Genomic DNA, 208,111 nt, shown 5'->3' with positions numbered 1-208,111 from the left:
CTGTGGCCAAATGCCCATCAGATTTGGCTGTGGTGCTGTTCACGTAGCCATGTCCTGGCTCATCAGACACAAGGGACACAAAACCTTCCCCATCGGGGAAACAGAGGCCTATGGGGGGACAGGAAACACATGGCCAGGAAGCTCCGGTCCCCATCCAGGGCTGCCAGGGTCTGGATGTCTCCGGGAGGGAGCAGAGGTTCTCCCGCGCTGCGACTGGACCCTGGGTCAGGCGGCAGCCTCAGAGGTCAGCACTAAGCCCTTTCAGATAGAGAAGGAAGCACCTTATGAGACAGGCAGGACAGCCTGGCACAGCATAAGCACTGCGTGTGAAGCATTGTAGCTGTTATCTTCAGCCAAAACTCTGGTAGCTTTGCCTCGAGGCAAACCTAACTGCATCCCAGATATTGGATGGAAGCAAAGGTCAGGGGTGGAAGGAGCTGGGCGAGTCTTTGGGGCACAGTTTGGGGCAAGCAGACCTGAGAGAGGCACAGGTTTCTCTCAAAGCCGTCTGCAGAGCACAGGAACCTGATTTAGAAGTTCATCAGCTCCAGGCCGGGCGCAGTGGCTCACGCCTGTAATCCCAGCACTTTGGGAGGCCGAGGCGGGTGGATCACCTGAGGTCGGGAGTTCAAGACCAGCCTGACCAACATGGAGAAACCCCGTCTCTACTAAAAATACAAAAAATTAGCCAGACATGGTAGCACATGCCTGTAATCCCAGCTACTCGGGAGGCTGAGGCAGGAGAATCGCTTGAACCCAGGAGGCGGAGGTTGCAGTGAGCAAAGATCGTGCCATTGCACTCCAGCCTGGGCAAAAAGAGCGAAACTCCATCTCAAAAAAAAAAAAAAAAAAAAAAAGAAGTTCATTACCTCCCATCTTGGGAGGGCACAGCCTGTTTACCTGCCTGCCATGCCCAGAGCCCTGAGCAGAGAGGCTGGAGAGTAGAAGCCAGGGGCTGGCGGCAGGTCCTGCCACCCCCAGACAGAACCTGCCCACAGGCTTGCTGGGGTCACTCCTCCTAATGCTGCAGCCTCGTCATAGCACCTGGCACATCCATGTTTGCAAAACACCACAGAATACTCCCTGGGGAAACGTGCTCCTGGCGGGCTGACAGGAGACCACATGAGGAGGGCAGGGTGGGGCAGTGGTCCCCTGCTGGGGCCAGACACCAGACAGCCCTGCAACCTCACCCACTACCCACATGGGCTCAGGCAGCACTGCCAGGATCAGGATCTGAATCTGCAAAGCGGGGCTAGCAACAGGCGCCTCCTCGTGGAACACATTGAACTTGCGTGTTCCATGAATGTCCAGGAATAGACCACTGGTCTTCCTCGGCCTCTGCCAAGTGCCGAGTTTGGAACGTCAGGGTGTGAGGGTCCTTTGTTAAGTCAGAAACCTCCACTTCAGTTCATTTTGGGTCCACGGTGAGCATTTCTCAAGCCTGTTTCTTAAAGTTGTGTTTTTCACCCCAGTCCCACCCTCTCCCTCCCTTGAATACACAGAAAGTATTCAAGTAATTCTCATAAGCTCTTCCTCATGGAAAATAATACAGATTTGATTTAAAAAGCAAAATTTTCCTCAGTTCTTGAAGATTGTTGGTTCATTGTGTATCCAGTGCTTCTGCCATGTGGCTGAAGTTTCACCTCCCTGCTGTCAATTTTTTTTTTTTTTTTTTTTTTTTTTTTTTTTTTACATGGAGTCTCATTCTGTCACCCAGGCTGGAGTGCAGTGGCTTAATCTTGGCTCACTGCAACCTCGCCTCCTGGGTTTAAGCGATTCTCCTATCTCAGCCTCCTGAGCAGCTGGGATTACAGGCATCCACCACCATGCCTGGCTAATGTTTGTGTTTTTGGTAAAGACAGGGTGTCATCATGTTAGCAGGCTGGTCTTGAACTCCTGACCTCAAGGGACCCACCAGCCTCGGCCTCCCAAAGTGCAAATCCTACTGTCATTTTTGCCATTTTGTTTATTTATTCTGTGAGACTGAGTCTTGCCCTGTCACCCAGGCTGGAGTGCAGTGTCATGATCTCAGCTCACTGCAACCTCCACCTGCCAGGTTCAAGCGATTCTCCTCCCTCAGCCTCCTGAGTAGCTGGGACTACATGTGTGACACCACGCCTGGCTAAGTTTTGTATTTTTAGTAGAGACAGGGTTTCACCATGTTGGCCAGGCTGGTCTTGAACCCCTGACCTCAAGTTATCCACCCGCTTCAGCCTCCCAAAGTGCTGGGATTATAGGCGTGAGCCACCACGCCTGGCTAACCACTCTATTTCTTAAGTTTCTGCTAAAGACTCTTGACCTTTACTTTCAACCCGTGCTTTTCCCTTCTGATTGCAAAAATGCTTGCAGGTTGAAGATCTTCACACCATCTGCATTTTGTCTTATATTTGGTGCATATTTGGTTTCAGTTGGGGAGAGTAAAATGCTTCCCTCCACCCTTCTGGGTTCTTTGGTCAGGCTTCAAATTGAGACCAATGGGAGGAAAACGGTTCTAATTATGTATATAAGCAACAGAGTCCCACAAAACAAGAGACTTGACGAAGGGCCAGATGACTAAACCCTATATAGCATCCTGAGCTATATAAGGATTAGGGGCTTGGGGCTTCTGGGGCAGGTAGGGACGAGTAATGGAATGGTGAGGGGAGGAAATGCATGGCAAATAAAGGTCGTCTGGTTATGCAGATATAAATCTCTCAGGTAATAAAAGTTGTCTCCTCCTGGTACAGATACTTGTTCTAATGTAGATTTCCTTCATGACATAAATTTATTTTGCAAAGGGCAGCTTTTCAGAGATACACCTGTTGTGTTTGCAGTTTCTCAGCATAACCAGCTCAAAATATTCCAAAGAAGTATAATTTGGGGTGATATATATCTGGTCTCCTACAGTCGCATTTTGGGGGTGCTGTGTCCTGCACCCCAATATTTCCTTCTCCTGTGATGGTCTGTGTTTGAGACAGGGTCTCTTGTTCCCAGGCTAAAGTGCAGTGGCGTGATCATGGCTCACTCCAGCCTTGACCTCTTGGGCTCAAGGGATCCTCCCATTTCAGCCTGTCAAAGTGCTGAGATTACAGGCGTGAGCCATGGCACCTGGCCTCCTGTGATGGTTTTAAAGATATCTTTAATCCCACAGTGTCAGTCTGCACAGCCTCTGGGCTGCCCAGCTGGGCGCCTTGTTCTCTAATTCACTGTCCTCATGATAGAGGCAGGGTCTTGGGCACACATTCAGGCAGGGGCTGAATCTTCCTTTACCACTGAAAGCTTGTTCCAGACCTGCCTTCAAGTTTTCACTTTCTCCTATTCATGAAGTTCATTCGGTCTTATATTCCTTCCCACGGCTGCTGACAGTAGCATTTGGGGATTTGGAGGGGGACCCAAAAGACAGAAATAACTGGCATACTACCACAGATAGAAGAGGTGTTTGTTCCCTTACTACCTGAATTCCAACCAGAAGAACTTGGGATGAGCTAGCGACGTGCAAAGCCTTTCAATGTCAGGGACGTGCTGTCTAGCCATAAAACAATTAGCAAGGAAAGCATAAACATAATTTCAAAACACTTATCTAGGAACAATCTATATATATCCAACAACTACTGGAATAGTACAATTCTGCCTTTGAACTTTGTCCATCATTTTTGTGTGTTCCAAGTAATATGGTTTTTCATGAAATAACCTGCGTGGGGAAGCCAGTGCAGTTGCAGCATGCCGTCAATACACAACTTCCCATCCTGCTCCCTTCCCCACTGACCTTGTCACTATTTATGGTTGCTGCCCCTTTTCTCAACTACGGCGGCCACGCATGATGAAAGTTGTGATCGCTGCTGAGGTTGGGGAAAGAGGGTTCTGTGTCATCAAACATCGTTAATAAAGACTTACTAGGCCGGGCACGGTGGCCCACGCCTGTAATCCCAACACTTTGGGAGGCCAAGGCAGGCGGATCACAATGTCAGGAGATCGAGACCATCCTGGCTAACACGATGAAACCCCATCTCTACTAAAAATACAAAAATTAGCAGGGCGTGGTGGTGGGTGCCTGTAGTCCCAGCTACTCGGGAGGCTGAGGCAGGAGAATGGCATGAACCCGGGAGGCGGAGCTTGCAGTGAGCCAAGATCGCACCACTGCACTCCGGCCTGGGCGACAGAGCGAGACTCTTGTCTCAAAAAAAAAAAAAAAAAAAAAAGAGTTACTATTTTGTTGGGCCGGGTGCTGTGGCTGTGCACCTGTAATCACAGCACTTTGCGCGGCTGAGGCAGGGGGATTGCTTGAGGCCAGGAGTTTGAGACCAGCCCAGGCCAGGAGTTTGAGACAGCAAGCCTGTCTTTACAAAAAGAATTTAAAAATATTATCCAGGCATGATGGTGTGCACCTATAGTCCCAGCTACTCTTGGAGGCTGGGGTGGAAGGACTGCTTGAGTCCAGGAGTTCAAGGCTGCAGTGAGCTATGATCATGCCACTGGATTCCAGTCTGGGTGACAGATGGACTCTAACATAGGGAGTTACCATTTTTTGTAATCTTGTTTCTGTCTGCCCAGCATCCACAACTTGGAGTAACTGTCCCTTTCTGTGGGACACTGGTGGGCTACCAACCAAAGGACCTCACTTCTCTGGCCACACGGGAGGAGGGCTCAGGACATCAGGTCAGCCAAGAGGCCACTGTCTCAGGATTTGCTACCTAAGTGAAGCACAGGGTAGGCTGATGGTGTTCAACTACTGAGACCCCCGCCCCAAGGCTACTCTGGCTTCTGTCCTTCTCAAAACATGGTGGAAGCCACTGAGTGTACATTTCCAAAATATTTCCCTCTTTCCCTTAACATGGGGCAGTATAGTTTCTGTTGCTTGCAACCCAGCCCTGGTATGCTACATATACTACACACGGACCCTTCACTTTCAAAGAATTATTGTTTAATGAAATACCCAGGACCCTCCTGACCAGGTGAAATAGATGCTTCAGGCTCCTGATGACCCGAGGCGGCAATGCTCTCACCTCAGTGCACTCTTCCTGTCTCATCTATACCCTCTGTAGAGTGCTGATACACAGGTGTACTGGGAAACAAGGGGATGGGGGCCCAGAGCACCCAGCACAGACGCGGGGAGCCAGCCTGGGTCCTCAGCAGCAGGTGGCGTGCCCAGTTCCAGGAAGCAGCCTCATGCACTCTGTAGGTTTGAAGTCTCCGTAGCCCAGCCTGGGTCCTCACTACCTCTGTCCTGTTGTTTGCAGACATTGGGTCTGCAAAGCAGCCAAGCAGGGTCCTGCAGGTGAATATCAACTTCAAAAGCCACCCTTCTCCTTTCCCCCCAACACCTTCCCACCCAGCCCACCCCTAGCTAAAAATGAGGAAAAGAGCCGAGCCTGAGGCCAGGCACGGTGGCTCATGCCTGTAATCCTAGCACTTTGGGAGGCCGAGGTGGGTGGATCACTTGAGGTCAGGAGTTCGAGACCAGCCTGGCCGACGTGGCAAACCCTGTCTGTAGTAAAAATAAAAAAATTAGATGAGCACGGTGAGACACACCCTGTAATCCCAGCTATTCCAGAGGCTGAGGTGGAAGAATTGTTTGAACCTAGGAGGCGGAGGTTGCAGTGAGCCGAGATCTCTCCACTGCACTATAGCCTGGGTGACAGAGTGAGACTCTGTCTCAATTAAAAAAAAAAAAAAAAAAAAAAATGCCGAGCCTGGGAGGCTGGGAGGGCAGCAGATTTCCTGCCCAGCTTTGGGGCCATGGACTCACACCTTGAGAAAACCGAGAGAGAGACCCAGCGAGCTGCACCCATCCCCTCTCCCACTCCTGGCTGCAGCCACTACTTAGCTGTGGCCCCCTGCTCAGCTGTGACCCAGCAGTGAGGTGCCACAAACCTGGGCACACGGAGCCCTCCCCATGCCGCCCAGCCAAGTTGTGAGTGGATGATGTTTCCAGTCTTACTCGAGAATTCAGATGTCAGCCCAGCCCTATCCCAAGAGGTTCAGGCTTCTGCTGTGGGATCTGTATCCGGCTCAGGCCCTCCCTGCTGGAAGAGTTGCCTGGGCCCAGGGAGGGCTCTCCTGAGCCACACACACTGGGACTGTGCCTTTCACTCTCGCCGACGATACAGGTAGGGGAGGGGGTGAGGAGCCAGTGACAGCTGCGCTCCAGAGGCCAAACGCTAGGCCACCCTTGGCCTTAAATCTCTTTCCTCCCAACGCAGTTACTGACACCACCAGCAAGCGCTGATGAGGGTGCGGAGCAACTGGAACTCGCGCAGAGCTTGGTGGTGGGAAAGTCAAATGACACAGACTCTCAGGAAGCAGGCCTGGGTGTTCTTTCTTTTTTAATTGTCTGTATAACAAAATTCACTGTTGTCACTGTTTTCCAGCATACAGTTCAGGGGCACTAAGGGCATTCAGGACGGCTCTCGTGACAGACTCACACCCACATGCACACCTGGTGCCCCAGCCTGCTCTGTCCACTGTCTCCATTTCCCCAGGGCTGCTTTTACTTTTCATTTTATTATTTTTGAGACAGGGTCTCACCCGGTTGCCCAGGCTGGAGTGCAGTGGCATGATCATGGCTCACTGCAGCCTCAACCTCCCGGGCTCAAGGGATCCTCCCACCTCGGCCTTCTGAGTAGCTGAAACCATAGGCGCCATCATCATGCCCAGGGCTGCTTTTAAAAACTGGCAAAGCCAGCAAGGCTAACTCGAGTGCCTGGGTCATGTTCTACAGCTGCTTGACCAGGAATCTTCCAGTGCCGTATGAAACCTCACAGGACCAAGAAAGAGAAGGGTTCCCTGCTCAGACCAGACACTTGCAGGGTGAAGGGAGGAGCCCCTCCCAGCAGACCCAGTTCTCCTCCGTGCAGTCCGGCCTCATTTCCTGCCCGACCTCTGGCCAAACCCCCTCCTGCTGCTCTGAGTGCCTGCTGTGCTCCCCAGGGCCCTCTCCGCCCTTCTGTAGCTTCTGAAACCCTGTCCACTCTGCAAGGGCCAGGGCGTGCCAGTTCCTCCCAGAAGCTCGCCAATGTTTCTGTCCTTTCCTGGAACCTCACAAGCACCCTGGGTGCCTCTCTGCCTTGCCTGCCCCTCCCTCCTTGGCATCCTGGACTCGTGGCTTCCTTGCCCATTTCCTATGGCACCCAGCAGGAGGCTGGGCAGAAGAGAGGGTCTGTGGGACGCCTGCCCTTGTCCTGGTCACAATGCCATCCAGGAGTCCCCACACTTGCAAAGTACGTTTGCACTGTGTGAAAAACTTAAAGCAGAAACGTAAGAACAAAAGTGGACACTTCTCAAAAGAATAAAACGTTTGCATAAAAGGCAGAAAGACAGGGATGTCAACAGTGGTTCTCTGGGTCATGATGGCGGCAGCTGCGTTCCTGCTGACGAGCACCCCTTCCCCCGCACAGCCACGCTGGGCTGCGCCGCCTGTCAGCCTGTCTACAGGAGGCTGCAGAGTGGCCGTAAATGCCTTTGAGATAGCATCACAGTTATTGGTTAGGTCATCTCCTAGGGAGATGATACACAGTTTTCAATCCCGGCGAGTCTTTCTACCGCTTGTAAAATAAAATTAAATGACAATGATTCAACTGTTGAACAAGCTTACAGAGTCATAAAAGACTATGACTTTCTATCTCACCCTTCCGTCTGGCGATCAAAGATCCCATGTAGAACTTCTACACGCGACTGAGGACCAGTACTGGGGCCTCCTTCCCACCTGAAACAGGGCGGGACTTCACCGCGAGGGGCTCTGAAAAGGAGATGCTGTAGGGTGCCACCCCTGAGTCCCACAGTTAGGGTTCTTTGTAGCCCAATGTCCCCAAGTCCCTCCAGCATGCCTGGGACTGAATGGTCCTGAGCGGCTGGGGTGATTTTCCTGAGGAGGTGGCACTCATCTCACACGCACAGGACAGAACCATGGCCTCCTGGTATGTTTCTTGGTGGCAGCAGGGGGCAGGGACTCTACCTTAAATCAAAGCCAGGGCTCTCATTACCTGGGTGGGAGGCTGTGTGGCTCCAGAATAAATTACCTTCCCAGACCAGGTGCGGTGGCTCATACCTATAATCCCAACACTTTGGGAGGCCCAGCAGGAGTATTGCTTGAAGCTAGAAGTTTAAGACCAGCTTGGGCAACATAGCAAGACCCCATCTCTAAAAAAAAAAAAAAAAAAAAATTTTTTTTGAGACAAAGTCTCACTCTTGTTGCCCAGGCTGGGGTGCAATGGTGTGATCTTGTTTTACTGCATCCTCCGCCTTCCAGGTTCAAGCAATTCTCCTGCCTCAGCCTCCCAAGTAGCTGGGATTACAGGCACCCACCACCACACCCAGCTAATTTTTGTATTTTTAGTAGAGACAGGGTTTCACCACTGTTGGCCAGGCTGGTCTCCAACTCCGGCCTCAGGTGATCCGCCTGCCTCGACCTCCCAAAGTGCTGGGATTACAGGAGTGGCCACCATGCCTGTCCTACAAAAATTTTTTTTACAAAATTAGCCAGGCATGTTAGTGTATGACCGTCATCTCACCTATCAGGAGGCTGAGATGGGAGGATCGCTTGAGCCTGGAGGCCAAGGCTCTGGTGATTGCACCACTGCATTCCAGCCTGGGTAACAGAGTGAGACCCTGTCTCAAAACAAACAAACAAAATAACAACTAAACAAAAGAGAATAAAGTACCTGCCTAGGAGGATAGAGAAGGGCTAGGGGAGAAGGCAGAAAAGGTTTGTACAACTTAGAGGGCATGAACAGTAGCACCTTGTTTTTTTTTTTTTTTTTTACCAAACAAGCAAAGACCACCAGAGCTCATGCACAGCTATCATCAGGCGCTACCATGGCCTGGCTCCTTGGGTGACACGTCCCCATCTGACACATGGCCCGAGGACCAGCTGCCCGCCCGATCCCTCCAGCGCTTCCCAGCTGCAGATCTCGGAGCTGGAAGGCAGGCCCGCTCAGCAGGCCGCCTACTCACCAGAGCAGTGGTTGTCACAGAGCTCGTCTCAGTGGCAATGTGGCCAGAGAACATGCCCTGGCTAAACCATACTTCAGCAGCACATTATTAAAATAAAGCACAATGGGCCAGGTGCAGTGGCTCACACATGTCATTCCAGCACTTTGGGAGGCCAAGGCAGGAGGACAGCTTGAGGCCAGGAGTTCAAGACCAGCTTGAGCAACATAGCAAGACTTCATCTCAACAAAAAAGAAGAAAATTAGCTGGGCCTGGCGGTGCACACCTGAGTCCCAGCTACTCAGGAGGCTGAAGCAGAAGGATCTCAAACGTGTCTGAGGCTGCCATGAGCTATGATTGTACCACTGTACTCTAGCCTGGGCAACAGCGTGAGACCCGAGCTCTAAAAAAATAAAAATAAAAATAAAAATTTAAAAATAAAGCAAAATGTTATCAGTGGATTAAACTATGAGACCATTTATTTCTTCCCTGCCCCGCAGCGCTCAGTGGGCTTACGCACCTCTGGCTGCCACCGTGGGCTGCCCTCCAGGGAAGGCCTGTGTGAGGCAGACCTTCAGGCCAGAGGAGCCTACACCACGGGCTCCCGCAGACTCTGGCGGGTGGGGGCAGGAGTCTTCAGGTCACAGGAGCGGACATCACAGCCATCCAGCAGGTCTGCCTGAGAGACGCCATTGAGGTTGGGGGCCACCAGAGCTCTAGGGGTGTCCCGCACACCTGTCCTCGCGAGTGTGTCCTGGAGAAGTTCTCGGATTCTTCGGTTTTCCCTGAAGGTAGATTCCCAAATAACTTCAAGTTCACCTTCCATTTCTCTGAAGGAAATACATTTAAAATGGCACAATTTTAAAAACAGTATAGAGCCCATATAAATCCCAAAGTAGGAAGAACTCAAAACAGAAGAACGCTAATGGCAGGGGACAGAGCCCTGGGTGCCTGGGTTCTGAAGCAAGAGCTCAGTGTGGAACGAAGCGGCCGGTACCCTGGGAACGGGGAGCAGCAGGACGGCACAGGCTGGGGCTCAGTGTGGAATGAAGCGGCTGGTACCCTGGGAATGGGGAGCAGCAGGACAGCACAGGCTGGGGCTCAGTGTGGAATGAAGCGGCTGGTGCCCTGGGAATGGGGAGCAGCAGGACAGCACAGGCTGGGGCTCAGTGTGGAACGAAGCGGCCGGTGCCCTGAACAGGGAGCAGCAGGACAGCTCAGGCTACACAGGCATTTCTCTTCCCTCTACGTTCTGCCCTTGACTTTGGCATCAGTGCAATCCCTGTTTTCTCTCAATAATGAACTTGGGTATGTCAAATAAGGAACTGTAGGAACTGCAGGGCTGGCCGTGGCCAGCCAGATGCTCTAGCACGATGGCCTCGCCGCAGGCACCCACACAGCCCCTCCCGTGTCCCCTCTGCTTGTCCACTGTGACCTGGCCAGCACTCAGCGACCTTCCACAGGTCTTGCGCTCCATACAGCCCAGAGCTAAGAGCGAGTCAGGGGGTGAGGAGGGGACCTGAGGAGATAGACTCATTGCCAGGATGGAGAAGACTGGCCTGGCGCATGTGCCGGGATGGGGAGGCCCTGAGGGGCCCAGGCTTGTGAGGCTGGAAAGAGCCACAGGGCAGCGTTTCCAGAACCAGCATGCAGCGCCCTGTGGTGTGCTGGGGAGTCAGGACAGATGAAGGTGGCCACGTCCCCACAGGGCCACAGTCCACTGGGAACAGACCAGGATACCAGCCACACCTCACAAGGTGCTGAGCCCCACTGGGGAGCATGGCCAAGCTGGAGAGGCCAGCTGCTTCCTGTACACTGCCAGATGGTTCTGGAAAATGTTGGAAACTGGATTCGCAGGTGGACTTCGCACCACGGTTTAAAGGGCAGGACAGTGAAGTTCAGGGAGGTCAGTGATGTGCCCACTTGGCCAGAGTCACTTTTCTTGTGAACGTTCCTTCCTTCCAAGGCCCCTGATGCCCACTGTGTGGTGAGAACAACTTAATTAAACTATGTCTAAAAAAGCCCCAGCCTGGGCAACATGTGAGGCCTCATCTCTACAAAAAACTTAAAAATTAGCTGGGCCCACGTGGTGGCATACACCTGTATTCCCAGCTACTCGGGAGGCTGAGGCAGAAGGATCACTTGAGCCCAGAAATTTGAGGCTGCAATGAGCTGAGATGGTGCCACAGTACTTTAGCCCGGGAAACAGAGCAAGACCTTGTATTTTAATAAAAAAAAAAAAAAAAAAAAAATCCCCAGACTGGTTTTCTGAAGATACTTGGTAAATTAAAACAATCATGTTTAAATGTATAGTTGAACTTGAAAGAAAGAATAGGCAGTCTCTAAGGGCAGAAAAAAATGAAGCCTAAACTGAAACCAAAGAGGCAGAAAAGTATCAGTTGCTTTGAGGACAAAAGTCCATGCCAAACCCTGGATGTTTGTAGACTGACAGATCATGCAGATCAAGAGTGACAGAAAATCTCAGGGCCTACTCTTGTCCAAGTTTCTCTTCCTACTAGAGGCGCTGTGAAGGTAGGTAAGTGGAGGATGTAAAGGACCCTCAAAGAAAGGAGGGCTGGGAGGGAGACCTGCAGATCTTCAAAGGAAACCTGTTTTGAAAGGCCAGGCATCTCCTGGGGACCAGAGCCACCGGCCCGCTCTCAAACGGGTCTGGAGTGTGAGTCTACACTGTTCGCCATGAGTGGGGATCCCCGGGCCCTGACTGCAGTGAATGAAGAGTTTTAAAAAGTTGGGCACAGTGGCTCATGCTTGTAATCCCTGCTACTTGGGAAACTAAGGCAGAAGGATGGCTTGAGCCCAGGAGTTTGAGGCTGCAGTAAGCTATGATCACACCACTGCACTCCAGTCTGGGCAACAGGGTCAGACCCTGTCTGTAAGTAGTAGTAGTAGTAATAATAATAATAGCAATAACAGAAATAAAATACCTAATCAAAAATTAACAAAATCTCTCAAGAAAATGAAACAAAACTGGCTCATGCCTGTAATCCCAGCTATACTAGGAGGCTGAGGTGGGAGAACCGCTTGTATCCGGGAGGTAGAGGTTGCAGTGAGCCGAGATCGTGCCACTGCACTCCAGCCTGGGCGACAGGAAAATGCTGTCTCAAAAAAATAAAATAAAAAGAAAATGAGACAAAATAAAAATATCAGCGAGATGGAAGGCAGCAGAAAAAAAAGAGAAAGGCAATTAGAGGTGTGCATTGATTCCGGAAGTCCAATTCAAACAAGAGGAATTTTTAAAAGAATAAAGAAAACGAAGAGCAAATAAAACTCAAGACCAATATGACATTCAGATAAGAGTAAAATGTAGAAACAAAATTAAACAACGGAACAAATGAAACAGGCCCAGAGGGTTTTAGCAGAATCCTCAATCAAACATTCAGACATCCCCGCGGGCCATGGCGCAGGGCGGACACCCACCTGTTCTGCTGCAGCGCCTGGTCCAGCACCTCCTGCTTGTCCTTCAGCACCTGGTGCAGGTGCCGCATCTCCTGCCGGTACTGGGCTGTCTTGCCAGCGAAGTCCTCCTGCTGCTCCAGCAGACGGTGACTGATGTCCCCCAGCTTCAGTGCTGCCTGCTTCTTGTAGCCCTGGCGGCAGAAGGACTCTGTGAGTGAGGGGCCGCTGCCAGGCCAGGGTGGACGGTGCCTCCTGGCTGCGCTCCCTACCCACTCCTTGTATGTCAGGGCCTTTTAAATCTGGTATCCCAGATAAGTTTGATCTGGGAGGGCAAGTCTGGATGATAAAAGTCATAAAAAGTGATAAAAGAATTTCAGGTACAATAAAACCAAATTTTAATGTATATAAATCCTGTTTCTTTATATGCTATAAATAATGAAAACATAAAATATCACCTTTGGACACAGTGGTTCATGCTTGTAATCTCAGCACTATTAGAGGCTGAGGCAGGCAGATCACTTGAGGTCAGGAGTTCGAGACCAGCCTGGCCAACATGGTGAAACCCTGTCTTTATTAAAAATACAAAAATTAGCCAGGAGTGGTGGCACATGCCTGTAGTCCCAGTTACTTGTGAGGCAGAGGTGGGAGGATAACCTGAACCCAGGAGGCGGAGGCTGCAGTGAGTGTGATGGAGCCACTGCACTGTCTAGCCTGGGCCACACAGGGAGACCCTGTCTCAAAAAAAAAAAAAAAAAAAAAAAAAATCACCATCACAGAACAAACTGGATGTTCTTGCAAATTAATCTACAACTGTATTTTTTCCAGGACAACTTTTATCCCTGCATCAACTGGTAGCCTAAGAACTAATGCTGCCACTGCTCAGCACCCTTTCACCTTGACAAGAAAGCCTCATTGAAGAATCCAACAAGGGCTGTCAGTCTCTGTTGCCAGACAGACAGCTGAGATGAAAGCCCGTCATTTACTTTCCTTCTTTCACCTTTACTGTATAGTACTGAAGGTTCTCAATTGTCCTGTGAGCATTTCTAAAATCTTGTCACAGAGAGTCTGACAGGTAGTTCCATAGACTCGTTTTTTATAAGAAACTCTGACACTCAGTTTATACATCCTCTCTGACCCAAGAATTAGTGCTGTTTTTACACTTCCAAGTGAAATAACTTTCTTTGTTTTCTGCTTTTACTTATTAATTTCTGGTTTTCATATTTGTGATTAACAAATGCTGGCTAGGTGGGATGGTTCACGCCTGTAATCCCAGCACTTTGGGAAGTTGAGGCGGGTGGATCACCTGAGGTCAGGAGTTTGAGACCAGCCTGGCCAACATGGTGAAACCCCGTCTCTACTAAAAATACAAAAATTAGCTGGGCGTGGTGGCGCATCTGTAATTCTAGCCACTCAGGAGGCTGAGGCAGGAGAATTGCTTGAACCTGGGAGGCAGAGGTTGCGGTGAGCCAAGATCGCACCACTGCACTCCAGCCTGGGCGACAAAGTGAGACTCCGTCTCAAAACAAACAAACAAAAAACAAGTGCCTACATTATTTCTACTTTAGGGATTTACTGAGGCTTTCTTTCTGGTCAAGCAATGGTCAATTTTTGTGTCTTTTATATATATGTAAATATACCCTGTTGATTATGTTGTTAAATCTTCTATTTTCTCATTTTGTTTAACATCTTGATCGGTCTTGGATTAAGAGAGGTGGATTATAGCTCCTATTACCAAGTTTCCATTTTTCTTTGTATTTCCTGTAGTCTACACTCATAAATTTGCTGCTATGTTATTTAGTGCATAGATATTCACAATTACTATAGATGATGATGATGTAGACAGGGTCTCACTATGTTGCCCAGGCTGGAGTCCTGTGGCTATTAACAGACCTGATCATGGTGCACTACAGCCTCGAAGTCCTAGACTCAATTCAAATGATCCTCCTGCTCAGCCTCCTCTGCAGGGACCCACACACCCAGCTCATACTATATATTATTAACTATAGTCTTTTAGTATTATAAAAATCTCCGTTTTTTTTTTTTTGGTGTCATTTAGTGCTTTTGGTCTGAATTCTATCTTGGCATATGTCAAGATTTCAACCTTTGCTTTCTTTGTGTTTGCAGAAATCTGGGTTATCTCTACCCATCCTTTCAATTTAAATCCTTCACGAACACTTTGTTTTAGGCTGTCTCTTGGGTCTAGTGTGGAATAGCATTTTGCTTTATGAGTCAATCCAAAAAAATGTTGTTTTCCCTAATGGGTGAATTAAGCTAATTTACATTTACCTATAGGACAGATTTGTTTGGTCTCAATTTTGTTATTTTATGTTTGGCTGTTTTATCTACATATTTTTTAAAGATTTTAAACTAATGTAGTCTTTTTCTTTGCTTTTTTGCTGTTATAATTCTACCATTAAAACAAATTTTTTTAGAAACAGGGTCCTGCTCCATGCTCTGCCCCTCAGGCTGGAGTGCATTGGTGCGATCATAGCTCACTACAGCCTTAAACTCCTGAGCTCAAGATCCTCCCGCAGAGTTGGGGCTACAGGCGCTGGCCATCAGCCCAGCTAATTTTAAACATTTTTTTAGAGATGGGGTCTCTATGTTGCCCAGGCTGATCTTGAACTCCTGGTCTCAAGTGATCTTCCTACTTCAGCCTCCTGAGGAGCTGGGATTACAGGCATGTGCCACTCTGCCCAACTCTGATTCCACTATTTAGGAATAAAGCTCGATTCTTGTAGTTGGCTTTATTCTTTTTTTTTTTTTTTTTTTTTTTTTGAGACAGAGTCTCGCTCTGTCCCCCAGGCTGAAGTACAGTGGCCCCAGTCTCAGCTCACTGCAAGCTCCGCCTCTGCCATTCTCCTGCCTCAGCCTCCCGAGTAGCTGGGACTACAGGCGCTTGCCATCACTCCCGGCTAATTTTTTGTACTTTTAGTAGAGACGGGGTTTCACCATGTTGGCCAGGATGGTCTTGATCTCCTGATCTCGTGATCCGCCCACCTCGACCTCCCAAAGTGGGTTGGTTTTATTCTTACACCTTTATATGATATGTTCTTAGTCCCCTCTTTTTAGATTGTATCCATTGGTTCCCTAACAAAAGTAACAATACATTAGCTCATAACAACATTTTCTTCACTTTTCCCCTCCTGTTCACCTGCTAGCTCGTACCACTTGGTTTTTCAGCTTTAATGATATCCCTTGACTCTTATTACCTATGAAGAAATCAGCAAGTGTAATCTACTTTCTACCTTCCTTCGCCCTTAGCCCATCATTGTTTCCTTGGTTGTATTATTACTACATTGTCAGAAAACATTTACATACAATTCTATCAGCATCAATCCTTATCCCTGCTGTAAAAATGGATTCTTTGCTCACTACAAGTTAATTTTGCTGAAGTTTCCCCAATTACTTCTTGGTTGGCAGGACTCATTGTTGAGACACGGTCTTGCTCTGTTGCCCAGGCTAGAGTGCAGAGGCACGAACATAGCTCACTGCAGCCTCAAACTCCTGGGCTCAATCAATCCTTCCACCTCAGCCTCCCGAGTAGCTGGGACTACAGGCATGTACCACCAAGCCTGGCTAATTGCCGTATTTTTTGTAGAGACTGGGGTCTCCCTATGTTGCCCAGGCTGGTCTCAAACTCTGGACTCAAGGGATCTGCCTGCCTTGGCCTCCCAAAGGGCTTGGATTACAGGCATGAGCCACTGCGCCTGGCCGTTTCATCTTAAAGTCGTATGTCTTGGTGTCAATTTTCTGGGTCCATTCTGTGTCAGTTTTCCCTAGGTACATAATGTGCCCTTTCAGGACATAGATTCAAGTCTTCTTTTATTTCAGAAAGGTTTTTATGAGTTACAGTTTAGAGCAGAATAAGCCACTGTTTTGGTTTCTTCTTTGGAGGCTCTACAAGTAGATCTCTTAGATCTCCATCACTTTCCACCGAATCCTTTGCACATCTCCATTCCCGCTTTCCTGTCTGTCTCGTTTCTAGCTGCATATCCCTTATTGCTCTGTTACGGCATCTGTCTCCACAGAATTCAGTCTGCATTTCTTAAACGGCTTCTCTTTCCCTTCTATTTCTTCCCTGGGTCATGTCAGTTCCATCCCACGCCCTCCTGGGCCTGGCTGCCTCTTCCTGAGCTCCTGTGTCTCTGCTCTGTGACATTTCTTCCTGGCTCTGACTGCCTCCTGAAGTCCTGTCTCTCCAGCTGTGCCCAGCTCTCTAGCCAGCTACCTAGCAGTTCACTTTGGAGTATCATTTTGATCTTTGCGGCAACACTTTTCCTGATAAGTTTTCGGCAGTTTTTGTCAATGGGAAGTTATGCCTCTATTTTTCTTCCTTTTCCTTAAACTGTTTTTATACGGAGGACTCTGAATTCCTCTGGGATGAGAGGAGGTTCCTGGGAGGGTGGGAGCGACAGTTGGGCCAGGGTGTCCTTCCAGGCTTCCCATGTTCCCCCCACCCTCCACCTTGCAGCCCTATCTCCCACTCACTGAATTCAGCCTGGTTCGGAGGGGCTTCTGCCTGCATCCCTCCGTTCCCAGATCTCGTCACAGCCCCGGACTTCCAAGGTGATGTCTGCCCTTTGAAGAGTGATATTTTGCAGGGATTTCCTGAGATGTCACCTCTGGATTTCTCAAGCGTTTTCTCTTCACTCCCGCCGAGTTCCTGGCCTGTCTACCTTGGGGCCTGCTCACAGGTGTCTCCTCTGGGTGAGCCGGTTTTACTATTCCTGTTCAGATAAATGGTAACGCTACGGATTCCCCAAGCAAGGCCAACTACTCCGAGGATCACTCCTTCTCTTTTGCAAGTAAAAAGCAGGAAAATTAGAAAAAAAGAAAGAAAAAGAAAAAACCCCACGACGGGGATTTTAAAGTACTCAATACTTCTATGCTGAGTCCCTTCATCAACAGCATGGCATATCCCCTTCCCTTTCAGCCTTTATTTTTTCCCCTTAAAGAGACAGGGTCCCTGCTAGGTGAGGTGGCTCATGTCTGTAATCCCAGCACTTTGGGAGGCGGAGTCAGGCAGATCACTTGAGCTCAGAAGTTCAAGACCACCCTGGGCAACATAGCAAGACCTCATCTCTAAACAAACAAACAAACAAAAATAAAAAAAAAAAAAAAAAAAAAAAAAAAGAATAGCCAGACACCATGGTGCTTGCCTGTAGCCCCAGCAACTTGAGAGGCTGAGGCAGGAGAATCCATTGAGCCCAGGAGTTCAAGGCTGCAGTGAGCCATCGTCATGTCGCTCACTGCACTCCAGTCTGGATGACAGAGTGAGATCCTGTCTCTCCTTTTATTCGGTGTTTTTGTTTGTTTGTTTTTGAGACAGGGTCTCACTCTGTCAGCCAGGCTGGAGTATAGTGGTGTGACCTCGGCTCACTGCAGCCTTGAACTCCTGGGCTCAATTAAGCTGAGACTACAGGCAAGCACCACCATGTCTGGCTAACTTTTTAAATTTTTTATAGAGATTGGGGTCTTGCTATGTTACCCAGACTAGTCTCAAACTCCTGACCTCAAGTGATCCTCCTGGCTAGGCCTCCTGAGTCACTGAGATTACAGCATTAGCCACTGGGCTTTGTTTCATATCCTTTATTCTTAAACAGCTGTGCAGTATTTTATTGTGTGAATGAACCAAAGTTTATTGAATGAGGTGAGAGGTGCCATTCTGTCAGCAAAACTTTGCAATACTTTTACTCTGTGGACTGTTACTGACGCACGTGCAAAAGGTGTCATTTTCTTAAACACAAAAATCCACAGCAGTGAACCTGCATTCCCATCTGAAAATGAAATCTCCGAGGCCAAATAACCACTTACCTTGACTTTTTCCTCCAGCTTTCCCAGGCGAATGTGGCTTTTGATGACTTTGTTGAGCACTCCATCCTTCTCACTTTCTAAACATTTTGCCTAAGGAGAAGGGTGATAAATGGGCTCTCAGTTTTACAGAAACATTGAAATAACAAATAATTGTCTTGCAAAGAGTGTTACTGCTACTGCTCACAAGTAATCTTCATTCTGCCACCTGTCCTGCCTCAACCCTTTCCCCGCCCACTGTGGGAGGGCCGGGGCCTCAGGCCAACAGATGAGGATGGGCAGGAACAGGGCATGGGGGGTGCCCTGCTGGGTATAAAAAGAGAAGAATTGGCCGGGCACGGTGGCTCAAGCCTGTAATCCCAGCACTTTGGGAGGCCGAGACGGGCGGATCACGAGGTCAGGAGATCGAGACCATCCTGGCTAACACGGTGAAACCCCGTCTCTACTAAAAATACAAAAAAAAAATAAGCCGGGCGAGGTGGCGGGCGCCTGTAGTCCCAGCTGCTCGGGAGGCTGAGGCAGGAGAATTGCGCGAACCCGGGAGGCGGAGCTTGCAGTGAGCGGAGATCTGGCCACTGCACTCCAGCCTGGGCGACAGAGCCAGACTCCGTCTCAAAAAAAAAAAAAAAAAAAAAAAAAAAAAAAAAAAAGAGAAGAATTCCAGCCCCACAGACCAGGGGAGTGGGAGGGGCTGCAAAGGTTTGCAGAACGCATCTCTGCTCTTATAGAATCTATCTTTCCTCCAATCGCATCCAAACAATAAGTGCCAAGATGCCAATCAACTCAAAACTTGACTCATTAGAACAATTCCAAAATTAAGGATAATGTAATATGAATGCACAAGGCCGTTTCTCCAAGCCATACATGAAAAGCAATACATCCAGGAGGGATGACATCATTTGAAGTCAAATGATTTAAACTAATATCCAGATTGGACATGACCTGCTAGATTCTATAAATTAACTATTTCAGATGCTAAAGTAAAATAAGTAATGCTGAGCATTCTTTCCAAGGTAGGCTAGTGGTGACAAGTTTGATTTTCCAGAAGGAAAGCTAAGTCACAGAGTAATTGCTCTAGGTCACATGGAAAATCCACCCTAGAAGCAGGATTTTAAAAGATCTCAGGCCAGGCTTGGTGGTGTGCGCCTGTAGTCTCAGCTGCTTGAGAGGCTGAGGCACGAGAATGGCTTGAACCCAGGAGGCGGAGGTTGCAGTGAGCTGAGATCGCGTCACCGCACTCCAGCCTGGGCAACATAGCAAGACTCTGTCTCAAAAAAAAAAAAAAAATTCTCAGTATCTAAGACTATCGTGTCTCCCACAAAAATGTGATAAATGCAAGATGGTGCAGTCATACTTGGGGAAACTGAAAGTGATCTTTTTTTTTTTTGCTTTTTGTTTTTGTTTTTTGTTTTTTGAGACAAAGTCTCAATCTGTTGCCCAGCCTGGAAGTGCAGTGGTGCGATCTCAGCTCACTGCAACCTCTGCCTCCTGGGCTCAAGAGATTCTCCTGCCTCAACTCAACCTCCCGAGTAGCTGGGACTACAGGCACGCGCCACCATGCCCAGCTAATTTGGGGAAACTGAAAGTGATTTGTAGCCAGAGAACATCAGCAGAAACTTCCCAAGGCAGAGTGGAGTCCTCCCACTGCCGGTGTATGTACAGGGTGGGGTTCAGGCTCTCACGAGGTCCTGGAGACCAGGACGGGGTTGGGCAGGAGTACATGGGGGCTCAGTCCTAGAACAGGGCAGAGACTGGCAGAGCAGCTAGTAACACCCCTGGACCTGGCTAGAGGGGCTGGCCTAGGCACTCCCAGGGTCAAGGGGCCTGCAAAGCCGTAGGGATGGGTCCGCCCCAGACATGGCTACACAAGACCAAGCGCTCTGCCCAGATGTCCTGGCAGCTACCATGCATCTCCCTGCGTGGACAGCGGGTGTCTGCTTGGACAGAAAAGTCCGTGGTGACAGGTGAAGCCAGGATGGAAGAAAGCAGCTCTCCCACACCCTACATTTCCAGTTTGACTCTGCGGGGCCTGAGGACTCTAAACTTGACAGCCAGGCCATGATAAAGGTCAAGGCAGGAGAAGGGAACACAATTTACTAACAGTCTGTTGGCTCAACGAGTAACTTCTAAGTATCTGGAGACAGTAAGTGGCCTCCATTTGTATTTCCATCCTGAGCCCACAAATATTGTGGGCCGAAAGGGGAGTGTCTGAGGGTCTGGAAGGATCCTGACTTCATCACGGAAGCCTGTGATACTCCTTGGCCCATGTGAGAGGCATGGGGCCTGCACCCCAGGGACCGGGATTCCCTGCATGTCCTGCCCTGCAAACAAGATGGCTTCGCATTTACAGTGGCCTCAAGACATGTGGCGGGCAGGTTCCCAGGAAATCTGGAGGTGAAAGGGTTTGTTCAGCCCTTTAGATTTTTCAGCACGTTTTCTCTTGCCCTCTCCATGTCCCGGTGAGGAAGGCCAGCACACACAGCAGAAGGGAAAATGGGTACTCAGAGAGTATCAGGGTTCAGCTGCCTTTCAGAGGGGCAGCGCTGGGCCAGACACCTTGAGTGCCTTCAAGGCTCCATCCATGCTGCGTCAAAGTCAAACTGCTTTCTGGAAGGCTCTGGAAAGGACTCAGAAGTCACCAGTAAAATATGGCCAGACTGACCACACGCTTATCAGCAATTACTGTAATTTAAAAAACTGTTTTCAGCTGGGCGCGGTAGCTCACGCCTGCAATCCCAGAACTTTGGGAGGCTGAGGCGCACAAGGTCAGGAGAACGACCATCCTGGCTAACACGGTGAAATCCCATCTCTACTTAAAATACAAAAAATTAGCCGGGCGTGGTGGCACATGCCTATAGTCCCAGCTACTCAGAAGGCTGAGGCAGGAGAATCGCTTGAACCCAGGAGGTGGAGGTTGCAGTGAGCCAAGATCGTGCCACTGCACTCCAGCCTGGGTGACAGAGCGAGACTCCATTTCAAAAAAAAACAAACCTGTTTTCAGGAGGGAAGCTCAGGGTGGCTGGCTGGAGGCACAGGATGTTGGACTCCTCCACACAGGAGAACCAAAACAGGAGTCAGTCATCACACAGAGGACATCTAACAGAGACCATGGGAACTCGACAGGGGAGGGCTGGGCAGCACCCGCGCACTGAAGGAGAGGGAGATGACAGCCCAGATGGGATGGGTCTTGGTCGGGAGCCTGGAGAGGCTTCCCCGTGCGGGGGAAAAGGGTGAAAGATCCCCAGGGGTCCACATTCTCACTGCACACTCCTGTGATCCCAGCCCCAGGGGAGCCCCTCAACCCCTGCAGGCCCTGAGACTGGTGCAGGGTGCCCCCTGGAGTCTGTGTGACCCCACTGCTCCAGAGAGGGGGCTCACGCTGGGTCCCACACTGACCCAGGCTCCGGGCAGCTGCAGCACAGTGGCATCATTTTGAGAGTCCGGCCCCCACCAGACTGCATCCTGTCCCCGGGACCCAGCAGCCCCGGCATCTCCGCATCCCTGGGGCGCCACGGACATTCCCCCCACATGTACCCGGAGGGCTGCAGCGGCAAGGTACCAGGTGGACCCAGGGAGGCAGCAGGTCCCCAGCACTCTACCCTACAGTGTCCTGCATACCCAGGAGAGTGTGATACAGTGCACTGAAGAGGCTGCCCATGGGAGCAAGGGAGCTGAAGCAAGTGCTCCCCGATCCTGAAACCTGCCTGCCTGGGGGCCCTGTCACTAACAGCAACCCCACCCACTCCAGCCACAGAGCCCTGCGCATGTGCATGTGCCCTGAGGACAGGCTTCCCCTGCCCAATGCCTCCGTTGCCAAAGCAACCCAAGCACAGCACCTGGGGCCTGGGGATCACCCCATCCTCTTCACCACAGCGTGCGGGGACTGTCCCACCATGTTGGTTGCCCCAGGCGTGCACACACACACACACACACACACACACACACACACACTGGCAGAGGGCCTAATAATGACCCCAGAATGCCTTCCGGAGGCCTAGGGCTTGTCCCACCTCACCCACCACAGCCTATGCCTATGGACACCATTGAGGAAACTGAGAACAGGCCCACCTTGCCTGGCACTGCTCCCATAGTGCCCAAGCATGCCATCTGGGGGTCTGGGGATGTCTTCAGATTGTCAATCAGCCCGGGTGCACATGCACATAACCAGGGGCCCAGAAACAGGCCCTGAAAAACTGCTGCTGGTACCCAAACACACTGTCCAGAGGTCTGGGGATTGCCCTGCTCCATTGACCACCTCTGGCATCTGAGCCTTCCTCCTGGGGGCCTGAGGACGGGTCCACCCACCACCACCACCACCATCCCTGGTATCCACCTGCACATGCTACCTGGGGGCCTGCTTAGCTCACTGCAGCCACTACTAACAATAGTGAGTGCCACCTGGAAGCCCAAGGTAGTACTGTGCACTAAAGGAGAGGGAGATGACAGCCCAGACAGGATGGGTCTTGGTCGGGAGCCTGGAGAGGCTTCCCCGTGCGGGGAAAGGGTGAAAGATCCCCAGGGGTCCACATTCTCACTGCACACTCCTGTGATCCCAGCCCCAGGGGAGCCCCTCAACCCCTGCAGGCCCTAAGACTGGTGCAGGGTGCTCCCTGGAGTCTGTGTGACCCCACTCACACTATACATCCTGCATCCACAAATACCATCCACTATACATCCACAAATACCATCACTCACACTATACATCCTGCTCAGGGGCCCAAGGAATTGCCCACCCACTGGGCATATAGCTGCCACTAAGGCACCCAAGCAAGCCACTTGGAGGCCCAAGAATCGACGTGCCTGGACCTGCTAACATTGGTGCCTGTATGTACTACCCACAGGCTCATGACAGGTGTGCTTGGCTCACCCCCCAAGAGGACTGGTCCAATTGGAGTCCCATCCCCAGCAAAACCTCACCACAGCCTCTACTAACAACTGCAGACTAAGCCACTGAGGACATCACAGACACCACTGACACTGTTTCCAGCTGAGGTAATCATATGAAGACATGTATGCACACATCCAGAATCAAAGCTAATGTGGCTTAGCCAACCAACACCATAGATACATCTATAGGAAAAGGCTTCCCCTATGAAAGCCAATACAAAAAATCAGAAGAAGTGACTGTTACACTTGATTTGCAGAAATCAATGAAAGGACATAAGAAACATGAAACAGCAAGGCAATATGAAACCTCCAAAGGAATATAATAATTCTCCAACAACAGATTCCAACAACAACAACAACAAAAAACTTATGAAATGCCTGAAGGAGAATTAAAAATAATGATATTAAAGAAGCTCACTGAAATACAACAGAACACAAATAAACACTATAAAGAAACCAGAAAAACAATTTAGGATATAAATGAGGATTTCACCTAAGAGATAGATATAAAAAAGAACTAAACAGAAATCCTGGAACTGAAGAATTCAATGAATAAAATAAACAATACAATTGAGAGCTTCAACAATAGACTAGATCAAGCAAGAGAAAGAATTTCTTCTGCTTTTGAAATACTCAGTGAAATGAAAGAGAGGGAGAGAGAGACAGAGACTGAGAGAGAGAGAGAGAGAGACAAAGAAAGAGAAGGAGCAAAGGACAGAGAGAAGAATTTAAACAAAAAATGAAGCCTGCCTTCTGATGTTCCAAGGGGTGAAAAGGAGTTTAATGGCATAAAAATACCTATTCAACAAAGTAACAGTTGAAAACTTTCCAAGTCTAGCAAGAGATTTAGAAATCCAGACACACGAAGCTCATATTCCCAAAAAGGTCTTCTCTCCATGATATTACAGTCAAACCATCAAAAGCCAAACACAGAATTCTAAATATATGTGTGTGTGTGTGTGTGTGTAAAGTCTAGTTACATATGAGGAACTGTCATAAGACTAATGGCATGTGTCTTTTCTTTTTTCTTTTCTTTTTTTTTTTGAGATGGAGTCTTGCTCTGTCACCCAGGCTGGAGTGCAGTGGCATAATCTCAGCTCACTGTAGCCTCCGCCTCCTAGGTTCAAGCAATTCTCTGGCCTCAGCCCCTCAAGTAGCTGGGATTACAGGCAGGCACCACCACGCCCAGCTAATTTTTGCATTTTTAGTGGAGACAGGGTTTTGCCATGTTGGCCGGGCTGGTCTTGAACTCCTGACCTCAGGTGATCTGCCCGTGTCAGCCTCCCAAAGTGCTGGGATTATAGGCGTGAGTCACTGTGCCCAGCTAATGGTGTATTTCTCAGAAGAAACTTTACAGGCCAGGAGAGAATGGGATGATATATTCAAAGGAATGAAAGAAAAGAAAAAAAAAAAAAAAAACCTGTCAGCCAGCCAAGAATACTATACCAAGTAAAGTTATCCTTCATAAATGAAGAAGGAATAAAGACTTACAGATAAGCAAACACTGAGAGAATTTGTCACCACTAGACCAATCCTTCATGAAATGCTTAAGGGAGTCCTACAGCGAGAATTGAAAGGACAATACTTACTATCATGAAAACACATGAAATGATAAAACTAACTGGTAGAGCAAGCACACACGAACAAGGAAGAGAAAAGAACGCAAATGTTACCACTATAGAATGAGATAAATAAAAGGAACAAATGATACACAAAACAACCAGAAAACAATCAACAAAATAACAGGAATAAGTCCTTGCATATCGATAGTAACCTTGAAATATAAATTAATTAAATTTTCCACTTAAAAGATACAGACTGGCTGAATGGATATCAGAAAAAAAAATTTTTTTAAACATGATCCAACTATGTGCTGCCTACAAGAAACACGTTTCACTTGTAAAGATCCATACAGACTAAAAGTAAAGGGATGAAAAATATATTCCATGCAAAAGGAAACCAAAAACAAGCAGGAGTAGCTATACTTGCATCAAATAAAACAAACTTTAAGTCAAAAACTGTGAAAAGAAAGTCATATTATAATAATAAAGGGATAAATTCAATAAGAGGACACATTCTAAACACGTATGCACCCAACACCACAGCATCCAGGTATATAAAACAAATATTATTAGATCTAAAAGGGGAGATAGACTACAATACAATAATAGTTGGGGACTTCACCACCCTACTCTCAGCAATCAGGTCACCGAGACAGAAAACTAACAAAGAAACACTGAATTTAACTGCACTTTAGACGAAATGACCTAATAGACATTTACAAAACACTTATTTCATCCAATAACTGCAGAATACATATTCTTCTCATCAGCATATACAACATTCTCTAGTACACAATGTGTGTTAGGCCACAAAGCAAGCTCAACAAATTTAAAAATACTGACATCATATCAAGTATCTTCTCAGACCATAGTGGACTAAAACTAGAAAGCAATAACAAGAGGAACTTTGGAAACTGTACAAACATATGAAAATTAAACAACATGTTCCTTAACAATGATTGGGTCAATGAAGAAATTAAGAAAGCTATCAAAAATTTCTTGAAACAAATGAAAACTGAAACACAACATACCAAACACAACATACCAAAGCCTATGGGATACAGCAAAAGCAATGCTAAGAGTGAAGTTTATAGCAATAAATGCCTGCATCACAAAAGTGGAAATATTTCAAATAAACCTAATGATGTACCTCAAGGAACTAGATAAACAAGAACAAATAGAACCCAAAATGAGTAGAAAGAAAGAAAAAATAAAGATCAGAGCAGAACTAAGTGAGGCAGGGTGAAATGTTCTTATAGTCCCAGTGACGCAGGAGGCTGAGGGAGGAGGATTGCTTGAATCCAGACGTCCAAGGTCAGCCTGGGCAACATAGTGAAAAGCCACTGCTAATAAACTGAAAACCTAGAGAAAATGGATATACTGCTGGATAACATACAACCTACAGAGGCAGGATCAGTAAAGTTATGAGACCGTACTGACTTGTCCTCTTTAGTGAAGCCCCGCGTGCTTCTTTCGCAGTGGGCTCCTTTCATGTGCACTCTTGTATGTCAGCACCTAACTCTTTTGCAAGATAAGTAGTCCCACAGGATCCCAGCCAACTACCAGGTGGTTACACGTTCCTGATACCCAATATGGCCTAGGAAAAAGAACAAAAATCCCTTAATCATAATGTAGCTTCCCCAATCTCCAGCCAATCAACACCAAAAGCCCAAGAAGCTATTAACTACCAATTCCTGCTTGGGCAGGGCTAAAGACTTCTCCAGGGTCCTGCATGCACAGCTAGGCACAAGATTTAGCTTAATTTAGCTTACAGCAACCTTTTCCTCATTTTAATGTAAAAAACACACCCTAGGTGGAGGTTTTAATGCTAATTATACATATGATACACGTTAGAGCATGTAGATGCTGAGTGCATGCACCAACCATAGGTCCACCTTTGCACACTTGACCTCATCAATACTTTATGAATATGCATGCACAGCTCCTGTAAAGGGCATTCCCTTAAAATATTAGGGTCTGTCTCTTCCGCTGTCCCTCAGAGTGACTTTTGCTTTGCAACAGACTTCTTCACCCGCTCTTACTTTGGACTAGCTCTCAAATTCTTTTGTGCAGTGAAGTCAAGAACCTGAACCGGCCCATTGACAACACTATCAAGATTGAATTAGGAAGAAAAAGAAAACTTGAACAGACCAATAACAAATAATGAGATTGAATCATTAATAAAAAGTTTCCCAACAAAGAAAGTCCAGGACCAGATAGTTTTTCTGCCAAATTCTACAAACCTTACAAAGAAGAACTAATACAAATTCTCCTCAAACTATTCCAAAAAAATTGAAGAGGAAGGAATTCTATCTAATTCTTTGAGGCCAGTAATACCCTGATACCAAAACCAGACAAGGCCACAATAAAAAAAGAAAATTACAGGCCAATATCCTAATGAACACAGATGCAAAATCCTCAACAAAATATTAGCGAACCAAATTAAACAGCACATCAAAAAAATAGTATGCCATGATCAAGTGGGATCAAGAGATGCAAAGACAGTTCAACACACACAAATCAATAAACATGATAGATCACATCAGCAGAATGAAGGATAAAAACCATATGAGCACACCAACAGACACAGAAAAAAATCGGATAAAAATTCGACATCCCTTCATGATAAAAACACTTAATAAACTAGACATAGAAGGAACATACCTAACATATGAAAGGCCATATATGACAAACCCACAGCTAACATCATACCAAGTAGGGAAAAGCTAAAAGCCTTTCCTCTCAAAACTGAAACTAGTTAAGGATGCCTACTTTTACCACTCTTTGTCAGCACAGTACTGGAAGTCCTAGCGAGAGCAGTCAGGCAAGAGAAAGAAATACAAGTCATCCAAATTAGAAAAGAGGAAGTCAAATTGTTTCTCTTTGCCAATGACACGATCTCATATTTAGAAAAAACTAAAGACTTCACCAAACGACTCTTAGATCTGATAAAAAAAAAGTTCAGTAAAGTTGCAGAACACAAAATCAACGTATAAAGGTCAGTAGTGTTTCTATACACCAATAATGAACTCCCTGAAAAAGAAACCAAGAAAGCAATCCCATTTATAATAGCTACAAAAAAAAAAAAAAAAAAAAAAAAAAAAAACCTAGAAATAAATTTAACCAAGAAAGTTAAAGATTTCTACAAGGAAAACTACAAACGCTGATGAAAGACAATGAAGCTGACTCAAACTAATGGAAAAACATCCCATGATCATGGATTCAAAGAACTAACATCATTAAAATGACCAGACTCCCCAGAGCAATCAGCAGATTCAGTGCAATCCTTATCAAAACATCAGTGACAATTTTCACAGAAATAGAATGAACAATCCTACATTATCACATATGGAACCAAAAAGGAGCCTGAAAAGGCAAACCAGTTTGGAGCAAAAAGAACAAAGCTGGAGGTATTACACTACCTGACTTCAAAATATATTACAAGTCTATAGTAACCAAAACAGCACAGTATCAGTACAAAATCAGACACATTGGCCAATGGAACAGAATAGAGAACCCAGAAACAAACCCACATATTTACTGCCAACGGCTTTTCAACAAAGGCACCAAGAACATACACTGGGGAAAGGACACCCTCTTCAATACATGGTGCTGGGAAAATTGGACATCCATATACAGAAAAAGGAAACTAGATCTCTATTTCTCATCATATGCAAAAAATCCACTCACACTGGATTAAAGACTTAAATGTAAAACCTGAAACTATACAACGACTAGAAGAAAACATAGAGGAAGCACTCCAGGACTTTAGGCAAAAATTTTATGGCTAAGACCCCAAAAGCACAGGCAACAAAAACAAAAACAGACAAATGGAACTATATTAAACTAAAAAGCTTCTGCACAGCAAAGGAAACAATCAATAGAATGAAGAGACAACCTGTTGAATAAGAGAAAATACTTGCAAAATATTCATTCAGCGAGAGACTAATACCCAGGATATACAAGGAACTCAATTTTCTCTCTCTCTCTCTCTCTCTCTCTCTCTCATTTTTTTAAGAAACACAACTCTTAATAGCAAACAAACAAACAAATTCCATTAAAAAGTGGCAAAGGATCTAAATAGACATTCCTCAAAAGAAGACATACAAATGGGCAACAGGCATATGAAAAAAATGCTCAACATCACAAATCATCAGAGAAATGTAAATCAAAACCACAATGAGATATCATCTTACTCTAGTTAGAATGGCTATTATTAAAAAGACAAAAAATAACAGATGCTGATGTCAACCTAAAATAATCAAAAGGGTTAGAATCCAGTTTAAAGAGAGTTTATTCAAGCACAAAGTTTGACGACAGGCCACCCAGGAAGTAGATTCCAAAGAACACAAGTCTGTGTTCTGAAGTGTACAAGTTTGGGATTGCTAATAGGACCACATGCAGGAAAGCCTAACAGAATTTCAGTGTCTTTCTATGTAAGACTGAATGCATAGTTACAACAATCTAATTAGTTGAGGCAGTCTTTTTCTTTCAGGAAAGATATATTTAACATTCCACATTGAAGATGTAACAGTCATGGGGTTGTGGGTGCCATCTGGTCTTAGGTATAGAACAATAAAGGGAGCTGTTCATCTTTATAGATGAGTGACTCGAAGGAGGAGGTGGTCTGGTCTCTGGTCTCTCCTAGTCATTTACAAAACAAAACAATGAGAAAGAGAACTCATCTATAAGAAGCAGAATAGCAAACAAGCTACATCGCTCAATCTCCAGGGCTTAACTTCCCCCTTCGCGTAATACATTTAGAGGGTCCTGAAATTTTTTTTCTTTTCTTTTTAAAAATTGAGACAGGGTCTTGTTCTATCACCCAGGCTGGAGTACAGTGGCATGATCGACCTCCTAGGCTCCTTCCTCAGCCTACTGAGTAGCTGAAACTACAGGCATGCACTACTATGCCTGGCTAAGTTTTTCATTATTTGTAGAGACAGGTTCTCCCTATCTTGCCCACGCTGGTCTCAAACTCCTGGACTCAAGTGATCCTCATACACTGTTGGTGGGAATGTAAATTAGTACAGCTATTATGGAAAACAGTATGGAGGTTCCTCAAAAAACTAAAAACAATTACCAAACGATCGAGCAATCCAACCTACTGGGTATTTATTCACAGGCAAGGAATTAAGTAAAGAAAATATGCTCTATTTACACAATGAAATATTATTTGGCCATATAAAAGAACAAAACCATGTCATCTACAGCAACATGGATGGAACTGGAGGCCATTATGTTAAGTAAAATAAGCAGACCCAGAAAGATAAATATGGCATGTACTCACTCATATGTGGGGGCTAAAAAAGTTGACCTCAAGGAGGTAGAGATTATAATGATAGCTACCAGAGGCTAGGATGCATGCGGCTCTGGGTGTGTTTGTGGGGGGCTGTGGGGGCAGGGGGCAGAATGAAGAGAGGTTGCTTAATAGGTATAAGCATACAGTTAGATAGACGAAATAAGTTCTAATGTTCCACAGCAGAGTAGGTTGACTAAAGTTAACAACAATGTATTGTATATTTCAAAATAGCTAGCAATGAGGACTTGAAATATTCTCCACACACAGAAATGATAAATGCTCAGCCAGGGCACGGTGGCTCACACCTGTAATTCCAGCACTTTGGGAGGCCGAGGTGGGCAGATCTCTTGAGGCCAGGAGTTCAAGACCAGCCTGGCCAACGTGGCAAAACCTTGTCTCTACTAAAAATACAAAACTTAGCCAGGTGTGGTGGCATGCGCCTGTAATCCCAGCTACTCGGGAGGCTGAGGCACAAGAAAGTCTTGAACCCAGGAGGCAGAGGTTGCAGTGAGCTGAGATCATGCCACTGCACTCCAGCCTGGATAACAGAGTGAGACTCCGTCTTCAAAAAAAAGATAAATGCTTGTGGTGATGGATAGCCCAAACACCTGACTTAATTGTTACACTTTCTATGCACGTTACAAAATATCACATGTACCTCCCCCATGTGTATGTAAATATATTTAAAATATTTTTTTAAATGTAAAAATATTATGCATTAATAAAAAGAATTGTTTAAAAAGAAAAAAATGATTTGTAACATTTTTTGAGAATGGTATCTCAAGAGTGGTTTATTAGCATTTCTTTCTTTTTTTTTTTTTTTTTTTTTAGGGACAGGGTCTTGCTCTGTTTACCAGGTGCAGTCCAGTAGTACAGTCATAGCTCACTGCAGCCTTCAACTCCCACACTCAAATGAACCTCCTACCTCAGCTTCCTGAGTAGCTAAGACTACAGGTGCATGCCACCACGACCTGCTAATTTTTAAATTTTTTTGGTAGAGATGGGATCTTACTATGTTACCCAGGCTGGTCTTGAATTTCTGGGCTCAAATGATCCTCCTGCCTCAGCTTCCTGAGTAGCTGGTACTACAGGCACACAGCACCATGCCAGGGCAATACAGTTGAAATTTTAAAATACAGATGGCTCTTGATTTACAACAGGGCTACATCCTGATAAACCCATCATAAGTTGAACAAACTGTATATCAAAAATGCATTTAATACTGGCATTACAGCAGACGGTTCCCAACTTATGATGGTTCAATCTACATTTTTTCAACTTTATAATGGTGTAAAAGCAATGGGCATTTAGTATAAATGGTAACTTCATTATAAGTTGTAAGGAGCTCCTCAATTTATAATAAGATTACTTCCCAATAAATACGTCATGAAGTCGAAAATTCCTAGGTCAAACCTTCCATCGTAAGTCAGGGAGTGCCTGGATAAAGCTTTTAATAGATCATTTTTAAAAATACTCTTAAAATCACATTTGCGTATTAACTTGCAGTTTATTTGATGTAACCTTCAGGAAACTTACCAAACACATAAGACTGTCACGTTCCTGGGTTATATTTTCTGCCAGGCCAACAAGGTTTGCCAGGTACTGGTGAGCAGACATTTCATTCCCCATGGCTTTTTCCACCTGCTTTTTGAGGACCTCAATCTTCTTTTGAGATTTCCTAGAGAGTTACCCCAAATGGTAGAATAAAAACCCATTAGTTTACATGGCTAGGGCATGGTGAATAACCGTATTACAAAAAAGGCAAGTATGTGGTAGCATTTCAATATTATTCTTCAGCAACCTAAATCTTCTATTAAGTTTCAAGGTGAGAAGAAGTAACTGAATTTGAAACCAAGCATAACTGGTGAGCCCAACTTAAGTTAATAAGAGGAGTTCCAAATGTCTAACAACGAATAGGCTCTTTTTTTTTTTTTTTTTTTTTTTGAGACACAGTCTTGCTCTGTGGCCCAGGCTGGAGTGCAGTGGCATGATCATGGCTCCCTGTAATCTCCACTTCCCAGGTTCAAGTGATTCTCATGCCTCAGCCTCCTGAGTAGTTGGGATTAGAGGCATGTGCCACCACACTCAGCTAATTTTCTGTGTGTGTATATATATATATATATATATATATATATATATTTATTTTTTTTTAAAGTAGCCAGGGTTTCTCTATGTTGGTCAGGCTGGTCTTGAACTCCTGACCTCAAGTGATCTGCCCATCTCATCCTCACGAAGTGCTGGGATTACAGGCATGAGCCACCGCACCTGGCCCATAGGCTCATTAAGTATTATTCTATTAACTATCTGGCTCATGTTCTAAAAGGCACTTTTGAAAAAAAGATCCAGAAATTCCAAAGTAGACTTTTAGGAAATGGTTAGGAAAGAGCTCCTAGAACTTTGAGTCTTAGGGTTATCATATGACTCTCAACCATATTTGAATTATAGACTGAGAAATGTTGGTTAACACTGGTTAACAGAAACAATACTTATTATAGTCTGATATCCAGTAATTTCAAAACAGAAAAGTTTTATAGCGACTATTAGAAAAAGATTAAAATAAATGAAATAGAATATTCTTCATTTGTCTTTTTTCTTTTTTGAGACAGGGTCTCACTCTGTCGCCCAGGCTGGATTACAGTGGCGTGATTTCGGCTCGCCGCAACCTCCGCCTGCCGGCAACCTCCGCCTCCCCGCAACCTCCGCTTCCCAGGCTCAAACGATTCTCCTGCCTCAGCCTCCTGAGTAGCTGGGACTACAGGTGCATGCTACTACCGCCTGACTAATTTTTGCATTTTTAGTAGGGATGGGGTTTTGCCATGCTGGCCAGGCTGGTCTTGAACTTCTGACCTCAAATGATTCACCTGCCTCAGCCTCCCAAAGTGCTGGGATTACAGGAGTGAGCCACTGCACCCAGCCCATTTGTCTTTTTTAACTATTGAAAATAAAAGCAACTTAAAGGAAAAAAAGATACAAACCTATTGATTTTCTGTGCTCGTTCAAGTTCGGCTTCCAGTGCTTTGTTCTGCTCTGTCAAGCTGTTCTTCTCTAACAGCAGGCTCTTCTTCTGCGCTTGCAGGACTGTCAGCTTCTCCATCAACTCCTCCATCTCAGCCCTTTCTTTCTCTTCTTCCTTCTGTAACTGGCTGAAGGACAAAAACATTACAGGCTTGTATTCAGCACAATGAAGCTAAAATGGGGCAGTCACACAATGAGGCAGATGAGTGATAATAGCCCAGCCCTCCAGTCTCTGGGTGGGTCACTTGGAAGGCCTCTGTGGAAACATCTCCCCATCCTGGGCCCTAGAGGACCTGGGACCAAGCTGCTAGACCACGGGAGAGAGGGCGTGGCTGGGCACACACTGTGTGTGTGTCTGTGTGGGACAGGGTCTCACTCTGTTGCCCAGGCTGAAGTGCAGTGGCACAATCACGGCTCACTGCAGCTTCGAACTTCTGGACTCAAGCGATCCTCCTACCTCAGCCTACCAAGTTGCTGAGACCACAGGCACACACAATGGCTGGCTAATTTTTGTATTTTTTGTAAAGATGAAGTGTCACTATGTTGCCCAGGCTGGTTTCGAACTCTTGGGCTCAAGTGATCCTCCTGCCTTAGCTTTCCAAAGAGCTGGGATTACAAGCATGAGCCACCACACCTGGCCACACACTTCTTTGATGGTGATGATCTAACCTAACCTCTTTTTCTCCCATGGTTTTCGCTTATGTCTCTGTCTCTCTCTGTCTCTCTTTCTGTCTCTGTGTGTGTGTGTGTGTGTGTGTGTGTGTGTGTGTGTACACGCTATTCCTTCCAAAAAAATCTAAGATAGCTCTATTTTTTACATGGTTATAAATGCCAGATTAAAAAAAAAACTGCTAAAACAATTTTTTCCATAATAATGTAATTATAAATACATGTTTTTAAGACAAAAGAAACAAAGAACAAAGTGGCACTTATTTTGTTGAACACCCTTCTGTAACTGGCTGAAGGACAAAAACATTACAGGCTTGTATTCAGCACAATGAAGCTAAAATGGGGCAGTCACACAATGAGGCAGATGGGTGTTACCGAATTTGCATAGAGAGTAACTGGGGATAGGGGCTGCATCCTCTACCAGCACAGCAGGAATACACAACAATGTATGATTTTAAGGTTTGTCAACTATAACTGTAAAACATACAAAATCCAGGATTCATTTCTTTCACTGAAAATTTACTTAACTATTATTTTATTGGATAAATTGTTGAACTGGATGAACGATAAAAGGTTAAAGAAGGATGTTGAAAATACCAAGGCTTCTGCTTGCAGCCAAGATAGAGTTACAGAGACCAGATTTACCCCTCAGCTAGAAAACCAGGCCAAACAGAAGAAACCACAGTTTTCAGACTTTGGACAACAGGCGAGGCAGGACTGTGATCCCGAAGGGAAGGGAAAACAAGGTGAGTGCTGCAACTGCTCCCTTCACCTTCCTGTCTGGCAGACACCTGCTGAGCCCAGGAGCCAGCGATCCAAGAGCAGGGAGGTCAAGGCAGCTGGAATCTCCAGGGCAGGGCAGAGGGCATTTCACAGAGGGAGAAAGGGTTCTGGAGATCTTGAGGGGTCTTTGGCTGGGTACTGATCTGTCCGTGTGTAAGAGGAAACTGCCTAAAGCCGAAGAAAGAAACACTACAAACAGTAGGCACAACAATTTCTGACACACACAAATAATGGGAAATAGTTCATGCACCCACCAGTCAGAATGGAAAGACCTTATAATAAAAGAGCTATTGGATAGAATCCTTAAAGGAGTGTTACTGTCTTAGTAGTGGGGCTAACTTAGCCCTAGACTAGAGGTTGCTTTGGGCCTACCCTAACAAAAGTCAGCTTTGAAAGAATCCAGCTTAGCCACGTGCAGTGGCTCACGCCTGTAATCCTAGCACTTTGGGAGGCCGAGGTGGGAGGACTGCTCAAGCCCAGGACCTCAAGACCAGCCTGGGCAACATAACAAGACCCTGTTTCTACAAAAAAAAAAAAAAAAAAATTGAAAAAGAAAAAAAAGAAAAGAAAGTAAAAAAATAAAGAATCCAACAATTATCTAGTGGCTTAAGTGTGCACCAGAATGAAATCTAACACTATTTAAAGCAATGCAATAAGTCTAACATCCTGCAACATAAAATCTACACCATCTAGCACCCAATCAAGCATGAGAATAGGCAATAAAATACGATCCATGATCAAGAGGGAAAAAAAATCAACAGAACAGATCCGGAAGTGAAAGAGATGATGGCATTGGCAAACAAACGTTTTTAGAAAAACATGCTCCTACATTTGAGAAAGAAGAGAAAAACAGCATGCTGGGGACAGAGATGGAGAATACAAAAAAAGACTCAAATGGATCTTTCTTACAGAGATGGGAAAAATCATTATGCGAAGTGAACAATATATTGGATGGGACTAACAGCAGATTAGATTGTAGAAGGATACAAGATTTGTGAAATTGAAGACATAGTAATAGACACTGTCTGATTGAAGCCCAGAGAGAAACAAGTGTGGGCAAAAAGTGAACAGAACAATCAACAGGACAACATCAAGCGGTCCAGGAGAGGTAAGAGGGAAAAACAGAAGAGAACGTTCAAGAAATAATAGCCAAAAGAAAGATTTCCAAACTTGATGAAAAATAAACACTGATAGCCCCAAGAAGCTGAATGAACTTCATGGAGAGTAAAGAAACCATGCTGCCCGGGTGTGGAGCCCCCCACTGTAATCCCAGCACTTCAGGAGGCCAAGGCAGGAGGCTCCCTCAAGGCCAGGAGTTTGAGACCAGCCTGGGCAACATAATGAGACTCTGTCTCTACAAAAAAATTTAAAAATTAGCGGGGAGCAGTGGCACATGCCTGTAGTCCCAGCTACTTGAGAGGCTGAGGCAGGAGGATCACTTGAGCCCAGGAGGTCAAGGCTGGGGCAAGCAGTGATCACACCACTGCACTCTAACCTGTCCAACAGAGCCAGACCCTGTGTAAAAAAGGGTCTGAAAGAAAGAAAGAAACCATGCTAAGACATATCCCCGTTAAAATGCTGAAAACCAGTGACAATGAAAAATTCTTAAAAGAAGCCTCAGAGAAACGTTATCTTCAGAAGAATACAGATAACCGTGACAGCAGATTTTCATCATAAACGATGCAAGCCAAAAGCCTGTGAACAGCCAGCATCTTTAAAACTGAATGGAAAAAACCCCCACAAACTACCAAAAATCTGTCAGCTTGGAATTCTTCACCAAGTGAAATCATGTAATCAACGAAGTTTCATAATTTTCCCAACAGAAGTACTGTAAATCTTTTCACACCTATTTGTGAAGCTTTGTCAACGGTTCCTTCCTTCCTTCCTTCTTTTTCATTAAAAAAATTTTTTCTCATCATGATAGCCTATCATTACCTTAGTTTTCAAAATATCTTTTTTTTTTTGAAATGGAGTCTCGCTCTGTTGCTGGGCTGCAGTGCAGTGCCACGATCTCCGCTCACTGCAACCTCTGCCTCCCAGGTTCAAGCGGTTCTCCTGCCTCAGCCTCCCAAGTAGCTGGGATTACAGGTCTGCGCCACCACCCCCAGCTAATTTTTGTATTTTAAGTAGAGACAGGGTTTCACCATGTTGGCCAAGATAGTCTCGATCTCTTGACCTCATGATCCGCCTGCCTCGGCCTCCCAAAGTGCTGGGATTACAGGCATGAGCCACCGTGCTCAGCCCCAAATACCATTTTCTACACGTTTTTTTCCTACAAAGAAATACAATTAATTTTTATAAATTTTCTGTTTTGAACAACTTTGCTAAAATCTCTTACTATTTTTAATGATTTGTAGATTTGTTTTCTACAGATAGAATTATATCATTTATGAATAATGACACTATTGTTTTCCCTTTTTCCAAACCTTCTAAGTTTTTCATGCCACGTGTGTCAGTTACCACTCGGTAGCCAGTGCTGTTCATGTTGTCAGAGGACAACCCTGTATTGTTTCCAATCTCATTAGGAAAGCTTTCGACATTTCACCAATTGGTGTGATCTTTTTTGTAGTTTTATTTTTTAATAGAACTTTAGAATGTTAGAATTTAATAGAAGTTTTACATCTACATTCATAAGTGAAATGAAAAGCAATTTTCTTTTCTTATACTATCACTGTTGGGTTTTGGTATCAAGGTTATACTAACCTCATTAGATTAAGGAGCATTAATTCTTTTTCTGTTTCTAGAAAGGTTTATGTAAGACTGAAATTATTTCTTCCTTGAATATTTTTAGAACTCTCTAGTGAAGGTATCTAGGCCCGGAGTTTTCAAGGGAAGATTTTTTAATTCAATTCTTTTAATGATTACATGACTATTCAGGTATTCTTTTTCTTTTTGAGTCAGTTTTAAGGTAAGTTTTCAAGAATTTGACTATTTCATCTAAATTTTCAAATGTATTGACATAAATTATTTCTAGGTGCACACAAATTTAAATTTGTATGAATTCTACTTGGTAAGTTGAGCCTTTTATCTTTATGAATCATCCTCTTTGCTTAGCATTTTTGTTTTGTTTGTTCTGTTTGAGACAGGGTCTCACTCTATTGCCCAGGCTAGAGTGCAGTGGTGTGATCACTGCTCAGTGCAGCTTCAAACTCCTGGGCTCAAGTCATCCTCCTGCCTCAGCCTCCTGAGTAACCGGGATGACAGACAGTGAGCCATCACACCCAGTTAATTTTTAAATTTTTTGCAGAGACAAGGTCTCCCTATGTTACCCAGGCTGGTCTTGAACCTCTGGGCTGAGCCGTCATGCCTGGCCTAAGTAGTATTTTTTACACTAACATCTACCTTGTTAGAGATTAAGATTTACCATCTCAGTTTTGGTTTATATTTGAGAAGTACTGTTTTTCCTGCCCTTTTACTTTTGACCTTTCTCTATCCTTATGCTTGGGACATACATCTTAAAGACAACACAGCTGTGCTTTAGTTTACACAGTGACATTCTTTGTCTTTTAACTCGAGTATTTTGTCCATTTAGTGTATCTACTACTGGTATGTTTGGTTTTAAATCTACTTTTTACTTTTTGTAATCTAACGTTTTACTTTTTGTTTTCTATTCTCCCCTTGCCTACCTTTCATTTTCCTGCTCTTATTTGGATTATTTTTTAATGATTCTTTTTATCCCCATACTAGTTTAAAAGTTATATACATTGTTTCCAGAAATTTCATCATGCATATTTTCAAATTATAAAATTAGTCAACACTTTTATCCTCTTCTGAATGATATAAAGACTTTAGAACACAAACTCCATGTGCCTTGTGCCTGATTATATGTTGTTATTGTTGTGCCTTTTAATTTTATGTATTCTTAAATCCCCAAAGATATTACCATTTTAAAGACTCAATGTTCATTACATTTATCTATATATTTACCACTACCATTTACTTTCATTTTACTTTCTTCTTGCTTCTCAGGCATCCTGCCTGGAATCAACCATCTCCTCCTCAGGGGCCTCCCTTGAATACTGTATCTAAAGCAGTCCTCCTGATTGCAAGTCTCTCTCCATCTTATTATCCTCATATATAGATATATATATATATAAATATTTATATATAAATACTAATATTTACTTATATAAATATATATACATATAATATATACATAAACAGAACATCTTTAAGAGTAAGAATTCTTAATTTTGGCTATTGTGTGTTTCAGTTATAAAAATTCTATTTGTTTCTTTTTCAAATCCACTATGTCATGTTTTGTAGTTCCCTGAAGAAATTTTGGAGCTTCTCTGTCTCAGACTCCTGGGCTCAAGAGATCCTCCCGCCCTGGCCTCCCAAAGTGCTGGGATCACAGACGTGAGTCACTGCGCCCGGTCTCACCCCAGGACTTTCTTAAAACCCTTCCAGATGAAACAAAACACTTTTATGACCTGTGCTTTAAGGAATAAAGACCAGGGGCCAGGCGTGGTGGCTCATGCCTATAATCCCAGCACTTTGGGAGGCCAAGACAGGAGGGTCACTTGAGGCCAGGAGTCTGAGACCAACCTGGGCAACACAGCAAGACCCCACCTCTACAGAAATACTTAAAAATTAGCCCCTCAACTGATCCACCTGCCTCGGCCTCCCAAAGTGCTGGGATTACAGGCATCAGTCACTGTGCCCAGCCCCATTTTTCTTTTCTACTGTATTTTGACTGTACTTTTTCTGTTTAGATATGTTTAGATACACGAATACTTACCATTGGTTTATAGTTGCCTGCAGTGTTCAGTACAGTGACATGCTGTGCAGCCTTGGAGCAAACAGCTCCAGCATCTAGCCCAGGTGTGCAGGAGGCTATGCCATGTGGCTTTGTGTGAGTACACTCTGTGATGCTCACACAATGACGAAATTACATAATGATGAGTTTCTCAGAACGTATCCCCATTAAGTGACACACGATTGTGTTCTGATAGCCCCCTAGATGTAAGTAAAGAAGGTATAAAAAGTTTAAAAAGAAGTCACTAATGGTGAAGGCAGGAGGAGAAATGACCATTTTAAAATAACAAAGATGCCACCAAATCCTTTTTTAGTGGAAATTGGAGAAAGACTTTTGTGGCTCAGAATGAACTGGTTGGGGAGGGAAAGCCTTATGGCGGCTTTGGCTCAGCGGCTTTGGGCACAGAGTTCATAGGTGGGTCGAGGGTAGAGGAATGAGAAGGATGGGGCCGGGGATGTGACCCTAATGGGCTCTCCCATGGAAGGGGCGGTGTTTGGAGAGAGAATTTATAACATGGAGAGGGGCAGGAATTCATCAGAGCTAGAATATGTGGATTCCATGAAGACCTAGTAGAAAAATAGACAAAATGAGGAGTAGGAAATTTTTTTTTTTTTTTTTTTTTTTGAGACAGAGTCTGGCTCTGTCGCCCAGGCTGGAGTGCAGTGGCTGGATCTCAGCTCACTGCAAGCTCCGCCTCCCGGGTTTGCGCCATTCTCCTGCCTCAGCCTCCCGAGTAGCTGGGACTACAGGCGCCCGCCACCTCGCCCGGCTATTTTTTTGTATTTTTTAGTAGAGACGGGGTTTCACTGTGTTAGCCAGGATGGTCTTGATCTCCTGACCTCGTGATCCGCCCGTCTCGGCCTCCCAAAGTGCTGGGATTACAGGCTTGAGCCACCGCGCCCGGACGAGGAGTAGGAAATTGAGTGTTTTTGTTTTGGCTACGGAAGCCAAGGATACCTTGGAGTGAGGCTCAAGGGAGTAGAAGTGCCCTCTGACAGCCTCCACTAGGCAGCCCCTTCCCATGCTGGCATCATAATAGAGATAGGCCACATGCAGAATACGCACTGATCTATCAGCAAAGCAGCTGCTGAACCAGCGCTCACACTGGGGGAATGTCTGGGGAGGAGTTTGGGAAAGGGTTATGCCTCAGGCAAAGGTGAGGTCGTGAGGACAAGATTTTTGTGCAGGGATAAAAAGGCTTATTGAACCTCTGCAGGGCAAGCCTTGAGGTGTGGCGTGTATGTGTTCTTTCGCCTACCCTGGTTGAAAGGAAGGCAAATAATGGGTATTTTGTCTTGCTTCCTCTGCCCATTGGCAACCCTGTTTGGAAGGAACAGTGACATGGGAAACGGCACAAGCTCATGTGCCTGGTGAGCTGTCAGTTGGCTTTGGGTTGGACTGGCGGTCACACCTGGAAGCAGAGATGGCTCTCTTTGCTTTTACTATTTTCTAGAAAGGCTGGGCTTACTCATGATGAAGGTGGGAGAAAAACAAGGTGTCAACCCACTTCTCTAAGGAAATTTAGCAAACTCTTTTGGGGAGAGCTAAAGATGTAGGGGGACAGGTTGTATCTACAAAGGGAAGCCTTTATCCTGGCTTTTGGGAGACTTGCATCCTAAAGTGAAGCTGACCATTGCATGCACCTTATCTATATACACAGAGGCCTGCTCAGCAGCCAGGGAGATGCCTGCACAGGGAACCACCAGGGCAGAAAATCCCTCAACTGACACAGTATACACCAAGTACCAGTAGTTCCTCTTCCTAAAATCAGAACAGATGACTAGATGTGAACAAGCAGCAAGGATCATTAGGTGTGGTGAAAGAAATTGCAACATGAAAGAGAGATCCAGATAAGCAGAGAAGCTCAAGGGAAACTGAATTAACACAGAGGACTAAGGAGGCTTTAAAAGAACAAAATGCCATGAGAAAAGAAAGTATAGCCACTAAATAAAAGCCAGACTAAACATGATTACCAGAATTATAAAAATATCACAAAGGCTGAAAGATATATTTGAGGAACCTCTCAGAACCAAGGAAACAAACGATTGGGAAATGGAGATAAAAGGTACTAGAAGTGGACAACCCATCCAGGAGGTCCAGCCTTAGATCATCAGGAACCTCAGAAGGATACGAGAGACAGCAGAAAGGAAGAAGTGAATAGCTGAAGGGCATTTGCAGACCTCTGAAGACCTTGGTGGATTCACTGCAGAGGTACCCACTGCAGCAAATGAAAAAAAGACCCCCACACCTACACATATCCTAATGAAATATCAGTCAATCAAGATTGATGAGATAGGCCAGGCGCAGTGGCTCATGCCTGTAATCCCAACACTTTGGGAGGCTGAGGCGGGCAGAATGCTTGAGGCCAGGAGTTCAAGACCAGCCTGGCCAACATGGTGAAACCCCATCTCTACTAAAAATACAAAAATTAGCCAAGCATAGTGGCACACTCCTATAATCCCAGCTACTCAGGTGGCTGAGGCACGAGAATTGCTTGAACCCAGAAGGCAGAGGTTGTAGTGAGCCAAGATCGTGCCACTGCACTACTCCAGCCCCTGGGTGACAGAGCGAGACTCTGCCTCAAAAAAAAAAAAAAAGATAAAAAGATAAAAATGGTGCACCTATACAGGGCACTTATCATGAATGGAGCTTGCAGGATTGGAAGAAGTTGCTCTGGGTGAGTCAGTGAGTGATGAGTGAATGTGAAGGCCGAGGACATTACTATACACTCTCGTAGACTAAATACTGTACAATTAGGCTACATTTAAATTATTTTTAAAATTTTTTCTTCAATAATAGATTAATTTTAGTATACTGTAACTTTTTACTTTACAAACTTTTTAATTTTTTAACTTTTTGACTTTTTTATAACACAGTTTAAAACACACATTGTAGGCCGGGTGCGGTGGTAATCCCAGCACTTTGGGAGGCCAAGGCAGGCGGATCACAAGGTCAGGAGATCGAGACCACAGTGAAACCCCGTCTCTACTAAAAATACAAAAAAAATTAGCCGGGCACAGTGGCAGGCGCCTGTAGTCCCAGCTACTCAGAAGGCTGAGGCAGGAGAATGGCGTGAACCCGGGAGGCGGAGCTTGCAGTGAGCCGAGATCACGCCACTGCACTCCAGCCTGGGCGACAGAGCGAGACTCCGTCTCAAAAAAAAAAACAAAAACAAAAACAAAAAAAAAACCACACACATTGTACAGCTGTACAAAAATATTTTCTATTTTTATATTCTTATTCTCAAGCTTTTTTCTATTAAGAAAATGTTTAAAACTTTCTAGACATTCTTTAAAAAAATGAAGAACAAATGCCACAGGAGTCTAGGCCTGCAGAGGGGCAGGATAATCAATATCACTGTCCTCCACCTCCATGTCTCATCCCACTGGAAAATCTTCAGGGGCAGTAACGTGCATGGAGCTTTCACCTCCTGTGATAACAATGCCTGCTTCTGGACACCTCCTGAAGGAACCGCCTGAGCCTGTTTTACAGTTAACTTTATTTTTTCATAAGTAGAAGGAGTACATTCTAAAATAACAATAAAAAGTAGGGCAAATACATAAACCAGTAACATAGTCACTCATTATCATTATCAAGTATTATGCACCATCCATTACTGCACGTGCTAGGCTTTCACAGGATTGGCAGTGCAGTAGGTTTGTTTACACCAGCATCACCACAAACATAAGAGTAACGCATTGCTCTACAATGTTACAATGGCTATGACATCACTAAGTGATAGGAATTTTTTGGCCCCATTATAATTGTATGGGACCACTGTCGTATATGTGGTCCACTGTTGACTGAAGCATTGTTATGTGGTACATGACTGTATGTTTATGTAGTTATGACACGGCCACAAAAACACGTCGGTCGCTGAAGCAGATGTTTGAGAAACATAAAATTATAAAGATGAACATGATTTCAAAAATATTTCCTTCCTCTATTGCAATAGAAAAGCACATGTCTGGAGACATATGGTGGCTCATGCCTGGAATCTCAGCACTTTGGAAGGCCAAGGTGAGCAGACTGTTTGAGCCCAGTTCAAGATCAGCCTGGGCAACATGGTGAAACCCTGTCTAATAAAAATACAAAAAATAGTCAGGAGCTATGGCACGTGCCTGTGGTCCCAGCTACTTAGGAGGCTGAAATGGAGGATGGCTTGAGCCCAGGAGGTGGGGGTTGCAGTGAGCCAAGATCGCACCACTGCACTCCAGCCTGGGTGACAGAGGGAGATCTCATCTCAAAAAAGCAAAGCAAAGCACGAGTCTGGCCCAGTCGGCATGTAATAGTAGAGTCAAAACCACTGGGCTCCAGTAGTTGGAATCACCAGCATTTACTAAAGCACCAAGCTTCACATGCACTAGCTCATTTGTTGCCCCACACCAACGCTACGGAGGGAGAAGGAGGAGCTGGAGAGAAACAGATGTCAATAGGTCTATTCAGTCAACCATTTTGAACTGAAAGACTCACCGTTTAAAACATTTTTCCCCCTTATTTCAAAAGTGAATAGGACACTTGGAAATATAAAAACATACAAGAGGCCAGGCTGGTGGCTCATGCCTGTAATCCCAGCACTTTGGGAGGCCTAGGCAGGCAGATCACTTAAGGCCAGGAGTTCAGGACCAGCCTGGCCAACAAAATACAAAACTAGCTAGGTGTGGTGGTACATGCCTGTAATCCCAGCTATAAGCAGGGCTGAGGCACGAGAATCGTTTGAATCTGGGAGGTGGAGGTTGCGGTGAGCCAAGATCGCGCCACTGCACTCTAGCCTGGGTGACAGAGCAAGACTCTGTCTCAAAAAAAAAAAGGAAAAAAAAAATTAAAATTACCCATTGTGATGGTTAATTTTATGTGTCACCTTGGCTCAGCTGTGGTGCCCAGTTGTTAGATCAAACACTAGACTTTGCCGTGAAGTATTTTGTTGATGTCATTAACATTTACGGGCCGGGCGCGGTGGCTCATGCCTGTAATCCCAGCACTTTGGGAGGCCGAGGCGGGTGGATCACGAGGTCAGCAGATCAAGACCATCCTGGCAAACACAGTGAAACCCCGTCTCTACTAAAAATGCAAAAAATTAGCCAGGCGTGGTGGCAAGCGCCTGTAGTCCCAGCTACTTGGGAGGCTGAGGCAGGAGAATGGCATGAACTCGGGAGGCGGAGCTTGCAGTGAGCCGAGATCACGCCACTGCACTTCAGCCTGGGCAACTGAGCTAGACTCCGTCTCAAAAAAAAAAAAAAAATTTACAATCAATTGACTTTAAATAAAGGAGGTTTACTCTCTTTAATGTAGGTGAGCCTAATCTAAGGCCTTAAGAGTAAAAACAGGTTTCTCAATGAAGGAGTTCTGCCTGAAAACTGTAAGATAGAGATCCTGCCTGGGTTTCCAATGGGCTGGCCTGCCATATGAATTTTGAACTTGCCTGCCCCTACAATTGTGTGAGCTAATTTTTAAAAGAAATCTCACTCTCTCTGTCTTTCTCACTAACCTATTGGTTGCTTCTCTCGAAGACCCTGGTTGAAAACACAATCTCATCTGTCAAAGATAATTTCTATTAATATTTTCCCATTCTGCCTATCTTTTTTCCATGTACTTACAGTATATATGTAATTTTTTATATATACACATATATAATTTTATAATTTATATAAGATATATAAATATATATTTATATATAATTATACATATAATTTATTATATATTAATTATGTATGTTTCCTATACATAGTTAATATATATACCATCTCTCTCTCTCACATACACATACAAGATTTTTTTTGACATGAGAAAATAGCCACTATATATATATATAGTGTATATATATAGTGTGTGTGTGTGTGTGTGTATATATATATATATATATATATATTTTTTTTTTTTTTCCCCCCACAATGTTGCCTAGGCTGATCTCAAACTCCTAGGCTTAAGCAATCCTCCCATCCAGACTATTACCAATTAGCCAATTACATACATACCATACATATGTATATATATATTTTATATATACACACATACACATGTAATTATACAAACACATACATTTATACATACATACTAGAATGATCAACTCATTTCACTTTGCCTAGGACATTCCTAGTTTTAGCTCTAAAAGTCCCACATCCCGGGAAACCCCTCAGTCCCAGGCAAACTGTTACGGCTGGTTACAGACACACACACACACACACATACACCACACATTTCTTTTTTATTTTGAGACTCGCTCTTGTCTCCCAGGATGGAGTGCAGTGGTGCGATTTCGGCTCACCGCAACCTCCGTCTCCCGGGTTCAAGCAATTATCCTGCCTCAGCCTCCCAAGTAGCGGGGATTACAGGTGCCTGCCACCATGCCTGGCTAAGTTTTGTACTTTTAGTAGAGACAGGGTTTCACCAGGTTGGCCAGGCTGGTCTCAAACTCCTCTCCTCAGGTGATCCACCCAACTCGGCCTCCCAAAGTGCTGGGATTACAAGCGTGAGCCACCGCGCCCGGCCACCCACACTTCTTAAAAAATAAAATTGTAATCATTTTCTATGTGCTGTTTTAAAACCTAAACTCCTTACTTAAAAATATATTGTGGCCAGGTGGGCATGCCCCTGTAGTTTTCGTTTTTTTTTTTTTTTTTGTAGACATGTGGTTTCGCCGTTTTGCCCAGGCTGGTCTCAAACTTCTGGGTTCAAGTGACCTGCCAGCCTCTGCCTCTCAAAGTGTTGGGATTACAGGCAAGAGGCACCACTCTCAGCCCAGTTCCACTATTTTAAACTGCCTTTGGTTCTAAAATTAATAAAGGCCAAAACAGCATGAAAAAAAAAATCATACACAAAGTGCAGACTGCAGCCCTCAAGGAGAGCCAGGCACTACTTTAATTTACCATTTATTACCAAAGTTATTAAAAGAAAAAGAAAGTCAGGCTGGGTGTGATGGCTCAGACCTGTAATTCCAGCACTTTGGGAGGTGAGGCCAAGGCAGGCAGATCACTTGAGGTCAGGAGTTTGAGACCAGCCTGGTCAACATGGTGAAACCCTGTCTCTACCAAAAATACAAAAATTAGCCAGGTATGGTCATGCACCCCTGTAATCCCAGCTACTCAGGAGGCTGAGGCAGGAGAATCGCTTGAACCCAGGAGGTGGAGGTTACAGTGTGCTGAGATTGCGCCACTGCATTGTAGCCTGGGCAACAGAGTGAGAGTCCGTCTCAAAAAAAAAAAAAAAAGTCCCATTCTCACTTTCAGACACCTGTGCCGCTCTGTTGTGCATGACCGTAGGTGAAGAAACCCAGAAAGAACTGAACTGAGCAACCTCTCTCCATTCTGCCTATAACCACAGGCAGAGTGACTCATTATACTTGAAAAGTCATTAAATCAGCTGGGCACGGTGGCTCATGCCTGTAATCCCAAAACTTTGAGAGGCTGGGATGGGCAGATCACTTGAGCCCAGGAGTTTGGGACCAGGCTGGGCAACACAGAAAGACCCTGTCTTGGAAAAAAAAAAAAAAAAAAGGGCAAAACATTAAATCCTTACCTTTTTAATTCATTTACAATTGATTTATGAACTTCCATTGCGATTTTGCCATCCGAGTGTGTTTTGAGTTCTCGGCATTTGGCACGTAAAATCTCCAGCTGTTCCCTGTTCTCCACCAGCTCCTTTTCCTGGCCCTGGGTTTTCGTCTCCAGGAGCATTAGTTGTTTAGTCAGCTTAGAAACTGAAAATCAAAAGAGAAGGATAAAAACTTGGCACAGAAGACCTCTTAAAACACAATTATTGGCTATTAGGAAATACTAATGAGAGTCAGCTGATAAAAATGACCTTTTAAAGAGCTTCTGAGCTGGGCGTGATGGCTCACACCTGTCCCAGCACTTTGGGAGGCTGAGGTGGGTGGATCACGAGGTCAGGAGTTCAAGACCAGCCTGGTCAAGTTGGTGAAACCCTGTCTCTACTAAAAATACAAAAATTAGTCAGGCGTGGTGGTGGGTGCCTGTAATCCCAGCTACTCAGGAGGCTGAGGCACGAGAATCACTTGAACCCAGGAGGCAAAGGCTGCAGTGAGCTGAGATCATGCCACCGTACTCTAGCCTGGGCAACAGAGTGAGGCTCTGTCTCAGAAAAGAAAAAAAAAAAAAGATCTTTTGGAGTGTTGTAAATTAACACCAAAGGCTTTGTCCTTAGATATTACTGTCCCTACTGGGCGCAGTGACTCATACCTGTAAACCCAGCCCTTTGGGAGGCTGAGGGGAGGATTGCTTGGGGTCAGGAGTTTGAGACCAGCCTGGGTAACAGAGTGAAACCCCATCTCTACATAAAAATTTAAAAATGAGCAGGGCATGGTGACATGCGTCTGTGGTCCCAGATATCCGGGAGGTTGAGGCAGGAGGACTGCTTGAGCCCAGGAGTTCAAGACTACAGTGAGCCGTGACTGGGCCACCGCACTCCAGCCTGGATGACACAGTGAGACCTTGTCTCCAAAAACAAAAACCAAAAAAGCCAAAAGAAATTACTATCTCTACATTAAGCACTCACTAAATATATCCTTTTAAAAATAAAATCCACTATAATATTTTACCAAAAATGATTCCAGTCTTCAACTAACTGACTTTCCTGAGACTGAAGCCTTAAATCACACACGGGTGTGCAAGCATATGTCATAACATTGTCCCTAAAGCTGCAAGATTTTCAAGATTTTTAAGGACATCAAACATGGCTAAAGAACTGATTTATTATTTTCCTTACCTTTCCTCATTAAACTTTTATTTTATTTCCTGTATCTAAAGTAAGTCATAAATATTTTCATCCTGTGTTACATAGTTGTATGTAATAAGACATTTCCTGAGCATCTGCTGACACTAGCACTTAGAGGTATTTTATTGTAGCATAAAACTGTACATCTCTCTACTCTATGAAAATATCTAATTGGTGACTGGGCATGGTGGCTCACACCTGTAATCCTAGCATTTTGGGAGGCCAAGGTGGGTGGGTCACTTGAGGTCAGGAGTTCAAGACCAGCATGGCCAACATGGTGAAACCCCCTGTACTGAAAATACAAAAATTAGCTGCGAGTGGCGGCACGTGACTGTAATCCCAGTTACCCGGGAGGCTGAGACAGGAGAATCGCTGGAACCTGGAAGGCGGAGGTTGCAGTGAGCCTAGATCACGCCACTCTACTCCAGTCTGGGCAACAGAGTGAGACTGTCTCAAAAAAAGAAAAAAAGAAAAAAGAGAAAATATCTAATTGGTCAAAGTGAATGGCTGTTTCTGGGCAATGGGAAAACAGCACAGGCAACTCACTGGATCATACAGGTCAAAAGGTTTTCCCTACCCCATGTGACCAGAAATCCTCTTTCTGTTCAGATCTGGTATGTTCAAGAAAATTAAGCTCAGTAAATAGGAAACTAATGTCATCCCTAACCCTGAAAACAAAGATAAGAGGCTCCACAATTCTGTTTCCCCTCTCCCCTTAACAATGCCAGAGTAAAGGCAAATACTCCTGGGCCACGCAGCTCTCAGGAGAAATCACGTGGAGAAAACTCCTGTGCACCTCTCTGGGAGATGCTCTCATCTTTAAACACAACCTGGTTCTCAGAAACAGGAAGTGCTAGCCCCGCAACTGCAGCAACAGCAGGGGCTGCTCATGGACCTGCCATGGCGTGGAAGGGGCTGCCATTCCAAAAGCAGCTGGAGAGGGGAAAACCTCCATCTGCTTCTCGGGGCACCACGGCCTCATGCAAGATGGCTTGTGCTTCAGTTTCCCAGCCTATGCCATTCTTCACTAGGAAAGAAAAATCAGTAAAACAAAGGGAAAAAATGCCACTATCTCTTGTACTCATAAATTGTGGTTTTAAAGCAGAAGTGATGACTCTTAGCCTGGCCTCCTTACAGTTGTGCACTGTCCCAGACTGTGAAGCTCCTAGGGTTTGGGAGAGTGCATGGGAAGACACGGGAAGAGGGACACTCTCGGAAGGCGTCTGACAGTGATCTAATCTGCAGAGATGTCGCCTCCCGTGCCCGCAGCACTGAAGGAAGGAAGGACACAGGGGAACTGTTTAGAACGTGAACGGTTCTGCTTATTTACTCATCCAACAAACATCTGGGAAGAGACCCTGTGTTATTTCAGATGTTTACCTCGCATGATCTTTCCCATTTCTAAGGTACTATTTTACCCCAAAACCAGTTCTGCTGAGTCTAGCACTATCCCTGCGAGTGATTTACAAACCCATGGGATGATGAGAGACACTGTGGAGTATGAAAAAGCAATCTATGCATTGAGGGTAATGACATGGAAGGGTTATAAACAGCTGCATTTCAGTCAAGAATGTAAAACATGACTTCTCTCATTTTCATTCGGGGCCCCCGGCAGGAGGGAGATAGAAGGGTAAAGTGACAATAGTGACATCACTGCACGGCCAGTCCTCGCTGGAAGGACCTCACCTTCTTGGAGGTGCTCCTGGTGGCTGTCCTTGGCTTTCCTTTGCTGAATCTCCAGCTGCTCCAGCAACAACTTGTTTTCCTCTAAAACCAGTTTTGCTTGAGTCTGAAGCTGACGCCTGCAATTGATTTACAAGATGCAATACTGTGATTCAGGTGCTGAATGGTTACAGAAACACTCTGGAATCTAAAAGGAAGCAATGGGTGCATTATAGGTAATGAATATCAAGCCATGTCTCCATGTTAAACATATTAACACAGCAGCAAATCCTGCCATTTGCAGTCAGTTGGGGAAGGACAGCCGCGAGTCTGAATTACGGACTGCTTCAGAAACGCTTTCAGATGTAGAATTTCAAACATGCACAGAAGTAAAGAGGATACAGTAGGAGACTCCCATGTGCACAGCACCCAGCTTGAATAGTCACTAAATGGCTGATGAGGTTTCATATGTATAAACCTCTAGTCCTGCCACCCACTATATTATTCTGAAGCCCATATGGAACATATTTAAAGAAATAGTAAGTTCCCATTTTAATTTTAAAATACTCCTTTGTAATCAGTAGCATATTTGCAAAAAAAAAGACTCTGTTAGCAGGCTTTGAAATGGTTTCTTAGAACTGTATGAATCTGCCCCAGCCTTCCTCTCAAGCACAAGCAAATCCTCTCCTTCCAGTGCAATGTAAACCCCAGCCCAGCTCAGCCCTCAAGATCACAAATTCTGATTAGAAGGAGCTGAAGGGACCTTAGAAATCATCTACTGAAATGTTGACCACCCAAAGTACACTGGGTAGTAAGTTTACTTACTAAAGCAGTAAACAATCTTGATTTTCCACTTGAAACCCTAAAGGTAAGGAGGAGGAAGGAAACAGACAAGATGAAAGGAGTCAGGCTGTAACAATGGTGTGGCCCCAACAGAGGCTGTGCACTGACTGGCTCCTGGGCACTGTGGGGGTGTCTCTTGCCTGCTACCAGCACCCACAGAGTAGGCTGCCATGCTGTCAGGAGGGGACTCACCCAGAACTGGTCTGTGCTAGCCTCCTCATTCCCGCCACAAACTGGGCAGCTCCACGATGGTCTGTTTTATGTTTTAGACTTATTTATCTATTTATTTATTTATTTATTGAGAGATAGGGTCTCATTCTGTTGCCCAGGCTGGAGTGCAGTGGTGAGATCTTGGCCCACTGCAACCTCCACCTCAGCTTCCCGAGTATCTGGGATTACAGGCATGCATCACCACACCAAGCTAATTTTTATATTCATATTTTTTGGTAGAGACAGGGTTTCTCCATGTTGGCCAGCCTGGTCTCGAACTCCTGACCTCAGGTGATCCACCCGCCTCAGCCTCCCAAAGTGCTGGTATCACAGGTGTGAGCCACCGTGCCCGGCTGCGTTTTGGACTAATTTATAAGACTTTTTCTTTATTTGTTCATTCATTCATTTGTTCATTCCTTCCTTCCTCCCTCCCTTCATTCATTTTAGTTTTTATTTTTTAGAAACAAGGTCTTGCTCTGTCACCCAGGCAGGACAGGAGTACAGTGGCACCATCAGAGCTCACTGTAGCCTTGAATTCTTGGGCTTAACAGATCCTCCTGACTAGCTAGGACTACAGGTGCATGCCATCATGCCCAGCTAATTTTTAATTGTTTTGTTTTTGTTTTTGTTTTGTTTTTGAGACAAGGTCTTGTTCTGTCGCCTAGGCTGGTGCACAGTGGTGTGATCATAGCTCACTGCAGCCCCGAACTCCTGGCTTCAAGTGCTTCTCCCACCTCAGCCTCCCAAAGCATTAGGATTACAGGGGTGAACCACTGAGCCCGAGCCATTTCTTTTTAAAATGAAAGGGATTGATCCCTCATTCCTAAAAAAAGTTCAGAATCTCAGATTTGGTTCAACACTCCCTCTTGTTTTGTTTTACTTATTTATTTTATTTTTATTTGAGACAGGGTCTCACTCTGTTGCCCAGGCTGGAGTGCAGTGGCACGATCTTGGCTCACTGCAGCCTCCGCCTCCTGGGTTCAAGTGATTCTCCCGCCTCAGCCTCCCGAGTAGCTGGGATTACAGGCATGCGCCACCATGCCTGGCTAATGTTTATATTTTTAGTAGAGAAGCAGTTCCACCATGTTGGCCACGCTGGTCTCAAACTCTTGGCCTCAACTGATCCTCCCGCCTCAACCTCCCAAAGTGCTGGAATTATAGGCATGAGCCACTGCGTCCAGCCTCCCTCTTATTTTATAGAGAAAGAAACAGACCCATTAAGCCTGAGGTTAGCCAGTGATTCAGGGGAAGTTAGGAAAAGAAATATACAAAATTTACTTGCAGCCCAGAAGTTCATTGAGAAATTACTGGCAACCAAGCAGAAAGTGTCTGCTGGGCCAGGTGTGGTGGTTCATGCCTGTAATCCCAGCACTTTGGGAGGCTGAGGCAGGTGGATCACCTGAGGTCAGGAGTTGGAGACTAGCCTGTCCAATGTGGTGAAACCTCATCTCTACTAAAAATCCAAAAAGAAATTAGCCAGGCATGGTGGTGGGCGCCTGTAATCCCAGGTACTCGGGAGGTTGAGGCAGGAGAATCACTTGAACCCGGGAGGTGGAGGTTGCAGTGAGTCAAGATTGCACCACTACACTCCAGCCTGGATGGCAGAGCAAGACTTTGTCTCAAAAAAAAAAAAAGAAAGAAAGAAAGTGTCTGCTGAAGTGTGAAGTCTGTGAACCAAGTGCTGCATGCAGGTTTAGCAGCCGTGCATGTGTGTAGGTACTGAGAGTAGCAAGGAGCTCTGCCCACCAAGTGTGATGCTCCAGAGCCCAGAGACCCTCCTGCAGCTTGAGGGCAGTGAATTCAAAGAATTGCTCAGGGAGGCCCTGAGCAAGCCTGATGCTCTCCCCATGCTGGTGTGGGCCATCATGCTAGAGCAAAGGGCAGATTTCAAATCCCAACACACACAGGATTGGGGAACACTGCGGGGCTGTGGATTTGAAAGCAAGGCCTGCCTTTCTTTCCTTTGTTTCATTGATTTTATTTTAAGGAAATGCAGACAAGTTGGATTTGTGGCTATATACAAGGCTAGGGAAGGAACACGGGGTTCCAGAATCTGACAAGATCTCTTGAGCCCCAGCCTGGCTAAGCTGCTTTCCAGGCCACTGTTCAAGGAGGGTGCGAGGGGAGACACACTAGGAACCCTGACGGAAGAAAATCCAAGCTCAGCCAGGGAGGTCACAGAGCACCAAGACCTAGGAGTTGCCTGGGCCAGTCCCACCTGATGCATCAGTGACTAGAAAATCAGGGAGAGCCAATGGTAAGAGTGCTGTTGACTCAATTCCAGATTTCTAAACATCACGTATAGAAAATACTTCATTTTTTCCAGTGATGTTAAGGCCATTTGAAAACACTAAATATAACATACCTACTCAAAGTGAATAATTTTTGTTTTCTTAGTCCTGCCTAGATATTGCTTTTAGGCTTTTCAAGACGTATACTTTCTCTAATTCAGTTAACAGGCATTTGCTGTTGCTGTGCTAGATGCGGGGCCACACACAAAAATGAGCAGGACACTGGTTCCTGCCCTTGCAGAGTTCACAAAGGAGAAGATGGAGGCAGATGTGGAGGCAGACAGGATAGGCAGGCACAGTGTGGCAGGTACTGGGATAGGGCATGTGTTTAGGGGTACATCAGAACTGGAGACAAGGGGCCACGTGCAGTGGCTCATGCCTGCAATACCAGCACTTTGGGAGGCCAAGATGGGAGGATCACTGGAGCCCAAGAGTTTGAGACCAGCTTGGGTAACACAGCGAGACTGTCTCTATGAAAAAAATTTTTTAAATGGCTGGGCATGGTAGGGCACACCTGTAGTCCCAGCTACTTGGGAAGGTGAGGTGGGAGGATGGCTTGAGCCCAGGAGGTTGAGGCTGCAGTGAGCTATGGCGGAGCCACTGCACTCCAGCCTGGGCGACAGAGTGAGACCCTAACTCTAAAACAACTTAAGAAACAGAGACGCCGGGCACGATGGCTCACGCCTATAATCCCAGCACTTTGGGAGGCCAAGGCAGGTAGATCACATGAGGTCAGGAGTTTGAGACCAGCCTGGCCAACGTGGTGAAACCCCACCTCTACTAAAAATACAAAAATTAGCCGGGCGTGGTGGCACATGCCTGTAATCCCAGCTACTGAGAAGGCTGAGGCAGGAGAATCGCTTGAATCCAGGAGGCAGAGGTTGCAGTGAGCCAAGATCATGCCACTGCACTCCAGCCTGGGCAACATAGCGAGATTCTGTCTCGAAAAGAAAAGAAAAGGAAGAGAAGAGAAGAGAAAACAGAGACAAGGGAGCAATAATGGCCTCTCCTGAAGGCAACGCTATAGACAAGCACCATTCCAGTAGGACCTAGAGGGTGAGGAGTGCAGAGGGGCTTTCGGAGGAAGGACAGGTTGGAAGTGGGGCAACCTCAGTTGTCAGGGAATCTGCCAGGGCAGGGCGGATGGGAGCTGGTCATGCAAGCCTCATGAGCTTTCTGTTTTGGGAGGCCATTTTGATCTTTCTGTTCTCAAACCCTGGGAGCCAGCACTGGGGCCTAAGAAGGGATGAGACTCTCCAGGTCTGAGATGAAAAAATCACCCTAGAAAAATACCACCTCAGAAAATAAAAAGCAGAAAGCAACTATATTTCAGGTTTGAGAACCTACTTAGAATTTTAAAAGTCATCTTTAAAATATAAGTTTAGAATAATTTATTAGGGTTTTATTATACCTTATTAATTTCTTAGAAACTCTCCCTTAAAATATTTAAGAATGTAGTTATGCATTTGATAATTTTATAACATATTTTCTTATTATCATTTGTTTTAAGTTAGCAAAAGAGCAGAAACACAATGCCACTTGCCATTCCTCACTGGTAACAGCACTACTCTTATTTAACTCTTGGTGCAATTCTTCATTTTCTTTCACCACTTCTTGGACTCGCATCCTAAACATTCTCATTTCCTCCTGAAATAAAATGTACGTAAATTATAACACACACATACCCATGCATCTATATTTCTCAGTTCTGGTGCTGCTGCGGTGACTAAAATCAAATGGTAATAGCCATTTAGCAAGGTCTCACAACGGGCCAGCCTTCAACACTCGGTACCAGCACGAGTGGTGCCTGCTCTCAGGGAGCCTACAGTCTAGTGAGAAAGCACTAGGACCAAAGTACAAGAGGCAAAGAACCTGGGCTTTCAATATCGGATTCCTAATTTGCTAACATTGTTCTCTAACTGCCAAATACTGATAGAAAAGGCAGAGATGCCCATCAACACTGACATTTTCCTTTGTTTAAAGATGCAGGATAATAAACTAGAGGTTTTTAATACAAAAAATAACACCTTTTCATCCTTAATTAAAGCTAGATTTGGTGGGGAAGGGGTTAGTTAGTGTGGGAGTTGGAGGAAGCTCTTAATTTTTTTTTTTTTTTTTTTTTTTTTGAGACAGGGTCTTGCTCCGTCGCCCAGGCTAGAGTGCAGTAGTGCAATCATAGCTCACTGCAGCCTCAACCTCCTAGGCTCAAGTGATCCTCCCACCTCAGCTTACCAAGTACCTGTGCCACCATGCCTGGCTAATTTTTGTATTTTGTGTATAGACAAGGTTTTGCCATGTTACTCAAGGCTGCTCTTGAACTCCTAGGCTCAAGCAATCTTCCTGCCTCAGCCTCCCAAAATGCTGGAATTACAGGCATGAGCCACCACATCCAGCCAAGGCTATTAGTTTTGTCCATGACAACCATGAGAAAGTGTCTTACTAGCATCATCAGTCTGCAGAGCTTAATTGGCCATTAGCCGCAACACGAGGTCTGTCGCTGGGCCGGTTTTGATGCCTAACAGTCTATGTCTGTTTCAGCTCCCAACAGTCTGTGTGTGTGACACTTCAGCTGAGCCTCCGCCATCAGGGCTTTTCCAGTTTCTGTGTCCTGCACTGTCCTTTGGTGAGAATCTGAGGTGCCAATATTTACTCTGGTGTGCCTCTAAAATATTCTACTCCCAGCTGTCAGATGTTTATGCTTACACCCTTTTAACTAAAAGCAGCACTATCAAGTAGCTTCTCCTCTCATCCCTCCACCCAGACACACTCACTCACTGCTGGCAGTCCATGTGACTCTTTTTTGGAACAGGGATCAGGCAAACTAAAGTGTGCAAACCAGCTGGCTGTTTTTATAAATAAAGTTTTATTGGAACACGGCCTCGCCCATTATTTACATGTTATCCTCAGCTGCTTTCATGTTGCAACAGCAGGGCTGAGCAGGTACAAACAGAAACTGCATGGCCTCCAAAGCCTAAAGTACTTATTAACTTGCCCTTTACAGAAAGTGTGTGCTGACCCTGATTTAGAAGGAGCACCAAAATAATAATATTATTAGTTATTAGGACTGTTATATACTCAATTAGTACAAGATTCATACATGCTCTTAGAAAATTAAGCATCCAACACTAAGTCTAAATGAAAAGGATTAAAATTCCTTTCCATGGGACATGGACACAGGACAGCATCACTGACGAGGAACAAGCTGGGAGTCTCTTAAAGGACCCTCCCAGCTCAGGATCCCAGAACAACCAACATTTCTTTCACTGGATCCTTCAATTTCAGGGATCTATATGGACACTTAAATGAGGAATCCAGACGAATGCAGGAGGCACGGGAAGCCTCTCTAACCCACACCTGCGGTTAGAATGAGCTCCACTGCCCAAAGCCATTCCCACAAAACGGCGGTGGACAAGGCAGAAATGGATAAAAACCTCACTTCTTCTCCATGTCAAACAGCTCAGCAATCGGACTTCCCTAGGGTCAGCTCATCCTAGAATTAAGAAGCATCTAAGTTTGCCTAAAACATCTCCAGCCTTTCCTTCCCATGTCTGCCCAAATAGCCCTTCTTTTATTTGTTTGTTTTGTTTTGTTTTATTTTTGAGACAGAATCTTGCCCCGTCGCCAGGCTGGAGTGCAGTGATGCAATGCCAGCTCACTGCAACCTCCAACTCCCCGGTTCAAGCCATTCTCCTGCCTCAGCCTCCCTAATAGCTGGGATTACAGGCACGTGCCACCACACCAGCTAATTTTTGTATTTTTAGTAGAGACAGGGTTTCACCATGTTGGCCAGGATGGTCTCAATCTCCTGACCTCATGTGATCCACCCACCTTGGCCTCCCAAAGTGCTGAGATTACAGGCGTGAGTCACCGTGCCCAGCACAAATGGCCCTTCTAATGGTGGTGTTTGCAGCTGCAGAGTGCCAGAAAGAAGCGCTTCCCCACTGCTGTCTTCCCTGCACCCCAAGATCTCAGCCCATATGGGCTGGCTGTCCAGAAAGCCATGGCTTCTCATGCAGCACTGCTCTGACCCTCCATAATTCTCCCCTCACTCCCTATCCACCCCCCTGCTCTGCCAATCACTCCCTTACTTCCTCCCCTCTTCCTTCTTTCCCTCCCTCCCTCCATCCCACCCTGCCACACTCCTTCCTTCCTCCTTTCTGCCCTCTAATAAACATTTGATTATCTATAATACGCTGGGTATACCTACATTCAAAACGTTTCTATAAAATTTGAAGCAGTCCTATATTTTATAAATCTTGTCTCTTCTGAGACATTTGCCAGCCTACCTTGAGGGTGGCATTGAGCTCGTCCTTCTCTTTCATTATATCTTCATAAGCCAGCAACAATGGTGACAGGTATTTTATATCCAACTGAAGAAAGACAGCAAAAGAAGGTTAATATAGGCCAGCCACGGTGGCTCATGCCTGTAATTCCAGCACTTTGGGAGGCCGAGGCTGTGGATCACGAGGTCAGGAGATCGAGACCATCCTGACTAACACGGTGAAAACCTGTCTCTGCTAAAAATACAAAAAACTAGCCGGGCGTGATGGCGGGTGCCTGTAGTCCCAGCTACTCATGAGGCTGAGGCAGGAGAATGGCATGAACCTGGGAGGCAGAGCTTGTAGTGAGCCGAGATCGCGCCACTGCACTCCAGCCTGGGCGACAGAGCGAGACTCCGTCTCAAAAAAATAAAAAGAAAAAAAAATAAGAAGGTTAATATATTTCTTACATCTAAACACAACCAGCAAATTTTTAAATGGCAAGAAGTTACACTTGTTTGAAATGGTTTCTTTGGTTGCTGTTGTTATTGTTTTTTAAGGACCCTCCCAGCTCAGGATCCCAGAACAACCAACATTTCTTTTGCTGGATCCTTCCAATTTCAGGGATCTATATGGACACTTAAATGAGGAACCCAGAGGAATGCAGGGGGCACAGGAGGCATCTACAACACCCACACAGGCTTGGCCTCCTGCGGTTAGAATGAGTTCCGTTGCCTGAATCCATTCCCACTCTGCAGCCCAGGCTGGAGTGCAGTGGCATGATCTCAGCTCACTGCAACCTCCACCTCCCGGGTTCAAGTGATTCTCCTGCCTCAGACTCCCAGGTAGCTGGGACTATAGGCATGCACCATCATGCTCGACTAATTTTTGTATTTTTAGTAGAGACAGGATTTCACCATGTTGGCCAGGCTGGTCTTGAACCCTTGACCTCAAATGATCCATCCGCCTCAGCCTACCAAAGTGCTGGGATTACAGACATGAGCCACCGCGCCTGGCCTGAAATGGTTTTTAATAGCTATGCAAACACAGCCTGAAAATATGGGCCTGAAATTAAATAACTTTCACTTACCAACCAGGGTGGTATAGGGCCCTTGGATGGGAGGCCTTCAATATTTAAGCTCTAAGAACAAAACAAATATTGAAGACAAGTTAAACCACGCTTCCTCTGAAATTTCAAGTCTTAGATATTCTTAATCTAGACTGGGCATTGCCCATCTATGCATTGATCTATCTATCCATCTGCCTACCCACCCACCTGCCCGCCAACCCATCCATCCATCCATCCATCCATCCATCCATCCATCCATCCATCCACTCTCTCATATACCCTCCCATCTATCTATCTCTATGTATGTATGTATACATGAGAGAATATTTTTTCTGAAATGTTTGAGAGTAATTTGCAGATATAATGCCCCTTTTCCTCTAAATACTTGTATTTCCTAAAAACAAAAACATTAATATACTTAACCACAGTACTGTCTTGAAAATCAGGAAATCAACACTGATAACAATGCTATTTTCATAATATATATACAATATATATATGTATATATATTACTGCTCCTTGTAGAGCAGGGGTACCCCATAGGCAGTATGCCTAGAGTAGCCTATAGTAGGCTAGAGTAGCCTATACTACTATTTTCTAACCTAACCTATACGTTATCTTCAAATTTCATCTATTTTCCTACTAATGTTCTTTTCTGATCAAGGATCCAGTTCAGGGTCACATGTTGCATTTAGCTATCAAGTCTTTTATGTCCTCTTTTTTTTTTTTTTTTTTTTTTTTTGAGACAGAGTCTCATTCCATCACCCAGGCTGGAGTGCAGTGGTGAGATCACGGCTCACTGCAACTTCTGCCTCCTGGGCTCAAGCAATCCTCCCACCTTAGCCTCCTGAGCAGCTCAGACTGCTCAGGCGCACGCCACCATACCTGGCTAATTTTTGTATTTTTTGTAGAAATGGGGTTTCCCCATGTTGCCCAGGCCTCTCTTGAACTCCTGGGCTGAAGTGATCCTCCTGCCTCAGCTTCCCACAGTGTTGGGACTGCAAGTATGAGCCAGCACACCTGGCCCTTTTTGTTTTGTTTTGTTTTTTGTTTTTTTGAGACAGAGTCTCACTCTGTCGCACAGGCTGGAGTACAGCGGTAAGATCTTGGCTCACTGTAACCTCTACCTCCCAGGTTCAAGAGATTCTCATGCCTTAGCCTCCCCGAGTAGCTGGGACTACAGGTGTGTGTGCCACCGCACTTGGCTAATTTTTGTATTTTTAGTAGAAGCAGGGTTTCACCATATTGGCCAGCCTTGTCTCGAACTCCTGACCTCAAGTGATCTGCCCGCCTCAGCCTCCCAAAGTGCTGGGATTATAGGTGTGAGTCACTGCACCTGGCCTCCAGCCCTTTTTAGTCTTTAAAATCTGGAACATATCTAGTGACTGTTTTCACTGGATATGGAACTTTTTAATGTCACATTGTTGAGTGGCTGGATTTTGTTATCTTCCTTTAACGAGTACTGGTTTCTTTTCCTTCCTCCCTTCCTTCCTTCCTCCCTCCTCTCTCTCTCTCTTTTTCTCTCTCTCTCTCTTTCTTTCAGCTCCTAAGTTGCTTGTGGATCCCCTTCATGCTTCCGAGGCTTGTTTTTTCACCCTGGTCATGGTAAGTCTGTAGTAACCTTTCCTAAAAAGCTCTTTGAGCCATACCTCTCAGGCATGGCCCTCTTGTGCTCTTGACTCAATGCAAGGTCTCTCCATTGCGGCTGGGCAGAACTTGAAGGTTCCCAGTGCTGTGTGAGCTCTGGGAACCATGCAGCTCACAGCTCCCTGTTCTTATTTTCTGCCCAGTCTCTTGGAGTCTCATCCTACACATGTGCAGGGTGGTATTCCACAAGACTCCAAGGAGCCCATGCAGATTTATATAAGTAGCTCTTTCTCTCCAGGACTCCCTTCTTTCTGGTACTCTTGCCGTACAAATTCTAGTCTCCTCAGCTTCCCCAGACTCTCATCTCTGTTGAACTCAGGGAAGGGCTCAGCTCCGGCCCTTCCTCCCTGCTCTGTGATCTGAGACTGCCTCCTGACAGAAAGCAGATCACAGGCTCATCTATTTATCCTGCTGCTCTTGAGGGTCATAGGCCGGTACTGCCTGCTGTTTGACATCTGTAAACATTTGCATTACATATTCTGTCTGGTTTTCTATTTGTTTACAGCAGGAGGGAAAATCTGGTACAGAATCAATGGCCTGGACAAAATAATTATTTATTTCACAAAAGCTTTCCAACGTGAACACCTTAGTATCTAGGTAATTACTCACTCACTCTGCAAACGTTGGCAACTCGCTAAATCATTATGGACACTGCAACGCAACCCTTGTTTTCAAGGATTATACGACCTAGTAACAGAAATAAATACCACTAACACAAATGAACATGATATACAAAAATAGTATACGGTAGAATGCTATAAGTGCCTTAAGAGTGATTACAAACAAAAGTCTGCAATTGTTTAAAAGAGACAGAGGGCCAGGCATGGTGGCTCATGCCTGTAATTCCAGCACTTTGGGAGGCTGGGGAGGGTGGATCATTTGAGGTCAGGAGTTCGAGACCAACCTGGCCAACATGGTGAAACCCCATCTCTACTAAAAATACAAAAATTAGCTGGGTGCGGTGGAACACGCCTGTAATCCCAGCCACTCAGGAGGCTGAGAAACAAGAATCACTTGAACCCAGGAGGTAGAGGTTGCAGTGAGCTGAGATCATGCTGCTGCACTCCAGCCTGGGCGACAGAGACTGTGTCTGAAAAAAAAAAAAAAGACAGAGATCAATCACTTCTGGCTGGGTTGATCCGGGAAGACTGTCATGGAGAACGTGGCATTTGCACGGGGCAGAAGACAACTTGGGAGGAGGTTGTCCCTGGGCCTGTCTACCTGCCCCACGGCCCTGACCTAGCAAGCAGGTTTTGAATTATAGGACCCCAACAACTTTATTTGTTTTTGTTTAAAAGTTAGTATTATGTTAAGTGAAAGTCAGTCACACAAAGTCATGTCTTGTATGATTTCATTTCTATGAAATGTTCAGAATTGGCAAATTAATAGAGACATAAAATAGATCAGTGGTTACCAGGGGCTGAGTTGGAGGAAGTGGGCAGCAGGGTAATGTAGGGAGTGATTCCCAACAGGTTTGACACTTCCTTTTTTTTTTTTTTTTTTTTTTTTTTGAGATGGAGTCTCACTCTCTTTGTCACCCAGGCTGGAGTGCAGAGGCATGATATCGGCTCACTGCAACCTCTGCCTCCCAGGTTCAAGCGATTCTCCTGCCTCAGCCTCCCAAGTAGCTGGGATTACAAGTGCACATGACCACACCTGGCTAATTTTTTTGTATTTTTAGTATAGATGGAGTTTCACCATGTTGGTCAGGCTGGTCTCGAATGCCTGATTTCAAATGATCCGCCCACCTCAGCCTCCCAAAGTGCTCGGATTACAGATGTGAGCTACCATGCCCAGCTGACATTTCTTGATTTAACAGAAGTGCTCTAAAATTGATTGTGGTGAGGGTTGCATGATTCTGTGACTACAATAAAAACCACTAAATGGTACACTTTTAAAATGGGTATGAATTGGATGCTACGTCAATTATATCTCAAAGCTGTTATTAAAAAAAAAAAAAAAGTGAAATGTAAGCCCTCCTTCAAAAAGCAACTCAGAAGCCCATGAGGCCTGAACTCCCAGGAGCTGCGGGAGAACACCGTGTGCCTCCCCGCCCTCTACCCCTGCAAGAGCCCAGCCAGTAGTGCCTCCCTCTCCTGTATCCACAGTGTTGCTCACATCCTCATAGCCCCGAGCTCTGTAAGAGTAAGGACCTGAGCATTGGTTCATCTGGCACTCCTCCCAGCATCTCATGCAGTGACCTGCTCAGCGAGAGTGTGTGGAGTTGGACTCTGCAACTATCCTTAGAACTGAAAACTCTCCTTTCCTTTCCAAGTTCATGCACTGACAACAGCTGCAACTTCCAGGAACGTGACTGAGAAGGGAGCAGCCGACACAGACTTTCATTCTTTTACTTTTGTTATTTTTTTTTTTTTTAATTTTCGAGACAGGGTCTTGCTCTGTCACCCAGGCTAGAGTGCAGTGGCGGCGTGATCTCAGCTCACTGCACCCTCGACCTCCCATGCTCAAGAGATCCTCTTTTCTCAGCCTCCTGAGTGGCTACAGGCATGCGCCACCACACTCAGCCAAGTTTTAAAAATCTTTTATTTGTAGAGACTAGGTCTCGCTATGTCGCGCAGGCTGGTCTCAAACTCCAGAGCTCAAGCAATTCTCCAGCCTTAGCCTCTGAAAGTGCTAGGATTACAGGCACGAGCCACCTCATCCAGCCTCTTTTACTTTGTACGCTTCTGTATTGTCTCAATGTTTTAGTCTTTATTGCCTTTATTATGGGGAAGAAGGGAGGGAAGAAGGCAAAAAACAGAATGGTTCTTAGAAACATTGTGCCTTGGACACAGCTTTTCTTACATCAAATTATAATAAATAAGAACCTCTCAAGATCGGAAATCAATTCAACAGTAAAGGCTAAAAAATCCAAAAAGCTGATTTTCACAATTGGAAACATTACCTCTTCCTTGGACAAATGCCTGAATTTTGTCTGATATCGACTGAGTTCTACATTCAAACGATGGACAGTCATTTTCAATCCATCATTTTCATCCACCAGTTCTTGAGCTTGTTTTCGCAGATAAAGTAATTCAGGTGCAGCAACTAGGGGAAAAAATTTAATATTATACTATAAGAAATAATGTCAGATTTATCCAGATTTTATTTAAATTGCAAATCATTTGCTTTTCCTCCCTCTTTCACTCTCAGAGGCAATGAACTGCGTGTGTGTGTGTCTGTGTGTGTATGTTGCGTCTATGTGTGTGTGTGAATAAAAGTTACAACATTTTTAAACACTGAATAGTTAACATTATATTGGAAGTTTGTGGAAGTCTTTGCATGTACAATAAAGTAAAATAAAAGTTTCAAGTTGGAAAGGAATAGTCATGTTTCAGATGACATAAAAATATGTGCTTTGAAAAATCATATAGAATACATGGAAAATGTATTACAGCTAATAACCTTCCCACATAATAGCAATGTCCTATTAGAAAACAAAACAGAAAATAGATCCCACAAGGTAACAGCACAAATAATATACAGTGTCTAAAAATAAATGTGCCTAAGATAAGAATTATGCAGGGTCTATATGAAAAAAACTGATACCACCTTACTTAAAGCTATATTATTAGTTTTATATAAATAGAAAAAGGTATAGAGAAAATATTGGTGAATATTTTTATAACTTTAGAGTTAAAAATGACTTAATGCCAAGGGTATAAGTCATAAAAGAAAAACATTTTATAGATTTAGCCCAATTATCAACAAACTAAGAAAATATTACACCTATGACAAAGGGATAAAATCTTTCATATGTAAGGAGTTCCTGCAAATCAATAAAAAGAAGTCAAGTGTCTCAATGTAAAGTGGGCAACTTGGCCATGCATAGTGGCTCATACCTATAATCCCAGCCCTTTGAGCAGCTAAGGAGGAAAAATCCTTGAGGTCAGGAGTTTGAGACCAGCCTGGGCAACACAACGAGGCCTCATTGCTATTAAAAAAAAAAAAGCTTAGCCAGGCATGATGGCGTTCACCATCAGGAGGCTGAGGTGGGAGGATCACTTGAGCCCAGGAGTTCAAGGTTATAGTGAGCTCTGATCACTCCACTGTAGTCCAACCTGGGTGAAAAGAGTGGGATGCTGTCTCTAAAAAATAAATAAATAAAGTGGATAGCTTTACGAAAGAAAAAGAAAATGACGTGCAAAGATATGAAAAAATATTCAGGTTCATCAATAATAAAAGAAATACAAATTAAATACTATTTCTTTTTTTAACCTATCAAATTAGCAAGGAAAATATAATCATTGATAAGTTTATGGTAAAGGAGGAATTTTTATATGCTTCTCTTGCAGATAAAAACTGAAGTGAAATATATGTAAGCTAAGCATCAAGTTCCAAAAGAAGTATTGGAATTTCTTTGTTTTATTTTTGTAAATTCAGCTTCTTTCCAACCTGAGGAATTTCTTTAGTGTAATAATGATATAGCAGATGAAATAAAATCTCAACAAACGTAAAGATAGTAACAAAAAAACCTGAAATATTACAGCATAAATTACCAACACAAATATCAACAAATATCATGACATAAAATATTAACTCTCAAAATAATTGAGTGAAGTCCTGCTCGTTCCTCTAATAAAGGCACTGTCCATCCCCACCTTCCTGTGACGACGCCTTCTCAGCCTCTTTGAGTTTTCTCTTCTCTTTTTCCATTCCTTTAAGTTTTAACTGTAGTTCTTTCATTGCTTGTTTCACTGTGTTTAGTTTAAGGGTAAGGCTTTGATTCGTATTGTTTAGGTGCATATTTTCTTCTTTTAATGCCTCAAACTTTTCTCTGGTTATTTCTGTATATCTTTGACGTGCTCTACCAGTTATATCTGAAAAGGTTCAGGGGAAAAGTTTTAAAATGTTAATTGATGTTGACAATGTTATATCAAAGTCACCTGACTTTGTTCCAAAAACCACATCAGGCCTGGTGCCATGTTCTTTGGTCCCTGGGAAGGGAGTGGCTTGTACAGGAAAGAGTAAGTCGCCTGGTGAGGTCACAGCAGGTGGCAGGAAGAGAAGTACTGAGGGGAGGCCAGAGAGGGAGGCCAGAGCTGCAGAAGGCCATGCCGATTACGATGTGGCGTGGTAGGTTCATCATGCAGGGCAGCAGGAGCCAGCAGGGCTTTTAGGCAGAGGTGTGAGAAGGAAGAGGCTCTGCTCTCGGGTGAATTCCTCAGGCCAGCAGGGAAGAAGGCAGGTTAGGATGAGGCCCAGCCCAACAGCCAAGGGGCAGCACTAGAGTAAGGACAGAAAGAAAGTGACACGTGAGAGCAGGACTTAGGGGTTGGTAGCTGGCTGGGTGCGGGCAGTGAGAGAGAAGCAGACCCAGGATGACCGCCCAGGTCTGTGTCTGGCAGATGCTCCCCCAGATGAGGAGCACACTGTGAAGAGCAGGTGGGGACGGAAGACGAGGGGAGGCAGGCTCGGGCTGGGACACAGGCCCAGAGTCCCACGGGCAGCCTCTGCTGGGGAGACTGATGAGTCGCTGGCCTGTGGGCAGCACCTGAAGGCACCAGGGTGAGGAGAAAACAGACGTCACATAGGACCTTAAGAAGGAACAGCAAGAAAATAGGGTGGAAACCAGCGCTGCTCCACGGGGAGATGTGCTCCGAGAGGTCACAGGAGGTGAGGCTCCCATGGGCCCCTGGCCAGCGTACCTCCCAGGGGAGGGATAGGCAGAAGCAGGGTTTCCACACAGGCAAGGGCAGGATGGCTGATGGCTCCAGAGAGCCTGGCCCGACCCCTGACACACACGCATCCAATCCCTAACATGCGAAAGGTGAGGCTCAGAAATGGGAAACTCCACAGCTGCACAGAAACAAGGGAACCCTGAGAAATCCCAGAGAGAAAACAGTTGAGATGAGACTGAAGATGGACGCCACAGCCTGAAATGTGCCAAGAGAGGACAGCTAGAAAATGGGGGGTGGCTCCAGGGATATGCCTTGCCCTGGTAGGAGTGGAGACACAAAGTGGCCTAGAAAGAGCCAATGAGGTTAGGCCTGGTGGCTCACATCTGCAATCCCAGCACTTCGGGAAGCTGAGGTAGGAAGACTGCTTGAGGCCAGGAGTTCGAGACCAGCCTGAGCAACATAGCAAGACCCCCATCTCTACAAAAATCAATCAATAAATAAAATTATACTTAAAAAGCAGCAGCTTGAAACAGCTGATGAGCTGTCGAGTTAGATAACCACAGTGGGAATAGCAAGGGGTTAACCCACCTGACCCAGGCAGCAACAGCAGAAATGTGTGCCCCTCCTCAGGCAGAACACACAGGCCCTGAGGGCAGAGGGGCAGGGCAGGCCAGGAGGCCGGAGAAAGCCAGGAGGAAGAGGGGTCCCCACGGATCCCAGCTGGCCTCACATCCTGCCCATCCCCATCAGTCGCTGGAGGCAGCAGTCGATACAGCTTGGCAGCCTGCTGGCTCTCTCTCTCCAGGCAGGGTGCAGTAAACAGAGAATCCCCATGTAAGCAGCATCCCCATGCGGGCCACAGGGAATCTCAGGGACCCCAACAGGCATCAAACAGCAGAGCCAGAGAAGCATCAATGGCAAGTGAGAGAGGAGAAGGGGCTGCAACACAAACCCTAAGGCTGGATGCGCAGTTATGACTTTCAGAGAGACGTAGTCAGTGTCTTACAGAAATCATGGACGTTAACATTTGATCAACAGCATAAACTGAAAGGATGGGCTGAGCCGCAGCATACACATCACGAAGAAGGAATGCAGGGCACAGAAGTTAGAGCCCCAGCAATCGCCCAGAATACAGCACTGAAAATGCTGAGATTGAAAGGGTGCAAATAAAGTCAATCTGACACGGAGGAGACTTAAAACAGGATTTTCAGAGGAGTGACGCTGATGGCAGCAGCGGCCCATCCAGAGTGGCCGCCGCACAGACTATCTAGAGCCGGGAGGCGTGGCCCAAGCCTCTTGCTCCATGGAGCAGGCAGGAGCCCCCCCTCCCTGGATGCCGCTGCAGCTGCCCAAGTCCGGCTGCAGACCCGAGAATCTGTGTTCTTGGGGGCCCAAGAAGGCCTCCCCAGCCCCCATAGGCTCGGAAGTGCCTGATTCCACTGCCTGGCTTCACCGCCCCTTCTGAGTTGGCAGGGCAGGAGCTCCCGGGGTGCTCCTACAGTCACCCTCCCAGGTGCGGGACCTGGGTGTCTCCGCAGTCTGCACCCTCGGGGGCCTGGGAAGGCTCCTGTGTCCCCGCAGGCTCACAGGTGTTTGCTCTGGCTGCCTGGCCTCTCCCTGCTCCCGGAGCCTGCACCAGTCTCGGAGCGGGGTTGGAGCGGTGTTGGAGCGGGGTTGAGGCCAAGCCTGGGCACTGTCACAGCCTGGCCGGGAGTGTGCACACTCAGGGCAGCACGGACACGACAGCACCCTGCCACCTCAGCCCCCTCCAGACTTTGGGCACCCATGAGCGCAAGAGGGAAAGACAAGGGGGTGGGGGTGAGGGTGGCTCTGCACTGGCCTGCAGGTGTCCCTTGGTGCGAACAGCCTGGGTGCCATGAACTGGGCAGCAGGAGGCAGACAGGCTCCTGGGCAGAAGCGGGCAGGTCCACGGTGAGTCCCCACCTTCAGGTCGGGGAGGGCCTGAAGGCTGGGGACTGGGTTGCCCATCCCATGGGACCATAGTAGGAACTTGTGGTGCCTTTTCCAGGCCCACCCATGGCCACCCATGGACCCACTGGTGCTCACTCCCTCCCTTCTGAGGCCCACAAAAGCCCTGGGCTTAGCCAGAGCAGAGCAGATGGGATGACCAGCTGCAGAGAGGAGTTACCCTCTCTGCTGATAGCTGGAGACATCAGAGGACCAGCAGCAGAGAGGAGCAACCTACTCCAGGGCCTCCTCTCTGCTAGGAGCTGGTCAGAATAACCAGCTGCAGAGAACAACCCTCTCCAGGGCTTCCTCTTTGCTGAGAGCTGCAGAGACAGTCGAACGACCTGCCTTCAGAGAGGAGCCACAGACTCCAGGGCCTCCTCTCTGCTGAGAGCTGAACGCTTGACGGGACGACCTGCCTACAGAGAGAAGCTACCCACTGCGGGTCTCCTCTGAACTGTCCTAACACTCAGTAAAGCTCCTCTTCGTCTTGCTCACCCTCCACTTGTCTGCTTACCTCATTCTTCCTGGATGCAGGACAAGAACTCAGGCAAAGGCACACTGGCACCATAGACATTTCTGGCCAGAAAAGCAACACCCCAGAGATCTTGTAACAAGGTGGGACCTAACAGCAGAAATTATAACTTCCAGGCCGGGCGCAGTGGCTCAAGCCTGTAATCCCAGCACTTTGGGAGGCCGAGACGGGCGGATCATGAGGTCAGGAGATCGAGACCATCCTGGCTAACAAGGTGAAACCCCATCTCTACTAAAAATACAAAAAATTAGCCGGGCGTGGCGGCAGGCGCCTGTAGTCCCAGCTACTTGGGAGGCTGAGGCAGGAGAATGGCGTGAACCCGGGAGCTGGAGCTTGCAGTGAGCTGAGATCGCGCCACTGCACTCCAGCCTGGGCCACAGAGCCAGACTCGGTCTCAAAAAAAAAAAAAAAAAAAGAAATTATAACTTCCATTTTGGAAGCCACTGAAGCTCCCCAAACTGTTCAGTGGGGTGTAACCCATAAAGCATCACTGGACCTCTCCCTCTGCCTTCAGCCTCAGAGCAGAGCCCATAACTGCACCTGCCTGCCCAGCATGGATCCCAGTACATCATGTGTCCACTCCTCCCACCGGGATCCCAGCACATCCCACAGGTCCTCCTTTCCACCCCCAGGATCCCATTACATCCCACAGGTCTACCTCCCTTCCCCCAGGATCCCAGCATATCCCACAGGTCCACGTCCCCCCAGGTGTAACCCCCAGCCTCCCAGGATCCAAATACATCCTGTATGGACACATGTCCACTACCCAGTGTTTGCACCCTCTCTTTTGAGGCAAGGGTGAAAGTTCAACAACTAATACAAGAAAAAGAAAACGTAATCTTTATTTTCAGATAAAATTAATCTGGATAGTCTCCAAAACAACAAGCTTTTCAATCATAATATAATTCAAAAGGCAAATACCTGGGGAGGGTGGAGGTTTCTCACGTAATGGAGGTTTTTCATCCTAGGAAAGAAAGAACGTAAGTGCAGAGCATTAGTGTTTTATAAAGTGGACACAGGCAGCTAGGTCATTAGACAGCAGGTATATAAGCATGCTTTATTTTCTTCATTTGGACTCTTGTTCTTTGTTTTAGCTTTCAAAACTTTAATATCTACTATTTCTTTTTTTCCTTTTTTAAGACAGGGTCTTACTCTGTCACCCAGGCTGGGGTGCATTGGTGTGATTGCAGCTCATTGCAGCCTCCAACTCCTAGGCTCATGCAATCCTCCTACCTCAGCCTCCCAAGTAGCTGGGATTACACATGGGCCATCAGAGCTAATTTTTTTTTTTTTTTTTTTTTTTTTGTAGAGATGGGGTCTCATTTATGTTGCCCAGGTTGGCCTTGAGCTCTTCGGCTCAAAGGATCCTCCTACCTTGGCCTCCCAACATGCTGGGATTACACTGTTTCTTATACCTGAATCTTAGACCTTAAATGTCTTCCCCTCTGGTGCGCTCTCTGAGGCTGTAAAGGAAGTCCTTCCTGAGCTTTCTTCCTGCCTTTCTATGCTGAGTTCCGTGACTGTCTTTACAGGTAGATCCCGTGAGTAGCGGGCTGTGGGCTCACGTTTAAAAGCATGTGCTAGGTAGGGCTGCGAGTGAGTGGAGATGCCCTCAGAAAACTCCAGCGAGGCCTCTTCTCACTGGGATGGGCAAAAAGGACCCCACCAACTGCAGGGAAGCACATTTGCAAAATGCTGAGAAAGGAACATTAACAAGATATTGCTTCGCAACCCCAAACCCAGAGGAAAGGGAAGGCTGTGAACTTTTGTTAATTTTTGCTTACATGCTGGTGTGATATTAAGTTTCTAATTTCTGCTGACGAAGTAGACAGGGTTATAAATTAACTCTCCAGAGAAATGTTTAATTTTTAAGTTCCTATAACATCGCACAATGAAAAACTTACGTTAGAACTATTTCCATGTTTGCAAATTAGTTATTAAAATTCTCAGGCCAGGCCAGGCGCGGTGGCTCATGCCAGTAATCCCAGCACTTTAGGAGCCCGAGGCAGGTGGGATCACCTGAGGTTAGGAGTCCGAGACCAGACTGGCCAAAATGGTGAAATCCCATCTTCATTAAAAATACAAAAATTGGCTGGGTGCAGTGGCTCACAGCTGTAATCCCAGCACTTTGGGAGGGCGAGGCAGGTGGATCACGAGGTCAGGAGATCGAGACCATTTTGGCTAACACGGTGAAACCCCATCTCTACTAAAAATACAAAAAAAAAAAAAAATTAGCCAGGCATGGTGGTAGGCGCCTGTAGTCCCAGCTACTCGGGAGGCTGAGACAGGAAAATGGCATGAACCTGTGAGGCGGAGCTTGCAGTGAGCCAAGATCACGCCACTGCACTCCAGCCTGGGTGACAGAGCAGGACTCTATTTAAAAAAAAAAAAAAAATTAGCTGGGTGTGGTGGCATGCACCTGTGATCCTAGCTATTCGGGAGGCTGAGGCAGGAGAATCACTTGAATCCAGGAGGCGAAGGTTGCAGTGAGCTGAGACTGTGCCACTGCACTCCAGCCTGGGTGACAGAGCAAGACTTCATTTCAAACAAAAAAATCTCAGGCTAGGCACATCACATCATGCCTGCAATCCCAGTGCCTTTGGGAGGCCAAGGAGGATGGCTTGAGCCCAAGAGCTTGAGACCATCCTGGGCAACATAACAAGAAGCCAACTCTAAAAAAAAATTTTTTTTAATTAGCCAGGAGTGGTGGCATGTGCCTATAGTCCCAGCTACTCAGGAGACTGAGGCAAAAGGATCACTTGATCCCAGGAGACTGAGGCTACAGTAAGGTATGATCACACTACTGCACTCCAGTCCAGGTCACGGAGGGAAATCCTGTCTCAAAAAATAATTTTTACAAAAGATAAAATTGTGTATTCAATATACATCCATTTTAATTATAAAATATTTCTAACACTTTAATACATTACTTTCATCATTAAACTATGGAAAATATCAATTTCCTCATGTTTTAAAAGTATTTAAGGCCAGGCACAGTGGCTCACACCTGTAATCCCAGCACTTTGGGAGGTCAAGGTGGGCGGATCACTTGAGCTCAGGAGTTTGAGACCAGCCTGGGCAACATGGGGAAACCCTGTCTTTACCAAAAATACAAAAAATTAGCTGGGTGTGGTGGCATGCGTCTGTGATCCCAGTTACGAGGGAGACTGAGGTGGGAGGACCGCTTGAGCCTGGAAGACGGAGTCCACAGTGAGCTGAGATTGCACCACTGCACTCCAGCCTGGGCGACAGTGAGAGCTCCTTCTCAAAAACAAAAAAAAAATAAAAGAAAAAAAGCATTTAAAAGAAATATTCGACAGGAAAGAACTCTTAAGGGAAGATTTATTTTTTACCCCAAAATCACCAAAGTTGTTGAAAATTTATGATGAAAACTACATTGAGAAAATCATTTTTTAAAAAATGATCTTACCTTTAAATTCAGAACAGAGTATTTACCATCTGATGAAAAACAAAAGACAGAGAAACTTTTAAAGTAGATAATGAAATACGACAACTCAGAAAAGTACAATCATAGAAATTCACCTTCCACAGAGGAGCTCGACAAGGCCTGGGAGAGGGATAAAATTCATAGGGTCACAGGGCAAATGGGTCCCAGAGCCAGGCAGGGACCTGACTCTAAATTGCCATCTTTCTCCCATACCCATTCCTGAGCACATCCGCGGCTCACGTGGCTGCAGAACTAAAGCCAAACTCTTCAGTGTCTCCAAGCCCTTCCCTTGCCAGGCTCCTCCTCTCCTTCCAACACCCCTTTCCACCACTTTCCACACATCTTCCCACGCCGGGCTCCTCCTCTCCTTCCAACACCCCTCCCGCCACTGTCCACACATCTTGCCGACCACACCCTGGATGGGCTACCCTCCCTAAATGCAGCATCCAACCTGTCAGAAGAATAGTTTTTCTTTGAAGCAAACTGTCTCAACGATAGAGAGGAAAATAAATCTCGCCCAGTTACTCATCTTCCATACATCTGTAATCCAGGTACCCTAGGAAGCAGGTGATCTTACACCCCAGTTTGCCTGTACACACTCATGCTGTGAAAAGTTGGACATCGAGTTGCTGTTTTTTGAGACGGAGTCTCACTCTGTCCCTCAGGTGGAGTACAGCGGTGCAATCTCGGCTCACTGCAACCTCTGCCTCCTAGGTTCAAACGATTCTCCTGCCTCGGCCTCCCAGTTAGCTGGGATTACAGGCATGGACCACGATGCCCAGCTAATTTTTGTATTTTTAGTAGAGACGGGGTCCCCCATGTTGGCCAGGCTGGTCTTGAACTCCTGACCTCAGATGATCCACCCGCCTTGGCTTCCTTTGGATTACAGGCGTGAGCCACTGTGCCTGATCCTGAGTTGCTTTTAACTTTCTACTATTAATTTGCAGAGCAGAAAAAACTGGCTGAAAATAAACTAGAAACACATGCAAAAAACAGGGGAAAGAACCCTACAGAATTCAGACAACAGAAGAAAATGCTAGAGATACATACAAGATTCTAAATCTACTTCTTGGTTGGGCGCGGTGGCTCACGCCTGTAATCCCAGCACTCTGGGAGGCTGAGGTGGGTGGATCACTTGAGGTCAGGAGTTTGAGACTAGCCTGGCCAACATGGTAAAACCCCATCTCTACTAAAAACACAAAAATTAGCTGGGTGGGGTGGTGCTTGCCTGTAATCCTAGCTACTTGGGAGGCTGAGGCAGGAGAAACTCTTGAGCTTGGGCGGCAGAGGTTACAGTGAGCCAAGACTGTACCATGACACTCTAGTCTGGGCAGCAGAGCAAGACATCATCTCTAAATAAATAAACAAACAAATAAATAAATAAATAAACAAACAAACAAATAAATCTACTTCCTGATATATTCAAAATACCAATACTTAAACAACACATCACTGAAGAGCTCATTTTTGGCCAAAGTCATCTTGATCAGCTGTTTTTAACCAAACTGCTTTCAGTCAAACATTCAGGGGCAGCCTGGACTGCTCTCCTACTTGGACACCTACTTGGACACCAGGAGTTTGAGACCAGTCTGGGCAACAGAGCAAAACCCTGTCTCTACAAAAAATGCCAAATTAGCCAGGTGTGGTGGAACGCACCTGCAGTCCCAGCTACTCGGGAGGCTGAGGCAGGAGAATCATTCGAGCCTGGGAGGCAGAGGTTACAGTGAGCTGAGATCACACCACCGCACTCCAGCCTGGGTGACAGAGAGTGACCCTGCCTCAAAAAAACAAGAAAATTGTTGACAGCTATAGAAGCGGGGAGATGCATAGATGGATAGGTGGGAGTTCATTTTACTTGTCTCTCTACTTTTGTACACGTTAAAAATGATCACAATAAAAAGTTTTTCAAGGGCAATTCAATTTTCCCAAAGGAACTCATGCTATTTTATCTTAGTCATCAACTTTTCAGAAAAAGAATCCGATAAAGATTAAACTTACAATTTACAGCATCCCAAATTCACATTGGTATTTAATGTACATTTAATGTATACGCAGTTCACTCGGTTCTGTGAATCTATTGTGTCCCGTTTTCTTATTTATCATTTCTCAAACAGATTTCCAGAGTCCTCACCCTCCTCATTTCTATTACCTATAAGGGTGAAGGGGGTACACATAAAATAACAGCAAAAGGCTTCAATACTGGGCGTACTCCTACTGTGTACAAGGTGTCATGCTGGGTACTATCCCAGTTTTTTTTTTTTATACAGGGTCTCACTCTGTCACCCAGGCTAGAGTGCAGTGGTGGAAACTGCACCACAGCCTCAACCTGTCGGGCTCAAGCAGTCTTCCTGCCTCAGCCTCCAGCTGCTGGGTGTAAACGATCTTCCTGCCTCAGCCTCCAGCTGCTGGGTGTAAATGATCTTCCTGCCTCAGTCTCCATCTGCTGGGTGTAAATGATCTTCCTGCCTCAGCCTCCAGCTGCTGGGTGTAAATGATCTTCCTGCCTCAGCCTCCAGCTGCTGGGTGTAAATGATCTTCCTGCCTCAGCCTCCAGCTGCTGGGTGTAAATGATCTTCCTGCCTCAGCCTCCAGCTGCCAGCTCAAATTGTCTTCCTGCATCAGCCTCCAGCTGCCAGGCTCAAGCGATCTTCCTGCCTCAGCCTCCAGCTGCTGGGCTCAAGTGACCTTTCTGCCTCAGCCTCCAGAGTAGCTAGGACTACAGGTGCGTGCCATTATGCTGGCTAATTTTTAAAATTTTTGTAGAAACAGGGTCTCCCTATGTTGCCCAGGCTGGTCTCAAACTCCTGAGCTCAAGCAATCCTCCTGCTTTAGCCTCCTCAAGTGCTGGGATCACAGGCCTGAGCCACTGTGCCTGGCCCTATTCCAATCTCTATAGAAAGAAAATTCACATGACATGAACACATTCTTGCTGTCAAAAATTTTAATGATACAGATAAATCAAAATTCACCCATGAACATAATCCCTCAAAACCTTCCCCTCTCCAGAGGTAACCATGGTGATCAACTGGGTATGGTTCTTTTCAGATATACTCGAGCATATAAGGATGTAGTGGTTCATGCCTGTAATCCCAACACTGTGGGAGGCCGAGGTGGGAGGATGGTTCAAGCCCAGGAGGTAGAGGCTGTAGTGAGTTATGATCACACCACTGTACTCCAGCCTGGGTCACAGAGCAAGATCCTGTCTCAAAAAAAAGAGTCAAAGCCCACAACTTCCCCACGTTTCACATGCCTACATATAAGAGACATTAGGCAGTGGGGAGGGAGAGTAGCGTGTACACAGGTCCAGTGGCAGGAAGGAACACCACAGAGCTGAGGGTCTGCGGTACGTGAGGGTGTGAGGGGATGCATGTGGGGGTCCACGGACATGCAAGGGGACACTACCAGCTTTATGCTTTGAAAAGATGGCTCTGGGCCAGATGAGGTGTCTCATGCCTGTAATCCCAGCACTTTGGGAGACCAAGGCAGGTTGAATGTTTGAGCCCAGGAGTTCAAGGACAGCCTGGGCAACATAGTGAAACCCTGTGTCTAACAAAATACAAAAATTAGCCAGGCATGATGATGCACACCTGTAATCCCAGCTATTCAGGAGGCTGAGGTGGGAGGATCAACTAAACTCAGGTTGAGGTTGCAGTGAGCCGTGATCATACCACTGTACTCCAGCCTGGGCAACAGAGTGAGACCCTGTTGAAAAAAAAAAAGACTGTTCTGGCTGAGGGGATGAATGAATGAAGTTAAACAGTTACATGGCATAGAAGCTGGGAGAGGAAACCTGGGCACAGCACACAATGAATGATATCAAACTGGGGAGCAGGCTGTGAATACTTTGAAGAGTAAAGGGCCTAGACTGAGGGGATGACAGGGTTGGGGGTGGGGCGCCCAGGAAGGCAGGAGGAAACAAGATGCCCCGAGCCCAGGGAGAAGGTATGTTAACCACGTGGTATGCTACTGAGACGTCATCAGAAGAAGCCAGAAAACCACCCGGCGCACTTAACTACATGAAGGTCTCTGGTCCAGTGGCGCGATGGAGAGGGAAGCCAACCTGGAGAGGTTTGAGGAGACGTGGAGAGGGAGAAGGCCTGGAGAGGTGTACCACTTAACAAAGCGGGCTGTTGAGGAGGAGAAGGAGGAAGTACTAGCAAGAGGGGACTGTGGGATCAAATAAGGGTCTGCAAAGAATCTAGGGAAGGGGAACAGCGTCCACGAGCATGAATTTGGCAGTTCTGACCAAGGGCACGAGGGCCTTGCCCAAAGTGTGTTTGGTCTTCTTGGCAGGGGTCTCGCTAGAGTGCAGAGCGATGCATCAGGTGATCAAAGCTTCAGGCTTTAGACACTAATTATCACTAGCACTGATGGAAGCCACTGCACTTCACATGCATCACTTCATTTATGAGAGAGACACTCTCAGATTGAGAAGACGAGGTAAGCAACTTAGCCACGCCTGGAAATGACAGTCAAAGACCAAACCACCAAAAGCCAGGGCTCCTCACGTGTTGTCCAAGGATCACCCACATCAGACTCCTCTGTGTACTTGTGAAAAGTACAGACCCTTCCAGACCAGTCTGACCAACACAGAGAAACCCCATCTCTACTAAAAATACAAAATGATCTGGGCGTGGTGGCACATGCCTGTAATCCCAGCTACTCTGGAGGCTGAGGCAGGAGAATGGCTTGAATCCAGGAGGCGGAGGTTGTGGTGAGCCAAGATCGCACCATTGCACTCCAGCCTGGGCAACAAGAGCAAGACTCCGTTTCAAAAAAAAAAAAAAAAAAAAGTACAGACCCTTGGGCCCAGCCCTGAGCCACTAAATTAGAGTTTGGGGTTTGGGGTTTTTCAGAAGTATGCAGGGGCTTTTAGTGCCCACCACAAACCAGGCATCACTGCAGAAGCTGCAATCCCTCCCAACCAACACCTGTGTACCAAGTGCACATTCCCAAGTATGTGGGTGGCCACTGCGTCTCATCTCCAAATCCACCTTCATGGCCGGCTCATGTTACTGCAGCATTTCCACCCAGCCAGTTGGCACCAAGGAAGGCTTCCTCTGTAGGGGGCGCTGGAGAGACACTGGAGGGGCCGGGACTTTGCTTTCCTATTCCAGCTTCCTCTGGCTCTTCCTTCCATGCATTAATTTCTTTTTTTAATTTCTGTTTTTTAGAGTCCGAGGGTCTCACTATATTACCCAGGCTGGATTCGAACTCCTGGGCTCAAGTAATCTTCCTGCCTTGGCCTCCCCAGTAGCTGAGATTACAAGTGGGATTACATGGGCAGATCCTTTCTTTTTAATTTTTTGGGTGGCCAGCAACATGCAGTACCTCCCCATGGTGGCTTCTCCTGGCCCCCTATCCCAGTGAGTTTCATTACGGCAGCCCCTCAGCAAACTTCCTGGCCACCCAGCAGGCCACAGCTACGTCCTCTCCAGGAAGGTGTGGATCTTGGTTCTGGCTGGGGCTTCTCCAGAGCTGAAGGCTGAAGGCTGGAGACTTTGCGTCAGCCCTAGGGACAGTGGCTGCCCCCTTGAGCTGCTACTCCTGAATTCTTGAGTATTGTCTTTTACTCCTTAGTAGGCAATCCTGTTATTATTATTATTTTTTTTTAGAGACAGGGTCTCACTCTGTCACCTAGGCTGGAGTGCAGTGGCACTATCACATCTCACTGCAGCCTTGACCGCCTTCCTGGGCTCACGTGATCCTCCCATCTCAACCTCCTGCATAGCTGGGATTACAGGTGTGAGCCACCACGCCCAGTCCCCAAACCTGTTATAATTAATAATTCTTTTTTTTTTTTTTTTTTTTTTGAGACGGAGTCTCGCTCTGTCGCCCAGGCTGGAGTGCAGTGGCCGGGTCTCAGCTCACTGCAAGCTCCGCCTCCCGGGTTCACGCCATTCTCCTGCCTCAGCCTCCGGAGTAGCTGGGACTACAGGCGCCCGCCACCTCGCCCGGCTAGTTTTTTGTATTTTTAGTAGAGACGGGGTTTCACCATGTTAGCCAGGATGGTCTCGATCTCCTGACCTTGTGATCCGCCCGTCTCGGCCTCCCAAAGTGCTGGGATTACAGGCTTGAGCCACCGTGCCCGGCCAATAATTCTTTATAGTAAATTTGCCCTCTTCAAGTCACTGTGTGTGTTCTGACTCCTGATTGGATCTTGACTGATATATGCTACAACGGGCCACACAATGCAGATGTTAGACAAGGCAGGCGAGAACCAAATATGGGGACATAGGAAGACATTTGGCATGTGTTGTGAGACGAAAGAAAGGTAACAAAACAGCGTGCACATTATATACATACATGCTCTAAATTGTTAAAAATGTTATCTATGGGGGCACAATTAAGTGTGTTTAGCCTTATGATATGGCCTGGCTGTGTCCCCACTCACATCTCATCTTGAACTGTAGCTCCCATAATTCCCACCTATTGTGGGAGGGACCCAGTGGGAGATAACTGAATCATGGGGCGGTTTCCCCCATACTGTTCTCATGGTAGTGAATAAGTCTCACGAGATCTGATGGTTTTATAAGGGGAAACCCCTTTCTCTTGGTTCTCATTCCCTCATCTGCCGCCATGTAAGACGTGCCTTTCACCTTCTGCCATGATTGTGAGGCCTCCCCAGCCACGTGGAACTGTGAGTCCATTAAACCTCTTTTTCTTGATAAGTTACCCAGTCTCGGGTATGTCTTTATCAGCAGCGTGAAAACGGACTAATGCACTTTATATATTTATGTATTTTTTTTACAGTAAGACAGTATTACTTTTGTAATTTAAAAACAGATGCACCTTTTACTAAATCTAATACTTTAAAAATATGCCAACTGACCAACAGGTGTTTTCTGGCCCCAGGATTATGAGGCTGACGTTCTGTGTTCCCTGAGAAATGATTTACAGAAATGTTTCCCTGAGCCCGAGCAACTCTGGGGCTGCTGATAAAGCAATTATTGGTTGTCCACTCGATGCCTGGCTCTCCTTTCTCAAATGTGAACCACCTCTTAGGAAACCGAAAACTTTTCCCTACCTTTGCTATAACATGCTGAATTCTCTCATTGTGATAATCAAATAGATATATGTCCACACACTCATTCACCCAACAGATCTTTCCTGGTGGGCCACTGTGGGCCAGGTCTTTCCCCAAGCACTGGGACTAGGGAGACCCTATCCTACCCCTATCTCTATTGCTTAAGCCCAGGAGTTCAAGACCAGCCTAGCTAACATAGCAAAAAAAAAAAAAAAGCACCTTGTACTTTAAAAACAACCTAATATCCAGAAGCAATTGACTGTGGAATAACTTGTTTTCTTTTTTTTTTTTTTTTTTTTTTTTGAGATGGGGTTTCACTCTGTCACTCAGGCTGGAGTACAATGGCACAATCTCAGCTCACTGCAGCCCTTGCCTCCAGGGCTCAAGCGATCCTCCCACCTCAGCCTCAAGAGTATTAGGACCACAGGCACATGCCACCATGCCTGGCTACTATTTTGTATTCTGGTAGAGATGGGATGTCCATTTTTTGTAGAGAGTGTCTCACTATGTTGCCCAACCTGGTCTCAAACTCCTAAGCTCAAGAGATCTACCTGCCTTGGCCTCGCAAAGTACTGGGATTACAGGAGTGAGCCACCACACCCAGCCTTATTTTCTTGAGACAGGGTCTCACTCTGTCACCCAGACTGGAGTGCAATGGTGCAATCACGGCTTGCTGCAGCCTTGACCTTCCGAGCTCAAGTGATCCTCCCACCTCGTCCTTCTAAGTAGGTGGGACTATAGGCGTGCACCCCCTTGCCAGGCTACTGTTTTTAGTTTTACTTTTTGTAGAGATGAGGTCTCCCTGTGTTGCCCAGGCTGCTTTCAAATTCTTGAGCTCAAGGGATCCTCCAGCCTTGGTCTCCCAAAGAGCTGGCATGAGCCACCACACCTGGACCCTCATTTTCAATAAAAAATAAACTTCAATTATATTCCTAGTTAAAATCACAGTGCTACAGCCTGAAGGGGCAATGGGTATGTTTTCCTAAAAATAAGCAATATTCATTAAGAAAAGATGTTCTTATATTTTATGAAAATTGTGGGATTTGTTTGTTTGTTTGTTTTACCTTTTTGTTGTATCCGCTGTGGTGTAGGAGGAGAGCCTGGAAACTCATCTTGATCAGAAACATTTTCATCATCTTCACTGTCCACCTCATGTAACAATGGCACCTTTTTGTTATAAAAGACAAAGGAGGAAAGAAATGAGAAATGTCCTTCTAACAAATTCCAATGTCTTCTTTCAAACCTTCCCCACTGGGAGCTCCCTCCATGGGCACTTCAGCTACTTTTCTTAGTGACACACAAAAGGGCTACATCAGGTATGGCTGGATGACACTTCCAGGCCCTCAGGAAAAGCCTGGGGGGCAAAGGCAACACCATTCAAGTTACGCCAAGGCCATTGAGAGCTCCATATCCCAGCCATGTTGCCAGGGCAGCTTCCCTTCCTCATCCCTGCCAGGGACCACCCAATACCACTCCATGCTGGCACTGACACCATGTTACTAATTTCCCCCTATGCCTTTTTGTTGAGACAGGGTCTCCCTCTGTCACCCAAGCTGCAGCACAGTGGTGTGATCACAGCTCACTGCAACCTTGACTTCCCACATGCAAGCGATCCTCCCACTTCAGCCCCCGGAGTAGCTGGGACCACAGGCATGCACCACCACACCCAGCTAATTTTTTTTTATTTTTTGTACAGACAGGTCTCCTTTTGTTGCCCAGGCTGGTCTCAAACTCCTGGGCCCATGCGATCCTCCTGCCTCAGCCTCCCGAAATGCAGGGATTACAGACGACAGCCACTGCACCCAGGCTGTGTTAATAATTTCTATGTGGGACAAGCAGTGCTGACCTCCCCTGGGAGGACTCTCACTGAGGCCTGCTATGTTCACCAATTATGTAAGTCCACTACAAATTTCATTTACTGAGGGACTCCCCTCTACTGTCTGAGAGTAGCTCCTACATAGGTAACCATTCATGTTAGCTATATAGGAGCTACTGAAATTTTGTTTCATCCCAACATGGCAGGGACACAGAGTTGTCCTTCAGAGAGGGCCATGGGCCAGGAATGGGACCTGCTGCTGATGAGGAGGAGACATTCCTATTGGCAGGAGCCTGGGGGTAGGAACAGAGGCTGCCAAGGAGGAAGAGAAAGAACAGTGAAACAGGTTTTTCTTTTTCTTTTTTTAAGACATGGTCTCACCGTGTCACCCAGGCTGGAATGCAGTGGCGCAGTCATGGCTCGCAGCAGCCTTTACCTCCTGGGCTCAAGCAATCCTCCACCTCAGCCTCCCAAGCAGCTAGGACTACAATCGCATGCCACCATACCCAGCTAATTTTTAAATTTTTTGTAGAGATGGGGTCTCAGTATGTTGTCCAGGCTGGTCTCGAACTTCTGGCCTCAAGCGATCCTCCTGCCTCAGCCTCCCAAAGGGCTGGGATTACAGGCATGTAGTAAACTTTCCCTCTTCAAGTCACTGTGTGTGTTCTGACTCCTGATTGGACCTTGACTGATATATGCTACATCAGGCCACACAATGCAGATGTTAGACAAGGCAAGAGATAACCAAATTTGGGGACGTAGGAAGACATTTGGCATGTGTTGTGAGACGAAAGAAAGGTAACAAAACACCGTGCACATTATATACATACATGCTCTAAATTGTTAAAAATCTTATCTGTGGGGGCACAATTAAGTGTGTTTAGCCTTATGATATGGTCTGGCTGTGCACTCAGCCTGAACCAGGGGTTATGTGGTGAACTGTGACTGGCGCTGTCTGGGTGGGCTGCCCTTTGGCTCTCCTGATTCTTCAGTAAAATCTTGCTTTTGTGATCAGTTTGGCTTAGCTGGGCTGCACTGCAGGCAATGGAAGGGCTGTCCCTGGGGCTGACAAGGAGGTGGTGGCAGGGACCAGCAAGACGCCCATGAGAAGGGGCATTTCAGAGTAAGAGCTAAGGCTGCTAGGTCCACCTGTCTCTGTGGACATGGTTCAAGGTGACCTGGCTCAAGAGAAGCAAACAGGTCACCCAAGCTACTCATCATTTGAAGAAAGAAAAAGTAAATGACCCCGCACTTTTTTTTTTAATAGAGACAGGATCTCACTATGGTGTCCAGGCCAGTCTTGAACTCCTGTCCTCAAATGATCCTCCCACCTCCACCTCCCAAAGTGGTGGGATTACAGGCATGAGCCCCTGCCCACGGCCGACCTCAAACTTTTTTTATCTCCCAGGAACAAACTTCCTTGTTCAACCTGTCAAAAATATATTAAGTGACTCACTACTCTCAAGGAAATGTGAAATGGATAAGATGACTTAAAAAATATTAGGGGTCAGGCACGGTGGCTCACGGATTCCAGCACTTTGGGAGGCCGAGGTGGGTAGATGATCTGAGGTTAGGAGTTCAAGACCAGCCTGACCAACATGGAGAAACCTCGTCTCTACTAAAAGTACAAAATTAGCCGGGCGTGGTGGCGCATGCCTGTAATCCCAGCTACTCAGGAGGCTGAGGCAGGAAAACTGCTTGAACCCAGGAGGCGGAGGTTGCAGTGAGCCAAGATGGCACCATTGTACTCCAGCCTGGGCAATAAGAGGGAAACTCTGCCTCCCTCCCCCTACAAAAAAAGTGTTAAGAAGATGCCCAATATGGACAACTGTTTGGCAGTATCTACTGGTACTAAAGCTGATGGTACATATGCCCTATGACCATACACATGCCATTTCTCAGTATACACCCACCAGAAATACACAAATATGTACATCAAGGGACACATCCCCAAATGTTCACAGCAGCACTATTCCTAAGAGTCCCAAACTGGAACCAATCAAGTCTCTGTCATCAGTAAAACGAATAACTGAGTGGTACGGTTGCACAGTAAAATATACAGCAATGAGAACGAACCAGCCCCTGCTATACACAATAACTGAAGACTCCCAAACTCCAAATAATGCATACCGTCCAATTAAGACCATGTAAATTTTCAGAATAGGCAAAGCTAATATCAGATTATTTTTAAAGATTAAAGCTAATCTTGGCAATGGTTAACTCTGTGGGAAGCAGTAAGTGACTAAGAAGAAGGGGGATTTCTAGGGTACAAGTAATTTTTTTTAATCTGAGTGGTGGCTACTTTTTGAAAATTTATCGAAATATACACTTATGATTTATTCACTTCTTGTGCATGTTTTATATATCAATAAGTAAGTCTACTAAAAACATACCTTCATAAAGAATTTGTGATACTTTATACAAACATACTTTAAAAGGCTTGGCTGGGCGCAATGGCTCACGCTGGTAATCCCAGCACTTTGGTAGGATCACCTGAGGTCAGAAGTTCGAGACCATCCTGGCCAACATGGTGAAACCCAGTCTCTACTAAAAATACAAAAATTTGCTGGGCTTGGTGGCGGGCACCTGTAGTTCCAGCTACTCGGGAGGCTGAGGCAGGACAATCACTTGAACCCAGGAGGCGGCGGTGAACCAAGATTGTACTACTGCATTCCAGCCTGGGTGACAGAGCAAGACTCTGTCTCAAAAGAAATAAACAACAAAAAATTATACATATGTATATATATGCGCAGTACTCTAGTTGTTTACTTAAACTTGTAGTAAAAGAATAAAAACACAAACTTCAGGATGCACTCCAAATCTAAGAAAAGATGGGTTTCCAAGGAGGGAGTGGGGTTAGAGGACAAGGCAACATCAACCCTAATGGCAGCATTTTATTGTTTATTACTTTCTACTTTTCACATTTTAAAATTTAAAACTTTTCCTACTACACATGGCTCCTAAAACCACCCTAACAGACTTGCCTAAAAAATCAAAATAACTGTCCTTCTAACTAGGAAAGAGTCTCTGTAGGTCACTGTATCTCCTTCTTCCAAGGGAAATATTGTAGCAAGCTTTCCCTCTAGAATAGCACAGTGATATGACTCTATGTGTAACATCGGTCCAATGGTCCAAGTGTGCGGGTGAGGAGCGGTGGAACTGACTGTGAGCCCTGCAGAGCTGGACAGGCGCACCTCCCTCCTGGGGGCTCTGGGCAGTGTCTGCCTATTCCAGAGCTCCTTGCTATGAGAAACCTAATTCTATGTGTGAAAGTCTGTATATGTGGGAAAATGATGGTGAGTTCATGAAACAGCCACATAAGGATCCCTCAAAATAAGCTCCTGAAGACCATTTAAAACATATTTTAGGGCCAGATGCGTTGGCTTACACATGTTCCCAACACTTTGGGAGCCCGAAGCAAGAGGATTGCTTAAGCCCAGGAGTTCAAGACCAGTCTGGCTAACATAACAAGACCCTGGCCCTATAGAAAATAAATAAATAAATAAATAAATAAAATGCCAGTTGTGGTGCCACGTGCCTATAGCCCTGGCTACTCGGGAGGCTGAGGTGGAAGGATCACTTGAGCCCAGGAGGAGGTGGCTATAATGAGCTATGATCGTGCCACTGCACTCCAGCCTGGGGACAGTGAGACCCCATCTCAATTTAAAAAAAAAAAAAAAGTGTTTTAATATAGCAGAGGCTAATCAATATACATATAATCAATACTGGTGTAGCTTAATGCTGTCAGTCTATATGTTCAGACACTATGAACAACATATTATAATGATGGCAAAAAAAAGAGAAAGGGGCTGGGCACAGTGGCTCACACCTGTAATCCTAGTACTTTGAAACGCTGAGGCAGGCGGATCACTTGAGTCAGGAGTTCGAGACCAGCCTAGGCAACATGGGGAAACCCTGTCTCTACAAAAAACACAAAAAATAGCCAGGTATGGTGGTGTGTGTCTGTAGTCCCAGCTACTTGGAGGCTGAGGTGGGAGGATCGCTTGAATCCAGGAATTTGAGGCTGCAGTGAGCTATAACGGTGCCACTGCCCTCCAGCCTGGGGGACAGGGCAAGAAGACCCTGTCTCAAAAAAGAAAAAGAAAAAGAAAAGAAAGAAACAAAGAAAAAGATAAAGGAAAAAGGGATATGTGCTGTATCTTGCCATTAAGGAAATATCATTATGTAGTTTCCAAAACCCTGGGAAGCAGTTTAAAAATAGGGATTCGCAGAGCAGCTGGCAGTGGAGAAGTATGTTTCCTTGAATCTCTCTGTGTGCAGTTCCCTGATGTGTGACAGGGCAATGAAGGGAATTCCTCACCGAGTCAGTGGGGGTCAGCTAAGATAAATGCACACAGGAGTTAGAAACAGGGAGCGCTCATAGTAAGCACTCAAAGCACGTCAGCTCCCATTGAGAGACGCATGACGATCTTGCCCGTCATGCACGAATTTAAAGAAAGGGTGCAGTGTGCAAAATGATACCATAAAAGTGATAGGAAATTTAGCTTCCAAGGTCAAAAAAAAAGAATAAGATTGCTAAGCTTTGAATGGAAGTCCACATTAAGAATATGAAGATGTTCATCTTTGTTTTTGCAAGATAAAGGAAAGAAGTTTATGTTTTAATCTAACCAAATAGAAATGAAGCTGGACACGTTTAAAAAATAAGCCCCAAAGCAAATGCTATCAAATGCAGAATAGAGAGAAGAAATCCTTAGCAATACACTAATTTACCAAAAGTTAATGTCAGGGTGAATGTCAAGAAGAAAATTGGGAACATAGAAAACACCTGATTTCTGTGTGGCACAGCGTACAGGTCATCACCATGGCCTCCTTTGTCCTCCTGGGCACTGACATCCCCCAGTTCCTTGCAGCTGGATGACAGCTGAGTTTCAATGTCCTCTTCTTCCTCACAGCCCAGTGTTTCAAAGGATGGCAAAGAAGATCTCCTTCCCATCTCACTCTGCCAATTTGGTCTGTATTAGAACATTCATGAGGAAAACAAACAAAAAGTCATTTAACACTTGACATTGATACATATCATGTATTAAATGTACTGCCTCCAAGTCCTTACCATAAATGTGTGATAGTACAAAGTACACAGAAGCTAAAAGATTAAATTTTCTACCGTTCCATCTCTTTGTACACTCAGCATATCCTTCTAATTTCTGTTTTTAGAGTTACTGCATACATATACAATTCGCCTTGTTATGAATAAGGGTTTTTTTTTTTGTTTTGTTTTTATTTGTCTGTTTGTCTGTTTTCTGAGATAGGGTCTCACTCTGTCTCCCAGGCTGGAGTGCAGTGGTACAAACATGGTTCACTGCAGCCTCAACCTCCCTGGACTCAGGTGATCCTCCAACCTCAGCCTCCCAAAAGCTGGGACTAACCATGCCCAGATAATTTTTGTATTTTTTGTAGAGACAGGGTTTCACTATGTTGTCCAGGCTGGTCTCGAACTCCTTGGCTCAAAGGATCTGCCCACCTCAACCTTCTAAAGTGCTAGGACTACAGGCATGAGCCACTGAGCCCAGCCTGTTGTTGTTGTTGTTGTTGTTGTTGTTGTTATTATTTTGAGATGGAGTCTCACTCTGTCACCCAGGATGGAGTCCAGTAGCGCAATATTTGGCTTACTCCAACTTCAGCCTCCCGGGTTCAAGCGATTCTCCTGCCTCAGCCTCCTGAGTAGCTGGGATTACAGGCACTTGCCACCACGCATGGCTAATTTTTCTATTTTTAGTAGAGATGGGGTTTCACCATCTTGGCCGGGATGGTCTCGAACTCCTGACCTCAAATGATCCGCCCACCTCGGCCTCCCAAAGTGCTGGGATTACAGGCATAAGCCACTGTGCCTGGCGCCGGCCTGCTAATTAATAAGTTTTTGTTGTTGTTGTTTTTAATTGAGACAGGGTATCATTCTGCCACACAGGCTGGAATGCAGAGGTACAATCTCGGCTCACTGCAGCATCCACCTCCCCAGCTCAAGTGATCCTCCCACCTCAGCCTCCCGAGTAGCTGGGACTACAGATGTACTCCACCATACTCAGCTAATTTTTTGCTTGTTTGTTTGTTTGTATTTTTAGTAGAGAAGGGGTTTGGCCATGTTGCCCAGACTAGTCTCAGACTCCAGAGCTGAAGCGATCCACCTACCTCAACCTCCCAAAGTGTTGGGATTACAGGTATAATCCACTGTCCCCAACCTATTAATAAGTTTTTAAGTCAACATTTTAAAAGGTAAGAATCCAGTAGATATGCCAGCTTAACCATCCATTTTCCTTGCTTAGGTGGGTTTTTTGCCTTCACTTTCCATTGCTGTAGATAACCCTGTAATAAACATCCGTGTGCAGATAACCTCTACTGTATTTAGGATTACTCCTATAAAACAAACCACCATAGAGTAAATTCTTTTTTTTTTTTCTTTTTTTGAGATGAAGTCTCGCTGTGTCACCTAGGCTGGAGTGTGGTGGTGCGATCTCAGTGCACTGCCACCTCTGCCTCCCAGGTTCAAGTGATTCTCCTGCCTCAGCCTCCCAAGTAGCTGGGTCTACAGGCACCTGCCACCATGCCTTGCTAATTTTTGTATCTTTAGTAGAGATGGGGTTTCACCACATTGGCCAGACTGGTCTTGAACTCCCGACCTCAAGTGATCCGCCTGCCTCGGCCTCAAAAAGTGCTGGGATTACAGGCTTGAGCCACCATGCCCAGCCCATACAGTAAATTCTTGAGTCAAATGGTGTGAACATTTTGTGTCTATATACATACTGCACAAAATCATTTCTCCAAGCTACAAATACACTGGTAATAATTTTATGAAACTTGCCAAAACAACTTAAAACCCACTGTCTAAATTTGCATTTGTTACTGAGACTGAACGTTTTTCCATATGCTTGTGTTCAGGTCCTTTGTCTATTTTACTTCTGGTATGTCCATTCCAATTTGTTTTTTTCATTTTGTGTGTGTGTGTGTGTGTGTGTGTTTTTGAGACAGGGTCTCACTCTGCCATCCAGGCTGGAGTGAAATGACAAGATCATAGCTCACTGCAACTTTGACCTCCTGGGCTCAAGTGATCCTCCTGCCTCAGCCTCCCAAGTAGCTGGGACTACAGGTAAGCAACACCATGCCAGGATGATTTTTGTATTTTTTGTAGAGATGGGTGTCTCACTTTATTGCCCAGGCTGGTCTCGAACTCCTGATCTTAAGCAGTCCTCCCACCTCAGCCTCTCAAAGTGCTGGGATTACAGGTGTAAACCACCACACTTGGCTTCCATTCCAATTTGAAATTACTAAAATTAATGTACTAAAATTAAAATCCTGACTTTGCTTTTACTATAAATGTTTTTTCTGTTCTATTAATATTATTTTGGTTTTATAAATTTCTTAAACATAGAAGTGATTAAAAAGGTTTCTTTTACCTTCTAAATTCTAATTCTAAAGTCTTATTAAAGACTTATTCTAAAGTCTTATTTGTGTGTCTATATAGTATAATCCTTCATTCATTAGGAATTTATTTTGGTGTATGACTTAGGCAAGGCTCAAAGCTGATTTCTAATATTGCTAATCAATGTAGCACCGAATCCTTTCCTTCCCCTTTGAGCTGTGGGACAGACTATTAAAGATTCAGTATGCTTGTAGAAACACTAGGTTCACCTCAGGGCATTCCTGGGCACCTCTGTATCACTCAACTAGTCCTATACTGTTCTTGCTACTTTATCTATACATTTTAAAATATGACAGGGTCGGACACAATGGCTTTTTATTGCATCAATTGAGGGGTAGCTGTTGGGATGTTCGTGGTTAAAATACAATTGCTGGGCTCTGACTGGGTTGCTTTTTGGTCTCTTGTTTTTGGGGTTTGGCAAGGGTACATTTACCTACATTGATGGAAAAGTCAGAGATGGGGAGGATTGCAGATTTAATCGGAAACAGTTCTTGAAATTGAGCGTACGTGCGTGCGTGAGCGTGGTTCACACCTATAATCCCAGCACTTTGAGAGGCTAAGGAGAGAGGATTTCTTGAAGCCAGAAGTTGAAGACCAGCCTGGCAACATCAGGAAACCTTGTCTCTACAAAAAAAAAAGTAAAAATTAGCCTGGGCTGGGCACAGTGGCTCACACCTGTAATCCCAGCACTTTGGGAGGCCAAAGTGGGCAGATTGCTTGAGGTCAGGAGTTCAAGACCAGCCTGGCCAACATGGCGAAACCCCATCTCTACTAAAAATACAAAAATTAGCCAGGTGTGGTGGCGTGCACCTGTAGTCCCAGCTACTCTGGAGGCTGAGGCAGGAGAATTGCTAGAACCCAGGAGGCAAAGGTTGCAGTGAGCCGAGATCAGGCCACTGCACTCCACCCTCGGCAACAGAGCAAGACTCTGTCTCAAAAAAAAAAAAAAAATTAGCCAGGCATGATAGCACGCATCTGTGGTACCAACTTCTTGGGAGGCTAAGGCAGGAGGATCACTTGAGCCTGGGAGGAGGAGGTTGCAGTGAGCCATGATTGTGCCATTGCACTCCAGCCTGTGCAACAGAATGAGATCCTGTGTCAAAAAAAAAAAAGAAAGAAAATTTAAAAATCCCCCCAAAAACAAAATAAAATACAACAGGGCTAATCCAGCATTCCTGTGTGTCAGACCATCTCCTCTGATGGTCTTACAGGCTTATTTTTTTCCACTGAATTTTAGAGCCATTTACTCATCTTTAGTTTTTATCCAGCCAAAGTATAATTCTTACCAGGAAAAAAAAAGGTTAAATTCAAATATCTCAAAATGGTGGTGATACTTTTGGTCAAAACAAAAATAAAAACAAGCCCTAGAAGGAAATACATTAAGTATTTATATGACACCATGGTAGGAAGTGTCTTACTAAATTTACAATTATTACAGAAAATATAAATTTAAAAATGGGTAGATTTTACTACATACAAAATACAAAATATTTAGTGTATCAAAAAAGCCAGCACAGGCTAGGCACAGTAGCTCATGCTTATAATCCCAGCACTTTGGGAGGCCAAGGTGGACAGATCGCTTGAGGTCAGGAGTTCAAAGACCAGCCTGGCCAACACGGTGAAACCCCGTCTCTACTAAAAATACAAAAATTAGCCAGGTGTGGTGGCGTGCACCTGTAGTCCCAGCTGAGGCAGGAGAATCGCTTGAACCCAGTAGGCAAAAGTTGCAGTGAGCCGAGATCAGGACACTGCACTCCACCCTGGGCAACAGAGTGAGACTCTGTCTCAAAAAAAGAGCCAACCCGACACAAAGTTGAATATACATGACAATTAAAAAGGGAAATGTGGCCAGGCGCGGTGGCTCACATCTATAATCCCAGTGCTTTGGGAGGCCAAGGTGGGCAGATCACTTGAAGGCGGGAGTTCGAGACCAGCCTGACCAATGTGGAGAAACCCCATCTCTACTAAAAATACAAAAATTAGCTGGGTGTGGTGGTGCATGCCTGTAATTCCAGCTACTCAGGAGGCAGAGGCAGGAAAATCGCTTGAACCTGAGAGGCGGAGGTTGCAGTGAGCCGAGATCGCGCCATTGCATTCCAGCCTGGGCAGTAAGAGTGAAACTCTGTCTCAAAAAAAAAAAAAAGGGCAAATGTGATCATGGATCCCTACTCTCATCCCTGCCCCATGCGCCCTTAGAGACCTCCAGTGTCTTCCCACCATTCCTAGGGCAGACACCAACCCTCTAAACAGGACACTAAAGGCATCCCCAGCCTGAACCCTGCCCAGTCCTCCAGGCCCATCTCACATCCCAAACATCCTCCTTACACTGCCGCCTGTGTCACATTCCCTCGTCTGTGTCTGGAAAGCTCATCCCAGCCCCACAAAGATCATCCCCAGCCCTTGAGCTGTTCCTAGATGATTCCTGTATGTCCTAAGCTCTCCTCTCAACCCTTTCCTCCTCAGGAGGAGACCTTCCTGACCCCCTAGCCCTGTGTCAGCTCAAACCCAGGAGAAGCAACAAAGGGAAAGATGATGAAGAAAAAAGGCTAAACTGCAGCTGCCAGGAAGGTCAAATTAGTGTGACTGTCCAGAGACACACGTGAGAGGTGAGGAGGGACCACTCTCACTGTTCAGGTTGCCGCACAAAGAAACTTACTAAGGGCTGGAAGCAGCACTGAATTCATTAGCTCTGTGCCACTGTGAAAATGGCCAGGACCCATACAAGTCAAAATCGAACAAGATCCACTATGGAGGAAATCCAGATCCCAGAGCAATTAGGTCACTGGACAGTCGCTGGACAGTGTCCATTTGACACTGGTGATGAAAACCCAGCGACTAAGCCTCTAGTCATAAATATGTGCAGGAGCACCCGCGCACCCACACAGGTACACATGCACACACAGGTACACATGCACACACACGTACTCATGCACACACACACGTAGAGACCAGGCTGAGCTGCCCCTCTTCCACCCAGAGAGGAAGCAGAGGCGGCGATCTGGTACCCACCGAAGCCTCAGCTCTGAGGTAGTGGCATAGGGCTCGATGAAGCTGTCTTGTTCAACACTGCTCACGTCACTCTCAGACCGGGATCTCCGGCGAGGCTGAGGAATGGCAACCGTCCGCCCAGTCAATGTTGTCGCCAGAATGGCTGCTGCCAGAGCAGATCTGCGGACAAAAACATCCCGTGGAGACGGTGAGACATGAACATTCCAGGTGAAGGCTGAACAAGATACACGAACTGATCGAGGCTTACCTTCTGCTGGACGGTGTCAACTTAGCATTTGCTCTGCTCCCGTCATCTACCGCGGGCCATCAGACAATCTCATTTGATTCTCACACAACTGTATGACTACATAATATTGTCATCCCATTTTCCATAGAAATTAAATAACTTATAAATATTTCCTAGCCAAGGCCGGGTACGGTGGCTCACGCCTATAATCCCAGCACTTTGGGAGGCTGAGGCGGGTGGATCACCTGAGGTCAGGAGTTTGAGACCAGCCTGAATAACATGGTGAAACCCCATCTCTACTAAAAATACCAAAAATATTAGTCAGGTGTAGTGGTGGGCGCCTGTAATCCCAGCTACTTGGGAGGCTGAGGCAGGAGAATCACTTGAACCCGGGAAGCGGAGGTTGCAGTGAGCCAAGATCACACCATTGCACTCCAACCTGGGCAACACAGCGAGACTCTGTCTCAAAAAAAAAAAAAAAAAAAAAAAAAAAAAAAAAAAAAAAAAAAAAAAAGATTTCCTAGCCGATAGGAGGTAGAACAGGGCCTGTAATCCAGAGAGACACAAAAGCCTACATTCAAGTAGTTTTCTTATTAGAATGGAAAAAGAAAATGAGATATAGAAAGACTAAAAGATTTAGAAGGGGACTGACTTTAAAAATACAAATTACTCAGGAATATATTATAGGAAAGTTAGAGTAAACAGATTTACCCTCCTGCCCAAAAAAGTAAAACAAGGCCAGGCGCAGTGGCTTATGCCTATAGTCCCAGCACTTTGGGAGGCTGAGGTGGGTGGATCATGAGGTCAGGAGATCAAGACCAGCCTGGCTAACACGGTGAAACCTCATCTCTACTAAAAATACAAAAAAATTGCCAGGTGTGATGGCACACACACCTGTAATCCCAGCTACTCAGGAGGCTGAGGCAGGAGAATCAGTTGAACCCGGGAGGTGGAGGTTGCTGTGAGCTGAGATTGTACCACTGCACTCTAGCCTGGGCAACAGAGTGAGACTCCATCTCAAAAAAAAAAAAAAAAGTAAAACAAAACAAAAGACCACTGTCCCAGCTTGCTGCCTAGGAAAATGTCCAGGTCACAGCACAGGGAGGAGGAATGCATGGAGCCAGGCAGACTCCTCGAATTGTAGAGATGGAGCTGAGAGAGTGTGTAGGATAGAGTGCTGGACAGGAGAGAAGCGCACAGAGAGAACGAGGAGATCTGCAGAAGGTCCCCCAGTTTCAGCGGGATATGGTGCAGCACACAAGTGTGAGGAAATTACCCGACCGTGGAGGAAGAACCACTCACAAGGATCAGAGGAGCAGAGCCAGGTGCTTATACACAGCCCAGGATGGCAGCTGCTTCCACCAGGTGGACTAGAGAAACCCATCATTCACAAGATGCTGGGTGCGGCACTCAGAAAGGTCTGGCCGCAGTACTGGGGAATAATTAGCCCTGGCTGAGCACTGCTCCATGTCCCACCTAACAAATCATATAAGAAAGACCCGGCCAGGTGTGGTGGCTCACGTCTGTAATCGCAGCACTTTGAGAGGCTGAGGCAGGCGGATCACAAGGTCAAGAGATCAAGACCATCCTGGCCAACATGGTGAAACCCTGTTTCTACTAAAAATACAAAAATTAGCTGGGCATGGTGGCGGGAGCCTATAGTCCCAGCTACTCAGGAGGCTAAGGCAGGAGAACTGCTTGAATCCAGGAGGTGGAGGTTTCAGTGAGCCGAGATCGCACCACCATACTCCAGCCTGGCAACAGAGCAAGACTCTGTCTCAGAAAAAAAAAAAAAAAAAAAAGACCCAAAAGATCTGTTTCCAAGAAATTGAACTGCATCCCCAAACAAAGGTCAAGATGTTTTAAGGAATACAAAATGATCCAGCACTCAAGGTAAAATTCACAAGATCTTCTATCCACTTAGATAAGCAGGCATGCAAAGAGACAGGAAACCATGACCTGTAAGGAAGACAGCCGTCAACGGAAACCCACTAAGAATTGAACACATATGTTAGAACTGGCAGCAAAGCACATTCAGATCGTTATAACAGCTGTATTTCATATAATCAAAAAGCCAAGTAGAGACATGGACAATTATAAAAAGAACCAAACTTCATGAGATCAAAATGACAACATCAGAGATAGAAAGTATACTGGATGGGATTAACAGATTATATATTGCAGAAGATCAGTAAAATTAAAGGCAAAAACAACCAAAAATAACCAAAATGAAATGGAGATGGAAAAAAAAATTTTTAAGAGCATCAATCAGATGTGGGATAAAAACCACTGTTCTTTATATTTTGGTTTTGGGGTTTTTGAGACGATATCACTGTTGCCCAGGCTGGAGTGCAGTGGCGCAGTCACAGCTCAGTATAGCCTCAACCTCCTGGGCTCAAGTGATCCTCCCACCTCAGTCTCTCGAATAACTGGGACTATAGGCACACGCCACCACACCTGGCTAATTTTTATATTTTTTGTAGAGATGGGGTCTCGCTATGTTCTCCAGGCTGGTCTGGAACTCCTGGGCTCAAGTAATCCTCCTGCCTCAGGCTCCCAAAGTGTTGGGATTACAGGCGTGAGCCACCACGCCCGGCTGCTGTTTTGTTTTAAATTACTACATTTTGGTGTAATTGTTACACAGCAATAAATAATAGCCTCATCATCAAACAGTGCTGGAAAAATCAAATCTCCATATGCAAAAAAAAAAAAAAAAAAAAAAAATTCATGGATCTATGGTTTCACTCTGTGCCCTTACCCAAATCTCCTCTCAAATTGTAATTCCCACATGTTTAAGAAGGAAAGTGATTGGATTATGGGGGCAGTTTCCCCCATCCTGTTCTCGTGATAGTGAGTGAACTCTCACAAAAGCCGATGGTTTTACAAATGGTAGTTTCTTCTGAGCTCTCACATGCTCACTGTCTCTCACCTGCCGCCATGTAAGACGTGCCTACCTCCCTTTTCGCCATGATTGTAAATTTCCTGAGGACTCCCCAGCCATGCAGAACTGTGAGTCAATTAAATCTCCTTCGCTTATAAATTACCCCATCTCGGGTAGTATCTTTAGAGCAGTGTGAGAACGGACTAATACACACCATTTACAAAAATTAACTCTAAATGGATTACAGACCTAACTGTAAAGCATAAAACCATAACACTTCTAGAAGAAAATATAAGAGAAAACCTTTGTGACCTTGGGTTAGGTAAATATTTCTTCAATATAAGACACTGAAAGCATGATCCATAAAAGAAAAAATTGTAAGCTGGACTTCATAAAAATTAATAACTTCTGCTCTTTGAAAGGCAATGTTTAAGAGAATGAAAAGACAAGCCACAGATAGAGAGAAAAGACTTGCAAATCACACATTTGATAAAAGACTTGTGTTACTATATAATGAACCCTCAGAATGCAATAATGGAAAACAAGCCGGGGCTGGGATGTCTCCAGGAAGCCCACAATCTTCACCCAGGTCTCTGCTTAGATCTCCTGGATGAAAAATGTCATTGCCTCCAACTGAACATGTTCCTGAGTCCAACGGCCTTCCCAAGATGGTTCTTAGATCTGCAACAGGACTTGTGACTAACAAGGAATGCCCAATTTTTGTAAATGTGCAAAAGATGTGAACAGATGCTTCACTAAAAAAGATATAAAGACAACAAATAAGCACATGAAAAAAATGCTCAATACCATTAGCCATTAGAGAAATGCAAAATAAGGCCAGGTGCGGCAGCTCACGCCTGTAATCCCAGCACTTTGGGAGGCCAAGGCGGGTGGATCACTTGAGGTCAGGAGTTTGAGATCAGCCTGGCCAACGTGGCGAAACCCCATCTGTACTAAAAATACAAAAATTAGCCGGGTGTGGTGGTGTGTGCCTGTAATCCCAGCTACTCAGGAGGCTGAGGCACGAAAAGAGAATCGCTTGAATCTGGGAGGCGGAGGTTGCAGTGAGCTGAGAACATTCCACTGCACTCCAGCCTGGGTGACAGAGTGAGACTCTGTCTCAAAAATAACAGACTCCGTCTCAAAAACAAAAAAACAAAAAACAAAAAAAACACAGTGAAATACTAGGACACACTCATTAAATGTCCAAATGTTTAAAAACCGACCACGGCAATCCCTTGTTCTTTTTTATTCTAAACTGGGCCTATGAGAATGGCTTCCACAAAGGAGAGCAACAAGAAGGATTGTTCTGTCATCAACAAGGTTGTGACCGAAAGTACACTGTCAACACTCACAAGCACATCTATGGAGTGTGCTTTAAGACACTGCCCCTGGCATACACAAAGAGATCTAGACATTTCTCATGAAAGAGCTAGAAACTCCAGATGTGTGCATTGATGCTGGGCTCAGCAAAGCTGTCTCAGACAAAGGAGTAAGGAATATCCCCACCGTATCTGTGTACCACTGTCCAGAAAGCGTAAGGAGATGAAGATTGATCAAACCAGCTCTATACATTGGTTACCTATGCACCTGTCACCACTTTCAAAAACCTACAGTCAATGTGGATGAAAACTAACCACTGACTGTCCAAGTTATAGAAGACCACACGCACACACATATACACACACGCACTCACACACATGCAAACACATACACACACACACACACACACACTCTCTGACCAAACCAAGTGTTGGTGAGAATATGAAGCAACTGGACTCATATACTGTTGGTGGGAACATAAATGGGACAATGACCTTGGAAAACAGTTTGACAGTTTCTTAATAAATTAAATACCCCAGGCCGGGCGCGGTGGCTCACGCCTGTAATCCCAGCACTTTGGGAGGCCGAGGCGGGTGGATCACAAGGTCAGGAGATCGAGACCACAGTGAAACCCCGTCTCTACTAAAAATACAAAAAATTAGCCGGGCGCCGTGGTGGGCGCCTGTAGTCCCAGCTACTCAGGAGGCTGAGGCAGGAGAATGGCGTGAACCCGGGAGGCGGAGCTTGCAGTGAGCCGAGATCGCGCCACTGCACTCCAGCCTGGGCGACAGTGCGAGACTCCGTCTCAAAAAAAAAAAAAAAAAAAAAAAAAAAAATTAAATACCCACCTAGTATAAGGCCCAGCTATAGATATTTACCGAAGAGAAATGAAAGTATATATCCAAACATTTGTGTATACATTTTTTTTTTTTTTGAGATATGAGTCTCGCTTTGTTGCCCAGGCTGGAGTGCAGTGGTGTGATCTTGGCTCACTGCAACCTCTGCCTCTGGGTTCAGGCGATTCTTGTGCCTCAGCCTCCCCAGTAGCTGGGACTACAGGAGTGCACCACCACACCCAGCTAATTTTTGTATTTTAAGTGGAGATGGGTCTTCACCATGTTGACCAGGCTGGTCTCAAACTCCTGAGCTCAGGTGATCTGCCCGCCTTAGCCTCCCAAATTGCTGGGAATATAGGCGTGAGCCACCACACCCAGCTAGCGTGTAAATGTTTACAGCAGCCTTATTCTAGTAACCAAAACTCAGAAACAAACCAAATATCCATCAACAGGTGAACGGATAAACAAACTGTGGCATATTCATATAATGAAATACTCCTCAGTACGGAAAAGGATGAATTATTGACTTTCGGAACATGCATGAATCAGAATAATCATGCTGAGTGAAAGAAGGCAGTGTATTTTATGTAATTCCACTTATATAAAATTCTAGAAAATACAAACTAATCCATAGTGCGAGAAAGGAGATGAGAGGTTGCCTGGGGATGAACAGGAGCATGAAAGGTGGCAGAGAAGGGCAGGAGGAAGGAATTACAAAGGAGCATGAGGACTCTTGTCAGAATGACAGATATATTTATTGTCTTTTTTTCTTTTTCAGAAGCTCCCCTATTAATTATCTTTTTAAAATAAATATTTGTAGAGGCAGGGCCTCACTCACAACAGCCTCACTGTTACTCAGGCCGCAGTGCAGTGACACGATCCTAGCTCACTGCAGCCTTGACCTCTTGGGCTCAAGTGATCCTCGAGCCTTAGCCTCCTGAGTACCTGGGATTGCAGGCATGCACCAGCATGCTCAGATAATTTATTTTAATTTTTGCTATGGATAAGGTTTTGCTATGTTGCTCCGGCTGATCTTGAACTCCTGGGCACAAGCAATCCTCCTGCCTCAGCCTCCCAGGATCAGTTTAGCCTAGGAGTTCAAGACCAACTTGGGCAACATAGTGAGACCCCCATCTCTGCAGAAAATTTAAAAAATTAGCCAGTCATGGTGGCATGCACCTGTAGTCCCAGCTAGTCAGGAGGCTGAGACAGGAGGATCGCTTGATGCTAGGGGGTTGAGGCTGCAGTGAGCCACATTTGCACCAATGCACTCCAGCCTGGGCAACAGAATGAGGCCATGTCTCAAAAAAAAAAAAACACTTTTTGTTTTAGTCAGGCATAGTGGCTCATGTCTGTAATCCCAGCACTTTGGGAGGCAGAGGCAGGTGGATTGCTTGAGCCCAGGAGTTCAGCCTGGGCAACATGGCAAAAGCCTATCTCTACAAAAAAATAGAAAAATTAGCTGAGCATGGTGGTACGTGCCTGTAGTCCCGACTACCGGGGAGGCTGAGATGGGAGGACTGACTGAGCCTGGGAGGCAGAGGCTACAGTGAGCCATGATTGCACCACTGCACTCCAGCCTGGGCAACAGAGCAAGATCCTGCCTTGAAAAAATTAATTAATTAATTAAAAAAAAAAAAGAAAATTGGCTGGGCATGGTGGTTGATGCCTGTAATCCCAGCACTTTCAGAGGCCAAGGTAGGCAGATTAAGAGGTCAGGAGTTTGAGACCAGTCTGGCCAACATGGTGAAGCCCCATCTCTACTAAAAATACAAAAATTAGCTGGGCGTGGTGGCATGTGCCTGTAATCCCAGCTACTCTGGAGGCTGAGGCAGGAGGATTGCTTGAACCTGGGAGGTGGAGGTTGCAGTGAGCCAAAAATCCACCATTGCACTCCAGCCTGGGCAACAGAGAAAGACTCCATCTTGAAGGGAAAAAAAGAAAAGAAAAGAAAAGAAAAGAAAAGAAAATTTTGTGTATAATTCAAAATTCCCTGTTAACCTGAACACTTGGGCTTTAATGCTTTATATTTTTTAAAAAATACTCATCGCCTTCAGTCACGAAATGTGAGAAGTTCATGCACCTGAAAGGGACAGACCTCAAGTCAGTCCATTATCCTCAGAGACATCATATTAAATGCATCATTAGGAATTGTGGTAAACATTTTGAAGGACGTGATTCTAACTACTCTACTTGTACTTTTCTGGGCAGTTTGAGCAGTTCCAGGATCCAGTACTTGGTGGCTGAGCACAGGGGTGACCTCAGTGCCTGCTCATTTGATACTCACCTTGGTCTCTCTGGAGACGGGTTGGGGCTGCGGGGAGGAGGTGTACGTGGCACTGCTGCCTTCGGAGCAATGCTGGCTGCAGGTAAAAGGCCATGGATGATGTGTTTCTGCACAAATGAAATCCAACAGAAGTCACTGGGTTGGGTCACTGGATCACTTGAGTCTTGTCACCACTCCCCCTGGGCCTGCAAGGGGACACCTGCACTGGCCACCCATGGATCCAAACCCATCAGAAGCCCACTCTGCCCCTGCCATCCCCAGTCCCCATTAGGCCAGACAAGTGCACACAGCCGAGGAGCATCATGACAGGTGCTCATTGTGGGACCCTCTTGTCCTTCCCTCCTCAGAGCTTACCTGGCTGTCCCCAAGAGTCACCCTCTAGCCCTTCCACGTGTCCCACAGCACTCCCCCCAGTGATGTCTCAAGTGGCTCACCCTGCAGAGCAGGGCGACTTCCTGAGAAGCAAGTGACTTCCTTATCTTTTTTTTGCTTTGTTTTGTTTTTGAGATGTGGAATGCAGTGGTACGATCATGGCTCACCGCAGCCTCAAACTCCTGGCTCAAGCAATCCTCCCACTTCAGCCACACGAGTAGATGGGACTACAGATGTTCACCACCATGCCTAGGTAATTTTTGTATTTTTGTAGAGACAGGATCTCACTACATTGCCCAGGCTGGTCTCAAACTTCTGGCTCCAAGTGATCCTCCCACCTCAGCCTCCCAAAGTGTTGGGATTACAGGCGCGAGATCTGTACCTGGCTGACTCTCTTATCTTTATCAATCCTGGAACTCTAGCATTGAGCGCATTGCCTCACACCTCATAGGGGCTTAATATAAGCTTTTAGGTAGCTTATCTCCAAGATGAGAATAATGAAAACTAGCTCCTATACACAATGAAAGTCAGAGAACCCGCTTTAGGTAACCATAACTGGGAGTCTCTGAGACGTTTCTGGGTCTAGTCCAATCATTTTCTTGGCACGAGCCATTCATTCACACCTACTAGAGGCAGAACACCATGACAGCAATGAAGAAACCTTGTCTTCATCCGCAAGGTGGTAAGTAGAGAGGAAGAACACCCAAATAGTTATTACAGAACATAGAATTATGGAATGAGCCGAGAGAAAGGCTCTCTCACTAAAAATGAAAAAGACAAAACAAAAACAAAAAACTCCTCAATGAGATGTGGGATAAAAACACTATTGTCTTCTGTTTGAAGCCAGTAATTAGCGCAAAGTGCTGGGGTGGGCAGGGAGGGAAGATTCCTCCAGGTCTGGGGCCAGCCTGGGAACTTCAAATGCTTCCTTCGAGAAAATCACGCAGGCATTTAGACTGGGCTTTCAAAGATGCCCATTGGTCCCACATTTGGAAATGTGATGGAACAGCATTCTAGGAAGAGGGAATAGCATGAACAAAGGAATGAAGCAAGACACTGGTTGCAGTGCTCTGGAAATCACACGCACGGTTCTCTGTTTTGCTGGAATGCAGAGGCATCTGCGAGGGTGGGGCTGGGGACCCAGCCTGACTGGCTAATTTTTTAAATTTTCTGCAGAGATGGGGGCCTCACTATGTTGCCCACGTTGGTCTTGAACTCCTAGGCTAAACTGATCCTGGGAGGCTGAGGCAGGAGGATTGCTTGTGCCCAGGAGTTCAAGATCAGCCTGGGCAACATAGCAAAACCTTATCCATAGCAAAAATTAAAAGAAAATAATTATCTGAGCATGCTGGTGCATGCCTGCAATCCCAGGTACTCAAGAGGCTAAGACTCCAGGATCACTTGAGCCCAAGAGGTCAAGGCTGCAGTGAGCTAGGATCGTGTCACTGCACTGCAGCCTGAGCAACTCTACAAATATTTATTTTAAAAAGATAATTAATAGGGCAACTTCTGAAAAAGAAAAAAAGACAATAAATATATCTGTCATTCTGACAAGAGTCCTCATGCTCCTTTGTAATTCCTTGTCCCCGATGATGGGGGCAATTCCCATGGGAAGGGCTTTCAGAGCAGATGGAGGAGATACTGGGGCCTGGTGAGGAGCACCCACTGACAGTGGCCCCAGGAATGTTAGGTAGTGGTCAGCATGAGACACAAGGCTGGGAAGGGGGGCACAGCGTGGGGGCCTCTTTCAGGAGTGAGGGATGGGCAGACCTTCCAGTCATCTCCTACAGCCCCCACCCCCAACTTGCACAGCCACCCACCGGAGCAGAAGCTCCAAGCAGTCTCTACGCAATATCCCCACTCTGTTTACCTCTGAGTGGTGCCTGCCACCCTGCATCTGTCAAGTGATTCCACAGTTTCCATGTTTCCTCCCCGCCCCCTTCCATTATCTGCTGCACGACAAGAAAGGATTTTTGTTTGTTTGCTTGTTTTGTAGACAGAGTCTCGTCTGTTGCCCAGGCTGGAGTGCAGTGGCACCATCTCGGCTCACTGCAACCTCCGCCTCCCAGGTTCAAGCTATTCTCATGCCTCAGCCTCCCAAGTAGCTAGGACTACAGGCATGTGCCACTATGCCTAGCTAATTTTTTTTTTGAAAGAGTGAATCCCCCATTGCACACTAAAACATGTCTCCTACCATCACAGTCATTTCCTAACTATGGTCCCCTCATCCATCCTGTCTCTACCAGGCATAAAAACCCTCACGGGCAGCACCACTCTCTCAATGGCAGGCAAATGTCCAGCATGGCATATCAGCTGATATAGGTTGGTTCCTACCAACAGTTATGGGATTTTTGGCCTGTTGATTTTTCTGGTTGGAACCTCTGTGGCCACAGTGCCTTTGCCTGAGTTCTTGTCCTGCGTCCAGGAAGAATGAGGTACTCAGACAAGTGAAGGGTGAAGAAGAGTTTTATTTCGTGTTAGAAGAGCTCAGAGGAGTAGGTAGCTCCTCTCTGGAGGCAGATTGTCCCATGAGCTCAAGTGTTCAGCTCTCAGCAGAGAGGAGGCCCTGGAAAGGGTGGCTCTTCTCCACAGGCAAGTCATTCCAATGTCTCTGCAGGTCTCTGAAGCTCTCAGCAGAGAGTAGCTCCTCTCTGCTGGCAGGTGGTCTCTGCAGCTCTCAGCGGAGAAGGTACTCCTCTCCGCAGCCAGCCACCCCATCGTCTCCAGCTATCAGCAGAGAGGGTACTCCTCTCTGCAGCTGGTCATCCTGTCCCCTCGTCTCTCCACCCTCCTCGTCCTCTGGCCATTCCCTGCACCACTCTGGCTGAGCCCAGGGTCTTTATGGACCTCAGAGGGGAGGAAGTGCGTGCTGATTGGACCATGGGCAGGCCCAGAAGAGGCTCCGCGAGTTTCCACTCTGGTCAGAGGGACTTCCGGCCCAGCCCCCAGCCTTCAGGCCCTCCCTGGCCTGAGGGTGGGGCCTTACTGGGGACCCCGCCCCTTTCCTCCTGCTGCCATTCTTGGCCCCAGGGCTTGGCTCCAACCGCCCTCCAAGATTAGAGCCGTTGCGTGTTGCCGGGTGCCCTATGGTGCAGGCTACAGAGATGCCCTAGTCCTGTGCCTGGGAGGGCAGCCGCAGCCACACCCTGGGAGCTCCCACCCCGCCAACTTGGAAGGGGCAGGGCTCGCGCTTGTCCCCGGCTCCTGCCTGAGCGGCTGCAGCTGCACCTTGAAGGGCAGATTCTGCCTGTTCCCGGCTCCCGTAAGAGCACAGAGAGCCTCGGATCCACAGCTGCAGTTTGGGTGGCTGTAGCCCTGCCCAGGAGGGTGGGGCTCCTGCCTGCTCCGTAGAGCAAGAGGCCTGGGTCTGCAGCAGCGGTTTGCGGCTCCCGTCCCAATTCACAAGGGGCGGAGCTTCCACCGGCTCCTTGAAGTGTGCAGCCCCGGCCACACAGCGTGATGGCAGCAGCCTTCGTGATGGCCGCAAAAGCCTTCGCATTTGCTGTCTTCTGCACCCAGAATTCTTTTCTTACTCCCTGCCAAGCCCAGGTCAACTCTCCAGGCTGACGTCGCTGCCCTTCTGATACACACGTCAACAGCAGTTCTTGTTTTACCATTGTGTACAGAATTATTTAGGGGCTTGTCTGTCCTACAGACCCTGTGGCCATAAGCTGTCAATCAGTTGTGGGTATCAGCACACAGCAGGAACTCATTAATGTTTGGGGCTTTAAATAAAAACTCAGTCCAGGTGCAGTGGCTCACGCCTGTAATCTCAACCCTCTGGAGGCAAAGGTGAGAGGATTGCTTGAGCCAAGGTTTAAGACCAGCCCGAGCAGCATAGCCAGATTCCATCTCTACAAAAAATATATATATTTTTTATGTTTTTTTGAGACAGAGTCTCACTTTGTTGCCCCGGCTGGAGTGCAGTGGCACAATTTTGGCTCACTGCAACCTCTGCCTCTTGGGTTTAAGCGATTCTCCCACCTCAACCTCCCGAGTAGCTGGGATTAGAGGCGCCCACCACCACGCCCGCTAATTTTTGTAGTTTTAGTAGAGATGGGGTTTCACCATGTTGGCCAGGCTGATCTTGAACTCCTGACCTCAAATGATCCGCCCGCCTCAGCCTCCCAAAGTGCTGGATTACAGGCAAAAGCCACCTCGCCTGGCCTCTACAAAATAATTTTTTAAATTAGCCAGGCACTGAGACTTGGCAACGCGTGAGGCAAAAAATAAAATAAATAAAAAGTAGCTAGGTGTGGTGGTACACACCTGTAGTCCCAGCTACTCAGGAGGCTGAGGCAGGAGGACCACTTGAGACCAGGAGGTTGAAGCCACAGTGAGCTAAGATCGTGCCACTGCACTCCAGCCTGGGCATCAGGACAAGACCCTGTCTCTAAAACTGAATTGAATAATAAATAAATACAAGAATCCCCTTGGCTGCTATGTGGAGAATTGACCTAGGGGAAGGGCGAGAGTGGAAGCAGAGAAACCAGTGGGCATCTGCCGCAGCAGTCCGGGTAGATGTTGGAGGCCGGGGTGTGGGTGGAGATGGGAACAGCTGGCAGATGTATGTCGTGGGTAGATCGGATGGGACTTGCTGATGGGATGTACATGGTGGGTGGCGGAGGGAAGAATGAAGGATCACTATATCCAGCAGTGCAGCAGGTGCACGTCGGCCAGGAGTTAACTCAGGGCACGGGGACAAATGCAACAGGTGAGGCAGGGTGCTCCTGTCCAACTGTGGCCGACCCTGGGGCAGAAGATTGTTAAAGCCGGGCATAGTGGCTCACGCCTGTGATACCAACTCTTTGGGAGGTTGAGGAGTTCAAGACCACCCTGGGAACATAGCAAGATCCCTGTCTCCACAAAAATATTGAACAATTAGCCAGGAGTGGTGGCGCGCGCCTATAGTCTCAGCTACTCGGGAGGCTGAGGTGGGAAGATCGCTTAAGCCCAGGAGTTCGAGGATGCAGTGAGCTATGATCGCAAAACTGCACTCCAGCCTGGGCGACAGAGCGAGACCCTGTTTCTTAAAAAAAAAAAAAAAAAAAGTTTAGAACACGAAAAATCAAGGCTTCTTAAACTGAAAACCATTTTCTCTTGTGCCGCCGCCTTGACTGGATCTCAGGCCAAACCCCAACCCGCCGCAACCCTTTACCCCTAATCCCCGGCCCCATAGAGCTCCGCGTGCGGCAGGCGAGCATCTACTTACGAACTGGCTCCTGCGGCCTCTCCGAAACCCCAGGAGCATACTTGCAGCTCGAGGAGACCCGGCCGGGGGCTGGACTCATCAGCAGATCTCTCCACAGCCAGGGACCACTCCCTAAAGCCCGCCGCAGGCCCAGCCCCTCAAGCTTTCTCTTCGCAATGGACTTTGCAGCAACCACGTCGGCCATTGGCTCAGCTCGGCCTTCGACCAATCAGAGCTAAGGTTACTTCCACACCGGTCGTTCTTGGCAACTAGTCGATTCCCGTTCAAATCCCCGCCAGGGCAGAAACGTCCGCCCTATCCGTTCTCTTATTGGTCACATTAGACGTCCATTTCTGACGCCACAGCCTATCCGACGCTGCGGGAGGCGGAGGGCGGGCTGGATAAAGGACTAGGCGAGCACCGAGGGCTTGAACCCGGAAGTGGCGCGGCCGCCAGTAAGGTGATCTCTAGACTGGGACCGTGGGGTTCCTGCCGGCTGTGTTCGGGCCTAGGACTGGACTGAGGAGCCACGGTGCGGATCCACCTGGGGTATCAGGGGCTAGGCACGTGATGAAAATGAAGGACGTGGACACCAGGACAGGAATCTCCTGGTTCTTAGAGAATTTATTTCGCCACAAATAATTGGCAAACGGGATCTCGCTGTATTGCCCAGGCGGGTCTCGAACTCCTTGGCTCAAGCGATCCTCCCGCCTCAGCCTGGCCCATTGTTGGGATTACAGACGTGAGCTACTGTGCCCAGCCCAGGATTCTTTTAAAACTTGAATCTGATCGTGCCTCTGCCATTATTGGAACCCAATGCCATTAGCACCTCCACCACCACACACACCCTCTCCAGCCACCCTGGCCTTCGTTCAGGCCTTTGTGTTTTCTTATTAGTAATTTAAAAGGGAATCTTATTTGACAGTTTTTTGACAAATAATTCAATCTTCAGGAGGGGATCCTGCCCCAGAGGCCCCTGGCTTGCAGTGGAATGCAGGGCCATGTGCGGGAGAGCCTGCTCAAGTGCCGCCTGCCTTTTCCCTCCTTAGGTGGAGACCATCCATGGAAAAGAAACCCCCGGATGATACGGGACCCGTGCACGTGCCTTTGGGGCATATTGTGGCCAATGAGAAATGGCGCGGGTCACAGCTGGCGCAGGAGATGCAAGGTCGGTGGGCTGCCCTCTCCCAGCCCTTTCTTCCCCTAACATTAAAAAAAAAAAAAAAAATCTGCTTATTATTGCCATCTTTTCATCCAAAGCTCATGGAACTCATTTTCTTCTCTGTATTTTAAGGGAAAATTAAGCTCATTTTCGAGGATGGCTTGACACCAGACTTTTATCTGTCGAACAGATGCTGCGTTCTTTATGTCACCGAAGCTGATTTGGTGGCAGGAAATGGCTACAGAAAGAGGCTTGTTCGGGTTAGAAATGTAAGTATTAGGCCAGGTGCCATGGCTCACGCTTGTAATCCAGCACTTTGGGAGGCCAGGGCAGGTGGATCACCTGAGGTCAGGAGTTGGAGACCAGCCTGGCCAACATGGCGAAACCCTGTCTCTACTAAAAATACAAAAATTAGCTGAGTATGGTGGTACACGCCTGTAATCCCAGCTACTGGGGAGGCTGAGATGGGAGAATTGCTTGAGCCTGGGAGGCGGAGACTGTAGTGAGCCGAGATCACGCCACTGCACTCTAGCCTAAGCGACAGTGAGACTCCATCTCAAAAAACAAAAAACAAACAAACAAAAAGAAATGTAAGTATTGTATTAAAGAAACTGAAATTAAACATTGATTTGTCTCACCCCAACCTTCCCTCCATCCCTTGATATCATTTATTTAAAATCATTGGCCAGGCCAGGCACGAAGTGATAGCATTCTTAACCTGAAAAGTAATTTGGTTGCAAAATGATTTCCTGTCTTTTTTTCCTTTCAAGTCTGGTAATCTTCAAGGAATTGTAGTCGTTGAAAAAACCCGGATGAGTGAACAATACTTCCCAGCCCTACAGAAGTTTACTGTGCTGGACCTTGGAATGGTGCTGCTTCCAGTGGCCAGCCAGATGGAAGCATCCTGCCTCGTTATCCAGTTGGTGAGTACCGATTCCTACACCTTCATGGTAGTCCTGTCCTCATGGATACTTAGCTGCCCTCCAGAAGCAACCATCAATCCAATCTATGTCATTCTCTGAATTGGTTTATAAAGTCTCTTCGAGGAATTTAGGCCGGGCGCGGTGGCTCAAGCCTGTAATCCCAGCACTTTGGGAGGCCGAGGCGGGCGGATCACGAGGTCGGGAGATCGAGACCATCCTGGCTAACACGGTGAAACCCCGTCTCTACTAAAAATACAAGAAAATTAGCCGGGCGCGGTGGCGGGCGCCTGTAGTCCCAGCTACTCAGCAGGCTGAGGCAGGAGAATGGCGTCAACCCAGGGGGGCGGAGCTTGCAGTGAGCTGAGATCCGGCCACTGCACTCCAGCCTGGGGCACAGAGCAAGACTCCGTCTCAAAAAAAAAAAAAACCAAAGTCTCTTTGAGGAATTTAAATATGGAAGTTGCGTCAGCAGCCAGCTCAGCTTGTCACCCACTGTAGGCAAGTGTATCACAAAGAATACAAGTTGGACACCTGATTTTAGATTCTCAGGGTGTGATGACTCCATCAGTCATTATCCTGCCCTTTCGCTGGTGAAAATGTCAACTAGAGGCCAGGCGTGATGGCTCACGCTTGTAGTCCCAGCACTTTGGGAGGCCAAGGCGGGTGGATCACTTGAAGCCAGGAGTTCGAGACCAGCCTGGTCAACATGGCAAAACCCCGTCTCTACTAAAAATACAAAAATTAGCTGGGTGTGGTGGCGAGCACCTGTAATCCCAGCTACTCGGGAGGCTGAGGCAGGAGAATCACCTGAACCCAGGAGGCGGAGGTTACAGTGAGTGGAGATCGCACCATTGCACTCCAGCCTGAGCAACAACAGCGAAACTCTGTCTCAAAAAAAAAAAAAAAAGAAAAGAAAATGTCAGCTAGAAGCTGGTTATCTCATCCCGTGTTTTTGTTAAGCATCAGCACCTTGTGCAAGTTTTTTTTTTGTTGTGTTGTTGTTTTTTTGAGACGCAGTCTCACTCTATCCCACAGGCCAGAGTGCAGTGGCACAATCTTGGCTCACTGCAACCTCTGCCTCCCGGGTTCAAGCCATTCTTCTGCCTCAGCATCCCGAGTAGCTGGGACTACAGGCACGTGCCACCACACCCGGCTAATTTTTGTATTTTTAGTAGAGACAGGGTTTCACCATGTTGGCCGGGCTGGTCCCAAACTCCTGACCTCGTGATCTGCCCACCTTGGCCTCCCAAAGTGCTGGGATTACAGGTGTGAGCCACCACACCTGGCTAGGTTTTTTTTTTTTTTTTTTTTTTTTTTAAGATAGGGTCTTGCTCTGTCATTCAGGCTGGAGCGCAGTGGTATAATCTTGGCTCACTGCAACCTTTGCCTCCTGGGTTCAAGTGATTCTCCTGCCTCAGCCTCCCTAGTAGCTGGGATTACAGACACCCACCACCATGCCTGGCTAATTTTTGTATTTTTAGTAGAGACAAGAGTTTCACCATGTTGGCCATGGCTGGTCTCAAACTCCTGACCTCAGGTAATATGCCTGCCTCGGCCTCCCAAAGTGCTGGGCCACCGCACCCAACCAACACTTTTTTTTTTTTTTTGAGATGGAGTTTCACTCTTGTTGCCCAGGCTGGAGTGCAGTGGTGGGATCTCGGCTCACTGCAACCTCCACCTCCTGGGTTCAAGTGATTCTCCTGCCTCAGCCTCCCAAGTAGCTGGAATTACAGGCGCCTGCCACCATGCCCAGCTAATTTGTATTTTTAGTAGAGATGGGGTTTCCCAATGTTGGTCAGGCTGGTCTCGAACTCCCGACCTCAGGTGATGCGCCCGCCTCGGCCTCCCAAAGTGCTGGGATTATAGGCATGAGCCATCGCACCCGGCCACCAACACTTATTTTTAAAATCAGTTTAGTGGCTTATGCCTCTAATCCCAGCATGGAGAACATCAGCTCTGTGTGTGTGTGTGTGTGTTGTGTTTTTGTTTCTTTCACTTTTGTGTTCTTTGTTATGTGTGTGTTGTTTTTATTTTATTTATTTTATTTATTTTATTTATTTATTTATTTTTTTTTTTTGAGACGGAGTCTCGCTCTGCCGCCCAGGCTGGAGTGCAGTGGCCGGATCTCAGCTCACTGCAAGCTCCGCCTCCCGGGTTCACGCCATTCTCCTGCCTCAGCCTCCCGAGTAGCTGGGACTACAGGCGCCCGCCACCTTGCCCGGCTAGTTTTTTGTATATTTTAGTAGAGACGGGGTTTCACCATGTTAGCCAGGATGGTCTCGATTTCCTGACCTCGTGATCCGCCCGTCTCGGCCTCCCAAAGTGCTGGGATTACAGGCTTGCGCCACCGCGCCCGGCCATGTGTGTTGTTTTTAAATCTCCCCCTCTGATGTGGAGCTAGAGTGGAGAGCCACATTGGAGATGCAGGCAGCCACAAATGGTTCACAGATCCCTCTCTACCAAATCCCTTGCATCGCCGTTCCTGACTTTCCTGATATTCCTTGATATAATGCTATTGTCTGCCCTAGTATAACCACCACTAACTGCAGACCAGGTTTCTCCTTGGGGCAGGCTTCCGGCAGGACCTGCGTGAGGTAGGTCTAGTTTAGGTGTAGCCATCATTTAATCCTGCACAACTGAAATGTTTCTTAATGGACCATCAGAAAGTGTTTGAATTCCTCAGTGTGTTTTTCTAAACATTCTGAAAACGCACGTTTTTGTAAATTATTAATGCCTTACTCCTTTGTGTGGCTCACCTTTCAATAATTTCACTGATGTCTGAGAAATTATATTCATGGTATATGAAAACATTTGTTCCCTTAAGTGAAGCTGAACCAAATGGAAAAACGGTATTTCCACAAAACAAATTTTAAGAAAACGGGCCAGTCCTCCAGAGGGCGCTCACGTGCTGTTCCTTTCATTTGCGGTTCAGGTTCAAGAACAAACCAAAGAACCCAGTAAGAACCCTCTTCTCAGGAAGAAACGGGCCCTGCTGCTGTCTGAGCCATCGCTCCTTCGAACCGTGCAGCAGATCCCAGGAGTTGGAAAAGTTAAAGCTCCCCTTCTCCTCCAGAAGTTTCCAAGCATCCAGCAACTGAGTAATGCTTCCATTCGGGAACTGGAGCAGGTGGTCGGACAAGCGGTGGCAAAGCAGATCCATGCCTTCTTCACACAGCCCAGGTGATGGTTGGCCTCAGGGCCACCGTGTCTTCTCCCGAGACCGCAAACACCAGGATCTTGTTTTCAGCTTTAAAAAGCAAGAGAATGGGCCGGGCATGGTGGTTCATGCCTGTAATCTCAGCACTTTGGGAGGCCGAGGCCAGCAGATCACCTGAGGTCAGGAGTTCAAGACCAGCCTGGCCAACATGGAGAAACCTCTCTCTACTAAAAATAGAAAAAATTAGTCAGGCATGGTGACAGGGGCCTGTAATCCCAGCTACTTGGGAGGCCGAGGCACGGGAATCACTTGAACCCGGGAGGCGGAGGTTGCAGTGAGCTGAGACCGTACCACTGCACTCCAGCCTGGGTGCCAAAGTGAGACCCTGGCTCTAAAAAAGAAAAAAAAAAAAAAAAAAAGGCCGGGCGCGGTGGCTCACACCTGTAGTCCCAGCACTTTGGGAGGCCGAGGCGGGTGGATCACGAGGTCAGGAGATCGAGACCATCCTGGCTAACATGGTGAAACCCCGTCTCTACTAAAAAACACACAAAAAATTAGCCAGGCGTGATGGCGGGCGCCTGTAGTCCCAGCTATTCAGGAGGCTGAGGCTGGACAATGGCGTGAACCCGGCAGGCGGAGCTTGCAGTGAGTCGAGATCACGCTGCTGCACTCCAGCCTGGGCGACAGAGCAAGACTCCGTCTCAAAAAAAAAAAAAAAAAGAAAAAATGCCGGGCACGGTGGCTTCTGCCTGTAATCCCAGCACTTTGGGAGGCCGAGGCGGGTGGATCACAAGGTTGGGAGATTGAGACCATCCTGGCTAACACGGTGAAACCCCATCTCTACTAAAAATGCAAAAAATTAGCCAGGCGTGGTGACGGGCGCCTGTAGTCCCAGCTACTCGGGAGGCTGAGGCAGGATGATGGCGTGAACCCGGGAGGTGGAGCTTGCAGTGAGCTGAGATCGCGCCACTGCACTGCAGCTTGGGCGACTGAGCCTGTCTCCAAAAAAAAAAAAAAAAAAAAAAAAACAAGAAAAAGGATTTCCTCTAGCAGCAGCTAGTGAAAGATGAGGCGAGGCCTGAATGGAGCCTGTGGATCGTCCTGCCTTGACGTCTGAGTTCGGCTTGTGAAGTTAGTGGGCCGCAGAGGGCACTGCCTTCATTCTGCTAAGATGCAAAGGGCTGGTGAGATCTTCGCAAGAGAATCAGGGACTTACACTCAGCAAAAAGCCAGTTAGGGCCGATTTTAATGTGCGACCTTGACCTGCATCTGTCATGGAAAGTGCCTTCTAAAAAGCTTCAGTGGTGGATGTGACCATCTGAAGGAAACAAATGTACAAGGAAGCACTGCATATGCTAAGCCCCGTGTTCCTGGAGTGAGAGCTGCTGTTCTTCAGGTCTGTACTGCGAGGGCTGTTTCCAATGTAAATAAATAACTGTGCAACAGTTCCTTCCTCCTTTCCTTTGTTCCTGCCTCTCTCCCCCCGCCCTTTTTTTTTTGGCAGATGTACAGTTTGTTTATACACTGCGTATGTCTTCTGCACACAGAAAATATGGAGTCTGAAGTTCCCATTTAAAGTTGAAAACTCCACAGCCGGGCACAGTGACTCATGCCTGTAATCCCAGCACTTTAGGAGGCCAAGGGGGGCGAATCACAAGGTCAGGAGATCCAGACCATCCTGGCCAACATGGTGAAGCGCCGTCTCTACTAAAAATACAAAAATTGGCCGGGCACGGTGGCTCAAGCCTGTAATCCCAGCACTTTGGGAGGCCGAGACGGGCGGATCACGAGGTCAGGAGATCGAGACCATCCTGGCTAACACAGTGAAACCCCGTCTCTACTAAAAATACAAAAACTTAGCTGGGCGAGGTGGCAGGCGCCTGTAGTCCCAGCTACTCGGGAGGCTGAGGCAGGAGAATGGCGTGAACCCGGGAGGCGGAGCTTGCAGTGAGCTGAGATCCGGCCACTGCACTCCAGCCTGGGTGACAGAGCGAGACTCCGTCTCAAAAAAAAAAAAAAAAAAAAAAAAAAAAAAAAAAAAAAAAAATTAGCAGGGTGTGGTGGCACACACCTGTAATCCCAGCTACTCGGGAGGCTGAGGCACGAGAATCGCTTGAACCCAGGAGGTGGAGGTTGCAGTGAGCCGAGATTGCACCACTGCACTCCAGCCTGGGCGACAGTGAGATTCCATCTCAAAAAAAAAAAAATTTAAAGTTGAAAACTCAATGCGTGTGAGTCAGAACAGGATGTGTTTGTACGTGGAAGGCCCAACAATGGGAGGATACAAGAAAATGATGGCAGCAGCTACATCCAGTGAGGGAACCAGGGGCTGGGGATCAAAAGGTACATAATTGCCCATTCAAAAAATATACACAGACCAGACACGGTGGCTCACACCTGTAGTTCCAGCACTTTGGGAGGCTGAGGTGGGAGAATTGCTTGAGTCCAGGATTTCGAGATCAGCCTGGGCAACATGGCAAGACCCCATCTTTACAAAAAATTAAAAAATTAGCCAAGCGTGGCAGCTCATGCCTGCAGTCCCAGCTACTCAGGAGGGTGAGGTGGGAGGATTGCTTGAGCCTCGAAAGTTGAGGCTGCAGTGAGCCATGATTGCGCCACTGTCCTCCTGCCTGGGCGACAGAGTGCGACCCTGTCTCGAAAAAAAGACAAAAACAAAAAATAAGCATAAAGATGGCATCTGTCTTAGAAAATACTAAGATAACTTGACAGCTCTTTTAAGTTCTGCTTTGTGAAATGTTAGTAACTAAAAAAAAATCAAAACATTAAAAACTGTGTGCATTAGGGGAGAAACAATTTGAAAGAGGGAATGAAAGTGAACTAAAAGTACAAAGAAATATTAACTCAGGTAAATGAATATGTTTATTTAAATATTTATACAAACATGGCCCTAGGAGCAGCAGATACACTTTTCCAAAGGTGGTTCCTTCCTTTAAGATATTGCACAACAGAAAATAAACTCTTGTTAATCCTTAAAATTAGTCTTCAATGCTATGTATTTTAGCTATGTAACTTGTACTGTGTCAACAGTGAACCTTATTAGATTCACGGTGTCATCCAACTTATAGCAAGATAAAAATCAATCGGTAGGAATGTCATTTTAAAAAGTGAAATAGTGGGATGGGTGCGGTGGCTCATGCCTATAATCCCAGCACTTTGGGAGGCTGAGGTGAGTGGATCATTTGAGGTCAGGATTTCGAAACCAGCCTGACCAACATGGTGAAACACCACCTCTATTAAAAATATAAAAATTAGCCAGGCATGGTGGTGGGCACTTATAGTCCCAGCTACTTGCGAGGCTGAGGTAGGAGAATCGCTTGATCCCAGCGGGCGGAGGTTGCACTGAGCTGAGATCGTGCCACTGCACTCCAGCCTGGGCAACAGAGCAAGACTCTATCTCAAAAAAAAGAAAAAAAGGTCAAATAGAGCTTTAAACTTGAATCATTTACATCATTATCTTATAAAATGTAAAACTACTTTTTAACCCGACTTAAAATATAGAATTATGTAACTTCTACTTTAAACAAAATGAAAAATGTTTTGAGTATCAAACAGTATATTATCTACCTTGTAGACAGCATCTTCATCTAACACTGCCACTGTGTTAGCAATTCTTAAATGACATCAAACTAGAAGAAAAGCTGCTCCTACACTGTTTTTATTTAGTAAGTCAAGACAAATTTGGCACTATACTTTTTCTAGAAATAGCATTCATATTATATTGATATAATAGAAACATCTTGTTTTAGGATCATGAATTCCTATTAGGAAGCAGCACTTTGGAACAATTTTTAGTGACACTAATTTAATTCTATCATTATAGTCCTGTGACCTGCCTTAATTCCAGGATCATCTGAATTCTAGGTTAAGGAATGATTATTAGCCAAACCTGGAAACAACTAGAAATTGTACTAATATAGGTAACCCCAATGTAATAGTGACTGGAAGTCATAATCGTCACCATTAAAAATAGCTGTATGTCATATCTTCAACACTATTCTATTTACAATACTTTATATAATAAATAACTTACAGCAGTATAGTGACACGCCTCAAAAAAGTTCTTTTTCCACTAATTTCTAGAGGTTTCTTGGTTACTTTCCTTCATAAAAACACATCAAATGTGAGTTTATACTATGAGAAAAACAGGATTTGAGAATAGATATTTTCCATCATGGCACAAACATTTAAGGCCGAGTCAGCACTGGAAATGTTCGGGGCCTGAACGTGTTTGTTTCCTCACATTAGTACAAAGAACTGTCTGAGTTGAGAAGGCTGAAGGGGGAGGGCAGCTTCTTCTTGACCTGAGGCCGTGCAACCCCGACCGACGGAAGGCACAAGGTGCTGGCTGACTTCTGTCTGTTCTTGTTGGTGCCCCAGCTCAGGAAGGAAAGCTTCTTGGAGATTTTCTTGGTTTTATCGGTTTTGTCGTCGTCATCAATGGCTAAGCAGATCATGGAGTACGTTTTCTGCATTCCCACGGAGTATGTGGCACTCTTATTATGCTGCACGCAGAAAAGGAAGAAAAAGGGTGTCAGGCATTATCAAGATAGATTATAAAAACTATGAAGTCTGGCCAGGCGAGGTGGCTCACACCTGTAATCCCAAGACTTTGGTAGGCCGAGGAAGGCGGATCACTTGAGGTCAGGGGTTCGAGACCAGCCTGGCCAACATGGCGAAACCCCATCTCTACTAAAATACAAAAGTTAACCAGGTGTGGTGGTGGATGTCTGTAGTCCCAGATGTTTGGGAGGCTGAGGCATGAGAATCACTTGAAGCCGGGAGGTGGAGGTTGCAGTGAGCCAAGATCGCACCACTGCACTCCAGCCTGGGCGACAGAGCAGGACTGTCTCCAAAAAATAAATTAAATTAAACAGATGTAATTTGGAAACTCAGGTAACCAATGCTTATATAGAATTAGGTTCTTAAAACAAGGACAAACTTTTTTTCTTTTGTGAGACAGGGTCTTGATATGTTGCCCAGGCTGCTCTTGAACTCCCAGGCTCAAGTGATCTTCCTGCCTTGGCCTCCTGAGTAGCTGGGGCTCTAGGCATGTGCCACCAGGTCCAACAAGGATAATTTTTAAGGAATGTACTCAATAGTAATAATTTAAGCTTAGGAGCCACAACTCACATTTTAAGGTTCTTCTTATATTTGAGAAAGTAATAATACTAATGGTCACGAATATGAAAATACAGGGTGGGGCGCGGTGGCTCACAACTAGAGTCCCAGCTGCCTGGGAGGCTTAGAGGGGAGGATTGCTTGAGCCCAGGAGGCTGAGGCTATAGTGAGCTGTGATTGTGCCACTGCACTCGAGCCTGGGCGACAGAGTGAGACCTCTGTCTCAAAAAAAAAAGGGGGGGGGGGGGGTGGGGGGAAGGGAAGAGGGGAAAGAAAGGAAAGAGGGAAGGGAAAGGGAAGAGGAGAAAGGAAGGGAAGAGGGGAAGGGAAGGGAAGAAAAAAAAAAAATTCAGTGAGCAATAGGTCTCCCTGTCACCTGGGCTTCTAGGCCCTCCATGTTACACTTCTAAAGATGATGTGCATGTACAAGTATTTCTACATGTGCATAAGTATATTACCATTCATTTTCTGAAAAGGAATATACTACACTATTCTACACCTGATTTCCTTTTTTTTTTTTTTTTTTAAGACGGAGTCTTGCTCTGTCACCCAGGTTGGAGTGCAGTGGCGTGATCTCGGCTCACTGCAAGCTCCACCTCCCAGGTTCACGCCATTCTCCTGCCTTAGCCTCCCAAGTGTCTGGGACTACAAGTGCCCACCACCAGGCCTGGCTTTTTTTTTTTTTTCCTGTATTTTTAGTAGAGACGGGGTTTCACTGTGTTAGCCAGGATGGTCTCAATCTCCTGACCTTGCCTACACCCGACTTTCTTTCCTTAATACATCTTGGATTTCAATCCACACCAGTAAGTATCCATTTCACCCTCTTTCAAGAATCCAGTGTCCCATGACTTGAAGGAGCCAAAAAGTAAAAGAAAAAGAAAATTCACAGTGCTACTATTTGCCATGTTCACCATTTTCAAGTGCAGAGTTCAGTGGCATTAAGTTACATTCACCTCATTACGCTCCACTGCCACCATCCATCTCTAAAACTTTTTCATCTTCCTCAGCTGAAACTCTGTACCACTAAACACTCTCTACTATTAACTGTCAAAGAATCACGTAGGATTCAAACTGGAAATCTAAGGAAACTTGTTTTCTGAAGACTTCCACATGGGCTATCACCAGCTTCTAAGGTTTGCCTAACACTGAGATTGTTTAGTTCGCCATGTTTATTGATCATCTACTACGTTCTGGCACTAAAATTAGGCATACAATATATCTCTGCAATAGTTGAGGGCCATTGTTCCTAATATAAACCCTAAGAGGGGCCTGGGCGCAGTGTCTCACAAGGCTGAGGCGGGCAGATCACTTGAGGCCAGGAGTTCGAGACCATCCTGGCCAACATGGTGAAACCCCATCTCTACTAAAAATACAAAAATTAGCTGGGTGTGGAGGCACACACCTGTAATCCCAGCTACTCAGGAGCTAAGGCAGAAGAATCGCTTGAACCCAGCAGGTGGAGTTTGCAGTGGGCCAAGATCATGCCACTACACTCCAGCCTGGGTGACAGAGCGAAACTCCGTCTCAAAAAAAAAAAGAAAAGCCTTTCTTGACCCTATTCCCCCCCAGGTCCACCCCAATATCACACACTCTCACTCTCTCTCTCTCTCTCTCTCTCTCTCTCTCTCACTCCTGCAATGTGTACCACCACTTTGAAAAGCCTTTTTTTTTTTTTTTTGAGACGGAGTCTTGCTGTTGCCAGGCTGGAGTGCAGTGGCCTGATCTTGGCTCACTGCAACCTCCACCTCCCAAGTTCAAGCGCTTCTCTTGCCTTAGCCTCCCAAGTAGCTGGGATTACAGGCGCATGCCATCATGCCCGGCTAATTTTTGTATTTTTAGTAGAGACAGGGTTTCACCATGTTGGCCAGGTTGGTCTTGAACTTCTGGCCTCAAGTGATCCACCTGCCTCAGCCTCCCAAAGTGCTGGGATTACAGGCGTGAGCCGCTGTGCCCAGCTCCATTTACTATTTCTTTCCCCGCCACCCACTCCTCACTCAAATCCACCTGGGGTACCCTCTAGAACTCTTAGGGCTTTATACAGAGCACAATTTAAAACCACTGTGTAGGCCTAACTCTTCCATCCTCTGGATGAGAAAACTGAGGCCCAGGGAGGGTATGAACGTGCTGAAGGTTACACAGCTTGTGAATGGCAGTCAGGGCCTAATTCCAGAGCTTGATTCCAAGCTTAGATTTGTTCAACCAGGAATCCCCACTGTAGTCAACAGAGTAGCCAAGGGCAGCACAGCAGGTCATCAGTTCAGCCAGAGTGCTAGGCTAAATGTTCTCATTATTTGATTTTGTTTGAAAGGCTCAGTCGCTAAAAACAGTGCTTGACTATCATTATCTAAAATTCTTATCATAAAAATTAACAGACAAAAATAAATTATTTAAAAATTATTTTTAAAAAGCCAGGGGCTGGGCATGGTGGCTCACTCCTGTAATCCCAGCACTTTTGAGAGGCCAAGGCGGGCCGATCACCAGAGGCCAGGAGTTCAAGATCAGCCTGGCCACTATGGTGAAACCCCGTCTCTATTAAAAATGCAAAAATTAGCCAGGCGTCGTGGCGGGTGCCTGTAATCCCAGCTACTCAGGAGGCTGAGGCAGGAGAATCGCTGGAACCCGGGAGGCGGAGGTTGCAGTGAGCCAAGATTGCACCACTGCACTCCAGCCTGGATGACAAGAGCGAGACTCTATCTCCAAAAAAAAAAAAAGAGCCAAGTACAGTGGCTCACGCCTGTAATCCCAACTATTCAGGAGGCTGATTCGAGAGGGTCTCTTGAGGCTAGGAATTCAAGATCAGTTTGGATAACTTAGTCCGATCCTGTCACTACAAAATTAATTAAATAAAAGACAAAATGGAAATTACTTTTAGTCTGGTTCATTCCTGTAATCCTAACACTTTGGGAGGTGGAGGCAGGAAGACTGCTTAAGCCCAGGAGTTTGGGACCAGAATGGGCAACAAAATGAGACTGTCACTACAAAAAATTTAAAAATTAGCTGGGTATAGTGGTACACACCTGTAGTCCCAGCTACTTGGGAGGATCTTTGGTTTTGTTTTTTTTTTGAGATGGAGTCTCCCTCTCTTGCCCAGGCTGGAGTACAGTGGCACGATCTCGGCTCACTGCAACCTCTGCTTCCTGGGTTCAAGTGATTCTCCTGCCTTGGCCTCCCAAGTAGCTGGGATTACAGGCATGTGCCACCATGCCCAGCTTATTTTTAGTAGAGATAGGGTTTCACCATGTTGACCAGGCTGGTCTTGAACTCCTGACCTCAGGTGATGAGAAGGGAGGATCTTTTGAGGCCTGGAAGTCGAGGCTGTAGTGAGCTATGATTACACTATTGCACTCCAGCCTGGGCAACTGAGTGAGACCCTGTCTCAAAACAAAACAAAACAAAAAACAAAAAACAACAACAAAAGAAGATCACGCCACTGCACTCCGGCTAGTGCAGTGGTACAATCATAGCTCACTGCAGCCTCAACCTCCCTGGGCTCAAGTGATCCTCCTGCCTCAGCCTCCCAAGTAACTGGGACTACAGGCATGTGCCGCCATGCCTGGCTACTTTTTTTTATTTTTTGTAGAGACTAGGTCTCGCCATGTTGCCCAGGCTGGTCTTGAACTCCTGGGCTCAAGCAAACATCCTGCCTCAGCCTCTCAAAGTGCTGGAATTACAGGTGTGAGCCACCGTGCCGGGATATCAGTGACTTTTAGTATATTCACAAAGTTGGGTGACCATCACTACCACCAATTTCAGAACATTTCCATCGCCCCCAAAAAGAAACCTTCTACTTTATAACCCTTCTGCAGTCCCCCCCACTCCCATTGCCCAGCCCCAGCACCATCGACTTTCTGTCTCTGGATTTGCCTATGCTGAACATTTCATGGATATGTTCAAAATCCATTGGCTCTCTGGCCCTCTCTCAACTGACTTCTGTTGCCACCTCTCCACGAAAGTGTCTTTTCATCCCGCTGCCAGATATGATAGGCACAGCTAAGCCGCCCTCATTCTCCACCTCTCAACTGCATTCAATGCAACCCATCGCTCTCTGCAAAGCTTTCTCCTCTTAATTTGAGAAGCTCCTTTTCTCTGACATCTCTGAACCCTCCTCTATTTTCTTTGCACTTGCTTCTCTTCCAGCTGACCTCTAAATGTTTAGCCCTCAGCCCTTGCCCCCTTGCAGGGAGCTGCATTTTGTCTCACAGCCTCAAACATCATCCCTGTGCAATGATTCTCAAATATTTATTTCTAGCTCTGATTTCTTCCTTGAACTGAAGACTTCACATCCAATCTCCTCCTTTATGTTTACGTCTGACCGCTAATAGCATCTGAAACATTCAAAACATGACTCTTGATTCCTCTCTCCTTCACCTCCCTCACACCCATTACCCATCATTATGAAAAATAAACAGGCCAGGCACAGTGGCTCCCCCTGTAATCCCAACACTTTGGGAGGCCAGAGGTGGGAGGATCGCTTAAGGCCAGGAGTTTGAGGCCAACCTTGGCAATATATCAAGGCCCCATCTCTACCAAAAAAAATTTACAATAAACAAACAAATTAGCCAGGCATAGTGGTACACACCTATAGTCCCAGCTACTCGAGAGGCTGAAGCAAGAGGATTGCCTGAGCCCAGGAAGTCAAGGCTACAGTGAGCTGTGATTGCACCACTGCACTCCAGCCCGAGCCACAGAGTGAGACCCCGTCTCAAAAAAAAAAAAAAAAAAAAAAAAAAAAAAAAAGAAAGAAATTTAAAGGTAGAAAAATAACCACTACCCATGTGATTGAACAAGCCAAACACTGGGATCTCACCTCCCTGTCCACCATCTCCTTTACACAAAGCATCCACAAATCCCCCATCAGCTCTACCTCCAAACTATGTCCCAGGGACACTCCTATCTTTCCAGCTTTCCAACAGCCACCCCCATCACCTCAGCCACTAACGTCACCAGCCTGGACAACTGCCATGGCCAGTCTCCGGCAGCAGACGCCCTTCTAAAACAAACATCACACCACACTGTTCCCCTTCTGAAAAGGCCCAGTGGCTTCCAAGCTCCCACCACTGCCACCAAGGCCTCCTTCCCACCTCACTTCCCACGGCTCCCTCCTTGTCCTGGTGCTCTTGCCAAAAGGCCGCCTTTTTGCCTCTCTGGTAGGAGAAGCTTATTCTGCTGCAGGGACTCTGTACCTGTAGGTGCCCCTGCCCAGAAGGCCTTTCTTGTCCCTCTGCAACTGGCTCGAACCTCCTGGTCACTCTCATGTCTGTTCCAGCCCTGCCTAGATAGAGCCTCGCCCCCTCCCCAGTCATTCCACCCCGTTACAGGTCTTTTTTCCTTTACAGCACTTATCAAAATCCTGACCACTTATTTGCTGACTTAGTGCCAGCCTCGTGGGGGGAGCAGGGACCTTATCTGTCTAATGTAAGCTAGAGCTCTGACACCTAAGAGAGTGTCTGGCACCTAATTGATCCTCAATCAATATTTGTTGAATGAATAAATGAGTGTTGTTACACAGGGAAGGTCAAGTGTACGTCATTAAGTGTGGCAAAGTGCAGAGGAGAACGTCGTTAAGTGTGGCATGAATCCTAGCACTTGGGGAAAATTTTAGAGTTTTTTGCAGGCAGAGTCTCACTCTGTTGCCCAGGCTGGAGTGCAGCGGTGTGATCTCCGCTCACTGCAACCTCTGCCTCCCGGGTTCAAACGCTTCTCCTGCCTCAGCCTCCAGAGTAGCTGTGATTACAGGTGCACACCACCACGCCCAGCTAATTTTTATATTTTCAGTAGAGACAGGGTTGGCCTCGTTGGCCAGGCTGGTCTTGAACTCCTGGCCTCAAGCAATCCGCCCACCTCGGCCTCCAAAAGTACTCAGATTATAGGCATGAGCACCGCACCCAGCCTCATGTGGGGAAAATTAAAGGTGATAATTGTGCGGGTGAACTTGAAGAGACTCAAACGCTTCCCATATCTCCCAAGACACGGCTGACACTATCTCTAGGGCGTAGAGAGGGACTGTCTTAACTTTCACAGGTTGTCTTAAGCTCTTCTGTACCATTGGAATTTTTCGTTTGTTTTTTCCACTATGAGTATGTATTACTTTTGTAATCAAACAATTTGATCAGAAAAATAGATCAGTCGATTATTTTATCCACAGGATATTTTTAAAAGTTTGCTAGCAGGGTGCAGTGTCTCATGCCTGTAATCCCAGCATTTTGGGAGGCCAAGGTGAGAGGATGGCTTGAGCCCAGGAGTTCAAGACCAGCCTGGGCAACATAGCAAGAACCTGTCTCAAAAAAAAAAAATAAAGAATGGGCCGGGCACGGTGGCTCACGCCTGTAATCTCAGAACTTTGGGAGGCCGAGGCGGGCAGATCACAAGGTCAAGAGATCGAGACCATCCTGGCTAACACGGTGGGACCCTGTCTGTACTAAAAATACAAAAAATTAGCCGGGCGTGTTGGCGGGCACCTGTAGGCCCAGCTACTCGGGAGGCTGAAGTAGGAGAATGGCGTGAACCCAGGAGGTAGAGCTTGCAGTGAGCTGAGATTGTGCCACTGCACACCAGCCTGGGCGACAGAGCAAGACTCCATCTCAAAAAAAAAATAAAATAAAATAAATAAATAAATAAATAAATAAATAAATAAATAAGTACATACATAAATAAAGAATGAGCCAGGGGTGGTAGTGGGTGCCTATAATTCCAGCTACTCGTGTGGCTGAGGTGGGAGGATCACTCGAACCCAGGAAATAGAGGCTGCAGTGAGCGGTGATCATACCACTGCAAACCAGCCTGGGCAATAGGGCAAGACCCTGTCTTTAAAAAAAAAAAAAAAAAAACTGCCAATTTTCTCTTTGACCCAAGGTGAGCGCATTCCAGTGATTACAAGCCTGGGAGTCCAGTCATTTCTACCATGTTACACAGGCAGGAGACAGAGGGTCGGGTAAACACCTGTGGGGCTGAACTCATGCAGATTTCACTCCACGCCACTACTGACTGCCCAGGGAGGTGTCAGCGCTCACCATGGATGATGTGGAGTCCAGGAGGCTCACGACTTTCATCTCGATCTCGTCCTCGCCAAAGCTCTTCAGCAGCTTCATAACCTCACTCACCGTCAGCCACTTACAATCCACAAGTTGAATGGAGACAATATAATCTCCTTCCCGGGCTCCTGCCACCTGAAAAAGTATTGTTGAAAATAAGTCAATGTTTTGTTCACTCAAATCCTTTAATTAATCCCCATTAACAAAATAGGTATTTGCATAAATTCACATCAAGAAAGCAAAAATTCACTTTCGGTGGCCAAGACAGGTGGATCACTTGAGGTCAGTAGTTCACAGAGGTCAGCAGGATCACAGAGACCAGCCTGGACAACATGGTGAAACCCATCTCCACTAAAAATACAAAAGTCAGCCAGGTGTGGTGGTAGGCACCTGTAATCCTAGCTACTCAGGAGGCTGAGGCAGGAGAGTTGCTTGAACCCGGGAGGCAGACATTGCAGTAAGCCGAGATCACGCCACTGTCCTCCAGCCTGGGTGCAATTTAAAAAAAAAAAAAAAAGCCAAAATTGGCCAAAGTGGCTCACGCCTGTAATCCTAGCACTCTGGGAGGCCAAGGCAGACAGAATACTTGAGGCCAGGAGTTTGAGACCAGCCTGGCCAAGATGGCAAAACCCCATCTCTACTAAAAATACAAAAATTAGGCCAGGCCCAGTGGCTCACACCTGTAATCCCAGCACTTTGGGAGGCCGAGGTGGGCGGATCACAAGGTCAGGAGATCGAGATCATCCTGGCTAACACGGTGAAACCCCGTCTCTACTAAAAACACACAAAAAAGTAGCTGGGCATGGTGGCACGCACCTGTAATCCCAGCTACTTGGGAGGCTGAGGCAGCAGAATTCCTTAAACCCAGGAGGTGGAGGTTGCAGTGAGCCAAGATCGTGCCACTGCACTCCAGCCTGGGTGACAGAGTGAGACTCTGTCTCAAAAAAACAAAAAAAAAACCTAAAACTAAAATTAGCTGAGTGTGGTGGCACGTGCCTTGTAATCCCAGCTATTCAGGAGGCTGAGACGGGAGAATCACTTGAACCCAGGAGGCAGAAGCTGCAGTGAGCCCTGAGTTCACGCCACTGCATGATCGCGACTCACTGCAGCCTCTACTTCCCAACGTCTAACAAAAAACAAACAAAAAAAAGACAGTAAAAATTAATCCTTTTCTTTTAGGGAATGTAGCACCCATGAGGCCTTTCACATAAAGGCAGGCCTTTGACATGGGTGAACCCGCCCTAAATTCAATCACCCAGATATCTGTGTTTGCCGCCAGCCCAGAAAAGCGTGTGCTTACCGAGGCAGAGCAGTAAGGATCCAGGAAGTGAACCTGAACGGGGGCGTTCCCTCTCAAGGTGAACCCTAAGTCCCCTTCTTCTGCAGTGAAGCGGATGCTTCGAGGAGGCGTCCACCGCTTGTTAGCCGAAAACACAGATAAGGGGCCCTTTGGAAGAGAGCATCGTTAGGTATAGGATTTGAAGGCTGGATCAGATGATTGAAAGCTAAAGGGACTTTTGCCTGCTGTCCTTGAAGATCTCACTTGGCCTTGTTCAGGGACAAATGACACATCTGGGGGCATACATGCTATAGCAGTCATGCGAGAATCCGGAGTGCCATCTTCTCAAACATATCCAATATGTTTTCAATAAAATTATCTTTTAGACATTGTATTAATTAAAATTACCTTTTTTTTTTTTTTTTGCGACATTGTCTCACTCTATCGCATAGGCTGGAGTGTGGTGGCATGATCTCGGCTCGCTGCAGCCTCTGCCTCCCAGGTTCAAGCAATAAAGTAGCTGGAATTACAGGTGTGAACCACCATGCCCAGCTAATTTTTGTATTTTTAGCAGAGATGAGGTTTCACCATGTTGGCCAGGCTGGTCTCAAACTCCTGACCTCAGGTGATCCGCCCGCCTCAGCCTCCCAAAGTGCTGGGATTAAAGGCCTGAGCCACCACACCCGGCCAAAATTATCTTAAATAAAATGTCTAACATAAAAAATTTAAGACCAGGCATGTCATGCCTGTAATCCTAAGCACTTTGTGTGGCCAAGGCAGAAGGATCACTTGAGGCCAGGGGTTTGAGGCCAACCTGGGCAACATAGTGAGAACCACTCTCTACTAAAAACATAAAAGAATTAGCCAGGCAAGGTGGTGCACGCCTACGGTCCCATCTACTCAGGCTGCTGACGCAGGAGGACTTCTTGAGCCCAGGAGTTCGAGGCTGCAGTAAACTATGATTGTGCCACTGCACTCCAGCCTGGGTGAAAACAGAGTTAGACCCTGTCTTAAAAAAAAAAAAAAAAAAAAAAAAAAAAGGAAGGCCAGGCACGGTGGCTCAAGCCTGTAATCCCAGCACTTTGGGAGGCCAAGACGGGCGGGTCACGAGGTCAGGAGATTGAGACCATTCTGGTTAACACAGTGAAACCCCGTCTCTACTAAAAAACACAAAAAACTAGTCGGGCGAGGTGGCAGGCACCTGTAGTCCCAGCTACTCGGGAGGCTGAGGCAGGAGAATGGTGTAAACCTGGGAGGTGGAGCTTGCAGTGAGCTGAGATCCGGCCACTGCACTCCAGCCTGGGCAACAGAGCGAGACTCTGTCTCAAAAAAAAAAAAAAGGAAAAAAAAAAATCTCAGGCCTGGGCACAGCGGTTCGTACCTGTAATTGCAGCACTCTGTGAGGCCTAGGCAAGAGGAATGTTTGAGCCCAGGAGTTTGAGACCAGCCTAGGAAACATAGCAAGACATCTCTACAAGAAATAAAAATCAGTTGGACGTGGCAGTGTGCGCCTGTAGTCCTACCTACTAGGGTGGCTAAGGCAAGAGGATCGCTCGAGCCCAGAAGGTCGAGGCTGCAGTGAGCCATGATCATGCCATTGTACTCCAGCCTGGGTGACAGAGTGAGACCATATCTCTAAAAAAATTAAAAGATATAAAAAAATTTTTAATAGACAATGCCTAAAAACTACTTTTAAAATGTGCTATGGGGCTGGGCACAGTGGCTCAGGCCTATAATCCCAGCACTTTGGGAGGCCAAGGTGAGCAGATCACTGGAACCCAGGAAGTCAAGACCAGCTTGGCCAAACATGGTAAAACCCCATCTCTACTAAAAATATAAAATTAGCTGAGTGTAGTGACGCCGGCCTGTAATCCCAGCTACTTGGGAGGCTGAAGCTAGAGAATTGCTTGAACCTGGGAGGCGGAGGCTGCAGTAAGCCGAGATTGCACCACTGCACTCCAGCCTGGGCGACAGAGTGAGACTCTGTCTCAAAAAACAAATAAATAAAAATAAATGAATAAAAGAAAATATGCTATGGTCTGAATGTCTGTACCCTCCCAAAGTTTGTATATTAAAACCTAAACATCAATGTAATTATTAGGAAGTGGGGCCTCTCGAGAGGTGATTCAGTCTTGGGGTGGAACCCTCAAGAATGGGATACATGCTTTTAAAACAGGCCCAAGGGAGCTCATCACCTTTTCTGCCATGAGGACACAGGTAGAAGGCCCCACCTATAAACCAGAACATGGGCCTTCAGCAGATACCGAATCTGCCCACACCTTGGTCTTGGACTTCCCAGCCTCCAGAACTGAGAAATATATTTCTGCTGTTCATAAGCCACCTAGTTGGAGGCACTTTGTTATAGCAGCCCACATGGACTAAGACACCATACTCGCCAAAGTGAAGAGCTGTCCCCTTAGGTCATTTATGTAGAGAGCATTCAACATACCAGCTTCTGGAAGAAGTCCGTGACTGTCAGCTTGGAGAACTGGGGCAATATGATGTCAACCTCTTGCTCAGTTTTAGCTAGAAAAGAGCATTAGAAATGGGAGGATAAATGTTTCTGTAATCTAAAGTGATCCCTATAGCCCGGTTGTTGTGGCTCACGCCTGTAATCCCAGCACTTTGGGAGGCCGAGGCAGGTGGATCACTTGAGGCCAGAAGTTCAAGACCAGCCTGGCCAGCATGGTGAAACCCCGTCTCTATTAGCAATACAAGAATTGGCCAGGTATGGTGGCAGGTGACCGTAATCCGAGTTACTTGGGAGGCTGAGGCAGGAGAATCGCTTGAACCCAGGAGGCAGAGGTTGCAGTGAGTTCACGCCACTGCACTCCGGCCTGGGTGACAGAGGAAGACTCCGGAAAAAAAAGAAAAGAATAGAAAGTGATCCTTGGGAAGGAGACGATACAGAACTTTGTCTTAGTCATGCATCCTTCCCCTCGGTTTAGACGAGTAGTACGAGAAGATGGAACACAGCTCAACCCCCGATCTAGGGTGAACTCTATCTTCCATTTAGGTACCTCCTGTGAGCCACAGGAGGTATAACTCATTCCCGAGCTGGGACCAGGGAGTGATAACCAGACACATTCCCCACTGATGGGGTTTCCTGATACTTAAGGGGCTTAGTGGGCTTCTCTGGCACTCATAAAACTCTACTGAGGATGCCGGACACAGTGGCTCACACTTGTAATACCAGCACCTTGGGAGGCTGAGGTGGGAGGATCACCTGAGGTCAAGAGTTCAAGACCAGCCTGGCCAACATGATGAAACCCCATCTCTACTAAAAATACAAAAAATTAGCCAGGTGTGGTGGCACGCGCCTGTAGTCTCAGCTACTTGGGAGGCTGAGGCTTGAACCAGGGAGGCAGAGGTTGCAGTGAGCTGAGATCACGCCATTGCACTCCAGCCTGGGTGACAAGAGCGAAACGACCTCTCAAAAACAAACAAACAAACAAACAAAAAACCTATTGAGAAGTCATCTATGTTTCAAGTGTTGTTATGGAAGTTCCATGCCTCACTGGACACAGTCCTGGGATACTGTGCTTTCTGTTTTCACATTATTACTATTTTGAGACAGGATATCGCTCTGTTGCCCAAGCTGGAGTGCAGTGGTGCGATTACAGCTCTCTTGCAGCTTGACCTCCTGGACTCAAATGATTCTCCTGCCTTAGCCTCCCAAGTAGCTGGAACTATAGGTATGCACCATCACACCTGATGATTTTTTTTTTTTAATTTTTTGTAGAGATGGGGTCTCACTATGTTACCCAGGCTGGTCTCAAACTCCTGAGCTCAAGTAATCCTCCCGCCTCGGCCTCCAAAAGTGCTGAGATTACAGGTTTGAGCCACCGTGCTTGACCTTTTCATTATTAATGTGGTATGAGGATTTCCCAGTGAAAAGGAGGTTTGGCAATTAATGACCATTGACAGCTACATACCCCCACCGGCATCTTTCACAGCAGGCTGGGACTACCCTTAACATAAGGCTGGTCAATTTCTAACAAAGGATCCCAGGGCAGACTGATTCTACATGAGAACAACAGCATAAAAAGTGTATCTAGGCCAGGTGTGGCGGCTCACGCTGGTAATCCCAGCACTTTGGGAGGCCAAGGCAGGCAGATCACTTGAGGTCAGGAGTTCGAGACCAGCCTGGCCAACATGGTGAAACCCCATCTCTACTAAAAACACAAAAATTAGCTGGGTGTGGTGGTGGGCGCTTGTAATCCCAGCTACTCAGGAGGCTGAGGCAGAAGAATCACTTGAACCTGGGAAGCAGAGGTTACAGTGAGCTGAGATCACGCCACTGCAGTCCAGCCTGGGCAACAGAATGAGACTCCGTCTCAAAAAGAAAATAGAACTCCAGGGCAAAAGCAGCACCTCGGTCCCTGCCCTGTGCAGCCCTCCCAGTGCCAAGCACACAGCAAGGGCTTGCTCAACCCCCACAGGCCAGGCGTGCTCTTTCCGCGGCACAGGCACCCCCGTAGAGGGCACAGTCTAGGTTACTCACCAACAACACTGGGGGCGTCGATCAGGTTCAGCAGGTCATCGTCCTCCTGGTGCTGGGCGTACGTGAGCCGGGAGCGTTCCTGCGCCGCACACAGCACTTTCTGTAGCACCTCAATGCTCCGCAGCTTCTTGCACAGGCTGGCCTCCCTCACTGACTCCTCGTGATGAGTCATGGCTCTGCGCAGGTGGGACTTCCCTGCAGACGGAAGCCAGCACCCACGTGACTTGCAGATCCACCAAGCAGAGCATAAGAGCCCAAGGGGCAGCCCAAGAGGCTGGACGTTCTCTTTTCCAAAGGATCTGCCTGAATAGCTAGAGCCTCTGATACCTACCTTGTTTTAACTTGAGTGCCTCTCTCCTAGCAGAGAGAGCCAGACAGACTCCCTTTTAGTTTCTTCACTTGCAGCCCCTTTATCCCCCTTAAGGGAATAACTAGTGCAAGCTGACTCCAAGCACATCCAGGAATGCAAACTGCTGATAAGATACTGAGGCAGGCTGTACCAGCAGCTCCTGGGGATGTGCTCAGTGGAAGGTACTTAAAGCCCCTGCATTTATCTCTTAGTGATAGTTTAAGCCTCTGCACCTGGAATTGTTTATTTTTTGTAACTGCTTCTATAACCAATTTTTTTTTTTTTTTGAGACGGAGTCTCGCTCTGTCGCCCAGGCTGGAGTGCAGTGGCGCGATCTCGGCTCACTGCAAGCTCCGCCCCCTGGGTTCATGCCAACCAATTAATTTTTTAGCTTTTTTGCCTATTCTGCTTCTGTAAAATTGCTTCAGTTAAACCCCCCTCCCCTATTTAGACCTTTGTATAAAAGAAAAGCTAGCCCCTTCTCCGGGGCCGAGAGAATTTCGAGCATTAGCCGTCCCTTGGTCGCCGGCTAATAAAGGACTCCTGAATTAGTCTCCAAGTGTGGCGTTTCTCTTACTCACTTGGTTACAACAAGCCTTTTATTAAAATATTATTTTATTTCATTTTTATATTTTATATTTAGAGCCAGGAGTACAATGGTGCAATCTTGGCTTACTGCAGCCTCCAACTCCTGGGCTCAACCGAACCTCCCGCTTCCGACTCGTGAGTAGCTGGGGCCACAGGCATGCACCACCACACTTGGATAATGTTTTCATGATCATTATCATTTCATTATCATCGCTATGTTGCCCAGGCTGGTCTCAAACTCCTGGCCTCAGGCAATCCGCCTGCCTTGGCCTCCCAGAGTGCTGGGATGACAGGTGTGAGTCACTGCGCCCAGCCCAAGCCTCCCTTAAATGCGCAGGTAATAAGCTCACTTGTGTCCATAAGATGTTCACTCAACAAATATTTACCAAATGTGCTGGGCACTAGAGATAAAGCAATGACTAACCAAACTACCACCACATTCATGGAGTTTACATGTAGGGGCTGAAGACAGATAACTAACAAGTCAAGAAATATGTAATGGATGGGTGGTGATAAGGTTATGGAGAAAAATAAAGCAGGGTAAGCGGAGATGGTGAGAGAAGACTGGGAATGGGGTTGTCCTATGATGGGTGACCGAGAAAGGCTTTTTTTTTTTTTTTCTTGAGACGGAGTCTCGCTCTGTCATCCAGGCTGGAGTGCAGTGGCATGATCTTGGCTCACTGCAACCTCCACCTCCCAGGTTCAAGCGATTCTCCCACCTCAGCCTCCCGAGTAGCTGGGACTAGAGGCGTGTGCACCACATCTGGCTACGTTTTTGTATTTTTGGTAGAGACTGGGTTTCTCCATGTTGCCCAGGCTGGTCTCAAACTCCTGACTTCAAGCTATCCTCCCACCTTGGCCTCCCAGAGGGCTGGGATTGCAGGCCTCACGTGAGCCACCACACCTGGCCAAGGAAGGCTTTGTGATATGGTTCTTTCTGAGTAGAACCCTGATGGATGTGAAGGAGCAGCAGGTGTGAGGGCCCTGGGGCAGGGGCACACGCCAGGTGTTCGAGGGCAAGGAGGAGCTAGGGTGTGCCTGGAGGCAGGGAGGGCGGGAGAAGGGGAGAGAATGAGCGCAGGGAAGGAGGAGGGCCAGATCATGGCGGACCTCACGCGTGTGAAATGAGGACTCTCACTCCTGTTCTGCACGAGGTGGGAGCCCATTAGGGTGTGAGCAGAGGGCTGATGTGATGTGATCTGCGTGACCAGACTCTGACGGGGCAGCAGGAAAACCAGCTATGAGCAGGGCAAGCCACGTGACCTCTCTGGGTCTCTGTTTCCTCAGCGGTAAAACGGGGATGCCACGAGACCCACCTCATAGCGTTGTGTGGGGTTTAAGTGAGTGAATGTTTGTTACATAAGCACTGTACACGTGTAGCTTCCACCAGGGCAGCAGGGTTAAAGCCGCCAGATTTGAGATGCGTTTTCTAGGTACAGCCAAAGGGATTTGCTCATCAAATGTAGGGTGAGAAAATAAGACAAGAGGTTAGGTGTGGTGGCTCGTGCCTGTAAACCCAGCACTTTGGGAGACAGAGGCAGGAGGATCGCTGGAGGCCAGGAGTTCAAAACCAGCCTGGGCAACATAGTGAGACCGCATCTCTACAAAAACATTTTTACAATATTAGCCGGGCGTGGTGGTGCACGCCTGTAGTCCCAGCTACTCAGGAGGATCACTTGAAGCCAGGAGTTCGAGGCTGCACTGAGCTGTGATTGCACCACTGCACTGCAGCCTGGGGGACAGCAAGATGCTGTCAAAGAAAGCAAATGAAAGAAAAGGAAAGAGGAAAGGAGGGAGGAAGCATAGATGGGGAGAAGAGAGAGAGAGAGAAAGAAGGAAAGAATGAAGGAGAGAAAGGACAGGCAAGAAAAGGAAAGCAACAAGGAACAAGGAAAGGAAAGGAGAGGGGAGGGGAGGAGAGAAAGGATGAGAGGAGAGGGGAGGGGAGGAGAAAGGGGAGGGAAGGGGAGAGAAGGGGAGGGAAGGGGAGGGAAGGGGAGGTGGGAGAGGGGAGGAGAGGAGAGGAGGGGAAGGATGGGAAGGGAGGGGAGGGGAAAAGGGGAAGGGAGGTGGGGAAAGGGAGGAGGGGAGGAGAGCGGAGGAGAGGGAGGAGGGGAGGAGAGAGGAGAGGAGGGGAAGGGAGAGGAGGGGAAGGGAAAAGGGGAATGGAGGTGAGGAGAGGGAGGAGGGGAGGGGAGAAGATGGTGGTGGGGAGGGGAGGGGAGAAAAGGGAGGAGGGGAGAGAGGAGGGGAGGGGAGGGGAAAAGGGGAAGGGGGGGGAGGACAGGGAGGAGGGGAGGGAAGAGGAGGGGAAAGGAGGGAGGAGAGAGGAGGGGAAGGGACAAAAGGGGAGGGGAGAGAAGGGGAAAGGAGGGAGGAGAGGAGGAGAGAGGAGGGGACAGAACGGGAGGGGAGGGGAGGGGAAAGGGGAGGAAAAAGAAGAGTGGAGAATGAGTCCAAGGTTTCTGGCCTGAGCACCTAGAGGGGTGGGAGTTGCCATCACTGAGACGGGGAAGCCACGTATGTGTGCATGGGTGGTGTGCGGTGGGGCAGGTTAGGGTGATGGAGGTGAGGTCTGCATGTGGGAAGAGACATTCACACTGAGACACGGCAGAGACCAAACCAGGACACTTCATTACCAGTCATTAGGTGTTCTTGGTAATTAAGTCATGCATAAGGAAATCAACAAAGGTCTCCTTCCCTATTAGCATGGTACAGGCCACCCCATGGACCCCAAGGGAGATGGTTAAAGTCCTGGCTCCACAGTGGGAGGCCTGGGTGCTATGGAACCTGTGAGAACACAGCCTGGGAAGCCCTCTGAGGCTCGGGACTGCGCCTCATGACTTCTGAACGCGAAGTGGCCGCAATGACTCGGAACACCGCCCTCTCCCAGGCCCTCTTCAGGACCTCTCCGTGGCTGTGAGCAGGACCAGCTGGGCACCAAGTGGGGCCCACGTCTGGATGCAGGGGACACGCACCCAGCTGTCGGCGCTGCTGATCGTTCTTCAGTGTGGCCAAGGGTGTCAGCCCCTCTGGCATGCGGTCGTAGAGCTGGGACAGGCACTTCTCCTGGTGGTCCAGATCCGTGCCGGGCTTCACTGCAAAGAGAACCACAGGTTAAATCCCCTCTCATGGACCTGGCCACAGACCCACGTAGAAATTTCTCTTTCTACCACGTCTCCAGCTTCCTTTCTTCTGCAGTTTCACAAGGCATTTGGGATCATGGGTCTCCTTTCTGCCCCTGGCCACACCCCAGGCAGTCTGGCCCTCCAGGCTTTTTTTCCTTTGAGACGGTCTCACTCTGTCACTCAGGGTGGCGTGTGGTCTCACTCTGTCACCCAGGCCAGAGTGCAACGGCGCAATCATAGTTCACTGCAGCCTTGAACTCCTGGGCTCAAGTGATCCTCCCACCTCAGCTTGCTGAGGAGCTAGGACTACAGACATGCACCACTACATGCCAGGCTAATTTTTAAAATTTTTTGTAAAGGTTTGTAAACTTGCTGTGTTGCCCAGGCTGGTCTCAAACCCCTGGGTTCAAGCGATCCTCCTGCCTCAGCCTCCCAAAGTGCTGGGATCAAATGTGTGAGCCACCATGCCCGGCTACCCCAAAGCTCTTGCTCATTGGGACCAGCCAGACTCCAGAGGTTCATAATTTTATAATTTTTTATTTTTTGTGATGGAGTCTTGCTCTGTCACCCAGACTGGGGTACAGAGATGTGACCTCGGCTCACTGCAATCTCCACCTCCTGGGTTCAAGCAATTCTGCCTCAACCTCCCGAGTAGCTGGGATTATAGGTGCGTACCACCACACCAGGCTAATTTTTGTATTTTTAGTAGAGACGAGGTTTCAGCATCTTGGCCAGGCTGGTCTCGAACTCCTGACCTCATGATCCACCTGTCTCGGCCTCCCAACGTGCTGGGATTATAGGCGTGAACCACCACACCCAGCGAGGTTCATAATTTGACCCTGAGCCCCAACACACTACCTCCTCTGACTCACCCACCACACAGAACCTCCTAGCGTAGCCCAGACCCTGCCATGCCTGGCCTGCACCCCTCTGCAGGCCTGCACACCAGCAGCAGAGACCCTTCCTGCTTCAACCGTACCCTCCCTGGTGCGCATCCTGCTCTCAAACCTCACAAAACCACTCTCCACTTCCCCAGCACCCTCAGCCTCTGTTCCTGTGCTCAGACACTTTCCTCCCTCTAGGCTGACCCTTCCCTCCTGTGCAGATGGAAAAGTTGAACTCAAATGTCACCACCTCTGAGAAGCCATCCATGACTGCACCACGGAGTCCACCTGCTGCCGCATTTATGTCTCTGCAGCAATCACCGAAGCACTATATGGTATTTCTATTTGTTTCCACATCTTATCTCGCCTAATAGACTACCTAGTACTAGGAGTGGCGGCTCACACTTTTAGAGAATCTACAGTATACAAAGCATTATTGAGCTTTGTGTACAGGCCCTTCGTTTTCATGACAGCCTGTGAGGTAGGTTCTCTCCATATACCCATTTTACAGATGAGAAAATCGAGGTAGAAGACAGTTAAGTAACTTGCCAAAGGTCATACAGCTCATTCATGGCAGAGCTGAGATATGAACCCAGGAAGTCTGGCTCCAGAGGCTGTCTTTTTAATCCTCAGGAGGCTGCCTGGATTAGTATTCATTACATCAAAAATCCCTGGCCAGGCACCGTGGCTCATGCCTGTAATCCCAACACTTTGGGGAGGCCAAGGCAGGACAATTGCTTGAAGCCAGGAGTTTGAAACCAACCTAGGCAACATAGTGAGACTCCATCTCTACCAAAAAAAAATTTTTTTTTTTAATTAACTGGTGTAGTGGCATGTGCCTGTAGTCCCAGCTACTCAGGAGGCTGAAGTGGGAGGATCACTTGAGCCCAGGAGTTCAAGAAGGCAGTGAGCCATGATCATACTGCTGCACTCCAGCCCCATCTCTAAAAATAATTAAATTAAATTAAATTAAACTAAAATAAAATAAATTAAAATTCCGATCATCACAGACTTTTTTTGCATTGATTTTTATTTTATTATTATTATTGTTTTTGAGATGGAGTCTTGCTCTGTCGCCCAGGCTAGAGTGCGGCGCAGTCTCGGCTCACTGCAACCTCCACCTCCCCGGCTCAAGCCATTCTCTTGCCTTAGTCACCTGAGTAGCTAGGATTAGAGGCACGCGCCATGCCCGGCTAATTCTTGTACTTTTAGTAGAGACGGGGTTTCACCATGTTGGCCAGGCTGGTCTCGAACTCCTGACCTCAAATGATCTGCCTGCCTTGGCTTCCCAGAGTGCTGGGATTACAGGCATGAGCCACTGCACCCAGCCTGCATTAATTTTGATTCTTTTAAAATATTACCTTAAAATGTTACTTATCTTGATGCCAGCATTTTTGGCATTCTGTTAGATTCTAAATTCCACGTGAAAATTCATCCTCTTGCACCCAGGCTGAATTAAAGGTGCCTCCTCTTCCTCCCTCCGAAGGAACTTATAACCCCTAACCCCAGCATGGCCTGTGCGGCAGCTGCCTCAGTCATGGGTCATTCCCATCCTCTGCCTTCAGCCTGTGAGCATCTCCAGGGAAGGCAGTTAGCTCTCACTCAGCTCAGAATCACCCCTGGGGCAGCTGGACCACAGCCCTGGCCAAACCCCCGAACCCCCCCGGGGCCTTACCCTGGTGGTCGATGAGGAGGATGGCAGTGAAGTAGTGGGCCAGGGCCGAGTAGTGGTGGCCCTTCACGCAAGCCAAGCTGGCCCAGGAGTAGGGGATGTTCTCTTTCACCGGCACCTGGCTCATGGCTGCGTGCAGCTGCTGGTAGACCTCTCCCACCTGAAATAGAAGGGGCACTGGGAAGGGGCAGCCCGGCACAAGGGCCCTCATGAACCCATTTGCAGAGAAAGAGCTCTTTCTTCTTCCCATGCAACAGCCCCTGCCAGGGGCTGCTTCAGAATCTGGGAGCAACTCCAAGTAACCCCTCGTTCTGTCATTGTCACAGTTAACAGGGGGATCAGGCTGCTGTCATTATGCCGGTTTTTAGGTTAAGCTGCAGATGGAATCAGTGATCCGTATTTGAAACACCAACACTGGCCAAGAAAACTCAAGCCAGTAGTACTGGCCGGAGCTGGCACAATGCCCAGGTCACAGGCAAGCTCCCGTGGGAAGGTCCTGCTACTTCCAGTGCTCCTGTGCCAGCATCTCCCACCCACTCTGGAAAGTCACAGGAACCAGGGAGTCTTACCTTGGCAGCCTCCTGAGCCACCTTCACCAGCATGAAGAATTCATTTCGGATCCCGGGAAGGCTGATTTTCTCAAACACGCTTTCTTGGGCTTGTGCAAGCATCATTTTGACGAGCACGCTGAGCATGGCAGGGCTCATGTCGTAACTTGGAGTATGGGTAAATGTCTCTTTCAGGTAGTTTAAAACCCCTAAAAGTGGAAAATGTTTTGCCCGTGAGTTCGGGTTCATATTTACTTCATCACATTGCTGTAGAGAAAGATAGGAGGCCAGGTGCAGTGGCTCATGTCCGTAATCCCAATGCTTTGGGAGGCCAAAGCGAGCAGATGACTTGTGTCAGGAATTGAAGACCAGTGTGGCCAACATGGTGAAACCCTGTCTCTATAAAAAATGCAAAAATTAGCCGGGCATGGTGGCGTGCGCCTATAGTCTCAGCTCCTTTGGAGGCTGAGGCAGGAGGATCGCTTGAGCCCAGGAGGCAGAGGTTGCAGTGAGCTGAGATCTCACCACTGCACTCCAGCCTGGGTGACAGAGCAAGACTCCGTCTCAAAAAAAAAAAAAAAAAAAAAAAAAAAAAAAAGAAATAAAGAACCAGTGTCCTACAACATATTAAAAAATCTGATTCTCAATTATATGGTCCAGCAATTCTACACCTACATATATCCCCAAACAATTGAAAGTGGGAGCTTAAATGACACTTGAACACCCGTGTTAATAGCAACATTATTCCCAAGAGCTGAAAAGTGGAAACCACCCAGACGTCCATGAGCGGATGAATGATTAAACACAATGTGGCCTATCCATACAATGGAATTATTTTTCAGCCTTAAAAAGGAATGAAATTCTGACACATGCTACAGTGTAAATAAGGACATTATGCTAAGTGAAACAAGCCGGTCAGAAAAGGACCAATACTGTAGGATTCCATTTAGATAAAGTACCCGGAATAGTTAAATTCACAGAAACAGAAAGGAGAATAGAGGTTAGCTGGGGCTGGGAAAGGGGGCAATGGGAAGTTATTGCTTAACTGAGTACAGAGCTTCACTTTGGATGATGAAAAAGTTCTGGAGAGAGCTGGGCACAGGCGCTGCCGCCTGTAATCCCAGCTATAAGGGAGGCTGAGGTGGCAGGGTTGCTTGACGTTAAGAGTTCAAGACCAGCCTGGGCAACATACTGAGACCCCCGTCTCTTAAAATGTATATACTTTTAAAAAATCTATTTATTTGGCTGGGTGCAGTGGCTCGCATCTGTAATCCCAACATTTTGGGAGGCCGAGGCGGGCGGATCATGAGGTCAAGAGATCGAGACCATCCCGGCCAACATGGTGAAACCCCGTCTCTATTAAAAATATAAAAATTAGCTGGGCATGGTGGCGGGCGCCTGTAGTCCTGGCTACTCGGGAGGCTGAGGCAGGAGAATCACTTGAACCCAGGAGGTGGAGGTTGTAGTGAGCCGAGATCAATCATGCCATCGCACTCCAGCCTGAGCAATAGAGTGAGGCGCCAACTCAAAAAAAAAAAAAAAAAAAAAAAGTATTTATTGTATTTGTTTTTTTTTTTTTTTTTTTTGAGACGGAGTCTGGCTCTGTCGCCCAGGCTGGAGTGCAGTGGCGCGATCTCGGCTCACTGCAAGCTCCGCCTCCCGGGTTCACGCCATTCTCCTGCCTCAGCCTCTCGAGTAGCTGGGACTACAGGCGCCCGCCACCGCGCCCGGCTAATTTTTTGTATTTTTAGTAGAGACGGGGTTTCACCGTGGTCTCGATCTCCTGACCTTGTGATCCGCCCGCCTCGGCCTCCCAAAGTGCTGGGATTACAGGCGTGAGCCACCGCGCCCGGCTATTGTATTTGTTTTTGAGACAAGGTCACACTCTGTTGCCCAGATTAGAGTGCAGTGGCATGATCATGGCTCACTGCAGCCTCAAACTCCTGGGCTCAAGCGGTCCTCCCACCTCAGTCTCCTGAAAAGCTGGGACTACAGCCATACACCATCCCACATTCAGCTAATTTTAAAATTTTTCGTACAGATGGGGTCTCCCTATGTTGCCCAGGCTGGTCTCCAACTCCTGGATTCAAGTGATCCTCAGGACTCAGCCTCCCAAAGTGCTGGGATTACAGGTGTGAGCCACCTTGCCTAACCAACAAAAAATTTTTTTAACTTCTGGAGATGGTTAGTGGTAATGGCTGCACAACACTATAAATGTACAAATGCACTTAATGCCATTGAACTGCACACTTAAAAATGGTTAAAATGTGCTTCTGGTTGGCAGGATAATTTTAAAATTTTAAAAATGTAAGATAATCATTAAAATGGTAATTTTATGTTCTAAGTTATGTTACTATAATAAAAAAACTGGTTAAAATAGTACATTTTAAGTTATATATGTATATTTTAACACTATTTATTTATTTATTTATTTATTTATTTATTGAGACGGAGTCTCACTCTAATGCCCAGGTTGGAGTGCAGTGGCATGATTTCGGCTCACTGCAACCTCAGCCTCCCAGGTTCAAGCGATCCTTCTGCCTCAGTCGCCCAACTAGTGGGGATTACAGGTGCCCACCACCATCACACCTGGCTAATTTTTGTATTTTTAGTACAGACAGGGTTTCACCATGTTGGCCAGGTTGGTCTTGAACTCCTGACCTCAGGTGATCTGCCTGCCTCGGCCACCCAAAGTGCTGGGATAACAGGTGTTAGCCACCCCACCCAGCCTTTTAACTCAATTTTTAAAAACTGGATTATCTTCCAAAACACTTGCATCTCTATTGAGTAAAGAAACCAGCCTGCTCCCCACAACTCGTGTCACCTGGGACAAAATTCCATCACGACAGTCATGGAGGTGAAAGCAGAGAGCAGGCAGAAGGACTGAGGGGCTCACAGAGGGCCAGGCTCACACATAAGATCTGAGTCATTCAGCAGTCCAAGGCTTTTCCCCTGGACCTCAAGAAAGATCTATTCTGGCCAGGCACGGCGGTTTTATTATGCCTGTAATCCCAGCATTTTGGGAGGCCGAGGCAGGCGGATCACCTGAGGTCAGGAGTTCGAGACCAGCCTGGCCAACAAGGCAAAACCCTGTCTCTACTAAAATTATAAAAATTAGCCAGCCATGATGGTACACACCTATAATCCCAGCTACTCAGGAGGCTGAGCTAGGAGAATCGCTCAAGCCCGGGAGGCAGAGGTTGCAGTGAGCCAAGATCTCACCACTGTACTCCAGCCTGGGCGACAGGCTGCCTCAAAAACAAAAACAAAAACAAACTCAATCCCTCTGCTCCAATGGAAATTTTCACGCTGCAGCCCTCCGCTGACTTCTTTATAGTTTAGTAAATTAACTGTCCAAAGCACTAATTGACAATCAATCTGGAAGTGAAATAGAACCTCTGATATGAGTCCCATCCAACTGGTTCCTCTGGTTTTGTTGCTGAGCAAAAAAAAAAAAAAAAAAAAACCACGCTGCAGAGGGATGGCACCTGCTGTTTTGAGCTGTGAGCTCCCTGGGGGTTCCCTCACACTCCCCACCGTTCTCCCGCTTGCTTCATTTTGTCTATAGTTTGTCTCCATTGCTGTAATCTCAGAGACAGGACACAGTGTGCCTGCCTAAGATTCCTCAGAAAGATGAGTCCAGAAAAAAGATTTACAGCAAAAGAAATCAACTTATACTTGGAATCTTAGCATATCGCTTCATCCCAAGAGACCAATCTTTTATTTTTTTAATTAATTATTTTGTGAGACAAGGTCTTGCTCTGTCGCCCAGGCTGGAGTGCAATGGCGTGATCTTGGCTTACCACAGCCTCGGCTGATCCTTCCATCTCAGCCTCCCAAGTAGCTGAGACTACAGGCATGCACCACCAGGCCCAGCTAATTTTTGTACTTTTTGTAGATACTGAGTTTCGCCTTGTTGCCCAGGCTGATCTCAAATTCCTGGACTCCAGCAATCCACCCACCTCAGCTTCCTAAAGTGCTGGGACTACAGGCATGACCCACCATGCCCAGCCTATATTTTTAATTAAAAAAAAAAAATTCTTTTTAGGGACGGAGTCTTACTCTGTCACCCAGGCTAGAGCGCAGTGATGCAATCATAGCTCACTGCAGCCTCAAACTCCTGGGCTTAAGTGATCCTCCCATCTTAGCCTCTGGAGTAGATGGAACTATGGGTGGACACCACCATGCCTGGCTAATTTTTAAATATTTTGTAGAGACGGGGTCTTCCTGTGTGGCCCAGGCTGGTAGGACCAATCATTGTAACATCAGAAATTTCACAATGAGTCAAAGTGGCAAAGCTATGGTTCTTCACAAGCTTGCAGGGCAAAGTGATATCAAACAATGATCCATACAGATGGACAGGGATCACACCCCAAAGCAGAAAGTCGATGATCAGCCCAGAAGGCAACACGCTATAGAGCTAGCCTGGGACCACACTGCAGTCTACACTGTGCCCTGCTCTTGCATCCCTCCCCACACGTAGTCTGACCTGCTACGGGGGAGCAAGGCAGAACCTGCAGGCACGTGTGAGCTGGGCCAGGCTCGCTCACAGCACTGGGTCTGGTGACCCTGGTCCTCTATAGGTGTAAGCACTAGGCAGCTTTTCTCCTCGACCCCGCACCTCGTTCTCACACTAAGATCACGTGAGGTCAGGAGTTTGAGACCACCCTGGCCAACATGGCAAAACCTCATCTCTACTAAAACTACAAAAATTAGCCAGGCATGGTGGCAGGCGCTTGTAACCCCAGCTACTTGGGAGGCTGAGGTAGAAGAATTACTTGAACCCAGTAGGCAGAGGTTGGAGTGAGCAGAGATCGTGCACTGCACTCCAGCCTGGGTGACAAGAGCAAGACTCTATCTCAAAAATAAATAAATAAATAAAATAAAATAACAAAAGACAGTTCCCAGAAGAACAGAACTGAGCTATGAGACATCTTTTGAATGCATCACTTGACAAACGGTTGAGAACACCCACTTCATGCTGGAGAAGTTGGCAGAATGCAAGTGATATAAAGGCACGGAGGGGCCGGGCACAGTGGCTCACACCTGTAATCCCAGCATTTTGAGAGGCTGAGGCGGGTAGATCACCTGAGGTCAGGAGTTCGAGACCAGCCTGGCCAGCATGGCGAAACCCTGTCTCTACTAAAAATACAAAAATTAGCCGGCCATGGTGGTGAGTGTCTGTAATCCCAGCTACTCAGGATGCCCAGCTAATTTTTGTACTTTTTGTAGATACTGAGTTTTGCCTTGTTGCCCAGGCTGATCTCAAATTCCTGGGCTCCAGCAATCCACCCACCTCAACCTCCTAAAGTGCTGGGATTACAGGCATGAGCCACCATGCCTGGCCTATTTTTTTAATTAAAAAAATTTTAATTAAAAAAATTAATTTTAAAAAATCAGGAGGCTGAGGCAGGAGAATCACGTGAAACTGGGAGGTGGAGGTTGCAGCGAGCTGAGATTGCACCACTGCACTCCAGCCTGGGCGACAAGAACAAAACTCCATCAAATAAATAAATAAATAAAGGCACGGAGAGTAATACGCACTGATAAGGTACACCTGATACAAGAAAGGGAAGCCTACAGTTTCACTACTTGGGGAAAGTTATTCTGCTCTTCATGACAGTGTTGAAAGAAACAGTTATCTACTGCCATCCCAGGCGCCACTTGTCTGGAAAAGATTAATCGTCAGCCACAGGATTCACCAGGTACATCAGCCATCCCAGACTGAGGTCTGAACCACCAAGCAAGTTTCTTTCTTTTTTTTTTTTTTCTTTTTTTGAGACGGAGTCTCGCTGTGTCTCCCAGACTGGAGTGCAGTGGCGCCATCTCGGCTCACTGCAAGCTCCACCTCCCGGGTTCACGCCATTCTCCTGCCTCAGCCTCCCGAGTAGCTGGGACTACAGGCGCCTGCCACCACGCCCAGCTTATTTTTTGTATTTTTAGTAGAAACGGGGTTTCACCATGTTAACCCGGATGGTCTCGATCTCCTGACCTCGTGATCCACCCGCCTCGGCCTCCCAAAGTGCTGGGATTACAGGCGTGAGCCACCACGCCCGGCCGAGCAAGTTTCTTAATGGGAAGTTACACCAGAGCTGGAGACTGGTCTGGCCCTTGCGGGGGATGACCTGTAGACCCTCTTCAGTAAGGGGTCCCCTGGTGTCACCGGGCGAGGCCAAGGCTCTGTCTGGTCAGCCCTGGCGGAGACATACCTGCGGCTCTCTGAAAGGCGTCTATGGCACTCTCCAGCCCAGCCTGCGTCTGCCGATCGCACCGGGTCCCGATCTGGGTGTAGAGGGCCCCAGTGTTGAACAGGACACTGGCCTTCTCCAGCAGCAGGTTCTGCTGGCTGACCGGAACCCCAGTGAGGGAGTCATACCTATGTGAAAGAAATGCATTCTGAGAATTCACATTACTTGGCTAGTTAATGTTACTTTTGGATGCAAGTGGAAAACATTTTTTTTTTTTTTTTAAGAGTCAGGATCTCACTCTGTTGCCCAGGCTGGAGTGCAGTAGTGTCATCACAGCTTACTGCAGCCTCCAACTTTAGGGCTCAATTGATGCTCTCACCCCAGTCTCACAAGAATGGCTGGGATTACAGGTGCATGCCACCATACCTGCCTATTTTTTTTTTTTTTTTAATTTTTGTAGAGATGCGGTCTTACTGTGTTACCCAAACCGCTGTCAAACCCCTGGGTTGGCCAGGCGCAGTAGCTCACATCTGTAATCCCAGCACTTTGGGACGCCAAGGCGGGTGGATCACCTGAGGTCAGGAATTCGAGACCTGCCTGGCCAACATGGTGAAACCCAATCTCCACTCAAAATACTAAAATTAGCCGGGCATGGTGGCGGGCGCCTGTAATCCCAGCTACTCAGAAGACTGAGGCGGGAGAATCGCTTGAACCCAAGAGGTGGAGGTTGCAGTGAGCTGAGATGGCACCACTGTGCTCCAACCTGGGCAGCAACAACAACAACAAAACTCATTTCTTCAAGAAAATTCAAGAATGCACATGCACTGAGACTTTTGTTTCCAAGCAAGATGACAGCACTAATCACACTGACCATCACAGCCACACACAAAAATATCTGACGGGGTAACTGGATAAACACACCATGGGACATCCAGACAATGGAATATTACTCAGCACCAAAAATGGAGAAATGCACCAGCAAGCCATGAAAAGATGCAGAGGACACATTACTAAGTGAAAGAGCCAACCTGAACATTGCTACCTACTGCACAGCACGCTGTATGATTCCAATGTTCTGAAAAGCCAAATCCCTGGAGACAGAAGAAAGATGGGGATTGCCAGGACTTAGGGGGAGGGAGGAAGGAACAGGCAGAGCACAGGGGATTTTTCCAGCAGTGAAACTCTTCTGTATGACACTGCAAAGGCGGATCACTGTCATTCTATGTTGGCCAAAAGTCACAGAATACACAAGTGCAGGAATGAACCCTAATGGAAACTATGGACTCTGGGTGATAATCATGTGTCAGGTAAGTTCCTCGATTATAAAAAAAGAAAAAAAATGTGCCGGGTGCAGTGGCTCACACCTGTAATCCCAGCACTTTGGGAGGCTGAGGCAGGGAGATCATGAGGCCAGGGATTGAGACCAGCCTGGCCAACATGGTGAAACCCCTTCTCTACTAAAAATACAAAAATTAGCCAGGCATGGTGGGGCACACCTGTAGTCCCAGCTACTCAGGAGGCTGAGGCAGAAGAATCACTTGAAACCAGGAGGCGGGGCCGGGCGCGGTGGCTCAAGCCTGTAATCCCAGCACTTTGGGAGGCCAAGACGGGCGGATCACGAGGTCAGCAGATCGAGACCATCCTGGCTAACCCGGTGAAACCCCGTCTCTACTAAAAAATACAAAAAACTAGCCGGGCAAGGTGGCGGGCGCCTGTAGTCCCAGCTACTCGGGAGGCTGAGGCAGGAGAATGGCGTGAACCCGGGAGGCGGAGCTTGCAGTGAGCTGAGATCCGGCCACTGCATTCCAGCCTGGGCGACAGAGCGAGACTCCGCCTCGAAAAAAAAAAAAAAAAAAAGAAACCAGGAGGCGGAAGTTGCAGTGAGCCGAGATCGCACCACTGCACTCCAGCCTGGGCGACAGAGCGAGACTCTATCTCAAAAAAAAAAAAAAAAAAAAAAAAAAGTACCAGGCTGGTGCAGTGGCTCATGCCTGTAATCCCAGCACTTTGGGAGGCTGAGGTGGGCAGACAGCTTGAGTCCAGGAGTTCGAGACCAGCCTGGGCAACACAGTAAGACCCGGTCTTTGTAAGGAAAAAAATATGCCACTCTAAATAATAAAGCCTATCTTTAAAAAAAAATTTGGGCCAGGTATGGTGGCTCACACCTGTAATCCCAGCACTTTAGAAGCCAAGGCGGGTGGATGGCTTGAGCTCAGGAGTTTGAGACCAGCCTGGGCAACATAGTGACACCCCGTCTCTACCAAAAATACATGGTGGTGGCATGTGCCTTTAATCTCAGCTACTTGGGAGGCTGAGGTGGGAAGATGGCTTGATACTGGGAGGCAGAGGTTGAAGTGAGCTGAGATCACACCACTACACTCCAGCCTGGGTGACAGAGTGAGACTCCGTCTCAAAAAAAAAAAAAAAAAAAAGGTGTGTATATGTATACACACACACATATACGTGTGTGTGTGTGTGTGTGTATATATGTGTATATATATGGCTTCTCCTAAATGAAACATGGCAATTAATAACCCCTCATAATTCTTTCTGAAATCTAAAAACTCAGGATTTGGTTTTTTTTTGTTGTTTTTTTTTTTTTTTTTTTTTGAGACGGAGTCTCGCTCTGTCGCCCAGGCTGGAGTGCAGTGGCCGGATCTCAGCTCACTGCAAGCTCCGCCTCCCGGGTTTACGCCATTCTCCTGCCTCAGCCTCCCGAGTAGCTGGGACTACAGGCGCCCGCCGCCTCGCCCGGCTAGTTTTTTGTATTTTTTAGTAGAGACGGGGTTTCACCGTGTTCGCCAGGATGGTCTCGATCTCCTGACCTTGTGATCCGCCCGTCTCGGCCTCCCAAAGTGCTGGGATTACAGGCTTGAGCCACCGCGCCCGGCCAGGATTTGTTTTAATTTGTTCTACCTTTTTATTTTTTCAAAGTCTCACTCGGTTGCCTAGGCTGGAGTACAGTGGCATGATCATGACTCACTGCAGCCTCGACCTCCTGGGCTTAAGCGATCCTCTCATCTGAGCCTCCCAAGTAGATAGGACTACAGGCACGCACCACCCATGCCTGGCCAATTTTCTCTAATTGTTTTGTAGAGATGGGGTCTCACTGTGCTGCCTAGACTGGTCTCAAACTCCTGGGCTCAAGTGATCCACCCACCTTGGCCTCCCAACATGCTGGGATTCCAGATGTGAGTCACCACACCCAGCCTAGGACTTGTTTTATTTATTTATTTATTTAGTTAGTTAGTTAGTTATTTTTATTTTTTGAGAAAGAGTTTTGCTCTTTCGCACAGGCTAGATAGAGTGCAATGGCACCATCTTGGCTCACTGCAGCTTCCGCTTCCCAGGTTCAAGCAATTCTCCTTCCTGCCTCAGCCTCCCAAGTAGCTGGGATTACAGGCGCTCCCCACCATGCCTGGCTAATTTTTGTATTTTTAGTAGAGACAGGGTTTCACCATGTTGGTCAGGCTGGTCTCAAACTCTTGACCTTAGACGATCCACCCACCTCGGCCTCCCAAAGTGCTAGGATTACAGGCGTGAGCCACCGCACCTGGCCCTAGGACTTGTTTTAAAGTTTACTCATGAACCAAGGGGTGTGCAGACAGCTTCTCCCTAATTCATGACTAAGGAGAAACCACCTTTCGCTTTTTGGCCATGCAGACAGCCTGGTGCATTGTTATGCAAAGTCATCCCCCTTTTCTTTGCTTTACATGAGGAAGGCATCAGTAGATCTATCAGCTGTAGAAACATTTGACTCTGATACACCCCTGACCTTCTAGGATATGTTCTCCTTTCACTGACACTCCTAATGACACTCAGAGAAGGGGTGTAGCACCTCCAAAGTACTTCTTTTAGGTGTTTGTTTTTTGTTTTTTGACAGAGTCTCACTCTGTCACCCAGGCTGGAGTGCAGTGGCACGATCTCGGCTCACTGCAACCTCTGCCTCCCGGGTTCAAGAGATTCTCCTGCCTCAGCCTCCCAAGTAGCTGGGACTACAGGCATGCGCAACCATGCCCGGCTAATTTTTGTTTTTTTTTTTTTTTTTTTTTTTTTGAGACGGAGTCTCGCTCTGTCGCCCAGCCTGGAGTGCAGTGGCCGGATCTCGGCTCACTGCAAGCTCCGCCTCCCGGGTTTACGCCATTCTCCTGCCTCAGCCTCCCGTAGCTGGGACTACAGACGCTCGCCACCTCGCCCGGCTATTTTTTTGTATTTTTTTACTAGAGACGGGGTTTCACCAGGTTAGCCAGGATGGTCTCGATCTCCTGACCTCGTGATCCGCCCGTCTCGGCCTCCCAAAGTGCTGGGATTACAGGCTTGAGCCACCGCGCCCGGCCTAATTTTTGTATTTTTTAGTAGAAACAGAGTTTCACCATATTGGACAGGCTGGTCTCCAACTCCTGACCTCATGATCTGCCTGCCTCAGCCTCCCAAAGTGCAGGGATTATAGGTGTGAACCACCGCGCCCAGCCTTTTTTTCTTGTTTGAAACAGGGTTTCACTCCTATCACCCAGGCTGGAGTGCGGTGGTGCGATCTCGGCTCACTGCAACCTCTGCCTCCCGGGCTCAAGTGATTCTCCCGCCTCAGCCTCACAAGTAGCTGGGACTACAGGTGCATACTTTCATATCCAGCAAATTTTTGTATTGTTTGTAGAAAGGGGGTTTTGCCATGTTGCCCAGGCTGGTCTCAAATTCCTGGGCTCAAGTGATCTGCCCGCCTCAGCCTCCCAAAGTGTTGGCATTATAGGCGTAAGCCACTGTACCCGGCCTCCCAAGTATTTAAACTATACTAATCTTTGAAAATACCAATTGGGTCTACAGTCATACCACCCTGACGAGCCTGATCTTATCTAAAAATACCAATTGTGGAGAAGAATCAAATGTTCTACTTCCATTTTTTAAATCTGATCTAGGCCGGGCGCGGTGGCTCAAGCCTGTAATCCCAGCACTTTGGGAGGCCGAGACGGGCGGATCACGAGGTCAGGAGATCGAGACCATCCTGGGTAACACAGTGAAACCCCGTCTCTACTAAAAATACAAAAACTTAGCCGGGCGAGGTGGCAGGCGCCTGTAGTCCCAGCTACTCGGGAGGCTGAGGCAGGAGAATGGCGTGAACCCGGGAGGCGGAGCTTGCAGTGAGCTGAGATCCGGCCACTGCACTCCAGCCTGGGTGACAGAGCGAGACTCCGTCTCAAAAAAAAAAAAAAAAAAAAAAAAATAAATCTGATCTAAACTGAGTGAGTAGCTCATGCCTATAGTCCCAGCTACTCAGGAGGCTGAGGCAGAAATATCACCTGAGCCCAGGAATTCAAGATGAGCCTGGGCAACATAGCGAGACCCCGTTTCAAAAGAAACCTGATCTATTTCTGTTGGTGCTTTTGTCTCACTGGACAACACCTGACTTTCTCTTTCTCTCTATTTCCCTCCTTCTCTCTCACTCACACATACCCATGCAAGCCCTCCCTGTCCAATCTGAGACAAGAATCTTGCTTCTGGCTAATTCCACTTCAGAGCCCCGTGCTTCCCCAGTGATACAACAAGCAAGAAAAATGTCTCTTGTCCTTGGCTCGCTTGTTCTGAGAAGCAAGAGGCCACAGTCTGTTGGAGCCATCTCCCCACAGATCACCTTCATAAATAAATACCAATGTATTGACATATTTTTAGACTTCCCCAGATAAATGCAAGATAGGAAAGGGGGCTGAGGCGCACAGGGGCGCCCACAGAGGGGCGTCTGTGATGCTGAGGCTCCGTGGCACGTGAAGCTTCGGCACAGACCTCAGCACTTACCAGGTGAACAGGAGTCCCATCTGCCGCGTGGGTGGGAAGAATCGACTCTCGACAAAGCCCAGCTGGATGAAGTACGTCATCAGCAGTTCCACCCCGGCCTCATCCCGGCTGGGCGTCCGACAAGCCTGCAAGGAAAAGAACCCCAGAGGGCATAAGCAGAGGAGGACACGGCTGACGGCCCTTCCTGGAAGGTGCCCTGCACACACCAGCAGTTACCAACCTGTAACTATTTCTGCAGTATGACGACCTCACTGGCGTTGTAAACTCTAGGAGGGTTGGAAAAAACCTGGGAGGAAGTCAGAAATCCTGGAATCCAGGAGGCAGATCTCTCCCCTTCTATGGTTTTCCTTTTTTTTTTTTTTTTTTTTTTTTTTTTTTTTTTTTGAGACGAAGTCTTGCTCTGTCACCCAAGCTGGAATGCAGTGGTACGATCTTGGCTCACTGCAACCTCCACCTACCGGGTTGAAGTGATTCTCCTGCCTCAGCCTCCCAAGTAGCTGGGATTACAGGCATTTGCACCACGCCTGCCTCATTTTTGTATTTTTAGTAGAAACGGGGTTTTGCCATGTTGGCCAGTCTGGTCTCAAACTTCTGACCTCAGGTGATCCACCCGCTTCAGCTTCCCAAAGTGCTGGAATTACAGGCATGCACCACCATGCCCAGCTAATTTTGGTATTTTTAGTAGAGACGAGATTTCACCATGTTGGCCAGGCTGGTCTGGAACTCCTGACCTCAAGTGATCCGCCCGCCTCAACCTCCCAAAGTGAAGTGCTGGGATTACATAGGCTTGAGCCACCGCACCCGGCCTCTTTCTACGGTTTTCTTATGCAGCAAGTGGCATGGGTGATCCAGCACCCCCCAAACCATCACCTCCATCCGCCCGCAATTCTGTTAAGACCACAAGCATGCAATTATGGGGTACCCTAAAGACTCGGAAAAGCCACCCTCCCCTCTCTACTGTACACAAAAACTTACTTGTCTCAGATCCATAAGATCTGCAATTTCATCTTCATACAAATAGCCATCTTCACTGTAATGTTCCAGGATAAAATCCTTTAAGAAAAATGAGGTCAGATACTATAAAATGTGATTGAAAACCATATATGTGCATAACAGTAATACGTCAATTGTGAACCCGTTTTTAAAAAGGCTGAATAAAGAAAAACTTAGAGGAGACAGAACACTATAGTGATTTTCAAAGTGGGGGCATTTGTTTTCTTAATTTTATGTAGTGTTTTTGGTCGCCCAGGCTGGAGTACAGTGGCACAATCTCGGCTCACTGCAACCTCCGCCTCCCAGGTTCATGCAATTCTCCTGCCTCAGCCTCCTGAGTAGCTGGGATTACAGGCACCTGCCACAACACCCAGCTAACTGTTGTATTTTTAGTAGAGACAGAGTTTCACCATGTTGGCCAGGCTGGTCTCAAACTTCTGACCTCAGTTGATCCATCCACCTTGGCCTCCCAAAGTGCTGGGATTATAGACTTCAGCCACCGCACCAGGCCATAGATTTTTTTTTTTTAATTTTTAATTTTTTTTTTTTAACCAGGGTTTTACTCCTGTTGCCCAGGCTCCACCTCCCAGGCTCAAGCAATTCTCGTGCCTCAGCCTCCCGAGTAGCTGGGATTATGGGCATGCACCACCACGCCCAGCTAATTTTTGGTAGAGACGGGGTTTCACCACATTGCCCAGGCTGGTCTTGAACTCCTGGGCTCAAGCAATCCATCTGCCTCAGCCTCCCAAAGTGCTAGGATTACAGGTGTGAGCCACTGCACTCCACGCCAATGTTTTTAAATGTTGTGTTGCTTCAGTAAAAATGAAGAGTTGAAGTTAGTTTTTTGCTTAAAAATGTCTTTGTGCCCTCGCACCGTGGCTCCCATCTGTAATCCCAGCACTTTGGGAAGACCAGGCAGGTAAATCACTTGAGCCCAGGAGTTCAAGACCAGCCTGTGACCTATACATTCGACTATACTGCAAACACCGCAGATATTCAGGGGCTCAGACTTGCAATTCCGGGCCTCCCTCAGGACTTGGACAAGTTTCCCAGCACAGACCCTGAGGGTAGGATTGTCATAACAGTCCCCAGACATGGGTTTCCTTTGCCAAAAAGACCCTTAACCATGTTATAAAGGCATTTTATTTTATTTTATCTTTGAGGCAGGATCTCACTTTGTCACCTAGGCTGGAGTGCAGCGGCGCGATCTCGGCTCACTGCAGCTTCGACTTCTCTGGGCTCGAGCAATCCTCCTACTTCAGCCTCCCAAGTAGCTAGGACCACAGGCATGTGCCAGCACACCCAGCTAATTTCATTTTTGTATTTTTTAATAGAGATGGGGTTTTGCCCTGTCGCCCCACCCCTACAAGTACTGGCTCCCCCAAGCTGCAAGAAAGGTGATCACATAGATTGTTCAATTACGTCTTCCCAATGACTGTGAGTAACCTCTTTATACAACTTCTACATTAAAGCTCCTCCTGTTTTTGTGTGTTCAATGCACAGACACACAAACAAACACTTGTCCCACAAAAATGGATTTGTACTAAATATACAACTCTGCTGTGCCTTCTTTTTCTTTTTGTTTTTTTAAGAGATGAGGGTCTCACTCTGTTGCCCAGGGTGGAGTGCAATGGTGCAATCATAGCCACTGCAGCCTCGAACTCCTGGGCTCAAGTCATCCTCCCACTTCAGCTTCTCCAGTAGATGGGACTCTAGCTATGCGCCACCACACTCAGCTAACATTGTTATTTTTCATAAAGACAGAGTCTTCCTATGTGGCCTACGACGGTCTCGGACTCCTGGCCTCAAGTGATCCTCCCACCTCAGCTTCTCAAAGTGTTGGGATCACAGGCATGAGCCACCACACCCAGCTGACTATGCTTCTTTTCTTTAAACATGGCCATGGGCTGGGTATGGTGGCTCATGCCTGTAATCCCAGCACTTTGGGAAACTGAGGCAGGTAGCTCGCTTGAGGTCAGGAGTTCCAGACCAGCCTGGCCAACATGGTGAAACTCCGTCTCTATTAAAAATTTTTTTTAATTTTTTAAATTAAAAAAAAAAATAGTTGAGCATGGTAGTTAAAAGGGATCAGGTGTAGTGACTCTTGTCTGTGATCACAGCGCTTTGGGAGGCCAAGGTGGGAGAATCACTTGAGACCAGGAGTTTGAGAACAGCCTGGACAACATAGTGAAACCCCATCTCTACAAAAAATAAAAAATTAGCCGGGCGTGGTGATGCACACCTGTAGTCCCAGCTGCTCAGGAGGCTGAGGCAGGAGGATCACTTGAGCCCAGGAGGTTGAGGCTGCAGTGAGCCATGATCATGTCACTGCACTCCAATCTTATGTTCACCTCATAAAAGTCAAAGAGGATTTTGATTAACTTATATATATATTCCTGGATTTGAAAGTTAGTAAACTAGGCTAGACTAACATACTTAGTGGGATAAAAAAAATTATCTAACTGGCCAGGCACAGTGGCTCACACCTGTAATCTCAGCGCTTTGGGAGGCTGAGGCAGGTGGATCACCTGAAGCCAGGAGTTCAAAACCAGCCTGGCCAACATGGTGAAACCCCCCGTCTCTACTAAAAATACAAAAATTAGCCGGGCATGCTGGCAGGTGCCTGTAATCCCAGCTACTCCGGAGGCTGCCGCAGAAGAATCGCTTGAGCCCAGGAGGCGGAGGTTGCTGTGAGCTGAGATTGAGCCACTGCACTCCAGCTTGGATGACAGTGAAACTTCGTCTCAAAAACAAAAACAAAACAAAACAAAAATCCTAACTGAAACCCACTGTAAACATTAGGGACAAAATGAGAATTTCCACCATCACTGTTATTACTTAGCCTAATTCCAAACATTCTCTAGCCCACACATTAAGAAAAATAAGAGACATAAAATATTAGAAAGGAACAATCAAAATAATTTTTTGCAACATAACAGCATGTTTATAAAACCCAACAGCATCAACTGAAACATTACGAAATTAATAAGAATTCAATAAAGTGGCAAAGAAGTTAACATATAAAAGTCAATAGTAAAAAAGAAAAGTCAATATTCTTCCTTTCTTATACATGCAATAACCAATTAGAAAAACTTAACAGACAGTCAGGTGCGGTGGCTCACATCTGTAATCCCAGCAGTTTTCAAGGCTGAGGCTGGCAGAACATTTGAGGTCAGGAGTTTGAGACCAGTCTGGTCAACATGGTGAAACCCTGTCTCTACTAAAAATACAAAAAATTAGATGGGTATGGTGGCAGGTGCCTGTAATCCCAGCGACCCAGGTGGCTGAGGCAGGAGAATCACTTGGACCTGGGGGACAGAGGTTGCAGTGAGCCAAGATTGCACCACTGCACTCCAGCCTGGGCGACACAATGAGACTGTTTCAGAAAAAAAAAAAAAAAAAAAAAACAACCCTAACAGAGAAACAATACCTTTCACAATGGCAACAAAAGTACATTTCTAGGGATAAAATTAATATAATTAAGCAGAAAACTATTAAACTTTACTGAAGGACAGATGTTATTTCATTTTCTTTCACTGATTTGGAAAATCTTTTTTTTTTTTTTTTGAGACAAGGTATTATTCTGTTTTCCAGGATGGCGTGCAGGGGCTCAATCATAGCTGACTGCAGCCTCGACCTCTTGGGGCTCAAGTAGTCCCCCCACCTCAGCCTACCTGGTAGCTGGGACTAAAGGTGTGAGCCACTGCGCCTGGCCCTATTTCTTTTTTTTTGTTTTGTTTTTGTTTTTTGAGACGGAGTCTTGCTCTGTCTCCCAGGCTGGAGTGCAGTGGCCGGATCTCAGCTAGCTGCAAGCTCCGCCTCCCGGGTTTACACCATTCTCCTGCCTTAGCCTCCCGAGTAGCTGGGACTACAGGCGCCAGCCACCTTGCCCGGCTAGTTTTTTGTATTTTTTTAGTAGAGACGGGGTTTCACCGTGTTAGCCAGGATGGTCTCGATCTCCTGACCTCGTGATCTGCCCGTCTCGGTCTCCCAAAGTGCTGGGATTACAGGCTTGAGCCACCGCGCCCGGCCTATTTCTTTAAAATAAAACAAAATCGGCCGGGTGCAATGGCTCATGCCTGTAATCCTAACACTTTGGGAAGCCGAGGCGGGTGGATCACTTGAGGTCAGGAGTTTGAGACCAGCCTGGCCAACATAGTGAAACCCTGTCTCTACTAAAAATATAAAAATTAGCTGGGCGTGGTGGTGGGTGCCTGTAGTCCCAGCTACTCAGGAGGCTGAAGCAGGAGAATCACTTGAACCTGGGAGGCGGAGGTTGCAGCGAGCTAAGATTGCACCACTGCACTCCAGCCTGGGCGAGAGAGCAAGACTCCCTCTCTAAATAAATTAATTAATTAAATAAAATAAAACAAAATCACACTGTGAAGCTTCACTGATTATAAAATATCACAGGAACACCCAGGTCAGATTTGAAATGGAATTGCCCTAATTCAGTCTGCTGAACCACTTCTGCAGTACCTGTGTTTCTCTCAAATATGAAAGAGAAAAAATACAACAGAAAGTCCCTCAAACGTTCTCATTTTCGTATGATTGACATTTGTAGAGACTCTTTTAGGCTAAAATGACATGGTTGGAAGCCTGTGCCGAATGGCAGCTGGCCATGGCCACAACATGTGAATATTTTCATTTGCTTTAATGTGGAATTCAGCACATGACCCAAATTGAATCCTTAAAAATGCCTATAAAATTCCTAAGTTTCTCCAAGAGACTCTTCCTTTAAAATGCTTGCATTCTTGGCCGGATGCAGTGGCTCACGCCTGTAATCCCAGCATCTTAGGAGGCTGAGGTGGGCGGATCATCTGAGGTCAGGAGTTCAAGACCAGCCTGGTCAACATGGTGAAACCCGTATCTCTACTAGTAAAAATTAGCTGGGTGTGGTGGCACATGCTTGTAATCCCAGCTACTTGGGAGGCTCAAGCAGGAGAATCGCTTGAACCTAAGAGGCGGAGGTTGCAGTGAGCTGAGATCGCACCATTGGACTCCAGCTTGGGGAACAAGAGTGAAACTCCATCTCAAAAAAAAAAGCTCATTCTTGTAGTCCAGCATCAAGCAACAGACAAATTAAATCATAAAGAAACTTCTACAATAGCAGCAACAGACATTTCCAGACACGTGGATTGTTTTGAGTCCCACAGACCAGTGGCAAGTCACATCTATTTTTGTGCAAACTTGGGCCACCCTGCACCTCATCCCCTTTCCCCTCCTTGATGGAATTTGGAGGCAACTGGTTAAAAACTCAAACTGATAGAGTTGAAGAGGGAAGGAAGAGGAGCGTAATCCAGGCACAGGATGGTCTCCCGGCCCCAGCCTGGCGGCACGGTCTCTCCTGTGTTCTCCATTGAAGCACCTCTTCCACTTCCCACTTGAATCCCCCATGGACCCAAGGGCCCTGCAGGCAGGGCTGTGGCCTCCGGCACCCAACACAGTGCCAGACACAGGTGGGCTTATGAGGATCTGCCAAACAGGAGAGGAGTCCAGATACCCAGGGATGTGGCAGGGGGGCACACAAGCAAAGACTCTGGTTATTCAAATATTTAAGGGGAATGAATTGACATCTTTGATTTCCTTTGAAATTGCATCATAAATAAGACAGACTGATGATATTAGCCCTTACCTTCATTTTCTTTTTCTGTTTGTTTTTTGAGACGCAATTTCACTGTTGCCCAGGCTGGAGTGCAGTGGCACAATCTCAGCTCACTGCATCTCCGCCTCCTGGGTTCAAGCGATTCTCTCGTGCCTCAGCGTCCCGAGTAACTGGGATTACAGGCATAGGCCACTATGCCCAGCTAATTTTTTTTTTTTTTTTTGAGACGGGATCTTGCTCTGTCGCCCAGGCTGGAGGGCAGTGGCATGGTCTCAGCTCCCTGCAATCTCTGCCTCCACCTCCTGGGTTCAAACAATTCACCTGCCTCAGCCTCTCAAGTAACTGGGATTACAGGTGTGCACCACCACATCCAGCTAATTTCTGTACGTTTAGTAGAGACAGGGGTTTTACCACATTGGCCAGGCTGGTCTTGAACTCCTGAGCTCGAGTGATCCGACTGCTTCAGCCTCCCAAAGTGCTGGGATTACAGGCCTTTAGCCATTACTTTCTTTTTTTTTTTTTTTTTTTTTTTTTTTTTTTTTGAGATGGAGTCTTCCTCTATTGCCCAGGCTAGAGTGCAGTGGTGTGATCTCGGCTCACTGTAGACTCCGTCTCCTGGGTTCAAGCGATTCTCCTGCCTCAGCCTCCCGAGTAGCTGGAATTACAGACGCCCACCACTGTGCCCGGCTAATTTTTGTATTTTTTATTAGCGACGGGGTTTCACCATCTTGGCCAGGCTGGTCTGGAACTCCTGACTTCATGATCCACCCACCTCGGCCTCCCAGAGTGCTGGGATTACAGGCATGAGCCACCGCGCCCGGCCTAGCCATTACTTTCAATGGCAAAAACTGCAATTACCTTTGAACCAACCTAACAGACACAAAAATGCACAGATGGACAAATATGTGAGGAAGCAATGCTGGCAGTATGTTCCTGGAGGAAGTGAGTACACAGGAGTTTGCTATAAAATTCTTAGAATTTTTTGAAAAGTTTGGAAACTTTCATAATAAAATGTTAGAGAAAAAAACTTTAGCTATTCTTCCAAAAACATAGCCTAAACTGGTTACATGATTTAAGAAAAAAAGATACTATTAATAAAAGAGGATATAAGTTTTAAATTTCAAAGCATATACACTACAGACCCTCTTTGACTTGGCCTCTTGGGGAAGGCCGGCCTGGGTTTCCAACCTGCCTTGTCTAAGACCCAGGAGGAGCTTCAGAAGTCATTAAAGGCCACAACAAAAATCTGGCAGGAATAAACGCACAAATTATGCATGTAGCTGGCTGAGAAGGGCCTCAGGGTCACTCTGTAGATATCAACTGACTCTGCCTGTTGAGCCTAAGGCCATTGCAAGAGATACATATTCTCTATCTCCTTTTTTTTTTTTTTTTTTTTTTTTTTTTGGTTGCCCAGGCTGGAGTGCAGTGGTATGATCACAACTCACTGCGGCCTCCAACTCCTGGGCTCAAGTGATCCTCTTGCCTCAGCCTCCCAAGTAACTGGGACTACAGGCATGCGCCACTGCAAATGGTCTATTTCCATTTTAAACACTGAGTCCGGTGCCCATGGCTTTGAGACTTACCTTGACGACAACTGAAAAGTCGACGTCTTTCGTTTCCTTCAGGCCAAGAGGAATCAGGGGAATCGTAAATGCCTCCCTATGAGGAACACAACAAGGTATATATGAACACCCCAAACCAGACCCCTGGGTATCCCACGGCCTTGTCCCCAGCAGCCCAGCTCAGGTGTGCGCCCTCTCCTTGCCCCATCCAGTACTCACCTAGCTAACGGGCTCATTTTCCGTAAGGATGACTCTGGTCATGCCCCACCCTCTGCTCTAAAACTGACCCCAGCTCCCTAAGACTGCTGGACCACCCCACCTAACACATCATGCCCCTGGTATCTTGACACTGATTTATCTTCCACTCTCAACACCTCAATGCTTCTTTTTTTTTTTTTTTTTTTTTTGAGATGGCATTTTGCTCTTGTTGTCCAGGCTGGAGTGCAATGGCGCAATCTCAGCTCACTGCAACCTCCTCCTCCTGGGTTCAAGGAATTCTCTTGCCTCAGCCCCCCGAGTAGCTGGGATTACAGGCACGCAACACCACACCCGGCTAATTTTTGTCTATTTTTTTTAGTAGTGATGGGGTTTCGCCATGTTGGCCAGGCTGGTCTCAAACTCCTGATCTCAAGTGATCTGCCCACCTCAGCCTCTCAATGTGCTGGAATGACAGGCACGAGCCTCTGCGTCCAGCCCAGTCGCAATGCTTCTTTGAGGCAGCTGTGCTGAGAGTCTATCCTGTGCCAGGTTCTGTGCCCGGTGCACTTGCTGCTCCCATCTGGGTGTACCACCCTGCTGCCCTGCGCCTCCTTTGTCAGCTCCTCACCCCCTCAGGAGCCCCATCCAACAGAGTGCACCTGCCTCCCAGCCCAGGACCAGACACCCTCCACCTCCTCTCTCCCAGCTGACCACTCAGTAACCACAGGTCACCCAGGGAGTGCTCCGTGAGCCTGCATTCCTAGGGGCAGGGCCAGCAGGAAGTGAACGGAGCTCAGGCTGTGTTTTGCAAACAGGGATTTAGCTCCCTGACCTGTAACAGGAGACCTCCTAGGGCTGCTCAGCCCAGCCCCACAAGAAGGCCAGAAAGGCTGGGCAGGGCGAGGGGACAATGCAGCTGTAAGCTGAACCTCGTTCTGCACAGCTGTGCTACAGCAGATGAGACCCATCCCAGAGGCATGGAAAGTCGGATCCTGCTGAAGGCTCCTCCAGGCTATGCAGGGCGGGAAGCCAGGTTTGCGGCTGTCCAGGCAACAAGAGGAGGAGTAAGCGTCCTGAGCCGAGCTCCAGGACACCCCAGCCCCAATGTGGCACTGACAGCGCCCTCTAGGTGACCTCGGGCCTCCCTGAGTTTTTCATCTGCACCATAAGGTTCTTTCTTTCCCGCCTACCTCCTAGAAGACTGTAAAGATCAACCGTGATAAGAAAGAAACAATCTACTGTGAAAACAGAATAGTGCAGGCTGGGCGTGGTAGCTCACACCTATAATCCCATCACTTTGGGAGGCTGAAGCGGACAGATCACCTGAGGTCAGGAGTTCGAGACCAGCCTGGCCAATACGGTAAAACCCCGTCTCTACTAAAAATACAAAAACTACCTGGGCATGGTGGTGTACACCTGTAATCCCAGCTACTCAGGAGGCTGAGGCAGGAGAATCGCTTCAACTGGGAGGTGGAGGTAGCAGTGAGCCAAGATCACACCATTGCACTCTAGGCCTGGGTGACGGAGCGAGACTCCATCTCAAAAAAAAAAAAAAAAAAAGATCAACCATGCAAAGAAAGAAACAATCTACTTTGAAAACAGAAGAGCGCAGGACCCAAATGCATGGTGTCGTGTTGAATCTGCACAGCTCTCCCTCTTCCCAATGACACAAGGCAGTGATTGACCACTCTAGAGCCCAGGGACCACCCCAGGGGCCTTCGGTTCACTCTGTGGGAAGCCCTGTGTTGCATGTCCCTGCTCTTTGGCACAGCAAATGCGAGTGTGGAACGGCCAACATTTATTACCAAAGCTTGGACCCATCTTGCCTCCTCCAGAACTTGAACCTTTTGGACAAAACACTAGAAGTGAACACCAGAGCATAGGCTGGGAGAACCTTCCATTAGCTGTCATATTGACTGGGCATTCAAAACTGCACAGGAGGCCAGGTGTGGTGGCTCATCTTCACCAGTTCCACCCCTTTGGCTCTGTGTTTGCAGGACCATCTCGTGGACACCAGCCTGTTTCCTGAGAAGCCGAGGAATGGTGTGCTGGGGGACAGCAGAGACAAGGAGCCCATGGCCCTGGATGGCACAGTCTATCAGGGGAGCAGTTCCACCTGCATCCTCCAGGAGACCTCCCTGTGATGCTGACTCAGGACGCTGCTTCTGTCAAGACCAGCCTGGCCAACATGGTGAAACCCCGTCTCTACTAAAAATACAAAAAATTAGCTGGGCAAGTTGGCACGTGCCTGTAGTCCCAGCTACTCAAGAGGCTGAGGCAGGAGAATCGCTTGAACCTGGGAGGCAAGGTTGTGGTGAGCTGAGATCGTGCCACTACACTCCAGCCTGGGCGACAGAGAGAGAGACTCCATTTCAAAAAAATAATAAAACGGGGCCGGGCATGGTGGCTCACGCCTGTAATCCCAGCACTTTGGGAAGCCGAGACAGGTGGATCACGAGGTCAGGAGTTCAAGACCAGCCTGGCTAACATGGTGAAACCCCATCTCTACTAAAAATACAAAAAATTAGCCGGGCGTGGTGGCATGTGCCTGTAGTCCCAGCTACTCAGGAGGCTGAGGCAGGAGAATCGCTTGAACCTGGGAGGCAGAGGTTGCAGTGAGCTGAGATCCCGCCACTGCACTCCAGCCTGGGCAACAAAGCAAGACTCTGTCTCAAAAAAAAAAAACAGAAATAAAAAAATATAAAACAAACAAACAATAAAAACTGTATAGGAGCCCACAGGTAAGCCAGGCATGGGGCGTCACAAAGGGAAGAGCCAGCGAGGTTTCACACACTGATGCTTCCCCTCCAGCTCGGAAACTACCCTGGTGCCCCGCGGAGGACCAGCACCAGGAAACACACATTCCATAGGTGACTCAAGGTTCCCAAATCCAGGGAGCTATTTTCCGACTGAGTTTCCCCCGGGACCCACCTACTTTTTGAGCAGTCTCATGCCCGCACTGAAAAGGCACGTAAACCCTTCTCTGAACTGTCTCAAAGTTATTTCTCCTTAAAAAGAAGCATTTCACTTAGCATTTTGTTTTGTTTTTGTGTTTTGAGACAGGACTTCTTTCTGTTGCCCTTACTGCAGTCTCGACCTCCCTGGCTCAAGTGATCTTCCCACCTCAGCCTTCTGAGTAGCTGGGACTACGGGTGTGCACCACCACGCCTGGCTAATTTTCCTATTTTTTGTAGAGATGGGGTTTCACTATGTTGCCCAGGCTAGCCTCGAACTCCTGGGCTCAAGTGATCCCCCACCTCAGCCTCCTGAAGAGCTGGGGTTACAGGCATGAGGCAAGAGGGGCACTTATTTCATAGTTGGATCTCCATTTTTGGAGATGTATTGCAATTCTGAGGGATGGTGGTGTTGGCTTTCATCTTGAAGAAATCGATTCTAAATTGAGTTATGGAGAATGATACGATAGAGTGCCTTCAAAATTGGCCTAGGGGCCAGGCGCAGTGGCTCACATCTGTAATTCTAGCACTTTGGGAGGCCAAGGTGAGCAGATTACTTGAGACCAGGGGTTCAAGACCAGCCTGGTCAACATGATGAAACCCTGTCTTTAAAAAAAAAAAAAAAAAAAATGCAAAAATTAGCCAAGTGTGATGGTGCACGCCTGTAATCCCAGCTACCCAGATGGCTGAGGCACAAGAATCGCTTGAACCTACAAGGTAGAGATTGCAGTGAGCTGAGATCGTGCCACTGCACTCCAACCTGGGTGAGAGAGGGAGACTCTCTGTCCAAAAAAAAAAAAAAAAAAGGAAAAAAAAAAAAAATTACTTTGTTTTTTTGTTTTTTTGTTTTTTTTTTGAGACGGAGTCTTGCTCTGTCACCCCGGCTGGAGTGCAGTGGCCGGATCTCAGCTCAAAGCTCCGCCTCCCGGGGCCATTCTCCTGCCTCACTCCCGGTAGCTATACAGGCGCCCGCCACCTCGCCCGGCTAGTTTTTTTATTTTTTAGTAGAGACGGGGTTTCACCGTATTAGCCAGGATGGTCTCGATTTTTCTCCACCCGTCTCGGCCTCCCAAAGTGCTGGGATTACAGGCTTGAGTCACCATTACTTTGTTTTAATATGGATTTTTCTGTTTCAGTTTGTCACCTCTAGCTAGGAAATGGACTGCAGTCCAATGTAAGTACAGTGCACAGGATCTCTGTGTGTGCATAGTGGTTTCCCCTTACAGGGTCGATTTTGGCCTTAATCCCAAAAAGTATTTGTATATACTTTTTGTTCCTTGGCAAATAAATGAGGAAATAATTAGCCAACATTGGAAAGGTACTGTCCTAACAATGTCCCTTTAATGTTTCTTAGGAAAATTATGGTGACCCACTAAAATATCCTTGCTCAATGTCTGTTCAGTTGAATTTAATAACATATCTTGTTAATGTTTGCCTGTCTATGAAATGTGACTACGCGGAATTACTGAAAATTAACTATAAAATCAAAGGCATCTAACTTTTAAACTTATCTTGGTTCATCACGTATATTTATACTAGATTTTGTACTGTCTTCATTTTTTGTTTGTTTGTTTGTTCTGAGACACAGTCTCGCTCTGTCAGCCAGGCCAGAGTTGCAGTGGTGTGATCTCGGCTACTGAAACTTCTGACTCCCTGGTTCAAGCAATTCTGCCTCAGCCTCTGAGAAGCCAGGATTATAGGCGTGCACCACCACGTCCGGCTATTTTTTTTATTTTTAGTAGAGACAGGGTTCCACCATGTTGGCCAGGCTGGTCTCGAACTCCTGACCTCAGGTGATCTACCTGCCTCGGCCTCCCAAAGTGTTGGGATTACGGGAATGAGCCACCGTGCCTGGCTTCACAAATGCCTTTTTGTCCAACACTGCAGGTATGTTCCAACAAATGGACTCATCCCTTCCAGTCTAGCACCTCGCTCAACCCCAAACCTGATGGTTCTCTCACTTCTCAAAGTGGGGGCTGCCACACCTAGTCTAGAACCCTATCTGGCCTCTTTGTGCAGCACCCTGGATGCACGCAGGATCTCGGCTCAGAGGCTTTGGAAGGTGTGCTGCTCCCACTTACTCTGTGTTCTGATAGACGCCCACCGAGATGTTCAGCCCCTCCAGCTCTTCCTTGAGCATCTGCAGGTCTGAGTTGACGAAGCTCAGCTCCAGCCGCACTTGTTCCCGTACCTTTGGGTTCGTGGCCACTCTGTTCAAACAGAAGAGGGAGAGAAGTGCCCTCAGCCAGGTATCCCAGCTTCTGGGTGAGCAGACCCAATCCCCAGTCCCTGCAGTGAGGATCACGGCACGGCTTGCAGAGGAGGGTGGGAGTATCCCAGGGACACAGGGCGCCTGCCCAGCTTGCAGCACACCTGCCAGTACGTGGAGCTGGGGACACAGGCAATGACACTGTGAGCTGCAGACATGAACTCTATGACATCCTGCAAAAAATCAGCCTTGAAAAGAGAAAACAAAACTGCTCCCAGCCATGCCCTAAAACACTGTAAGATATCCACTTGAAAAGAAATGAACGATTCCTTTTGGTAGGAGAAATCAAAATAAATAAATATAAAATTTGTTTAAAAAAAAGAAAGAAACGGATAATTAGCTGGGCATGGTGGTGCATGCCTGTAGTCCCAGGTCGGAGGATTGCTTGAGACCAGGAGGTTAATACTGCAGGGAGCTGTGATCACGCCAGCGCACTCCAGCCTGGGTGACAGGGCAAGACACTGTCTCTAAAAACTAAAACAAGATAAAATGAAATAAAATATAAAAATATATACATATAAGATAGAAAGTAAAATAAAATAAATGAATGAGAAAATGAAGGGAGAAGTAATGCTTCCCAATTCATTCTATGAGACTAGTATTAGCAACCCAAACCTAGAAACATATAAATAGGATTATACACCATAACCAAGTGGGATTTATCCCAGGAATGCAAGGTTGGTTTAACATCTGAAAATCAATTAATATATTACATTAACAGAATAAAGGACAAAACATATGGTGACTTCAAAAGACATTGAAAAAACTATGTCACAAAATCCATCCCAGATTCATAATAAAAATTCTCAACAAAGTAGGAATAAAAAAGAATTCACGAAATCTGATAAAAGATATCTACAAAACCCCACAGTTAACATCACACTTAGTGGTGAATGACTGCTTTCCCATTCTCATCAGGAACAAGGCAAAGATGCCCGCTTTTGCTATTTCTAATCAATGAGGCAAACAAAGAAATTAAAGGCATCCAGATTAGAAAGGAAGAAATAAAACTGTCTTTATTCACAGATGGCATTATCTTATATATAGAAAATCCAATGCATCCATAAAACAAATATTAGTACTAATAAATTTAGGAAGGTCACAGGGTATAATCAATATACAAATATCAATTCTTTTATTTTTTTCTCTAGACAAGGTCTCACTCTGTCACCTAGGCCGGAATGCAATGTCACCATTATGGCTTACTACAGCCTCAATCTCCCAGGCTGAAGCCATCCTCCAGCCTCAGCCTCCCAAGCAGCTGGGCCTACAGGTGCACACCACCATGCTGGCTAATTTTTGTATTTTTTTGCAGAGATGGAGTATCACTATGTTGCCCAGGCTGGTCCAGAAATCCTGGGTTCAAGCAATCTTTCTGCCTCAGACTCCCAAAGTGCTGGGATTACAGGCACGAGCCACCGTGCCTGGCCAAATCTATTTCTATATACTAGCAATGAACAATCTTGAAATTGAGAAAACCATTCCATTCACAATAGCATCAAAAAGAATAAAATATTCAGGAATAAACAAAAGAATCACAAGACATGTAAACCGAAAACTACAAAACAATGCTGGAGATATAGTAAAAGAAGAGCTATTCCATTGTATAGGAAGGCTCATTATTGTCAACATGTCAAGCCTCCTTAGTTGGTACATTCATTCATTGCAACCTCAATCAAAATCCCACTAACCTTTTTAATAGAAATCGACCAGCTGATCCTAAAATTCATACGGAAATGCAAAAAAAAAAAAAAAAAAAAAAAAAAAAAAAAAACCTACAATAGGCAAAACAATTTTGAAAAATAAGAACAGAGTTGGAAGACTTATATTGATTTTAAAATTTACTAAGGAGCTGGGCTGGGCATGGTGGCTCACATCTGTAATCCTGGCACTTTGGGAGGCTGAGGTGGGTATATCACCTGAGGTCAGGAGTTCAAGACTAGCCTGGCCAACATGGTGAAACCCCATCTCTACTAAAAACACAAAAAATTAGACAGGCATGGTGGCGGGCACCTGTAATCCCAGCTACTTGGGAGCCTGAGGCAAGAGAATCCCTTGAACCCAGGAGGCCGAGATTGCAGTGAGCCAAGATCGCACCACTGCACTCTAGCCTGGGCAACAAGAGCAAAACTGCATCTCAAAAAAAAAAATAACAAATAGCCGGGACACAGTGGCTCAAGCCTGTAATCCCAGCACTTTGGGAGGCCGAGACGGGCAGATCACGAGGTCAGGAGATCAAGACCATCCTGGCTAACACGGTGAAACCCCATCTCTACTAAAAAATACAACAAACTAGCCAGGCGAGGTGGTGGGCATCTGTAGTCCCAGCTACTCCGGAGGCTGAGGCAGGAGAATGGCATGAACCCGGGAGGCGGAGCTTACAGTGCTGTGAGATCTGGCCACTGCACTCCAGCCTGGGCGACAGAGCGAGACTCTGTCTCCAAAAAAAAAAAATTTTTTTAATAAATAAATAAATAATAAAAAATAAACTTACTAAGAAGCCATAGTCATCAAAATAGCGTGGTACCGACATAAAGATAGGCAATGAAACAGAATAAGAGTCCAGGAATAAATGTTTACATTTACATAAGTAAATCTTTATAATTGATTTTGAACAAAAGTGCCAAATCAATTCAATGTGGAAAAGATTATTGTTTCAACAAATAGTGCTAAAGCAGGTTGACATCCATAGGTACGTCAGGGTCCCTAAAACCACCCCCAAAGTTCAATGTTAATCTAGGAGGACTTGCAAAAGCCATGGCTATGGTTTACTACAGCAAAAGACACAAAGCATAATGAGCAAAGGGAAAGGCACATAGGGTGAAATTGGGAGGAGGCCCGGCCCAGACTTCTAGGGGTCCTCTCTCTGTGGAATCCCACAGACCGTGCTTAACTCCCCCAGCAAGGAGTTGTGACAACACATGTAAAATGACATCTACCAGGGAAGCTCAGAGACTCCATGTCCAGGGTTTTCACTGGGGGTTGATAGCATAGGCACCTCTGCCCAGCATGCTCCAAAATTCTGGATTCCCAGAAGGAAAGCAAGTGGTTCCACATAAACCATACCGTTTGTACAAACAGTTCAGGCACAGTGAGTCAATCTTATCAGTCTGGAAATGATGAGAACACTTCTAAAATCGAAGTTTCTAGACACCAGCCAAAGGCCAGTCTTACAAGCAGGGCTTTCTAAGGAGAGCAGTTCTGGGCCTGATAGGTGAACTCTTTTCTGCACAATAGGTAAGAATTAACCTAAATCTAAATGGCACACCATTTACAAACACTGTCCAAACAGGTTATAGACTGCAACAAGAGCTACACCTCTAAAACTTCTAGACGAAAATATAGGACGCAATCTTCGTGACCTTAGGTTGGATAAAATATTCTTAGCTACACACGAAAAGGACAATCCATAAAAGAATAAATCGGGGACAGGCGCAGTGGTTCACGCCTGTAATCCCAGACCAGCCTAGCCAATATGGTGAAACCCCATCTCTACTAAAAATACAAACAAAAAATTAGCTGGGGGTGGTGGCAGGCACCTGTAGTCCCAGCTACTTGGGAGGCTGAGGCAGGAGAATCGCTTGAACCAAGGAGGCATAGGCTGCAGTGAGCCGAGATTGCATCCCTGCACTCCAGCCTGGTGACAGAGCAAGACTCTGTCTCAAAAAAAAGAAAAAGAAAAAAGGCGGCCAGGGGCAGTGGCTCGCGCCTGTAATCCCAGCACTTTGGGAGGCCGAGACAGGTGGATCACCTGAGGTTGGGAGTTCGAGACCAGCCTGACCAACATGGTGAAACTCCATCTCTACCAAAAATACAAAATTAACTGGGTGTGGTGGTGCGTGCCTATAATCCCAGATATTCGGGAGGCAGAGGCAGAAGAATCGCCTGAACCCAAGAGGCGGAGGTTGCAATGAGCTGAGATCGCACCACTGCATTCCAGCCTGGGCAACTAGAGCGAAACTCCATCTCAAAAAAAAAAAAGAAAATGAAAAGACAAGCCACAGACCGGGAGAAAATACTTTCAAATTATATATCTAACAAAGAATCTGTATCCAGGCTGGATGCAGTGGCTCATGTGTGTAATCCCAGCACTTTGGGAGGCTGAGGAGGGTGGGTCACTTCAGGCCAGGAGCTTGAGACCAGCCTGGCCAACATGGTGAAACCTCATCTCTACTAAAAATACAAAACTTAGCTGGGGGTGGTGGTGCACACCTGTAGACTCAGTCACTCAGGAGGCTGAGGCAGGAGAATTGCTTGAACCCAGGAGGCAGAGGTTATAGTGAGCAGAGACTGTACCACTCTCCTCTAGCCTGGACAACAGAGTGAGACTCCCTCTCAAAAAAAAAAAAAAAAGTTTTCAAGCAGAGCTTTTGAAACCTACTCAAAGGCCTTATAGATGCTCCCTCGTGTTATAGATTAGGAATCACCACTAAAATAACAGAAACAGTAACAGCCAGGCTGTAAGCCAGGCCTGTACTGAGCACGTGTTGGTGAACTTTAGACTGGTAGAGAATCATCCTCATTTCACGGATGAGGAAGCCTGAGGTTCATTAGCCAAGAGCTCCCGGCCATCGGGAGAGACTGTGAGTATCTGACCTCTGTCCCTTCCTCTGCTGATGAAAACCCAGCCACCGGTCACCTGATTGCACACGTGCACATTTGGACTCCCCCAGACAATAAGATACTAGAAGCTCAGCTTGGTGAATTTCATCAATTTAGAGATTTGTGTGTGCGTATGGCTATGACACCAGTAAGAATACATTTTAGGCCGGGCACAGTGGCTCACATCTGTAATCCCAGCACTTTGAGAGGCTGAGGCAGGCGGATCACTTGAGGCCAAGAATTCAAGATCAGTCTGGGCCACACGGCAAAACCCTGTCTCTACTAAAAAGACAAAAATTAGCCAGGCGTAGTGGCACATGCCTGTAGTCCCAGCTACTCAGGAGGCTGAGGTATGAGAATCGCTTGAACCCAGGAGATGGAGGTTGCAGTGAGCTGAGACTGCACCACAGTACTCCAGCCCGTGTGACAGAGCGAGACTCCATCACGAAAAATAGAAAAAAGAAATATATTTTACAACTCAGTACATGCATGCACACACACACACAGACACATGCCCCTTCAACAAAAGTCTCACAAAAGTCATAGGCGTGATTCACTCCAGCGTATTCTATTCTACTCTAATAACTTCTTTTAAAAAAAAAAAATCATGTCTGCAATCCTCCAATTCTCTGATTATCAGACACCAACTGGGTATCCAACAATTCAATTCGATTCTGACCCCAGCTCCTGGGGTAAGCACATACCCCACAGAGTAGTGGCTCGGTCCCACAAAGCTGCCCCCATTTTAGGGACCAGTCACACATCCTGGCGGGGGGGAAACCTGTGCTTCTGACTGATGAGCTGTCAATCAAGGGTTCCCACTGCCACCTCCTCAGGTTTGGTAATTCACCAGAACGTCTCCCAGAACATAGGAAAGCAGCTGAAGGACCAGTACTGGTTTATGTTATTCAGTTCGGGAACAGTCAATTGGAAGATGTACACAGGGCAAGTTATGGTGGGAGGGGGTAGGGCTTCCATGTTCTCTCCAGGCACCTCAACATGTTCACCAACCCAGAGGCTCCCTGAACCTCATCGTTTAGGGTTTATTTTACTTTATTTTTATTTTGGGGACCGCGTCTTGTTTTGTCACCCAGGCTGGAGTGCAGTGGTGTGATCACGGCTCACTGTAGCCTCGCCCTCCAGGGCTCAAGTGATCCTCCCACCTCAGCCTCCCAAGTAGCTGGGACTACAGGCGTGTACCACCACACCCAGCTAATTTTTATATTTTTTCACCATGTTGCCCAGTCTGGTCTCAAACTCCTGGGCTCAAGCAATCCGCCTGCCTCAGCCTTCCAAAGTGCTGGGATTACAGGCATGAGCCACCACGCCCAGCCTTATTTTGTTTTTTGTAGAGATGGTTGGTGTCTTGCTATGTTGCCCAGGCTGGCCTCCACTCCTGGGCTCCTGGGCTTGAGTGATCCTCCCTCACCCTCCTGAGTAGCTGGAACTACAGATATGCACCACTGTGCCTGGCTAATGCAGGTTTTTTTTGTTTTGTTTTTGTTTTGAGACAGAGTCTCGCTCTCTCCCACAGGCTGGAATACAGGCGCACGATCTCAGCTCACTGTAACCTCCACCTCCCAAGTTCAAGTGATTCTCCTGCCTCAGGCTCCTGAGTAGCTGGGATTACAGGCGCCCATCACCATGCCTGGCTAATTTTTGTATTTTTAGTAGAGATGGGGTTTTGCCATGTTGGCCAGGCTGGTCTCGAACTCCTGACCTCAGGTGATCCACCCACCTCGGCTGCCCAAAGTGCTGATTACAGGCGTGAGCCACCGTGCCCGGCCTAATGCAGGGTTTTTAATGGAGGCTTCATTAAGGATAGATGATTAAATCATTGGCCACTAGTGACTGAGCTGGATCTCCAGCCTCTCTCCCCTCTCCAGAGGTCACAGAGGGAGGAGCTGAAAGTTCCAGCCCTCTCACCATGGTTTGGGCTTTCTAGGGATCAGCATCCATTCTAAAGCCTCCCACCAAGAGGGATCTCATTAGCATACAAAAGATACTTTATCACTCAGGAGCTCTGTGCCAGGAACACAGGAACAGGATAAAGACCAAATATTTATCTTTTATTATGCCACAGCAACGCAATGAATTGATGTCATTACACACCACAGGTCACAATCTGCAGCTGTGCTACAAAGAGCTTATTGAGAAAACGACTGATTGTGTAGCTGATAATGTTCACAAGGATTGGGGCAGCGGGAATCCTCCCATCAGGAATGGGTTCATTTCTTCTTACAAATGGGTTTCCTTTTGGCTAGTGAATATAAAATGTGTTCCAAATATATTCCCTTCCTCCTATTGCCTGCTAGGCAGCTCAGAGACAAACCACGACTCACATTTCACAAAGTATATAGGACTTTGTGGCACGCACTAGCCTTACCTCCAGCTAAATCTTTCCTTTATTCTTCTTTCTCTTGCCTTCATATCTTCATTCACTCCTGATTTAAATCTTACATGTTGTATGAATGTGTTAAGGTACTTCAAATCCACTTTGAGGGAAGATAAACAATTATAATTCCTAGAGGACGAGCCTTCTTTCTCTGGGTATTTTTTTCCTGGAACGTGGCATAGCCCTTTCCATATCATGGGGGCGCTGAACAAATTTCAGTTCATGGAAGAACAAATGACAGAGTAAAGATTACTCCCTCTGGGCAGTGAGGGAGCTGATTGGTTCTCAGCACCAGAGTAGGTTCAACTTAAATATAAAAACTAAGGCGGGACACGGAGGTTCATACCTGTAATCCCAGCACTCTGGGAGGCCAAGGTAGACAGATCACCTAAAGTCAGGAATTCAAGATCAGCCCGGCCAATATGGTGAAACCCTGTCTCTACTAAAAATACAAAAATTAGCTGGGCGTGGTGGTGCATGCCTGCACTCTCAGTTACTCGGGAGGCTGAGGCAGGAGAATCACTTGAACCTGGGAAGCGGAGGTTGCAGTTAGCAGAGATCATGCCACCGCACTCCAGCCTGGGCAACAGAGGGAGGCTCCATTTCAAAAAAATAAAAAGTAAAATAGGCCAGGCACAGTGGCTCACGCCTGTAATACTAGCACTTTGGGAGGCCAAGGTGGGCAAATCACCTGAGGTCAAGAGTTGGAGACCAGCCTGACCAACACGGAGAAATCCCGTCTCTACTGAAAATACAAAATTAGCCGGGCGAGGTGGCCGGCACTTGTAATCCCAGCTACTCAGGAGGCTGAGGCAGGAGAATCACTTGAACCCAGGAGGCACAGCTTGTGGTGAGCCGATATCGTGCCATTGCACTCCAGCCTGGGCAACAAGAGGGAAACTCCATCTCAAAAAAGAAAAAAGTAAATAAAATAAAAATAAAAATAAATAAAAACTGAGACCCTAAGAATCCCACCAAAATCCCTGGAGAGCTTCCACATAATGTCAACTCTTTATTTTTCCACCTTTATATATAAATTTGCCATGTCTCCCCCATCCCAGCTTGGCAAAACAGTTTTTGGTGTTTTTTTTAAAATATATTTTTTAATAGAGTCAGGGGTCTCAACATATGCCCAGGCTGGTCTCAAACTGCTAAGACAAAGCAATCCTCTTGCCTCATCCTCCCAAAGTGCTAGGATTATAGGTGTGAGCTATCACGCCTAGCCTGGCAATGATTTTTTATTTAAGATTTGCCACAAGGCCGGGAATGGTGGCTCACGCCTGTAACCCCAACACTTTGGGAGGCCGAGGTGGGCAGATTACGAGGTCAGGAGATCAACACCATCCAGGCTAACATAGTGAAACCCTGTCTCTACTAAAAATACAAAAAATTAGCTGGGCGTGATGGCGGCACCTGTAGTCCCAGCTACACGGGAGGCTGAGGCAGGAGAATGGCGTGAACCCAAGAGGCAGAGCTTGCAGTGAGTAGAGACTGCACCACTGCACTCCAGTCTGGGCAACAGAGCAAGACTCCGTCTCAAAAAAAAAAAAAAATACAAAACTTAGCTGGGCATGGTGGCACGCGCCTGTAGTCCCAGCTACTCAGGAGGCTGAGGCAGGAGAATCGCTTGAACCTGGGAGGCAGAGGTTGTAGTGAGCCAACATTATCGCACCACTGCACTCCAGCTTGGGCAATAGAGCTAGACTCCATCTCAAAAAAAAAAAAAAAAAAGATTTGCAAGAAAGTCAGGTGAAGTGGGTCATGCCTATGATCCTAGTGCTTTGAGAGATTGAGGCAGGAGGATTGCTTGAGGCTAGGAGTTCAAGACCAGTCGGAGCAACATAGTGAGACCTTGTCTCTAAAACAAATACATTTTTTTATTTTAGTTTAGTTTTCATTTTTGAGACAGAGTCTTGCTCTGTCACCCAGGCTGGAGTGCAGTGGTACGATCTTGGCTCACTGCAACCTCCACCTCCAGGTTCAAGCAATTCTCCTGCCTCAGCCTCCTGAGTAGCTGGGGTTGCAGGTGTGTGCCACCACACCCAGCTAATATTTTGTATTTTTAGTAGAGATGGGGTTTCACCCTGTTGGCCAGGCTGGTCTTGAACTCCTGACCTCAAGTGATCCACCTGCCTCTGCCTCCCAAAGTGCTGAGATTACAGGCATGAGACACCACACCCAGCCAATTTTTGTATTTTTAGTAGAGACAGGGTTTCACCATGTTGCCCAGACTGGTTTTGAACTCCTGGCCTCAGGTGATTCTTGAGGATCGGCCTCCCAAAGTGCTGGGATTACAGGCTTGAGCCACCACACCTGGCCTAAAAAAAAGGTTTAGATACATTTCCAACAAATCAATGAGTTGCCCTTAAGATGTAGAACTCTTTACGTTGGTCACTGTGAAAACTGTTGGCAGCCAGGCGGGGTCTCAGGGTTGGTTTCTGTAATGCTGACCTTTGGTGCAAACACGATTCAGAAATCAACCCTGGAGTCTGAGCTTCGTTGCTAGCACAGGTGTATGTCAGAGGTGTTCGAAGCAAAGTGACTCCGTTTTGAGTGAGGGCTGGAAAATGAGGCTGAGACTTGTTGGGCTGCATTCTCAGAAAATTAGCCATTCTTAGCCTCTAGATGTTTACAGCAAAGGGAACAAATTAATAATGTTTACTAAAACAGACCCAGACCTGGGAGTGTCCAGATATCCCATGGAGAACAAAGGCATTCCTCAATTTTGCTTTAAAGATAATAATATCGGGCCGGGCGCAGTAGCTCACACCCATAATCCTGAGGCGGGTGGATCACAAGGTCAGAAGATCCAGACCATCCTGGCTAACATGGTGAAAACCCGTCTCTACCAAAAATACAAAAAAATTAGCTGGGCGTGGTGGTGCGTGCCTGTAGTCCCAGCTACTTGGGAAGCTGAGGCAGAAGAATGATGTGAACCCGGGAGGCGGAGCTTGCAGTGAGCCGAGATCATGCCACTGCACTCCAGCCTGGGGACAGAGCTAGACTCCATCTCAAAAAAAAAAAAAAAAGATAATAATATTGATTCTTGCAAAATATAGTAATTAAGAAAATTCTTTTTTTTTTTTTTTTTTTTTTTGAGACAGAGTCTTGCTCTGTCGCCCAGGCTGGAGTGCAGTGGCACAATCTTAGGAGTCTGAGGCAGGAGGATTACTTGAGGCCAGGAGTTCAAGACCAACCTGGGCAATATAGAGAGACCTCCATCTCTACAAAAAATCTGATAATGAAAATTAGTTGGGAATGATGGTAAACGCCTATAGTCCCAGCTGCTCAGGAGGCTAAGGCAGGAGGATCACTTGAGCCCAGGAGTCTGAGGCTGCAGTAGGCTAGGATTGCACTGCTACACTCCAGTGTGGGCAACAGAGCAAGACCTTCTCTCAAAAAATAAATAGGCACAGTGGCTCACACCTGTAATCGCAGCACTCTGGGAGACCTAGGCACAAGGATTGCTTGAGTCCTGGAGTTTGAGACCAGCCTGAGCATCATAGGGAGACCCAGTCTCCACAAAAAATTTTTAAAATTGACTGAATGCCAGTCAGGTGTGGTGGCTCATGTCTGTAATCCCAGCACTTTGGGAGGCTGAGGTGGGTGGATCACTTGAGGCCAGAAGTTTGAGAACAGCCTGGACAGCATGGTGAACCCCCTCTCTATTAAAAATATAAAAATTAGGCCGGGCGTGGTGGCTCAAGCCTGTAATCCCAGTACTTTGGGAGGCCGAGGCGGGTGGATCACGAAGTCAGGAGATCGAGACCATCCTGGCTAACATGGTGAAACCCCGTCTCTACTAAAAATACAAAAAAAACTAGCCGGGCGTGGTGGCGGGCGCCTGTAGTCCCAGCTACTCGGAGGCTGAGGCAGGAGAATGGCGTAAACCCAGGAGGCGGAGCTTGCAGTGAGCCGAGATCGCGCCACTGCACTCCAGCCTGGGTGACACAGCGAGACTCCGTCTCAAAAAAAATAAAAATAAAAATAAAAATTAGCCGGGCAGTGGTGCATGCCTGTAATCCCAGCTACTAGGGAGGCTGAGGCAGGAAAATCACTTGAACCCAGGAGGCAACAGAGCAAGACTCCATCTCAGGGAAAAAAAAAAAAAAAAAAATTAGCCTAGTGTGGTGGTACACATCTGTGGAGGCTGAAGCAGGAGGATAGCTTGAGCCCAGAAGGTTGAGGCTGCGGTGAGCTGTGATCATACCACTGAACTCCAGGTTGGACAACACAACAAGACCCTACCTCAAAATGAATAAATATAAAAATTTTATTTATTTATTTATTTATTTATTTATTTATTGAGACAGAGTCTCCCTCTGTCACCCAGGCTGAAGTGCAGTGGCATGATCTCGGCTCACTGCAACCTCCGTCCCCCTGACTCAAGTGATTCTCCTGCCTCAGCCTCCCAAGTAGCTGGGATTACAGGTGCACACCACCACACCCAGCTCATTTTCTTTTCTTTTTGTTAAGAGACAGGTCTCACTCTGTCACTCAGGCTGGAGTACAATGGCGCAATCTTGGCTCACTGCAGCCTGGAACTCCTGGGCTCAGGGGATTCTCCAGCCTCAGCCTCCCGAGTAGCTGGGATTACAGATGTGTACCACCACGCGTGGCTAATTTTTGTATTGTTAGTAGAGACAAGGTTTAACCATGTTGGCCAGGCCGGCCTCAAACTCCTGACCTCAAATGATTTGCCCGCTTCAGCCTCCCAAAGTGCTGTGATTACAGACTTGAGCCACCGCGCCTGGCCTAAAAAGTTTTTTTTTTTTAATAATACATATGTATTTTGCATTCTGTCCCCATTTGTTTTAGTGTAATTTTTTTTCTCCCAAGTCTTTTCATGAAGCTGTCCTTCCAGGAATAAGCACCACATTGACACAGTGACTTGCCACAGCTTCAGCAACCTTATTAGAGCAGCTTAGCCTTAGTCCATCTGATCCCAAATCCTGCTCTGCCAGGGCTTCGGGAGGCTGGAGTGAGGACTGTCCCATCCCCTGCTGAGGTGGCTGCCAGACCGGCAGGACATCTGCTCCCAGCCTCTCGATGGAGGAAGGCGGGCCTTGGAGTTGGTATCAGCCCTAAAGGCTATGGAGGGCCTGCAAACCCCACCAGAGACACACACCAGTCCTCCCACAACTGACAGTGTGAGCTGTCATTAACCTCAAGTCACTCTCATGACAGTCAAGGCCATTCCACGTCACTCCTGACCCAGAATTTCATCACCCCCGTCCAGGGGTCACAAACTAAACTGAAGACCTGAGGGACTTGCTCACCTGGCTCTCAGGGTGTTACTATCCCCTCTCTGAAACGAGTCCCCCAAACTTAAAAATTCAACCATCAGCCAGGCACAGTGGGTCATGCCTGTAATCCAAGCACTTTGGGAGGCTGAGGCAGGCAGATCACTTGAGGTCAGGAGTTTGAGGTCAGCCTGGCCAACATGGCGAAACCTCATCTCTACTAAAAATACAAAAATTAGCCGGGCGTGATGGTGTGTGCTTGTAGTCCCAGCTACTCAAGAGGCTGAGGCAGGAGAATCACACGAACCCGGGAGGCGGAGGTTGCAGTGAGCCGAGATCGCGCCACTGCACTCCAGCCTGGGTGATAGAGCAAGACTCTGTCTCAGAAAAAAAAAAAAAAAAAAATCCAACAATCAGATTTAAAAAAAATATATATATATATATACACACACACACATATATACACACACATATATATATATATATTCCTAACTTCTCCTGGAAAAAAAAAATTAGAAGATATAGCAACTCTGGCCCTACCCTCCATGAGGCAAACTGCAGTTGCCTCATCCAGAGAGGGCATATGCTGCGCACTTCACCACAGTCCCCACCATTCCCTATTGTCTCACAGCACAGAATCCAGCCCCATTCACTCATATCAAGCCCACCTGAACCCTGTAAACTTCGGAGCAGGTCACTTCTGATCTAGCCCAAAAACTCTCAGCACAACAGGGGAACCTGAAGCCCAGACAGGTTAAATGACCTGCTTTGTTCAAAGAACTAGTTAACTAAAACTAGTTAAAACTAGGCAACCTGTTTTTTCTTTCTTTTTTTTGGATGGAGACTCGCTCTGTTGCCAGGCTGGAGTGCAATGGTGCTATCTCGGCTCACTGCAACCTCCACCTCCCAGGTTCAAACGATTCTCCTGCCTCTAGCCTCCCGAGTACCTGGGATTACGGGCACGTGCCACCACACCCGGTTAATTTTTTTATTTTTAGTAGAGACGGGGGTTTTACCATGTTGGCCAGGATGGTCTCGATCTCTTGACCTCGTGATCCTCCCAACCTCGGCCTCCCAAAATGCTGGGATTACAGATGTGAGCCACCACGCCTGGCCCTGCTTTAAATTTCACAAAGACTGCCTCAATTTCACATAAACTTCATCATGTTTCTACCCTAGCTTTCCTCAAGGGAAGGAAGCTGGAAGAAGATAGAATATTGTCTCTGGTTGAGACAATGAAAAAGTCTCGTTGAAAATGAAACTAAATGAAAAAGTACGGCCAGGCATGGTGGCTCACGCCTGTAATTCCAGCAGTTTGGGAGGCCGAGGCAGGTGGATCACCTGAGGTCAGGAGTTCAAGACCAGCCTGGCCAACACCATGAAACCCCATCTTACTGAAAACACAAAATCTAGCCAGGCATGGTGGCACATGCCTATAATCCCAGCTACTCGGGAGGCTGAGGCACAAGAATCGCTTGAACCCAGGAGGTGGAGGTTGCACAGTGAGCTGGTATCGCAACACTGTACTCCATCCTGGGAGACAGAATGAGACTCTGTCTCAAAAAACAAAACAAAACAAAACAAAAACCTGAAAAAAAGTGCATTTGAAATATTTGATGGCTTCCTAACACAAGTCCAGGAAGCTCATGGACTCCCGGCTCGAATGGATCAGAGAAGGGAAGACTTTGAAGGATCACAAAATCTGGTTTTTCAAGTGCCTGCCTAGCTACAATACCCTCCGACAGCCCTCAGGTAAGGGCTCAGCACCCCCATTTCCATTCCTGCATTTCTGGGGACATTTCCAAACATCTCTCACCCCTATTCCAACGGTTCTACCTTCCTTCAGGTGCTGCGGTAGGACACCTGGGAACCAGAAGACAAACAAAAGGAAAGCAGAGCCTAATTTACAACTGAAACCACCCATGGCCCGCGGGGACAGCCACGTAATGGGTTGCCCAGGGACACTGAGGGGCCACAGCAGAGCTTGGCAAAATGCCCTATTTGTTTTCGGGAAACCGTTGGTGCTTGTTGAGTCAGATTAATAAATACCTTCAGGGTTTCCTCTGACAACATTCTCCAGCAAGAGGCACTTTGAACCTTTAGGCCACTGTGAGAATCATTAACAACCCCCACCCCTACCCCTGCCAACCAAACCACTGCCAGTTTAACAATGAGCTTGAGCCAGGCTCAGGCCTCAGAAAGGGTGACTGCTGGTGTCGTTAAAAGAGAACAAGGCGCACAAAATTGCCCTAGTTCCTGCCTGAGAAACTCCCAAGTTTCCTGCTCACAGGGGCCTCTCCGACCACCCTTCGTCTCTATGGCTGGTCGCCCTGGGCCAACCTCTATGACATCCAGGGTTCATTATTCCCTAGAAAACATCGCTTCCCTAGGTGATCTGATTTGTTTACTTGCCTATAATGGTGTCCTCCCATCCCCCAACAAGAGAAATCATAAAAGCAGGGCCTCGCCTGATCTTCATGCACCTCAACTGTGCCTGCCACTTAACAGGTGGTTCAATAGCCAGGCACAGGGGCTCACTACTGAAATCCCAGCACTTTGAGAGGCCAAAGCAGGAGGATCACTTGAGGCCAAGAGTTTGAGACCAGCCTGGGCAACATGGTGAAACCCTGTCTCTACTAAAAATTTAAAAAATTCAATTAGCCGGGTGTGCTTGCACATGCCTATAGTCCCAGCTATTTGGGAGGCTGAGGCAGGAGAATCACTTGAACCTGGGAGGCAGAGATTGCAGTGAGCTAAGATTGCACCACTGCACTCCAGTCTGGGCAACAAGAGTGAAACTCCGTCTCAAAAAAAAAAAAAAAGAAGGTGCTCAATGAATCTATGAATAGATAAATCAATTGTTGTCCACTCCTAGGAAAGCCACACAGCATCCAGGCTACCCATCTGCCCCCTCAGCCACAGAGCAGGCCTGTCTAAGGGCCAACCAGAACCCTAGGCCACAAAACACACCACAGCCTTCCCAGCACATGGCAGGGAGTCCCAAAATCAGGGGCCCTCGCCCACGTTACACAGATGACATGAATTCCTCTCTGCTATGGGAGCGGACAATTCCCATGTCCAGACTTGTCTTGGGACGGGGACACGGCTTGACTTTTTAAAAGCCAAAATGCTACAGTATTTTTCCCAGACTCCTCCAGTAACAACCTCCTTTGCACCCAGTTGCAAAAGGAGCTGGAGAAGAGGTTCCCAGACAAACTTCCCACCCAGGACCTCAAGTCCTCAGGTATTCCGTGAGTAACAAAAGCAACACAGGCCAGGCACAGTGGTTCATGTTTGTAATCCCAGCACTCTGGGAGACCGAGGCAAGAGGATCACTTGAGGACACTAGTTCGAGAACAATCTTGGCAACATAGCAAGTCCTTGTCTCTACAAATAATTTTTAAAAAATCAGTTGGGCATTGGCCAGGCACAGTGGCTCACGCCTGTAATCCCAGCACTTTGGGAGGCCGAGGCGAGTGGATCACAAGGTCAGGAGTTCGAGACCAGCCTGGCCAAGACGGTGAAACCCTGTCTCTACTAAAAATACAAAAATGAGCCAGGCACAGTAGCAGGCACCTATAATCCCAGCTACTCAGGAGGCTGAGGCAGGAGAATCGCTTGAACCCGGGAGGCAGAGGTTGCAGTGAGCCGAGATCCTGCCGCTGCACTCTAGCCTGGGTGATAGAGCAAGACTCCGTCTCAAAAATAAAAATAAAAATTAGTCAGGCATGGTGGTGTATGCCTGTGGTCCCAGCTACTCAGGAGACTGTTAGGAGGACTGCTTGAGCCCAGAAGGTTGGGGCTACAGTGAGCTGTGATTGCACCACTGCACTCCAGCCTGGGCAACAAGCGAGACCCTGTCTCAAAACAAAACTAAACCAAGCCCAACACAGGAGCAGCATTGCTTTCCCTGATGAAGTGGGTGGTTCAAGAGGGTTGCTTATATAACTCTTCTGGACCTCTGAAGTATTTCACAATAATAAATAAAAATAACTCATGCGCTTGGTAGAAGAACATTCAAACACTGACAGGAATAAAATGAAAACTGAGTCACCTCTACCCCTATCCCCAGTCTTGCCCCAAAGAACTGACTGCTAACAGCTTCTACCTTGGTCCTTTTGTGCATATACAAAAGCATATGTACAATATCCTTTTTTTTTCTTTTGAGATAGAGTCTTGCTCTGTCGCCCAGGCTGGAGTACAGTAGCACAATCTTGACTCACTGCAATCTCCGCCTTGCAGGTTCAAGCAATTCTCATGCCTCAGCCTCCCAAGTAGCGGGGATTACAGGCACACGCCACTACACCCAGCTAATTTTTGTATTTTTAGTAGAGATGGGGTTTCGCCACATTGGCCAGGCTGGTCTCAATCCTTGGCCTCAAAGGATCCACCTGCCTCGGCTTCCTAAAGTTCTGGGATTACAGGCGTGAGCCACCATGCCTGTATATGTACAACATCCATTAAACATACACACACACTCAGGGTGTGCTGCCCTGAACTCTTCTTTTCCCCTCTTAACATCTCAGAGGTCTTTCCTAAGGAGTAAACACAGACCCATTCAGAAATGAACTGCCCCCAAGGTCATGATCAGAGCCCCTCCTCCTGCTTGACTGAGTGCTCAGGGGAGAAGCCCATGTGGAGGAGGTGATCCCGCCGTTCACTCAAGTCTGTGACCAGCGGCTGGGAGCCTCAGAGCCTTGTGGCTCTTTTGCAAACATTCTGTTTTTCCAAACAACCTCTACAGGAAGGCTCCAGGTTCCTCCAAGGCCTCCAACGATGAAGCTAACCCACTGGGAACACCCATGATCAATATCCTCGCAGACATTTTGGAACCCTCGCCCCTGGAATCCCTGAAAGTCCCAGGAAGCTCCAAGGGACTTGCAGTTTCAAGCAGGCAGGCTAGACCCCATCTCTGCTGGGTTTTCAGGTTCTAGGTCCCCAAAGGCACTCCACGTCTCTTCCTGAGGCCCCAGGAGGCATCTGTTTCACTCACCTGGGCAGCAGGTGTGGTGCCCACCTCGACTACACATTATAAAAGGTGGCATGAAGCCCGGGCGTGGTGGCTCATGCATGTAATCCCAACACTTTGGGAGGCTGAGGCAGGTGGATCACCTGAGGTCAGGAGTTCAAGACCAGCCTGACCAACATGGAGAAACCTCATCTCTACTAAAAATACACAGCAGGGCATGGTGGCTCATGCCTGTAATCCCAGCTACTCAGGAGGCTGAGGCAGGAGAATTGCTTGAACCCGGGAGGCAGAGGTAGCTGTGTGAGCCAAGATCGCACCAATGCACTCCAGCCTGGGCAACAAGAGCGAAACTCCATCTGAAGAGAAAAAAAAAAAAAAAAAAAGGTGGCACGGGGCCAGGCGCAGTGGCTCACACCTGTAATTCCAGCACTTTGGGAGGTGGAAGCAGATGGATCACTTGAGGCCAGGAGTTTGAGACCAGGCTGGCCAACATAGCAAAACATCGTCTCTACTAAAAAGACAAAAAATTAGCCAGGCATGGTGGTGCACACCTGTGGTCCCAGCTACTCGGGAGGCTGAGGCAGGAGAATCGCTTGAACCCAGGAGGCACAGGTTGCAGTGAGCCGAGATCATGCCACTGCACTCCAGCCTGGGTGACAGAGCAAGACTGTCTCCAAACAAACAAACAAAAAGGTGGCACGGGGGTAACGAGTCACCAGTAGAACTCAGAAGGAAAAAGAAACTCTGCACTCTTTGTAAACAGAAGGCAGCTGGCACTTTGTCTTTTGCTGCATTTCGTTGCCTGGAGAGGGTTTATAGAGGTCTAGACGCAGATAAGGCTTCCCCAAGTTCTCTGCTGGATAAGTAACTGTTTTACCACCACAGCATACTAATGAGTGCCCTAGAGCACGGGGGTGTACTGAGCCCTCTCATTAGTAAGGTGGACACTGGCAATAGAAATGTCCCCTCTCCCTCCTTTCTGCTTTTCTTTCCTTTATATATTCAATAAACATTTACCAAGCAGATTCTGCACTAGGCATAGTGTCAGGCAGTGGAGAAAATAGGCAAGTCCCAGAGAAAGCCAGAAAACAAACCTCAAGACAAAAATTGGGCTTCCCATCAAGATGGCTGACTGAATTGAAGCCAAACGCCACACCATCTGCATCTATCTCCCACCCACCTAATTCCCAAACACACAAACAGGCAGGGTAAAATATCTGTTTTCAACATAGTCAAGTTCTAGGCAAGAAAGAGACGGCTCCAGATGCCAGAAATGAGGAGGAAACCCAAAGCTGAAACCAAGAGCCTGGCCTGGGAGTTTAGGGAACAGATGGCTAGGACTCAGGAGAGGCAGGGAAACCAGAAGACACCTACTTGAGAAGGTTTTCCGCTCCGGTCCTCATCCGCACGGCTTTCAGGATCTGCTGATTCAAAGCAGCTCTTTGGTTTTGCAATTTACTCCGGCCGGTTTGTGCAAGGGGATTACAGCCCTGAGGAAAAATAAGAGATGCCCCTTCAGAGGTCGGCCACTCTAAAAATGATGACAGGGTTTAATATAATGGAAAATGTTTAACTTCAAAAATAATCTTTTCTGAAAACAAAGCATCTATGTAGAAAATACTGAAAAGTATAAAGAAAAGTCGCTCATAACACAATTGCAAAACAGCCACTGTGAATTGATCTTTCCTTCTATTTTATTTATTTAATTTATTTTAGAGACAAGGTCTCAGCTAGGCACTGTGGTTCACGCCTATAATCCCAGAACTTTGGAAGGCCAAGGCGGGTGGATCACCTGAAGTCAGGAGTTCGAGACCAGCCTGGCCAACATGGTGAAACCCTGTTTCTACTAAAAATACAAAAAATTAGCCAGGTGTGGTGGTGGGCGTCTGTAATCCCAGCTACTCAGGAGGCTGAGGCATGAGAATCGCTTGAACCTGGGTGGTGAAGGCTGCGGTGAGCCGAGATTGCAACACTGTACTCCAGCCTCAGCAACCAAAGTGAGACACTGTCTCAAAAATTAATTAAGGGCCAGGCGCGGTGGCTCAAGCCTGTAATCTCAGCACTCTGGGAGGCCGAGACGGGTGGATCACGAGGTCAGGAGATCGAGACCATCCTGGCTAATCCGGTGAAACCCTGTCTCTACTAAAAAAAATACAAAAAACTAGCTGAGCGAGGTGGCGGGCGCCTGTAGTCCCAGCTACTCTGGAGGCTGAGGCAGAAGAATGGCATAAACCCGGGAGGCGGAGCTTGCTGTGAGCTGAGATCCGGCCACTGCACTCCAGCCTGGGCGACACAGAGAGACTCCGTCTCAAAAAAAAAAAAAAAAAAATTTAATTAATTAATTAAAGACCTATCTCTGGGGCAGAGTTACAAGATCAAACCTCTTTAGGGCTACCCATGGACCAGCCCAATCATCCTTCAGGACAGAAAGGCACACACACCCTTGTGACTGTTTTCCCCCTCACTGTTACTGAGTATCTACAATTTTTTTTTTTTTTTTTTTTTTTGAGACGGAGTCCCACTTTGCCGCCTAGGACGCAGTGCAGTGGTGCAATCTTGGTTCACTGCAATCTCCAACTCCTTGGTTCAGGTGATTTTCATGCCTCAGCTTCCCAAGTAGCTGGGACTACAGGTGCATGTCACCATGTCCAGGCAATTTTTCTATTTTTAGTAGACACAGGGTTTCGCCATGTTGCCCAGGCTGGTCTTGAACTTCTGACTTCAAGTGATCCACCTGCCTCAGCCTCCCAAAGGGCTGGGATGGCAGGTGTGAGCCACTGCGCCTGACCTACTTTTTTGTTTAATAACAGCTTTATGGAGATATAATCCACATACCATACATTTTCCCCTTTTAAAATAAGCAATTCATTGTTTTTAGTATATTCAGGAGTTACAGAACCATCAACGCTATCTGATTTTTGTTTTGTTTTGTTTTGTTTTGTTTCTTGAGATGGTGTCTTGCTCTGTCACCCAGGCTGCAGTGCAGTGGCACGATCTCAGCTCACTGCAACCTCTGCCTCCCAGGTTCAAGTGATTCTCCTGCCTCAGCCTCCCAAGCAGCTGGGATTACAGATGCCCACCACCATACCCAGCTAATTTTTGTATTTTTTGTAAAGATGGGGTTTCGCCATGTTGGCCAGGCTGGTCCTGAACTCCTGATCTCAAGTGATCCGCCTACCTCAGCCTCCCAAAGTGCTGGGATTACAGGCATGAGCCACCACACCTACCAACCACTATCTGATTTTAGAACATTTTCATCACCCTAAAAAGAAAGAAAGTAGCCATTAGCATCATTCCCCATTTCCTTTTCCCCTTAACCCCAGCCCTAGGCAACCCCAAATCTACTTTCTGTCTTTACAGGTTTGCTTATTCAAGATTATTTCATATAAACGGAATCATATAATATGTGGCCTTTGCATCTGGCTTCTTTCACTTGCCATAATGTTCTCAAGGTTTGACCAGGTTGTAGCATGTATCAGAACTTCGTCTTTTTGTCCCTGAATAAGATTTCATTATATAGATACACCACACTTTTGTACTTTATCCATTCATCATATGATGGGTATGGGGAGTGTTTTCACTTTTTGACTATTACGAATAAGGCTGTTTATGTGCGTAGAAGGTTTTATATGGACATATGCTTTTGTTTCTCTTAAATGTAGAAATAAAAGTTCTAGATCAGATGGGATTTTTTTTGTTGTTTTGTTTTGATTATTGTTTTTTTTTGAGACAGAGACTTGCTCTGTCGTCCAGGCTTGAGTGTAGTGGCTCGATCTTGGCTCATTTCAACCTCTGTCTCCCGGGTTCGAGCGATTCTCCTACTTCAGCCTCCCGAGTAGTTGGGACTACAGGCATGCACCACCATGACCAGCTAATTTTTGTATTTTTAGTAGAGAGGGGGGTTTCACCATGTTGGCCAGGCTGGTCTCAAACTCCTGACCTCAAGTGATCCGCCTGCCTTGGCTTCCCAAAGTGCTGGGATTACAGGCGTGAGCCACTGTGCCCAGTCTAGATCATATGACTTATTCTATGTTAATGATTTGAGGAACTATCAGACTCTTCAAAGTGCTTATACAATTTTACAATCCAACTAACAGCATGAGAGTTCCAATCCATCTACATCTCACCAATACAGGTGCTGGTCTGTCTTTTTTATTACAGCTATGTGTGTGCTGTCTCGCACTGTGGTTTCGAATTGTGTCTCCCTGACAGTTAATGGTGTTGAATATCTTTTCATGAACTTATTGGCCAACTGTATATCTTCTTCGAAGAAGTATCAATTCAGATCCTTTGCACATTTTTTGTTTGTTTTGAAACAGGGTCTCAGTCTGTCACTCAGACTGGACTGCTGCAGTGGTGTGATCTCGGCTCACTGCAACCTTCACCTCCTGGGTTCAGGTGATTCTCCTGCCTCAGCCTCCTGAGCAGCTGGGACTACAGGTGCATGCCACCATGTCCGGCTAATTGTTATAATTTTTGGTAGAGACAGGGTTTCACCATTTTTTGCCAGGCTGGTCTTGAACTCCTGACCTCAAGTGATCTGCCTACCTTGGCCTCCCAAAGTGCTGGTCTTACAGGCGTGAGCCACCACGTCCGGCCCTCCTTTGCCCAGTTTTAAACTGGGTTGTCTTTTTATGTCTAGTTGAAAGTTATGATTTTTAATCTCTGCCAGGTTGACATGCAAAAATAGACAGCTCATTTTTCTAACGTGTATATTTATTACAACAGTGAATGTAAAGGTTTTTCCATATAATCTTAACACTTTAATTTCTTTTTCAACAAATTGTCTGTGTTCTCCAACCATTGTGCCCTGGGGTATTTGGATTACAATGTTTCATGCTAAAAGTTTAAGATCAGAATGAAAGTTGCATTTTAACTTAATGGTGTTCTTCCCACCCTAGACAGGTAGAAGCCCCAGGACCTGAGTTAGGACCACATTCCTTTTTGATGCTTATCTCTAGGCCCTGCCCACTGCGGTTACTCCCTGGGAGCGGTGCGGCAGGCAGTATTACGTGGTGAAGAGACTGCCCTTTCTCTCTCGATGAGTCACATCTCAGGCCTGCACATACCTGGCCTCCCCAACCTCTGCCCAAGCCACACCCATGGCCTGGACCCCAGGGAGGGAGATGTGAGTTATCTATAGCGGAAACCTCCTCAGGAATCCCAGTATTCTCCTTTCAGAAAGATTTCTCATTCTTGGCCAGAATGGTCATGGCAGCTCACGCCTATAATCCCAAGCACTTTGAGAGGCTGAGGCCAGAGGATTGCTCAAGGCCAGGAGTTTGAGGCTGTGGTGAGCTACAATTGCGCCACTGCACTCCAGCCTGGATAACAGAGTGAGACTCTGTCTCTACAAAGAATGATAAAAATGTTAAAATAATAATAAAAATAAAAGACTTCTCATTCTCATTTCCCAGCAGGTCACCACCACCTGTCCCCGACATAGCCCCATAACCTAATTTTCCCTATCTCTCAAGGACGCTTTCCCCCAGTTCAAATTGCACAGATATTCAGAATCTGAGTTGGCTTCTGTTGCCGGGCTGGAGAGCAGTGGTGCAATCTCAGCTCACTACAGCCTCTGCCTCCTGGGTTCAAGTGATTATCTTCCCTCATCCTGCTGAGTAGCTGGAATTATAGGCACCCGCCACCACGCCCAGCTAGTTTTTCTATTTTTAGTAGAGACGGGGTTTCACCATGTTGGCCAGGCTGGTCTTGAACTCCTGACCTCAGGTAATCCACCCGCCTCGGCCTCCCAAAGTGCTGGGATTACAGGCGTGAGACATGGCACCCAGCCCTGGAATGGATTTTAAAATTAATATCGTTTAAAGCATTAAATGGTTACCAATTTTGTCTTTTTTCAGATTTAAGATTAAAATATCTTTGGCAGGGTGTGGTAGCTCACGCCTGTAATCCCAGCACTTTGGGAGGCCAAGGCGGGTGGATCACCTAAGGCCAGGAGTTCGAGAATAGCCTGGCCAGCATGGTGAAACCCCGTCTCTACTAAAAATACAAAAAACTTAGCCAGGCATGCTGGCACGCACCTGTAATCCCAGCTACTGGAGAGGCTGAGGTGGCAGAATTGCTTAAACCCGAAAGGCGGAGGTTGCAGTTAGCCAAGATCGTGCCACTGCACTGCACTCCAGCCTGGGCAACAGAGCAAGACTCCATCTCAAAAAAAAGAAAAGAAAAGAAAACTTTAATGTTACGCTATTATAATTTAATATTAAAGAACTAAAATAACTGTTCATCTTTTTCCTTTCCACTTCCAAAAATGACGATGATTCAGTTTGACTCTGAATTACCTGGATCACCACTGCTATGTTTCATCTGACGGGGAAGCTTGAATAATTCCTTTATGTACATTCCCAGAGCTCAGATAAGCAGCCGTTCCAGACTACTGACAAGAACGTTTTTTTCTGTTCGTATACTTTCCCCAACTTCTGCTGGCCTGGAATCACTACGCCCTAACCAGCCCACAGATATGTGGTCAAGTTTCTAGATAAGGCATAGGAACACTTAGGGTTAGATTTGACTGAGTAATTGGACCCGAAACCACATTACTTATTCCTGACAGGTAGGAATGTTGGGCCCTGCTGGGGAACACAAGAAACACACAAGGGGGTTTTTGTGCGGAAACTTCCCTGAGAGGTCAATCTGGACAAGACTGCCAGGAAGAATCCCTAGCATCACCAGAAACTATTAGCCATCTACTAGCCCCTGCCAGGGGCTGCTCTGTAGGGGACAAGGTGGCGGGTCCACCATCCCCACCCATACATTCCTCACCCCATCCCCTATCTTGTCTAATAACGAGCCCTTAGCCCTGAACAAACAGCTTCCAGAACAGCCTCTGCCACCAGAGACAGGGATTGGTTCTCAATAGAACACAGAGCTGCTTTGAAACCGGAGTGAGGGTTTGCACCACGGACGGGGGTGGGGGTGGGGGTGGGGGTGGGGGTGGGGGGGGTGGGGGGGTGGGGTGCTAAACCTCTCACACCTGTGGGACCAACTGAGCTCTCCTGACCTCAGGGGCTGCTGTTGACAAGTTCTACAGTGAAGTGAGACTTTCTCCCCGACAGAGTCTACTCCCTTCCCACGCTAAGGTTCCGACATTTCCGTCAATCCCAAAACCTGAAGAGTGGGCAGACAGTCAACGTCCAAGAAAAGCAAGTGCTGCATGAACCCCCATGTCATCACCAGCTTTACAGGCAACTCCTGGGGTAGACGGCTTATGTGGACCCTGGTACAGTATCCCAGATCCCATGGTTCTGCAGCAAGGAGGTTATAGGAGCAACCTGAGATCCTACAGGCAGGCAGTAAAAGTCAGGGTGGGATTTAAGACCCCGTCCTTCCTGCTGCTCCAGGATGAACAGTGAGGCAGTGTGAGCTGTGGGAATGCATGCAACCCCCAGACACCCCTTCATGGGTGATGGCTGCCCACCATCACCCCACATCTTTTGGGGGAACAGTAACGCCAGCCCACTCTCCCACCTCATAGCTCATGATGGCCTGGCCAGGGGTAAGGGTGTGTGTAAATCCATGCTCCCCCAACATCCTTTCCAAGGGGAAGAACATCTGACTTCTGCCTGGCCAGCTGGAAAACCAAAGCCTGAAGACAAGGGTCAATCGAAACCCATGAGGAAGAGGTCCTCATTGGCCTTGAACCTGGGAGGCTGTGACACTGAGCAGGTGCAGCCACCTTACCACCAGCAGAAGAGTGCCTCTCTAGACATGGAACCAACCCCAGGTGGGCTGGGCTGAGAAGCAGCTTTGGCGATGTCATCTGAGCCCTGGATCAAGCCAGGCCTGAAGACACCCCTCTGTACTTTTCATTTACAGCAACCAATTCATTCCCTTCTTTGCCTAAGCCATTTTTTGCATTGAGGTGCAATTCACATACAATAAAACACACATATTTTAAGTACATAGTTCAAAGAGTTTGAACAAACGTATAAACCTGTGTAACCATCACTCCTATCAAAATACAGAACCCAGAACATTTCCATTTCCATCATCCCCAGGCAACCAAGACTCTGATTTCTATCACCACATATTTTTGTCTGCTTTTGAACTATATAAATGTAATCAGATAGGATGTAGTCTCTTGTGTCTGGTTTATTTTGCTCAATACCACGTTTTGAGATTCACCCATGCTGTTTCATTTACCAGTAGTTTGTTCTTTTTTTTTTTTTGAGACAGAGTTTTGGTCTTGTTGCCCAGGCTGGAGTGCAGTGGCGTGATCTCGGCTCACTGCAAACTCCACCTCCCAGGCTCAAGTGATTCTCCTGCCTCAGCCTCCTGAGTAGCTAGAATTGCAGGCACCCGCCACCATGCCCGGCTAATTGGTTTGTTCCTTCTTTTTTTTTTTTTTTTTTTTTTTTTTTTTTTTTTTTTTTTTTTTTGGAGACGGAGTCTCGCTCTGCCGCCCAGGCTGGAGTGCAGTGGCCGGATCTCAGCTCACTGCAAGCTCCGCCTCCCGGGTTTACGCCATTCTCCTGCCTCAGCCTCCCCAGTAGCTGGGACTACAGGCGCCCGCCACCTCGCCCGGCTAGTTTTTTGTATTTTTTAGTAGAGACGGGGTTTCACCATGTTAGCCAGGATGGTCTCGATCTCCCGACCTCGTGATCCGCCCGTCTCGGCCTCCCAAAGTGCTGGGATTACAGGCTTGAGCCACCGCGCCCGGCCTGGTTTGTTCCTTCTTTATTGTGGGGTAGAATTATATTGGAGAAACGTACTACAGTGTGTTTATCTGCCGAAGCTATTTTGGATTAAATTTTCTGGCACCTGCAACTAAAAAAGTACTAACTCAAATAAGTTTACCTAGAGTGAAAACTCTTTTCTTTCCTTTGAGACAGAGTCTCACTCTGTCACCCAAGCTGGAGTGCAGTGGCATGATCTCAACTCACTGCAACCTCCGCCTCCTGGACTCAAGCGATTCTCCTGTCTTAGCCACGTGAGTAGCTGGGATGACAGGTGCACGCCACCATGCCCGGCTGATTTTTGTATTTTTAGTAGAGACAGGGTTTCGCCATGTTGGCCAGGCTGGTCTCAAACTCCTGGACTTAAATGATCCATCCTCCTCTCCCTCCCAAAGTGCTGGGACTACAGGTGTGAGCCACCGCACCCGGCCTACAGTGAAAACTCTCTTTACATGTCACTTACATGCCTTAATGTACAGTCAGATTGTTCACCTGTAAGACAAGCATTTAAGAGCAGTACCTAGACAAAGCCTACAAGCAGGAAGACTGTACTTCCAGGGATCATTTCTACAGTTCGTTACTAGAGAAGTTTCTCTGAACATGTACAGCAACCGTTTATATTAGTGTGGCACATACATACCTATCGGAAAGCTTCGAGTGCAGAAATGCGGACTCACCTCGCTTGTAACTACTGTTCTTGAGCTCAGAAAATACCTAAATAATGTGGTGTAACGACTAAATGTGTACCCAGAGAAAAGCCTCAGAATGTTATCCTAGGTGAAATCTGTAAGTTAACAGACAGATCACAGCTACAGTGACATTTCTGCCACTGTTACAAGTTTCTTACAAAGTGAGAAAGTGGCTGGTTAAAATCGGAAAGAGGCCCGGTATGGCAGCTCGCTTGTATAATCATGGCACTTTGGGAGGCTGAGGTGGGCGGTCTGGTCAGTAGTTTGAGACCAGACTGGCCAACGTGGTGCAACCCCGTCTCTAGCAAAAAATATAAAAATTAGCCAGGCATGGTGGCGTGTGCCTATAGTCCCAGTTACTCGGGAGGCAGAGGTTGCAGTGAGCCAAGAACTCGCCACTGCCCTTCAGCCTGGGTGACAGAGTGAAACCCTGTCTCAAAAAAAAAAAAAAGAATTAAAGTCAGAAGGAGAGCCCTTACCAAAAACTGACCATACCTTGATCTTGGATTTCTAGCCTCTAGAACTATGAAAAATAAATTTGTGTTAAGTTTAAAAAATAAATAGAACTGGAGGCAGGCACTTAATTAGAAAGAAAGGAAAGGGTGGTCAAGCTACTCCTGGAATAGGGCGGTTTTTCTTCCCCTCTGGGGGCCCCCCTCCATTCTGGGCTGTGCCTGGCGCCTGCTTTCCCTCCACCATAAGCAACAGTACGGGCCCTTCTTCCGCACAGCCAAAGATAAAGCTCGCACATGCAGCGGTGTTTCCAGCAAATTTAGGGCAACGTGCAAGCTTGGGATCTAAAGGTTCAGGCGTCAAACTAAGTGAGAGATGACACAGTAGGGCTGGGCCAGCTCCCAGCTAGACAGACCGTCCCACGGGATACAGGAAGGCAGGTGTTTTTAGCTGCTTCTCCAGCAAAGATTATTTTCTCTGCCTTTCTCACTCCTTCCTGGTTACACAATCCCTCACTCAACCACCAAACTCTGGAAAACAGAATTGCTTGTTTGTAAGCCAGCCAGAGCGACCAATGAGAAAACACAGAAAAGAGCGTGCCTTACCCTGCAATACACACATACATCTAATTTAACTTTTCACCACACTGGAGACTCAGGGCAGGCTGGGTGGAAAGAATCTAGCTTGTCCATGTCCATAAAAATAAAAACATGAATTCAGTACTTGTCAACAGCCCTCCTGCCCTTCCAGGATCTCTGCCAGGTGTCAGGGCTGGAGGTTGGGGCCCAGCTGCCTCCCCCAGGAATCCCAATCCATTCACAGGGGGGTGGAGGGGGGCTCAATATGAATCAACACAGCCATAATATTTAGTTACAAGCTCCCTTCAGTCTGTTCCAGAAATCTCTATAAACCCCTACTGTGTGCCAATAACAGTTATTTTTCAATATGCTGAATAACTTTTTTTAGACCAAGTCTTGCTCTGTCACCCAGGCTGGAGTGCAATGGCGCAATCTCGGCTCACTGCAACCTCCACCTCCCGGGTTCAAGCGATTCTCCTGTTTCAGCCTCCTGAGTAGCTGGGATTACATGAATGTGCCAACATACCCGGCTAATTTTTGTATTTTTTTTTTTTTTAGTAGAGACGAGGTTTCACCGTGTTGGCCAGGCTGCTCTCGAACTCCTGGCCTAAAGTGAGATGGAGTCTCGCTGTTGTACAGGCTGGAGTGCAGTGGCGCAATCTCGGCTCACTACAACCTCCGCCTCCCGGGTTCACGCGATTCTCCTGCCTCAGGCTCCTGAATAGCTGGGATTACAGGCATGTGCCACCATGCCTGGTTAATTTCTGTATTTTTAGTAGAGATGGGGTTTCACCATGTTGGTCAGGCTAGTCTTGAACTCCTGACCTTGTGATCCGCCTGCCTTGGCCTCCCAAAGTGCTGGGATTACAGGCCTGAGCCATTGCACCCAGACACTCAGTTAATTTTTGTATTTTTTAGTAGAGACGTGGTTTCACCATGTTTGCCAGGCTGGTCTTGAGTTCCTGACCTCAGGTGATCTGCCCACCTCAGCCTCACAAAGTGCTGGGATTACAGGTGTGAGCCACCGTGCCTGGTCTCTTGTTTTTATTTCTGACACAGGATCTCACTCTGTTGCCCAGGCTGGAGTGCAATGGCACGATCTCTGTTCCCTGCAGCCTCAACATCATCCCGGGGCTCAAGCAATCCTCCCACCTCAGCCTCCCAAGAAGCTGGGACTACAGGTCCACACCATCGCACCTGGCTAATTTTATTGTATTTTTTGTAGAGACAGAGTTTTGTCAACGCAGCCCAGGCTGGTCTTGAACTCCTGAGCTCATGTGATCTGCCCACCCTGGCCTCCTAAAGTGCTGGGATTACAGACGTGAGCCACTGCATCCAGCCTTGTTTTTGACCATCTGCCCTTTTTTCTTTTTTTGACATAATCTTGCTCTGTTACCCAGCAGGCTGGAGTGCAGGGGCACAATCTTGGCTCACTGCAACCCCTACCTCCCAGGTTCAAGTGATTCTCCTGCCTCAGCCTCCCGAGTAGCTGGGATTACAGGCACACAGCACCACGCCCAGCTAATTTTGCATTTTTAGTAGAAATGGGGTTTCACCATGTTGTCCAGGCTGGTCTCCAACTCCTGAACTCAAATGATCCTCCTGCCTCGGACTCCCAAAGTGCTGGGATTACAGGAGTGAGCTACCGTGCTGGTCCCCTTTTCTCTTGTTACAATCAAATGGAAACCTGGCCATAGGCAATTCCGAGGGTCTCAATGGGCAGCCCCAAGGGACTCGCATCATTTACCGTGGTGTCTCCGTCCCTGGTGCTCTAAGTGGGGGACCTTGTCCTCACCTGGCACCCATTACTGCTGCTCTGCCAAACACCCAGCCTCTGGCTGAGCAGTACCTGCAGTTCAACTGTGTCCAGTTCGACTGGCTACCTCCAATGCAGCCTTTGTGTCACGGGACTCTGGTACCTGAGCCAAAGGAGGAAGTGTTGATCAGGCCAAAGCCAATGCCCAGTACCATCAGGTGGTGTCGTGGCAACCATCCAAATAGCCCCAGGAAACAAGGGACATTTACAGTGTTACAGGTCATCACGTTGTCTCTCCTCTGAGTCACCCTGAAAATTCTGTTTCTGCCAGGGGACACCTCCCAGCCAGGATCCCACAGTTGAGGACTGTTGGTCAGGCAGGCCCTTGAGGCTGATGGCGGATACCATGCAGCTGGGCAGACCCTCTCCAAGGCCACAGTCAGCCTGGATCCAGCCTGGCCTTCAAGACCTGGCTTAGGGCTGGGTGCAGTGGTTCACATCTGTACTAGTCCACCACTGAGAAGGGAGGATCGCTTGAGGCCAGGAGTTCAAGACCAGCATAGGCAACACAGTAAGACCCCATCTCTACAAGGAAAAAAAAAAAAAAACCAGCCAGGTGTGGCGATTTTTAATCACACCTGTAGTCCCAGCTACTCGGGAAGCTGAGGCAGGAGGATCACTTGAGCCCAGGAGGTCAAGATTACAGTAAGCTACGACAGTGCCACTGCACTCCAGCCTGGGCGACAGAGCCAGATTCTGTCATCTTAAAAAAAAAAAAAAAAAAAAACAAAAAAACACTGATTTAGATCATGATGGGGAATCAGGAATGGGGTTGGCATCACCAGCCTTTACTCTCCTCCGCCTCCCTCCCTCTCCACCTGGAAACTGACTCAAGGCTTCAAGGGGATGGATCTAAACAGCCGGAGGGGTGGTATCAGTACCAACAGAGCTGGAGCTGCTGATCCCACATGACCCAGGCTGTGCCTGGTGGACTCAGCCCATCAGCAGGCTTCCTCATCCACATGTGTGCTCATAAAGGATGCACACAAGTGTCTACCATGAAATTAGCCCTTGCTAAGATGAATGCTGCTCATTCATCAAAGAGCAGATCCCTGCTCCTTGCAGAGAGAAGACTGCAAGGAGCTTCTGGGTTAAAAAAAAAAAAAAAATTATCCTTCTTTCTCTGCCGGAGCCTCCAGGAAGCCCAGCATCAATAGGGACCATAAACCAGGACACAATGAACTCCGAGGCCCTGTCCAGCCTGGAGGTTACTGTGAATAAGAAACTTCTCCTACAGCTCTTGAGTAAAAACAATAGAGCTAAATTCATTTTGGGGCATTAGCATTCCCAAAGGATGAAGAGGCAGAGATAAGAAGTGACAATGCCTCACTGTGTACTCACTCTCCTCTTCCACATAGTGCCAAGACCTTTCATTTTGGGCCTTTCAATGGCCCTGGAGAAAGGCTTTCTCTAGTTTGTTTCCAGCTGCTTTTTTTTTTTTTTTTTTTTTGAGATGGAGTTTTTTTGCTCTTGTTGCCCAGGCTAGAGTACAATGGCGCGATCTCAGTTCACCGCAACCTCCGCCTCTCGGTTCAAGTCATTCTCCTGCCTTAGCCTCTCAAGTAGCTGGGATTACAGGCATGTGCCACTGCACTCGGCTAATTTTGTATTTTTAGTAGAGATGGGGTTTCTCCATGTTGGTCAGGCTGGTCTCGAACTGCCCACCTCAGGTGATCCACCCGCCTCGGCCTCCCAAAGTGCTGTGATTACAGGCGTGAGCCACCACTCCCGGTCTTCCAGCTGCTTTTCTTCATGGCCAAGAACAGATTTTCCTGTGAGTTTTAGTACTATGGCGTACAGGGGCAGTCGCAGAAAAGGAATCTCTATCAGGATGCAGCAGTCTAGAAATGACATTACTCTGCATTTAACTACAGGCCAGAGCACAATAATTCTTCCAAGATTTTCAGTAGGAAGAGCATAAAAATCTGGGGAAAAGAAGTTGCATTTCCATTCCTTATAAGTTGAGAAAGTAATTTATAGTAATCTTACAGAGCTGTACCTGTTTAAACACAGTAACATAATGAGAAAGAAGAAAATACAGTGAGAAGCCAGGGAAAGCTGGGTGCGGTGGTTCATGCCTGTAATCCCAGCACTGTGGAAGGCTGAGGCTTGGGCCCAAAGAGTTTGAGACCAGACTGGGCAACATAGTGAGACCCTGCCTCTACAAAAAAATTTAAAAATTAGCCAGGCTTTGTGACTCATGCTTGTTGTCCCAGCTACTCATGAGGTTGAGACAGGAGGATTGCTGGAGCCAGGGAGGTTGAGGCTACAGTGAGCTATGATCATGCCACCGCACTTCAGCCTGGATGACACAGCAACACCCTGTCAGGAAAAAAAAAAAAAAGAAGAAGAAGAAAAGAAAAGAAAGAAAAAAGTGAGAGACATGATTTTATAATAGACTTGAGGCTGGGCATGGTGGTTCACGCCTGTAATCCCAGCACTTTGGGAGGCCAAAGCGGGCAGATAACCAGAGGTCTAGAGTTCGAGACCAACATGAAGCTAATTTACTAAAAACACAAAATTAGCCAGGCATGGTGGCGCATGCCTGAGGCACATCACTTGAACCCGGGAGGCAGAGGCTGTGGTGAGCCAGGACCGTGTCACTGCACTCCTGCCTGGGTGACAGAGTGAAACTCCATCTCAAAAAAAAAAAAAAAAAAAAAAAAGAAAAAAAAATAGACCTGAAAGGTTTCTTTTTTCAGAGACCTCCGAAGGTGCCAGCCCAGACCAGGAGGTCTGTACTGGGGGGTGTCCATTTCCAACCTGAGGTAAGTTATGTCTTGAGGCTCTGTACAGCCAAGTCACCCTACCTGATTCCAAAAAGACCAATTAACAAGGGGACTCCCGGGCTGGGTGCGGTGGCTCACGCCTGTAGGGAGGCCAAAGAGGGCGGATCACCTGAGGTTGGTAGTTTGAGACCAGCCTGACCAACATGGAGAAACCCCGTCTCTACTAAAAATACAAAAATTAGCTGGGCATGGTGGCACATGCCTGTAACCCCAGCTACCGGGGAGGTTGAGGCGGGAGAATTGCTTGAACCCGGGAGGCGGAGGTTGTGGCGAGCTGAGATTGTGCTATTGCACTCCAGCCTGGGCAACAAGAGGGAAACTCTGTCTCAAAAAAAACAAGGGAGGCCGGGCGCTGTGGCTCACGCCTGTAATCCTAGCACTTTGAGAGGCCAAGACGGGCGGATCACGAGGTCAGGAGATCGAGACCATCCTGACTAATACGGTGAAACCCCGTCTCTACTAAAAATACAAAAATTAGCCAGGCGCGGTGGCGGGCACCTGTAGTCCCAGCTACACAGGAGGCTGAGGCAGGAGAATGGCGTGAACCGGGAAGGCGGAGCTTGCAGTGAGTGGAGATCGCGCCACCACACTCCAGCCTGGGCGACAGAGCAAGACTCCGTTTCAAAAAAAAAAAAAAAAAACAGGCCGGGCGCGGTGGCTCAAGCCTGTAATCCCAGCACTTTGGGAGGCCGAGACGGGTGGATCACGAGGTCAGGAGTTCGAGACCATCCTGGCTAACACGGTGAAACCCCGTCTCTACTAAAAAATACAAAAAACTAGCCGGGCGAGGTGGTGGGCGCCTGTAGTCCCGGCTACTCGGGAGGCTGAGGCAGGAGAATGGCGTAAAAACCCGGGAGGCGGAGCTTGCAGTGAGCTGAGATCCGGCCACTGCACTCCACCCTGGGCGACATAGCAAGACTCCGTCTCAAAAAAAAAAAAAAAAAAAAACAAGGGGACTCCCTCCATCCCCCACCAGTGACTGTCTTACACATTCAGGATCCACACCCAGCCCACATAAGGGACTTCTGAGCAATTAGGTGCACAAAACACAGTTGAAGCCCTGATTAAGGCCTGTGGACCACCCCCACTTTTTGCTCTCTAAAGCCAAGAGGCTCATTCCAGGCCAGGCACGGTGGCTCACACCTGTAATCCCAGCACTTTGGGAGGCCAAGGTGGGCGAATCACTTGAGGTCAGGAGTTCAGGACCAGCCTGGACAACATCGTGAAACACCATTTCTACTGAAAATACAAAGATTAGCTGGACATGGTGGCGGGCGCCTGTAATCCCAGCTACTTGAGAGGCTGAGGCAAGAGTATTGCTTGAACCCTGGAGGCGGAGGATGCAGTGAGCTGCGAGTGCACCACTGCACTCCAGCCCGGGCAACACAGCAAGACTCTATTTCAAAAAAACAAAAAAGGCCAAGAGGCAGATTCCTTTTCAAGCATGGCCGGAGCTATTCCAACAAAGCACCAACTCCCAGCACTGCTCAGCACTCCAGGAAACGAGACCTGCTGGGAACTGCTGCCAAAGAAACCATATCGAGTCAGGGTCCGGAGTGCCCCAGAACCTAACCAGGGCTCAGGCACGGAGCTGTCACTCCATAAATCCTTTTCGGATGAATGGAGCATAATGTCATTCTAAAGAAAAGGGGAGGGAAGGCATGACACAGATAACAGGATGAAAGAGAAGCCTGACTTCAGTGGAAATTCATTTGATCCTTAAGTGTGCACAAAATTCCAACAGTCACCAGGCGCGGTGGCTCACGCCTGTAATCCCAGCACTCTGGGAGGTCGAGAAGGGCAGATCACGTGGTCAAGAGGTTGAGACCATCCTGGCCAACATGGTGAAACCCCAACTCTACTAAAAATACAAAAATTAGCTGGGCATGGTGGTGCGTGCCTATAGTCCCAGTTACTTGGGAGGCTGAGGCAGAAGAATCACTTGAACCTGGGAGGCGGAGGTTGCAGTGAGCCGAGATCGCGCCATTGCACTCCAGCCTGGCAATAGAGCCACGCTCAGTCTCAAAAAAAAAAAAAACGGGTGATTTTTTTTTTTGAGACAGGGTCTCACTCTGTCATCCAGGCTGGAGTGCAGTGACGCGGTAACAGCTCACTGCAGCCTCGACCTCGTGGGCTCCGGATATCCTCCCACCTCGGCCTCCTGAGTATATGAGATTACAGGAACACACCACTATGCCAGGCTGATTTTTAAACTTCTTGTAGAGATGGGGTCTTGCTATGTCGCCCAGGGTGGGTTTGAATTCCTGGCCTCAAGCAATCCTCCCACCTTGGCCTCCCAAAATGCTGGGATTACAGGTGTGAGGCACTGCACCCCACTCACAGCACTTTCTGTCACTGACTGCATCATCAGTAGTCCATAACAGAGAAGAAAGGGCAAAGATGACAGGTATTACAAGGCGCTAAATCCTCCCTATGCCTCCCTGCCGGGCTCCACCATAGCTTCTTTCCCATCTCCCACCCATTCACCACTCAGATGTCAAAGCGGTCTTTCTCTTACACAAATTTCACAGGTCTGGTCCTGCTTTAAATACTTTGATGGATTCCACAGTGCCAGGTCAAGCAAGATGCATGACCCTGAACTGCCTGGCTCCCACTAACACCTCCATAACCTGGGGATGCCTACAAAGCACTCACAAGTCCACAGCTCTGTCCAAGTTGTTCCCTCTCCCTGAAGGGCTCTTCCTCACCTTTCATCTGGACAGCACCTGCCTTTCTTTTTTGGGGGGGTGGGTTGGGGGGAACAGAGTCTCGCTCTGTCACCAGGCTGGAGTGCAGTGGTGCGATCTCGGCTCACTGCAACCTCCGCCTCCCAGGTTCAAGGGATTCTCCTGCCTCAGTCTCCCGAGTAGCTGGGATTACAGGCACCTGCCACTACACACAGCTGATTTTTATATTTTTAGTAGAGACAGGGTTTCACCATGTAGGCCAGGCTGGTCTCAAACTCCTGACCTCAAGTGATCCACCCGCCTCAGCCTCTCAAAACACTGGGATTACAGGCATGAGCCACTGCGCCTGGCCAGCACCTGCCTTTCATTCGTTTTGTTTTGTTTTCATTTTATTTTTTAAAATTTTTTATAGAGCCAGGGTCTTGCCATGTTGTTCAGGCTGGTCTGGAACTCCTGGCTTCAAGAGATCCACCTACCTTGGCCTCCCAGACTACTGGGATTACAGGTGTGAGCCACCACACCTGGCCCTCATTTGCTTTAGGTCAAACTGGCTCAGGTCATAGATCAGGAAAGACTCAGCGTCAACACCTTTTATTTTCCTAGGACAAATAGACTCTTTGAACTGGTATGACTTAACACGGAGTAGCACAACAATCGTTCCAAGGTCTCATTTTCAAAATTGACGGTTTTAATTGTAAAGCAATGATTCCTCTTATTTTCCATCCTTGATTGTCTCATCCAACACCAGAGAAACTGCATCTAAAAAACACCCCACTTTAGGAGGCCAAGGTGGGCAGATCACCTGAGGTCAGGAGCTGAAGAACAGCCTGGCCGACACGGCGAAACCTTGTCTCCACCAAAAATACAAAAGTTAGCCAGGCGTGGTGGTACGCGCCTGTAGTCTCAGCTACTGGGGAGGCTTAGGTGGGAGAATCACTCAAACCTGGTAGATGGAGGTTGCAGTGAGCCGAGATCGTGCCACTGCACTCCAGCCTGGGCAACAGAGTGAGACTCCATCTCACGAAAATAAATAAATAAATAAATAAATAAATAAATAAATAAATAAAGCCAGGAGCAGTGGCTCACGCCTGTAATCCCAGCACTTTGGGAAGCTGAGGTAGGTGGATCACTTAAGGTTAGGAGTTCAAGACTAGACTGGCCAACACGGTGAAATGCCATTTCTACTAAAAATACAAAAAATCAGCCAGGCATGGTAGCAGGCGCCTGTAATCCCAGCTACTTGGGAGGCTGAGGCAGAACTGCTTGAACCCGGAAGGCAGAGGTTGCAGTGAGCCAAGATCACACCACTGCACTCCAGCCTGAGCAACAGAGTAAGTGAGACTGTCTCATAATAATAATAATAAGTAGATAAATAAATGAAAAACACCCAACTGTGCACCTTTCCCAGCTCTCTTGCCATTCACTCTTTCCCAGAAGGGAGCAATAAGTCCTTCCCTGGGCTCACAGGCAGGGAGGGCTCCCACGGGAAAACGTGTTCTGGGAGGCTTGGCACCAACCCTCACAGGTGTGCTCCTCTCGATGCCATTTTCCCCCAGGTGCTGCTGGAGTTCCAGAGCTACACCTGCTCAGAGAACAATTTGGGGAGGAAAAGTCCCAGAAAGAGGCAGCAACTTGCGGGAGGACACACAGCAATTTTGTGGGAGTGGCTGTCAGGCCCCGAGGACAGACATAGGAATTCCCAGGCCAGGCCCTCCTCCTGCAATTCCATGGCCTGTGATCCTCTGTCCCAAAAGCCACACATAATTAGAAGTTATAATCCTGTAATTCCATGATGACATCTTTGAACTTAAATATACCTCAAAACTACTTTTTTTTTTTTAATGCTAAAAGCAACTTCACAAAAAAGAAGTTTTCCCACTCTGTCCCACACTGTCCTGCCCAGGACGCCTCACCAGTGAGCAAAGCCCAAAGTCTCTCTGTGTCACCGGGGAGAAGGAGGAAGATACTAAGACTATTTAGGAACTGGATCCTAAGGCTCTGAACAATTAAGAATTGATTTGTTTATGGGAAAGTTTCACTTCCCTGTTTATAATTATGCACTGTCATATCTATTATAAAAACGAAGAACAACAATCTCTCCATCCACTCAGGGATCACTGGCCAAGGGCCAAAAGCTATTTTTAGACTTGCTCGGGACCTAGAGGGAGGAAGGCGTGGAAGATATCACCATGACTCCCGGCTCCAAAGCATCTTTGTAGACCAGGCCCTGCCGCCTGCGGGTATCCCAGGGCACCTGCTCCGCAGGCTGGGGTCGCTTTTGAGGGACTGAGCTCCCTGACTGTTATCTTCCGGGCAGAAGTCCGCGGTGTGAGCCCAGGAGCTCCTGAACGTGCCAAGAGCCAGCGAGGCCCGCACCCGCCGCCCGCCGGCAGCCCCCGCCAAGTCTCCGGGACAACAAGACAAATCCGCTTTGGCACACAGTGAGACGCACAAGACCATGGGCCTCACCTGCAGTGCTCACGCCCTCCTGGACGACCCGGAGCCGGGGAAGGGGCAACGCCAGAGGCTCCCTCCCACCAGCGGCTCTCCCCTGCTCCCTAAAAAGTCCCACAGGAGGACGTTGGAAGCATTTTGGAGGCAAAAAGAGACCGCCGGCCGGGCGCAGTGGCTCACGCCTGTAATCCCAGCACTTTGGGAGACTGGGGAGGGAGGATCCCTTGAGCCCAAGAGTTCGCGACCAGTCTGGGCAACAGAGCGATACCCCAGTCCTACAAAAAATTAACGTGGCGAGGTGCCGCGCCTGCAGTCCCAGTTACTCGGGAGGCTGGGGCGGGAGGATCGCTGGAGCCCAGGAAGTCGAGGCTGCAGTGAGCTATAAACGCGCCACTGCACTCCAGCCTGGGCGACAGACCGCCTAAAATAAATATGAGACCGCCAACCCGCCTGGGATGGTCTGTCTCCACCCGCGCTCCCACCAAGAGCTCCTGCAACGCGCCCAGAGGCCAAGGGCGCCAGCGTCCAGGAACGGCTCCTTTCCCCAGGCACCAGGGATCGCAAGCGAGGGGTGGCGGCGGGTGGAGGGGGAGACCCAACCACCCCGCCAGGTCCTCCGCCCGCACCTGCGCGGGGCAGCCACATGCGCCTCCCCTACTCCCCGCCCAGCCCCGGATGCCACCTGCCCGGGACGCCGGGGACACCGCCGCCCCCCTCCTCCCCGCCGGCCTCCGTCAGGCTAGCGCCGGCCCAGTGAGCCCCCTCCCCCTCCTGGCCTGGTGGACCCCGACCGCGCGCTCCTACAGCCCCTGCAGGGCCTGGGGGAAAGGAGGTCTAGGGCCCGCAGTTCCCCGCCCGCCCGAAGTCGCACACCTTCCGAAAGTAGCCGTCGTTCTCCTTCTCCAGCGGCTGGGGGGCCGCGGGTAACAGTGCATCAGTCATCCTGGCGGCGCGGGAGCGGAGAGCGGACTGAGGCGAGGCGGCTGAGACTGGCCGGAGAGGACGTACGGCCCCGCCCCTCTCCCCGCCCTTCCCCGCCCCTCCACTCCAGTCCCGTCCCGCGGCCCTTCTAGCCCCGCCTGGGGCCGAGCCCGAGAGCCCTGGAGACGCGCCCCGCCCCGTGGCGGGCCCCGAGCCCGCGCCCCTTGCGGCGCTCGTCACCGGAGACCTGTGCCCTGGGCGCGGCGCCTCGGGGTTGTCTCTGGGCGTCGTGGCTGGCTCGAGTTTGCGAGCGCCGCGAGAGCGCAGGGAAGGCACGGGGGTCTCAGGGGCCGCAGCGAAGCCCTGGCTGTGGACCTGTGCCCTGCCCTGGAGCCCAGGGAGTCAGTGAGGAGGGCGTGGGTCCAGGCGCGTCCCTCCCGGGTGAAGCCGGCGCGCCGCGGGGGAAGGGGCCAGACTCGACGCCACGTCGAGGGCGCGGCGGTAGCTCTTGGGCCCTGGGCCCAGTGGTCTACAAAAGCTTTTCCCAGGAGGGGAGCCCATGACCGAGGGAGCGTTGATTGCGCCGCCGAGCGCCTTGCCCGGACTACTCGGGCTTGTTGGCATGGGGTCAACTCAGCCGATCCCCCGTCCCCGCTGCAAAGACGAGTGGGATTCGCTGGGCTCGCGGACGGCCCTGAGAGAGGGGAGCAGGAGGGGTTTTGTGCCCCAGACACGGCGGATGTCCTTGAACACAGATTTTTTTTTTTTTTTTTTTTTTTTTTTTTTTTTTTTAAGAGATGGGACCTCGCTCTGTCGCCCAGGCTGGAGGTCAGTGTTGCGATCTCGGCTCTTTGCAGCCTCGACCTCCCAGGATCAAGCGATGCTCCAGCCTCTGTCTCCCAAGTTGCGGGGACTGCAGGCGCCTGCCAACACGCCCGGATTTTTTTTTTTTTTTTTTTTTTTTTTGAGACAGAGTGTCGCCCTGTCGCCCAGGCTGGAGTGCAATGGCACAATGTCGACTCACTGCAACCTCCGCCTCCCGGGTTCAAGCGATTCTCCTGCCTCAGCCTCCCGAGTAGCTGGGACTACAGGTGTCCACCACTACACCCGGCTAATCTTCAGTAGAGACAGTTTCACCTTGTTGGCCAGGCTTGTCTTGAACTCCTGACCTCGTGATCCGTCCGCCTCGGCCTGCCTCCCTAAGTGCTGGGATTACAGGCGTGAGCCACCGCGCCCGGCTTTTGTTTTTTTGTTGCTGTTGTTAACTGATGCGGGGGTCTCACTATGATACCCAGGCTGGCCTCGAACTCCCGACCTTAAGTGATCCTCCCTCATCAGCCTCCCAAAATGCTGGGATTACAGGTGCTCGCCATTGCGCCCAGCCTGGAGCACGGTTCTTCACCACCACTACAGACCTCGGTTTTCTCGGCTGCAAAATGGGACTCTTTTATTATTCTTGGATTCTTTTTTTCTCGGGCTGATGGAGGGTAGTAGGACAAAAGTGAGTGTTGGAAAGTAGGGATGAACTTAGTTTAGGAGGGAAAGGGTGACCCATGGGGACAGGGTTTGTATCAGTCTCCCACCAACCTCCTGCTGGCTGCTAGACTCTGTGGGCAGATGCCTGGCAGCACTTGAAGCCAGGACCTTGCCACCTAAGCAGGACACCCAGCCCGCGAGGCCACGCTCTTCCCTGGCACTGCTTGCTGTTACAACTGCTTCTCCCCCAACAAAGGGACCACTCTCAGCAGTTGCGATAGATGTCACAGGTCTCAGCTACTCAGGAGACTGTACCCTGTAGTCTCAGCTACTTAGGAGACTGAGGCAGGAGGATTCCTTGAGCCCAAGAGGTGGAGGCTGCAGTGAGCTATGATTGTTGCCACTGCACTCCAGCCTGGGCAACAGACCAAGACTCTGTTTAAAAATTAATAAATAGGCCGGGCACAGCGGCTCATGCCTGTTAATCCCAGCACTTTGGGAGCCTGAGGCGGATGGATCATCTGAAGTCAGGGGTATGAGACCAGCCTGACCAACATGGTGAAACGCGGTCTCTACTGAAAAAAAAAACAAAAACAAAAACAAAAAACATTAGCTGGGCCTGATGGCACACGCCTGTGATCCCAGCTACTCGGGAGGCTGAGACAGGAGAATTGCTTTAACCTGGGAGGTGGAGGTTGCAGTGAGATGACATTGGGCCATTGCACTTCAGCCTGGGCAACAAGAGCGAAACTCCGTCTCAAGACAATAATAATAATAAAATAAATAAATAGGCCGGGCACGGTAGCTCACACCTGTAATCCCAGCACTTTGGGAGGCCGAGGCAGGAGGATCAGGAGGTCAGGAGTTTGAGACCAGCCTAACCAACATGGTGAAACCCGTCTCTACTAAAAATACAAAAATTAGCCAGGCATGGTGGCATGCGCCTGTAATCCCAGCTATTCAGGAGGCTGAGGCAGGAGAATCGCTTGAATGCGGGAGGCAGAGGTTGCAGTGAGCCCAGATCGCGCCACTGCACTCCAGCCTGGGCAACACAGCGAGACTCGGTCTCAAATAAGTAAGTAAATACATAAATAATGTAAAAAATAAAAAGGATCAAGAGTAAGAAAAGGACGCGTGGTGTTAAAGACACACCAGCCCAGCCAAAGACTAACTCCTGAGCATCTTCAGAAGAAAGGGGCACCTCTCTGTGTGAGTCCCAGCGGGGCATCTCCTGGCCATATGAGCCGTCTGAGTGTCAGCGCTTGGGGCTGCAGCTGCGCAGGACCAGACATCGTTAGACATTCTCATGACTCATCGCAGTGGTACCCCACATGTCTGTTCTTTTATCTCTGATCCCACTATGACCAGGAAATTAGAACTGCTGCCACTGACCCAACAGGACAGCAGCATCTCACTTCCTATTTGTCAACCCCATTGGTGGTCTGTGCAACAAGAACCACCCATGAGCCCCTGTGCTACTAACAAAAGAGCTGGGTGGGAACTTCTGAGCTATGCAAAAGATTAAAATCTCAACTGCAAGGCCGGGCGCGGTGGCTCAAGCCTGTAATCCCAGCACTTTGGGAGGCCGAGGCGGGCGGATCACAAGGTCAGGAGATCGAGACCACAGTGAAACCCCGTCTCTACTAAAAATACAAAAAATTAGCCGGGCGCGGTGGCGGGCGCCTGTAGTCCTAGCTACTCAGGAGGCTGAGGCAGGAGAATGGCGTGAACCCAGGAGGCGGAGCTTGCAGTGAGCCAAGATCGCGCCACTGCACTCCAGCCTGGGCAACAGCGTGAGACTCCGTCTCAAAAAAAAAAAAAAAAAAAAAAATCTCAACTGCAAACAACTGTTTGTTAAGTCTCGTTTTACCATCTGGTTTAGGTCAGCAGGTGGCTGCCTGTCCAGGGACCCAGTTCCTCCAAGTAAAATTCAAGTGTCACGTCCTAAGACCTTCTTGTTGACAAAAGGAACATTGGTTTTTGAGGATAACCTGACATACATCCTCTCTTGGGGAATCTGATGAAGTTTGCCAAATTAAATGCAGAAATTATAAGATAATCCTTGAATGAATAAAAATCACTGCAAATATTAAACTCAACTTTGCAATTTTTTTTCTTTTTTTCTCTTTTGAGACGGAGCCTCCCTCTGTCGCCCAGGCTGGAGTGCTGTGGCACGACCTCAGCTCACCACAACCTCCACCTCCCAGGTTCAAGTGATTCTCCTGCCTCAGTCTCCCTAGTAGCTGGGATTACAGGCATGCGCCACCATGCCCCGCTAATTTTTTGTATTTTTAGTAGAGATGGGGGTTTCAGCATGTTGGCCAGGCTGGTCTTGAACTCCTGATCTCAGGTGATCCACCCGCCTCGGCCTCCCAAAGTGCTGGGATTGCATGCATGAGCCACTGTGCCTGGCCCATTTTGCAATTTTTGTAAAAATAAGTCTTAGAAATTGCCAGGCCCAGTGGCTCTCACCTGTAATCCCAGCACATTGGGAGGACAATGCAAGAGGATCACTTGAGCCCAGGAGTTCAAGACCATCCTGGGCAACATACTGAAACATCCATCTCTACAAAAAAAATTTAATTAATTAGACAAGAGTGGCCGGGCTCAGTGGCTCATGCCTGTAATCCCAGCACTTTGGGAGGCTGAGGTGGAGGGATCACTTGTGGTCAGAAGTTCGAGACCAGCCTGGCCAACATGGTGAAACCCTGTCTCTACTAAAAAATGCAAAAAATTAGCTGGACGTGGTGGCAGGCACCTGTGATCCCAGCTACTCAGGAGGCTGAGGCAAGAGAATTGCTTGAACTCGGGAGGTAGAGGTTACAGTGAGCCGAGATCGCGCCACAGTACTCCAGCCTGGGCAACAGAGTGAGACTCCATCTCAAAAAAAAAAAAAAAAAAAAAAGCCAGGAGTGGTAGCACATGCCTGCAGTTCCAGCTACTCAGGAAGCTGAGGCAGGAGGATTTCTTGAGCACAAGAGTTCAAGACTGCAGTGAGCCAAGATTATACCACCGTACTCCAGCCTGGGCTACAGAGCAAGACCCTGTCTTATTAAGCAAATAAAAAAATTGGCCAGGTGCGATGGCTCACACCTGTAATCCCAGCACTTTGTTAGGCTGGGGTGGGTGGATCACGAGGTCAGGAGATCAAGACCATCCTGGCTAATATGGTGAAACCCTGTCTCTACTAAAAATACAAAAAATTAGCCAGGCGTGGTGGCACACGCCTGTAGTCCTAGCTACCCGGGAAGCTGAGGCAGGAGGATGGTGTGAACTCAGGAGGTGGAGGTTACAGTGAGCTGAGATGGTGCCACTGCACTCCAGCCTGGGCAACAGAGTGAGACTTCATCTCAAAAAAAAAAAAAAAAAAAAAAAAAAAAAGAGAAAAAGAAAAGAAAGAAAAGAAATAGGCTGGGCGCGGTGGCTCACGCCTGTAATCCTAGCACTTTGGGAGGCCAAGGCGGGTGGATCACGAGGTCAGCAGTTCGAGACCAGCCTGACCAACATGGTGAAACCCTGTCTGTACTAAAAATACAAAACTTAGCCAGGCATGGTGGCACGCACCTGTAATCCCAGCTACTCAGGAGGCTGAGGCAGGAGAATCTCTTGAATCAGGGAGGCGGAGGTTGCAGTGGGCCAAGACTGCGCCATTGTACTCCAGCCTGGGCAACAGAGCAAGATTCTGTCTCAAAAAAAAAAAAAAAGGAAAAGAAAAGAAGTAAAGAAAAAAAGAAAAAAAATTAAAATTCTCAGAAATTGAAGCTATTTGGTGCCATGCAGGAACACCAACTAGAGAGAACCACATCAAGTTCAACAGGCTCAGAGTCCCCTTATCCACACCCTTTTGGCCCTCACAGTCTCAGTTTTCCCCACTTTACAATATATTCTTTTTTTTTTTTTTTTTTTTTTTGAGATAGAGTCTTGCTCTGTCCCCCAGGCTGGCGTGTAGTGCAATGATGTGATCTTGGCTCACTGTAACCTCTGCCTCCTGAGTTCAAGCAATTCTCCTGCCTCGGCCTCCAGAGTAGCTGAGATCTTAGGCGTGTACCACCATGCCTGGCTAATTTTTGCATTTTAGTCAGACTGAATTATATTGATCAGGCTGGTCTCAAACTCCTGATCTCAAGTGATCGCCCATCTCGGCCTCCCAAAGTGCTGGAATTACAGGCGTGAGCCACCGCGCCCACCCAAAGTGCTGGGATTACAGGCACAAGCCACTGCATCCGGTCTACAATAAATTCTTGCACATAGCTGTCACTTCCTGAATACTTATTCCATGCCAGGTGCTGACCTAAGTACATTGCATGCATTAGCTCAGTTCTCCCACAACCCTATGAGGTAGGTACTTTATTATCCCCATTTTACAGAGGAGGAAGCTGAGCCTCAGAAGTCACCAGCCCACTAAGTGGCAGAGTCAGGGCTGTCTGATGCTATGCTATATGCTATACTGTATCACACTATTCTCTACTACTTAAAAGGAAAAGTGTTTTGACATATAGGGAGGAAGTGATTGTGGGTTAAAATAAATGAATTATAAGCCTGGGCAAATTGGTGAAACTGTATCTTTACAAATGATACAGCCGGGTGCAGTGGCTCATGCCTGTAATCCCAGCACTTTGGAAGGCCGAGGCAGGCAGATAATGAGGTCAGGAGATCGAGACCATCCTGGCTAACATGGTGAAACCCTGTCCCCACTAAAAAATTTTTTAAAAATTAGTTTAGGCCGGGCGCGGTGGCTCAAGCCTGTAATCCCAGCACTTTGGGAGGCCGAGACGGGCAGATCACGAGGTCAGAGATCGACCATCCTGGTTAACACGGTGAAACCCCGTCTCTACTAAAAAATACAAAAAAACTAGCCCCGAGGTGGCGGACACCTGTAGTCCCAGCTACTCGGGAGGCGGAGGCAGGAGAATGGCGTGAACCCGGGAGGCGGAGCTTGCAGTGAGCTGAGATCCGGCCACTGCACTCCAGCCTGGGTGACAGCGCGAGACTCCGTCTCAAAAAAAAAATAAATAAAAAATAAATAAAAAATAAAAATTAGCTGAGAGTGGTAGCAGGCGCCTGTAGTCCCAGCTGCTTGGGAAGCTGAGGCAGGAGAATGGCGTGAACCCAGGAGGCGGAGCTTGCAGTGAGCCAAGATCGCGCCACTGCACTCCAGCCTGGGTGACAGAGCGAGAAAAAAAAAAAAAAAAAAAAAAAAGATACAAAAATTAGCCAGGTGTGGTGTACTTCCAGCTACTTGGGAGGCTGAGGCAGGAGGATTGCTTGAACCTGGGAGGTCGAGGCTGCAGTGAGCCCAGATGGTGCCACTGCACTCCAGCCTGGGGGACAAAGCGAGACCCTGTCTCAAAAAAAATAAAAATAAAAATGAAAGAATAAATGAATTACAGAATGGCAAACAATACCAAGTATTGGTGAGATTGTAGAATCTCATATATTGCTTACATGAGTGTAAATTGGGATGACCACACTGGAAAATTGTTTGAGTAGCAAATGCTACTGAAGAACATATGCGGGCCAGGTACCGTGGCTCACACCTGTAATCCTAGCACTTTGGGTGGCCGAAGTGGGTGGATCATTTGAGGTCAGGAGTTCAAGACCAGCCTGGCCAACATGGTGAAACCCCATCTCTACTAAAAATACAAAAATTAGCTGAGCATGGTGGTGGACACCTGTAAGCCCAGCTACTCAGGAGGCTGAGGCAGGAGAATCACTTGAACCCGGGAGGCAGAGATTGCAGTGAACCAAGATCACGCCACTGCACTCCAGCCTGGTTGATTTAACTCCATCTCAAAAAAAAAAAAAAAAAAAAAGAATATATGCATGCAATTTATGATCCAGAAATTCCAACTCTAGGTAGATACACAACAGAAATGCATACATCTGTTTACCATAAAGCAGGTACCAGAATGTTCACAGCTGCACTCTTCAAAATAGCCTGGCCAAGTGTGGTGGCTCACGCCAGTAATCCCAGCACTTAGGGAGGCAGAGGTAGGAGGATTGTTTGAGCCCAGGAGTTGAGACCAGCCTGTGCAACATAGTGAGACCCCATCTGTAAAAACAAAAACAAAGAAAAAAACAAAATAGCCTCTAACTAGAAAGTACCCAAATGCCAATCCACTATAGAACAAATGACTGTAAATGGTGGTATATTCACACAATAGAAAATTGCACACAACGAAAATTAGCATATTGCTATTATGTACAACATCGTGGATAAATGTCACAAAAATATTATTGAGCAAAGAAAACTAGACACAAATACTGTTTCATTCCATTTTATTTGTATTTATTTATTTTTTTTCTGAGACTGCGTTTTGCTCCTTCGCCCAGGCTGGAGTGAAGTGGTGAGATCTCTGCTCACTGCAACCTCCACCCCCCGGGTTCAAGCGATTCCCCTGCCTCAGCCTCCCAAGTAGCTGGGACTAGAGGCGCATGCCACCATGCCTGGCTAATTTTTTGTAATTTTAGTAGAGATGGGTTTTCACCATGTTGGCCAGGCTGGTCCTGAACTCTTGACCTCAGGTGATCCACCTGCCTTGGCCTCCCAAAGCATTAAGATTACAGGCATGAGCCACCATGCCCAGCCTCCATTTTATATAAAGTTAAAAAAAAGAAATAGGCCGGGCGCGGTGGCTCAAGCCTGTAATCCCAGCACTTTGGGAGGCCGAGGCGGGCGGATCACGAGGTCAGGAGATCGAGACCATCCTGGCTAACACGGTGAAACCCCGTCTCTACTAAAAATACAAAAAACTAGCCGGGCGCGGTGGCGGGCGCCTGTAGTCCCAGCTACTCGGGAGGCTGAGGCAGGAGAATGGCGTAAACCCGGGAGGCGGAGCTTGCAGTGAGCTGAGATCCGGCCACTGCACTCCAGCCTGGGTGACAGAGCAAGACTCCGTCTCAAAAAAAAAAAAAAAAAAAAAAAAAAAAAGAAAGAAATAGGGCAGGTGCAGTGGCTCACGTCTCTAGTCCTAGCACTTTGGGAGTCTGACGTGGGTGGATCACGAACGAGGTCAGGAGTTTGAGACCATCCTGGCTAACACCGTGAAACCCCATCTCTACTAAAAACACAAAAAATTAGCCAGGCATGGTGGCACGCACCTGTAGTCCCAGCTACCTGGGAGGCTGAGGCAGGAGAATCACTTGAACCTGGGAGGTAGAGGTTGCAGTGGGCCGAGATGGCACCACTGCACTCCAGCCTGGGTGACACAGCAAGGCTCCACCTCAAATAAATAAATAAATAAATAAAATAAACAACAAAAATGCATAGAACCATGTGCTCATGATTTATGCACGCTATATATATTTTTATTTTCTTAAATTTTAGCCCATGTCCATTTTATATTTTAAAAAGGAAAACAATGATAAAAATGAGTGATACTGGCCAGGTACGGTGGCTCACGCCTGTAATCCCGGCACTTTGGGAGGCTGAGGTGGGCAGATCATTTGAGGAGTTCAAGACCAGCCTGACCAACATGATGAAACCCCATCTCTACTAAAAATGCGAAAAAACTAGCCAGGCATGGTGGCAGGTGCCTGTAATCCCAGCTACTGGGGAAGCTGAGGCAGGAGAATCACTTGAATCCGGGAGATGGAGGTTGCAGTGAGCCGAGATCGCACCACTGCACTGTAGCCTGTGCAATAGAACAAGACTTAGTCTCAGAAAAAAAAAAAAAAAAAAAAAAAAGAGCGATACTGTTTCCAAAGCACATTGGGTGAGTTTCTGTGCATGTTATGAGTGACCATCACACTGCTAGCACCCATGCATGGACCCAGAGGAAGGAATGACACTGGGCTCAGGTGATTCAGCCCATCTTCCTATCTGCAGTTTCCTCATAAGGTCCTGAGATTTGCACTTTCTTGCATGTCTGAATAAGAAAGAATGAAAGGCTATATTGGATTATTCCTGCCATAAATATAAATAAATAAGAGGCCAGGCACCATGGCTCATACCTGTAATCCCAGCGCTTTGGGAGGCCAAGGCAGGAGTATCACTTGAGCCTTGGACTTCAAGATCAGCCTGGACAACACAGCAAGACCCCGTCTCTACAAAAAATAGAAAAATTAGCCAGGCTTGGTAGCATACACTTGTATTCCCAGCTATTCAGAAGGCTAGGGTAGTAGGATTGTTTGATCCCAGGAGTTCGAGGCTGCACTGCACTCCAGCCTGGGTGACAGACTGAGACCCTGTCTTTAAAAAATGAACAGAACAGAAAGAAAGGAAAGGTATGTGTGCTGGGTGTGGTGGCTTATGCTGGTAATCCCAGCACTTTGAGAGACTGAGGTGGGAGGATCACTGGAGCCCAGGAGTTTGAGACCAGCCTAGGCAACATAGTAAAATTGCTTCTTTACAAAAAATACAAAAATTAGCCAGACATGGTTGAGTATGTCTGTAGTCCCAGCTACTTGAGAGGCTGGGATGGGAGGACCACCTGAACTTGGGGAGGATGAGGCTGCAGTGAGCCATGATTGTGCCACAGCACTCCAGCAACAGAATGAGACCCTGTCTCAAAAAAAAAAGAAAAGCTATGTAGTGGCCAGGTCCGGCAGCTCATGCTTGTAATCCCAGCACTATGGGAGGTTGAGGAGGGCAGATCACTTGAGGTCATGAGTTTGAGACCAGCC

General features: G+C 47.4%; 3 protein-coding genes and 1 pseudogene across 4 annotated transcripts; 2 read left to right on the top strand and 2 right to left on the bottom strand.

The window, feature by feature from the left end:
• Positions 1-6,285: 6,285 nt before the first annotated feature.
• Positions 6,286-104,014, bottom strand: CEP89 (centrosomal protein 89). Of its 2 annotated transcripts, XM_050771982.1 has the most exons (19): positions 103,820-104,014; positions 98,236-98,342; positions 90,683-90,841; positions 85,025-85,211; positions 79,487-79,589; positions 71,378-71,406; positions 68,869-68,911; positions 64,425-64,643; positions 62,729-62,871; positions 58,198-58,248; positions 57,135-57,218; positions 54,392-54,495; positions 49,529-49,644; positions 46,628-46,808; positions 32,862-33,029; positions 31,423-31,564; positions 18,139-18,228; positions 12,343-12,512; positions 6,286-9,734 (listed from the first exon to the last, which is right to left on the bottom strand). In XM_050771982.1, exons 1-19 carry the CDS (start codon positions 103,856-103,858, stop codon positions 9,494-9,496), a joined length of 2,376 nt encoding a protein of 791 aa, XP_050627939.1. In that variant the 5' UTR covers positions 103,859-104,014; the 3' UTR covers positions 6,286-9,493. The 2 variants fall into 2 exon arrangements, with proteins under 2 accessions (XP_050627939.1, XP_050627941.1); XM_050771984.1 differs by lacking the exons at positions 71,378-71,406; positions 90,683-90,841; positions 98,236-98,342; positions 103,820-104,014 and having other exon boundaries at positions 85,025-85,183.
• Positions 104,015-104,202: 188 nt separating this feature from the next.
• On the top strand, positions 104,203-110,485 carry FAAP24 (FA core complex associated protein 24). The gene is made up of 5 exons (XM_050771994.1): positions 104,203-104,330; positions 104,848-104,966; positions 105,093-105,229; positions 105,731-105,883; positions 108,816-110,485. The coding sequence occupies exons 2-5, from the start codon at positions 104,861-104,863 to the stop codon at positions 109,065-109,067; spliced, it is 648 nt and encodes a 215-aa protein (XP_050627951.1). The 5' UTR covers positions 104,203-104,330; positions 104,848-104,860; the 3' UTR covers positions 109,068-110,485.
• A 1,420-nt stretch (positions 110,486-111,905) lies between these two features.
• RHPN2 (rhophilin Rho GTPase binding protein 2) lies at positions 111,906-198,087 on the bottom strand. The gene is made up of 15 exons (XM_050771988.1): positions 197,963-198,087; positions 178,302-178,417; positions 159,531-159,659; positions 154,319-154,394; positions 147,113-147,190; positions 146,138-146,262; positions 140,372-140,538; positions 134,184-134,371; positions 133,618-133,774; positions 130,909-131,028; positions 126,994-127,188; positions 124,939-125,015; positions 122,511-122,657; positions 121,190-121,345; positions 111,906-113,563 (listed from the first exon to the last, which is right to left on the bottom strand). The coding sequence occupies exons 1-15, from the start codon at positions 198,029-198,031 to the stop codon at positions 113,303-113,305; spliced, it is 2,061 nt and encodes a 686-aa protein (XP_050627945.1). The 5' UTR covers positions 198,032-198,087; the 3' UTR covers positions 111,906-113,302.
• Positions 186,166-186,253, top strand: LOC126943638 (uncharacterized; annotated as a pseudogene).
• Positions 198,088-208,111: the final 10,024 nt, after the last annotated feature.

Source organism: Macaca thibetana, chromosome 19 (genome assembly GCF_024542745.1).
Source record: "Macaca thibetana thibetana isolate TM-01 chromosome 19, ASM2454274v1, whole genome shotgun sequence".
NCBI lineage: Eukaryota > Metazoa > Chordata > Mammalia > Primates > Cercopithecidae > Macaca > Macaca thibetana.
The sequence above is the reverse complement of the archived record's forward strand: the minus strand, read 5'-3'. Positions and strand labels throughout refer to the sequence as shown.

Bases quoted from the DNA above. Each gene is read 5' to 3' on its own strand.
- RHPN2 (XM_050771988.1), bottom strand. From the start codon at position 198,031: ATGACTGATGCACTGTTACCCGCGGCCCCCCAGCCGCTGGAGAAGGAG. The intron at 133,775-134,183 runs GTAAGACTCCCT...CTTCTATTTCAG, and splicing joins TGGCTCAGGAGGCTGCCAAG to GTGGGAGAGGTCTACCAGCA. The intron at 122,658-124,938 runs GTATGTTGAATG...TCTCTTCCAAAG, and splicing joins CGGACTTCTTCCAGAAGCTG to GGCCCCTTATCTGTGTTTTC.
- FAAP24 (XM_050771994.1), top strand. From the start codon at position 104,861: ATGGAAAAGAAACCCCCGGATGATACGGGACCCGTGCACGTGCCTTTG. The intron at 104,967-105,092 runs GTCGGTGGGCTG...CTGTATTTTAAG, and splicing joins GCTGGCGCAGGAGATGCAAG to GGAAAATTAAGCTCATTTTC. The intron at 105,884-108,815 runs GTGAGTACCGAT...TTTGCGGTTCAG, and splicing joins CCTGCCTCGTTATCCAGTTG to GTTCAAGAACAAACCAAAGA.
- CEP89 (XM_050771982.1), bottom strand. From the start codon at position 103,858: ATGCTCCTGGGGTTTCGGAGAGGCCGCAGGAGCCAGTTC. The intron at 98,343-103,819 runs GTAAGTAGATGC...TCATTTGTGCAG, and splicing joins GAGGCCGCAGGAGCCAGTTC to AAACACATCATCCATGGCCT. The intron at 64,644-68,868 runs GTATTTGCCTTT...GAACCTTTTCAG, and splicing joins GAAACCTCCACCCTCCCCAG to ATATAACTGGTAGAGCACGT.